The 287,312-nt window shown below is 47.9% G+C and overlaps 5 protein-coding genes and 2 long non-coding RNA genes across 24 annotated transcripts; 4 read left to right on the top strand and 3 right to left on the bottom strand.

The window, feature by feature from the left end:
• Positions 1 to 11,844: 11,844 nt before the first annotated feature.
• LOC131760921 (beta-defensin 43-like) lies at positions 11,845 to 17,697 on the top strand. Its single transcript, XM_059071054.1, has 2 exons — positions 11,845 to 11,902; positions 17,543 to 17,697. Exons 1-2 carry the CDS (start codon positions 11,845 to 11,847, stop codon positions 17,695 to 17,697), a joined length of 213 nt encoding a protein of 70 aa, XP_058927037.1.
• A 7,315-nt stretch (positions 17,698 to 25,012) lies between these two features.
• Positions 25,013 to 27,963, bottom strand: LOC136794680 (uncharacterized). 2 transcript variants are annotated; one of them, XR_010841758.1, is made up of 3 exons: positions 27,898 to 27,963; positions 26,937 to 27,140; positions 25,013 to 25,097 (listed from the first exon to the last, which is right to left on the bottom strand). It is a non-coding gene; the product is annotated as an uncharacterized lncRNA (long non-coding RNA). The 2 variants fall into 2 exon arrangements; XR_010841757.1 differs by having other exon boundaries at positions 25,052 to 25,101.
• An 11,635-nt stretch (positions 27,964 to 39,598) lies between these two features.
• Positions 39,599 to 40,653, top strand: DEFB136 (defensin beta 136). The gene is made up of 2 exons (XM_059070958.2): positions 39,599 to 39,923; positions 40,356 to 40,653. The coding sequence occupies exons 1-2, from the start codon at positions 39,869 to 39,871 to the stop codon at positions 40,526 to 40,528; spliced, it is 228 nt and encodes a 75-aa protein (XP_058926941.1). The 5' UTR covers positions 39,599 to 39,868; the 3' UTR covers positions 40,529 to 40,653.
• Positions 40,654 to 42,677: 2,024 nt separating this feature from the next.
• On the top strand, positions 42,678 to 43,459 carry LOC136794679 (uncharacterized). Its single transcript, XR_010841756.1, has 3 exons — positions 42,678 to 42,843; positions 43,206 to 43,286; positions 43,428 to 43,459. It is a non-coding gene; the product is annotated as an uncharacterized lncRNA (long non-coding RNA).
• A 13,143-nt stretch (positions 43,460 to 56,602) lies between these two features.
• Positions 56,603 to 123,707, top strand: CTSB (cathepsin B). 8 transcript variants are annotated; one of them, XM_067040022.1, is made up of 13 exons: positions 56,603 to 56,740; positions 68,597 to 68,700; positions 69,113 to 69,216; positions 77,216 to 77,908; positions 115,597 to 115,747; positions 116,740 to 116,825; positions 117,726 to 117,840; positions 119,198 to 119,316; positions 120,050 to 120,135; positions 120,341 to 120,484; positions 120,863 to 120,979; positions 122,108 to 122,236; positions 122,594 to 123,707. In XM_067040022.1, the coding sequence occupies exons 5-13, from the start codon at positions 115,622 to 115,624 to the stop codon at positions 122,677 to 122,679; spliced, it is 1,008 nt and encodes a 335-aa protein (XP_066896123.1). In that variant the 5' UTR covers positions 56,603 to 56,740; positions 68,597 to 68,700; positions 69,113 to 69,216; positions 77,216 to 77,908; positions 115,597 to 115,621; the 3' UTR covers positions 122,680 to 123,707. The 8 variants fall into 8 exon arrangements, with proteins under 8 accessions (XP_066896123.1, XP_066896124.1, XP_066896125.1 ...); XM_067040023.1 differs by lacking the exon at positions 69,113 to 69,216 and adding an exon at positions 68,308 to 68,384 and having other exon boundaries at positions 56,636 to 56,740; XM_067040024.1 differs by lacking the exon at positions 69,113 to 69,216 and having other exon boundaries at positions 56,644 to 56,740.
• Positions 123,708 to 126,984: 3,277 nt separating this feature from the next.
• FDFT1 (farnesyl-diphosphate farnesyltransferase 1) lies at positions 126,985 to 190,437 on the bottom strand. 7 transcript variants are annotated; one of them, XM_059071041.2, is made up of 10 exons: positions 190,250 to 190,386; positions 188,238 to 188,377; positions 183,131 to 183,370; positions 159,237 to 159,334; positions 158,246 to 158,429; positions 146,350 to 146,478; positions 142,431 to 142,622; positions 135,939 to 136,115; positions 134,658 to 134,810; positions 126,985 to 127,858 (listed from the first exon to the last, which is right to left on the bottom strand). In XM_059071041.2, exons 2-10 carry the CDS (start codon positions 188,373 to 188,375, stop codon positions 127,637 to 127,639), a joined length of 1,533 nt encoding a protein of 510 aa, XP_058927024.1. In that variant the 5' UTR covers positions 188,376 to 188,377; positions 190,250 to 190,386; the 3' UTR covers positions 126,985 to 127,636. The 7 variants fall into 7 exon arrangements, 6 of the variants coding, with proteins under 6 accessions (XP_058927024.1, XP_066896117.1, XP_066896118.1 ...); XM_067040016.1 differs by lacking the exons at positions 183,131 to 183,370; positions 188,238 to 188,377; positions 190,250 to 190,386 and adding an exon at positions 175,511 to 175,877; XM_067040017.1 differs by lacking the exons at positions 183,131 to 183,370; positions 188,238 to 188,377; positions 190,250 to 190,386 and adding an exon at positions 174,424 to 174,560.
• Positions 190,438 to 198,867: 8,430 nt separating this feature from the next.
• On the bottom strand, positions 198,868 to 280,001 carry GATA4 (GATA binding protein 4). Of its 4 annotated transcripts, none has more exons than XM_067040013.1 (7): positions 279,912 to 280,001; positions 248,169 to 249,273; positions 211,874 to 212,043; positions 210,717 to 210,842; positions 203,426 to 203,513; positions 201,707 to 201,834; positions 198,868 to 200,640 (listed from the first exon to the last, which is right to left on the bottom strand). In XM_067040013.1, the coding sequence occupies exons 2-7, from the start codon at positions 248,782 to 248,784 to the stop codon at positions 200,458 to 200,460; spliced, it is 1,311 nt and encodes a 436-aa protein (XP_066896114.1). In that variant the 5' UTR covers positions 248,785 to 249,273; positions 279,912 to 280,001; the 3' UTR covers positions 198,868 to 200,457. The 4 variants fall into 4 exon arrangements, with proteins under 4 accessions (XP_066896114.1, XP_066896115.1, XP_058928013.1 ...); XM_067040014.1 differs by lacking the exon at positions 279,912 to 280,001 and adding an exon at positions 264,549 to 264,592; XM_059072030.2 differs by lacking the exon at positions 279,912 to 280,001 and adding an exon at positions 252,806 to 252,924.
• Positions 280,002 to 287,312: the final 7,311 nt, after the last annotated feature.

Raw genomic sequence — 287,312 nt, 5'->3', positions numbered from 1 at the left:
TAAGTTCCTTGGAAACCACTGACATCAACTGTTTGTAAGCCCTCTAGCATCATTCTGTGTAGAATATACCACTGCACTGTCAGTGTGCATACATAATTTCGAGTTACATTTTTCATTTGTTACTTGGCGTAGGCCGTTGTATATCTGTATACGGTGCTTGACTTTTTTCTTTTTTTTTTAATCTTGGGAGACGAAAAAGAAAATGTAGGACCTCCCTGGTGTCCAGTGGTTAAGACTCTGTACTTCCAATGCTGGGGGCACAGGTTCGATCCCTGGTTGGGGAGCTAAGATCCCAAAAGCTGTGTGGCGTGGCCAAAAATAAATTTAAAAAAAAAAATTTTTTAATACAAAGAAAACAATAAAGCAACATTATAAAAAAAAAGAAAGAAAGAAAAAGAAACTGTAATGGTGGCTTTCTGTGAGGCAATATCAACCACAAGTGGATGAAGCTGTTAAGGCAGGTGTAGTCTGCCAGGTGTAATCTTTGACTCAGGTAAAATATTTCTGCTTTCAGGATACAAAAATAATAGGGACTGGTTTACACTGAATTACTGGATAAATGTTTAAAATTTTGCCTTGATCCTAGAGATATGGAATTGATGGTCACACGTATACTCCATTTGTTTCAGGATTCCGTCACTGTGGAAATGTCATGTTGGCCTCCTTAACATTCATTTTGAAGATCAGATACATTCTAACTTAAAAAAATTATCGGGCTTCCCTGGTAGCGCAGTGGTTGGGAGTCCGCCTGCCAATGCAGGAGACGCGGGTTCGTGCCCCAGTCTGGGAAGATCCCACGTGCCGCGGAGCGCCTGGGCCCGTGAGCCGTGGCCGCTGAGCCTGCGCGTCCGGAGCCTGTGCTCCGCAGCGGGAGAGGCCACAGCCGTGAGAGGCCCGCGTACCGCCAAAAAAAAAGAAAAAAAAAAAAAATCTATGCCAATATCTGAAAACACCTGTGTTTTCAAACACTAAGCTCTATAAATTTATTCCATACTATACAAAGTACTACCATGCTCCAAGAGCTCTAGTATAATGACATCACCATATATTGGGGATTATTATTTAAAACAGCCTTTGAAACCCTGTAAGATTACTGTCCCAAAGGTTTTGGGAAACACTTTTACACAATTACTTCTTTAGGTTGAATGGCAAGAGAAATTCCTGCAGAATCATACCTCATATTTCATCTTGTGAAATTGCTTGCATTTATTTTCTTATACTGTGATTTGGTTACTAGCCAGAATTCCTTAGTCTCATCATTGCTAGTCACCTTAGAGCCAAACTTGTACCCCTCTCATAGTAGGTACAGAGGTTATAACAGTGGGGGGTGGCGGGGGCCTCATTCTTAAATACTCTGCTGTACTCACCCTTATTCTACTGTCTCCCTTTGGCTCACCTCAAATAATGAATTGAGGCATTAATGGGTAACACCAGTTATAGTAATACAGAGTAATAAACATGCTGCAAAATCTCACCAATCTCACTCTGACATGAACAGTGTAGGAAAGGTGTTTCTGGCAGTCTGAGTCTACCTCCCTGTGGTCATTCCATAAGCCGGCTGACAGAGACTTTGCCGTCTTCAGCACGTGGCTTCCAGTGTAACAGAGGTCATCCTTATCCCACTATATAGAAGGAACAAAGAACATGGAGGAGTATACACAGAAGCTTCTTACGGGCCAGCCCTGGAAGGGATACCCATCACTTCTATTCTCATTTCCCATCTGGAACTCAGTGGCATGGCCTTGCCGACCTGCATGGAAGGGGTGGGATTATAGTCTAATTAGGAGCCCCAAGCAAAATTCAATGGCAGTTTTTTTAATAGCGAGCAAGGAGTATCTGCTATAGACAAATACTGTCAAGTCCCAAACCCTTACTGGACAGGCAGAGAAGATTAACTAGAAGTACCCATATGTTAGAATGGTTTTAAAATTTTTATGATGCAAGCATAATGTGTTAGGTAAACATGTGAGTTAAATACTGTAGGATATAAACGTAGTTAAAATTTCAACATTCCTAAACTTCAAACTTTTGTTACATTTGCAGAAAATTGAACATTTAAGAAAACGAGTAACAAGTGTTGTTTATATTAAGTAAATGGAAACTTTTTTATTTAGATTAAGTAAACTCGGGAAGAGAAAACATGACTAAAACTGAATTTAAGTTATTGTATAGTGCTTATATTTGTAGAACATATTTTTTTTCAGATTTAAGGTTGACTTTGTTGATTCATGGTATACAGAAAATTTTACAAGAGATGAGCATAATATTTTGTCAGCAAAGCCATCTTGTTACACTGAATTATATAACATTTTAAAGAACAAGTCAAATGAAGAACAAAATCTTTTTTACGTAGTATCAACAGGGAGATAGATGTATTTTATATACCTGTATTATAATATATTTTATATACCTATACTATATGAGTTACTTAGAATAGTCAAAATCATAAAGACAGAAAGTATAATGGTGATTGACAGGACTGGAGGTAGGGGAGAATAAGGAGTTATTCTTTAATAGGTATAGAGTTTCACCTCCATTTCAAATCTACATGATGAAAAGAGTTATGGAGATGTCTTCATAACAATGTGGTAACTTAATACCACTGAACTGTATACTTAAAAATGGTTAAGATGGTAAATTTTATGTTATGTGTATTTTAACCCAATTTTTAAAATTTTAAAAAGGAAAAGCACACAAAGGATATCCAAAAGGAAAGCACACAAAGAAGAAAGAAATGATTAATTTGGCAATTAAAGTAAGGGCAAAACTCCTAAATAAACATTAGCAAAGTGAGCCATAAACTCTCTGTATTGAAAGCCCAGTGTGCTGAAACCAAGAGTTTGTCCTAGAAACACAAGACCGCAGTTTATTAAGACAACTATTAAGGAATGAATGTCAACAGATTAAAGGAGAGAAATCTCTGATCATCTCAATATACACTGAAATGGCAACTGATAGAACTCAGCATACGTCCCTTTAACAAAATCCTTAATCAGATAGAGATAGAAGGAAACGTCTTTAAGTTGCTGAAAGCATATCTGACTAAGCTCACGGGCCGGGGGCGGGGGGAGGGGGCGGGCAGCCTTATACTTCCTGGCATTATCACTGTCGACACATTTCTCACCTCCAGACCTGTCTAGTGCTTGGGCTCAATCCCTGTGAGCTACTCTTTTTTGTTTGTTTGTTTGTTTTTGCAGTATGCGGGCCTCTCACTGCTGTGGCCTCTCCCACTGCGGAGCACAGGCTCCAGAGCAGGCTCAGTGGCCATGGCTCACGGGCCCAGTCGCTCCGCGGCACGTGGGATCTTCCCGGACCGGGGCACAAACCCGTGTCCCCTGCATCGGCAGGCGGACTCCCAACCACTGCGCCACCAGGGAAGCCCTCTGTGAGCTACTCTTAATCCTCACCGTTCGTAGAGTTTAGCCACTGGGATCAGTTTCTTAAAAAGAGGAAGCATTGGTTGATGCTTCAATTATGTAGTTCCTAGAATTAAACACAAAGCCACGTTCAATCTCTGATGGGAATCATATCATTTCAAGGTCACTGCTTTGTCTGCTTGTGACATTCCTTAGGCATTGCATTTATTACTACTAATTTTGAACTATCTAATTGGGAAAACCCTGTGCCTTAATTTTACCTTTCCCTTCATCTAATAACTCTTCATCTGCCAATTCCTTTGTTTAGAACAACGTATGCATTTTTCTCTTCAGTGTACACTTTTACTCCCACACATTTGAAAATGCAAAATTCATGGACGGGGGTGTGCTGAGAAAATAGACCACGAGGTACACCACCACCTTCTGTAAAACCAAAGAGAGGTTTCCAGCAGCTAGCCTGGTGAGTTGTATAAACCAGAGAAGACATAAAAACCTGAGAATTCTGCCAAAAGAGAAAAGCAAGAAGAGTGGGGGAAAAATGTGCCGATACAAAGACAGAGAAAACCTCAGTTAATAACAACAGAAACAGAACACCCCATCTGAAAGTAACTGGCAAAGACCTGAGGAGGTGTTTGCAGCTTCATGTCTGTGGGGAGGAAGGAGGGAGGGAAGGAAGCCTCAAAGAGTTTCAAAGGACGTTAAAGGGACACAGTCCCTGCTGGCTGCTTCAGGACTTGAGCAGGAAGTCTGCTGCACGCAAGCTTCTGGGAGTTCCCCACCCAAGGGTCTCCCCACCAGGATCGTGGGCACCCCAACACCCTGGGTGCTAAACCCACAACTCCCTCAACTCTGCAGCCAGACCCTTGAACTTGCTCCCGAGTGCTGCAGGGAGAGCAGGTCCAGTGATTAAAGTGCTCGCAGAAATGCAGATCAGCACAAACCGGAGCTTTAGCGCCACTTTCTGGAAAACAAAAACAAGTTTCCAGCAGCCAGCCTGATGAGTTGTGAGAAAAGAGAAAACATAAAGGCTTCAGAATTCGGACACAAGAGGGAGCAAGAAGCGTGAACAGTCGGCTCATAAAAATCCTAGAGAAGCCCAGACACAGCTGCACCAATGAGCAGTGCCCAACTCAAGACAACCAGTGAATTTTTAAAATCATCAAGGAAATACGCCATCACCAAAACAGAAAATAGTAATTCTCCAACAACCTAGCTCAAATCCATGAAATATTGTGATCTAGATGATAAAAAAATCAAAATAGCTGTTCTGAGAAAACACTAACGCGAAAAGACATCTACACCCCCATGTTCACAGTTTAACCAAGCAGGACGCTATGGGGTCTTCCTAGGACAGACTCTCCTATGTCCTATACCCGCCTCGTCTGTAGAACAGCTTTAGTCTCCCAGGCCTCCCCTGTGTCACAAGAGGCTGGTTCAAGAGTTAATGATTGAGAGAATGTGAACACGTAGTAAAAAAGATGGCAGTTGGGCCAGGAGAACTGGTAACAATTTAAATGATAGATCAGCCACACTGCAGTCACAGAATATTTAGCTCCTCCCTGAAGGACACAGATAACAGTATCTAACACATGTTCCTGAGTTGTTCTGCAGATACTAAAACCTCCACCAGATGGAAGACACCATGTTGCTGCATAATGACCATGGGCAGGTAGCCACCAGACCAACTTACCAAGAACGCTCTAACTGGCAAAATCATGCTTCAGTCATGAAGGAGGAATAAAGACTAAAGAGAGAGACAAAAGCTAAGGGAGTTAATCACCACTAGCACTGCCTTGCAAGCAATGGTGAAATGAGCTCCTCAAGCTGAAGTGAAAAGATGCTAATTAGTAACATGAAAACATAAGAAAGTGTACAACACAGGGCAAGCAACAGATCAACAGAAGTGCTGTTCATGGGTGAGGGACATCAAGAATAATGAAGAAAGATAATGAACATCAACCAGGGCCTCAAGACCAACTGCAAGTAGCAAGGCCTGTAACTTTCCTAATCCTAGTGTTTCAGTATTTTTGAGTTATAACTAGCCATAAGCTTAAAAAACCAGGGACAAGACAAAATAGGTTTAACATGGGGCAAGAGAGAATCTGAGTGGTGCAAGGGGTGGACATTAACACACACTGTTGCTGTCCTGTTCTTATCCCTTGGCTTCCTTCTCTACACAGACGGGGGTGCTTACTGTGACTACCCAAAGCCTTTTTCCTTAGGGCTTTTGGAGAACCACAGCGTACCAGCAGCAGTTAGTCTCCTTGGAAGCAGTTAATCAATGATGTATAAGGAGTTGTGTAGATAAATACCCCTGCTTCCTCTTCCTTCACTGGCACAACTCTGTAGGATCATCTACACTTCATTCCAGAGTTCACCACGGGAAAGATACACAGTAGCCCAAAATGGTAACTGTCTTCAAAGTCATCCTTTTTCAGTTCCTTCTCTTCCTTGTCTCATTTCCCCACTCTTCTACATGTGTTTATTGGGATCACCTTCCCAAAAAACTACTGGCATTAAAATCCTTGTCTCAGAGCTTGCATCTAAGAAAAAAACTAAGAACACCATCAACCATGTTTATCCTTAATTTGTGAAAACTCTCCTATTTTATTGTTATCACACAAGGTATCTTTTCTTAAGTAATCACGTGTGTGTGTGAAGTGTTCCCCATTACTACAAATATATTCTATGAAGGCAAGAATTCTTTTATTGGAAAAAAGTTTTTCTATTGAAGTATACTTGATGTACAATATCATAAGTTACAGGTATATAATACACCATTTATAGTTACCATAAAATATTGGCTATATTCCCCCTGTTGTGCAATATACCCTTGTAGATTATTTTATACATAATAGGTTGTACCTCTTAATCACCTACCCCTACATTGCCCCTGCCCGCTTCCCCCTCCCAACTGGTAGCCACTAGTTTGTCCTCTGTATCAGTGAGTTTGCTTCTTTTTTATTATATTCATTAGTTTATTTTTTTTATTCCACACGTAAGTGATATCACATATCTGTTCCTCTCTGACTTGTTTCACTTAGCATAATACCCTTCAAGTCCATCCATGTTGCTGCAAATGGCAAAATTTCTTTCTTTTTATGGCTGGATAGTGCTCAATTGCATGCATGTACACCACCACATCTTCTTTATCCATTCACCTGCTGATGGACACTTAGGTTGTTTCCATACCTTGGCAATTGTAAATCATGCTACTATGAACACTGGGGTACATGTATCTTTTCTAATTAGTGTTTTTCTGTTTTTCTGATATATACCCAGAAGTGGAATTGCTGGGTCATATGGTAGTTCTATTTTTAATTATCTGAGGAAACTCCATATTGTTTTCCACAGTGGCTGCACCAATTCCCGCCAACAGTGCACAAAGGTTCCCTTTTCTCCACATCCTCTGAAGGCAAGAATTTTCTCTGCCTGGTTCACTACCGTATTCCCAAGACTTATGACAGTGCCTGGCATGTATTAAGTGCTCAAAACATGGACTAATTTAGTGTATTAAATAAACTGATTCTCTAATGTTGGCTCATCCTTTCCTTCCCAGATGAGTACTCCTTGGTCATGACGTGTTATTCTTTTACTTTCAGATTAAATTCAATTTGATAACAGTTTCTATAGCATTTGTATCTATGTTCATAGCTTAGACTGGCTATTTTTATCTTTTGCTGTCTGTGGTAAGTAACTTCTAAGATAATCCTCAACTATTCCCGCCCCTAGGTCCACACCAGTGTGCAAACCTGTCCCCCTAAGTGAGGCCTGGACTTACCAACTTAGATATGATGAACAGAGTATATGATATGAGATGGGATGCCATTTTCAAAATTAGATTATTACAAGGCTGACTTTCATTTGGGGTTTGCTCTCTCACTCCTTCTCAGATCTCTTGCTCCTGGGCCAGCCAGCTGACATGCCACGCCACGAGTAGTTCTATGGGGAGGCCCATGTGGTAAGGGACAGGTCTGCCAACAACCACGTGAGTGAATTTAGAAAGAGCCTTCTCCCAGCCTTCAAAGGAGCATGCAACCCCAATGATAGCTTTGTCTGCAACCTTAGGGAAGACCTTGAGCCGACAGCACCCAGCGAAGCCACACCCAGATTCCTGACCCACAGAAACTGTGAGGTAGTAAATGTTTGTTGTTTTAAGCCACTACATCTTGGGGTATTTTGTCATGCAATAATATATAACTAATATGTTGCCTTGTGACATATCTATGTTGTGGCTATTCTGTTTCATAAAATGTGTTGCGCTTCCCTGGTGGCGCAGGGGTTGAGAGTTGAGAATCCGCCTGCCAATGCAGGGGACACAGGTTCAAACCCTGGTCCGGGAAGATCCCACATGCTGCGGAGCAACTGAGCCCATGCGCCACGACTACTGAGTCTGTGCTATAGAGCCCACAAGCCACAACTACTGAAACCCACGTGCCTAGAGCCCGTGCTCCGCAACAAGAGAAGCCACCGCAATGAGAAGTCCACGCACCGCAAGGAAGAGTGGCCCCCGCTCGCCGCAACTAGAGAAAGCCCGTGCACGGCAATGAAGACCCGACACAGTGAAAAATAAATACATAAATAAATTTATTTTTTTAAAATGGGTTAAGTAGCCATCCAGCTTATTTTATCATCTGTATTATTATCACAAAATAGAAATTATCTATTCCTTGAAGGTTGTGCATAAAATCTTGCTCATTCTAGCACCCTTTGAAAATGAAAGGATAGAACTTCAACTACTTGCAATTTTATTTTATTGGCCAACTTTATTGACATATAATTCCCCAAAAGTGTTCACTTCATTCAGATACTTGGTATAGGGATTCATAATATTATAATATTTCAACTCTTCTCTGTTATTTTAATGGAAAAGAAATAAACCAAAAGAGCAATGATCTTTTAAGTGATAGAATAATGCATTTATTTATTATCATCTTAGTAATTTTATGGGTTTTACAATTTTAAAATTAAAATGTATTATTTAGGAATGAGAATTCAAAAATAAAATACACATATAGTATATAGGTATCTATGTACATATTTATGTATTATATCTATATGTTTTTATAGAGGGAAAGTTATTAGCGATTTAACAAAAGTGTACTCAGCAGAAAGATGTCAGAAACCTGTAGGGTAAGAAGTGAAAGGAGAGACTTCCCTGGTGGTCTAGTGGGTAAGACTCCACGCTCCCAATGCAGGGGGCCCAGGTTCACTCCCTGGTTGGGGAACCTCATGCCACAACTAAGAGTCCGCATGCCGCAATGAAGATCCCACATGCCGCAACTAAGACCCAGCACGGCCAAAATAAATAAATAAATAAATATTGGGGGGGAAAAAAGGGTGAATGGAAAGAACTGGAAACAGAGAACATACTACTATTTTCCTGAGACAAAAGGGGGAAAGTTAGGGTCTTATGTAAAAAGTAAACTAAAGAGAGGAATGTTATTTTATCTTTTGCTTTCAAAGCACAGGAACTTGAGGATGTTTACAGACTGAAGGTAAGGAAACAATAAATTTAGAAAGATTGCAGCAACGAGAATTAAAAGAAACAATTGATGCTGCAATGACTCCAAAGCTTTCAATACTACTGCGTACAGGGAAGGAAGGTAAACAATGAACACTCGATTATAAATTATCTGAGTATCTATTGACTTTCTGGAGAGCTAAGTTCAATAGTAAAACCCAATAATTCCTAAGTCTAATTTATTATCTCATGGAAAATTAACTCCTTTCTCTTTCTGTTGTAACAATTTGTACTTTGATAGCTTGATAGCTATCTGATTTTCTCCTCTGTGTTCTTTTAAGGAAAGGCCTTTGTCAAAGTGCTTTATCTTTCTCTACTGAGGCCCTGAGCAATCTGGTGATAAGCTACCTTTCAACACTCACCTGGTGCCCACCAACCCACCCCCTGAATGCAGTGAACCTTCCTCTGACCTTTCCTTTGATGTCCCTGACTACCAGCCCGTGAGTCACCCAGTGTTCTTGGGCTCCCGGGGCAGCCTTCCAAGCCCATCTCCTGGCTCCAAATCTGCCTGGACGACAAACAATTTTACAGAAAATGTCAAAGCATCGATGAAAATTCAGCCCGTACTGTTCCATAAGGGAACTCAACGATGTGTGCTCATAAATGTGATTCCTTTGCAACGTAACCTACGCTTCCAAAGTTTTTCACGATCCGAGGTGCGAAAGATCCCCCGGCAGCCAGTTTTAAGCGCACAGAGTAGTCATCGGGAGCCAGCACGTTCCCCAATGACCCGAAGACCCCTCTGTGAGTTTTTAGGGTACTGGGAGAGGCTTGCTCCCAGATGCCACTGCCCCAGCAACCTCAGAGGAGAAAAACACCTGAACCCAGGCTTAGGGAAAGTCAACCCCAGAGCTTTCAGCCCCCTCACCGGCCCTCCTTAGGCTAAGGCTTGTGAAGTTTGCCTCTTCCAGGACCTCAATCCCCCATCCCTCCACCAATCCTCCATCCCTGATTTAGCTCAAGACGTCATTTGCAAAGCCTCAACAGCCAGGGAGGACCTGCTCAAATAATGTAACTACATGTTCCATTAGGAGTGGAAGGGGTACCCAGAGGAAGCCACGGCAGAAAGAAGCTTCCTTCTTGGTACTGACAAAAGTTACTCAACCCAGAGTAAGAGCGTCTAAGAAATTATGAAGACCAAATAAGATCATGAATGTGAATGCGCTGTGCAGTCTCTAAAATTGTCATTCTTACTGTCTTTTTTATTAAAACAAGCAAAAACTATTCACTGAGCAAGTAATCAACAAGTGCATATAAATGTACTAACACAAACACAACACGAAAGGAATGTGTAAGTCATCGCCAAATGAAACAAAGTGTTTTAGACTCAGAAGTTACTCGGTATTTGTTGAATTTTTTTTTTTTAATACTTTTTATTTTATTTTGTGCGGTACACGGGCCTCTCACTGTTGTGGCCTCTCCCGTTGCGGAGCACAGGCTCCGGACGCGCAGGCGCAGCGGCCACGGCTCACGGGCCCAGCCGCTCCGCGGCACGTGGGATCCTCCCGGACCGGGGCACGAACCCGCGTCCCCTGCATCAGCAGGCAGACTCTCAACCACTGCGCCACCAGGGAAGCCCTGTTGAATTTAGTTACATGGGTATCTTCCTGAATCGCTTTGATCCTGGTTTGGAAAGTGTGACCTATTTCTTTACAAATAGGATAGGGGAGCCGCTCTTGGGGTGGTGAGTATGAGTCCAGAATAGCTGTTTTTCAGTGAGTCTGACTGAAAAATACTTAATGAATCTTAGGTCAAATGTGACACTAGTCAAAAGAAGGAAATCTTCTCTGAATTCTAGGATAGCTTCAAGGCTAAAAGACTTCTGAAATACAGAAAATGCTACTTTTACCAAAGAAGTCACCATGCCTATAGCAAAACCAGGGGCTATATGCACACCAGCCAAACAGTGCTTGCTTCATGCTGTAGGGACCCACTGTGCTTACTGAAATGGACATTCCAAGCTCCATTTCACACATCCCGCATCATGTTGCAGCAATGAAATTTTGGGAATTGACTGTTCTACCACCCAGTGTTGTGACTTGATTAGTCTGTTCCTCTTGCCTGCATCTGGCTCGGATGTATACTGATTTAAACCAGTTTCAACCCATAAAATGTACAGAAAATTTTGCCAATGGAGCCAGCTCATGTCTTCCTTAATCATTCCCTAGGCTGCCCAGACTTCTCCGGTGTTCCTCTGTGTTCATTTCCTTAGTGTCTACTACAAGGTACTTGTGCCACTTTGTCAGACACATGCTCAAGTTGCACTGCCACTGTCTTTCCTGTATTACTTGCTTTCCCAAGTGCACCTAAGATCCACTCTTCCTTCCTGGGCTCCCTCACACTGCATATGACTGTTGTGTGTAAACAGTGTGTGTTCACTAAGACTTTAGATATAAAAATTAGTTGATCTCATTAGTTGGCTGGACAAAGAGGCAATCAAACAAAAGCTTTTCTACATCTCACTAGCTTGTGTATGGCTTCAAATACAGTTTCATTGCTGAAGTCTGCTAATGTACATTCCCCCAAATTAATAATATCAATAAACAGGGACGCTATTATAACTAGTGCTTCCCTTCCTGTTATTGGGGAAATAAATTGAATGTTTTTAACTCTATAAATGTTGCCTTAACCTCCAGGAACCATAAGACAATGATATGTCAACAGAATATGTCTCCTTCCTTCACCGTGGCTGCTCTTTCTCTCTAAGTGCTGTGCATCCTACTGTCTTTGCCTACACCCTGCCAACACTGACAAATGTACTCTGGATGACTGATGGTCATGCCCACGGCATGATACCTCCTGATAATGAAGGCTCGTTGGAACACAGAAATGTTCTTACCACTGTAAGGTTCAATAATCATACAGCAACTCACTTCTTGAGTACTCAACACAGAAAGACGTTCTCTTCATCCCAGTTACGGATTCTCTCCGACTTATCCAACCATGAGGGTGTTGCTTTCCATCCTTGGGGTCCTTGCCTTGTTGTCCATAGTTCCTCAAGGTAAGAAGGAAACCTTTCATTTCGAGGTTATGAAAATATAAATGAAAAAAGAATACAAGGTCTTCCAAGAGTTTGAAAATAAATTAGACAAGGGCAGGTTGTACCGTAAGACAAAGAATGTGAGAGGAGTGGAGAACTGATGGCTAGGGCAACATCCATAAGGTGGTGCCCCCCAGGGATTTAACCTACTATAAACTCTTACTTGGAGACTGTGTTTGATCTAAAGAAGGTAGAAGGAGGTTTACAGAACACAGAAAATTTGGGGGACTGATAAAATGGAAAGTGAGTGGTGATTAGAAGAAGGGCCAGGGCGAAAAGGAGGCTACTCCATCATCTTCTGTGGTTTACGGAGCACTCTGACCACTGACCTATGTGCGGGCTTATGTGGAAATCTCTTCACTGTGGTGGGAGCTAAGATTCCATGCTCACAATTAACCGAGTAACCAATTATACAGGCATATTGATTGAACAATCAGTCTAACCCTCCCAAATTAATTTTAAAATCCACCAATATTATGTAATAAATATATATCAATTGTTGGGCTTATCACTGGGACTTGTATTTTTGTCTATTGACATCTTTTCTGATGCATGTACTACCTTAGATCCCCTTGTATTGTAATACCTGGATTCAAGATTTCCCTCATTGTTCTTGGTTTTTTAATTGAGATAAAATGCACTCTTTTAAAGTGTACCATTTCAGTGGTTTTCTGTATATTCCTAAAGCTGTGCAACCATCACCACTATCTAATTCCGAAACATTCCATCACCCCAAAAGGAAACCCCGTATTCTTTAACAGTCATCCCCCATTCTCCCCTCCCCTCAGACCCTGGCAACTATTAATCTACTTCCTGTCTCTATCGATTTACCTATTCTAGACATTTAATATCAACAAACAACACGTGACGCTTTGTGTTTTCTTTCACTTAGCACAAGGTTTTTCAAAGTTTATCCATGTTGTAGCATGCATCAATATGTATTCCCTTTCAATTGATGAACAGTATTCTATTAAATGGATACACTACCTTTCAATCATCCAGTCATCAGCTGATGGACATCTGGATAGTTTCTAGTTTGGAGCTATTATCAATGATGTTGCTCTGGACACTGACATCCAAGTTTTTGTGTGGATATATTTTCAATTCTCTTGGATATATACCTGGGTATATTGCTGTGTTTTATGGTTACACTATGTTTAAATTTCTGAGGAATTTCCAAACTACATTCCACAGCTTCATCCTTTATTTTACAATCCCACCAGAAGTGCTTGAGGGTTCCAATTTCTCCACATACTCACATACTCCACTATGGTCCGTATATTTTATTATAGTCATCCTAGTTGGTGTAAAGTGATATCTCGTTGTAGTTTTAATTTGTATTTTAATCTGCATCTAATTTGCAACATTAATGATGTTGAACATCTTTTCAGTGTTTTATTGGCCATTTGTATATTTTCTTTGTAGAAATGTCTACTCAAATCCTTTACTTATTTTTTAATTTAGCTGTTTTTCATTAGTGGTTTGTCAGTTCTTTGTACATTTTGGACACTAAACCTTTAAGAGATATAGGTTTGCAAATATTCTCTCCCATTCTTTGAGTTGTTTCTTTCTTTTTTTTTTTTTTTTTGAGTTGTTTCTTTTTTAAAAAATATTTGACTGGACATTGCTGTACCAGTGAACATGTTTCCAGGTTTGAGTGAGAAACAACTCAGACTCAGTTATCTCCGTGGGCAGAGGACATGATTTTATATGTGGAAACCCTAAGATGCCAGCAAAAAACTTAGAACTAGTAAAAAAAAAAAAATTCAGTACATTACAGAATACAAAATCAATAAGCAAAAACCAATTGCATTTCTATATACTAACAACAAACTATTCAAAAGAGAAATTATGAAACCAATCCCATTTATAATAGCATCACAAGAACAAAGTACTGAAGAATACAACTTAACAAAGGAGGTGAAAGATTTGTACACCGAAAACTACAAAATATTGATGAAAGAAATTAAAGGAGATGCATATAAATAGAAGGCAATCCCCGTTCATCGATTGAAAGAATACTTCCAAAATGTTCATAATTCCCAAAGCAAATTATAGATTCAGTAAATTCCCTGTGGAAATCCCAATGTTAATTTTTACAGAAATAGAAAAAACAATCCTAGAACAGTTTTTAAAAATTTTTAAACAGATAAAAAATTTTTTAAAGAAAGGAAAGGGGAAGGAAGAGAGAGTCCTAAAATTCTTATGGAGCCATGAAAGTCCCTGAATAGCAAAGCAATTTTGAGCAAGAAAAATAAAGCTGGTGGCATCACAATTCATGACTTCAAAATATATTACAAAGCTATAATAATTTTAAAAGTACGGTACTGGCATAAAAACAGACATGTAGAACAGTGGAAGAGAATAGAGAGCCCAGAGATAAGCCCACAGAGAGAGAACTGATATTCAACAAGGGTACTAAGACTACACAATGGAGAAAGGATAGTCTCTTTAACAAACAGTATTAGGAAAACTGGACAGTCACATGCAAAAGAGTACATTTATAGATAAAATCAATTCAAAATAGATTAAAGGTTTAAACATGAGACCTGAAACTGTAAAATTTCTAGAAGAAAACATGGAGGAAGAGCTCATGACACTAGTCTTTGTAATGATTTCTTGGATATGCACAAGCACAAGCAACAAAGGCAAAATTAGACAAGCAGGACTACATCAAACTAAAAAGCTTCTGCACAGCAAAGGAACAGTCAACAGAGTGAAAAGACAACCTACAAAAGAGGAGAAAATATTTGCAAACCCTATACTCAATAAGGGTTTGTAAGTTCCTCGCAAAACACATGAGGCGCTCACACAGCTCAACAGCCCAAAATAATAACAAAGCAATTAAAAATGGGCAAAGGACCTGAATATTTTTCTGAAGAAGATATACAAATAGCCAAAAGGAATACAAAAAAGGTGTTCAATGTCACTTATCATCAGGGAAATGCAAATCAAGCCCACAATGAGATATCACCTCATACCTGTTACAATGGCTATTACCAAAATAATAATAATAACAAATATTGGTAGATATATGGAGTAAAGGGAACCCTTGTACACTTTTAGTAGAAATGTAAATTGAAAGAGCAATTATGAAAAAGATTATCAATGTTCCTTTAAAAATTAGAGCTAGAACCACCATAAGATCCAGCAATTCCACATCTGAGTATATATCCTAAGGAAATGATGTTTAATCAGGATGTTGAAGAGATAGATATCTGTACTCCTATGTTCATTGCAACATTATTCATACTAGCCAAGATATGGAAGCAACCAAAATGTCTGTCAATGGATAAATGGGTAAAGAAATTGTGATATATATATATACATACATATATGTGTATATATATATATATATATATATATATATGTATGTGTATGTATATTCACACAACAGAATATTATTCAGCCTTAAAAAGAAGGAAACTATACCATTTGCAATGACATGGACAAATGTCCTGAAGGACATTATGCTAAGTCAAGTAAGTGAGACACAGAAAGACCAATACTGTATGATCTCATTTATATGTGTAACGTAAAAATGTAAAACTCAAAGAAGTAGATAGTATAATGGTGGTTGCCAAGGTATGGGGGGTGGGGGAATGGAGAGATGTTAGTCAAAGGGAACAAACTTCCAGTTATAAAATGAACAAGTTCTAGAGACTTAATGTACAGCATGGTGACTATAGTTAATAAAAATAGTTAATAATACTGTATTATATACTTGAAATCTGCTAGGAGAGTAGATCTCAAGTGATCTTACCACACAGTAAAAGAGGATAACCATGTGAAGTGTTGGATATGTTAATTATCTCATGGTGGTAATCAACTCAATGTATATTATATCAAAACATCGCATTGTATACCTTAAATGTATAGTTTTTATCAGTCAGTCACTCCTCAATAAAGGTGAAAAACACACAGGAAGAAAATGTGATATATATCAATACACAAAATAAATTCAGCCTTAAAAAAGAAGGAAATCTTGCTGTTTGTGACCCATGGATGGACCTGGAGGACATACGCTAAGTGAAATAAATCAGACAGTGAAAGACAAATACCATGTGATCTCACTTATATGTGGAATCCAAAATGTCAGACTCATAGTAACAGGGCCTGATGGGTGGAGGAAGCAGGCAGAGGTTGGTCAAAGGGTACAAAGTTTCATTTATGCAAGATAGATAAGTTCTGAAGTCCTGCTACACATAGTACCTATAGTTAACAATATAGAGTTATCTATTTAAAATTTTCTGAGGCTAGATCCTATGCTAAGTATTCTTATCACAAGTAATAATAACAACAACAACAGCAATAATAAAGGAGGTGAGAGGAAACTTCCATATGTGATGAATATGTCTATGGTCTTGATGGTGGTGATGGTTTCACAGGTATAAACTAGTCACCAAACTTACTAAGTTGTATACATTACAATTAAACAATGAAAAAGACATATAATTACAGTATCACCAACATACAACCCCCCTCGTATTAATGAATCTAGTCATTGGGCATCAGTAGCTGCTATTATCTCTGAAAGATAGACAACCAGACATTATGGGCCTCCTGATACAACACACACACACACACACACACACACACACACACACACACACCACCAACTACAGCTAAAGGACTCAAACATGAGTCAGGTCAAGCCTCTGAATCCAGCTGCCAATTTGCTGAAAATACGGAGGACACATGCTAATTTCTCCAAAAGTAGGGAAACACTCCAGGTTAAACACCCCAAGTTCTTCAACATAAAAACTGTAATAAAAGTTTTTGGGAAGGACCTGTAGATTTGAAGGGAATATCAAAAACTATAATGAGAAAAAACTAAACTATAGTGTCTAGGGATGAAGTTCAGTTAATAAAACTATTTTTTTAAGTAAGGAAGTGGAAATGATTACTATTAAACTTAGGATAGGTTTCCTTGGGGAAAAGGTATAGAAGGAAACACCTATTAGAGAGAACTGGAAACCAAGGTTAACAATTATGGTGTATGGGATCCTGCGCAGATCTCAGAAACTTCCTCAGTAAAGGAGATATGGCTTTGAGCCTAAAATACACTGGAAAGTTAGAGTCAAGACCCAACTTGCCGATCCCATTCTCAATTGATGATTTTTTTTTTTCACCAAGACAGGAAAAGCAACAAGTGATAACATCCCCATTTTCCCGCTACCATAAACCTTTACCTAATTTTATCTTAGTCTGCCTTCTCTTCATACTCTGATTTAAGGCTAACCCCTCCACTTGTATTATATACTAGATTTCATCGCCACTCACCTTTTAGGGACTTCACTTCTGAAATTAAATATTCTTTCCTGAATCATGAATCCCCACCCCTAAGTGGATCATTGATTTTAGTCAGAAATATGCTGTGATAGTTCTTATCAGAAACGCGGTGCCTTTTCAACCACTGCCTCACCTATTATGCTACAGAAGAAACCCTTATTTTTCTTTATTCAGTACCTCCACTTTTCTCTGCTGCATTCTTTTTTGTCATTTTTCCTGGGAAGGTTCTCTATCGTTGTTGTCTTATTATTAAACACTTCAGATATTACCATATACAAACAAGTAATATAATGTTTTCTCTTTTCAAAGCCAGAAGCTTCTTTTTTCCTGAAGGATGTCCTCCAGGATACTCTAATTGCAGAATGAAGTGCAATACTAATGAACATGCAGTTAGATACTGTGCTGACTGGAGCATCTGCTGCAGAGGGAAGAAAAATGTGTTTAAGGAAAAAAAGAAGTGGTGAAAAGTCTAACTCCATCTTCTTCAGGCTCCCAGAAAAGAAACTTAAAATGTTTAAAACTCCCTTGTCCAACGGGAGAGGCCACAGCAGTGAGAGGCCCGCGTACCACACACACACACACAAAAAAAAAACCTCCCTTGTCTACATAAGAATAACTAATATGATGGCTAAAGAAAACTCATGATAATTATATGTGTAGGTGGTCAGGTTAAAGTACATATTTTATAGAAGCTTACACTCTGTTTTCATGTGTCTACTTTGCCCAACTTATATCCCCACATTGTTATTTCATCTGTAGTACTATATCCCAGCCCCACCATTTACTAACTGTTTGCCCTTTGGCAAGTTCTTTAGTCTCTGTCTACCCTCAAATTTCTTTAGCTATATAATGGGATGACCACGTACCTACAACATGATGTGTGTTGTGAGGATTATACGAGTTAGTCGTATGTAAAGTTCTTAAGCAGCACCTGACCCCAGCGTAAGCTCTGAACATATTTATCAGAGAATGTGATCTTCTCTATAGCTTTTGTGAATGTACTGAATCATTCTTTGCGGTCTCAGATAAAATTGGTATTTGTTCAAATGTCATGTGGTTTTGAAAATAAGGTATACTTTCTGTTTATGAGAGGTATCATCTTATATAAAAACAGTACATTTATGCAACATTCTCATACTCCAGTCATCTAGAACTGGAACACTGGTGTGAGGACTAGGAGAAAGAAGAGACTCGAGATGGATTGCACAAGTAGGGCTGACAGAACGCAGTGGCCCTATGATACAATGAGAAAAAGGAATGAAAGACGACACTGGTGTTTCAAAGCTGCAAAAGAGATGGTTAGCGATGCGGGTCACTAAAATAGGCCAAGAAGAGAAAGTAGGTTGGGAGTTCAGGGAGTCGACCAAGAAATGTTTGGTGTAAAGGAGTTTGAGTCATGGACAGGATGTGCTTATTAGTCCACTAGGCACATTTGCAGAAGTGTAACTTTATTTTTTATAAATGAACTTAATTCCTATTGCAAACCTCATTCTACCTGGCCACAGAAATGTAAACTCAGTCGATTCAGAGTTGCTTCTTTCTTCTCCAAGTTACTTGCAAGTTTCAGAGGAGTTAGGAGTGGTGAGGCATCTGGGAAGAGCACTGATTATGTCAACATTACCAGGACATTCTCTTTCTTACTTTGTCTCTAGTCACTAGTCAAGGCACAACTGCTGAGTTTCCTCTTATTCCTAAATAAAATTCTTAAAACTCTTTGGGGGAGGCCTGTTCTTTAGTGTATGGGATAATTCTGCTACTCATTTGTCATCCAGGCTGCCAGAAAGTCAGGTGGGAATACCTGCGTCTTCACTGCTTCCACGCTGTTCTCAGCCGCACAGGGATCCTACTACTGCTGCCCTCCCACCCTGGGGCAACCTGTGCGAGCGAGCGAAGCGGACAGAACAGATTCTCCCCCACTATCTCAGAAGGAAACTGCCCTGCCAAAACGCTGATCTCAGATCTCCAGCCTCCAGGGCTCTGGCACAATACACTTCTCTTGTTTAAGCCACCCCGTTGGTGATACTTTATTACGGCAGCTTTAAGAAACTAATACACCATGCTTCTTGAAATTAAGAAATATATACCTAAATAATTCTTCAGTCAAAGAAGAAATACTTGAAAACTGGACACATTTTGCATTGACTAAAAAACAGAGATATGCATTTCAAAAACTGTGGGGTACAACTAACATACTATTCAAATAACAATTATAGCCTTAAATTAGAAGAAGACTGAAATCAGAAAACAGGTTTGCTCCCTTCACCTCTCAAATAAACAGAAATCTGAGAGAAATGATGAAAAAATATTAATAAAATGGAAATTTTAAATTTTTAGATTAAAATGACAAATCTATAGAAAAAACAACTTAACCAAACTAGCACAAAACAGAAAAACTAAATAGCCCTAAAACGCTTTTTAAAATTGAATCCTTGAATTAAAAACATTCCCACAAGTAAATTCCAAGCCTAGATTAACTTCTAGGCGAGATATATAAAGAAAAATACTAACTGTATACATTTCTGCAAGATACAGAGAAAAGAGGGAAAGTGTACCTTCTTGTTCCTAAAGCTAGAATAAACTTGAGGTCAAACCTGAAGGACACTATGAGAAAGGAAATTTCAGGCCATTACACTCATAAATACACAAGCACAAATTTCAAACAAAACAGCAAATTAATCCAGTAATAAATTAAAGGATCCAGATGGGCTTATTCCAGGATTATAAGATTCGGTTTTTGGTGACCAAAAAGGGTAACGTGGAGGAGCCAGCCTCTGTCCCCCAACAATGATGAATAATTAGATAGCTATCCATGAACAAAAGCAGCTCTGGGAGAGTACTGGAGTCTGTGTAAGAAATTTTAGCAACATGGTGAAACAAAAAAACCTGAGAATAACCACACAAGAAAAGATACGTTGAAGCTTAATCCCTGGTGTGATAGTATCGAGGTGAGGCCTTAGGGAAGTGATTAGGACATGAAGGTGTGGCTTTAATGAATGGGATTAGTATCTTTACAAAAGAGACCCCAGGGCGCTCCTTTATCCCCCTCCGCCATGTGAGGACACAAGGGAGAAGCTGTAAATGAACCAGGCAGCAGGCTCCCACCAGACACTGAATCTGCTCATGCCTTGATCTTGGACTTCCCAGTCATCAGGACAGTAAGAGATAAATGTCTTGTTTATAAGCCGCCCATCCTATGGTGTTTTTGTTATAGCAGCCTGAACAGAATAAAGCAGAAATTGGCACCGAGAAGTCGATGTGCTGCTCTGACAAACCCTTAAGAATGTAGAAGCAGTACTGAATTTAAGTAATGGATAGAGAGAGGATGGAGGAGCTTTGTAGTGCATGCGAGAAACACCCTACATCGCTAAGAACCAAACTTTAAAGGAGATTGTACTGACAGCTCAGAAAGGAAACAGGAGAGTAACAGAGAAAGCCTCAATCTTCACAGAGAATACCTAAGTAATGAATAGAATGCCGGTATAAATATGGATGGAAAAGGCCATTCAGATGATATCTCAGCCAGAAATAAGGGATGTGTTATTGGAAACGAGGAAAAGTGGTCTTTGTGGTAAGTAGCATAGAATGGGGCGGAACTGTGTTCACGTCCTGGTGTATTGTGCAAAGCAGAACTTGAAAGTGATGACATTGGAATTTCAGCTGAAGCAAAACGCTGAAGATAAGCTTGGTTCCTCTTGACTGCTTATAGTAAAATGCTAGAAGAGAGAAATGACGTAACGACAGAATTGATAGCAGAAAGGAAAGAGAACTTAAAGATTTTGAAAATTATCAGCCTATCCATATTATAAAAAATGAGAAAGTAGTCAGAAGAGAATACTAAGGGTGTGGCCTACTTAGCCAGAAAACTATAAAGGAAAGCAAGGAAATAATTATCATGGTACTGCTTTCCTGACGGCAAGGGAATATGAAATTGTGACTGGGAAGGTGTTACTACAATAATTTTTTTAATAATAAAAAAATAGGTGGAAATCTGTATTTCATACAATAGAGGGGACAGGATGGTGTTTCTATTTAATTTTAAATGGTGCTGTAGAAAAAAACTTAAGGACAAGGAAATATGTTCAAAAGGACAAGGAAATATGTTCAAAATATACCACTAAGTGAATGTAACAGAATGTGGGGCTTCCCTGGTGGCACAGTGGTTAAGAATCCGCCTGCCAATTCAGGGGACATGGGTGCGAGCCCTGGCCCAGGAAGATCCCACATGCTGCGGAGCAACGAAGCCCACACGCCACAACTACTGAGCCTGCGCTCTAGAGCCCGTGAGCCACAACTACTGAGCCCACGAGCCACAACTACTGAAGCCTACGCGCCTAGAACCTGCACTCCGCAACAGGAGAAGCCACAGCAATGAGAAGCCCGAGAACTGCAACGAAGAGCAGCCCCTGCTCAAACCAACTAGAGAAAGCCGGCACACGGCCACGGAGACCCAATGCAGCCAAAAATAAAATAAATAAAATAAATTTTTAAAAATGTGTCCTTTGGGCTTCCCTGGTGGTGCAGTGGTTGAGAATCCACCTGCCGATGCAGGGGACACGGGTTCGTGCCCCGGTCCGGGAAGATCCCACGTGCCGTGGAGCGGCTGGGCCCGTGAGCCATGGCCGCTGAGCCTGCGCGTCCGGAGCCTGTGCTCCGCAACGGGAGAGGCCACAACAGTGAGAGGCCCGCGTACCACAAAAAAAAAAAAAAAAAAAAAAAAAGATAAGAAATAACAAGTGCTGGCAAGGCTGGGGAGAAAAGGGAGCCTTCTGCAGTGTTGGTGGGAATGTAACTTGACACAACAACTATGGAGAACAGTACACAGGTCCTCAAAAAATTAAAAATAGAACTACCATGTGATCTAGCAATTCCACTTTTGAGCACTTACCAGAAGAAAACAAAAACACTCATGCAAAAATATATATGAACCTCCAGGTTTCCTGAAGCATTATTTACAAAGGCCAAGCCGTGCAAACAACCTAAGTATCCACTGATGGATGAATGGATAAAGAAAATGTATTATGTACATATGGTGAAATATTAGTCAGGTATAAAAAAGAACAAAACGTCATTTGTGACAAAATGGATGGACCTCAAGGGCATTATGCTAAGTGAAATAACTCAAAGACAGACAAATTATCGTATAATCTCTCTTATATGTGCAATCTTTAAAAAAAGCAAAAACAAGCTCATGGATACAGAGAACAGACTGGTGGCTGCAACACGTTGGGGGTGGGGGGGGGGGAAATGAGTGAGAGCTGGGGATTTTTTAGTAAAAATAAATCTAATTTTTTTAAGTAATGCTATAAACAGGGCTCTCTCTGAGACCTGAGACCATGAGCAGCACTGATTTGATACTCAGGTGATAAAAAAAAAAAAAAAAAAAACAGAACAGGAATATTTACCCTATCTCAATATGGATCACAGCACGAGGCGGGCTCAGTGAAGCCTACAGGGAATGTGGCAGCCCTTTCTTTTGATGTCTCCCAAAACACGGAGAGACATCAGTATGAACAGGACAGCAACAATCCCAGTGGCAGCTACAAAGGGAAGACGCCACCTTCCGGTCAAATTTCCGGTAGCAGACACCCCAACAAGAAACGCAGGAAAGAATTTCCGGGGAGGTCACATAAGACACATCCAAGGTTTCTCAGCAGTCCGGAGGGACGTGACGTGGGCAAAATGAGGAAGCACAACCCAGCACGATCTTAGCCCCGTCACTATTCAGAGGCCTGAGGAAACTCGTATATCCCCGATGCTACTCCGTCAGGAGAATGAAGGCTAGCCTATTCCACAAACACATATGGATGACAGGAGCAAACAACAGTAAACACTGAGAGAAGAGAGAGAAGGGCAAGCGGAAGCGGGGAGGAGGAGGAAGAGACAGAGAAGAAGAAGAAAGGGCCTTGTTTATTGGTTGCAGCAGATAAGGAAGGAACCAGCCGTACTACTTTTTCTCCCCATCTGAGCAGGACACTCTCAAGAGGAATGTAGCCGACAGTAGGCATGAGGTTAATGACACTGAAAGATGATTTGGCTGTGCATATAATCACCTTGGTCCTTCTCTCAGAAGAGCCAGAAGAGTCTAGTCCTAGCCCAGTCTTACGATGCAATCTGCTCAGGATGGGTACCTCACCCATCACGGCAGGGTCTGCTTACACCTCCAAACTTTGAGAGTGTTCCCTGCCAGGAGTCTGTCAATCAGGAGCAAATCTATTCTTTCTCTCCCCGTCATACTGGAAGCACTGCCTCTCTCTCATCGACTTAATTCCTCCTAAAGCCTAATCAAAAAAGAAGGGGGTTGAAGGGTCACTAACTCAAGTGATTTATCTTGCTTAGGTTAATGAAATTTAAAAATACTTAAGAACTAAAACATTTTGATGGCCTGGTCTTACTAAACAGTACAGAATTTCTGTAACTGTGCCTTGTAAACTATAACATACTCCATTTTTTTTTTTTTTTTTTTTCGGTATGCGGGCCTCTCACTGTTGTGGCCTCTCCCGTTGCGGAGCACAGGCTCCGGACGCACAGGCTCAGCGGCCATGGCTCACGGGCTTAGTTGCTCCGCGGCACGTGGGATCCTCCCGGACCGGGGCACGAACCCGTGTCTCCTGCATCGGCAGGCGGATTCTCAACCACTGCGCCACCAGGGAAGCCCAACATACTCCATATTTAAACATCAATATTTTCAATACAAATTTCACTTCATTATTGCCAATGTCAAATAATGAGTGTTCCTTAGGAGGTTCCCAAGCAGAAGAAGTTAGACAATCCAGTAGAAAAACAGATGAAAGTCTTGAACAGTACATCACCAAAAAAGGATTATCTAAATGGCCAATAGCAAGTGAAAAGGGGTTCAGCTTCATTAACCATCAGCAAAATGCATATGCCGTTACTATATACCTCCTACATGGAAAAAAGGGGAAGATAGTAATAGTTGTGGAAAAGGATGTAAAGCAACAAGAACTCTCAGACACTGTGGATGGGAGCTGTAAACTGGTACAACCAATTTGGAAAACAATTTGGCCTTATCTACTAAAACTGAATACATGTACAGCCTATGACAGGAGATTCCATTCCTGGGTATATACCCACAGAAATGCTTGCATATAAGCCTTAAAAAACATCCACAAGAATGTTCATCACAGCGCTATTTAAAAGAGCCAAAACCTGAAAACTACACAAATGACCACCGATATTACAATTTTCAAATACATTGTGGCCTATTCTCCAATGCAGTATTATACAACATGGAGAATGAATAAATTACAGTTACATCAAACAACAAATGTCATTGAAATAATGTGGACCAGAAAGAGCCAGATACAAAGGAGTACCTACTGTGTGAGTCCATTTACATAAAGTTCAAAAACAGGTGGCAGAACTCATGCTATTAGAAGTCAGGCCATGGACTGTCTTTTGTGGAGTAGCGACACATAGTGACTGGAATATTATTACACTCTTTTTTTCATCTGGGTTCAGGTTACATGGACATGCTAAATTTGTGAAATTCATTATGAGGTTCACTTATGATTTTTACACTATTCTGATTACATGATTATTTCCATGGGAGAGACAATGAACGCCTCTAAATAAAGAGAAACACAGCCAACACAAAAACATCAGCTAAAGCCATCACTTTAATGGGATGGTACATCTGAGACGATCCCCAGAGGAAGTCAGCAGGGGCCTCATATACAACTATTTCCCAACCATTACAGGCAAATACTTTTTGTCAATGCAGCACAGAATTGCCACTTCACAGAAAATATGAAATACTTCACCCCTTCCACATGATCTCTTGCAAACACCTTTTGTTCGCCAGCATGTATGAAACAATCTTCTTACGTGTGTACTCGGTCCACTTCTAACTGCCAACAAAAACAAAAATAAATGCACAGTGCTTGCAGGGTCATAAAGCTATGGATAAATTAGATTGAAGGCTACACTTTAAAATTTTTTAATCGTAAACTGGACCGGATCCAAAGACCCCAGTCAGGTTATGGCTGAGGGCCCCTTTTTCAGTTGCTCTTCAGTTATTTTCCACAGACCCTATTATGAATCCTTAGTTCCCGTGGTCCCAACCCACATGAGTCACTAAACAACTATGTACAGGTAAACAGGGCCCGGCAGATTCGCTTGGGAGTATTTGCTATGGAAGAAACATTTACACCTCGAAGTAGACCAAGGAGTCTGTCGGGGCCCCATACAAGGAGACACGCAGGGTCTAGGACAGCAGCAAGGCAGTCTGAGATTTGCCAAGCGTTGGCTTGAAGAAGGAAAGCTCACTAACACAGGGTCACAGAAGCCCACGGTTCGGGGCCTGTCCCCCCCAGTAACGCGCTATTGGACTTTTTGCCCCGTGCTTGACAACCTGGCCAGGCTCACTCACAGGGTAGCTGAAAGCACCCCGTGGGGTGGCGAGTGCGAAATGTTTTCAAATACCTGAAACACGTATCTAAATCGATGGCTAGTATTTTTCCTACCCTTAAGACCCGGGCGCCTCTGGAAGCTGAGGGGTCGGGGAGGAGTGGTAAGGCAAGCAGTTCAAGAGCGTGAAGGTGGCTCTGAGCCACCCTGCTGCGTGACCCACTCTTCTGTGCTAAGCCTTATCAGTCTCTCCACCCAGCCGGCCCATGGGTGTGAGAGTAATCAATGTGGTACGACCAAAGGCCACCGGCAAGCAAATTTGCCTGTCACATGCCCATCAGCCCTGGGGCACCTCTCGGAGGACAAAGGAGTCCAGTGGAGACACCACGTGTCCAGAGGTCCTGCCACACAGGAGAGGGGCAGATATCTCAACACAAAACCTGTCCTTCGCATACTTCACCTTTGGCCCTCAAGTGATACCTTGAGAATATGAAGCTTCAGGGCAAAGGGTAAGGGCTTTCTGCAGACTTTCGCAAACCACAAGCAAAGTCAGAGAACCTCCACTTCAGTGACTGAAGTGGACCCTCTTCAGTAGTGTCAAGTTGCTGGTTTCTGTCCAGAGGGCATGAATTCTGGCCCCTCAACTGAGGTTCCATAGTATCCCATCATGCTTCAAGGTAACAAACTGGAACAACTTGCTCTCTCTGCTGATTTTGCTCAGCGTCAAAAAGCAATCCAGGTAACTGATTTGGGAGCGCAAGTTCTAAGAGTCCTAAAGGAACAGCCCCCTTCCCACTCCCAAAGCCTACCTGTCCTCTAAAGGTCTCACACTTTTGCGCCGCCAATACCATCAGTCCAACTTTCCCTGCAAACTTCACAGATTCCCCAGACCAAAATCCAGAACCAATTTCTTCTTGGAAACCACTCTGTGTCCTTAGTATTTATCTCCATCCCCTGGAACAGCCTGGAGCATCCACATCTGCTCACATCCCTCCCTGGTCCAACTTCCTTCATCCCGGTCCAGCTTCCTCCTCACTCTTACAGGGCCTCATACCCACTTTCCCTTAACCGTTCATAATTCCACAGGGAGGGGATTCCGTTTTACCTGGTGGAACACAGGAGAGCAAGACTAGGACCACCAGGCCCAAGAGTAAGCTCCTCATCGCTGAACCAATCAGCAAAGAGATGGCTGAGAGCAGGGGAGAGTCACTCTATATGTAGCTCTCGAGACACAGGGAGCTGCATGGCTAGTGAACCTTTTAAGAACAAGAGCATCGGCTTGCTCCACTGAGCAGTTCAATAAACTAGAAGTCTGACTTTGAACATGATGTCTCACCATTAAAATACACTTCCTGAACGCCACTTGCAAACTGCAGTCTCGCCGTGGGAACGGCCCTGGTGGCCTGGGAGGATGCTGTGTCGGCTTCCTTGTGTCTTCACTGTACACGCATTTAACAAACGCCTATCGTGTGCAGAGAACTGCGAGGCTACTTTATTTAGCTGGCAAAGTGTTTTCAAGAGGTGTTTTCAAACTCTCACCCTGGAAAAAAAAGAAACCCCAGGCAGGAATTACTCTCCCATTTTAAAAGCAAAGGACATGAAGCTCAGGTGGAAAAAATGACTTGCTCAAGTTTATACAGATCATAAATGACAGCAACACAACTGAACGTGACTCCTGCATACAGAAGAATTAAAGTATGCTCCAGCCCCGTTCTAGTGTGGCTACCATCTATTTAGGGAAATCAGAGCTTCCCAAAGAGCAGGGCAAAGCCCTGTAATACCATCACCATGAGGCGGTCCATGCTGGGCAATGTGGGATCTACAGAGAATTCGTGTTAGAACTCTTGCTTTGAGGGACTGAAGGTCAGAGTACTTGACAGTTTACTTGACAGTTTTCAATGTGTTTTAAGCTTAACAAAACCTCTATCTGACCTTTATAAAGAACGTGGAACCCAGAATCAGGCAATCCGAGTTCAGATCTGGACTCAGCTTGATGGGCTTTCAATATGGCACTGCTTTGCCTCTCCAGATATCACTCCTCTTGCCCATAAGACAGGCCATGCACCACCCGTGCTTCTACCACAAAGGCCCGTGGTGGGACCAAACAAGGCAGTGCCTGCGAAGCGCCCTCTATAACGTGCACTTACGGGGCTGTCAGACCCACAGAACACAAGAAGACGTGTGAAGCTGGCGACGGTAGAGACGCAGCTCCTCCAGCTAGAGAGCAGCGGAGCCGGGGCAGCAGCCCACCCCTCCATCAGTCTGCCCCACGCGCTTTGCGCCTCGTGAAAACTCACCTGCACGTGTATTGCTTCGGCGGCCTCGTGCTTTCCAGCTTCAGGAAGCCAGTGATGTGACTGCCCTTATAGAGCTGTGCAAGGCCCTAAAAGAACCGCAGATCAAAACAATCATTCAGTACGGAAAAGGTGAAAGACATGAGTTTGGGGAAATGATCAAGAAAGCATGGGTGCAGACAAAGACGTCACAAAGAAAGAAAACTACAGCCCAGTATCACTGATGAACATAGGTGCAAAAATCCTCAACAAAATACTAGCAAACAGAATCCAACAGCACATTAAAAGGATCATACACCATGATCAAGTGGGGTTTATTCCAGGAATGCAAGGATTCTTCAATATACGCAAATCAATCCACGTGATACACCATATCAACAAACTGAAGGAGAAAAACCATATGATCATCTCAATAGATGCAGAGAAACCTTTTGACAAAATTCAGCACCCACTTATGATAAAAACCCTGCAGCAAGTAGGCATAGAGGGAACTTTCCTCAACATAATAAAGGCCATATATGACAAACCCACAGCCAGCATTGTTCTCAATGGTGAAACACTGAAACCATTTCCACTAAGATCAGGAACAAGACAAGGTTGCCCACGCTCACCACTCTTTTTTTTTTTTGCGGTATGCGGGCCTCTCACTGTTGTGGCCTCTCCCATTGCGGAGCACAGGCTGCGGACGCGCAGGCTCAGCGGCCATGGCTCACGGGCCCCGCCGCTCCGCGGCATGTGGGATCTTCCCGGACCAGGGCACGAACCCGTGTCTCCTGCATCGGCAGGCGGATTCTCAACCACTGCGCCACCAGGGAAGCCCTCACCACTCTTATTCAACCTAGTTTTGGAAGTTCTAGCCACAGCAATCAGAGAAAAAAAAAGAAATAAAAGGAATCCAAATAGGAAAAGAAGAAGTAAAGCTGTCACTGTTTGCAGATGACATGATACTATACATAGAGAATACTAAGGATGCTACCAGAAAATTACTAGAACTAATCAATGAATTTGGTAAAGTAGCAGGATACAAAATTAATGCACAGAAATCTCTGGCATTCTTATACACTAATGATGAAAAATCTGAGAGGGAAATTAAGAAAACACTCCCATTTACCATCACAACAAAAAGAATAAAATATCTAGGAATAAACCTACCTAAGGAGACAAAAGACTTGTATGCAGAAAACTATAAGACACTGATGAAAGAAATTAAAGATGATACAAATAGGTGGAGAAATATACCATGTTCTTGGATTGGAAGAATTAACATTGTGAAAATGACTCTATTACCCAAAGCAATCTACCGATTCAATGCAATCCCTATCAAATTACCACTGGCATTTTTTACAGAACTAGGACAAAAAATTTCACAATGTGTATGGAAACACAAAAGACCCCGAATAGCCAAAGCAATCTTGAGAACGAAAAATGGAGCTGGAGGAATCAGGCTCCCTGACTTCAGACTATACTACAAGGCCACACTAATCAAGACAGTATGGTACTGGCACAAAAACAGAAATATAGATCAATGGAACAGGATAGAAAGCCCAGAGATAAACCCACACACATATGGTCACCTTATCTTTGATAAAGGAGGGAAGGATATACAGTGGAGAAAAGACAGCCTCTTTAATAAGTGGTGCTGGGAAAACTGGACAGCTACCTGTAAAAGTATGAAATTAGAACACTCCCTAACACCACACACAAAAATAAACTCAAAATGGGTTAAATGGGCTTCCCTGGTGGCGCAGTGGTTGGGAGACCGCCTGCCGATGCAGGGGACACGGGTTCGTGCCCCGGTCCGGGAAGATCCCACATGCTGCGGAGCGGCTGGGCCCGTGAGCCATGGCCGCTGAGCCTGTGCGTCCGGAGCCTGTGCTCCGCAACGGGAGAGGCCACGACGGTGAGAGGCCCGCGTACCGAAAAAAAAAAAAAAAATGGGTTAAAGACCTAAATATAAGGCCAGACACTATCAAACTCTTAGAGGAAAACATAGGCAGAACACTCTATGACATAAATCACAGCAAGATCCTTTTTGACCCATCTCCTAGAGAAATGGAAATAAAAACACAAATAAACAAATGGGATCTAATGAAACTTAAAAGCTTTTGCACAGCAAAGGATACCATAAACAAGACCAAAAGACAACCCTCAGAATGGGAGAAAATATTTTCAAATGAAGCAACTGACAAAGGATTAATATCCAAAATTTATAAGCAACTCAGGCAGCTCAATAACAAAAAAACAAACAACCCAATCCAAAAATGGGCAGAAGAACTAAATAGACATTTCTCCAAAGAAGATATACAGATTGCCAACAAACACATGAAAGAATGCTCAACATCATTAATCATTAGAGAAATGCAAATCAAAATCAAAATGAGATATCATCTCACACCAGTCAGATTGGCCATCATCAAAAACTCTAGAAACAATAAATGCTGGAGAGGGTGTGGAGAAAAGGGAACACTCTTGCACCGTTGGTGGAAATGTAAATTGATACAGCGACTATGGAGACCAGTATGGAAGTTCCTTAAAAAACTAAAAATAGAACTACCATACAACACAGCAATCCCACTACTGAGCATATACTATGAGAAAACCATAATTCAAAAAATAGTCATGTACCACAATGCTCACCGCAGCTCTATTTACAATAGCCCAAAATGAAAGCAACCTAAGTGTCCGTTGACAGATTAATGGATAAAGAAGATGTGGTACATATATACAATGGAATATTACTCAGCCATAAAAAGAAATGAAATTGAGTTATTTGTAGTGAGGTGGATGGACCTAGAGACTGTCACACAGAGTGAAGTAAGTCAGAAAGAGAAAAACAAATACCGTATGCTAACACATATATATGGAATCTAAAAAAAAGAAATGGTTCTGAAGAACCTAGCGCAGGACAGGAGTAAAGACACGGATGTAAAGAATGGACTTGAGGACACAGGGAGGGGGAAGGGGAAGTTGGGACAAAGTGAGAGAGTGGCATGGACATATATTCACTAGCAAATGTAAAACAGATAACTAGTGAGAAGCAGCCGCATAGCACAGGGAGATCAGCTCTGTGCTTTGTGACCACCTAGAGGGGTGGGATAGGGAGGGTGGGATAGGGAGGGTGGGAGGGAGATGCAAGAGGGAGGGGATATGGGGATATATGCATACATATAGCTGATTCACTTTGTTATACAGCAAAAACTAACATACCATTGTAAAGCAATTATACTCCAATAAAGATGTTTAAAAAAAAAAGAATACACATATAGATACATTTATGTATTACTTAAATACTTCTCTGTATACCTGAAACATTGTAAATCGACTATACTTCAGTAAGTTTTAAAAAAAGAATCTGAAAAAGAATACATATTTGTATAACTGAATCACTGTTATATACGTGAAACACTGTAAATCAACTGTACTTCAATAAAAAATAAAATTAAATAAATATTCACTCATGGTCCTTTGTAACCTGGCTCTACCTCCTTCTCCAGCCTTATCTGTAACCACCCCCCATGTTCTAGTGATACATAAATGTGCGTTCATACCGACACACACCAAACTTTTCTATACCTCTCTCCCCCGATCCTCTGGATCTACTGATTGTTCCTAGAGCCCTCTTTCTTGTACTTCCTGGATAATCCCTACTTACCCTTAAAGATTCTACTCCAGACTATCATCTCCTCCAAGAGTCCTTCCCTGCTTCCCTTAAAGCTCAGTTTCATGCCCCAAGTTTCCATAGCACCCTGTACATAAATCCTGTATCACAGCTTTTACCTCTTGATATTAAAATTATAACCTATGGCCCATGCAACTGTGAGCGCAGTCTTCTCTCTTCTTTACGTCCCTGGAACCCACCACAGTGCCTGGCATAAAGTGCCACTAATGCTGGCCACACTGAATGGAACTGAACTCAGTCTCCCCCTTTTCCTGCTCTCTAGAATGCTCTACTTCCACGCCCCATGCTACATTTCTCCTCCACACCCATAGTGATCCTGGCCCTTCCGTATTTTCTCACACTGGGTCTGTGCCTCACTTCTTACCGATATGAGTCTGAGTAGGGGAAGGGTGGGCTGGTGATCTGCCCATACTTATGAGTAAGGCTGAACATGTGTCACACGCCTGGCGCATGACCAGTGTTGCAGAACTGTCTTTCTCCACAGCCCCTCATAGAAATCCTTGGAGATAAGGGCAGCCCAGTTAGCTACAAGTGCGCTAAGAAATTTGAGGATGGGGAAGAGACTTCAATGCCCGAAGGAAAAAATCACGTTCTCTAGGCAATGTGGCAGAAGCTAAGGAAGAAGGCAAACTAGCCCTGTGGACTTCTGGGCATCAGTCCCAGTGGCATAAGGCCATGTGATCTTGAAAGAAGGTACTGAGAACATTCTTCCCTGCATGTGGCCAGGGACCAGTTCCCAGCCAATATCTCCTCACAGAATGTCCTAAGACTCCAAACATAATCAAATCTTGCTAAAGGCAATAAATTGGTTCACCTGATCACACAGCCCCTTCCAGGCAGATGTGTCTCTTTGATCACCTGGGACAACCAGACCCCATTTTCCTCTCTGAACTTCTCCAGGTCCAGAGAGTGATTTCTTCATTATCCTCATGTTGAAGGAGCTGTTATATGTAACCCGCTGGATTTTCCTACTTGGGTTTGGACTTGGGTTTTGGTCTGAAGTTGTCTCTCAGAGCTTGCAGGGTGTTAGAGACACTGAAACCATGATCTTAATCTTCACTCTGAGTCCTGCCTCAGCAAACAGTTAGAGGAACATGGTAAAAGAGTGGAAGTTTCTGGACCATGCCCTAGGAGAGCCAAGATTTAGGTCAAGTTTTGCCAGTAATCAGAGGAGCTGCTGTGCTCAGACCCTTTGTTCCTGTTCCTCTGCCCCCAGTCGCCGCAAGCTCCGCTGCTTTGGGGCCTACCAGCCTGAAGAAAAAGTCTGAAGTCCCCCAGTTGCTAAGGAGAGGGCAGCAATGCACTCCTACCCTCTGACTTCCATGGAGTCTCCTATCAGCTCTATATGGCAGAATTGGTCATACTGAAGCCCCAACCGTCCAGCCCAGCTTGAAACAAGGGTCTCCCCATCTTCCACTGGGAAGTTCTAGGGTCTGAACCATGTCCCTTCATCAGATATGGGAGGCCACCTCCTTGCATTGACCCGGACCTTCCTCTCGACACATGTGCTTCCAGATAAGGGGATGTGTGGAAGTTAAGCTGGGCCACGGGAGTAGGTCTCAGGCCTTCTCCGGGACTGACATCTCCACGGATTCCCTAGGGATGAGCAGGATTTGGGGCAAAGATCCTGCAAGAGGAGGCTGGTCTAGGGAAATGCATCTTTAAACCTTGCGATCCAGTGCTCTGTTGTGAAACCTTGGGCTCCTGGTCCTAACCTCAGGCACCATCCCTCCCTACTCCCGCGTTCCTAAGCCCCAGAGATTAACCACAGAATTTAAAAGGAAAGGAGCTCTGTGTGCCCACTGGTATCTTACGCGATTAGTGAGATGGGGGGACTTTCTTTTAATCCCACAGATTTTCACTATAGGAAACAGAATCTCTTCCAACTTGATTCTAGGTAAAGTATTCATTATAACATGAATATACTGAGCATTATGCAGTCCACGAAGGCAGGTGTACAGCACATTGTACATCACAAAAGAGAACCATCAAACAAGCAAGGTTGTAGCAACATAAGGGTTCTGTTGTCGAAATAGGGACAGAATCCCTTGGGGAGCCCTGGCAAAGCAGTACCCTCAGAAGCACACCTGGGAAAGATATTTTCTGAGGGTCATCCATCCCTGACCCTCACCTAAACCTTTTCCAATGAAAAAGCTGTGTGCCTGCTAGAACAACCAGATCTTCAGCTATTCCATCAGGGCCAGGCAAGTGGAGGCCAAAGAGGCATTGCAGAAAGGATGAAACTGACAGAGAAACCCAGTTCTACAAGACTTACTGAAGAGCCACAGTGCAGTAGGGAAGGGCCAGCCTGCCAAAGTCGCTCCTGTTCTTTTCCCAACCCTCTTCTCTTGCAATTCTTTTGACTTATAATATTATACATATAAAGCCAAGTCCCTTTCCACTCATTTTTTCCCTTTTCCTGATAAAAAGAGGAAAAAAAGAACAATCAACAAGAACCCACAGTCCCTCTATTTTATATTTGCCATCTCCATTTACCTCTACAATAATCTTATGAAGAGGCACATTTATTTTCATTTTACGGATGAAGAACCCGAAATTCAGACATATTAGGTAACTTAGCCAATATCACATAACTCATAAGTAGCAGAACCCAGAGGCCAACCTATTCTAGCAGAAACCAAGGTCTGTGTTCTTTCCACTATACATGGCCTGCCTTTACATCGGTACAAAAGTTTGGGTAGGAATCGTAAAAGAAACCATTCTCTCTCATTTATTCCCATTGGGAGCGCACAATTTAAGTATGGGACCCCACATACAGAGTGAGTTTTCTTTGAGCTTCCCCATCCAAAGAGACTCGATTTCCACGTCTTTCACGGGCCTCAAGCTCTGCCGTGCCACAAACCTCATGCAACTTTTATGGCTTCTTTACTTCATGTGCCTTTTTTTTTTAACCGCTTATCTGACTTGAAAAACCTTCTCTTGTTCCTGGATAGGGTGACTACCCTATGATACTTATTTCTAACAGAAGATCACCCTCCGTAGCAGACAATAATAGCAAATAACTGATAATGTATACTTTGCTCTCTTCGCCCCCGGTCGCGGCAGCCTCCGCTGCTTTCACGCCTAGCACCCTGAAGAAAAAAAAAAAAGAAGAAAAGGTTTTTTTAAAACCCTAAAACGCTTTAAAACCTAAAAAAGATGCGGGCGGGAGAGCGAATCCTCGCCGGAGAACCCGCGAGGAAGTCACTTTCGCACGCTTCCAGCACCTGGGCAACCGTTGGTCGCGGACCGGAAGGCTAGCAGTGAGCCGCCCGCGTGCCCGCGCTCACGCGCCTCCGCCCACCGCCCTCGCCCGCGCACACCGCGTGTCCGCGAACCAGGCGTCCGCCCACCACGTTTCCGCGCACTACGTGTCCGCTCACCACGCCTCTGCGCACCAGATGTCCTCCCACCACGTGTCCGCGCAACCGGCATCCGCCCACCACGTTTCCGCGCACTACGTGTCCACCCACCACGCATCTGCACACCAGGTGTCCGCCCACCACGTGTCCGCGCACCAGGCGTCCGCCCACCATGTTTCTGCGCACTACGTGTCCGCTCACCACGCGTCTGCGCACCAGACGTCCGCCCACCGCGTTTCCGCGCACTACGTTTCCGCGCACTACGTGTCCGGGCACCAGGCGTCTGCGCACCAGATCTCCGTCCACCGCATGTCCGCGCACCAAGTGTCCGGGCACCAGGCGTCTGCGCACCAGGCGTCCGCCCACCACGTGTTCGCCCACCACCTGTCCGCGCACCAAGCCTCCACGCTGCGTTGCTTCTACCTGGCCGGGGAGGCGGATGCACCAAGGGCTTGCCCTTGCCGAGTTGGAACCTACGTATGTTTGATTTCCCTCTTCCCCGGGCTGCTGTAATTTTAAATCTCGGGAGCCCGAGGCCTGTATTTATACAGAAATGCGTTTCTCCAGGCCACCGTGCGTACCCTTGGGTTGCCTCTTGAAGTATTTGTGTCATTTGCAGGGGAGTCCCCATTTTAATTTGTGTGTGTGATTCAATGCATAATGACATTTATTAAATTCTTAAATACTGGGAAACAATGCTACATCTTTTTAAAAGCCACCCTAAGGGCTTCCCTGGTGGCGCAGTGGTTGAGAGTCCGCCTGCTGATGCAGGGCACATGGGTTCGTGTCCCGGTCTGGGAGGATCCCACATGCCGCGGAGCGGCTGGGCCCGTGAGCCATGGCCGCTGAGCCTGCGCGTCCGGAGCCTGTGCTCCGCAGCGGGAGAGACCACAACAGTGAGAGGCCCGCGTACTGAAAAAAAAAAATCAGTCCCAGCCTGCCTCTGGGGGTGGGGGGAGGCTACTTTGTGCCAGCAGTTCCACAGGCTCAGGAAAGCCCTCGTGTTACACACCTAACCATCTAGCACAGATGAGACCTAATCCACACTGGCATCAAGGCTCCCAAGGAACGCCAAATGCCATATGCCTGTCTGGGCCTCATCCAGCTCTTCACCATCTGGCTCCGTCTGGGTCTGAGTACCCCGACAGCTTGGCTGTGGACTTTGGCGGCCAGCGCTGCCTAGCAAGGTCGGACTGACAGCCGCCTGTCTGGAGGCATTCTCCCGCCTTTGCAGAACGTACCGTCTCGGGCTGCTGCACCTTACAAGTCCTCCTCAAGGGTATCCCTCACCCTGCCGTACAACCTCTGCAGACACCCCAGCCTGCAGTCCACGCTGACTGCCGCAGCACCTGCGCCCCTCCTCCCCGCCAGGAACGGAAGCAGGTGCTGCGCGGGTGGACGTTTGCCCCAGCTCATCCGGACCGTGTCCTCAGAAACCCCCTTATGAGGGAGGGAGTGGTCTGTGGTCACTCAGTGGTGCACTAGGGCCGCCGGTGGTGCTGGAGAACATCTGTTTCCTTGATCTGAGCGGTGGTTCCGCAGTGTTTGCTGTATTTCGGTCACTAAGCTACGGCTATGATTTGTTTATTTTTCTTTATGTGTATTAAATTTAATCTTTTATCAATAATTTATGTTAAAAGTTTAAAAATAAGAACCTTGGTAGAGCACAGAGGATTTTTAGGATAGGGTAACGATTCTGTATGATGCTGCAATGGTGGACAGATGTTATACATTTGTCAAAACTCACAGAATATACAACACCACAGGTGAAACTTAGCGTAAACTATAGATTTTGAGGGATACTCTGTGTCAATGTAGGTTCGTCATCTGTAACAAACGTACCAGTCTGGTGCAGGGTGTCGATAATGGCGGTGGTTGTACACGTGTGGGAACAGGAGGGAGCTGTCTGCACTTTCTACTCAGTTTTCCTGTGAACCTAAAACTGCTCTTAAAAATGGACTTTATAGATTCACAGGCATAGAGAACAGACTTGTGATTGCCAAGGGTGGAGTGAGAGAGAGAGATGGACTGGGAGTTTGGGGTTAGCAGATGCAAGCTATCACATATAGAATGGATAAACAACAAGGTCCTACTGTAGAGCACAGGGAACTATATTCAATATCCTGTCATAAACCATAATGGGAAAGAAAAACAATTTTAAAATGGAGTTTAAGTCATTGCACTCACGAAGGGTCTGACTAGTGAATGAGGAACTGAAAAGGAAGCATGCTCCTTAAACAGGGTAATTCATTTAGGGTTACATAGGATGTGAAGTGGATGTTTTTTTCTCGAAGGTAAAGATGATAATAAGGAGGGCATGAGAATTCCAGCAAATTAAGGTAAAGGAAGAAAGCACCAACAGAGCAACACTAAATCCATTTGTGTTTCCCTGGCAGCTTAGCCCAACAAGACCTTGGGCGGAAGGTTGGAACACTTGGCTCACTTAGGAGAAACTCTGGCCCGAAGGTCGGGACGGTAATTTAATCAGGACATCTGTGGGTGGAAAGGAAAGAGTCTGATCCCCAGACACATATTAGATCTGCTTTTCCAGAACTGTGTGTAGGAGGGACTCAGAAGTATTTAGAAAATGTTAGGTTCCTAGTTCCCATATTCCCTAATGCACAATTGAACAATCTAAAATACAAGGAGGACAGAGTTCCAAACCGAGTATTAAGACAGCTGAACATTTGATGCCAGCACAGCCCACAGCTTGCTTCCTTCCTTTGTGCAAGCCCATTCACCAATCTGAGCCTTGTTTCCTCCATCTCTAAAAGAATAAGGTGTCACTAGTAGCCTATGCTATGTCTATGGCAGCAGATGGTAAGGATATGGCCTGGGCTCCGTGGGCGGGAATCATATGCCCAGTGCAGGGTCTCCTGGGAGCCTTTCCGGGGGACTGCAAGGGAATGCTCAGCCCTGATCTAGCACCGACCTCCATATTTCTAGTCCCCTAGCCCACCATCTCTCCCACTCCCATTCCAGAGCACAGCCGTGCTCTCAACCATACGCGTTGTTGGAACCCAGAATAAAGCTTTCCCAGCAACATTTTGCATTCACTAAGAAGTCTCTTGGAGAGGGTCTGCAGAAGAGAAAGAAACACAGCTATAGTGGTGGTGGGATTTAATACAGAATAAGCACGAAGAGTAGCAGAAAGAGGAGGAGGGGAGGAGAAGAAGGAAATCTATACTAGAACGAGCGAGATGCATTTTGCAAGCTCTATCTCGTTTCATCATCCAAAAAAACCCCTTACAGCGCACTTTTAGAGAAAGGGAAGCTTATCTGAAAAAACAAAACAAAAACACTAATTTGAAAAGAAACATGCACCCAAGAGTTCATATTCATAGTAGCACTATTTACAGTAGCCAAGAAGCAACCTAAGTGTCCGTCAACAGATGAATGGATAAAGGTGCGGTGTATATATACATACAATGGAATACTATTCAGCCATTAAAAAGAAAGAAATTTTGCCATTTGCAGCAACATGGACACAGAGGGTATTATGATAAGTGAAATAAGACAGAGAAGGCAAATACTGTATGATATCATTTATATGTGGAATCTAAAAAAAATACAACAAACTAGTGAATATAACCAAAAAAAAGCAAATTCACAGATTTTCAGAACAAACTAGTGGTTACCAGCAGGGAGAAGGAAGAGGGGACGGGCAGTATAGGGGTAGGGGATTAAGAGATACAAACTATTAGGTATAAAATAAGCTACAAGGATATTGTACAACACAGGGAATCTAGCTGATATTTTATAATAACTATAAATGGAGTATAACCTTTAAAATGTGTGAATCACTATATTGTACACCTGTAACTTCCATAATATTGTACAGCAACCGTACTTCAATTTTAAAAATAGTGAAAAAAAAAAAAGGAAAGAAAGAAAGAGGAAGCTGAAGCTCAGAGATGCTAAATAATTTATCCAAGGGCCTGTTACTGCAAAACGGAGTGTAATCAATAAATCTGTGCTCTGTTTCCACTTTACAGACTCAGAATCCTACAGTCGTGGGTGACTCGGGTACAAGCCTGCCTCAGGGGCAAGAATAAACCCTAAGTTCGTGTCTTCTCAACTCTCGGTCCCCCACCATCCCTCCAAGGACGCAGACCTAATGACCCTTCCCCAGATCCACGTCCCTGCAGCTCCGGGGAAGTGGTGTTCTACTCCACTCCTGACAGAGGGCAGCCAAGCCTGAACGTAACACTGAACTGGCTCTTCCTGTCAGGGGCCAGGAGAGGGTTCTAACCCACGCACTCCAAAAAGAGAATCTTTCTCAGAACCCTCAAGGTTGCCAAATTCCAGCCAACATTTTATATCAGCCATTTGGAAAATGAAGCCCCTCAGCGAACTTTTCTGGGGGAAAGATTCCCTGCAGCATGGGCCTCCAACAGGAGAATAAATCTGCATCTGGAGAGAAGGCTTTCCCTTCTCCACTAGGTCTGAACACCTACCTAGCTCTTGGTCAGGCCAAGACCCCTTGAGATCCTTTGCTTCTTGGAACACTAAATTCTTGCTGACTTCCTTTCTGGCCTGAAATTAAGCCTGTATTTTGTCACATCACCTCTCTGGGCTCCTGTGTTCTCAGTTGGACCGGAAGAACAAGCAGACATTTTCCTGCCATTTTTCCATCAGTGTACGTTTGAAGTTACAGGGGAAGTGCCCAGGCCTGAACATGAGGATGCCTGGTCTCTGCTCCTGTGCTGCCTTGACTGAGTCCCTTCTTCTCTCATGATTTGTAGAAGAGGAGGTAGCACAGAATGGCCTAGGGACTCTTTTTCCTCTAACCCTGAAGAAGCCTGTCTCCCCTGGGTGTCCTTCCAGATAGAATGAGGCCAGCGTCCAGCCCCACCCAACCTTGCCCAGCGCTATAAAGGAGCCTCCCAGACAGCCGCCCCCAGGAAGTTGCAGCTCTGTGCCCTCCTCAGCGATGAGGCTCTGTCTCTCTGGGTTACTCTTCCTCTTGGTGATCTCATTGCCTTCAGGTAAGATGATGGGTGCAGGTCTGATCATGAAAGTGAGAATCTTCCAAGGACTGAGGCACTTGAAAAGCCCTATTGGTGTAAGCCCAGCAGGGAGACACCAATGTCGGATAAATCAGCAGACTAGGGGCAAGAGGTGGGTTAGTGGTGTTCAGCCCCTGCCCTGCTCATCTGTCACTACATCCTGAAAATCTGCCAAAGCTTAAGGGAGGGGAGCCCATTTCACCACATGCAGAGATCTCTTCCCAGCTATCCAGATTCCTGTTTCCCTCAACTTCCTCTGGTTAGCGTTGGACTCAGCGGCCCTCGCCGAAATGTAACAGCAGGTGAGAGGGTAGAGTCCTTCACCAGGAAAGAGAGGACAGCCCTAAGATCTCCCCCAGCCTCTTGAGGACTGATTTTTCTTCCTTGTGTGTGTGATTTCTTTCCCTTCAGGGAACGGCTTGTTTGGAAATGATGGAGTGGAAGTTCGTACTTGCACTGCGCTCGGGGGCAGATGTTTCTTCGGCTGTAGACTAGGATGGAAATGGGCTGCTTACTGTCACAATATATTGTCTTGTTGCATAAAACTGAAGAGACATTCTCCCCTTCAGACCTATGAAACATGAGCCTCACCTCATGGGTCCACATTAAAAGGATACGCAAATGGCTAAAAGGACAAGACCTCCAATCTGTGCATAAGGATGGTGAACAAGCTATGGGCAGCACATGGGCGCCACGTTCTAACCAATTTACTGGCGAAATTCCAGATGTGTTTTTCTAAAGGGGCATTGTGGCAAAAGGCATTCCTATTCCATGTTCTGCCCTGCAATCTCCAATCAATTCCTATATCCCATTCAGAATCAATTGATCAATACGTGGCCACAGGCCCACGGAGCCCAATAACAATAGCTTACCACCTGCCAGTCCCACTTTTAAGTGGTTAACACGCATTCAATCACTTAATCCTCACCCAAAACTCTATTATTTCTCCCATTTTGCAGACGAAGAAACTTTTCCAAGGTCACACAGCTAGTAAGAGTTAGCTAGCACTGGATTTGAACCCAGACAGTCTTGATCCAGTGTCTACATTATTAAGGTGTACCACCTTTCAATTGCTAAGCAGAGGAATCTAACTGGATGTATTTTTTTTACTGAAGTATAGTTGATTTAGAATGTTGTGTTCGTTTCAGGTGTACGGCAATGTGATTCAGTTATGTGTGTGTGTGTGTGTGTATATGTACACACACACACATATATACAAAATTTTCAGGTTCTTTTCCATTATAGATTACAAAATATTGAATATAGTTCCCTGTGCTATACAGTAAGTCCTTGCTGTTTACCTGTTTTATATATAGTAGTGTGTCTCTGTTAATCCCAGACTCCTATTTTATCCACCCGAGGCTTCCCATCTTCTCTTTCACTACCCAGTTCCCAATTTTGTACCTCAGGGGCTCCAAAAACCACACTGGGAGAAATTGTCCTCGGTGGGGTGGGCAAGTGGGGTGCGAGACCGGAAAGGTGGGGAGCAGTTTTGCATCAAGGGGCGCCTCTGTGGCATCCTTCTCGTGTTCTCTCTCTGGCCAGCAGTCGGGTCCGGGAGTCAGAACTCCACACAACAGAACCGGGTCATAGCGTCCCCCTGAGGTGTTTATTACATCCACCACCGCTGGGATTGTGCCAGACTCTGAAAAAGGAAGCATTCTATGAGCAAGACGATGTGTTCCCTACCCTTGGGTGCTCAGAGGTCCAGCCGAAGAGCAGAAGCCCCAGACCAACCTTTGGCAGGAATCACGTGTCTTCTGTCTGCACAAGAACGGCCAGTCATGCTGGGCGCACGCCCAGAGACCCTAGCAGACAGGACTGCGTGCGGTAAGACGGGGTGTCACGGGGCCGGGCCATTCCGGGGCTGTGTTCCCCACCCTCTTCCCCCTCCCGAGTGACCACAGAGCAGCAGTGAGCTCCACCTGCCAGGTGCAGGTGGGCTGTCCTGCCCACAAGGTCCAGAGACAGCCTCTGCTTCTTAGCTCTTCTCCACAAGCCACCAGCAGAGGGGGTCTGACTCCATAACACGTGAAGTACCTCGGAATCAACCTGTTGGGACAGTAGTGCCTCCGGCATATGCTGGTGGTTTGGTTTGGATATGAAACTGTGCAACTCAGACTGGGACTTGAACCCACGCGCCAGAACTCAAACCCAGACAAAATCCAAATTGGGACATGAATCCACGGTCTTTTAATTGAGATCACACACCTGGCCTCAGGACTTGGTGAAGCGCAGGTTCTTGATGTCTCGTTGCAGAAAGACTCAGTGAGAGACAAAGTGATAGGTAAGAAGTGGATTTATTGAGAGAGAAACACACTTCACAGACAGAGTGTGGGCCCTCTCAGAAGGCGAGAGGCCCCAAAACATGGCATAGTTAGTTTTTATGGGCTGAGTGATTTCATAGGCTAATGAATGGGAGGAGTGTTCCAACTATTTTGAGGGAAAAGGCAGGGATTTCCAGGAATTGGGTCATCGCCCACTTTGGGGCCTTTTATGGCTAGTCTCGGAACTGTCATGACACCGGTAGCTGTGTCATTTAGCATACGCTGATGTAGTACAGTGAGCGTAGAATGAGGTTCAAGGTCCACTGGGAGTCCACTCTTCCGCCATCTTGGATCTAGTTAGTTCTAACCAGTTTTTGTCAGGTCCTGTGGCTGTGTCATTCTTTTAAAGGTTGTGCCCTGCCCTCTTCCCTCCTGTTTCAGGCATGTGAGCAGTTCTGTTCTCAGACTGCAGCTCACCTTAACAGAGCCGGGGCGTGGTTCCGAGGATGCAGCAGCGATGCACCACCCCAGAGCTGGAGAAGGTCCTGGAACTCCTCACACCCTCCACCTGTAGTCACGAGGCCTGTCACCCGCGGCTGGTCTCCCGACACCAAGCAGGTCTCCGAGGAGGGGTACGACCTCCACACACACCACAAATACGTCAACTGGCTTTCTGACGTTCCCAGCAGTTGTCTTGGGGGGTTGGTTACAGCAACCTAATTGCTTCCGCAGAAGCTGGGCCAAGTCGACTTCCTGAACTTCTATTGGCTCGGTTAATTTCACCCCAAATTCTGACGACCATGAAGAGATGAGCCTAACGGGGTCTGCATAGCCTCGTGGCTTCCCGCACCACTCTTCCTTCTGGACTGGCCCAGGGGGTCTCAGGTTCCTCTCAGCTCTGTAATGCCCTGCTGCATGGCCAGCACGTTCAGTTATTCTGGAAAGCAGCAAAGGCTTAGTTTCAGCCCAAAGTTAGTTTTTTTTCTGCTTTCAGTGTCCTTCACAGGAAGACGGAAAATAACTGAATGCGTCAAACTTGCACCGAGGGAGAAGGTGACGTTTCCCCTTCACACCTGTAAGTGAAGGTCTGCTTGGGTGGGGGCCTGACCCAAAAGCTTCTTGATCCAGGCATGAAGATTCTCCCCTCCGTCTCTCTGTCTCTCCTGTCTTTGTCTCTGTCTTTTTCTCCTTCTACTCTTGGCCCACTCTCTCCTAGGTAAAGCAGAATCTTGGGAGGAGACAAAGAAGGTAATTATTAATAAATCCTGGGTTCTGCTGGCCTGGGGTCACCTAAGGCCAGGGCTGGCCTGAGCTCTTCTGGAAGATCATGGTCATGCCCTGACTTTCTACTCCTGCCGTTGGTGAACTACCACACGAGGACTGCTTCTCCCCACCTTCGATCAGGGCCTACAGGACAGCTGGGGTGGGACCCGAGAAGACTCTGATGACAGAATGGATGTGAGGCAGTGAGACAAGTTCAGGCATAAGGACTCATGATGTTCCTGGGGCCTCCGGCCGCCTGGCTTGGATCAGGGGCCGTGATGCCATCAGGACTCATTAATGGGAGCAGGGTCGTGTACTCATTCAGAATGGGCCTCAGTATCAGACAACCCGGATTTCAATCTGGGCCCTTCCAGAACCACGTCTTAGCTTGGTGACCTTGACCAAGTCATTTAACTTCTGTTAGCTTCCATTTTCTCTTCCCTGGGAAAGGAGTAGTAAGGGAAAAGAATAAGGAGGAGGGGGGGGGAGGGGGGGAGGAGGGAGGGGAGGAGGAGAAGAGATTGGAATAATAAGAGAAGTTACTCCATAGGATGGTTGGGGACTTGAGTAAGCTGAAAAGTTCTTCACACGGAGCCTGGAACACAGTAACACTGGATAATTATTAACCCCTAAGTAAGCACTCAATAGGGACTAATTTTTTTTTTCGGGTAAGTTATTGTTGCTGCTGCTATTCGTGTTGGAGCTGGCCCATTGCCCCCTGATTTCTGTCAAGTTCTCTTCTCACTGCAATGGGGCAACAGATCAGGGTAGCAGCCCCCAGAAGCCCCTACAACTCACTAACAGAATGATTTATTCCTAGAGGTACCCACTGCTGGAGAGGACAGCCTTGTGGTCCAGCTGCCGGGGAGATACTCCCACAGCCAGCACGTCTCCCCCAGCCGTGGCCACGCCCCACCCTCACCACCTGCCTACTAGGAAACCACGTGATTTGTGCACAAAGTCCTGGCCTGGGATCCCGGAAGCTGGGATTTTCCCCGCTCATACACTAACCATCTCTATGACCCTGGACACATCACTTCGACTCTTCGCACTAGGAAGGGTGGGCTGGATGCGCCATGGTTCTTCCTATGGAGGACGGTGCCAGTGTAGAAAGCAGCCTGGAGACAGCAGCAGATGCTACTGTTCGTGACTAGCTGGGTGGCATCGCAGACACACGGGGTGTCCCTTGGGCAGCGTCCTGCCAAGGGCAGAGAGGCAGTGGACACATCCCCTCAGCAGGCATTAGGGGGAGGGTGCACTGTCTGAAGAGGATTTTAAAACGATCATAGGGACTTCCCTGGCGGTCCAGTGGTTAAGACTTCGCCTTCCAACGCAGGGGACGCAGGTTCGATGCCTGGTCAGGGAACTAAGATCCCCACGTGCCTTGCGGCCAAAAAACCAAAACATAACACAGAAGCAGTATTGTAACAAATCAATAAAGACTTTTAAAATGGTCCACATCAAAAAACATAAAAATAAATTAATTAAAACAATTATAAAGCCAACTAACAGCCAGTCTACTCTTTAATAATCACCCCATGCCAGCAATTCTAAACAATGCCAATGACAAAACACTTCTGGGGACAGGGAGGGGGTACCATTCCTATTGCCCTAGATCCACAGCTCCCATCTCCTAGCCTGTATACTTCCTAAAACGCTCCCTGTCAGCACCCACCCCTCTCTGTCTAGAATAATGTTCTTTTTCTCTGTGCCCCAGCTGCTGAAGTCCCCCACCACCACTGCAACCACTGAGATCACCCGGATTTGAGAGCCTCAACCTTGAAAGCCCTAAGTTGCCCTCACCTTTGCTGTGCTCCCTCCTGGCTCTGTACCTGGCACGGAATCCTGACCAGCAAAAGAGAACATAAGCTTGAATGTTAGTTGTACCAACTCTGCCACCTTGGGCAACTCAGGTAACCTCTCTGGAACCTCAATTTCCTCAGCTGTAAAATGGGGATAATATATAGCACACACACTTGTGAATATCGACCAAGATACTGCACATGCAAGCCTTTGAAAGACTTACACAAGTTTGAGTTGCTTTTGTCTTGTTTTGTTTATCCATCACCATTTTTTTTTTTTTTTTTTTTTGCGGTACGCGGGCCTCTCACTGTCGCGGCCTCTCCCGTTGCGGAGCACAGGCTCCAGACACGCAGGCTCAGCGGCCACGGCTCACGGGCCCAGCCGCTCCGCGGCACGTGGGATCCTACCGGACCGGGGCACGAACCCGCATCCCCTGCATCGGCAGGCGGACTCTCAACCACTGCGCCACCAGGGAAGCCCTGATTTTATTTTTAATCTAAGGGCACAAACTTACATTTATTCCAGTTTGCCTTTGTTTTGTTAGATTTGGCCTCTCAATGCCAGTCTGTTGAGATCTTTCTGGATCCAGACTCTGCCACCCTGGCAGAAGGCAAGAAGCTCTTGGGGGGAGCGGGGTGGGGGGGGTCAAGCCTGAAACCTCCCCCAGGAAGACAGGGCGCCACAGGCCAGGCCCAGGGAACATCTGCGCCCCAGACTCCACTCCTGGGATCCTTGCCATCTGTTATGAGTGTACGTTCAGGGCAGTAATGAACAAATTATGAGGAGGAGGATGTTGGTATTTGAAACCTTCCATCTTTCTCTTTGCTGTCACCTTCCTTCTCCTTTGCTAGACCACCTACTGCCTCACTTTCAGCAAAGCTCGTCCCAGAGTGTCCAAGGCAATTGACTCCATAAAGGGAATCTTAACTTCAAGAGTCAACACACTTTTTCTGGAAGGATCAGAGAATATACATATTAAGCTTTACGTCCGGGCTTCCCTGGTGGCTCAGTGGTTAAGAATCCGCCTGCCGATGCAGGGAACACGGGTTCGAGCCCTGGTCCGGGAAGATCCCACATGCCGCGGAGCAACTAGGCCCGTGAGCCACAACTACTGAGCCTGCGCTCTAGAGCCTGCGAGCCACAACTACCGAAGCCCACACACCTAGAGCCCATGCTCCGCAACAAGAGAAGCCACTGCAGTGAGAAGAACGTGCACCACAGCAAAGACCCAACGCAGCCAAAAATCAAAAATCAATAAACCTATAAGCTTTAGGTCCATGTGATCCCTTGTCACAACTACTCAGCTCTGCCTTTGCAGTGTGAAGGCAGCATGTTTCAATAAAACTTTATTTATTAAAACAAGCAGTGGGCGGGATTCCATCCACAGGGCTTGGTTGGCCAAGCTCTGCTCCAGGGGATGTTTCAGCCCCTCGGCCGACTGTGGAAGCCACGGGAAGTGCCGAGGGCCAGAGAGCCTGGGCCAGGGTGTCTGCCCTCAAGGGGCTTATAATCTACACGTATTCATGAAAGACGAATAAGTACACGAATGGAAACATTTCATGTTATCTCTCAGTATCACCGCTGCTTTCTCATTTGCTCCTCGAATATCTGTTGTTCCCCTGCTACGTGCCAGGCACTGCGCTAGCCTGTGGGGGACGTGGAGGTGGAGCCCCAGCACTGCCCTTGGGGCCCCTCCTCCCACTACTGGCTGAGTGAGCAAGGCTTCTGGACTTCTACCCCAGGGCTATGTCAGGGATCACATGGTCGAGAGGGTAGAGGACAACAGCAAGAAGAAGCAGGGTCCCCAAGTCGCCCCATATACCTTCCTTCTTTATCTGTCAGTGTGACTTTGGACCAGTCACTGAACTCCAAACCTCAGGTTCTCCTCCTAGTTAAGAAAAAAAAATTATTAGGGTGCAATGGAGTCAGAACTATTCAGCAAAGAAAAAGTTCAAGTGCCACAACTGGAATACGAAAGCATGGACAAATGCTTCATGTGTACTGAAAATGTCAGCTTGGAATTAAAAACATTTACATGTCAAAAAAATAATATTTATCTCAAGGGATTTTATTAAGCTTAAATGAGACATTTGCAAGGCACAGGGCCTGATATATATTAGATGTTTAATAAATGATAGTTACATTGATTCAGAAAACCTTCCTGGGCTTCCCTGGTGGGGCAGTGGGTGAGAATCTGCCTGCCAGTGCAGGGGACACGGGTTCGAGCCCTGGTCTGGGAAGATCCCACGTGCCGCAGAGCAACTAGGCCCGTGAGCCACAACTACTGAGCCTGCGCGTCTGGAGCCTGTGCTCCGCAACAAGAGAGGCCGCGACAGTGAGAGGCCCGTGCACCGCGATGAAGAGGGTCCCCCGCTCGCCGCAACTAGAGAAAGCCCACGCACAGAATCGAAGACCCAACACAGGCAAAAATAAATAAATAAATAAAATTAAAAAAAAAAAAAAAAAAACCTTCCTTATAAACACTATTCCTGACCATTCTATGCAATGCTGAGTCATGTTTACTCCTTCCAGGGCAAGAATGAAGCATCCCAAAATACAAAAACTCATTCGTGTCTTCATTCGTTTTTTGTATTCATTTATTCATCTAACAAAAATAAAATTCTTGGCTACTATGTGAATAGGCGCGCACACTCACACAAAAAGGGTTGTGATCGCCATCCTCTGAATTTATAGCATACTAGAAGTGATAAAAAGTAGATAAATAAAAAAGCAAGCAAATCAATAATCACAAAAATGATTACTTCATACCTTTCTAAATGTTTATTGGGTTATTTTAAAATGTTGCCTTCATCATTAGATTCTGTAGGAAAATCATAATAAAATTGTCTTTATAAAAATCTATTCCCCCAAACATTGTAATGGAGCTTATATGACTTAATCAATTCTCACGAAATTGAAGTGAAAATTACTATTGCCTTGTACTAATAAAATATATTTTGGTGAAATTATCTACTCAGTTACAAAAAAAAAAATCACAAAAATGGTAACTGCTTTGAAGGAAGGGTGTAGGGACACATTAATATATATGTATGTGTACATACATGTGTGTATGTACATATATACATAAGTGTGCATACGTAGTACACAACCTATATAACCACACCCAGATCAAGATATAGGATATTTCCACCACCCCCAGAAGATTCCCTTTTGCCCCTTCTCAGTCAATAACCCCTTCTTTTACCATCAATTAGTTTTGCCTATGGTTGAACTTCATGTAAATGGACTCATACTGTGTGCAGTCTTATGTGCCTGACTTTCATTCAACACAATGTTTATAAAATCCATCCACTATGCTACATGTAACAGTAGTCCATGCTTTTTTATTACTGTGCAGGTACCACAGTGTATTTATATACCAATTTCTTCGTGATTACTGACAGTTTCCAAATTTGCTGTGCCAGGTTTTTTTTTTTTTTTTTTTTTTTTTTTTGCGGTATGCGGGCCTCTCACTGTTGTGGCCTCTCCCGTTGCGGAGCACAGGCTCCGGACGCGCAGGCCCAGCGGCCATGGCTCACGGGCTTAGTTGCTCCGCGGCATGTGGGATCTTCCCGGACCAGGGCACGAACCCGTGTCTCCTGCATCGGCAGGCGGATTCTCAACCACTGCGCCACCAGGGAAGCCCTGCTGTGCCAGTTTAACTCCCATCAGCAATGTGTGAGAGTTCAGGTTGCCCTGCATCTTCACAAACACTTAGCATCATCAGTCTTTACATTCTCACCATTCTGGTGGATGTGTCTACTGTCTCTTTGTTATTTTAATTTGCATTTCTTTTAATTTTATTTTATTTTTAACATCTTTATTGGAGTATAACTGTTTTACAATGGTGTGTTAGTTTCTGCTTTACAACAAAGTGAATCAGCTATACATATACACATGTTCCCATATCTCTTCCCTCTTGCGTCTCCCCGGAGGGTGTACCTTACTTGCTTATCACCTCTCGTTATGATTAAATAAATAATCGTGACCTGTCCTACAGACCAAGGCTAAATATCGATAGACCACGGGGCTGAAGGAAATCAATCAGTACCAAGGCAAAAACAACATCATTTATGCAACAGCTCCTCCTGCTGTCTGTACCAGACGCGTGGCCAGCCAGCTCTTCCCCTTCTGCCCCGCTTGTTCGGGGGCAGCTGCACAGAGCATCCCTTATGGAGCAGTACTCTTTCCTGCCACCAGGTGGCAGACTCTGCCTGTTTTGTTCCCTCTGCAGCCTTCCGACTCAAGAGTCCACGGGACGCACCCGCTGACCACCGCCGGACGTCTTCTCCAACGTCCAGCTTAACAACCAGCTCCTTCGTGTCCTTTGAGGTCCTCATGGTCAGCGCGATACTGGGCATAGAGTCAGCATTCGATCAAAAGCACAATCGATGAACAGAAGCAGATCCCCCTCTGTGCTGTGATTTCTCCGCAATGCTGTCCACTTTGCAGAGGGCTCTGTTTACAGAACATGAAGACCCCTCTTGTCTGAAAACACGCACGCACCGATGCCTGGGTCTGGAAAGGCCCTTAGAAATCATCACCACAGATGAGAAAACGGAGGCCCAGAGAGGGGAAGGGAAGCCACTAGTGAGGCCAGAACCCAGGAAAGGCCCCAGGTCTCTGAGAGGCAGCCCCGTGCTCCCTGCTCCACACCACGTGCATTTAGGGAAGGAGCTGGTCAAAATGATGGACCACCATTTACATTTTTAAAATCTTTTTAACCGTGCCTGTTTGGGAAAATTGATACGTGCCAACTTGTGTAGGACTAGAAAGATATTGGACCAAAATTAAATGCAATCCGATGATGGTCCAAAAGGGACTCGAGTCGCTGAAAAGCCCCTAAGAGCTTTTGCTCTGCGCAGGTGAGAGTGACCCCGCCCGGGAAGACCCCGCCCACCCTACCTCAACCCCTCTCCGGGCAAGCAGGTAGAGCCTGTTCTCACCACCAGAGGGTGCTGCCTACCTGCTTTTCCCGCTCGGGCGGGCGGCGGAGGTGTCCGCGCTTCTCCCATCGCCTTGGGCGGCGGTCTTTGCAGAGCCCAGACGACCACTCTCGCCACTTTTCCACCAGTAGGAGGCAACTTTCAACAACTTTTGAAAGAGTGAGACAGAAAACTGGAAGAGTGTGAACTTGGATATAACTTCACATCACACAGTAGGAACCAGAGAAATGAAATTGTACATTGTTTGGTTTGGGGGTTTTGGGGGGGATTGGGGGGGAGGGGGATTGGAAGGGGAGAGTATTTGTTCCAGTTTTGTAACGAAAGTCAATTTTTGACTGTTTAAGACATGGAAATCATTTGCAAATATAAACTGATAAGATGTATCAATTGGAGGTGAAGTTTTTTTAATTGTACGTTGAAATGTATATGAAAGGAAAGAAACTAATTTGGGGGCAAAAGGGGAAGGCAGAGCAAATGTAATGGAGAGTCAGTGACGAGAACAGCACTGAAGTGTTATAGACTCAGATGCAGCCTCCCTGCGTTCAGGCCCAAGTGTCACATACTAGCTGAGTGATATTAGGAAAAGCATTGAACCTCAGTTACTCATATGTAAATGGAAAATAATAATCACTCAAGAGGCCATACATAAGTTCATGTGGTTGGCACCGTGTCATGGTATGAGTCAATAGATGTGGTATCTATTTATTGATAATAAGAATCAATGACACAGGTCAGGTCTGTACCCAGATTCTGTTTCACAAGAGGTGAGAAGAGGCATGTTCCAAGGTACATAAGTGTTTTCTTATATAATAGTTCTAATTTTAATATGACCTTTGAAGTTCTCTGAATACGTATTTTTCATATCCATTTTTATACTTCAGTATACTTCTTCCTTTTATTTCCCAATATAATGTTCAACTAGTTTATAACAATGAGAATGGATTTTTGAATCCATAGGAAACATTCCAAAAGAATGATGCTGTGACTTTTGAAGGTGTGTTTCAAAATAATGATGGAGCTCTAATTTGAGAACAGTCACTGTCAACTGGCTGGGTATCACTTAAAGAGCATGTCAGCTGCAACTAGTCAAGAGCGGCTGATAAAGGTAAAGACAGCTTCAGGGCCACACCTTAGAGTGCTGCCCCAAGCCTCGTCTAAAGCCTTGCCCTTCCGCTGCTTACCAGCCTCACCTTAGCAGAATGCCTGGCACTTGGGCACTGGTGGCACCACCTCCTCCAGCGGCCCCAGGGGCACCTGGTCTGCAACTGTCAGGTGGCCTCTGCACTGGGCTCAGGTGGGTATCAGGGATGGGTTCCCTCTCCTGCTGTGCTCTACATACTAACACAGAGCAGCCAGCTCTGGACCTGGGCGGTCCACAGGGAGCACAGAACCAGCTCCTGGGGCCCCACCCTGCCCGGTGTCCTGATGAGGCTGTGCTGTCCCAGGCCCAGCCCAGGGCTAAGGGCGTCAGCTTGACATCTTAGCCTGCTCTAACAAGATGCCGCAGACTGGGTGGCTTACAAACAGCAGAAATTCACTGTTCACAGTTCTAGGGGCTGGAAGTTCAAGATCAAGGTGCCAGCAGATTGGGTGTCTGGTGAGAGCCCGCTTCCTAACTCACAGCCTTCTTGCTGTGTCCTCACATGGTAGAGGGGTTAAGGAGCTCTCTGCGATCCCTTGTAAGGGCACTAACCCACCTCCTGGGGGCTCCACCCTCATGACTAAGCACTTCCCAAAGGCCACTCCTTCTAACACCATCACCTTTGGGGGTTGGGATTTCAACGTGTGAATCTGGGGGGGACACAGGATTCAGACCACATCAGAGGGTGTGAGGCCCTGGGTTCCGGGCTTTCGGCTTCCCTCTGTTCCTGACCCCTTCCCTGAGTACACGCGCATCATATCCCGCGCCTGAGGAAGAGCACAACATTTTTCTCTGTCTGGAGAAGCATCCCAAGATGGGCCTTCAGTCCAGTCCAAGAGACCCACCCAGTGCTGGACTCAGTTTCCCTCCTGCTCCACTAATCAAGAATAATGGCTGACATGGTGAGTGTTCCTCTGAGACTCTTTGCTTCCACTTCCAAGGCTCTGTCTGCTCTTGTCCACCTCCCGTCCAGGGCTTGTCTCCGGCCTCTCTGTCCCCTAAGAGACACATCCTTCACTGTGCCTGGACCCTGGGGCACAGATGGTCCTTCTCCTGGTCTTGATTTCTTGATGCTTGGTTGGTTGGGTCTCACGCCCATGGGTGCCCTTGCCCTGAGTGGGCTCACGCTTCTGTCATCCTTGTTACTTTGCCCTGCAACATTCTCTGTTGCTTCATTTGGGCGCGAGGAGGTAACTTCCAGCACCGTCTCTCCAGGACGCCCCTCCCCCTCTCAGAGAGCTGATGGGTCCACCCCTTCCCCGCGACCTCGGCGCTTTGGAATGTCCTTTAGGTTCTTTCCTTCTTCTGTAGAGTGGTACACGGTCAAAGGAGTGCTTACATCAGATCACGATTGACTCATTCCCGGTATCAGCTAGACAAACTTTGCAGAGACCTACAAATGCCCCGATCCCTGACATTTCCACCAAACTCTCATTTTCTCTTCCAGATTTGCTGACAATACACAGGCCTTCCCACCCGGCCCCCTGCCCTCCTAGGGCCCCCATTCCCACCCACCATTGCCTCCCGGCAGCGGGCACTGCCTAGATAAGACTCAGGCTTTCCAACCGGTGGCGCCAGCCTGGGGAAGGCAGACAGAGAGGGGGCCCTGTGGCCCCTCGGCCTGCTCCCCCAGCCCTGCCCTTCCCTGGCACCAAAACAAATGACTTCATGGCAGAACCCAGCTCCTATCAGCTCGGCCTCCCTGGGACCGGAGAGGGGAGGGAGCCTGGAGGCAAAGGACAGCCCGAGCTCTGGTTACTTTGGCACAGGCTGGGCCCTCTGCGGACTGTCAGCCGCAGCCTTCAAATCCGCGTGGCCCCGGCCTTTTTCTGGGGGTTCCTGCTGCCCCGGCCGTCAGGGCACGTGGCCACCTCTCCTAGCTCAGCTTCCATCCCGCTCCAAGCTGCACATGGGAACAAGGCCAGCTGCAAACAGAGCCACCACTTAGCCAAGCACAGAAGGACAGAGGGACTCTCCCCTTGTCCCCTGAAATACAAGTCCGCGCCTGCTCCCAGGCCCCCACGGCCCAGGCCATTTGTTTCCATCCCTGTTGGCCGTCTCAGTCAAGTCCAGCGCGGCATTCATCCAGCTCAGCAATTAAAGTCTCCGGCACGGTGCAGGCTCGGCATCCTCTGTCTTCCTCCGGTGTCGTGTGAGGCTGTGGAGGGAGCTGGGGGTGCCCAGGGAGGCGGCCGTGTCACTGCTCGGCTGGCTTCACGGCTGGGGTCCGTCTCCAGTCTGGTCCAGCACTGCAAGGGCTGGTTTCTGCCCCGGCCAGGTGGGGCTCGCCTTGTCACCCCCGGAGGATGGCCCTGGAGCTGGGCTTCCCACGGCCATGTGCTCTGAAGTAGAGGCAGTTCCCTGCAACCCCAGTTGCCACATCTGTAAAATGGGAGTGTAACTGTTACTCCTCAGAGCATGTTGCAAGGACCAAATAGACGAGTACATTAGTACTTCATGCCCGGCGGGCAGCAAACACTCAGGAAACATGTTCTTTTCGTCCCCTGTCTCTGTGAGATGGCGGTCCGCCCCCGCCGGGGTCCCTCATCCTCCAGCAGTCGGCCTGCACCACCTTCAGGTGTACAAATGAGGGTTCTAGGACTCGCCCCAGGGGCCCCTGGGCTCCCCTCTTGCTGGATCACAGGCCTCCCACCTCTCCCCCCAGACCAGGACACACAGTGATTCCTGGTGCCTGGGAACTTCAAGCCACCTCCTGACTTCAGCAATCGCTAGATGGAGAAGGGGACATTTGTCACACATGAGGGGAGGACTGCACCGTGCCTTCCCCCACCCCACACGGGGGAGGTGCGAGTGATGGAGAATGTGCCATCCGTGCACATCCCAGGGCCTCTGCCTCCTCTCTGCTCACTTCCTATGCCCTTCCGGAAGCACCAGGCCAGTTGACTCTCACGAACGTTTGTGCAGACTCTGAGTGTCCCTTCTTGGCCAGGAGTCACCTCCCAGATAAACCCTGCACCTCCCTCCTAGAGGTTCGATGCAGGGCAGATGGTCAGGGAGCAGAAGAGGCCTAGAACAGTATTTCTCACCCCACGTGCCACCCAGATCTCACATGGTTGCCCATTTCCCTCTTAATACCTCCGATAGCTTCCTGCATTTTTGTGAGACTTTTTTTTGTTTTTTTTTTTTTTGCAGTACGTGGGCCTCTCACTGTTGTGGCCTCTCCCATTGCGGAGCACAGGCTCCGGACGCGCAGGCTCAGCGGCCACAGCTCACGGGCCCAGCCGCTCCGCAGCACGTGGGATCCTCCTGGACCGGGGCACGAACCCGCGTCCCCTGCATCGGCAGGCGGACTCTCAACCACTGCGCCACCAGGAAGGCCCTAGACTTTTATCTTTCCCTACCTGAATTGAATGTACCTGTCTCCCCGACAACAGGTCCATGTATTGGAAACGTAGTTTTTCTGTCTCTATCTTGTGCTCAAGAACATTGAGAAAGGAGAGAGCCAGTGACTTGCCCAAGGTCACACAACGGTTCCAGAATAGGATCTGGACCTTCTGGTTCTGGTTCTAGAGAGCAGGCCTGTATCTGTCCGGCTGCACCCAGGGAAGAGGCTTGCTCCCTCCTTTAGGGATGGCGGGGCCAGGACACCTAAGGCTTGGCCTCCAGATTCCCCTCTCAGGCCTGCAAACCCTTCCCCCGATCCGGGTGATAACCGTGAATTGCTAATGCTTACTGAGGGTCTTCTGCATGCTGGGCACTTAAATTCCCCCAAACAGTACGACCCTCCAGGACCACAGCCTCATGAGATCCCATTTTTTAGTTGTAATATCAAGTACAGTGAGTCCCCTACATACGAACCTTCAAGTTGCGAGCTTTCAAAGATGCGAATGGGCACCCGCACGTCATCACGTAAGTTAGCTCACGTGTCTGGTGTACATTGTCACGTGGCATGCACCCTCTACAAGTGGTTGTGCTTTTGTGTACTTTACTGTACAGGACTGTATAGAGGACAGTAGTACAGTATCTTTATTTCAAACCCTGGATGTCTGGAAGCAAATGTAAAGGCAGCGGTGATGTAGCTGGTACTACTGTACTTTTCAAGGTACTTGTATTGTAAGAGAAACGATTAAAACATTTTTAAACATTAAAAATGTTTATTTTTTGTTTTTTTAATGTATTTTTGTGTGAAAAGTATTATAAACCCAGTACACAGTATAGCCGATTGTGTTAGTTGGGTACCTAGGCTACCTCTGTGGGACTTACAAACAAATTGGACTCACAAACGCACTCTTGGAAGGGAACTCGTTCGTATGTAGGGGACTGACCATATGGCAAGAGTGCTGGTCAACAGGAACTGTCACCCCTTGCTGGGAGCAGTGAAAATTGGACAACCTTTCTCTGGGGGGAGATCAGGCTCCATGGTTCAAAACATGTTCAAACCATGACCCCCCAAATACTCCAGTTCTTCTCCCTGACACTCCCTTCTGCTTCGAAACCTCTTCTTGACCCAGCTCTGAATCCCAGCTCCATATTAAATCTTCGCTCCTGCTTCTGGCCCATTTTGGCATTTGGTTTTCCCACTGTTCGATATTTAACCCTAGATTCTTTTATAGAATTCCACCTTGGACCCCAGTGTATGACTCTTCCCAGTCCAGACAGGCTGTGCTTGGACTTGGGCAAGTTGTGGCCCTCACATCCAAGCTCAGGGCCCCGTCACACGGCTGTCACTGTGGTCAGGATACCGATGTTCGGTAAATCAGCAAGTAAAAAAGTCTGAGGGTTTGGGGTTGCAATCTGACTGGAGAACAAAAGGCTCAGACTATTTCTAAGGGAAAAGCCAGCAGCTTCATCAACTAGTGCTGGCAATATTAGGCTTATACACACACACACCCAGCCCATAAACGCCTCAAGCCCACCCTTAATGTTTAATTTCCCCTTCTTAACCTTATTACACCTGGAGGCTCACGTTGGGGGTGAGCAGGGCATAAATGTGACTTGCTCTGTCCCCCGTCTCCCTAAGGGTGCACACAGGGGCCTGGGCCCCAGGAGAACACAAGGGATGCCCCCGCCTCCTCCACCGAGAGGGCGCTTGCCAAGCTCCCGTGGCTGGGACCCGTGGCTGGGCCCACGTTCCTCAAGTCCAGAGACCTGGGTTCTTCCCTTCCCAGCTGTGCCGCCTGGGGCGAGTCATTTAACCTTCGCAGGCTTCAGTTTCTCGTCTGTAGCAGATGCGAGGAGCCCTGCCCCTCCCTCCCAAGTGGGAGGAGCATAGACGTCATCAGGACGCGCCACGTTCACGCTCTGCACAGCCTGACAACATCTGCGGGCTTCCAGGCGGGTTCTCTCGGGCTCCAGCCTCTCCTTCCGAGCCTTGGATGTGGGGACGTGGAGCAGTGTAATTTCCTCTGGCTTCAGGTTCGTCGCTGCTGGTCTCCCACGTGCGCGTCTCCAGGCTTTTACTTCACAAATAGCAGTAAGGACTCAAAACGGGCATCGTGAGCCGCTAGATCAGTGGCATCGAGACCATGAACGTTGCACACAGCAGCAAGGAACACGGGGCAGGGAGACATGGTCTAGGATTATAAAATAATTATAATGCCAGGGGGATCCGAGACACGTCTCCAGACCACGAGGTACTTGAGGGCAGAAGTGAGCACTTAACTGTGTTTCGTTTCCTTTAGGATAAGCAGAGTCCCTGGCACTCACTAACCTATTGCAGAAGCCGCAGCGTGAAGGCTGACAGGGCTGGGAATGGAGGGAACGTTGGCAGGAGGGGAGTCTTGTTACCAGGGCCGCCCCACCCAGAGGGCCTGGTAGGCAGAGCGGAGGAAGGTTTGCACACCTGTCGGACGCACCCCTCAAGCGTGGCCACTTTGCATCCTCCCTTCCAGGCCACAGTGATAATGTGGGCCCCTGGGGTGACTTTCATTGCTCTGATTGGCTGCCACCATTCCCAGGTGATGCTGGGCCGCAATCGTGGCTGTGACCCCTGTCCTAGGTCCTCATCGCTGTCCACCCGTCCGATCTGCTCAGAGCTGCTGGCCCAACCCCGCCACAGGCACAGCCGTGACGACGGTGACGTCTCAGGACGGGCGGGCTGAGGGCTGCAGAGAAGCTGTCAACTGGGGTATTATTGTCCAGATGTGGGAGGCCACTTATCTGGGACGCCCACACGGGGAAATGAGATAGTTTGCGGCACTTTTCCCACCAATAGTCTTATCTTGACTGGAAAGAAGATTGCGTTTGTGTGTGAAGACGTGTGTGTGTGATTCTACAAATTCCCGTGGATGCCTGTTTGAGTGATTTTCACTCCATGACTTCTGAGCATATGGATTATGTTTGTGTGATTTTATGACTTGAATACAAAGTATGAGTCTCTGAAGCGTGTCTGTGTTTGGTGTGTCGGAAGAGAAGTCGATGGCACAAAGGGATGGAGAAGTGGGAGAGTAGTGAAAAACAGCGTCAGGGAAAACATTTAAAAGATGAAAACAACCAGTTTTGGTGAAAGGATGAAGAAATAGGTATTGTTATCATTTTTTAAATGGATATATAGTTGATGTGCAGTATTATGTTGTCTTTTGGTGTACTACATAATGATTTGACATTTGCATATATTATGAAATGATCACCGCAATGAGTCTGGTAATCCTCTGTCCTCATACAAAGTTATTACTATGTAATAACTTTGTTATTACTAAGTTATTACTATGTTATTACTATATATATATAATTATTATTTATTTTTATTTTTTGCTGCGTTGGGTCCTCGTTGCTGAGCATGGGCTTTCTCTAGTTGTGGTGAGCAGGGGCTACACTTCGTTTCAGTGTACGGGCTTCTTATTGCAGTGGCTTCTCGTTGTGGTGCATGGTCTCTAGGCACACGGGCTCAGTAGTTGTGGCTCACGGGCTCAGTTGCTTCGCAGCATGTGGGATCTTCCCGGACCAGGGCTCAAACCCGTGTCTCCTGCATTGGCAAGTGGATTCTTAACCACTGCGCCACCAGAGAAGTCCTGGTATTTCAATATTAATGGCCATGTTCCTTATGCTGTATATTAACATCCCTATGACTTATTTATTATGTAACTCGAGGTTTGTACCTCTTATTCCCCTACACCTATTTCACACACACCCCCACTACCCTCCCTTCTGACAACCACCTTTTTATTTTCTGTATCTATGAGTCTTTTTTTGTTTCTTTGTTTTGTTTTTTAGATTCCACATGTAAGTGAGATAATGTGGTATTTGCCCTTCTCTCTCTGACTTATTTCACTCAGCGTAATATCCTCTGGATCCATTCATGTTGTTGCAAATGGAAAGGTTTCATTTTTTATGGCTGAGTAATACTCCACCGCGCATATATATATGTGTGTGTGTGTGTGTGTACCACATCTTCTTTATCCATTCATCTATCAATAGACACTGAGGTTGCTTCCATATCTTGGTTATTGTAAATAATGCTGCAATAAACATTGGAGTACATATATCTTTTCAAATTAATGTTTTTGTTTTTGGTGCATAAATACCTAGAAGTGGGATTACTAGATCATACAGTAGTTATATTTTTAACTTTTTGAGGAAACTCCATACTGTTTTCCAGAGTGACTATACCAATTTACAATCCCACCAACAGTGCACAAATGTTCCCTTTTTCTCCACATTCTTGTCAACACTTGTTATTTGTTGTCTTTTTGATGATAGCCATTCTGACAGGTGTTCAGTGGTATCTCGTTGTTTTGATCTGCATTTCCCTGATGATAAGTGATGTTGAGCATCTTTCCATGGGCCTGTTGGCCATCTGTATGTCTTCTTTGGAAAAGTGTCTATTCAGGTCCTCTGCTCATTTTTTAGTTGGGTTGTTTGGGGTTTTTTTCTATAGAGTTGTATGACTTCTTTGTATATTTTGAATATCAACCCCTTATGAAATATATGAATTGCAAATATCTTCTCCCATTCAGTAGGCTACCTTTTCAACTGTTAATAGTTTCCTTCTCCATGCAAAAGGTTTTTTTCTTTTTTTTTGGCTGCATTGGGTCTTCGCTGCTGCGCGTGGGCTTTCTCTAGTTGTGGTGAGTGGGGGCTACACTTCATTGCGGTGCATGGGCTTCTCACTACGGTGGCTTCTCTTGTTGCGGAGCATGGGCTCTAGGCATGTGGGCTTCAGTAGTTGTGGCTCACGGGCTCTAGAGCGCAGGCTCAGTAGTTGTGGTGCACAGGCTTAGTTGCTCTGTGGCATGTGGGATCTTCCCAGACCAGGGCTCAAACCCATGTCCCCTGCACTGGGAGGCGGATTCTTAACCACTGTGCCCACAGGGAAGCCCTAAATTTATTTTTTAATCCTGTTTAGGACTGTGTTTATTGAATCTAAGGCTACTTGTCTTTCATTAATTCTGGAAAATTCTTAGATACTACCCCTTCCAATATTGCCTCTTCAAATAATGCATTTTTTGCATTCCCTCCTTGTGCTTTAGTTTAGCCTGAGAGAAGGATTTAGGTGCAAGTAGTTTATTCTGGAAGTGATCTCAGTGACCAGAAATAGTGAGGTATGGAGAGTGAAGCAGGAAATTCAAAAAGTCTGCATTACTGAAGTAGTTACCACTGTGACCAACTGGGACTCAATCCTGCAGCAGATTCTTTAGAGAACTTCATAGCATATACCCCCAATTGTTTCAACAAAGACAATTTTTTTTTTTTTTTGCGGTATGCGGGCCTCTCACTGCTGTGGCCTCTCCCGTTGCGGAGCACAGGCTCCGGACACGCAGGCCCAGTGGCCATGGCTCACGGGCTTAGTTGCTCCGCGGCATGTGGGATCCTCCCGGACCAGGGCACGAACCCGTGTCCCCTGCATCGGCAGGTGGACTCTCAACCACTGCGCCACCAGGGAAGCCCTCAACAAAGACAATTTAATTGAGACATTTATTTACTTACTCCCATCCTCCATTAACTGCTGTTGGAAGTGTTAACACCTTCCAACTTCCAGGGTCAGAACAGAGACAGTGGCACATGGTTGAGAAAGGATGTTGGCACTGGGCTTGGAATTATCCACCACCACTGCTCTAAATCAGGTGGGTCCAGGGACTAGCACAGGGCACCACCAACATCATCTTCAGATTTATAGTTAAACTTCTCATTCCATCTTTCATGCCTCTTAAACTCACTTTTATATTTTCCATCTCTTTTTTGTTCTGGGCCTCATTTGTCGAAGTTTCCTCAGATCTGTTTTCTCATTTGCTGATTTTCTCTTTAGCCATATCTAAACTGCTATTCTTTTGTATATAGTATGTTTTAATGGTTTCTAGTTCTTCTTTCATCTCTAAGATATTTATTTTCTTTTAGATTGTCCCATTATCTCACTCTCTTGGGTGGTAATCCTGCTGTTTCTCTATCAAGGTAGGTGATTTTCCTGTGTTTTGTAATTTATTACTATGAAACTGTTTTCAGTGAGGATTCACCCTACCCCATCCCCTGTCTCTACACTCTACTGTGGGAACCAATACACTCTGAGAAGAGGATTATTCCTCCAAGTAGAATTTTATTTGATTCTGTCAAATGCTCCAGGGATACCATAAACTTGGGACCAATTTTTTTTAATCATGGTAAAATATACATAATATAAAATATACCATTTTAATCATTTTTAAATGTACAGTTTAATGGCATTAAGTACATTCACATTGTTGTGAAGACATCATCACCATCCATCTCCCAGAACTTTTTCATCATCCCAAACTGAAGCTCTGTCCCCATTTAAACACTAACTCCCTACTCTCCCCTCCCCTCTGCTGCTGGTAAACACCATTCTATTAGTTTGACTCTATGTCTCTATGAATTTGACTACTCTAGGTACCTCACAGAAGTGGGATCGCACAATATCTGTCTTTTTTGTGACTGGCTTATTTCACTCAGTGTAATGTCTTCAAGGTTCATCCACATTGTATCACATGTCAGAATTTCATTCCTTGTACAGCTAAAACTAATACAATGTTATACATAGATTATATCTCAATTTTAAAAGTAAATAAAGAAACAGAATTTTGTTCCTTTTTAAGGCTGAATAATATTCCACTGTATGTATATGCCACATTTTGTTTATCCATTCATCCATGGATGGATAGTTTGAGTTGTTGGGGACTGATTTTTAAGTGAATTTCTCAGCTGGAGTTTGGGTTATCCTGGGAGATGTTTTCCCACCTAGAGCCCCAGGCACACAAAGTCTCCCTCACCAGTGGGTAGGCGATTTCTAGTCCCCCCTTTCACTGAGCAGGGGTCTCAAGTCCATCTCTCCTTTTTCGCAAGCCTGGGGCCTCATCACCTGTCCCTGTGAGAATGTTGAAACCCAAGCCTTTAGCCAATCAGATCCATTTCCTGGTCAGAATCCACCCACCCAGACTCCAGGGCCCACAGCAACAGCTTTCACACCAACACTCTGGCTTTCAATTCCCTCTTCACCCCCAGACACTTGGGATTTCCCTTTCTTGCTTTGAAGAAGTGGTTTTCAGCCTTGGCTTATAAGAGAATCAACTGGGGACATTTAAAAAATCCCAGGACACAACCAGACCAATCACATTCAAATCTCTGGTAGTGAAAAGTGAGTTTATTTAAATAAAAATATACTGTATAAACAAACTACAAGAGGTACCCAAACATGTACAAAATTATGCAGGTGAACCTGAATTGTCAAAATATGGTGATACCTGCTGTAGCCCTGCTGACTTTGTTAGGCGACTTCTGGGTTACAGTCCCAACTGTGGGAAGCTGTGATCTGTGATCACCCCTAGGCTGCAACGTTAATCTGGAGATAGTACTGACTGTCAGTACTGACTGTCAATTGTAACTACCTCCTTCAGCCTCCTACGTGAGATCTTACGTGCAAATCCCAGATTCGGTGCCAGTAACATTCTGACGTTTCACACCACATCTCCTTATGGAGACTGGACCATTCTTCAGCAACAACGAAGAAATGAGTCTATCCAGTATCAAACCAGCAAATGGGGCTTCCCTGGTGGCGCAGTGGTTGAGAGTCCGCCTGCCAATTCAGAGGACACGGGTTCGTGCCCCAGTCTGGGAAGATCCCACATGCCGCGGAGCGGTTAGGCCCGTGAGCCATGGCCGCTGAGACTGCACGTCCGGAGCTTGTGCTCCGCAATGGGAGAGGCCACAGCAGTGAGAGGCCCGCGTACTGTAAAAAAAAAAAAAAACAAAAAAAAAAACCCAGCAAATGCATGTATCATCTTCATCTCGTCACCTCTACTGAAGAGCGCCATTCATCTTTAGCCCATACATGAGTCTGGTTGCTATTCAATTATTTGCATCAATTGCGGTAAACCTGTTAATTATAATAACAGCAGCCAGCAAGTATTAACAACCTTTGCTATTTAAGCTGCTCCGCTGCCATCAGGGCTAAAAACCTGGACCCCACATTTTACATTCTTATTTTTTATTGTCCTTACATACATGTAATTATACAATACACCGTGAATATATAACTTTACTATATAATATAGTGCAATAAACATATACTATATAATAATCATTACTATTATTATAACCTACCTTTTTTTTTTTTGCGGTACGCGGGCGTCTCACTGCTGTGGCCTCTCCCGTTGCGGAGCACAGGCTCCGGACGCGCAGGCTCAGTGGCCATGGCTCACGGGCCCAGCCGCTCCGCGGCACGTGGGATCTTCCCGGACCGGGGCACGAACCCGTGTCCCCTGAATCGGCAGGCAGACTCTCAACCACCGTGCCACCAGGGAAGCCCTATTATAACCTCTCTTAAACGAAGAGATAAGTGCAGAAAAACACTCCATTATTACCTCCTCCAAGATTTAATAGATGTTGGCACTTTGTCATATCAGCTTCAGATTTCTTTAAAGGAAAAAAATAATTATTACATATAGAACTAAAACCCTTACCACACTCTCCATCTCTACCCTCCCCAGAGGTAACTTCTATCTTGAAGTTATGCTTGTCATTTAAAGGCGTATTTTATACTTTTTCTGCATGTGCTTATATTCATGAATAACATATGAATTGCATGCTTTTAAACTTTTTTACACACTATAAACTGTGTTGGAATCAAGGGATGACTCGTTGCCCCGCGCACATGCACTGCCTACACATTCCGGTAGATGTCGCTCGTGCTCCAGCCATGGGGATCCGGTTTCTCCGCTCTCAGTGCCGGTCTTGGGATTTCCTTCGGCGCAAGTTTTAACTCTCTTTGCAGTTGGAAGCTGTGTACAGGCAACATACCGGAGCAGCAGCACCGTAAGCAGTGACACCTCCGATGATTTCTTTCAGTTCTTTCCCTAGAGGGAAGGCCTGTGAGCTCTGGGGTGCGCAGAATGCTTTCAGCAGCGCCAACCTGGGCAGGCACGTTGGGTCCTTGGGCCTCGGTGCCAACCCCCCCTCATCACCCCCTCACCCCACGCCGAGAATCAGGGGTAGCAAATCGCTGCATCTCCCTGAGGCACTCCAGTCCTTTGATAGAGGCTCCCTGGGGGCTGCTCGGGGCAGAGGAAGGAAAGAGTCCCTAATGCACGAGGACAGAGGGGAACTGGCCGCCTGCAGCCCGGTGTTCGCCATCCCAGAGGTGATGACCTCTGGGGGGTCCTCCCGTTTCTAATCCACCTCCCACCCTCCCCAGGTGCTGTGTAGCAGCCCCCAGCGACTCGCAGGCCTGGGCCGTGACCATCTCCCATCGTGGTTACACGGGTTTCTATTTATCATTTTCTTTTTGAAGTGGCTGTGGCTTGAGTCCGGAGGCTTAGCTGAGATGAAACCTCCTCGGTGGCGGATTCAGGGTCAGAGCACAGAGGTTGAGAAAATGTTTGGAGCATGATCAGGCCTTGGCTTTTCCTGAAACCACCGCCCAGATTAACCCCGGGTACCCTCCCACCCCATCCACAGCAGGGCCCTGAACACGGAAGAGCCAAATCGGACTACATGCTGGATCTGGTTCTTTTACTTTAACCTTTGCTTTCCGCCGCTTTTGTTCACTGAAAAGATACTGTGTATACATAATGGCCTGCCTCCGGGAACCCCGCCCCTCTGCCTGAATGTGGAGCCAAAGTGCCTTTGTTCAGGGAAGCGTGGGGCCCTGTTCCACCTGTGGCGGGCTGCAAGAAAGAAGAAATTAACACCTCCCCTCCCCGAGGATGGCAATTCCTGAGGATATTTGCAAAACTTACGGCCTTTTTACATTAACTTCCTCATCTCCTCCCCTTCTCTGTGCTACAAAAGAAACTGACATCCTAACCCCAGTAAGATGGTTATTTGGAGACTTTAGTCTGCCGTCTTCTCGGTCTGGCTTTCCCAAATAAAGTCATCTTCCTTGCCTCGACACCTCATCTCCGATTTATTGGCCTGTCGAGCGGCGAGCAGGGAGAGCCTGGACTCGGTAAGAAATGCCCGAGTCTACTTCCCCACATACTAAAATCTGCCAACAGATACAGCAAATTGCGATGAAACAAGAAAAAGTCCAGGGAAGGAAGTGCTCCCAGTCTGACATCTTCCCAGGTGTTAACTGTGGCCAGGGGTCTTCCCAGCACACATCCGAGCATCCGAACAACGGTTTGGCCTAGAGGCAGGGGCTCGGACTGCCCCCAGCCCAGGCGGCCTGGGCCCCTGTGGGATCTCCTGAGGGCCCCCTCCCGCTGGCCCCTCCCTGACCTGCCCCCTCTCTGGCCTCCGGGCCCTGGGGGAAGCCTGCCCAGGCCGTGGGAGCTTGGCTACCATTATCCGGCCCTTATCTGGGCCCACTTAGTTCAATGACCAGGAGCCGACCTGAGGGTCACGCCTGTCTCCAGGGAGCCAGTGCTATCTCGGTGACCTGCAGAAACCCTGGCGTGAGCTCATGTTTTCTGACGACAGAGAGGACCCCACCGTATCGCTGCCCTGCATATCCCCACCCCCAGCGTCTGGCGGGAGCCCGGCGGAGGCTCCACGGCTCCTCACTGAAATAGCAACGTTGATAACTGCGGCAGACAGAAACACATTGATGAATTTCCATTGAGAAAAGTGCCCCCTCCCAGCCTCCCCCCTGTGTTCACGAGGTCCCACTCCAGGGGACATTCGGGGCTCACAGGCGGGACCTTTTTCACAAGTGTCCTCCCTCAAAATTGTACCCACCCCTGCCACCACCACCATGAAGTTGTGCTATGACGCCAAACCCCTAGAAAAAGGATGTATCCAAGAATTCGTGCTGAAACGTACTTGTTCCTCCTTTAGGATAAGTAAGAGTAGAAACTTTGTTTTCACCCATCTCTATGTTCCAAACTCTGACACCACCCAGCGCACAGTGGGCTGCTCAGTATTGAGAGACTGGGTTTGATTGGATTGAGTAGGGCTGGAAGAACACAGGACCAGGAAGCAGGGTGCTGCCCCCCTGCCCCCGGACTCCCTGGGGACTTGGGTAAGTTAGTTTCCTCTCTCTGGTCCACACAGAGTTACTTTACACGGCCTTAAAACCTTTGTTAACAGGAGCATTTAGTGCATTTACATCTAATGGGATTACTAACATATTTGAGTTTACATCTACCACTTTTGTGATTTTCTTTTGTCTTGACTGCTCTAGGTTTGTTTTTCTCTCGCTTCTGGGCATCAGTTGACTCGATTAATTTTATCATTCTTTTTTTTTTCCCCCCCTCTACCACCTTGGAAATTATAAGCCTTATTTTAATCATGATTACCCTGGAAATCACAGCATGAAGAGTTAACTACTTATCAAAGTGTAAAGTTGAACAATATGTTTATATCACTCCCAGACAGTATAACATCCTATAACACTTTAATTCCACTTATCCCTCCAGCTGGCGTGCTATTGCTATATATGTCCGTTTTCCCAGTTTTTCTTTCAAATTAGTATTGTTTGATACAGTGTATGTTCATTTACATTTACCCATATTTTCACTCACTTGCTTGGATCTCTATTATTGCAGCTCAGTCCTTCCACCTGGGATTGTTTTACTGTCAGCCTGTAGAATTCCCTTACATGGGTATAATATTGAAAACTTCCTCTGGCCTTATTTATCTGAAAATGTCTTAATTTTGCTCTTATTCCTAAAAAAATTTGTACTGTATAGAATTCTAGATTGGCAGTTATTTTATTTCAGCACCTTGAAAATATTGGATTACCTCCTAGATTCCATTATTACTGGTGTGATCATCTCTGTTTTTTCTCCCTCTGGTGACTTTTAAGATTTTTTTTCTTTGTCTCTGGTTTTCTGCAGTTTTAGTAAGATGTGTCTAGTGTGGATATATGTTTTCTTTATCCACCTAGGGATTTATTCTGTTACACTTGAAACTGTAGATTGGGATCTCTCATCAGTTCTGTGAATTCCTTAACTATTATTTCTTCAAAGATTGTCTCTCTTCTATTCTCTCGTCTCCTTATGAGACTCCAACTATACATATGTTAGACCCTCTTACTCTATCTTCTATATCGCTCACCCTTTCTTCTCCATTTTCCGTTGTTTGGTCTCCCTGTGTTGCATTCCAGATGATTTCTTCTGGCTAATTTCCTATTCTTCTACTTAGTTGTGTCTAATGGACTGTTATTTCCAGCCACTGAACTTTTAATTTTTGGTTATTGTATGTTTCATTCATAAACGTTCTGTTTGGTTCCTTTTAAGATATGTTACGTCACTTTGGAAAATTTCCTGCAGATATTTTCAAGCTTCTCTTTTATTTCTTTAAGCGTATTTAGTATACTTTTTGTGGGGATGTACTTGGAATATTCAGACAGAGAGGAGAGCAACATATTTGTATATCTGTTTCTATTATCTGTTCTTTATGCTGGTTCTCCTCATGGTACCTTGTTTCCTTTTGGTTCCAGTTTATCTTCTATTGTGAGCTGCTCATTATACTTGAAAAAGTATTTATAGCAATAATTTAAGATCTGGGGTCAAACTACCATTCTCCAAAGAGGATTTTGCTTGCTTCTGTCATGTATGTAGGGGGTATGCACCTCCAGAGCTGCCTTAAACTAAGTTTAAAGCTTGAGGTTCCTTGGACCACCCAGACAATGGGAATGCAATTTCTAACAGTAGGATGGCTGTACATCAAGTTCACCCTTACTCTAGGGATGTAGTCCTTTACGATGCCAGCATATTGTGGGAGAAATTTTCTATTAGACTTTCCAACTTACATGGGCTTGGACTTTTATTTCTGTCCTCTATTATCCAACCCATGAGGCTGTCAAAGGAAAGTCCAGATTTGCCAGGATCAGCAAAAGCCCTCAAGGCAAAAGTGGTTTCCAGATTCTGGTTACATCTCTAGGTACTTGTTTATACTTCAGTTTTGACCTGATAATTTGTTGCTGTTGTATCCATACTTAAATGCTTTTAAGACTTTTTTTTCATTCCAGAATTTGTTGTTTTCCCAGGGTGGGGCGGGTGGGAGGGTGTATTTGGCCCAAATAACTTATCAATAACTTGCCATGGCCTGATGTGTTGAACTTATTTAACATTCGTTTAATGAACAGTGGTTTCCTTCAACCAAAGAACATTCTGTCTGTCTCAGAGGACTATTTAAAGACAGTTAACTATGTACATCTTTTTTTTTTTTTTTTTTTTTTTTGCCGTATGCGGGCCTCTCACTGTTGTGGCCTCTCCCGTTGCGGAGCACAGGCTCCAGACGCGCAGGCTCAGCGGCCATGGCTCACGGGCCCAGCCGCTCCGTGGCATGTGGGATCCTCCCGGACCGGGGCACGAACCTGTGTCCCCTGCATCGGCAGGCGGATTCTCAACCACTGCGCCACCAGGGAAGCCCATATGTACATCTTTGAAAGGACAGTTTTTGTGACTTCATTCAAGATGTTTAAAACTAAAAGTAGTGTATATTAATCTTTAACTTAACTGGATAATATGATTCCCAAAGTTTTTCATGTTATTTGATGTACATCAGTGTTTGCTACCTATTGCCACGTAACAAATAATCACAATCTTAGGGACTTTAAAAAAAAACGGTATGTATTTATTATCTCACAGTGTCTGTACATTGAAGTCCAGGAACGGCTGACCTGAGTCCTCTGCTTCAGCTTCTCTCAGAAGGCTGCAATCAAGAGGTCAGTCGGGGTGTGAGGGCTGACGCTGCCTTTAGATACAAGGGTACCTTGAGCAAGTCAGGTCACCTCTCTGAGCCTCCATTTCTCCATCTGTGTTGTGATCCTTGTCCCACCCACCTCCCAGGGGAGGACCTCCTGCTAGATGGTACATTTGAGCTCCTTGTAGCTAAAGCATTTTATAACACGGGTTATGTTCCCCTTCTGTTCCCCAGCTCCTCCCTGCCAACCCAGGCGGTCGGCACGACCCTCCAGGGACCTCCAGAGGCTGCATGGAGGATGCTGGCCGAATCCGAGTCCCATCCCCATTTTCAACGCAGTAAGTGTCCCCTCTCATGGCACCCGCTCCACCCTTAGACGTACTGAACTGCCCCGGGAGCCTGTTTCGGGGTTCACGTCCTACCCGTTCATTCGCTGAACTGACACTCTGGATGTCCACTGGGTGTCTGGCCCCGTGTCAGGCGTCTGCCACCAAGGGAAGACACAGCTCACAGGGCCGGGCACAGTGGTCAGGGCAACCAGGCGAAGAAGCGCAGGGTCTCTAGAGCACGGGGGAGGGTGTCCCACCACCTCGCCAGCCAGAAGAGGAGGACAGGCAGCACTGCCCGGGCCCAGGAGGGTGGCAAGGGCCTGTGAGGGGACTGGTCTGTGCCACAGGAGATGGGGGAGGGCCCAGGAATGGAGCTGGCCCAGTCTCTGAAAGGGGGCCACCCCCCGTCCCCCCCCACCAGGGACCACGGCCCTCTCCAACGACAAGGATGGAGGACGCTCAGACCAGGGGCAGCAACGCTGAGACGCCACCAGCTGAAAATCTGAGACCCAGGCTCCCTGTCAGGTGAAACGCTCAGGATTGGTCCCCCCAGATAGGCTTTTTTTTTCTCCTTTTCCTCTTATCTGCGTCAGTACCCACACACGTTCCCCCGTTCCCCTTGGCTGAGACCAGGTCCAGCGACCTCTGAGTCTTTCCTTCCTCGGCACGGCCTCCCCTCTGCACCCCCCATCTCACCCCTGTGTCTGCAGCCACATCCGACACCCGGGTGTCCCTGAGGACAGGCAGACATGTGGGGAGATCAAGGGTGTGGGTGGGAGAGGAAAACAGGAAGGTGGGGGTGATAAGGAGAGAGTCTCAAGGGAACTGGAAAAACAAACTTGAAAACAGCAGGTTTGGGGAAATCCTGGCCTGAAGAGTAGCAGTCCCTGGTCATCAGAATGACAGCAGAGCTGGCCCAGGAACACTCTTTGGTGTAGGACAGGGAAGGAAGACCCTGACCCCTTCATCTACTCGATATAACATTTATGGGGACTTCCCTGGTGGTCCAGTGGTTAAGACGCCACATTTCCACTGCAGGGAGCATGGGTTTGACCCCTGGTTGGGAAGCTAGGACCCCACATGCTGTGCAGCACAGCCTATATATATATATATATATATATATATGTCATATATATATGACATTTATGGGCAGCCTCTTATGTTTTGCACAAACACAAATGTGGCAGGTCCCCGTGGGCTGAGATGTCTTTTCCTGAACATGCCAGGTACACGCCCGCCACAGGGCCTTTGCACTTGCTTTTTCCTCTGCCTGGAATGCTCTTCCACAGATATTCACATCACTCCTTCCCTCATCTTCCTCAGGTCTTTAGTAAAATATCACCTTCTCTGTGATGCCTTCCTGACATCTGATCTAAAATTGCAGTGATGCTCCCCCCACAAAAAAAAAGTCCCTATCCTTATCTTCCTGGGCCTGACCCTAATATCTGTGGAGCCTGCAGCAAGAGTAAAATGGTGGTCCCAAAAATATAGCCCCTCCTTTCTCTTCCCACCCCCATTTCCACCTGGCCCCTCAAGATCTTCACCCACACATGTGAGCATCCCAGCTGTGTCCCCAGCAAGCAGCCACCTCCTGATCACAACGCAGGCTTAGGGGTACACACACCTGTGTTCCATTCTACCCACTAAGATCAGACCTCAGGGAGATCCATACAAGCCCTGGATGTGGACTCTGTGCCATTTGAGCAGGAACTTTTGAGATTCTGGGTAACCAGGGTGTGGTCTGAAAAGGGGGTTCAGGCTCCCAGGGGTGCATCTCCTTGGCTTGGCAAGCTCCTCCCCCTGGAGGAGGCTGGGCAGGCCTCTAAAGTGTGGAGCTTAGGGCAGGGGTCCTTCTAGCCCAGTCTAGGGATGAGACTGTCCCTTCCTTGCTTTGTTTTTCTCCATTTGATATAGTATATATTTTACTTGTTTATTTGGCTTATTGTCTGTTACCCTCCAGTAAAATGTAAGCCCCAAAGAAGGCAAGGATCCGTTTTGTTTATTAATTTTTTTATTTTTATTTTTTGGCTGAGTTGGGTCTTTGTTGCTGCGTGCGGGCTTTCTCTAGTTGTGGCGAGCAGGGGCTACTCTTCCTTGCGGTGCACGGGCTTCTCGTTGCAGTGGCTTCTCTTGTTGCTGAGCATGGGCTCCAGGCACACGGGCTTCAGTAGTTGTGGCACGTGAGCTCAGTAGTTGTGGCTCACGGGCTTAGTTGCTCCACAGCATGTGGGATCTTCCCAGACCAGGGATCGAACCCATGTGCCCTGCATTGGCAGGCAGATTTTTTTTTTTTTGGCCATATGCGGGCCTCTCACTGTTGTGGCCTCTCCCGTTGCGGAGCACAGGCTCCGGACGCGCAGGCGCAGCGGCCATGGCTCACGGGCCCAGACGCTCCATAGCATGTGGGATCCTCCCGGACCGGGGCACGAACCCGTGTCCCCTGCATTGGCAGGCGGACTCTCAACCACTGTGCCACCAGGGAAGCCATGGCAGGCGGATTTTTAACCACTGTGCCACCAGGAAAGTCTGGCAGGGATCTGTTTTAATCACTGTTATATTCTCTGTACTTACAATAGTATTTGTCACATAATGAGCGTTCAATAAATGTTTCTTGAATAAATAATGGAGTTGGGGGGGGTATGAGATACCAGGATAGAAGCCAGGCTGGGGGTCCCCTGTCTTCATAAAGCTCCTGGGTCCTACAGAGGGCTTCTGGCATCAAGGGTGATGTGATGCCTGTTGCCAAACTCCTTCTTTTCAAGTTTACAAACTCCGGAGAGGAAATTATAAGTTTTGCTCTTAGAGGGTAGTTTAAAAATTCAGTGGCTTATTTTTAATTATGTGCATGATATTTACTTCAGTACATACATACTCTGTGGATGTGTTTTGTGACCAAGACTCTGTCCTTGACCGAACATGACAGTCATGCTCCTCTGAGCCCTCTTCTCAACTGTGTCTCGACCTTGGCCCCATCCTGTCCCCAGGCCGCTTGACTCAGTTTAGCAAGAATTCCCCCCACCCTTGATGACTGATCACCCTGCGTATCTGATCAAGTTCCCCATGCCCCACCCTTGCTATCTAAGTCCTTGTCCTGTCTTTAGCAAGAATCCTGTTAGATCAGTTTAGCAAGACTCTCCCCTACCCTTGACATTTCCTCTTAGTAATTTTCCAGCCATTTCCCCCACTCTGCTCCTTGACTAGAAATCCCTGCTTGCCTTTTTTTTTTTTTTTTTTTTGTCCATGCTGCATGGCTTGCAGGATCTTAGTTCCCGACCAGGGATAGAACCTGTGCCCCCTGCAGTGGAAGTGTGGATTCCCCCCAACTTGTCCTTGTTGTAGTAGGAGTTGAACTCCATCTCTCACTCCTACTGCCAGAGTCATAACCCCCTTTGCAATAGTATTGAATAAAGTCTCTTTTACCATTTCTTTTTTTTTTGCGGTACGCGGGCCTCTCACTGTTGTGGCCTCTCCCGTTGCAGAGCACAGGCTCCGGACGCGCAGGCTCAGCGGCCATGGCTCACGGGCTTAGTTGCTCCGCGGCATGTGGGATCTTCCCGGACCAGGGCACGAACCCGTGTCTCCTGCATCGGCAGGCGGATTCTCAACCACTGCGCCACCAGGGAAGCCCTACCATTTCTTTTCATTTTCATTTTTTTAAATTGAAGTATAGTTGATTTACAATGTTGTATTAGTTTTTCTTACCATTTTCACAAGTATCAGAATAATCTCTCTTTATAGGTAGGAATACAGAAATCTATCAGACAGGGTCACAGCCTCAAAGAGTTCCAGTCAAGTGGGGAAATCAGTTGCCTAAACCAATAGCCAAATGCAAGATAATAAGTATGGAAATAAAAGTATGGTCAAGCTGTCCTCAACAGCCAGATGAGAAAGCAGTTAACGTTGCCTGTGCGAATCAGAGTCCTTCAGACAGGAGTGACATGGGCTGGGCTTTGAAGGGTGAGGTGGAGTTCGTGCTTTCTGGAAGCTCAATAACTAGCTTCAGAAGCATAATTTTTTTTTCAGAAGCATAACTTTTGCACATCAAATGATGGTTAAGGGACTTCCCTGGTGGCGCAGTGGATAAGAGTCCATGCTCCCAATGCAGGGGGCCCAGGTTTGATCGCTGGTCAGGGAACTAGATCCCACATGCATGCCACAACTAAGTGTTTGCACGCCGCAACGAAGGAGCTGGCGAGCTGCAATTAAGGAGCCCACCTGCTGCAACTAAGACCTGATGCAACCAAATAAATTTAAAAAAAAAAAAGATGGTTCATAGGTATGATCTTATGTTTGTAAAATACATGTACTTTCACAGAAAAAAATTATAAGTCTAGAGGAATGTACTAATTAAAATTAATAGTAGTTATATCAGGGTAGTAGTTTAATGGGTGATTCTTACTTTCTCTTTAAATGTTTTATACAGAACAGCACACATATCACCCTTCTAATTAGAAAAACATTAAGATAATTAACAAACCATGTCCACATGTCCAATATGAGCTTTTGGTCCTGGAGCTCGGGTGGCAGAGACTCTTGTCAGATGTCTGTGAAGGCTCAGGGAGCAAGCAGAGCCTGTGTGGTTGTGCAGATTTCAGGCCAAGGGAGCTGAGCTGCCTTCCAGGGGGAGACACTAATGGGAAATTATGGGAATGTTCTGGGGGAACAGCAAGGCCACCTGCCTGGGAGGTGAGGCTGGAGGAGTAGTCCGAGCCAGAAGATGGGGTCTGGGATTGCGGGGGCGCAGGGGCTTTTGTCCCCCGACCTACAGGCTCAGGGGGCTCCACAGCAGAGCTTGGAGGGTGCGAGCCAATCAAGGAAGCTCTGTTTTCGACCGTGAGCCTCTCCTGCCCCATGTGCCCTAGGACAAGATGCTCACATGGGGCACAGCTGTGTCTGGATCCCAAGTCCCTTGACTGCACGCCTTGCGTCGTTCAGTGGCAGACACCTGCGTGTCCAGAAAACGGAGGCGTTTAATGAAAAAGAGGAAGGAAGGAGAGGAACAGGAGGGTACAGGAATTCCCAGGAGGCCTGCGGGGAAGGCGAAGACAGAAACCCGCGCGCCGCGTGCATCTGTGAAGATGCAGCAGGTGCGGACGGGAGGCCCCCCCGACAGACTCAGCACAGGGCCCCCCCCAGGTCGCAGCCCTGGGCACACACAGAGCCCACTCCGGGGACGGGAAAAGGGGAAAACCTTAAGTCACGACAGCAGAAGCAACGGAGGTGGCCCTAGCTGGCTTGTGTGTCGCCGTCCGTCCTCCACGGGGAGAAGCCCCCCCCCCCCCCCGGCCTGGGGTGGTTTCCATCTGACCCAGCGGATCGGGACCAAAGCGGGGCTCTTCTCACCGCTCCGCGCCCAGAGGCCCCCTCCCTGTCTCCGGGCGGTGGCGGCTGTTCCCAGGTGAGCCGCTGGGTGGCGCTGTCGGCAGTAACGGAGGATGCCGCGGGCACGCAGCGGCCGGAAAGGTGGCCTGCGGCTGGGCGTGGATCCTGGAGCGTCGCCGGCAAGACCGAGGCTCGCGGGGTTCCACTGACCCACCCGCAGGCTGAATTCGAAACTAATACAAACCCAGGACGCCAGCTCTTGGCTGGCTTCAGCGTGAGGCTCCAGAAGAGGGTGTGTCCAATCTACATGCGACGAGAGGGCACGAACGGCGGCGGCCCGTTTGCGAGTCTCGGGCAAAGTGGTCTCTTGAGATTATGGGATTTACTCGGGTTTCTCTGGCTCCGGAGTCCAGTAAGTACACTTGTTTCTCATTTCGTTCTTTGTTCGGTGAACAGTGTATGTTTGTTCAATAAATAAAAATGGGAAGGCGGGATCCACAGGGAAAAGAGAGAAGATAAGGTACACCTGAAGCAGGTAAACTGTGTGGGAGGTCGCAGCCATGTGATGCAGAGGCTGCCCTGGGAATGACTCCACCAGGTCTCTCTGGGCTGGAGGAGGAGTCCTTCCTCCATCACTCCCAGCCTGTCAGACCCTCAGTCAGTTTCCCTGTAAAATGGGCACACTGACCAATGCCCTGCCCATCTCAAAGGGAGAAAGGACACTAGGCAAGGACAGACTTTTTAAATTGTTGTGTGCTCAGTAAGTGTAAAAAATTATTCATATCCTCACCCCAGTCATCATTACTGGCAAATCATTGCCCTGTGATCCACAAAACCTCCCTGAGGCAGCAGTGCAGAGACCACCAAAACCCACATCCTGGCTGCTTCGGCTTTACACAGACATCCGTTTGGAGATAAGATTAAGCTCTGTTGTTTGCACTTTGCAGCCACATTTCCTGCTAAATCTGTATGTCCGTAGTTTGAGGGGATTTCAACCTGGAGCCATATAGGGGCTGGGATCAAAAAAGTGGGAAGGGGTGCCCAGACGCAGTGACCTTTCCAGATACATGGACCCTCTTTCAGAGCTTATGATGGCATAAGATGCCCGCCAACCTCACCCCACCCCCGTCCTCTGCATGTGACCCTGCTGGCTGCATTTGCCCAGGCCCTTATAGTTACCCTCTACCACCACCACCACGTGATGTGGGCAGCAAGCTATAAAAGTCAGAAGGAAAACTAGGCAGGGCGCCCTATTCCTGTGCAAGTAATTTACAGGTTTGTAGCACTCTCTGGACTTTGCATTTCACTCACTCAGAAGAAGGCAGATGGCCCAATTTCAAAAATGGGCAAAAGGCTTGAATAAACATTTCACAAAAGAAGGTATATGAATGGTCAATAAGAACATGAAAAAGTGTTTAACATCACTCGTCATCAGCAAATTAAAACCATGATAAGATACAACTGCCTACTCACTGGACTGTTACACTAAAGGATGATCACAGCAGGTGCTGGTGAGGGTGTGGAGGAGCTGGAACTCATACATTGCTGGTGGGAGTGTAAAAAGGTATAACCACTTAGAAAAACAGTTTGACAGTTGCTTGAAAAATTCAGCATACACCTACAGATGATCTAGCCATTCCGCTTTTAGGTATTTACTCAGCAGGAATTAAAATACTTATTCACACAAAGACTTGCACTCAAGTGTTCATTGCAGCTTTCTTTATAATAGCCAAGAAATCGAAACAACCCAAACTTCCATCCATGGTGAGTGAATAAAACAAACTGTGGTCTATTCAATGGAATACTATTCAGTAATAAAAAAAGAAGTGAGCATGTACCTACAGACACGAATCTACATACAAGAAGCCAGACAAGGGACTTCCCTGGTGGTGCAGTGGTTAAGAATCCGCCGGCCAATGCAGGGGACACGGGTTCGAGCCCTGGTCTGGGAAGATCCCACATGCCCCGGAGCAACTAAGTCTGTGAGCCACACTACTGAGCCCGTGCTCCGCAACAAGAGAAGCCACCACAATGAGAAGCTTGCACACCGCAACTAGAGAAAGCCTGCGTGCAGCAACGAAGACCCAGCGCAGCCAAAAATAAATAAATTTATTTTCTTAAAAAAAGAAGCCAGACAAAAAGAAGCCCATACTATATGATTCCACGTATATAAAATTCTAGAAAATGTAGTTGAATCCATAGTTAGAGCCAAATCAGTGGTTGCCTGGGGCCGGGGCCGGTGGACAGAGAAAAGCAGCAGGGCGGGATTACTCAGGGGCACAAGAAAACTTTGAGGAGTGATGGATGTTTTCAGTATTTTGGTTAATATGATGGTTTCATTGTGCATATTCATGGGTCAAAATTTATCAAAGTATACGTTAAATACATGCAGTTTATTGTATGCCAATTGTACCTCAATAAAGCTGTTAATATTTAATTTTTAAAAAGGAACAAACTCACAGGGAACTCCACTGTACAGTAGAAACTAACACAACATTGTAAAACAACTATACCTCAATAAAAAAAATTTTTTTTTTTTCGGTACGCGGGCCTCTCACTGCTGTAGCCCCTCCCGTTGCGGAGCACAGGCTCCGGACGCGCAGGCTCAGCGGCCATGGCTCACGGGCCCAGCCGCTCCGCGGCACGTGGGATCTTCCCGGACCGGGGCACGAACCCGTGTCCCCTGCGACTCTCAATCACTGCGCCACCAGGGAAGGCCTAAAAAAAATTTTTTTTTAGAAAGGAACAAACTGTCGATACACATAATAACATGGCTGATTTTCAAAATCATTATGTTGAACGCAAAGAGCCAGACATAAAAGAGAATATGCACTGTGTGGCTCCAGTAATGTAAAATTCTCAAAAATGAAAACACGCACTAACAAACAGCTTTTCGGTGGTGGCCTGGGGACAGGGGTGAAAGTAGGGGTGAATTACAAAGGGGCACAAGGAGACTTTGGGGGGATGGAAGTATGTTCCCCAACCAGGGATGGAACCTCTGCCCCCTGCGTTGGAAGTGTGGAGCCTTAAGCACTGGACCGCCAGGGAAGTCCCAATGTAGGCATGTGCTGAAACTCATCACCCTTATTGGTGATACGGAGAGCGTTTAGTGCTCTGGATAGAAGATCAAACCAGCCACAACATTCCCTTAACCCAAAGCCTAATCCAGAGCGAGGCCCTGACTCTCTTCATTTCTTTGAAGGCTGAGAGATGAGGAAGCTGCCGAAGAAAAGTGAAGCTAGCCGAGTCGGGTTCACGAGGTTGAAGGAAAGGAGCCGTCTCCCCCATGTAAAAGTGCGGAGTGAAACAGCAAGTGCTGACGGAGAAGCTGTAGAGCCCAAGAGACCCAGCTCAGATAATTCACGAAGGTGGCTACGTCATAAGGAAGACCCTTTGTATTCTATTACAAGTTAATCACTGAAAGGATGTTTCCAAGAAGCTTAAATGATACATAATGGCCCATCTCTGGGAACCCTGCCCCCCACGGAGTGAGCATTCAGCTAAAATACCTGTGTTTTAGCTCCCAGGAAACATCCTGACCAGGCCCACCTGTGAATGGCTGCAGGGAGGAAGAAATTAACCTATCCCCTCTGGAGGCTGACGGAACCAGGACTTTACTCCCACCCCTTTCAGTATAAAAGAAGTCTGAATTCTAACTAGGGGAAGATGGCCCCTTGGGACACAAGTCTACCATCTTCTGAAGCCAGCCAGGAGCCTTGCTGCTTGTGGCCCGCAGGCCCCAGATTGGGGAATTTTCTGGTAAGGCCCGGGCAGCTGCTGGGACCACTTGCCCTGAGACTCGTTCCTTCAAAATTCCCTGAAGCAGCACTGGCTGCCCCTTGGCAAATGGAGCAGGGAATCGACATCTGGGAGCTGACAGGCTCAGTACAGTAGGGTAAGTCCCTCTGGTGTACAGCCAGAAATTTTATTTCCTCTGTCCTGGGCTTTTTTTCTCCAGAATAAGCCAATTTGCTTTGTATTTGAGTGAGGTACCCTGCTGGAGAGAGGAATTAGTTGCTAGACTCGTACCTGATCTGTGAATCAGCTCGTTTGTTTCTTTGGATGCTAGCATTTGTGTGTGCCATTTGTGTTTTGTTTGTCTGGTATTTCTGTCTTTAAAAATTGGGGAATGTTTCAACTATCCCTAAAGAAAGTCCTCTGGGGTGCATTTTGGATAAGTGGTCTGATTACCGCTATGAACCCGTGACTGACAGGAAGATGATATTTTATTGTAACAATGTGTGACTACAGTACCTGTTAGGATCTCCAGCAGTGGCTTAGGCAGGGTTATCTTGGGACCCTGGGCACCATGTACTGTCACCCTTGCTGTGTTAATTACATCGTTTATGGTCTCCTGTATCATTGGCCTGGCCAAGGGGTCACATCGCATGGGGGTTGGGTGGATGGTTCTTGTGATGTGTAAAACCCCGAGACAAAACTTGAGGGTTTATTTAGGGCTTTCTGTTTCTTCTTTGGGTTTCTCATTTCATTTTGTTTTGGTACCATTTCTCCATTTACGGACTGATGTCAAATTGAGGAAAAGAACCAAAAAACCTGTCTGCTCTTGTCCAAAAGTGGGACATTCCCAGGGAAAAGAGAAAGTTTCCACTTGGTTCCTAAAATCACCAAAAGCCCCATCCCAGAATTCAGCCCAGTTGGTTGATGCCGAGGCAAAAAGGCGTTCTTTTAATGAATCGTTAGAGAGGATCAATTGCTGTTTACGGTTTCACGGTGGCCTTTGAGTGGCTCTGTAGCTATTCTGTGAAGACACGGGGACGAATGATGAAATCCTCTATGTGAAAGCATTTGTGCTCTTATACCAGGGTGGGAAAAAGTCAGACAGTTGTCACCTTATGGTAAGAGAAACCCAAGGGAAAATCTGTCATACAGGAGGAAAAGATGGGGAACAAGGTTTAGGATATGGTGCTCCAACCTCTGGCCAAGCTGGCTGTCCCAGCTGCTGTGCCAACTCCCAGTACCTCACGTTCCCATCCAGCCCCAATTCCCGACACGGGGGCCCAGGAAGCTGTGGCACTGGCTCCCCCTCCTTGTAGGGATCAATTAGAAAATCCTGTGTTCGTTCCTGGGACACAGGGACCTGGTCAGGTATCGTGATCTAAGACCCAGTAGGGCACCCAGTTTGGGCCAGGAGCCACTCCCAGGGCAGGGCAGTTTCCCTTCCGTCATTGTCCATTAGGGGCCTAAATGCATTGCAAGCTTGGAATCCATAACAGCTACACTAAAGAACAGATTTTCAGTGTAGACGAAGTGCCTTGTATTGGAAGAAGATGCCACCTAGGAATTTCATAGCTAGAGAGGAGAAGTCAATGCCTGGCGTCAAAGATTCTAAGGACAGGCAGACTCTCTTGTTAGGCTAATGCAGCTGGTGACTTTAAGTTGAAACCAGTGCTCACTTACCATTCCCAAATTCCTAGGACCCTTAAGAATTATGCTAGATCTACTCTGCCTGTGCTCTATAAATGGAACGACAAGGCCTGGATGACATGACATCTGTTTACAGCATAGTTTACTGACTATTTTAAGCTCATGTTGAGACCTACTGTTCAGAATAAAAGAGTCCTTTCAAACTATTACTGCTCATTGACAGTGTACCTGGTCACCCATCATCTGATGGAGACGTACAGTAACATTAATGTTGCTTTTATGCCTGTTAACATAATGCCTGCAGACTATGGATTAAGGAGTCCTTTTGACTTTCAAGTCTTACTATTTAAGAAATACATTTCGTAAGGCTATAGCCGCCATAGATGGAGATTCCTCTGATGGACCTGGGCAAAGTCTGTTGAAAACCTTCTGGAAAGGATTCACCATTCTAGATACCATTAAGAACACCCATGATTCATGGGAAGAGGTCCAAATATCAACATGAACAGGATTGTGGAAGAAGCTGAGTCCAGCCTTCATGGGTGACTTGGAGGGGTTCAAGACTTCAGTGGAGGAAGTCACTGCAGATGTGGTGGAAACCATAGGAGAACTAGAATTAGAAGTGCAGCCTAAGGATGTGACTAAATTGCTACAATCTCATGATAATGAAATTGCTACAATCTCATGAAATCATCACCCTCATGGGTGAGGATTTGCTTTTTTTAAAAAAATTATTTATTTTTGGCTGAGTTGGGTCTTTGTTGCTGTGCACATGGGCTTTCTCCAGTTGCAGCGAGCAGGGGCTACTCTTCATTGCAGTGCGCGGGCTTCTCATTGTGGTGGCTTCTCTTGTTAGAGAGCACAGGCTCTAGGCGCACGGGCTTCAGTAGTTGTGGCACACAGGCTCAGTAGTTGTGGCGCATGGGCTTAGCTGCTCTACGGCATGTGGGATCTTCCCGGACCAGGGATCGAACCCGTGTCCCCTGCATTGGCAGGCAGATTCTCAACCACTGCGCCACCAGGGAAGCCCCGAGGATTTGCTTCTTATGGATGAGCAAAGAAAGTGGTTTCTTGAGATGGAATCTGTGAAGATTGTTGAAATGACAACAGAGGATTTAGGCTATTACATAAACTTAGTTGATAAAGCAGTGGCAGGGTTTGAGAGGATTGACTCCCATTTTGAACGAGGTCCTACTTTGGGTAAAATGCTATCAAACAGCATTGCCTGCTCCAGAGAAATCGTTCATGAAAGGAAGAGGCAATGGATGAGACACACTTCACTGTGGTCTTATTTTAAGCAATTGTCACGGCCACCCAGCCTTCAGCAGCCACCACCCTGATCAGTCAGCAGCCTTCAACATCGAGGCGAGACCCTCCACCAGCAAAAAGACTGTGATTTACTGAAGGCTCAGATGAGGGTTAGCATTTTTGAGCAAGAAAGTATTTTCCAGTTAGGGTATGTACATTGTTTTATTTTATCATTATTATTTTCTCTTCTGGCTGAGCCGCATGGCTCGTGGGATCTTGGTTCCCCAACCAGGGATTGAACTCAGGGCCCCGGCAGCGAGAGCGCAGAGAGTCCTCACCACTGGACTGCCAGGGAACTCCCTGTACATTGTTTTAGACTTAATGCTGTTGCACACATAACAGACTGCAGTATAGCATAAACATAACTTTTATATGCACCGGGAAACAAATTCACGTGACTCGCTTTCTTGCAGTATTCGCTCTACTGTGGTGTCCTGGAACCAAACCCACAGTGCCCTGAAGTATGCCTGTACTAGTTTTGGTGGGGTCCGTTGCTCGTAATGTAGTTAGCGATGAGCCAAGGCACAAAACCTGAGACCCAGGGCTGCGTTTCAGTTCCCGCTCTTCCCCTGGTTTCTGTGTCACTCTACACTTCGAGACTGGTTATTGTCCTAGTCAATTCAGAATCAATAACAAGGATACCATAGATTGGGTAGCTTACCCACCATTTACTTCTCACATTTCTGGAGGCTGGAAACCCAAGACCAAGGTGCCAGCAGATCCAGTGTCTGGGTGAGAGCTGCCTTGTCCCTGTGTCCTCACGTGCTGGAGAGAGAGCTCTGATCTTTCTGCTGTGAGGACACGCATCCCATCATGGAGCCCTCAATCTCATAATTTTATATAAACTTAATTATCTCCCAAAGACCCCACCACCTAATACCATCCACTGGGGGTAAGGACTTCCACATATGAATTTAGGGGGTGGAAGGAGGAACGTAACCGTTGTCTTTTTTAAAAAATAGCATGAAAATACTACTTGCCTCACAAGTTTGTTTAAAGGGTCAAGCGTGTACAGAGCAGCCAGTGCAGGGCAAGGCCCAGGGAAGAGTCTTAATAAACAAATGCCAGCGTCTTCTCTGACCACACCTTTCCCAGCCTGTTGTCCCCCTTGGCAGTGGACCATCCCCTCCGTCAAATGGACTTGGAGTGCCGGCCCGCAGGGTTGCTGCAGGAATCATATGGGAGTGTGTCTGGAGAGGCTTTGTAAACCAAAGCAGCACGTGCGGGCTGTCATTAGCGGGTCAGGGGCTGTCTCAGGACAGTGTGCGCTGTGGGTTCCTCCAGGGAGGCTCAAATCGGGGCGCCCCGGGAGTCGCTGCGCTCACATGGATGGATAGAGAGTGGTGGAGAGACTTGTCCCCACTGCTGACGTCAGGCCCACACGTTACCTATTGCCAAAGGGTTGGGGCTTTATAAAGCTCAGACTCCAAGGTAGAGAAAGGCATGTGACTCCACAGTCAGGAGACGCTGAGGTCACTGCATGGGCCAAAGATGCAGAGAGGAAGCAAAAATGCCAAAAATAAAAGACCCTTCCTAACCACTTCCTAAGAAAGCAGCAGTTTCGCTGCGCTCTGAGGTCCGGCGCCCTGCCCCGAGCCGTCCAGGGACTCTGCCCTCGGGTCTTCCTGAAATGGGAGCCGGGCTGGGCAGGCTCAGGTCCGGTAAGCACGCAACCCTCTGAAATCATGTCCTGGCAGCAGGCGAGGAAATACGCAAACCGGGAGGGAAAGAAGGAAGAAAACAATCATGACTTGGTCAAATCGTGCCACAGGTCCCTGTGTGCGGAGTTTGGCTCTCTGAAAATTTTGTCTCAAAATCTGATTTTCCTTTTTCCCCACCTCTATTCCTTTATTCCCAAATACCTGGACAAAGCCATAAATGAATACATTTGAAAAGCAGGCTATACAGCAACGAAACTGAGTGAAGAACAGCTATACACATCAATATGGATCAATGTTAGACATATAACATTGAACCAAAAAAGCATGTCACAAAACTAGGATGTACACCATTCTAATAAACCTCAAAATAAATAGGACTGAACAGTTACCATTTACAGATTCACAATTCATAGCAATACTTTTTTTTTTTTTTTTTTCGGTACGCGGGCCTCTCACTGTTGTGGCCTCTCCCGTTGCGGAGCGCAGGCTCCGGACGCGCAGGCGCAGCGGCCACGGCTCACGGGCCCAGCCGCTCCGCGGCACGTGGGATCTTCCCGGACCGGGGCACGAACCCGTGTCCCCTGCATCGGCAGGCGGACTCTCAACCACTGCGCCACCAGGGAAGCCCGCGATGCTATTTTTAAAAAGGTAAAATAGTGCTATAAGTTCAACTTTGAATATTTATTACCTCTGGGAGGGAGGGGACAGATAGGGGAAAAGTACACAGGTGATACACTTTCATGGCTAACACCGTTCTTCCTGAGTGGGTAGTGGGGTCACAGACTCACGTCATTATCATGTTCCATCACCTACGTGTGTCACATACTCTCTTAAAATCTGGATTCCTTTTATGCAGTTTTCCTATAATATTTTCCACAGAAGTGAATATAAACATATTAAAGAATTTTGAAAAATTAAAAGGGAGAAAATCTTCCACAGTCCTACTATTTCAGCTTTCCCTCTGCAGTGGGTCTCCTTTTTACCCGGTCATAATCACACTGTATGTAATTCTGCTTTCTGTTCTTAATTTGGAAAACCGTTTATAATAATAGTACCTAAAAATCTTCAAAATCATCCTCCTTCATGGCCACATAGTAGAATATCTATACTTCATGAAAATTCCAAGAACATCAATGACTTCTGTGTAGTATACATAAATTTAAAAGAAAATATATATGCTGTTTGTTGTATGAGTCTCCTAGGGCTGCCATATCAAATTACCACACACTGGACTGAAAACAGTAGAAATGTATTCATTCACAGTTCTGGAGATCACAAGTCCAAAATCAAGGTGTCAGCGGGACCATGCTCCCATCAAAGGATCTAGGAAAGAATCCTTCCTTGTTTCTCTCGTAGCTTCTGGTGATTCCTGGCAGCCTTGGATTCCTCAGCTTGTAGCTGATGACTCTCATCTCTGCCTCTGTCATCATATCTGCATACCCCCTTCTTCTCAGTGTGTCTCTGTGTGTCCTCTTCTTCTTCTTCTTTTTTTTTTTTTCCTGGCTGTGTGGTGTGGCTTCTGGGATCTTAGGTCTCCGACCAGGGATCGAACCCAGCCCCACAGCAGTGAAAGCTCCGAGTCCTAACTACTGGACCACCAGGGAATTCCCTTCTTCTTCTTATAAGGACACCAGTCATTGGATTTGGGGATGCCAACCCTAATCCAGTAGGATCTCAACCTAATTACATCTGCAAAGACCCTCCTTCCAAATAAGGTCACACTCTGAGGTTCTGGAAGGACATGAATTTGAGGAGGTACTATTTGACCCACTCTGGCTGCCTTCTGCAAAACTCTGAAATGCCAGACACTGGCTTTTAAACAAGGTGTCAATGGGCTGCCACAAGCCAACCAACCCAAGTGTGCTGGCTGTGGCCTCTTAATCATATCGTAGAAAGTTGGCACCAGAAGAGACCTTGGAAATCTGTCCAAACGTCTCATTTCATCAATGAGGAATTTGAGAGTCAGTGGAGAGGTGAATTCATCCCAGGAGACTCCAGTTTCCAGGTACAGTCGAGGAGTCTACCTCAGGCCAATGTTAACTGGGCCCAGAATAAACTCCAGCCTCCATCTCAAAGAGCTATTTCAGGATCGTGTCATTTACCTACTGTCAAGTAACATTAGCACACCATTCCTTAAAACACGTCTACTATCACACAGCTGCTGTGGGTCTGGAATCTGGACACAGCTTTTCTGTCCTGTGCTCAGCGTCTCTCACAAGACTGTAGTTGGCCAAGGTTGAGGTCTTGTCTGAAGGCTCAGCTCAGGGAGGATCCACTTCTAAACTCAGTTCTGTGGTTGTCAGCAGGATTCAGTTCCTTTGGGGCTGTTCGACTGATGAGGGCCTTAGTTCCTAGCTGGCTTTTGGCTGGAAGCCACCCTCAGTTTCTTGACTTAAACAATAGAAATTAATTTTTTTCACAGTTCTGGAGCCTGGAACTCTGAGATCAAGGTGTCAGAAATGTTGGTTTCTTCTGAGGCCTCTCTCCTTGGCTTATGGATGGTCACTAAATTAGGTTCCTGAACCCAGTTCTAATTGGGGGGGGCGGTGGTCCCCCATACCAACAAACAATCCTCAGACACCACCAGGGTATCCTACAATTCAACTCAATTCTAACATGTCTACCCAGAGAGAGCATCAGATCCCACAGGTTAAGGATTCAGTCCTACAAGACTGGCCCTCTCCCCCACTTCAGACACAGTTAATTTGCTAGAGCAGCTCACAGAACTCAGAGAAACATTTTACTTACTGGATGAGTGGCTTATTACAAAAGCATGTAACTCAAGAGCAGCCGGGTGGAAGAGGTGCACAGGGCAAGGTGTGTGGGAAGAGATGGGGGAACTTCCATGCCCTCTCCAGGCACACGGCTCTCCCTGAATTTCCTCGTGTTCACCAAGCCAGAAGCTTTCCAAATTCCATCCCTTTGGGTTGTTTGGATACTTCATTACATAGGCATGGTTGATTAAATCATTGGTGATGGCAACGGACCGACCTCCAGCGCAACACACCTCCCCAGGGGTTGGGGGCAAGACTGAAAGTTCCAACCCTCTAGTCACTTGGTTGGTCTCCCTGGCAACCAGCCCCCATCCTTAGGTGGGATCCAAAAGTCACCTCATTCACATTTATCACTCTCAACCCTTAGGAAGTTCCGAGGGTTTGGGGAGCTGTGAGTCAGGAACTGCGGACAGAGACCACATATATATGAGGAATATATTTTGGTCATCTGGGTGACCAAATATATATTTTTTATATATCACAGTATCACAGTCTTCTTCTCACTGTGTGCTCATGTAGTCTTTTCCCCTCTGTGTCCTCTGCCCTGGTCTCTACGCTTTTTTCTTCTTATAAGGACAGCAGTGAGACTGGATGAGGGCCCCCACCCTAAAGGCCTCATGCTAACTCAGCCACCCCTTTGAAGACCTTATCTCCAAATACGGTCACACTCTGCGATACGGGGGCTTCAACCGATGAAACTGGGAAGGGGCACAGTTCAGCCCATAGCGGGGACCTGGCCTCATTTCGCAGCCCTTACCACCCCTGGCTCTCACCAGAACCCCGGCCCCAGCGCCTGCCTGACAGGATGGCTGCACCAGCAGCCCCGGAGCTCAGGGGAGACACTTCCCCTGGGGGAGAGTCCAGCGTACTCTGGAGATCAGCCCCAGCGTCCGGGGCCCGCAGGGGACACCTCTGGACAGCTGTTTATCCTCACCCACAAATTCCCACTCACTCCTGGGGACCGCTCCCCTCACACCCCGGCCCTCCCTGAACTGCTCCTGAACGCTACTCTCTGGCCCACCAGGGACCCCCACCCGGCAGGTCTGTGCAGCGAGCGATTGTGCAGAGCTCCTTGGAGTGCATTCTTCATGGGATTCCCCGAGGACACACCCTCCTGGTCCTCCCTCGTCCTCTTTACCACCAAGAACTAGCTCACTGCTTGAGGACTCGACTCGTGAGGGAGCCACTGCATCCACACTGACTCATTCCTTTTTTTTCTTCATTCTTTTTTTTTTTTGACTGCACTGCATGGCATGTGGGATCTTAGCTCCCCCGCCAGGGATCCAACCCACACCCCCTGTGTTGGAAGCACAGAGCCTTAACCACTGGACCACCAGGGAAGTCCCCAGACAGACTCATCCCTGAAATCAAATGTCCCAGCCTTGCTGTGAGGACAAAAACGTGTTCATCAAGAAATTATGATATATATATGTGTAACGGAATCACTTTGCTGTACACCTGAAACTACCACATTGCAAGTATACTTCAACTTTTAAAAATGGTTAAGATTTTTTAAAAATTAAAAAATAAAACGAAATTATGAACAACAAGGTCCTACTGTAGAGCACAGGGAACTATATTCAATAACCTGGGATAAACCATAATGGAAAAGAATCTGAAAAAGAATATATATACATGTACAACTGAATCACTTTGCTGTACAGCAGAAATTAACACAACATTGTAAATCAACTCTACTTCAGTAAAATAAATTGAAGAAGAAAGAAAAAGGACGTTATGGAACCAAAGCAGGGAGGATGGTGCCATCATAAGAGGAAAATCTCGCGGGTCCCATAGGTGCTGCCTGGCCAGACAGCCTTCAGAACTGCAGTCTGCTGCCCGAAAGAACGCCTCCATCACTCTGATGACTTTCTCTGTGTGGGCGATGAGACCTACTCACTTCTATGGCCAGAATCTCCCAGAACTGAGTTGAAGTTATCCCTTTCTTTACGGCTTACATGCTCTATTTTCTCCCAGCTCCTCACCACCCTCTTAGTTTCTCCCCAACACTGAGGCCAAGTATTAGTTACCACTTTGTCATAATCCCTGAATTGTTTTTTCTTCTAATAGAGAAATAGTTCTCTGAGCCAGACTCTTCTCAAAAACAGGAAAAGGACCCCAGAGCCGCCAGCTCAGAGAAGCCTCTGATGGACTCTGACGTGACAAAGACAGTGTATGAGGGCTTCCCTGGTGGTGCGGTGGTTGAGAGTCCGCCTGCCGATGCAGGGGACGCGGGTTCGTGCCCCGGTCCGGGAAGATCCCACATGCCGCGGAGCGACTGGGCCCGTGAGCCATGGCCGCTGAGCCTGTGCGTCCGGAGCCTGTGCTCCGCAGCGGGAGAGGCCACAGCAGTAAGAGGCCCGCGTACCACACACACACACACACACACGCACACACACATACGCACACACACATACACGCACACACACACAAAAAGACAGTGTATGAAATGCAGAAGGGGGCCCACGACGTGGCTATGTACCTTTGTGCATTCACCTCCTCGTGCCTGTGAATGTGCAGTGAACAATGTGCACAGCTGCTCAGTGTATCCGGGAGAAAGATAAGATACAGCCAGAAGGATACAGATGTGGCCAGCGGACGGTGGCCCCCACGTGCCGCTGGGAAGTGCACTAAGGCTGACAAAGGAGCCCTTTCAGCTTTGCTAGGATAGAGAAGAGGAATGAAGGCTTGGGATGGCGAAGCGCAGAGGGAAATGCAGGCCTTTAACCCTTCCTCCTTTCGTCTTCACCAAAGCGCGTGAAGCTCAGAGGGGAGAGAGGCAAAGCAGGCGTGAGGGGGCCTCTGATGTGCGAGGTTAGGCACGTGCACCTTGCCCTTGCTGTGCAGCGCCTGGGGCCGTGGGGGACTCTGGACTCGGCAGTGAGCCCGGCACAACTGGCCTCCCTGGGTGAGGCCTCACCTCCACACCTCCCGTCACAGTGAGAAGCAAGTTTCTGGGCAGCAAGAGACGGAGACCAAATGGCTTTGTGTTCCCTTTATTTCCTGGCCTCCGGACTCTCCCTGGGCCACAGGGTGAACCTTGATGGGTGCCCGGGACCTGCCGCCAGACTCTGGGGCAGCACACCAGAGAGTGGCTTGGAGCCCCTCCGTCCTTCCCCTGGGGCAGGAAGGGGGCCCACAGAGGCGCGCTGCCGAAATTCTGCTGCATCTGTGTAATGAAGGGCAGGTGTCCTGGGTTCGAACTGTCCAACAGAAACAATAAAATGCCAGCGAACTTTGTAGGCCCAGAGGGGCTCCTGCAAGAGATCCTGCCGGCAGGAGGGCGTCCTCCCTCTGTGCCTGGCACGTTTGCTGGGAAAGAGGAACGCAAACCGTGTGAGGGTCCAGACTGGACAGGGGTCCGGCTCAGCTCCGTGTGCCCCCGGAGGAGACGGGCTCATTGGCTCCCGGGGCAAGTCCACGGACTCATTCAGAGGAGGGGCCGGGATAAGCACCACGTGCGGGGCCAGAAACGGGCTCCTGGAAAGGGACAGAGGTGAGCAGGGCACCCTCCCTCCCTCCCAGGGCGCCCAGTGTACTTAACCCCGAATGACCACAAGGCCTTCGCTCCAGTAGCTCAGGAGGGCGAGGTCCTTCCCGCCACGGGATCAATAAACGCTTCAGGGAAGAAGTGCGTTTATTCTTAGCCTGGAACTCAGGTGGAAAGAAAGAGAGGGAGACCATTGGAAGCAGAGGGCAGTGCGCAGACGAATTCCAAGTTCCAAAGGCAGGACAGGGAGAGAGCGCGCGTAGCAATTCTTCGAAACTGAGGCCGTGCTGGGTCTACCATCACCGCAGTCCTGCCCCTGCTTAGTCCTCTCCCCCAGGCCCCTGGCCACACCCCGCCCTCCTCAGGATGTGCCTGCCTTGCCCCTCGGCCCGAAGCTGTGTTCCTGCTGTGCCCTGTCTGGAGGGATCTGGGGTCTCTGCTCCCCTAGTCCCTTCCTCCTGTCCGGACTCTACTGTCTTTCAAAGTCCAACTCAGAAGTCACTCTGGTAAAGCTGTCCCAGATTCCCTCAGTCGGAACCCCAGTCCTGCTCTCTCTCTCCCCCTCCTTTGCCGGACACGGACACGTGTGTGTGTGTGTATGTGGTGTGACGTGTGTGTTTGCGGTGTGTGTGTACACGTGTGTATTTGCGTGTGTTGAAGTACGGTTCATCTGGCTCCCCAGTAAAATGCCACCAGCCGGTTGGGCCATGCTCGGGGGCCCCCCTGCTCTCTGCCCGCCACCTTCGCCCGCCACCTGGCTCTCGGAGGGCCCTTGGAGCTGGTGACTGCTCCTGACTGATTTGCTGAGTCGCGGCCACATGAGCAGATTCCACGTCCCGGCTTTAGAGCTGACTGGCTCTGGGTCCTTGGACAGGTTACCTCACTGTTCTGCCTCAGTTTCCTAATCTGTTAAAAGATCTTACAGGGTCGATGTGAAGGCTGAATGACATTGTGCACTGAAAGTGCATGTAGACGATTATTATCTCTTTTTTTTGGCCATGCCTCGCTGCTTGCAGGATCTTAGTTCTCTGATCAGGGATTGAACCCAGGCCGTGGGCAGTGAAAGTACGGAGTCGTAACTACTGGATTGCCGGGGAATTCCCTACTATTATCACTTATATTTACTTGTTATGTATGTATAACATATATTTTAAAATCTGTCTTTGCGAATTCCAAAGTCCCTTTCCCCTGGAACCCAGAGATAAGAATTTGCTTCAGTGACTGCAGTTGAGCAAAAGAGGCTGGCCTGTCCTTGGGCTCTCAGCGACCTGGGACTGTTCTGGAAAGACAGAGGCATACCTGTCATCCTCTTTGCAGCTCAAACCACAGGTCAGGCTTTTAGAAATCCATAAAATATTTAAGGCAAGGCCTTTGTTACAGCATAGCTGGTCAACATTACTATAAATAAATGAACATTATTATTCATAACAATAAAGGGGATGAGAGACAGGTGACTTGATTAGGTAGCCCTAACCCAACCCTAATTCAGAGAAGGGAGAAGTCAAGTGATTTAATGAAGAGTCTGAACATTAGGAATTTGAGAAAAAAGACTCTTGCCTTTCGAGAAACCATCCGTGACCGCACTGCTTGCGGAGAAAATGGCCCTTGGGTCTTGGTGGGGAGGGCTGTCCCCCATCCCACCCCAGGCGCTGCACTGCTCTGGGTTGGGTCCCTTCTGCAGGCCATGCTTTCAGGGCGATAGTGGTAAATGGTAAGAAATCCGACCAGCATGAGGTCAGGTCTGGGAACCGAATCCCAAGATCATGAGCTGTTGGAATCGAGGCCATTTGGCCCAAATCAGAGGATGTGGCAGCCTCACCTGGGCAGAAGGTGATAGTTGAACCTGTGGGGGGGCAAGGAGGACAGAGATCTAACTCCGTATTCAGACGTCAGGGAGGCCTGGCGAGGTAGCAAGCATCCCAGCACCCTCACTGTTGAGGCACAAGGCCGGTGACCACCAGCCAGGGTTCAAGTTACCTATGGAAAGGACTACTGCCTTGTAACATTTGGCAGTGGATGTATGGGCTATTGTAAACAGTTGACCTCTGGGAGAGCAGAGAGCCTGTCAAGACCCTCTCTGGATTCCCAACATCCAGGACAGTACCTGGCACGTACAAGGCCCTCAATCACGTGGAGGTGCTTTTCAATTTTAAGATTACTTAGACTTTTTCAAGGACAATAAAAATAAATAATAATGCTACTGGACTTCCCTGGTGGTCCAATGGTTAGGACTCCACGCTTCCACTGCAGGGGGCATGGGTTCGATCCCTGGTTGGGGATCCCGCCAAAAAAAAAAAAAAAAAAAAAAAATGCTACTAAGAGAGACCTCACCCAAAAGGCTCCACTAATGTGGATGTAGAAATATCCTCTAAATACCCTTTCTTCATTTACGCAGCAGACAGCCCATCACAAAAGGTACAAGAGGTCGGTTGTAACCACAGCATGTTTTTGACCTGGGAGTAACACATTTCCACATATTCAGAACCAGCAGACAATTTCTCTACTAGTAAAACTAGCCCAAGGGAAGTCCCTGAGGATAGACTGTAAAGCAATGCTGAGCAGGCTTTTCACATTTCCTCTCTTCTTGACGTTAATTAGCTTTTACTGTTAAGCTCTGTGAAAAATACTACTATCACCCCCTGCATAATTATCAAAAGCACAAAAACATTCCAGAATGAAGAGCAGGGAGAAAGAGGCTGGGGAAAGAAATGGCAGGGTCTCCTAATGATGAGGATCTGTGGAGGCCTCTACTTGGCTAGAAGCTTTCCCTGGTGTTATGGGCTGAATCGTGTGTTCCCCCCGCCGCCCAATATTCATATGTTGAAGCCCTAATCCCCAGTACTTCTGTTTTTCTTGCGGTACGCAGGCCTCTGACTGTCGTGACCTCTCCCGTTGCGGAGCACAGGCTCCAGACGCGCAGGCTCAGCGGCCATGGCTCACGGGTCCAGCCGCTCCGCGGCACATGGGATCCTCCCGGACCGGGGCACGAACCCGCGTCCCCCGCATCGGCAGGCGGACCCCCAACCACTGCGCCACCAGGGAAGCCCCCCAGTACTTCTGAATGTGACTGTTTGGAGATAGAGCCCTTAAAGATGTGATTAACTTAAAATGAAGCCAGGCCTTGAGGGTGGGCCCTAACCCAACCGGACCTGTATACTTATAAGAAGGTGAAATTGGAACACAGAGAAGGGACCAGCACAGGGCTGAGAGAGACAGCGGCCATCTGCACGTCCAGGAGAGAGGCCTCAGAAGAAACCAACCCTGCGGACGCCTTGATCTCAGACCTCCAGCCTCCAGAACTGTGAGAACACGACTTTCTGTTGTCGTTCTCTGTTGCAGTAGGCTGAGCAGACGAATGTACCTGGGGTGCTCCCTTCCACCCTGATAACCACTCTGATTGTTTTGCAGAAGAAATCGAGGCTCACAGACATCAGTTAACCTGTCCCAGTTCGCACAGGGAGTGAGTGGCAGAGCCTGGAAGTGGCATCAGGTTTGTGGGTTGCAAAACTCACACGCTGGGCTTCCCTGGTGGCGCAGTGGTTGGGAGTCCGCCTGCCGATGCAGGGGACACGGGTTCGAGCCCTCCTGGTCCGGGAAGATCCCACGTGCCGCGGAGCAACTGGGCCCGCGAGCCACAACTCCTGAGCCTGCGCGTCTGGAGCCTGTGCTCCTCAACAAGAGAGGCCGCGACAGTGAGAGGCCCGCGCACCGCGATGAAGAGCGGCCCCCGCTCGCCGCAACTGGAGAAAACCCCCTCGCACAGAAACGAAGACCCAACACAGCCAAAAGTAAATAAATAAAATTTAAAAACAAACCAAAATAAATCCCTCCCATTCTTTCCAGAACATCAAGTTGCCTAGAAAATGAATGTTTTATGGAAAATACTCTAGGGACTTCCCTGGCGGTCCGTGGTTAAGACTCCACGCTTCCCCTGCAGGGGGGCCTGGGTTGGATCCCTGGTTGGGGAACTAAGATCCTGCGGCTGCGCAGCACGGCCAGTCAATCAGTTTTAAAAAAGAAAAAAGGGCTTCCCTGGTGGCGCAGTGGTTGAGAGTCCTCCTCCCGATGCGGGGGACGCGGGTTCGTGCCCCGGTCCGGGAGGATCCCACGTGTCGCGGAGCGGCTGGGCCCGTGAGCCATGGCCGCTGAGCCTGCGCGTCCGGAGCCTGTGCTCCGCAACGGGAGAGGCCACAGCAGTGAGAGGCCCGTGTACCGCAAAAAAATAAAATAAAAAAGAAAAAAGGAAAACTCTAGAATGTATCCCGCACTGGACCAATCAACGCAGGATGTTCCCACGGGAGGGGTTTCTCGCTCGTACCGCAGGGAGGCTGGGCTCCCCTCAGCTTCATCGCCTGTACGCGCTTCTCCCCCACCCACAGCAGCGATGAGCTGACGGCAGACCCGACAGGGAGAGCGCCGTCGAGTCCTTGCGCCGCGCGAGGGACGGGAGCCGCACGGCGTCCAACGGGACCGACAGGGAGTGTTCTGTGCGCTCTCTGAAGGAGACCCTATTGCACACGCCCCGACCTCAGCTGCGATCCTCGGGGACGTCGGAGTGGGGCCCCTGACGTCATGACTGTGATAATGACCATCACCGACAACTTCCATCTACCGTGTACTGTGTCGGCATTTGACATATGTTATTTCCCATCTTGACATCCGCTTTGTGAGGCGGAGACTGTCCCCGTTTCTCAGATGAAACTGAGGCTTAGAGAAGCCCAGTCACTTGACACACCGCCTAGCAAGGCCACAGCCCGGATTCTGCCTCCCAAAGCCTGTCTCCCCTCCACGTTGCCTTGCCTCACACCGAGAGCTCAGAGGACACACAAGAGGCACACCTGTGCAGCTCACCAGTGCTGCTCCTGAGACCCCTGGGAAGACCCCCCCCCCCAAGAGGCCACTGAAGCCTCTTCAGTGCAGGGACCACTGCAGGAGCCAGGAGACCCCAGGGATGGCGGCCTCATCATCCACCTAATTAAAATGGGAACCCAGCTGGGAATGGATCAAAGGCGGCCTGCAGATAGCTCGTTGCCGCTGAACCGTCTCCCTGGCTCGTAGCCCCCTGTGTCCTTTAGCCCCGCACCTTGTCCCACGCTCCAGCTGGAAGCCAGGGGTTTGGGGGAGCAGCCGGCATCACATTATGACCTTAGCATTTGATATCCCCAGTCCTGGAAACACCGGCGTGATCCTGATGCCTGTCAGGTGACACCTCCATCGCCTTTGCTGGCACCTGTACCAAGTGGCGATGTCAGCCACGTGGGTCCTGGAAGGACAGGCATCGTGGGCCATGGGTTCGGATACACGGTGCTTCATCCGGGAACTCGGGCTCCAGTCGGCTGTCATCCAGGTGAGCTCATGTCCACGTTATTTCTCCTCATCCTCCTCTACTCCCTCCCCATCATATCTGAAGATCGTGAAAGCAGGGGTGATTTTGGATTCCATTTGCTGGATTTCATCGGTAGCCCAGAGTGGCTGCACAGGCTCCTGTGCCTATCAGGGTTCTCCTGAGAAACAACCAATAGGTGTATAAATGGAGAGAGAGAGAGAGAGAGAGAGAGATTTATTCCAGGAATTGGTTCCGCAGTTACAGAAGCCAGGAAGTCTCACAGTCTACGGTCCGCGAGCTAGAGAGCCAGGAAATCCTGTGGCGTAATTCAGTCTGAGTCCGAAGGCCTGAGAACCAGGAGCTCTGATGTCTGAGGGCTGAAGGTGGTTTCCCAGCCCAAGAAGAGAGAAAATTCACTCTTCCTTTGCCTTCTGTTCCATTCTGCCCCCGGGGGACTGGGTAATGCTCACGCACACTGATCACAGAGGGTGATCTTCACTTAGTTACTGAGTCAAACGCTAATCTCTTCCAGAAGCACCACCATAGACACACCCAGGAATAATGTGTTACCAGCTGTCTGGGCACCTCTTACAACAGTCAGATTCACACATAAAATGAACCATCACACTCCTAGATGAGAATCACAGTCAGACTTTATAATTCACACATTGATCCCTTTACTCAGTCATTCAGCCAATGTATACTAAGTGAGCCACATGTTGGAACAGCTTCAGAACGTCCTTGGAAAAGAGTAAGATAGCACTTGACCCCCTGGTTTACCAGCCCCCGGAAGGTATGCAGCCCCCAGATAATACCACAGGCGATGGTGTTTTGCACTGGCTGGGCTGACTGATGAGCATCTGTCTGTCCACCTAGATCCTAAATTCCCCATCAGTCCTGCTTGTCACTCAACTCCCAAAGCCTAGTAGAGTGTGACAGGTACATACAGGCGAGGTAAATAGACAAACACTGCAAACCTGAAGAGTACATTATTTTTGTATCAATATGAACATAAATGTATTATGAATGAAAGTCAAACTTCACGTGCATTTTTAAGATGAAAACTTCAGGGCAAAAGTAAGCAAGGGATGGAGCACAGAGGAGTTTAGGGCAGTGAAACTACTCTATGATACTGTATGGTGGATACACGTCATTGTAAATTTGTCCAAACCCACAGAATGTACAACACCAAGAGTGAACCCTGGGACTTCCCTGGTGGCGCAGTGGTTAAGAATCCGCCTGCCAATGCAGGGGACACGGGTTCGAGCCCTGGTCCGGGAAGATCCCACGTGCCGCAGAGCAACTAAGCCCATGCGCCACAACTACTGAGCCTGCGCTCTGGAGCCCGTGAGCCACAGCTACTGAGCCCACGTGCCACAACTACTGAGCCCGCAAGCCACATCTACTGAAGCCCGCGCGCCTAGAGCCTGTGCTCCGCAACAAGAGAAGCCACCACAATGAGAAGCCCGCGCACCACAACGAAGAGTAGCCCCTGCTCCCCGCAACTAGAGAAAGCCCACGCGCAGCAACAAAGACCCAATTCAGCCACAAAAAAAAAGAGAGAAAAGTGAACCCTAATGTAAACCATGGACTCTGGGTGATAATGATGTTCAAATGTAGGTTCATCACTTGTAGCAAATGTACCATCTGGTGGGGGATGGCGGTAGCCGGGGAAGCTGTATGCTTGCCGGGGGCAGGGAATATATGGGAAATCTCTGTACCTTCCCATCAATTTTGTTGTGAACCTCAACAGGCTCTAAAAAATTGTCTATTAGAAAAAAAACTGAGGAGTTCCCTGGTGGTCCAGCGGTTAGGACTTGGCGCTCTCACTGCCGTGGCCCCAGGTTCAATCCCTGGTTGGGCAGCTAAGATCCCGCAAACCCTGTGGCACAGCCAAAAATAAAAAATAAATTTAAAAACCTGAAGAAATCTTCAGGGCAACCTTGGTAGGTGTGTCTGGAACATGTTCCCTTGCCTGGGAGGGCTTCTGCAGCATGAGTGCCTCACTCGTGCCAACTACGAAGGAGCTGCACCTCCACCCCCCTCCCAACGCTGGGCTCCCCTGGGGCACCTGGAACCCGGGAGGCCAGGACAACGTGGAGTCTCCGTGCGCGCACAACCCCACAGCAGTCCTGCCCTGACCCGCTTCGTTCAGCTGAGCAAAGTTGGGATTTCCCAAAGGAACTTTCCTGGAGAAATGAAATTAAAGAGAGAGAGCACAGCTGAACCCAGAACTCCAACCGATACAGGGAGGATCTTGAGCTAGGCCAGGTTGGGACAGATGAGACCTTGTGGGGTGGATGGATGTCAGCAGGGACCCCGACATCAGAGAAGGGGGGAGGCAGCTGTACGTGAGGCAGGGAAGGAGAGAGGAGAGGTCGGAGCGACATGAAATCCAGCACGGCGGGGTCCGCCAAGAACATCTTCTGGAGGGAGATGCCTCGTGTTCTGGATGCCTTTCTGCAAGGTACAGCCCTCCTCTACCTCATGGCCGCCAGCTGCACATCCTGTTTAGGAATGCGGTCTATTCCTACATCTCCAGGAGGGTTTACTAAACTCACCAGGTTCAGCGTGAGCTTCAGAAATGGAACAGGGGTGGTGGATCTTCCCTGGCGGTCCAGTGGTTAAGACCTTGTGCTTCCACTGCAGGGGGTGAAGGTTTGATCCCCGGTCAGGGCACTAAGATCCCCCATGCCTCACGGTGTGGCCAAAATAAATACATAAATACCTAAATAAAATAATAAGGACGTTGAACAAGGGTGGAATTTTACGTCTTCAGAAAGCAAGCACGCCCTCCTCCCCCAGTATCCTCCTTCACCTGGAGATTTGCAACATCTAGGGACACCTTTAACATCCAAAGACCATCAAAATGGAAGTTTTCCGTCCATTTTACCTGAATCTAAAGGGAGGGGAGATCCCAGGTGAAAACCTAAAGTGCAAGAAAATAGCAAAGTGTAAAAGGGAGGAAGGATATTTTTGCTAACAGAGCACAGATATTTTTGCCTTGATTAACTCAGGCTTGTTTCAGACACACAGACCCTGGTTCCCCTCCTGCCCCTGGGCTTGAGCTTATGTGCTCGTTCATGGCAACGGCTGGCTGCAGGCTTGAGCTCAGCCTGTCCTCCTGCCCTCGGCTTCCTGATGGACCTCTGGCCCAGCGCTACCAGTAGATCGCTGACAGCTAGAAGCCGGCCTCCTACAGGTCACATTCCCTCTGCTGGCAGGAGGCACCGTTCTTTTTTTTTTTTAACTTTATTTTTGGCTGCTTTGGGTCTTTGTTGCTGTGCACAGGCTTTCTCTAGTTGCGGCGAGCGGGGGCTACTCTTTGTTGTGGTGCGCGGCGTTCTCATTGCGGTGGCTTCTCTTATGGTAGAGCACGGGCTCTAGGCGCGTGGGCTTCAGTAGTTGTGGCACGTGGGCTCAGTAGCTGTGGCTAGCGGGCTCTAGAGCGCAGGCTCAGTAGTTGTGGCTCACAGGCTTAGTTGCTCCGCGGCATGTGGGATCTTCCCGGACCGGGGCTCAAACCCTTGTCTGCTGCACTGGCAGGTGGATTCTTAACCACTGCACCACCAGGGAAGCCCAGGAGGCACCATCCTTTTATGGGTTCACGAGCCTGTTACCCCAGCCATGAGCATGTGTGAAGCTGCTGCTCCAGGACTGAAGGCCGTTCCTGGCTGAACGGAAGGCAGAAAACTGAGCTGGATTCAGGCTGTACCCTGCCCCCAATGAATGCTCAAGCCCTTCTCAGCTCTTGTTGCAAATTCACCAACTTCCCCCACCTACTCCCTGATGACTAATCCACTACTTCCCTTCACACACATGCAAATTAGATGATTAACAATCAGAAGACACTTTCTTCATCCAGTCACAGACCAATGCCAATTAGAGGAGGTTTTCTCACCTCCACAGAACCCAACATAAACAGATGAGGATGAGGAGCTCACGCAGGTCAACATTTGGAGGAAACAAAGCATTTCATATCTCACCATGGATTTCTTTTCTTTTCTTTCCTTTCTTTTTTTTTGAATTTTTTTGGCTGTGCTGTGCAACAGGGGGGATCTTAGCTCCCTGACCAGGGATCGAACCCAGGCCCCCTGCAGTGGAAGCGTGGAGTCTTAACCACTGGACCACCAGGGAAGTCTCCTCACCATGGATTTCTAAAATCTAAAGACATCCTCAAGCAACAAAAGAATTCATGAGAAATAAAAGACCTTCTCTGAAGATTAGTTGATTTTTGAAAAGTACTTACAGGCCATCTACAGCAAACAAGCCTTCTGAAATCGATAGAGAAATTAGACCATCCATCCGTGGTGACCTCACTGGTCTCTGAAATGAGCCAGAGCCATGACTATGCATTTAAATGGGAACAGTTTACTCTTTTCCTTCCCTTAGCAGAAAGAATCTCATACTCAGAAATGATTCCTGCTGGTGTACGGTAATAAGACTTTTCTCCCATTTGAGCCCCAAATGATGGAGAACGCTGAATTGGGGTACTTCCCTGTTGTCACTCTTCCTGATGACTTTGCTGATTGTATGTTCTGTATTCACTGCTGACGGCCTGGAGCTGCTTTTTCACAGAGAGCTAAGTCAACAGATCTGTCTCTAGGGGAAACTTAGTACCTAGGACAGAAACAGTCTGACACATTCCAGGAGACCCACAAGTATGGGACACAAAGCAGACTCATCAATTCTCTGTAACTCAGACCCCTTTGTGAGCTCCTAGGCAGCCTTGGAGTGGGTCCAAGGGGACACATTTTGCTAAGGATGGTGCCCGTGACCTGAGAAGAAGAGACAGGAAATGCATGGGCTGAGTCAGGAGACTTAGCTGCTTAAGTGCACGTGACTTTGGCAAATGGCCCAGCCTCTCCTGGGTTTTCTCATCTGGAAGAAGCCTACCTCAGAGGGCGGCTAAGGGGCTCCAAGTGGGAAAGATGATGAGGGTGAGACTGCTTTGCAATTTGTAAGGAGCTATATACTCATATATATACAAACATACTCACGTGTTGTCAGCACTCTTGATCTGGAGTGTGTTTCCTGTGCTGGGCGCTCGGTGCCTTACACGTATTAACTCCCTGCCGCAGACTGAATCATCGTGTCCCCCCAGATTTCACGTGTTGAAGCCCTAACCCCCAGTGAGATGGTATTTGGAGATGGAGTCTTTGGGAATTAGCTAGGTTTAGAGGAGGCCCTGAGAGTGCCCTTATCAGAAGAGATGCCAGAGAGCTTGCTTCCTTTCTCGCTCTACTTTTAATTAAAAAAAGAAAAGAACCCCCATTGCTTCAAATCCTTGCCAACATTTGGTATTGTCCATATTTTAAGACCAGAACTTTCTATATATCCTGCTCTGGCCACTAGAAAGTGGGAGGAGCTTTGTAAACTCGAAGAATGTATCTGTGGGTGTTACCAAACCAAACTTGGTTCCGCTCACCCAGATGTGCAGCAAAGCCAATATATTCACACCGGGTTGTGGTGAAGGAAAGTACAGCATTTATTGCAGGGCCAAGCAAGGGGAACGGACAGCTCACGCTCAAAAGAGCTGGAATCCCCAGTTGGTTTTACGGAAGGGTTTTTAAAGACAAAGTGAGAGGGAGGGTCTGGGGTGCGTGGTCAACTCATGGACATCCTTCTAATTAGTTGGTAATGAGGTGATGTCAGTTATCAGTTTTCTGGCTCCAGCCGGTCTGGGGTCCGGGTGTAGTCAACTTCTTCCACCTGATGGGGGGTTTTTGTCTCTGCAAAACAACTCAAGGATATGGTTCAGGATATTATCTATAGTCCTTGAGGAGGAACTAAAGGTCCTTGACTTTGTTTTATGGCTAAACTATTATTATTTTGTCTTGTTTTTCACTGTTTTCCTTTGTTTCTGCATTTTTAAATTTCTCTGATTAAACCTGCTCTTTGGAACTTGGGGAAGACCTAGGAAGTTAAAGGTTTTTTACAAACAAAAGGTGGGGAACATGGGGGGAGTCTGTCCCCAGGAAGGCCCCATAGTGTCCTGCTCAGTTTCATGGGCACTGTGGTTGGTGCACTACACAGAATCTAACGTGAATTATCCCCTAATAACAACCTGTTTAGAGGCTGGGAAAAGTGAAGAAACTCTGGAACTAGAAATCAAACCCAGGTTTTTCTGGCTCCGTTTTTTTTTTTTTTTTTTTTTCCACCCTGGCTAGGACCAGTGGGAAAAAAGAAGAGTGTTGAGAAGGGAGTTTGTAAGCAGATAGGGTTAGGGGGTCCTGGAGAAAGGGAACCAGGAATGGCTTTCTTTTTTTTTTTTTTTTTTTTTTTTTTTTTTTTTTTTTTTTTTTTTTGCGGTATGCGGGCCTCTCCCTGTTGTGGAGCACAGGCTCCGGACGCGCAGGCCCAGCGGCCATGGCTCACGGGCCCAGCCGCTCTGCGGCACGTGGGATCTTCCCCGACCGGGGCACGAACCCGTGTCCCCTGCATCGGCAGGCGGACTCTCAACCACTGCGCCACCAGGGAAGCCCTCACAGGTAACTTTTTTTTTTTTTTTTTTGCGGCACGCGGGCCTCTCACTGCTGTGGCTTCTCCCGTCGCGGAGCACAGGCTCCGGACGCGCAGGCGCAGTGGCCACGGCTCACGGGCCCAGCCGCTCCGCGGCACGTGGGATCTTCCCGGACCGGGGCACGAACCCGTGTCCCCTGCATCGGCAGGCGGACTCTCAACCACTGTGCCACCAGGGAAGCCCCCTGGAATGGCTTTCTTGATACAAGAGAACCCATTTTGGCCTAAGCCCTTCTGTGATCTAAGCCTGGCCACAATGCTTGCTCTTGAGTAGGTCTCAGTAATTAATGATTTTAAGGGAACAGAGGAGTGCAGGAACAGAGAAAAGGCAGTCAAACAATAGTGCAGTGATAAAGCAGAGTCCTAGTTTCTCCTCAAGGGGTATACATAATAATTTATCCTTTTGAAAAATTTATTTCTTTGGTCTGAATGGTATGTGGGATCTTAGTTCCCCGACCAGGGAAGTCCCCCCAATATATCTTTGAGTTCTGCGGGAACAAGGTCCCCACCCAGGTGGAGGACAGAATGATGACGTTGACCCTTCCAACTTCCGTCAGCTAAGACTTGGACTCTGTCGACCTTAGCCCCGGTTCTGTGCTAATAATAGTCCTTTGCTCAAGCCCCTTCATTAATATGTAGGTACCCTTAGCTTAAACCTTCCCCAGTTTTGCTGTTTGGGGAGACACTGCTTTGGGAAAGGTCCCCGCTGTTCTCCTTCCTTGCTGCAACTAATAGTACATCCTTCTCCTGATCTTTGACTTGGTTGTGTCTGTTGGCTCAACATCCACCAAGAGGTGAACCCAGCTCTCAGGGAACAAGATCTCTGTGCAGGAGACTACTGTCAACTCTTCCCATTGGTCAGAGCCCTCCAGGAAGCTCAGAAGATTCTGGTTCATGGTAGAATCCAGTGCTTCTGGCCCTGTAGGCTTGAGTGAACTGGGGGCAGGGCATAATGGGGGAAAGAAATCCTCCTTCATATACTTCCTTCCTTCCACCTGCTAGAGGTCTCAGGAGATCACACTCTCAGGCTCATAAAAGGCCTAAAGTAAGAATGAGGGGCCCAAGGAGACCTTCAAAAGGTCTTCTCTGTGGGACTTCCCTGGTTGTCCAGTGGCTAAGACTCTGTGCTCCCAGTGCAAGGGGCCTGGGTTCCATCTCTGGTCAGGGAACTAGATCCCACATGCATGCTGCAACTAAGGAGCTGGCAAGCCACAACTAAGGAGCCCGCCTGCTGCAACTAAGATCCCACACAACCAAATAAATAAATTAATTAAAAAAAAAAAAAAGAAGGTAGAGGAGGATTCGCTCTTATCAGGTGTCACTCTGTTGGATCAACACCTGGGAGAAAGAACTAGCTGATGCCCAAACCATCAGACTCCACTGTCAGCTACTAAAGAGCCCAGTAAATATCGACAGACCATCATTAAAAATCTCTCCACCACCAGCCTAACTCCCCTGGATCTAGAAACTGGCAGAAAGAGGTCAGAGGAAAGTGAATTTACAAGTGTTTACAAAAGAGGGAAAAACAGATCAGGCATTTCTTCAGAAAAGGGACTTTTGAAAGGACAGCCAGAAAAAGGCAGGGGGTGGGGGAGGATTGTTTCTACTTTAGCCTTTTCCAGTACTTCCTTAATCAACCCTGTTAAAAAATTTTTTTGTAATAGTTTTATTGAGATATAACTGACATACCAAAATATTTACTCATTTAAAAGTGTACAATTCAGGGCTTCCCTGGTGGTGCAGTGGTTGAGAGTCTGCCTGCCAATGCACGGGACATGGGTTCGAGCTCTGGTCTGGGAAGATCCCACATGCTGCGGAGCAACTAGGCCCGTGAGCCACAACTACTGAGCCTGCGCGTCTGGAGCCTGTGCTCTGCAACAAGAGAGGCCGCGACAGTGAGAGGCTCGCGCACCGCGATGAAGAGTGGCCCCGGCTCGCCGCAACTAGAGAAAGCCCACGCACAGAAACAAAGACCCAACACAGCCATAAATAAATAAATTAATTTTTTAAGAAGTGTACAATTCAATTTTTTTTTTACTATGCTCATAGGGTACATATATATCCATCACCACAATCAATTTTAGAGCACTTTTATTACTCAAGAAATCCCATACCTTTTAGCTATCACCTCCCAAATCTCCCATCTCCCTGTCTGCCTCCCCAGCCTGAGACAATCACTAATCTACTTTTGATCTCTATAGGTTTGCCTTTTCTGGACATTTCATATAAATGGGATCATATAATATGTGGTCTTTGTGACTGGCTTCTTTCACTTAGCATAAATGTTTTCAAGGCTTATCCATGCCATAGTATGTACTGATATTTCATTCCTTTTTATAAATGAGTACCATTCCATTATATGGGCATATGGTGTATTGTATGTCATTTCATCAGTGGATGGGCACTGGGCTGTTCTACCCTTTGTTTATTGTGAACAGTGCTGCAATGAACATCTGAATCCAAGTTTTTGTGAGGATATGTTTTTATCCCTTTTGGTTGTATACCTAGGCCTCTTTTCCAGAAGCTCAGCAGGCAAACATCTTCTGCACATACAGGCCAAGGCCCTTCTGTACATTCTGAGAGCTATTCCCTGATCCCAAACCTGGCAAGTTAAGCCAAAATTCTACTAAACCTTCAAAGTCCATTTCATTCATTTATGAATTCACTCAATGAACAAGTGTTCGTTCTCTACTAGGTGCCAAGCACACTACTATGTGCTGGGGATGCAGAGGGAACAACACAGGCTAAATCCTGGTCCTCTTGGAGCTTAAGAACCAGTGAGAGCAAAGAGGGAAGTAACATAGATCCTGTGGCATGTTGCTTCCTCCGTGAAGCACTCCTGGATCTCCCAGGAATGGTTCAATTCTACTCTAGTAGTACCTGTTTATTTTTCTTTTGCTCTATTTCAAAAGGGATTTCTATCTCTGTAATAGCACCCATCCAAAATTCTGTAAAATTGAGAGAATGCATGGAAAGCACTTGGCTCTCCTCTTGTCATGGTGTAAAGAAGAGAGAGGAAGCGAGATTTATCATGATCATGGGTGTGTCCTCCTACTTGTGCCTCTTATGAGCACTATTATGGGATTCAAGAGTGACTGATGTCATATGAAGGTGACTTGGCAAAACACTGACTTGCAGTCTGGAGTCCAAGGCTGGAGTCTCTCGATTCCCATTGCTGTTGTAAGTTCCTTGGATATTCCACACACTTGAGGATGCAGCAACCATGTGTGGACTGAGTCTTTTTTCCTTCCACTCTTACCCCTAACTGGGACCAAACAGGTGCGAGCACATGCATCCGGAGAGCTCTCTGAAGGGCCCTGGCATGCACAGGGACTGTGTCATAGCTCATGGCCAGGCATCTGCAGGACACAGCAGACAGCCAGGGCCTCCTGGAGTTGGTCAGACCTACAGTTTTCTTACTACAGGAGCACCAGGATAAAATACCAGACTTTTCTGAGCCCGTTGAATAAAACTGGGATCATACCAACCTCGCAAGATTGTCATGCGTATTAGAAACATCCAGGAGACTTCCCTGGTGGCGCAGTGGTTAAGAATCAGCCTGCCAATGTAGCGGACACAGGTTCTAGCCGGGTCCAGTTAGATCCCACATGCCAAGGAGCAACTAAGCCCGTGAACCACAACTACTGAGCCTGTGCTCTAGAGCTCGTGAGCCACAAATAATGAAGCCCACGCGCCTAGAACCCGTGCTCCACAACATGAGAAGCCCCCGCAATGAGAAGCCCTCACACTGCAGTGAAGAGTAGCCTCCGCTCGCAGCAACCAGAGAAAGCCCGCGCGCAGCAACGAAGACCCAACAAAGCCCAAAAATAAATAAATAAGTAAATAAATTTATTTTTTAAAAAAAATCCAGGGAATCACGGAGCCAAGTGGGACTTGAGCCCCTCCATCAGCCTCCATAAGGACCCCCACCCCCAAGTAAACTGCAAGTACAACAGCGTGCTTGCTGTGTACGTCCGGGAGCCCGGCGGGCGTAAGGTTGGGGAGGGGCGGGGCTCCCTGCGGTCACGTGGTGAGTCGTGCGGGGGGCGCCGGCGGGCACGTGATGCGTCAGTCGAGCGCGGGGCGGGGCCGGGCGTGTACTTAGTGCGGCGGCGACCCTGTGGAGCTACAGCGGCTGCTCAGCCACCGGCACCAGCTGTAGTGCCGGCTAGGACGGTCTCACGCTGCAGGCCCAGGCCCTGGCCCACTGCGGCGGCGGCGCGCAGTGAGTGAGTGAGTGCGTGCGAGCGGGTCGGGGGGATGGGGAGACTGGCGTCGCGGGCCGGCGGAAAGGGGGACCCTCGGGCAGTCGCAGCCGGGCGAGCCGGGGCGGCACGGCGCCCTCCCGGACGTCGTTGTGATGAGAAAAGCAAAAATCAACCCCCGCGCGGGTAGCCGGGACTCCTCCCCCATTCCCACTCCGGCTGGGAGGCTCGTGTTGTCCACCCCCCCCCCCAACCCCCCGTCCCCGGGCCGTGTTCTGACCCCAGGCCAGGTCTTCCAGACCCCACGGTCCGCTGTCTTCAGGGCCGGGGAGGGCCGGGCGGTGGGATCCGAGGGAGGAGCCTGCGAGGAAGAGCTTGGCCTGGGTCCCGCTGATTTCGGCGGCAGCCCGGCTCCCCAGCCCCTTTTGAGCTTCTGGGCCTCAGTTTCCGCGGCAAATTGCTGGGATAATAGTATTTACCTGCATCAGTTTTAGGTGTTTTTTTTTTTTTTAAAGGGTTTGCCTGGTCAGTTTCTTGCACACAATCACACCCAAGTCCGGGGACCCCCAGAAGACAGAAATTGGAAAACAGGAACCTGGAACTGGGTGGAGGGGGCGGTGGGACACACAGGAAGAGTTAAACCCACAGATGGGAGGAGAAACTAAGCAGAGGGGGGGACAGGAGGTTGTAGGATCCAGGGTGCCAACCCCCCCGTCCCGGGAGTGTCGGGGGAGGGAGATGCCGGGCCCACCCCTGGATTGCTGAGGAAGGGAGCCGGCCTGGGCCCGGGGTGCTTCGGGAGAGGCGAAGGCAGGGCAGAGCCCCGGGGGCATCGCCTGTCCCTCAGCTGATGACCCTGGAGGCCTCGGAGAGGGAGCGTTGTGGGGTGACCGAGTTTGGGGGTCCGCCGGCTGTCCAGGTAGATGTGAATTGGATTTGTCTTCTTCGTGGGCCTCGGTTAACCCCTTCCCCAGGCACTGAGGAAGCCAGTAGGCTGGCACGGGGAGAAGGACAGTAGCTCAGGCTCTACATTCCCTCTCCCTGACCCAGGAGAGACTCGTACCCATTGCGGGGAGGAGGGGTTCGAAGGGAGGCCTAAAACCTTTGGTTACCTTTGGAAAAACTGACTCTCAGGTGCCTCACTAGAGGCGAATGCAGCTGAGGTGCGTTCATCTAGTTGAATCTATCGATGCAGGGTGATAACGAGGAAGAGCCTTAGCAGGGCGTCTGCTTTGGTAAAGGCTGCTTTCCTTAATTTTCATAACATCCTTAACTTCTTGGAGGATTGTTTCCTGTTGGCACTGGTTATGGTGACTTAGCGCCTTTGAGCTTCATAGAGAAAGGGGCTGGGCCGCCCCCAGCCTGTGTGGCTTTCCCAACGAGTTGAAGGCACCCTGGAGAATGGATTCGCTCAAACCTTTGGGGGCTTTTTTGTCCCAGAGCTGGGGTGCAGCCAGGTGGAAGGGTGCAGATCCCTTATCTGGGGGCTTCCCAGGCCCAGGGGAAGGCAACTTGGGCCAGACACAGCCCTGGCTCCACTTGAGCTCCCTGCTGCTGGGTCAGGACAGCCTGTTTCTGAACTGGCCAGGCAGTGAGTGTGGAAGCCCTTTAGCTCCGGGAAGCGCCTGCTTGTGTGCTGCCGATTCAGCAGCTTGAGCTGCGGCCCTCCTTGTAGATGGGCTCGCTCTTTCCCCAGCTGCCGGCCCTAGCAGTTGGAGGAGGAAGTGGCATACATTTTAGGGCTGAGATACCTTGTGTTACCATTGGCAGCTGGATTGGGAAGTGAAGGAAGAGTGCTTTCAGGTGAGTCTTGGGATGTCTGTTGGGTGGTTTTCTTAAATGTGGTGATGAGTTGGGGTTGTATTGAATATCCCCGTGCTCGGGAGAGAAGAACTGAAACGTTTCAGGGTGAGGACCCACAGCGTCTGCTGCCTGTTTGGGGCAGTTTAGCATAAGGAAAGCGTTGGAAATACGTGAGGCTGAACTCTATGAAATGGTAGTTTTTGTAGGTCAAGGAGGATTGCAGTCAGGCACTTGGATATGGTTAGCCTCACGTGTAGAGGTGGTCAGGATTGACGGTAAGTTGATGAATCTAGTTGAAGCACACGCAGGTGTGTGTTGGACTCACTGGGTTTGGGGAGGCTGTCAGCATTCCAGCCCTCGTCCCGTATCTTCATCTTTCTTGGTTCACGCTCAGCGCACACTCCAGAGCTGCCTAAGCAAGGGTGCCTGGGAGATGACTCCCGAGCCCCTCCATGCCTGGTGTGTTCACATCCCAATCCAGTTTGGGTAGGAGGGGGATCTAGCACCCACAGCTTCTTATCTCAGGTGTGGTAACTCCTATCTGCTCTTCTCTTCATGATTCTCCTGCCTGGTTGGGGTTTTTTTTCTCTTTGTTCTTATAATACTTTGTATCGATTTGTGAATAATGTTATTGAAATTAACATACTTTAATTATACTGCATGAGTCCTTTTTTCACTTGTGTGTGAGATTGATTTACGTTAATACATAGCAGATCCAGTTCACTCATCTTAAATGCACGGGTGTATTTATTTCCTGAGGGACAGTTAGTTTTGCTTTTTCACTGTTCTCACAGCGCTGCAGTATCCTTGTGTCTCTCAGACACTTGCAAGAGTTTCTCTAGGGCAGAAGCAGGAGAAGTCAGTCAGTTGCTGGGTCCTAAGGTGTGTGCACCTTCCTTTTTTCTAGATACTGATGTGCTGTCCAATGAGGTTTTACCAACGTACGTTCCCAGGTGGCCTCGAGGGTTCTTGTCTCTCATATTTACCAACACCACGTATTATCGGACTTCAATTTCTGCTGGTCTGGTGCATGTGAAGTGCTGTTCTTGTTTTAATTTGCAAGACTGGGAAGTCAAATTTAATTCTTTGCTCCAGGAAATCATTGATGAGGTTTTTCGCTTTTTGTTCTTGATCAGTAATAGTTTGTGGGTTTTAATGTGTTTGTCCACAGCTAGAGCTTCAGAAGGTTTCTTTTGATCCTAACCTAGGTATCTGCACTTGTCTGCAATTAGGTAATATTTTCTGGTTTTTTAACGGTGAGGGTGCGTGTGGGTTTTGGGTACTGGAAGTCTGACTCTTCCACTTCACAGGTGAGGAAACTGAGGCACCTGCAAGTTTGTGACATGACAGATGTCACCCAGATAATTGTGGAGGAATCTCTACAATTTGATCTCTTGGCAGTTCTGTCCCTACCCAGGTACGCCACCCAGAGCTTGCCTTGGGTCTTTTCTTAAGCTTCAGTTCCCCTCACCTGGGAAACAAAAGCCTTAATCAAGACCAGAGGCCCTTTTCCATTACTACGGTCGTATGAATGCTGCGTGCTGGGAAGGATGGCGCCTGCGGTCTTGACTGTATTACCTGTCTCTACCAGGCAAATCACTCACTTAGTCTGGTCATCAAGATAACCTAGAGTTACCAGCACAGATGCGGCAAGGAGGATGGGACAGATACCATCTAGAGAGTGAACTGACCCAGTATAGAGCTGTGTGAAACGAGCTACTCTGCCGAGAGACCCAGCAGGGCTGAGCTTCTCCGTGACCCCCTGACCTGCTGACCTGGACGGGGGCAGGATGTGCTCACTGGAACAAACCAGCCACACGACCTCTGGGCTTTGCCACCCCAGGGCTTCAGCCGCTCCAGGGTATAGGCCTTGTCACACATCAGCTGGGAGCCGTCGGCCCCCCCTTCTCCATCCACTTAACCCCGCGGGTATTCCGGGGCTGCTTTGTTCAGGTGGTCCGGAGAGCAGGGTAAACCGTCGTCTGAGTAGGGGATCTTGATTTTTCTTCCACGCTGGGATACAGCCGAGAAGAGGAAGAACTACCCTAGGGTGGCAGGAGTTAACCGGCCCGTGCACAGGGAGCTGTGTGTTCGCGCTGCTGGCGCTGGTGCTGGTGCTGGCGCGTGAGGGATTGTTTTCTGGCGGCAGTAGGGCTGTCTGCTCCGAGCCAGGCTGCGGGAAGACGTCTCCTTCCATCTCCCAGCAGCCTGGCCAGGGGAGTGTATCTTCCCAGGGCCCCGGGGGAGGAAACCTGGACCAAGCCGGAGAGGCAAGGCCTTTCTGTTGCTTGCTCTCGTGTCCGCCAATCCCCCTGACCAGTGCCCAGCCAGCAGGGAGAGGTACTCTAGCCTGGGATTGAATTAGGGACCTGCTGTGTTCCCGCAGGCTGGAGAGGCATGGAACACTAATCTCATTTGAATCTCCAAGGATTTCTGAAAGCTTTTATGCAGTAGCCCCAAGGTCCTTCAGAATCCAGGCAGCATGCCCATTTTAGAAGCTGAGACACGGGGATGAAGTACCCCTTCAGCATCTCACTAAGTCAGGGTCAGAGTCGGGGAGCAATCCAGCAAGCAAAAGCCTCCAGAACTTTCCAGAACTTTGCCCAAATGGTCATGTTTCTCAAAAATAAAAAATGTTTTGACTGCTGAGGGCCTTTTTGCGGGGGTGGGGGGGGCATTGTTTTAGGCCTAGGGGAGTAATTTTCTTCTGTGTGCAGGGTATGAGCTGCTGTGACTGATCTTAAGCAGTGTTCCATTTGTGGGCAGCGTAGCCACGCGGTTTCCAGGCACCGAGGGAGAGCAGCTGGAGGAGGCCTCCCTGCTGAGCCTGGTGGGAATTAGTCGCTTATTTCAGACAGACGGCTGGTAGATGGGGAGCAGGGGAGTCCCTGTGAGGGTCCTAAAGGGTTCATTCAGGTGGCGGAGGCAGGTGGGGCCTTCTCACAGCTCCTGGGGCCTGCGGTGACGCGCTGGATGCCTTTGCTGGGGCGCATTCAGCTGCGGGGGGCCGGGCTCTAGGGGCTGGACAGCCAACTGGTGCCTGGCCATCTGTCTCCTTAAAGCTGTGAGGATGAAGACTGGCAGCCGTTTTTGTTTTGATTTAAAGATTATAAGCCATGGGCTTCCCCGGTGGCACAGTGGTTGAGAGTCTGCCTGCCGATGCAGGGGTCCGGGAGGATCCCACATGCTGCGGAGCGGCTGGGCCCGTGAGCCATGGCCGCTGAGCCTGCGCGTCTGGAGCCTGTGATCCGCAAAGGGAGAGGCCGCAACAGTGAGAGGCCCGCGTACCGCAAAAAAATAAGCCAGAAAGCAGCTTCCCATGTCTCCATTAGGAACCAAGACGTAAAACAGAAAGAGCCCATCAAGGCTGTGCTTCAGACTCAAGGAGAGGCCCCGGCTGTCCTTCGGGTCGATCAGAGCACATTTGAGGTCAAGGCGCTTGTGCTGCTGCAACACGGAGGTGTCGGCGGGCGGCTGACATGGAGGGGAGGCACAGGCCTGCCTGCTTCTGTGTGGGCGCGCTGAAACGGCCCACGCTTCGGGAGCGAGCGCCGCGGTGCCGGCGAGGGGCAAGAGTAGTCTCTGTGGAAGAGACAGAAACACGACCTGTAGCAAGGCCCGCTGAGCCGTCACAGCCCTCCAGCCCTTCCACCCTCCCCCCGCCTAGAGCCCCTCCGCTGACATGTAAGAAACAACCTCAATTTGTGGCTATTGGCAAAATATAGGCACTCAGTTCTTTTGAGCCAGCAGTGAAAGGGGTCAGCAGTATTTAAGCAGCGGCAGGGCCATAAGAGCAAAGGGCTGATGGAAGACCGTGTCTGGACATGCGTCCATCTTCTGGATTAGCCAGGAGATTGCAGCTGGCTGATTTGGAATTGTCAGGTACATACATCCTGTCTCCTTAGATCAGATTTAGAATCCAGCCTACAGAGGGCTCTTAACCACATAAGAAAGCTGTTTTAAAAATCAAGCTTGGCTGTGTGGCCCAGGGATGTCAGGACGCCTGTGTTCGTTCCCCTCCTTCCAGAGCCCCGGGGCCCGTGGTGGCCGCAGGACTGGCTTCAGGGTGGTGTGGGGAGCAGCTCTGCTCTTAGGGGGGAGGCTCACAGAGTCACCGGGACGCAGGCCCCACTTTGCCCAGGACAGCATTCTGCAGAGCTCGAGGGGAATGTGCTTTCATACAAACAGCCGAGTGCTCTAGGGGTTTGGAGCGGAAAGAAACGAGAGCCCATTTTTTAAAGCCGGAGAGTAGCTTGGAAAAGCGCCGCAGGGTGTAGTGGAGCCCAGGGCCTTCCCAGGAAGTCCGCTGACTGAGCGCTGCACATCATGTCTGCCCACAGCTGCCCTTCCTCCCCTGCACACCCTGATGGGGATCTGGTGACTTGCAGGTGTCCTAATCCTGTTTGGGGCCCTCTTCCCTCACAAGGAGGACTTTCTGTCCTTTCTCTCTGTTTTTTAAGGGGGAAAAAACCCCCACAGAATGGAGAAAAGGGAAATGTTTGTTCAAAAGAGGGGAAGTGAAAGCTGGTAGTGTTTCATGCTGAGGCCACGAGTGGGACCGTGACTGGCTTGGTAACAGCACAGCTCATGCTTTAAACCGTTTGTGCTTAGTTTGTCCTGTTTCGGGATGCATGTGGATGTGGACAGAAAGGAAGAGGTGGTGTCCACTGGAATGCAGGGGCATCTGTCTGTCCCCATGGGAGGAGAAATTTGATTCCGTAGTCTCTGGGATCTCAGCAGCCCCCGGACCCTCAGAAGGAGAGGTCCATTGGGAGATTGATTGGAGTTAAAATCTCAGTTTTAACTGGGGCTGTTTGGATGTGGAGGTATTTTGGGCGGGTTTGAGTGAAGTGGACTTGTCTGGCACAGACTGCAAGTGGGGAAAGGAGAGGAGAGAGGGAGGAGGAGAAGGGTGGGGCCTTTGCTGCCTTCTGACCGGCAGCACCCGGGGACTCGAGTGGTCACTAGCCCCATTTTACAGGTGGTGAGACTGAGGCTCAGTGAAGGCGGGTACACAGTTGGGGAGTCAGTGGAATCCAGGTCTCCTGACTCCAAGCCCCACTCATCCTCTCCCGCGGCTCCCGCAGCCGTTGACCACTTGAACTCCAGCCCGGATGCTCTCCTGTGATGCCGCGTCCCCGGCGGGTGGGCTGCGGCTGCAGGAAAGGCCCTGTGACCAGACTGGCGTGGTGGTTCATACTGCACCCTGACCCCAGGCTCACGGGCCCAGTTCTCACTGAGGCCAGGGATGAGCAGGGAGAACAGTTGACAGGAGCCATGGAGCAGGAAAGGAGGGCCGGACGTGGGGCAGTTGTCAGCACGGCAACTGAGAACCAGCTGGGAGCTGCCCACGTTCCCCGCCCCTGCGAAACCAGAGAATCCTTTCCTCTTTTTCTTGGCTGTGCCATGCAGCTTGCGGGATACCAGTTCCTGGGGCAGGGGTGGCCAGGGATCGAACCCAGGCCCTCGGCAGTGAAAGCGCCGAGGGCTAACCAGCGGGCCGCCGGGGAACTCCCGAAGCCCGAGCGGTCTGTGCAGTCCGGTTGCGTGGAAGTGCCCCGCGCTCCACGAGTGGCCGGCTGAGCCCGCAGGGGGCCTTGGGCACGCTCCCGTTTGACACACAGGGAGTGTTCTGCGTGGATGGCCTCTGGTTTCCTGAGGACCCTGCCGTGTTCCTGACACCTGGACAGGTAGTGGTGAGAGCCTAGGGTGGCGACCCTTCCAGGTGCGATTCTGACGGGCCCATCAGCCAGGCCTCCACCTGCCTGGTGGGTCCGGACGCCCACGTGCGGGGAGCCCACCTTCCATCTTGGGGCGGTGTTAAGATGCCAGGGGTGAGTCAGGGTGTCGGTATAAAGGAACCCTCTGCTTTGCGTCTCTGCCCAGAAGACTTTTAAAAGAGGCCCCAGAGAGCTGTCGCCCCTCCTGCCACACGCGGACACGGCAAGACGTTTCCCAACAGTTGGGAGGCTCCCTGACACGGGGTCATGTGAGCATCAGCTTTCCCATGAGTCACTGAAAATGGGGAGGTTAAGCCTTCTGAGCAGAAAGTCAGTGGGGAGAAGGCATCTGATTGGAAACAGAGCACGTGGGGCTCATCAGAACGTGTTCCTTCAGTTGGGAGGCTCTGGGTCTTTGGTAACACCAGCTATTTATTATTCTTCCTTAAAAAACCCCACAAATATAACTTGCTCATTTAAAATATATATATGTATATATGTGACATGCTCATTTTTTTAAAAAGGTGGCTATATAGTGAAAATCAGCAGTTTCTTGGGACTTGTGTATGTTTTTCTCAGCGTTTTGCACGAGTGACGGGGATAAACATGTACGTGGCTTGATGGGCTCACACGTGCCGTGGCTCACCTGCTGCTTTGCTCTCCTTCACTTACTGTCTGTTTCGGTCTTTTTCATCAGTGCAGCGTGATTCACTTCAACTAGTTCATTTCTTAATGGCCGCTTTTGTATTCTATTATTTAAGCATTTACCACAGCTGTTAGTTAATGGTATTAGATGCTTTCTTTCCGGGCTTTTGTGAACACCAAGAATGTTTAGTGAACACGCATATACCGGTATCTTTCGTCTGGAGGCTTGTGGGATACATTTCTAAGTGTCAGACTGCTGAGGCAAAGGGCATGCAATTAGGAGCATCGATAGAGGTTGGGCCAGACCTACCTCTGGGTGTTCATCAGCGTCAGCACCTGTTTGCCTGCACATCTAACCGCAGCTGGAAACTCTCCAACCCTGCCACCTTTGCCAGTCTGGAAGATACATACCTCTTTGCCGAGCGTCTTTAAGTATCTGTTGGCCTTCTGTAGTTTTTTCTGTACATTTACTGTGTATGTCCTCTGGCCATTTTTCTATTATGCTTTTTCTATTCTGACTTTTTGAATCCTTTGCGTATTAGGGAAGCAGAGCCCTAAGTATTTGTAAGGACTGTTTTTGGTCCATTTGTCACTTTGTATTTTGTTTTTTCTAGAAGAGAGGCTTTATTTTCATGTAATCATTTTCCCCTTTAAGATTCTGTTTTATGTCAGTCTTAGGCGTTCCTCACGCCAGTGTTACACTTCTAAAAGTGCCCTTATTTTCTTCATACAACTTCTGTTTTTATTCAAGATCTTTGTTCCATGTAGCACTTTTTGTGCAGTAAGGACTTGAGGGTAAAGATTGAGTCTTTGGGGGTTTTTTCCAAAATGCACAGCCAGTTGGGGAGGCACCATCCATCCACCAAGATGTACTGTTTCCTCCCTTGTAGGATGTGCTTCGAATGGCCTGTTTAGTTGATGCGGCTCTTCCTGGGCTGGCATCACCCGGGGTTTATCGTACGTTTCCCACCCCAGACCTTCAGGCCTCCATCACTGTTCTTTTCCAGAACCGGCTGGCTATCTTCACACATGGATTCTTGCAAGTGAATTGTTGCTTAAGCAACAATTAAGTTAGGTTTTCCCTTGAATATAATTCACTGTGTGGAAGGCAGCATGTTCAGTGCTGTCACCTACGTCATCTTCATGTACCCCTCACAAAAACCTGTGACCTGAGGAGGTGACCCAGTGACCCTGCTGTGCCGGCCCCTGAGGTCAGGGACAAGAGGTCCCAGCACGCACGCACGCACGTTCACACTCTCGCTCGCCGAGTGAGCATCTCGCGAGGCCCTGCGGTGCTGTGGCGCCCAGGTCACGTTTCTTGCTCTCATCGGAGCTTCTTGCCTGAGAGTGTGCCTCAGAGGCTGAGCTGGAAGTTGGCAGCCTCCTGGCCTGCAGGCCGGTCCAAGAGCTAAGGCCTTGGTGGCGATGGGATGGCTTCCCTTCTCGGGAGCCCTGTCTCTGAAACTGGAAGCGGAGCCCTTGGCTGACTGGAAAAGCCGCGGACGGTCCCAGGAGACCTGTGCCACCGGCCAAACCAGCTCTGCTTCCCAGCTCTGGAGACAGCACATGCGGGGCTGGAGGTTGGCTTGTGTTTGCTGGTTTGGTGTCCAGAATGTGGCTCATGAGATTTCTCTTCTCTTGCGTTTTTCTTATCCCACTGGTCTTCCATTGAGACGTGCTCACAGGGAAAGGCTGTTTATTCCTTGGCAGCACAAACTTGGGAGAAGTCACAAACCTTGTTCCAGGAACCCGTGGAGAGGCAGGTTGGCCATAGTGGGGAGGGCACTGGATTCAACTTTGCCTGAAGGTCTGGGTTTGTCCATTTGTTTGGGATGGACTTGTTGGAACTGCTTGTCACCTGGGCCCTGGGGTGGGTTCCGAGAGATAGCAGAGCGGCCTCGGCCCCGACCTCACAGCTCACGAGATAGTTGATCCGCAAACCATGCAGTGACCAGCATCCTTTCAGACTGTGAGCCCTGCCCTGGCCCTGCAGCAGCTCTAGAGACTGGGTGACATGGTGTCCTGCCGGCATCCGAGGGAGCCTTGCACACACAGCACAGCCCCTTCTTGGCTTTCTCTCTCATGCATGCTCCCAGCCACCTGGAGGAGGAGCACACAGTCTTTCTTAACCACTCAGGCCGTTACAACAGAATGCTATGGACGGTGGCTTCCAAACAAATTTACTGCTCACAGTTCTGGACACTGGGAGCCCCAGATCAGGGGCCAGCATCGGCCAGTGAGGACCCCCTGCCTGGTCAGACTTCCCCTGTGTCCTCACATGGAGGAAGGGGCCAGGTAGCTCTGTAGGATCTCTATCATAATAAGGGCACTAATCCCATTCATGAGGGCTCCACCCTCATGACCTCATTATTCCCCAAAGGCCCCACATCCTAACACCATCACCTTGGGGGGTAGGATTTCAACTTGAATTTGGGGGCGTGGGACACAAACATGAGTCCATTTCACAGTCCCGCATGCTATGGGCATGGGCTGGGACTTTGAGACAAGGCCTGAGAGCACATGGGCACCGAGGCTTGAAGGCTGTCTGCTGACACCTCAGCTCCAGAAGAGGAAACTGAGGAGCACAGGGGGCAGATGGTAGAGCCAGGACAGAACGGGATCCCTTTGACCACTGGGTTGTTTGTGGCCCCAGAACAGTGCTACCTGAGGTGACACCTTGTGTGTGTCAAGCACCTGAACTGAGGGAAGAAGCATCCTGATGTCTTGTGTCCTTTCCTTTCCAGGTTACTCTAGGATCCAGGTTCCAAAATGTGGCGGCTCTTGGCCACACTCAGCTGCCTGGTGGTGCTGACCAGTGCCTGGAGCAATGTGCGTTTCCCGGCTCTGTCGGATGAGCTGGTCAACTTCGTTAACAAGCAAAACACTACGTGGAAGGTGGGCTGGGGCCCTTCTGTGTACTCTTGACTCCCGAGGGAGGGGCTGCAGCTGTGGCCAGGGGACAGTGTGTCCTGGACAGTTGATCTGATTCATAGGCCTGGCCGCTGAGGCCCACGCGCACTGCCCTGTCCCCTTCCCTGGTGTGTGTTGTCTGTTTGTGAGAGTGTGTGGAGGAGCATGGGGGTAAACCAGCTCTGGAAGAGTTCACCACCAGGTGGGTAGACACTGTAACCCCACCGTGGTAGGTGTCACAGCCGTCAGTACCACCGAGTCTGTGATCCTGCCCAGCCCTGAGGTCCGAGGCTACAGGAACAGAGGGTTGAGGAATAAGCCACGTTCAGGGCAGTAGAGGGTCTCTCGTGACGTCAGCAAATGGTACAGCTTGGGGGAGACACCCACTGGTCTGAGAGCTGCCCGCTGCCCGTGCGGTCACTCTGGGCTGCTCCCCACCTGCTCTGCTGATACCTGTCTTAATCCATTCAGACTACTGTAACAAAAGCACATAAATCAGTGCTTGTAAACGGGAATGTGTTGCTTACAGTTCTGGAGGCTGGAGGTCCAAGATCTGGGTGTTGTCATGGTCGGGTTCTGGTGGGGGCCCTCTTCCGGGCTGCAGGTGGCTGACTTCTTGTTGTGCCCTCACTTATCCTGAGGGGTAAGCTAGCTCTCTGGAGTCTCCTTATAAAAGGGCACTGATCCCATTCATGGGGGCTCCACCCTCATGACCTAAGCACCTCCAAAGGCCCCACTTCTTAACACCATCACACTGGGGTTAGGTTGCAACATGAATTTTGGGGGGGACAGACATCTGTTCTGTAGCAGTACCCCAACCCCCTTGCTCTGCAGAGGTGGCGGGGACCCCCCGGCCTTGTCGGGGCTTGTGTGGGTGGTGTGCATGCTCCACACATGCACATGTTTCTCTGGAAACGTCCCCACCCCCCGCCGCCCCGTGTTGGTGGGTGACTGCTATGGGTGCGGCTGTCTTCCAGGCTGGACACAACTTCTACAACGTGGACCTGAGCTACGTGAAGAAGCTGTGTGGCACCTTCCTGGGCGGGCCCAAGCTGCCCCAGAGGTGAGTGCCCACTACTGGGGGGACGCACAGCTACACCGGCACCGCTGCCACAGGAGCAGAGACGCTTGGCACAGAGGGAAGGGGGAGGCAGGAAGGCTTCCCTGGCGTCCGTAGGCCTCACTGCCCCCTGAGGTACAGGGCCTGGCCACCGACGCCAGAGTTCCCTGCGGTGCTTCTCCAGGCGTCCCAGCCGCAGTGGGAAAGGCCCCGGGCCTGGGTCTCCGAGATCTGAATGCACCCAATCTTGAATAATTTAAGGAAAATCTAAGAAAAGCCATATGATCTGCCATTAATATTTCTTTTTTTCTGGAAAAGTCTGCAGTTCCTATTTTCATGTAGATATTACTCTTGAAGGAAGTGTTAGGAAAATCTAACAGTGAGGATAGTTACGTTACGGGGACCATTACACAGTTGCGAAGGTATTGAAAAAATGATGAACCTGGGCAGATGTTTGATTCGGGGTCGGGTTGGGGAAGCAAGAGATACAATTATCTGGACCCTGTGGCAAAAACTCTTCAAAAACATCCATAAAGGTGTAGAAAGAAACGTACAGAATGGTAAGTTACGTGGAGCAGTAGAACCTATTTTGTTTTATAAAATTCCAAGGGGGGGGACTTCCCTGGCGGTCCAGTGGTTAGGACTCCGCGCTCTCACTGCTGAGGGCCCGGGTCTGATCCCTGGTCAGGGAACTAAGGTCCTGCAAGCCACACAGCACAGCCAAAAAAAAAAAAAAAGTTTAAATAAATAAATAAAATTCCAAGGGGACACCCTTGCATACACCCTCCTTTGCATGTCCTTGTGCCTCTCCCCTTCTAGGTGACAGCAGTCAGCTGGCCTTTGCGGGGATAGGAGAGTGGGTTCTAAGGTGACAGCTTGTGATGGAGACCTTCCTTTTTCCAGAGCTGCATTTGCTGAGGGCATGATTCTGCCTGAAAGCTTCGATGCCCGGGAACAGTGGCCAAACTGCCCGACCATCAGAGAGATCAGAGACCAGGGTTCCTGTGGCTCCTGCTGGGTGAGGCCCCTGCTCGCCGGGAGGGCTGTGGCCAGGGGACAGGTTGCGGTGGGAGAGACCAGGGGGAGTTGAGGTTAGACCGGCTGTGACTAGGCAAGTCACAGAAGGTTCCCGAGTCTCAGTCTCCACCAGTATAAAAACAAGAAGGGTCCCTAAGGTCCTGAATCATTGCAGGACCAGGCAGAAGAATCAGTACGTGCAGAATGCCCTGTACAGGGCGTGTCCCACGTATGGGTTGTGAAGCAGGTTTTATTTCTGTTTGACACACTGTCCCATGCCATCAGCAAATACCATTAACTTTGAAGAAGCATCCCATCTGTATCAGTGAGCGGCCTTCATTGTGTTTGTTTGGGTAAAATACACATGACATAAATTTAACCATCTTAATCATTAAATGTACCACCCAGTGGCGTTGGGTCCACTCAGGTTGCTGTGTAGGAATCACCACCTCCGTCCACAGAGCCCTTCATCCTGCAAAACTGAGACTCTGTCCCCACGAAACACTGTAACTCCCATTCCCCTCTCCCCAGCCCTCAACGTCCACTCTATGCTTTCCGCCTCTTGTGGTTTTTCTTTTTTAAATCAGTGAATCCCAGTGTATCCCAGGGTCACGCGCAGGGTGGGCTCGGGATGAGGGGTGTGAGCTGGGACGGCAGTCCGGAAGCGCGCGCACTCGCATTCTGCGCTGCGAGGAGCTCCCGGGAGAGTTTCATAGCTCACCCAGGGTATGGGGGGTAGGTAGGTGCTTGGAAAGGGGAAGTACCTTCTTGAGATTCATGAATGGCCTACTGGTCTGTTTCATGAGTACCAGGAATATGTCAGTGAAGGTTTTCATCATTGTTTGGGGACTAACAGAACACAGGCTACGAGGTCCTAGTGATTCTTAAAATCTCGTAAATACTAAAGCCTTCGATGGCACAGAAGTGACTGCCTGCACCCTGCGGTCCTGGGTAGGGCCAGAAGGACGGGAGGAACCGCAAGGGCCCAAGGTGGAGTCGGTCACGCTAACAGCTGCGTGCTCCAGCCCTGACTTTTTTTTTTTTTGGTCTCTCACCATTTTAACTAGTTCTGGGTACCTCATATGTAAGTAGAATCATACAGTATTCGTCCTTCGTACAAGCTATATTTTGATGTCAGAAACCAAAGACCGCATGTTTCAGCAGCGAATTGAATGCCCAGGTAGAGCTTTGGGGTGGACTGGTCTCTTGCTTTAATGCCCAGCTTGAGCACCAGGCCCCTCTGCTGCCCTGGAGAGGGACCAGCCACCAGGTAGGCGCGGGGTGCCCGACGTCGCCCCCCGGGTGGAGGCTGGAGGGCCTGCAGTGCAGGATGGGGCTCAGTGCGCCGGTTCTTGCAGGCGTTCGGGGCTGTGGAAGCCATCTCTGACCGGCTCTGCATCCGCAGCAATGGGCGTGTGAACGTGGAGGTGTCCGCCGAGGACATGCTGACCTGCTGTGGAGAGGAGTGTGGGGAGGGGTGAGTCGGAGCTGCCCAGCAGACCCGCGGGTGGGCGCTGGCCGGGGGCTCCCTGTGGGCGGGAGCGCTGCTCCCTCAGGCAGGACGCCGCCTCTGCTGAGACATGACGGGGACCCGGGGCGTTGAAAGCCAGGCCGGCCACGCAGAGCTGGGCGTGGGCCGTGGGTCCAGGCCAGACACGTGTTCTTGGCCCAGGTGGCTTAGCTTCTGGCTTTCGCCGTGCTGGTTCTCCTTTCCTGCGTGAGGAAGTGTGTAGTGGTCTGGGGCCTGTCTCCTTCTCTGTAAATAAGGGTGGTGGGCTCCCAGATAAGCCACGTTAGCAACCAGATCCCTGGCTTCTGCAGCAGGGGCTCTCGGATGCGGCTGCGGATTAGCGATACCTGGGAGTTCAAAAAAAAAAAAAAGTGCCCAGGTCTCACCCCACAGCAGTGAAATGGGAATCCCTGGCATTGGTGTTTTGTAAGAGCCCCAGGGGATTCTAACGTATGCTGTCTAGACAGAAGACAGAGCCTGGTATGGACGGGATTATGAAAGTACTTATGTCTTCTGGGGGATCTTGGTGGGCAGGCCTGGGCGAGTCCCTGCAAGAAGTATCGGGAGGATGAATGGGGCGTTTGGGGATCTGGGAGAACCGCTGGGCCAGTGGCTGAAGGCGGTGGCGGTGCACCGGGCTGTGGTCTGGGAGCAGCGAGAACCATGTCACCATGAGTTTCACCGGTGGTTCTCTTCTCAGCTGTAACGGCGGCTTCCCCTCTGGAGCCTGGAACTTCTGGACGAAAAAAGGCCTGGTGTCCGGGGGCCTCTATAACTCACATGTGGGTGAGTGTTTGCCCTCAGCCCCCATGTGGCCCTATAAAGTAGAGGTTAAGGGCAGGAATGCCGGGCTGAAAATCCGGGTAGAAAGACAAGGCAGCCTTGCGCATGGCCGTTAGCAGCAGCAGGAGGACAGCGTCAGTGCTGCAGACTTGAGGGCAGCTTCTGCTCCCGCGAGCCGTCACCCCGATTCTTCTCTTTGGCCCTCCAGGTTGCAGGCCCTACTCCATCCCCCCCTGCGAGCACCACGTGAACGGCTCCCGGCCCCCGTGCACAGGGGAGGGCGACACCCCCAAGTGCAGCAAGGTCTGTGAGCCTGGCTACACCCCGTCTTACAAAGAAGACAAGCACTTTGGTAAGCGGGGTGGGCGACCCCAGCGCACCGGCCGGGGGCAGCCAAGGAGGGAGGACCAGGGCTTTGGGGTCTTAGGTCAGGAACACAGAATGGGGCCTATCTTACGGGAGGGAGCAGCACACTGCATTCTCTGCCCGTTTCCACCCTGAAGTCTTCGGGAATGGTGTCTTAGACCTTCAGCCTTGGAAGGAAGAGACCAAAGCCGTCATTTCATGGGGGAGTAGGCTGGCCTAGAATCCTTCTGGGTGCCGCCTGCCCTGCTTCCAGGGCCTCAGGCTCATTGCACACGCGCACCGGGGCTTGCCCCATGCATCGGTGAGTGACTGATCCGACCCTCTGTGGGAGGCGCCCTGCCCCACTTGGCCGGTTCCTTTGCAGGATGCAGTTCCTACAGCGTCTCCGGTAGCGAGAAGGAGATCATGGCGGAGATCTACAAAAACGGCCCAGTCGAGGGAGCCTTCTCCGTGTATTCGGACTTCCTGCTGTACAAGTCTGGTGTGTCTCGACCGCTGGTGGCAGCTGGCAGGGGAGGGAGGTCTGGGTTCCTGGCTGGTGGCACCTCCTGGGCAGGAGGCGGGCCTCCAGGGGGAGGCGGTGCCGCAGGCCCCTGGCGGCCGCTTGGCTGGTGGTGGAGCTCTCGGCAGCTTCCTGCCCGCCCTGTCCTCTGGCTCCCCCTGGCATCTCCAGAGGTTTCCCGTATGGCCAATTCCTACTCCTCGCGGAAGGGCCAGCCTTTCCATCCCCGCCAGCATCGGCCTCCATTGCATCCTCATCGCACTCACGTTGTAGCGGCAGGTTTCCTACCACTGAGTGGCCTCCTTCATCTCTGTCTTGGCAGAGCCCTAAGCGCCATGCCCAGCAACCAGTGGATGAGGAAAGAGGGGGCATCTTGCTGTAGGGACTCAGACGGTCAGGGACAGGGCGGCCCCCGCCTGAGAGCTGTCTTAGACATCCCCCGCTCCAGACGCACAGCCTGTGCTGAGGGAGGGCTTCTGTCTCATCTTATATGCTGCTAGATCGAAAACTCCAGAGCTCTCCAGCCTCATAGGAAAACAACCCAGGTGCCTGGCAAGAACAAAATGAGAAAGTTGGCAGTTCTTAACACAGTCTCCACCAGTATCATATGAGAGGACGCATTTCCGGGTTGAGGAAGTGATTCACCAGTGAGGCGGTAGCCTGGGGGTCCTCAGAGCACCTTAGCCAGCATCTTCCTGGCTCGTCAGCACTGGCAGCTGCCAGCCCAGCCCCCCTCTCACAGCACCTGAGCAGGGTGTGCCCCAGAGCAGCAGTTTAAAACTAAGCCACGGAACCCTTTCGACACATCGTTCCATGGAGTCCCCGTATGTAACACAGTTAACTGTTGGTATTTTTATTAGAATTTACAGCTTTAGTTTTAAAGGCAACCAACAAGCACATTTGATTGGCCTCCATCTTAATATTTACCCCCTATATTCGAGTGTGTTAGGCTTTCAAAAATAAGCAATTCCCAAATGCTGTGGGAACACCAGGGCCCGTCCTTCCCTCCGGCCCCATCCGTCCTGCTCGGGGTGGCCAGCGAGCTGGAGGGGTGCTGTGGCAGAGGAGGCGGCCCCATCTCGGTCTGACCGCTTTCTCCTTTCCCAGGGGTGTACCAGCACGTCACGGGAGAGATGATGGGAGGCCACGCCATCCGCATCCTGGGCTGGGGAGTGGAGAACGGCACCCCCTACTGGCTGGTCGGCAACTCCTGGAACACCGACTGGGGTGACAATGGTGAGTGCAGCCCCTTCCTGCTAAGGGTAGGGCCCCGTGAGCCAGGGCACAGCGGGCGTCTTGTCGTCCTGCTCCACCGGCTGCGCAGGTGCGGGGAGCCGGGGCTTCCACCAGGGCCGCCTCTGATCCCGAGAGGGTGTGTGCTCGGCCCGGGTCCCCACGGCACCAGCTGCAGGGGCCGGATGCGGAGCGGGGCCGCGGGGTGACCGGAAGCTGGCAGAGCACCGTGTGGGCCGGCTGGTGACAGCTCCGGGGCTGGTTTGTGACTTCCACTTCCCCATCTTCCAGGGGTGGGTCTGGGTATGTCGCCCAAGGTCAAAAGCCAAGCACACTCTAAAGGCGTCTTCTGCTCTCTAGGCTTCTTTAAAATCCTCAGAGGAGAGGATCACTGTGGAATCGAATCGGAAATTGTGGCTGGAATCCCATGCACTCGCCAGTACTAGATGATGTAACCTCCCGTGGGCCTGTCCACCGGCCCTGGGGCAAGTTTTTCCCTAAATACCGCCATTCGACCCGGGGATGAGATTGGGGGTGGGGGGGCGGTAGGAATGTCTTTTATTCTTTGAGTTAGGATGAGATACAAGGGTTTTTAGCCAGGGCCTGAAGGACTGGGTCAGGCCAAGCCTCACGTCTGCCATCCCCACCGTCTTCCAAGGAGACGCAGCCAAGGCCAGCCCATTGGACAGACTGCTGTCATGACACAAGCGCTGAGGCACGTAAGCCTCCGCCGAAGCAGAGCGAGCCTCTCCCGCAGACCAGCTGTGTGTAGTGCCTGCTGCCCCCGCCTCTGCGTCACCAGGGAGCAAGACAGACCTGAAGGGTTTGTAGTTTCCCAAAGGGGTGGAAAGCAGAGCTCTCCTAGCTAGATGGATTCCCACCCAAGCAGGCGGCTTTCTAGATCCGGAATAGGTTGAGAAGAGAGAGAGAGTGGGGCAGCCCTTTGGAGCAAGCCACGGTCTCCCAGGGCCCCTGCGTCTGTCGAGGTTTGCAGCGCTGCTAACCCTCTCTGGTCTTGTCCTTGGCATGATTCTTAGGTTTTCTCTTTTGCGCTCCTCGGCTGATCATGTGAGTGAGAGTCTACTAGTTGGAAGAGCTGTACTAGTTGTACAGATTGTCTCCTTCAGACTCGGTCAGTGGTTGAGATTTCTCTGACCTGCCGCCCTCTGATCCCACAGTGAAACTAGTCTGGGGAGAAGCCAGCTTTTACCGGTTTAAAATCACTGCTTCACCCTGTTAATATAACAAAGAAAGGAATGACTGCCAATAAAATGCCTCTCCTTCAATGTGAAGTCTGCGTTCTGGTGGCATCTCGAAGATTGTTTGTCACTGTCTGTAGACTTTTAGCTGCTGTCTCTCCTTCTCCCCCAGAAGGAATCGTGTTCCCATGGATCTGGGTGCCCTTGAACCTCCAACCAGGGATATCTTGCCTGGCTTGAGTGGAACAAAATAAATAACTAATTTTTTAACTTCACTGCTGCAGCCATACTTTCAAACCACAGCACCTCCTCTCTTCTTACTTTCCTGTCATTCTCATCAACCCTTTTCTATAAATCTACCACCCCACACTGCCCGAAACCTCGATGAGCTCTGTGCCTGCTTAATTAGAGAGGTAAGTTCTTATCTCTTTTTATTTTACCAACCGCACACCAGCAGCGACCTGAGCGTTCCTGCAGGTGTGGTGTACTGGTGGTGTAACCAGTCCCACTGGAAGACCAGCTTCCCGGGTCGGGGCAGAGCCCGTGTGCAGTGTTATGAGCTCCTGTCTCTTGGGACGCTTGTTAAGAATTGCTGGCTTTGCATCATCCTAATTACCCGTACACAACGGGAGGACCCTAGTTCTCGAGGGAACGGGAGACTTAAAATCTCCACCTCTGCCTGCACCCCCGCCTGTCAATACCTCAAGTCATTTTCCTTCCACAACTGGGAGTGGGACCAGCTCTTCCCAGAAGCACAGGAGGTTTAGCTTCTGATGTGCCCCAGAAATGAGGATATACACTCTGAAACACGTGGCGAACATCACTGCCGGGAAAACTGGTGAAACTCATAGCACTTAACAGAATGCTTACCAAGGCTTAAAGCTACAAATTCATCATTGCGCTCTCTGTACAATTTCAACTAGGATGCATTCATAAGCTCAGTGAAGTTCTAACATTTTCTACCCACTCCCAAACTGAGTTTGTTTACTACTTTCTCCCATTCCCACCACCTACCCACCTGCACCTCCATCCTCACCTGGACGCCAGCAGAGATGCACTAAGTGAACCGAACTGGACCTCGGGGCATCTTCGTGCTTGGCCTAAGGAGTCTTTGTTAGAAAACAGAAAGCAATGTTTACTATTGGGACTGATGTCACTACTTCAGTAAACACACTACCCCACTACCGTCACCTCATTGCCTCAGCTCAGCTCAGTAGATGGTTAAGTTTTTCTTGGGTGCCTCCAAACAAGATGACAGTGCCTTTTCGTTCTTTACATGGAGAAGGGCGTACGTATTTTTGTTCAGATGTAGAAGGGTGAGCAAAGGTAGTCCAACCTTTCCTGTTCCTTTAATAGGCATCAGAAACTGAACTTTGGAGCCTCAGGAGTGGTCCACGGACCAGCAGCATTGCCGTCTCCGAGGTTCTTGCCAGAAGTGCACGATTTGGGGCCAGACCTGAATCTGCATCTGTAGTTAACCAGACTCCAGGTGACTCATGTTCACTATGGTTTGAGGAACGCCTTAGAGCAGTGGTCCCCAAGCTGGTCTCCTGACCGGCAGCATTTGTGTCACCAGGGAACTTGTTAAAAATGCAGGTGTAGGGGCACCTCCCCAGATCCACTGAGAAAGCATGGTCCTAGCAATCTGGAACCTTCAAGCAGTTCACTGAAGTTTAAGAACCAGCCTTAGAGCTCTGTTTCCAAAGCTAAGAATAACCTAGGGCTTCCCTGGTGGTTAAGAATGCGCCTGCCAATGCAGGGGGCACGGGTTCGAGCCCTGGTCCGGGAAAATCCCACATCCGGTGGAGCAACTAAGCCCGTACGCCACAGCTACTGAGCTTGCGCTCTCTCTAGAGCCCATGCCCCACGAGAAGCCACCGCAATGAGAAGCCCACACGCAGCAACGAAGACCCAATGCAGCCAAAAATAAATTTTTAAGAAAAGAATAACCTAGAATGCCTGTTAAATAACAAATGTGTAGCCACCCCCCCTCCTGCCCCTACCCCCCCCGGCCGCAGAGAAGGGGCTCAGTAGGTAGAAGAGTGGGGCTTCCAGGTAGTTGTTTCCCAGGGCAGGGGGTGGGGGTGGGGGTGTGCAGCCCTCAGCTAGGGCTCCAGAAAGTTCCCCAAATGGGGTTAGGCTCTGCTCAGTTTCTTGATTTAAAGCCCTGGATTCAGATGGGTCAGATATTCCTCTGAGGAAAACTTAAGATCTCCCACTGTAAGTAGGAGTCACGTAGACTACGCCAGGGATGCTGTACATTTAATTACTTGCCTTGAAAGTGTGGAGTAGATGGTGGGGTTGCCAGATTCGGCAAATAAAAATACAGGATGCCAAATCAGATTTGAATTTAAGAAGTCATTTTTTAGTATAAATATGTCCTGTGCAGTATTGGGGACATAATTACACTAAAAAACTAGTTTATCTGAAATTCAGGTTTAACTGGGTATCCTGTATTATCTGGCAACTGCAGTAGAGAAAACATTTAGAAGAAAATGTTCTTCCAAAGGAGTGGGCATGCGAGCTAAGACCTTTATAAGCTTTACAGCTGGGAGGGACCTAAAAGATCATACAAACCACCAGAGAAGCTCAGATAGTCCCACAGCCCACGGCTGAGCCAGGAGAGAAGCTTCCAACACATCCACCTCAAACCAAGACTCACTCTGCCGGGTTGTCCCGTGTCCTACGTGAACTGCAGCAGAACTAATAGATTTTCAACACACAAATCTTAACACTTACCTTGGAATCGCAAACCAAGTTTTGATGCTTAAATTACTCACTGCTGAGTCTGGCTTAGAGCTGTGCTCTAAGTGGTAAGTGACTTTGGCTTCAATGTGGTGACTGGTTCATCCAGGACTGAGTCTCAAATGAACCAACAGAGTCCATGGTCAGACGGCAGCAGCAGCCCACACGAGGAGAACCGGTGTGGGTACGTGTGTCACAGTGCAAACCCAACGTTATTGCTGGAACAGCTCCTTCAGTGCCTAAGCCACAACGCAGAGAGCTGCAACAAAAGAGGACTGACCATACACTACACGCCAAGAGCACGGCTTCGGGACGGTACTGTACGCCCTGCGACAGGGATGCTCGGCCCGAGGGGCTTTTTCCAAACACCCCCTCTGAGCTGAGACTCTCAGGGAGTCACACTGGGTGGGCACAGCGCACACCTCGGTGAGGCTGGGGGAGGAGGGAGGTGGGCCACCGTGCTGGGGGGGACTGGGCTAAGTGCCACTTGGCTTTCAAGCCAATCACCTGGAAACCTCTTCTGCCTTCCTTGAGAAACAAACAGAAAAAAACCCCGAAGCTGAAAATACCCTCCGAATGCAATAAAACTTCTGAATGCAGCTAAGAGCATTAGCTAAAAGTAGAGCAGGCTGGCGGAGGTGCCGCCCTTGCTCCCTTCCCAGCAGGCAGAGCGCAGGGTGGGGAGGCTGGGCCCCTGCTTCCCGGTGGCAGCAGTGGCCACCGTCCCTCAACCAGTGACTCCAACCTGGAGTTCCGTACCTGCCACGCGCATCCAGGCTGCCAGTGAACTGCCCTTGACAAATGCCGAGTAGTTCAGTTCTTTATTATAAAAATCTCAAAAACGTCAGCCTTAGCTGGAAACCAACCTGCTGCGATAGGACCAAAGGCAACCCTGAACCTAAACCCCCTGTAAACGAGGAGGTGACGCTAACCGCACCCAGGAGTCACTTCCTGGCCTTCACGCGCAGAGGACGGTGTGCGTCCCTCAGGAGACGCAGGAGTACTCCTAGAGCTCTAAACGCTCGCATCTACCGCGCCCAAGTCCACTGAAGAAAACAAAAGGAGAGAACAGGGCAGAAAGAAAATGCACTTCACTCTGCTAGGGTAGGTATTCAAAGGCTGCTTCAAATTAAATGCATTTAGTCATAACTCTAGCCCGTCTTCACATTAAGTATGATCTCTCTGCAGGCCCGAAGCAGCCCTGACTGACCCACAGCAGAGGACGCTCAGCCCTCAGGCACCCCGCCCAGGTGGGCACAGGTGAACACAGGCGGCCGAGGCTGAAGCGTCCTTTCCCTTTCATCCTACCTTCACCACATGTCACGGTTTCTAAAGGTCCAGGTCCACAGAGTTCTTTGAGGGATTAAAGCAGGAGGGAAAAAGGGGGGAAGCCCACATCCATCCCTGCAGAGAAGGTCAGCCCGCTCCCCAGGGTGTTTGGTCTCCCGGCCCAGCCCAGTCAGGGCTCTCCGGTCTGCGCGTACTCCTCTGTGACCTGGGACAGGGCGCTCAGGTACTGCCAACTCAGCGCCGCCAGGAGCATGAACAATGACAGGTAAATGGGTGAGCAGTGGCTCCGGGAGAGGAGCTGACAGTTGGGAAGGCTCTGCGTCCTGACCGTGGAGATGATCTGCCTCGTTTTAGTAGAACATGGGTCGGAGTTGGGGATTCTGTGATAAATCTGTGGAAGGAAGAGAAGAGAAGAGTAAGCCCCAGGAACTTTATAAACATCTGCGTTCACTTCTTACTACAACCCGAAACAGCCAGGCATTTTATGCCCATTTTACCAATGAGAAAAACTGAGGCTCAGAGAACACAAGTAATAACCCAAAGTCACTCCACTAACAAGGCAGGATGTCAGCGGGGCCCGTGTGACCCCGCGGGCCATCCCGGAGCAGCGGGGTGGCCCCCCAGAGCCCCACCCTCGGAACCTCGCAGAGCCAGTGACGTCCACGTTGCTTGCTGAGGCCACAGCAGAGCCACACGGAGGAGGGAAACACACTGCACAGACCGGGCACGGGCACTCAGGAGAAGGCGATGGACTCAGGTGTGCACAGCAGGCAAGAACGAAGCAGGACCCCCGAGAGTCACCCTGGAGGCCTCCCCGTCCCTGCACAGCCTCCCCTCCCAAGGCTCCAGAATCCCTGCTGAACCCAGGCCTCCTCCCCACGCCTGCAAATGCTGTTTCTGCTTAGGTTAGGCTCTCCCATCGGAGCTTTAGCAGCCTCCAAATCGAGCTCCTGCCTCTGTGCTCGAACCCTAAAATCCACTCATCTGCCCCACCACGCCGTCACCAAAGAGACCTACAACCCCTTCTGCGTGACAGCCTCGGGGGCTTCGTGTCCGCGGCCGGGAAAGGCCTGAGCTCCCGAGGGGGCCCCTGGCCCTGCCCAGGCCCCCCGCGCAGGCCACTAAAGCTGCCTGTGACCGTCTACCGCGTGCGGTGCTGCTGCTCCGGTCCCTCCGCCTCCACGCCATTCCCCCTGCGCCGGGGACGCCCCTCCCAGGTGCCGTCGCCGGGCCGAGTCCCGCCTCCACCCAAGTCTCAGCCTGCGTAGCGGTCTTCTATGGCACCCGCCACGAATGCCCAGGTCGGGCCGAGGGCCCCCTCGGGCATATACTCTCCCCGTCGCCCACGCCAGGCCAGCATCCGCGCGTCTCCCTAAATGGACCGAAGGCCTGAAGACACCGCAGCTTCCTTGCCTGTCCGTCTCCAGCTCAGCCCTGTGCCCGGCACACAGCAGGCCCTCGATCAACCAACCGACCCAGAGGTCACTGAGGTGGGACGCAATGGGGACCCGAGCGCAGACGGAGGCAAAGCGGATGAAGAGGACGGAGCAGGCATCTACAAAATTACCTGCAATTTTTCCACTACACAACGGGTATGTTTTTCCCACAAACGTTCTCTTATAGTCTTGCCCCCCCTCACCCCAAAAAGCACAGCTACAATTTAATATAGCGAGAAATAAAAGGCCACGCTGACAGGAATACGCCAATGACATCTAACGCGATGCTACGGAGCACAGCTACAGAGAGAAGACCACACGGGGATAAAACTATAATTTCTTCTCAGAAATTTTAGATGATGGAATTATGCTTATAAAAATAGGCAAAATAAAAATAAATCAAAATTCCCTTACATTATTCCCCCTCGCTTTGTCCTTAGAAGCCTATACATATAAACGTACAAACCGTCACATATTAATACATACATTAATGTAATAATGACATACTGGTGTAGTTCCTTTTATACCTCTTGCTACGCCCATATAAGCCTCTACACAAACACAAAACGTCACAGGGATGTAGTATATATTATACGTACTATATATGATTATACAGGATGTACAAATATATATGATTCTATATCATCCATATCAAATTATACATACACACAATTTTATTTAAAAATTAGATTACAAACATACTGTTCTATAATTTGACTTGCTTCACTCACACGATTTTTTATGGTCATTTTAAAATGCTAGAACCCACAAAATACTGTCATTCTTTTTTTAAACACAAGCTGCATAGTATGAATGTACTACAACTTAATTCATTCCCAACACGGCATGAGGACAAAATGCTCCAATAAGCACTGCTGCACACTTTCTGGTTATTTTATGTAGGTAAAGTTCTAGAAGTGCTCGGTCAGAGGGTAACGCACACACAACTGTGACAAGTGTGAAAGCATAACCAGAACAGCCAGGCCGTGGAGATTCCTGAGGTGGGTCAGGGAGAACAGAGGATGACATGCAACAGCCTCCAGGCTACCTGGATTCCACGATTAGGTGAAAGGTGATGTCATCAGACAACAAAAGAAGTTAACGACCAAGGCCAGAGCTGGAGCCATCAGGTCAGGCGTGAGGAACCGTGGGGGGGGAGAGGAAGCCGCCCAGGAAATGCCAGCACCAGGAGCCAGAGGACAAAGGAGCAGGCAGAGGAGTAAGAGGCTGAACTGGGGTCAAGTATCACAGAAGCCAAAAAAGGAAAGGGCTTCAAGGGGAGAGACCCACAGTGTCAAATGATACAGTGGGATCAGCGAAGAGTAAAGAAAGCGCTCGTGAGATTTGTGCGCTGGTTGGGGGTGGGGGTGGGGTCATCAAATCACTTCGGTAAGAAAAGTTCTAATGACAAAGGTAGGAAACAAAAGTTACAATGAAGTAGGCTGAGAAAAAAAGGCAATCAATAACATTACGGACACCTGCCCTGGGACTTCCCTGGTGGTGCAGTGGTTAATACTCTTCGCTCCCAATGCAGGGGGCCCGGGTTCAATACCTGGTCCAGGAACTAGATCCCACATGCACACCACAACTAAGGGGCCCTTGAGCCGCAACTAAGGAGCCCACCTGCTGCAACTAAGACCCAACGCAACCAATTAAATAAATAAATATATATATATTTTTTTAAAAAAGGAAGCCCACTACCTGCCCTTTCAAGAAGCTCAGCCGTGAAGGAGAGGAGAGAGAGCGGGGAGGCAGAGAGCTGAAGCCCAGGAGGAGTTAGGATGTGCCCGCTGCCTGCAGGGACTGACCTGAGTGCAGATATACACCGAGAGGCAGGGGCGGGGGAGAAAGGTGGAGGAGCTCAGGCAAGAGGGCAGGAGGGAAAGAGTGCTTAGATGGGGGTCAGGACACAGACAGAAGTGCAGCGAGTTCAGACATCCAATCCCGAGTTCACAGCATCTAATCCCGAGTTCACAGCATCCAATCCTGAGTTCACAGCATTCAATTCCGTACTTGCTCACAGGGTTAAATGCCCAGTTGGCTGAGAACGAGGTGGGGAGCTAGAGCCGCGCTCTTCAAACGGTGTTCACAGGCGCCACCTGGGCATCCTGCTATGGGCACATTCTGACTCTAGGACTGAAACGCTCACACGCCGGCAGGGGACGCAGAAGCTGGGAGGAGGGCCACACTCTGAGTCACAAGGACCCACAGGGACTGAGAGTACGGCGCCCCTCTAGACCGACCACAGCCAAACGGGAAGCTCCACCTGCTTGAAAAAGTTGGCCCTTGCCCAGGAATCATCTTTGGCAGAGAAGGAAGTAAAAGTTTCTGGCTGTTTGCCTGAACATTTGTTTCTGCCCCAGAATAGCTGGTTGAGCTTCTCACCAGCTGCCAGATAGCCAGACTGGTCTCCAGCTGAGGCTGCTACAGAGGATGAGGGCCAGAGGAGCAGCTCCCCTGCTCAGAGGACCCGGGCCCCGCTCCACCTCGTCCTTCACACCTTAGAGCTGCGAGAGGAGAACTCTGAAGTCCCCTGCAGGTGCGTTACTGCAACAACCAGGGACCTGAGGGGGAAAATGTCTTCCCGTCTTCCTGAAAAGGACAGACGTGCTCAGTGAGGAGGTCCACAGGAGTAGAGTTAACGTCTGGCCACCAGCAAAATGCCTGACAACTTGTGGACTTCATACAAAAAGTCTTCATTTGAAATTGTACTGACAAAATGTCCTTGGGCTCCCTTGGTGGTGCAGTGGTTGAGAATCGGCCTGCCAATGCAGGGGACACGGGTTCGAGCCCTGGTCCGGGAAGATCCCACATGCCACGGAGCAACTGGGCCCGTGCACCACAAGTACTGAGCCTGCGCTCTAGAGCCCGCGAGCCACAACTACTGAAGCCCGTGCTCCGCAACAAGAGAAGCCACCACAATGAGAAGCCCGCGCACCGCAATGAAGAGTAGCCCCTGCTCTCCATGACTAGAGAAAGCCCACGCGCAACAACGAAGACCCAATGCAGCCAAAAAAAAAAAAAAAAAAAATGTCCTTAAGGCTGATATTAAAACCATTATCACATTCTATTACTTGAGACTTAGAAATTTTCAGTTTTTTGAGTCAAATCATAGTATTTCCTCCAAAATACCCTGAGTTTCACTAGAGTAGTTTTATAGACTTTTAAAAAAATATTCATTTATTTATTTGGCTGCGCCGGGTCTTAGCTGTGGCACACGGGATCTTCATTGCCACGTGTGGGATCTTCGCTGCGGCATGCAGGATCTTTAGTTGCAGCATGCGTGTGGGATCTAGTTCCCTGACCAGGGATCGAACCCAGGCCCCCTGCATTGGGACCGTGGAGTCTTAACCACTGGACCACCAGGGAAGTTCCTAGAGTAATTTTAAACAAAATAATTCATGCCCTAAATCAGAGGTCAGCAAACTTTTCCTTAAAGGTCCAAGAAAGTATTTTCAGCTTTGTGGGGCCCCTCTGTTACAGCCCCTCAGCTCTGCTGCTGTAGAGCCCTGAGAAGCCACGGACAATACAGAAGCAAATGGGCATGGCTATGTCCTAATAAAAAGGCAAGGCATTTACAAAATCAGGGGGTCAGCCAGCCCTGCTCTAAATCCAACTGTGAATCACAACTGTAGTCTGCCCAGCCCTGCCCTAAATCAAACTGTGAATCACAACTAGATTTAATTCCAGTAGTTAAAGAAAATACCTAATAAAATCTGACGTTTAATATAGTAATGGAACTGCCTACCAGTTTTTAAAACATTTTCTAAAATCAGTGATCAGAATAAAACTGCAAAACTAAAATATTCTCTGAACTACAAACCATATAGAATGTTTCTAATTTACATAAAATGGAGAAACAGTGCCTAAAAAAGGCACTATTCAGTTTAGAAAGGGTAATTCAAGCCCTTTGAATCGTGGTGAACAGTGTAGGCTCTGAAGTCAGCCAGACCTGGGTCCAAATTCTGGCCCCAGCCATGGGGTTAGGGCCTCAAATTTCCTTGACAGTAATAGTATCCACTTATTTGGCTGCTATGCCAGGCACAGAGTACGCCCCAAATAAGTGCTGGCTAAATAGTGAACTCCAATTTCCCAAGTCTCGTCAGTAGCAGTTTTTTGGTCAATGGCTGAACATACTCATCTAGTCAGTAAAAGAACGTTAGGATTTTTAAAAAATCTGATTTTTCTCTTATACCTTCTATAGGTGCCTCGGGCAGAAATGCTGAGGTGCAAAACTTGGCAGGTGCAAGACAGGGAGGAAATACAAGGAGTAGGTGCAATACGCAGTGGAAATCAGAGGCAAGAGCTGTTTGGTAGAATTCTGTTTCGATGAAACTGCTGTTACAAATCTCACCCCTGTCAAAGCATAATCCGGGGACTGGAAGGATCAGAAAACTAGAGGCAGCAGTGATCTGCGGGGAGGGAGATCTTACGCTTTCATCTCCGTCCGCAGTATGTCAATCTTCAGTAAGAACCAACCTAAGGGTCTCAGGTGTCTACGCACCAGATGGCAGTAGCCACTCACACCCCAGCGAGACAATCAAAACTGCCTCCACACGTTGCCGAGTCTCCCCTAGGGAGGGGGAAGCCAAATCACCTCCATTTGAGAAGCCCTGCTCCAGGGCGTGCGTGGCGAGCAGAGTTCTAGCCTCTAAGAAAAAGTTCTTTTGAACCAAGTCATGAATTACACCCTCCAGAGTTGGAGATTTGACTAGAACAAGCACGTTCTGTTTTAAAGGATGGTTTGGGCATCTGAAATGAGATCTGCATGAGAAAATTTAGAAATAGTTGCAGCTTGATGGTTTTCCTTTGCTAAATTCCCCACGATGGTTTGTCAGATGACTTCCCTGCCATACTGGAAGGTACTGGACCGGGTATCGGGAGTGTGGACAGGGGTCCCGGATCCACTCAGTCAGATGCTGCGTCAGCAGCCACAGCCTCGGCTTCACACGCCTCAGCCGTGAGACAAGAAGCCTGGCTGGCCTCTAACTTCATCTTCCAGCTCAAAAAATATGATTCTCCTGGGAGCTCCATCCTAAGGCCTGGCTTCCCTTATCCCCTCCGACCAGGGAACTGGGCAGCTCGCAACACTCGGCACTCTGTGCCTATTCTTCCAAATAAAGGACACCAACCCGTCCAACACCAATGCTGTAACACGGCGAGTTAAGATCACGTTATACACGAATATGAAAGGTATACACAGTGTGGTATTATTAAATGAAGGCTCACCTCCTCCATGTCCTGGTGTATTATGTCCGAATGTGAAAGGTTTACACAGTGTGACGTTATTAAATGAAGGCCCACCTCCGCCATGTCCCGGTGTATTATGTCCGAATATGAAGGGTTTACACAGTGTGACGTTATTAAAGGAAGGCGCACCTCCGCCATGTCCCGGTGTATTATGTCCGAATATGAAGGGTTTACACAGTGTGACGTTATTAAAGGAAGGCCCACCTCCGGCATGTCCTGGTGTATTACGTCCGAATGTGCAAGGTTTACACAGAGTGACGTTACTGAAGGAAGGCCCACCTCCTCCATGTCCTGGTGTATTATGTCCGAATGTGAAAGGTTTACACAGAGTGACGTTACTGAAGGAAGGCCCACCTCCTCCATGTCCTGGTGTATTACGTCCGAATGTGCAAGGTTTACACAGAGTGACGTTACTGAAGGAAGGCCCACCTCCTCCATGTCCTGGTGTATTATGTCCGAATGTGAAAGGTTTACACAGTGTGGTGTTATTAAAGGAAGGCCCACCTCGTCCATGTACTGGTGTATTATGGCTTTTACAGCTGGCATGTTGGTGGCATCCATCATCAGGGTGACTGCTTGCCCTTTCCTTATCTTCACCACCCGTTTGAATACCTGGTGATTATTATAACAGGCAGCCAAAGTGGCAATGGCCATGACCTGCAGATAATGAGAAAGAGAGAGAGGACACTAATTCATCTCATTTCATGAAAAGAAGTGAGAAAGTGCACTGCAAGCCATCATCATGAGGAGGGAAGAGAACCTTCAGGAAAAAGTGCCAAAGGGCTAAGACGCAACTAACCGAGAGAAGATACCCGTAAAGAATGCATGTCAAGACTTCTCCCTGTCCCATGTTTCCCTTTCTTAGCTAAACACAGAATCAAGTGCCCTTTGCAGTCTTGTGTAATTCTATAATTTAGTCACAATAGTTCCTTTTTATTTGGAAAAAACAGACATAAGCCAATGTAACATTTTCCATGCTGGGGCAATGGATTATGAGATCTGAAAAATAGATCTTCCAGAATAGTATCTGGCAAGTTTTTTCTATTTTGTTTTTTCTCCCTATTTTTCCTACAATGAACATAATCATTATACATTAAAAAAAAAAAAGTAGCATGGGGGTGGCAGGGGACAGAAGAAAGGGGGCCGTGTAGTTCCCCATGCTCCAAGGTAAATTATTTCTAGGACAGACGGAAACGTAAGTCTGGCATAAAGAGTTTATTTAGTTCCATCAACTGGTCAGATTGGTCATTAGAACAAGACGAAACCAAGTTTCCAAATCAGTTAAATCTTATAATTTTCTTCATTTTATTTGAGTTAAAAACGTAAATAACTGGTAAAGGCATTTAAAAAGTATAAGCTCCTAAGTCCACAGGACCCGGTTCTGTTATCCCAAGATCTAGGAAAAGGACAGCCAAAATTAGGTGCTTAAATAAGACTTTTTAGTAACAGCTTCACCTGTGTTTCACCCAGCACTCCTCATAAATCTGCCTCAAAGCCCTAGATTTAATTGTGAGGATAAGCATCAAACTAACTCGTTTAGAAAAAAAAGGGTTCTAGAAGGTTCTGGAAAGAAGCAGGCTTAACCTCAAGGCTGACCTGAGTGGGATGGCCATGGGGCAGAGGGGAGGGAGGTGTTGTGAACGTGCCTGCCCCTGGCAGAAGAAAATACACGAGTCATTTTTTTGAGGAGCCACATTCCTGAATACAGAGACCAAAACAGCACACGCATTCTAGGCATGTCATCCCCAGCACCCCACCCCACCCCTCGGCCTCCCCGATACACACCTGTGGAATAGCACAGAAGTTGAATATGCTCTGGTTTCTCAGTCGTGAAAGGTAAGTGATGACGTCAGGGATGTGGTGCAGTGTGCTGGCTATGAGCTCATTCAGGCACTGCACGGCCAAGTCCACGTTCTCTGGCTTGGCAAAGTCACCCAGCTTGTTCACATACTTGCTCCAAGCCTAGGCGGATAGGAAGATCGAAAGACAAGTCAGCACATACACAGGGAAACAGCGTACAAGTCACATGAAAGGGTCTTTGTGTATAAGAACTATGATATACAAAGCCTTTCTTAGCTGCTGCCTGGTCTTTCACCAAGACCAAGTCCGTTTTAACCTCTATGCAATGTCTATTATGACTACAATCAAGATCTAATCATAATCAAGAGTAAGTTAAGTATTTGGGAAAGTGTCCCTTTGGGACAATTAGTGCAGCATGTACTAAGCAATACTTTGATGACCTCAGGCCAAAGAGGCCTCCTGTTATTTGCAAGGCATTGGTCTGTTCCTGAAAAAACAACCAGCTACAACAAAATCAGCTACAACAGCACTGCAAGCTAAACATTAAACATTCTCAAGATGGCCAAGGTCTCAAAATCATTAACGATTAACATTACATTCCCAGTTCTGATAAAAACACTGTTGAACAAGCATTATCTGGGAAAATGAACCGAGTCTCTACTGTAAGAACATTACCTCCTTGACCTGAAAATGAAATAACAGCCTCAACCCCAACAACAGAATTGGTCTGATGATCTTTAATAGTATTTAGAGGATTCTCTGAAGCTAGCAAATAATTTACTTTTATCCTTGGGTATTCTTAAGCTTCCTAAAGAATAACGCTTACTGTAACTTTATACAACTCCCCAAAATAAACGACTAGGCCTAAAAGGACTAAGAGATTCTATGGTAAGTCACATTTGCTATCCATTCTTAATTTGCACCTAAACCCACTCAGACTGCTGGTACTAGATTGTCCTGCAGAACCTGGAGAAAAACGTTAATGAGCGCCTACGTATCCACCCACCAGCTTCAACAGTTACTGACACTTGGCCAATCTTGTTCCAGCTATATGGCCCCGGCCCCAAAATTATTTCAAATTAAAGCCCTAATATACCATTTTACCCACAAATACTTCATTATGAATATCTAAAAGACTAGGAACCTTTCCTGTACATATATCTTATCACAACTAAAAGTTAATGATAAATATTTACTAGAAATTATCCAATTAGCAGTCATACTATCCCACTAATTTTTTTCCACTTGGTTTCTTCCAGTAAGTACATAAACAAGATTCATATGTTGCATCTGGTTGATGTCACATAGGTCTTGCTGCTCAGTTTTTATTTCACCCCTCAATGTGGGCCCAATCCTGGAAGAGAATCCTGACCGGTCTGTGTCCACGCCCAGTTCAAGGGGGCCAATGCACTCCAGCTCCTCCAGGCTTTCCCATGGCCCCCGTGGACTCGCCCACAGCCAGAGAAGGAACACCCATTGCTGTTTCGCCTGCTCTACTCAAATGGGTCCATTCCACTGTCCACTCCGGCTCTCGGGTCTGAGACACCCTGCAGCCGCAGCTTTGTCCTGCACAGGTTTTGCAGGTTTTGTTTTCAGAGCTGGTGTTTTGTCTGCACCCATCTGTGTTTTGGAGCTCCTGGGGATGTTTTGTCACTTGTGTTTCTGGACATGCTATCCATTGTTTTGGATACATCTGTTTCAGTTTTTTGGTTGAGGTGGGTTTTTTTGGTGAGAATTTGGGAAAATCCAAACTCTATGATGCCACCACCATCAGTTTTGCAAAATCCAAAATTCCAGCTAATAAATGCAGAAAGGATGACAGAATTAAGATAGCACCATTTAGCATCTCCACTGATAATGGATCTAGGCAGTGACCACCAAGGAGGAGAAAAAGAACCCATAACGTATATGGAAAAGAAAAGTAAGTTATCATTAGATTTTCAACAGCCAGTCTGAAAGCAGGACAACATGGAGTAACACATTTAAGAAACTCGAAAATGTGAGCTAAAAACTTTATATCCAGAAAAAGTGACCTTGAAGTATAAAGGACAAACTATTACCAACATGTATAAACACAGGGAAGTAATGTTCTTTTTTTTTCTTCAAAATTCATAAATATTAATGGACTTCCCTGGTGGCGCAGTGGTTAAGAATCCACCTGCCAATGCAGGGAACACGGGTTCAAGCCCCGGTCCAAGAAGATCCCACATGCCACGGAGCAACTAAGCCCGTGCGCCACAACTACTGAGCCTGCGCTCTAAACCCCACAAGCCACAACTTTCTCTAGTTGCAGTGAGTGGAAGCTACTCTTTGTTGCAGTGTGTGGGAGTCTCATTGTGGTGGCTTCTCTTGTTGTGGAGCATGGGCTCTAGGCACGCAGTCTTCAGTAGTTGGGGCTCATGGAATTCAGCAGTTGTGGCTCGCAGGCTTCATTAGCTGTGGCTCACGGGCTCTAGAGCACAGGCTCAGTAGTTGTGGCGCTCGGGCTTAGTTGCTCCATAGCATGTGGGATCTTCCCAGACCAGGGCTCGAACCTGTGTCCCCTGCACTGGCGGGCGGATTCTTAACCACTGCACCACCAGGGGAGTCCAGTCTTAATGGCTATCTGACCTGACAATTTAGATATGAATACAATATAAAAATAGGAAATTAGCTATCATATGGGAAAACATATTTTCAACTGTGTTCAGTAGTCACGCGTGGTAGCAGTAGCACTAGTCACTATTCAGAGACTGAGGTGATGTGTAATTACATCTGTAATGCGAGAAAAAAGCAAATGAGTCATTATGGGATATACTACTTCTATCATCTCCTATTTTCTTTGAGAAATAATGACTGTGGATGAGGAAGAGGTAGAGATATAATACAGAAGAGACTATGTAACAGTCCTGAGTTTAAATTGGAAATACCAATATAAACTACAAGGTAAATATTTTAGATTTAAAACTAAATATATACGACGACTGTTCCGAGAGCAATGACCACCCCGAGTGCCCAAGTGTGGTCTGGAAGCACCATTTCCCATGAACAGAAAGCTTAGGCTTCTTGAAGAGCTGGATGAGTCCAAATCCCAGTCAAAAAATGTACAAGATGAGCTTGGAACATCTTGACATACCAAACGGCAAGGCAGCTATCACAGACTATTAGGGTCCCATCAAGGGGACTCAGGAGCCACTTGAACCTCTTTCTACAATACAACTCTTAGTAGATGGAGCTTGAATTTTCTAAGAGAAACGATATCATGAGTTCATACTGATATTTCCAATCCAGTTTAGGATCACTGGAGTTTTCCCTTAACTTCAGTGTTTTCTATCTTTGCAACTTTTATTTTAGACTGAAAATCTTGCTTCCTAATGATATGAACAAAATTACTATTTATGCTGTAAAGTTTCTATAATAGTTTCAATATTAATATTATTATTATTTTGTGTGGGGGGGGGCGGTACGCGGGCCTCTCACTGTTGTGGCCTCTCCCATTGCGGAGCACGGGCTCCGGACGCGCAGGCGCAGCGGCCATGGCTCACGGGCCCAGCCGCTCCGCGGCACGTGGGATCCTCCCGGACCGGGGCACGAACCCCGCGTCCCCTGCATCGGCAGGCGGACTCTTGACCACTGCGCCACCAGGGAAGCCTCAATATTAATATTATTATTCACAATATAATTACTGAAAAGTTTATTCCTTTCTGGTTTATCCTTCCATTTGAACTACACATACTGTTAATTAAGCACCTTGCTTTTTTCACTTAGTAATATAACCTGGAGCTCACTCCACAGTAGGATCGATCTTTTGGTGCTCCACTGCATGGATAGACCGTAGTTCATTCACTCCATCCCGTATGGACAGACATCTGAGTCGTTTATAAACTGTAACTATTACAAACAATGGCTGCGGTCAGTAACCTCCCACAGCCGTCAATGGCCAAGCTTACGCTTACCACCCACTTCCCCAGCATGGCTTACGGCTTATCAAACTTCCGACATTTTGCCAATCCAACGCAGGAAATGGTATCTCAGGACTGTTTTTCGTTGTTAAGCTGCCTGAACTGACATTTACTAAGCACTCTGTGCTAGAAGTTTTTCTCATTTTATTCACACCACTGCCTGGTGGTATTAACTATTCTATTTCACAGAAGAGTGAGGAGTGATGCACGTGCAGGGGTGCAGAGCCTCGTCTGAAAGGCGGTGTGGTTTCCTGGACAGGCACCGGGCTGAGACCCAGGAGACAGACGCTCCCCTTCTGGGAGTCCTGAGACAAGCCGCTTCCCTTCTCTGAGCCTTGGTGTCGCTTTCTAGACCTCACTGCACACCAGTCACCTGGGAGGCTTGAAAACCTATGATGTCTGAGGTCAGGGGAGGTTTAATGTGAATTTCACCCATCAGGAGTAAGGTTGATCACCTTCCCAGATGTTTAAGGATCATTTGCATCTTTCTGTGAACTACCTGTTCTTATCCCTTTACCCATTTTTTCTGTGCAGTTGGTCTTTTACTTAACTTTCGGCAGTTCTTTTAATATTAGGAATATTAACTCTTTATCTGTAGTATAAATTCCAAACATCTTTTCCACCTTCTCACCTGCCTTTTTTTTTTTTTTTACCTTAAAAGCACTTGGTTCTAGGAAACTTTTTTTTTTTAAGACGTTGGGGGTAGGAGTTAATTAATTTATTTTTGCTGTGTTGGGTCTTCATTTCTGTGCGAAGGCTTTCTCTAGTTGTGGCAAGTGGGGGCCACTCTTCATCGCGGTGAACTGGCCTCTCACTATCGTGGCCTCTCTTGTTGCGGAGCACAGGCTCCAGACGCACAGGCTCAGTAGTTGTGGCTCACAGGCCTAGATGCTCTGTGGCATGTGGGATCCTCCCAGACCAGGGCTCGAACCCGTGTCCCCTGCATTGGCAGGCAGATTCTCAACCACCGTGCCACCAGGGAAGCCCCATTTTTTTTAAATCTTTTTTTTAAAATAAATAAATGTATTTATTTATTTTTGGCTGCACTGGGTCTTCACTGCTATGCATGGGCTTTCTCTAGTTGCAGCAAGCAGGGGCTACTCTTCATTGCGTGCATGGGCTTCTCATTGTGGAGCATGGGCTGTAGGCACGTGGGCTTCAGTAGTTGTGGCACGCAGGCTCAGTAGTTGCGGCTCGTGGGCTCTAGAGCGCAGCCTCAGTAGTTGTGGCGCATGGGCTTAGTTGCTCTGCTGCATGTGGGATTTTCCTGGACCAGGGCTCGAACCCATGTCCCCTGCACGGGCAGGCGGATTCGTAACCACTGCGCCACCAGCGAAGTCCCTAGGATACCATTTGATGGATTAAAACAAAAGGTAAATGCTGGAGTAAAATCAGGAAATAGTCCTAAGATTTCCTGGCTTTCCTTCTGAATAAAATCAATGTCAAAGCCCTTCCTTTCCCTGTCCATTTTATTTATTTATTTTTTTGTGGTACGCGGGCCTCTCACTGTTGTGGCCTCTCCCGTTGCGGAGCACAGGCTCCGGACGCACAGGCTCAGCGGCCATGGCTCACGGGCCCAGCCACTCCGCGGCATGTGGGATCTTCCCGGACCGGGGCAAGAACCCGTGTCCCCTGCATCGGCAGGCGGATTCTCAACCACTGCGCCACCAGGGAAGTCCCCCTGTCCATTTTAAATTAAGTCAAAGATCCACTCTTGTCTCTGATAATGAACATCTGTAGTGGGTGCCCATCTGGTGCCCCTTCTTGCCACCGAGTCCTTCCTTCTTTTCTTTTTTTAAAAAATTTTATTTATTTATTTATTTTGGCTGCATTGGGTCTTTGCTGCTGCTCACAGGTTTTTCTCTAGTTGTGGTGAGCGGGGGCTACTCTTTGTTGAGGTGCACGGGCTTCTCATCACGGTGGCTTCTCTTGTTGTGGAGCAGGGGCTCTAGGCACGCGGGCTTCAGTAGTTGCAGCACGCAGGCTCAGTAGTTGCAGCTCGTGGGCTCTAAAGCACAGGCTCAGTAGTTGTGGCGCACGGGCTTAGGTGCACCACAACATGTGGGATCTTCCTGGACCAGGGCACGAACCCGTGTCCCCTGCATTGGCAGGCAGATTCTTAACCACTGCGCCACCAGGGAAGTCCGAGTCCTTCCTTCTTGGAGGAAATCCATTCTACATGTGTGGGCAGACATACTCCAGGTGTAGACCAAGTGCTCAACGCTCTGGCTACTAAATGATTAAGGGACAGGCACAGGAACCAACGCTATGAGTGAGTCATGGGACGTTATACCCACCAGTGGACAAAGCCTGTCCAACAGGTAGAAAGGGGACAAAGCCTTATTACATAGTCTGAATCCCTGGATGCAGCCCGTCCCCCTGAAGCAAACTAAATCCTAATCTAGTCTACACCATCTCCTATGCTGTCTAAGGGCGCTTGATTTGTGTTTCTGTCACTTGCAACCAAAAGGGTTTAATGTTTTGTTGTCAGAGAGCATTCAAAATTATTTCTCCCCAAATCCCCTGAACCTATTACCTCTTGAGGCCAAAACTCTCTTCCTTCTCGCTGGTCTTCCAGATAATCACGGATGATGTTTGTTTTCTGCAGAAACAGGCCCATAGAGTTGGCAAGCTCTGTGTCTTCGCCAATTAAGGGATCTTCTAACTCTGAGGCCGAGAAGAGTCGAGAAAGGCCAATTCCCACCAGCCCAGCAACATAGTGACAGTACTGTAAAAGATGATTTTTAAAGTACTTTAATAATGAAACTTTTACTAAAACAGAAATGCCAGAGATCGTTAGCTACAAAAAACCAGGTTCCAAAAAGAATGTAAAAGATCTCATTTCGTTTAAAAAAACCACATTATACACCATGTACGTGTAAGGAGTAAAAAACATTCCAAGAAGGATGTGCACAAAAGATTTAACAGAAGTGATCTCTGGCTCATGTGATGTTTCCATTTTTTTGATTTAATTTTTTTTTTAACTATATTTTCTATATCTGTACCATGCACATGCACTGCTTCTAGAATAAAAGGTTACTGAAAAAATAAACTAGTAAACTTTTTGATATCCCAATTTGGGAGTGAAGGCCATGAGGGAATAAGGAATATTCTAACAGAAACTAGAATACTAAGGATTTAATCTTGAAGACATTTTAAGATCTTGCAGTGTCTCAAATTCCTCATTAAGTAAAAGAACATAGTGGTAGTACTTTGTTTTTTTACATTAACAAGGATTTGTTTTATTTATTTTTTAAACATACTTTCCTAAGTTATTCGCTCCTTTTTTTTTTTTACATTTTTAATTATTTATTTAGGCTGTGCTGGGTCTTAGGTGCGACACTTGGGATCTTAAGTTGTGGCATGCAGGATCTTTGGTTGAGGCATGCAGACTTCTTAGTTGCAGCACGCATGTGGGATCTAGCTCCTTACCAGAGTTCGAACCCAGGTCTCCTGCAGTGGGAGCATGGAGTCTTACCCACTGGACTGCCAGGGAAGTCCTTAAGGATGTGTTTTAAGCTGCGTATTCGGTCCTCACAGACATCTTCTGGGGCACAGTCAATAATTATCACCATCGTGCAGATGCAGAAACTGAGGCACAGAGACGTCACTAAACGTGCACAAGATCACTCATCTGGCGAGTCAGAGGCCAGGGATTCTCAGCCAAGCCATATGGCTTCAGAGGCAGGGTTTAACAACTTTGCTAAAACTCTGCCTTTCTCTCAAATGAAATCTGAGTAAATGTAAATCTTAATTGTCAAATAAGTTTTTTTCTATGCAAGTGGTTTGTCAAAGCTGTCCTCCCCAGAGAAGAGTATTCTAAGACAACTCAATGGAATACTCTGTTTTTAAATTGAAATACAGTTGGATTTACAATATTGTATTACTTAAAGCAATACGTTTATAAAATGAATGTCCATGAGACAACTTAAGAAGTGAAGAGGAGTTAAAGAAGGTTATCCTCTACAGCAGAATTAGGCAAAGAACAGTGTAGTGTGTCTCTGGTTGAAAGTAATACAGGGCTTCCCTGGTGGCGCAGTGGTTAAGAATCCACCTTCCAATGCAGGGGACAAGGGTTCGAGCCCTGGTCTGGGAAGATCCCCCATGCTGCGGAGCAACTAAGCCCGTGAGCCACAACTACTGAAGCCCGCACGCCTAGAGCCCGTGCTCTGCAACGAGAGAAGCCACCGCAATGAGAAGCCCACGCACCGCAACGAAGAGTAGCCCCCGCTCGCCTCAACTAGAGAAAGCCCACGCGCAGCAACGAAGACCCAACGTAGCCAAAAATAAATAAATTACTTAATCTTCTAAAAAAGGAAGTAATACAAAGTCACAGACTAATCAAGGGGTATGATGAAATGGTAGAAAGGGCACTTGAAATATGTTCTAGGAGAGGAAGGATCTGGAAAGAGTAAAGATATGCTGAAATCAGAGAGAAAGCAGCTGTGGACAACTACAAGAAAGTTTTAAAAGACTTACTAGAAATTAATAAAAACATTACATATTACATTACAACATCCATATTGCTGTCCAAGGAAAAGTATATTTTATGTTAAGATAACAGTTTTTGGGTAGAAATACTCCTAGAATGGAGGTATTCATTTTCCTCTAAAGTTGAAGGAAAAGAAAAATCTTTACAAGTATTCAGTTTTATCTGATCAGAACTTCTATTCAACAGCCTATAATTAAGTTTCCTGAATAGGTCTGCACGGCAGAAAAGGAAGTTACTGTGCTGATAACCAGCGCTGGTGCATGGCCAGGAGTTTCAGCTTTAACTTTAAATTCATAAACCGATATTCTAGCAGCAGCCACACTCACGCTGACTTGTGGAGCATAAACCACCAGTTCCAAAGATGTTGTCATCAAGTTTTGAGTCGTGAAAAATGAGGAGGCCAGACCTTGGACCTACACTCACTCGATGAATAGGCAGTAGCATCTCTTTTGGGATCCTAACCTAAACACTATTAGAGACACAAAATATGTACACAAGTTAGACGTTTAAAATGTCTCTGCTTCCACTGAGGTGACGAGTGAGTCTCATAGAGGCCATTCCTATGGAAAATGGGCAAGACCGCCCCCCTCCTATCTTGTATTTTGAGTCAAGTTTAGTCCCCGTAGTCAATTACGTCACTCTGTCCACAGAAGCACGCTCTCCCCAGCCCCTGGCCAACGTCCTTCACAGCCGCTGGTCAGGGATAACCTCTGGCCAAATGGAAGCCAGGATAATTGCATCTGCCACGTCATCTGCTCTCAGAGCCCTTTCCAGCTGCTCTGTCCCTAGAGGAAGACAGCCTGGGCCCCCAGGGGCTCCCGCAGTGCACCTCCGCGTACGTGCAGCTACGAGCGCCGTACAAAGAGGCAGGCGGTCGGCAAGAAACCCGGAACCTCTCACATCGTCTTATTTCTATGAAAAGACGATGGGGAAGGAGGAGTGGGTATTAGAACGGCACTCACTCCTCAGCGTAATGCAACTATGATCCAAGTTAGCGCCTTGGGATCCTTGTGAACCCTTTTGTTTCTGAGGAAACAGACACAGAATATAATTTAACTGTCTGATACCTACTCCTAAGTAAATGGGGCCAAGGTGGCACTGAATTTAAAAGTAAGCTCGTGGGGACTCCCTGGTGGTCCACTGGCTAAGACTCTGTGCTCCCAAAGCAGGGGGCTTGAGCTCGATCCCTGGTTGGGAACTAGATCCCACATGCCACAACTAAAGACCCAGCACGCCGCAATAAGACCCAGCACAGCCTACATAAAGAAATGTTAAAAAACGAAAAGAAACCCAAATTTCATTAAAAAAAAATAGTAAGCTTGTGTTATGAAGGAACTGGAAATGACTCAGAAACACATATGCGTGCTCAGTAAAGGAAAAAAAAAATAGAAGACATGTTTTAAGATGTGAAAACTACTGATGTCTCTATATTACATGCAATAATTTGGTCATTAACCTCAAATTTCACAGCAAGTCAGAGACACTTTCATCAGCTTAATGTCTGCACCCCTGGGACGAGTTATATCTGCTTTGGCCTAACTCAGTGGTCCCCAGCCTTTTTGGCACCAGGGACCGGTTTCGTGGAAGACAGTTTTTCCACGGACAGAGTGGCGGTGTGGGGGATGGCTCAGGCGGTAATGCGAGTGACGGGGAGCGGCAGGTGAAGCTTCGCTCACTCGCCCACCGTGCACCTCCTGCTCTGCGGCCTGGTTCCTAACAGGCTGTGGACCTGTACCCGTCCATGGCCCTGGGGCTGGGGACCCCTGGCCTAACTTGACGATACACTCCCCGGAGCAAGGATCATTCCAGGCATGACTACACGTAAGCCCCTATTAAGTGTTTATGTGGAGACATTACAGCCGGGCTGTGAAACCACCCCTTGTCCCTGGGCCCGAATGTCACGGTGAGCACTGCCAGTTCATCAGCGCCACTCACACCAACAACGCTCCACAGGGGCACTAACCTTGTCCCACTCCCGTTCAGACATCACACGCTTATCCAAAAACTCTGCCATCCCAAATCCCATCTTCCGGCAGATGTCAACAATCACTGTTTGGTATTTCTCAGCCAGATTTCGAAACTCCAGGGAGATCTGAAATACAGGTCATAAAAAACAGAAAATATGAATTACGTATTAAAACTGGGAACCAACAGGGTACCTACAGATCATAAAGCAAAGCAACAACAGAATTCATTAGGGAAGACTCCCAAACGACCCAGCTATAAGTCTAACATCTAGGTTATGCTAGCTTTCTACATATTGAATAAGTTCGGCAAATTTCATAAATATTAAAATAGAAGGGTATAGAAATGCTAAAGTTTCTAGACTCAAAAGAAGATTCAGGGAATTCCCTGGTGGGCCAGGGGTTAGGACTCCACACTCTCACTGCTGAGGGCCCGGGTTCGACCCCTGGTCAGGGAACGAAGATCCCGCAACCCTTGGGGCAAGGCTCAAAAAAAAGAAGAAGAAGAAGATTCATAGTCTTATTATATTTCATAGTCTTCTTATATGCTCATCTTCCCATCTAATGAGAAATGAGATACTTCAACATAAAACTGGACATCAGTGTAAGAATTTTAGGAAGAATGCCTCATTTTCAGACAAGCCTCAAGATAATGAAGATTCATCTGTGCAAACATGCCTTGGGCACTTCCTATGCAACAAGCACTGTTGTGGGCCCTGGGTGCACAGCCGGGAGATGACCAGAAACTCCGCCCCCAGAGCTTATGTTCTAGCAAGGAGACCAGCCAACCACTGTCTATCTATCCTCAGTTCCCGAATTCATACCATGAAGCTACAGTGTCTCCCTACTATAAGGCTACACTTTCTAACACTTTAAACAACTCAGTTTAGTTCAATCTGCAGCAGGCTTATCCAACATTTTTTTTCATAGCCCAAGCCCTAATGTTGAAAAGCACTATTGATGTTTTTAAAAGTCACTGCTACTGTACAAGTATTTGGCTTAAGCTCAAAGAAGCGTCTGTAGGTTATCAAAACAGAATACACTGGGTTGGCCAAAAACATCGTTCGGGTTTTCACCCCATCTCACAGAAAAAACAGAATGAACTTTTTGGCCAACCCAAAGGAACACCATGAAACTTCTCAAATAATATGCTATCAACACACAACACTGAAAACAGTGAATAGACTCTGCTAAGCTTCCGAAGTGTGAGAAATACTTGGTCTATGTTTACAGAAAGGTTAGAAAAACTCCCTCAGGAAACACCTAAATTTAAGGACCTGAGGGAAACCCAGAGGGCTGCTGGGCACTGAAGGGGTTCAGAAGCCTAAGATCCTTTAGGATTATTCTGATGAACATCAACTGTTAAACCCCCAAATTCCATAAAACCAAACTGATCTCTCCAGAACTGTTCTCTACAGAACAGCTGTTCCAAGACAAAGCCAAAAGGTAATTCCCACGTGGACTGAAGCAAACAAACACCTCTGCCAAAGGTCATTTGAATCCCTGGTCTTTCAACAGATCCGAGGCTGGGTCAGTTCTATTTATAAGGGGGGAAAGGCCAGCGAGCTGGGGGAGGAGCAGTTTAGGCTTGAAAACAAAGGCTCCAAAATAAATACTTCACTGCTGGATGTGAACCAACTTCAACTCTTTGGTACTTACTACATCATTATATAATTCAAAACATGAAAACAAAAATATCTAGGGAGGAGTGACCATGAAGAGCTCTACACTTTCCCAGAAACCTGAGGGAGGGTGGGGAGGGAGGGGTCCGACTCCCCCAGGCAGCTCTGCCCCTGAGGTCAGCCAGGAGGGGCTTTTCCTTGTCCCTCCAGGGACTTCTGTTTCCCAGCTACAGTACACTTCTAGGTCCCAGGGTCCCTCTCTAGTGTTGCTAAGTAGGAGAAGGAAGGACACCACGGGGAGTCCACTGGTACAATGGAGAAGGCCAGCCCCGAAGCAGGAGCAAGGGGGGCATGTACACAGAGATCTCCCTGATTATAATAAACCTTGGGATGTTATGATCAAAACACTGGGTGGGGCTTCCCTGGTGGCACAGTGGATAAGAATCCGCCTGCCAGTGCAGGGGACACGGGTTAGAGCCCTGGTCCGGGAAGATCCCACATGCCACGGAGCAACTAAGCCCGTGTGCCACAACTACTGAGCCTGTGCTCTAGAGCCCGCGAGCCACAACCACTGAGCTCACATGCCACAACTACTGAAGCCCGCGCGCCTAGAGCCCGTGCTCCTCAACAAGAGAAGCCACTGCAATGAGAAGCCCACGCACCACAACGAAGAGTAGCCCCCGCTCACCGCAACTAGAGAAAGCTTGTGTGCAGCCATGAAGACCCAACGCAGCCAAAAATAAATAAATGAATAAATTTATTTATTTTAAAAAAAGATTTAAAAAAATGTTTTCCTAGAACCAAGTGCTTTTAAGGTGAAAAAAAGGCAGGTGAAAAGGTGGAAAAAAATATTTGTAATTTATACTGCAGATAAAGATTAATATTCCTAATATTAAAAGAACTGCCGGTTTTGGAGAAGATGGTGGAAGAGTAAGACGCGGGGATCACCTTCCTCCCCACAGAGACATCAGAAATACATCTACATGTGGAACTTCTCCTATAGAACACACACCGAACGCTGGCAGAAGACCTCAGACCTCCCAAAAGGCTCTTGGCACTCCAGCCAGGTGTCAAGGCTGTGTCTCTGAGGTGGGAGAACTAACCTCAGGACACTGGTCCACAAGAGACCTCTCAGCTCCATGTAATATCAAACGGTGAAAATCTCCCAGAGACCTCCATCTCAACACCAAGACCCAGATTCACTCAAGGACCAGCAACGAACAGTGCTGGACACCCTATACCCAACAAAGAGAGAGACAGGTCTACAGCCCCATCCATTAGCAGAGAGGCTGCCTAGAATCACAGTAAGGCTACCGACATCCCCATACACACCCCCAGACGTGGACCTACCCACCAGGGAGACGGGATCCAGCCTCATCCACCAGAACAGGGGCACTAGACCCCCCAACCAGGAAACCTGCTCAACCCACTGAACCAACCTCAGCCACTGGGGACAGCCACCAAAAATAGATAGAAATACGAACCTGCAGCCTGCAAAAGGGAGACCCCAAACACAGTAAGATAAGCAAAATGAGAAGACAGAAAAACACACAGCAGATGAAGGAACAAGATAAAAACACACCAGACCTAACAGATGAAGAGGTAATAGCCAATCTACCTGAAAGAGAATTTAGAATAATGATGGTGAAGATGATGCAAAATCTTGGAAATAGAATAGACAAATTGCAAGAAACAGTTAACAAGGACCTAGAAGAAATAAAGAGGAAGCAAGTAATGATGAGCAACACAATAAATGAAATGAAAAATACTCTAGACAGGATCAGTAGCAGAATAACTGAGGCAGAAGGACGGATAAGTGACCTGGAAGATAAAATAGTGGAAATAACTACTGCAGAGCAGAAGAAAGAAAAAAGAATGAAAAGAACTGAGGACAGTCTCAGAGATCTCTGGGACAACATTAAACGCACCAACATTCGAATCATAGGGGTCCCAGAAGAAGAAGAGAAAAAGAAAGGGACTGAGAAAATATTTGAAGAGATTATAGTTGAAAACTTCCCTAATATAGGAAAGGAAATAGTCAACCAAGTCCAGGAAGCACAGAGAGTCCCATACAGGATAAACCCAAGGATAAACACGCCGAGACACATAATAATCAAACTGTCAAAAATTAAATACAAAGAAAACATATTAAAAGCAGCAAGGGAAAAACAACAAATAACACACAAGGGAATCCCCATAAGGTTAACATCTGATCTTTCAGCAGAAACTCTACAAGCCAGAAGGGAGTGGCAGGACATACTTAAAGTGATGAAGGAAAAAAACCTACAACCAAGACTACTCTACCCAGCAAGGATCTCATTCAGATTTGATGGAGAAATTAAAACCTTTACAGACAAGCAAAAGCTGAGAGAGTACAGCACCACCAAACCAGCTTTACAACAAATGCTAAAGGAACTTCTCTAAGCAAGAAACATAAGGAAAAGACCTACAAGAACAACCTGAAACAATTAAGTAAATGGTAATAGGAACGCACATATCAATAATTACCTTAAATGTAAATGGATTAAATGCTCCCACCAAAAGACACAGACTGGCTGAATGGATACAAAAACAGGACCCATATATATGCTGTCTACAAGAGACCCACTTCAGACCTAGGGACACTTACAGGCTGAAAGTGAGGGGATGGAAAAAGATATTCCATGCAAATGGAAATCAGAAGAAAGCTGGAGTAGCAATTCTCATATCAGACAAAATAGACTTTAAAATAAAAACTATTACAACAGACAAAGAAGGACACTATATAATGATCAAGGGATCGATCCATGAAGAAGATATAACAATTGTAAATATTTATGCACCCAACATAGGCGCACCTCAATACATAAGGCAAATACTAACAGCCATAAAAGGGGAAATCGACAGTAACACAATCATAGTAGGGGACTTTAACACCCCACTGTCACCAATGGACAGATCATCCAAAATGAAAATAAATAAACACAAGCTTTAAATGATACATTGCAAAAGATGGATTTACTTGATATTTATAGGACATTCCACCCAAAAACAACAGAATACACATTTTTCTCAAGTGCCCATGGAACATTCTCCAGGATAGATCATATCTTGGGTCACAAATCTAGCCTTGACAAATTTAAGAAAATTGAAATCGTATCAAGTATCTTTTCTGACCACAATGCTATGAGACTAGATATCAATTACAGGAAAAGATCTGTAAAAAATACAAACACATGGAGGCTAAACAATACACTACTTAATAACGAAGTGATCACTGAAGAAATCAAAGAGGAAATCAAAAAGTACTTAGAAACAAATGACAATGGAGACACGACGACCCAAAACCTATGGGATACAGCAAAAGCAGTTCTAAGAGGGAAGTTTATAGCAATACAATCATACCTTAAGAAACAGGAAGCATCTCGAATAAACAACTTAACTTTGCACCTAAAGCAATTAGAGAAGGAAGAACAAAAAAACCCCAAATTTAGCAGAAGGAAAGAAATCATAAAGATCAGATCAGAAATTAATGAAAAAGAAATGAAGGAAACAATAGCAAAGATCAATAAAAGTAAAAGCTGGTTCTTTGAGAAGATAAATAAAATTGATAAACCATTAGCCAGACTCATCAAGAAAAAAAGGGAGAAGACTCAAATCAATAGAATTAGAAATGAAAAAGGAGATATAACAACTAACTCTGCAGAAATACAAAAGATTATTAGAGATTACTACAAGCAACTCTATGGCAACAAAATGGACAACCTGGAAGAAATGGACAAATTCTTAGAAATGCACAACCTGCCAAGACTGAACCAGGAAGAAATAGAAAACATGAACAGACCAATCACAAGCACTGAAATTGAAACTGTGATTAAAACTCTTCCAACAAACAAAAGCCCAGGACCAGATGGCTTCACAGGCGAATTCTATCAAACATTTAGAGAAGAGCTAACTCCTATCCTTCTCAAACTCTTCCAACAGATAGCAGAGGTAGGAACACTCCCAAACTCATTCTACGAGGCCACCATCACCCTGATACCAAAACCAGACAAAGACGTCACAAAGAAAGAAAACTATAGGCCAATATCACTGATGAACATAGATGCAAAAATCCTCAACAAAATACTAGCAAACAGAATCCAACAGCACATTAAAAGGATCATACACCATGATCAAGTGGGGTTTATTCCAGGAATGCAAGGATTCTTCAATATACGCAAATCAATCAACGTGATACACCATATCAACAAACTGAGGGAGAAAAACCATATGATCATCTCAATAGATGCAGAGAAAGCTTTTGACAAAATTCAACACCCATTTATGATAAAAACCCTGCAGAAAGTAGGCATAGAGGGAACTTTCCTCAATATAATAAAGGCAATATATGACAAACCCACAGCCAGCATTGTTCTCAATGGTGAAAAACTGAAACCATTTCCACTAAGATCAGGAACAAGACAAGGTTGCCCACTCTCACCACTCTTATTCAACCTAGTTTTGGAAGTTCTAGCCACAGCAATTAGAGAAAATAAAGAAATAAAAGGAATCCAAATAGGAAAAGAAGAAGTAAAGCTGTCACTGTTTGCAGATGACATGATACTATACATAGTGAATACTAAGGATGCTACCAGAAAACTACTAGAACTAATCAATGAATTTGGTAAAGTAGCAGGATACAAAGTTAATGCCCAGAAATCTCTGGCATTCTTATACACTAATGATGAAAAATCTGAGAATGAAATTAAGAAAACACTCCCATTTACCATTGCAACAAAAAGAATAAAATATCTAGGAATAAACCTACCTAAGGAGACAAAAGACTTGTATGCAGAAAACTATAAGACACTGATGAAAGAAATTAAAGATGATACAAATAGGTGGAGAAATATACCATGTTCTTGGATTGGAAGAATCAACATAGTGAAAATGACTCTATTACCCAAAGCAATCTACAGATTCAATGCAATCCCTATCAAATTACCAATGGCATTTTTTACAGAACTAGAAAAAAGAATTTCACAATTTGTATGGAAACACAAAAGACCCCGAATAGCCAAAGCAATCTTGAGAACGAAAAATGGAGCTGGAGGAATCAGGCTCCCTGACTTCAGACTATACTACAAGGCCACACTAATCAAGACAGTTTGGTACTGGCACAAAAACAGAAATATAGATCAATGGAACAGGATAGAAAGCCCAGAGATAAACCCACACACATATGGTCACCTTATATTTGATAAAGGAGGCAAGAATATACATTGGAGAAAAGACAGCCTCTTCAATAAGTGGTGCTGGGAAAACTGGACAGCTACCTGTAGAAGTATGAAATTAGAACACTCCCTAACACCATACACAAAAATAAACTCAAAATGGGTTAAAGACCTAAATGTAAGGCCAGACACTATCAAACTCTTAGAGGAAAACATAGGCAGAACACTCTATGACATCAATCACAGCAAGATCCTTTTTGACCCATCTCCTAGAGAAATGGAAATAAAAACAAAAATAAACAAATGGGATCTAATGAAACTTAAAAGCTTTTGCACAGCAAAGGATACCATAAACAAGACCAAAAGACAACCCTCAGAATGGGAGAAAATATTTGCAAATGAAGCAACTGACAAAGGATTAATATCCAAAATTTATAAGCAACTCATGCAGCTCAATAACAAAAAAACAAACAGCCCAATCCAAAAATGGGCAGAAGAACTAAATAGACATTTCTCCAAAGAAGATATACAGATAGCCAACAAACACATGAAAGAATGCTCAACATCATTAATCATTAGAGAAATGCAAATCAAAACTACAATGAGATATCATCTCACACCGGCCAGATTGGCCATCATCAAAAACTCTAGAAACAATAAATGCTGGAGAGGGTGTGGAGAAAAGGGAACACTCTTGCACTGCTGGTGGGAATGTAAAATGATACAGCCACTATGGAGAACAGTATGGAGGTTCCTTAAAAAACTTCAAATAGAACTACCATATGACCCAGCAATCCCACTACTGGGCATATACCCTGAGAAAACCATAATTCAAAAAGAGTCATGTACCAAAATGTTTATTGCAGCTCTATTTACGATAGCCAGGACATGGAAGCAACCTAAGTGTCCATCAACAGATGAATGGATAAGGAAGATGTGGCACATATATACAATGGAATATTACTCAGCCATAAAAAGAAATGAAACTGAGTTATTTGTAATGAGGTGGATAGACCTGGAATCTGTCATACAGAGTGAAGTAAGTCAGAAGGATAAAAACAAATACCGTATGCTAACACATATATATGGAATCTAAAAAAAAAAAATGTCATGAAGAGATTAGTGGTAGGATGGGAATAAAATTCAGACCTACTAGAGCATGGACTTGAGGATATGGGGAGGGGGATGGGTAAGCTGTAACGATGTGAGAGAGTGGCAGGGACATATACACACTACCAAATGTAAATTAGATAGCTAGTGGGAAGCTGCAGCATAGCACAGGGAGTTCACCTCTGTACTTAGTGACCACCTAGAGGGGTGGGATAGGGAGGGTGGGAGGGAGGGTGACAAAAGAGGGAAGAGTATATGTATAACTGATTCACTTTGTTGTAAAAGAGAAACTAACACACTATTGTAAAACAGTTATACTCAAATAAAGATGTTAAAAAAAAAAAAAAAAAAAGAACTGCCACTAAGCCCATGTGCCACAACTACTGAAGCCCGTGGGTCTAGAGCCCGTGCTCCTCAACAAGAGAAGCCACTGTAGTCAGAAGCCCGCTCACTGCAACAAAGAGTAGCCCCTGATCAAAACTAGAGAAAACCCGTGCACAGCAATGAAGAGCCAACACAGCCAAAGGGAAAAAAAAAACAAAACAAAAAAACCCCCACCAAAACACTGGGTGATGCTACTTTCACCTATATGGAAAGTTTTATTTGTAACCATTTTTTAAAGGGGCAGTAGAGTGTGCCAGGGATTAAGCACAAGGGCTGTGGATGCAGGCCTTTTGTGTTTGAACCCCCGTTCTGCTACTCCACAGGTGATTTCAGGCAAGGGGCTTAAACCTCTACGTCTCAGTTTCCTTAACTATACACACGTGGTTAACAGTGTATCACATCCATTACGTGTTAAAACTATATTAATATTAAATAAAGCAAATGATAAACCAATAATGAAGTACATTTCATAACTCACAGCTCAATAAATGTACGTTTTATTGCCATTATCATTTAAAAGTAACCCTTTCTTATTTCTCTGTGTTTGGAGGTAGATCTCTAAGACTACCAGTCTCCACTAGTACCAGGTGAAAAAGATGTACTCTAATGTAACCCATAATACACAACGAGTGTTCACGCCTATACAATGAGTACTATCAACTAATGAGCACTGAAGCCTTACTACAGACAGCCCCAGGTCCCGTGTCAATGCTGACCAAGGGCAGGCTTCAGCCGCTTCGCTCGCTCCATTAAAAGGCCCCGTGGAGGCTCAGCCCCACCTCCCACCGGGCCTGGGGCAACAGCACGGCGTGCGGCGGCCAACGTATGGCTCGAAATCTTAAACCATCCAGCGAGCTGGTAACTTAGCAAGTGCGGTATGTTCTCTTCTCCCGCCCTGACAAACACACCTTCACAACCACCTGGAGGACTCGGGTGTGACTTTAAAATTCACACCCTCAGGCTTCTGTTCCAAAATTTAAAAGTGCAGAGGCTGCCAGGAGAAGGAATCTCACACTCATGGGTAGGGACACCCCAGACAGCAGGGTCAGGCTTCACCCACGACCCTCCTGAAGAGCCGCCCTCGGGCCAAGAGGCACGGTCACTGGTGCACAGTCCAACCTGGAGGAGATGGGCCCCAGGAAACGGACTGCAAGCCGGTGTGTGGGGGGTGTCTCAGGGAATTAGGGGCACGTAATGCCAGACCCCCATAAGATGGTCTACAAGGGGAGCTGCACAAGCTCGGGGCAGGCACGCTCCCACGGCCCCCCTTGAGGGTGAGGTGGCCCAGAGGGGGGCCCTCTAACGTGAGGGGCAGGAAGGCACTTCCCTAGCCATCCAGTGGTTACAACTCTGGGCTGCCAATGCAGGGGGCACAGGTTCGAACCCTGGTTGGGGTACTAAGATCCCGCATGCCACACCGCGCAGCCAAAAAAAAAAAAAAAGAGGATGGACTTAAAAAAATAAATAAGTTAGGGGAGGGGGAAGGGCCCTTCTTGCCCCCATCGGACAGCAGTGCTGTGTGAGAGAGGCCCTCACCCCAAACGCACTGTACACCTGACCCTCGGCAACCGGTGCACCCTTCACCCTGGAGCTGCTGGGACAGGCCAGCACACACACAAACCGCTCCTGAAGGTGAGGCGGGAGGCATCTCCACACACTCCTCTCTCAAGCTGAACCACAGACGGACAGGACCGCCAATGCAAGTGTCTTAAAATTACACACGCTCACAAAACACACAGCTTCTCGTATTTCATATTCACAAGGATGTAAAAGGTTAACAGCAGGAAAGTAGCGACGCCTGCACTTTCTGTCCCCTTCACTCCACAGGAGCAAGTCTCTGCTTTTGAGAGCGTAGCGCCTGTGCGCTGACCCTACGACCCAGTACAGCAAAAGATGGATTTAGTCTTCACCTTGAACCTTCCAGAACAAGTGTCGTTTTTATAAAGAAATAGACTCAGGTTTCATAAAGCACGTTAGAATACTGTCTGAAAATTTACTAGCTGTACCTCCGAAATTATTTTGCCATTTATTTTCATATTCTTTCATTTTTGTTGAGTGGACAAGGCCGCCTTGATTTTTAAAATACGTGTGACACTTATCCCATGACCAGAAATTGTTTGTTATGAAGATTCAAGGAGTTTGGGAAATTGCTTTTGTTTTCGGAGGCTCCAGCTAGAGAGAACTCACTTCAATTACAAGTGGGATGTTAACCCTGTTTGCAGCACTTTCTCTGCATTGGCAGAGTTTCAAAAGCTCACCGGTAAATGGACACGGACTTCCAGGCAGACGCCACCTGCTCTGGTCTTGTGAGAGATGTCCCGTGAGAACCAGTCACCAGCACCTTCCCTATGTGAGAGCTCTACTTCCTTGCCTAACTCTTCTCCAGATTTTTCTCTTTTCTTCTTTTGTATTGTACTATATGAACTCCACCTAATTTTTCTTCACAGCCCTTTTCTCTTGGTTTGTATGGTACTGTATTTTGTTTTTGGCTTTTACACTGAAGGTGTGATCTCAGTAATTTGAAAACAGCCCTTGCTCCTAAGGAGTCCTTCTCAAACATTCTTCCGTAATGGTTGGATTCCTGCCCTCCCCACTGAAGAATATAGATTTGTTTCAATAGTAAGGGAGCCACCACTTAAGGACTGTTCTTCCCCTCAAATTCTGGCAACTGTGTACAAAAAGAAGGGCTTCTTTGGGCCCTTAGGGAACATGAGACTTTGCTAAATCAAACCTTTATATAAGGTACGAAAGAATCACTTAATTATGTGATAAGACATGCAAATCCCAGAAGAGTAGGACCTAATCACATGCACAAGAGAAATTTGTGGGATCTTCTAAAGCTCAAGATTTTAATTGGAACCCACTTTACTCCAACTGAGTGGACTAACTACCTAATATTTATAGAACACTATTCTAGGTACTTTACATGTATGAACTCATTCAGGCCTCGCAGCTCTAACTTTACAAATGAGGAAACCGAGGCACAAGGAAGTAAAGGGGTGTGTCCAGGCTCACACAGCTGCGGGTGGCAGAGATCATCCTGTTTCAGTCCTCAGCTCAGCTGTGAAGAGTCCCGCGGCCTACCCCACAGCTGCCACCCATCATGAGCTGCACAGCACGCCACCAGGTTCAGGGTGCCCCAGAGGCCAGCAGCGCGACACACCTAGGCTGCGTTCTAGGGTGCACTGGCTGGAGAACCCATCTTTCACGACACTGGCACTGGAGTGCTCTTTCCACAGGAAGGAAGGCCGGACTTCCCAACAACATCCTGGGAATGACCGTAGCAGCTAACACCTAAGAGCTCCACCTACGTTAACTCTTTCCATCCTCATGAGGCAGGGACCATTATTCTCTCTGTCTTACCGATGAAGAAACAGGCACAGGCAGGCTATGTAACGTAGCACCAGTTAATGAGGGGGAGCAAGGGGCCGCCAACCCAGGCAGTCTGGCTGGAGACGCACCACTGCCACATTACGCTACACTGCCCCGAGACTGCTGGTTTTGCACTTCCCTCCAGGCACACGGGCCAGCTGACAGCCACCCCACCAATCATGCGCACAACTGCGTCCCGTTAGTCCCGCTACCGTTGGAAAGTCCTCCAGGACTTGTCGGTCCTTCTCCTTGCTCTCCATGAACCGCCAGTCGGGCTCATAAAGGTACGAGTGGAAGTTGTGTAACAGGGGGACCTTTCTTTCTATACTGATGGTCATGTCATCTTCCAGAGTGTCCAGGGCTCGGAGAACCAGATAAAATATGCATACTGCATGGCTGTAAGAAAGGAATAACTTTCAATACATTGGAACAAACGTTCAAAGACATTTGTTTTAAAATCACATCTCATTTTTGCTGGGCCATTTTCTAAACCCTCCTACACCCTTAACTCTACAGAACTATGAAAGGATATCCAAAACTTTTCGTACTTAATGCAACTTCTTGGCTTCTCTTTCTTAGATGGGAACAATGGACATCTGTAGTTTATTTGTAAAAATAAATAAGTAAATAAAAACCTGCCAGCTGGACGTCACTACTACTCCCACAATGAGTTACATTTAACTAACGCAGCACAACTGTAGAAAGACCAGCAGACCATTTAGACCGAACTATTATTTTGCAGATAAAATAAAGTCAAAAGACACAAAAACTTCTCACTATCAATACTATCATACCTAATGGCTAAGTCACATACATAATCTGCACAGAGGCAACTTCAGAAGAATTAACCCAATATACTAAAAATGCAAAGTAGCATAAGTGAAGCCAAGGAAAATGCATGAGCCACTTAGAGACAGGTCCAGCTGCCAGCACTAAAAAAAGTTAATAAACACCCCCTCCCCCTCCCTGAAAGAGCTGGGCCTGCAGGGACGCTAGGAGATGGCCAGGTGCCTGGAAGGGCATTCTAAAGTAAACACAGGCGTGTTTCAAACGCGAACATTTCCTTCACCCACCGGGGCCTGTTCAGGCTACGCCACAAGCACGGAGACAGCAACGCGAGGGGCCGTGTCAAAAAGTGGCTTCGAATGACCCGTGGCAAAGTTTTCTTCCCCCAAGTCGCAAAGAGCTGCCTGCGCCACTCACCGCATTTCCCCATCCAGCGCCTGGATAACAGCTGCGAAACTGCGACTCGTCTGATTCAAGTACTGGTAACAAGTTTTCAAGCTGCTGCTGAGCGAGTCCTGCGGGCAGAGGAGACACACGGCGGTGGGAGACGCGGAGGGGCTGGAATGGGGCTGGGGCGGGCGGCCGGCTGCGGCGGGGCTCCGCAGCCGGCCGCACACGCCCTCTCCCCGCGGCCGGTCCTTGGAGGGCCAAGCAGCGGGGGACAAGGGGCAGCCGCGCGGGGGAGTGCCCGCGCCCCTGGGCGCCGCGCCGGGGTTCAGCACCAAGGTCCGCTTGAAAAGGGACATGGCCTTGGTGCCGCAGGCGACTGCGGCCATGGGAATCGCGGGGCCAGCGCAGTTTTTCCTCCATAGACCCGAGAGGAGCGGTGGGGCGCCCACCGAGGGGCGGGACCGGCTCTTGCTCCACCGCAATAGGCTTGGAGCGGCGGAGCAGGGAACTGGCGTCCGCCGCCCCGCCCCGCCGCAAGCCCCGCCCACCCCGCCCACGTGCGAGCCCCGCCCACCCTGCCCACGTGCGAGCCCCGCCCAGCGGCCTCCGGTGCACCACCCGCGCCTTCCTCACCTTGTTCTCCTTCTCCCCAGAACCCGCAGGCTGTTAACAGAACCCGAATCTCTCCTCGGCCAAACTTTAGTCAGGCTCCTAAATCCTCCACCTTTGTACTTCTATGCTTATCTTTTGCGTGGCTCAGCTTTAGCAAGAACCCTGCTAAATTGGTTTAGCCAGAATCCCTCATCCGCCATGTATGCTCACCCGCACCATCTGTCCCGTTCCTCTTCCCCCACCATCCCAGCGCCCTGACCTGCTTCCAGCAAGAATCCCGGTAGGTCGTTTCAGCAGAATGCCCCTTACCCCAGATGTTTCCTCTTCGTACTTTTCCATCCACCCACACCTACACTCTGCTCCTTGTATTCGGAACAGAGCCCAGTTCTATACTGAGGTCTCTTTCCTCTATTGCAATTGCTTTTCTGAATGAAATCTGTTTTTACCCCTTTAACTACTGCCCAGTCCTGGTTTTACTTTAACACCTGTTAAACCTCTATTATCCTCTGGAAAGCTAGCTAGCTATTCCTTTTAAGATTTCTAATCTTCTTTCCCTTTCAAATCAGTGAGCTGTAACGATCTTTACGAACCTTATTTACTGTTCCCTAAGGAAGACAAAAACTGCTTTTCCAGAAAAAAAAAAAAAGCCATGTTCTGATATGCAAGCATATCAGAAAGAATTGCTGGCTATTTTGTATATTTTTTTAATGGAGACTTTGTATTTTAGAGCAGTTTTAGGTTCAGGGAAAATTGAGTGGAAAATAGAGTCCCCATATACCACCCCCGCCAGTCTCCCCCACTCTCTTTTTAAGAGAGAAACAGGAAACATTTGCAATATCTAACAACAGGGGGGATGGTTTAAAATAAATAAATATATGCACACACATATACATATATATATGTGTGTATATGGAAATCCCAGTCACTCTGGAATGTTAACAGTGAACCTTGGGACCCTGCGGCAGTCCAGGTGAACTATCTTCTTTTCATATGTGTTTATTTCCTACCATGAATACATGTTCTTCTGTTAAGAGAATAAAGCTTTTCTTTTTAAATCATAACCATGAGAAATTATTGCCAAGTTCAATAAAAAAAATTAGTAAAAATTAACATTTACTAAGCACCATATATTATTAGTAAAATCATTTCGTACATACAGTCTGGCATTTAAAAATACTCAGTGAAGGTCTGATGAGTAAATGAATAAGTTCAAAGAGTATTTTAAAACAATTCAACTCCTTCCCTATCAAAATGTGGAGAGGCAAGACTTCACAATAAAATAGAAGGAACAGAATAAGAGCTCTTTTCTGAGCTCTAAGCCAGCTCGTCACATACAACTGTTGTTATCAGGCCACAATGATTCCTTTCACTGCACTGCCAAATGTTTTAATCCCCGGCTACAACTAAGGGTTAGGGGGCTGATGTCAAAGGTGCATCACACATTGGGACTTCCCTGGTGGTGCAATGGTTAACCATCCACCTGCTAATGCAGGGGACACAGGTTCGAGCTCTGGTCCGGGAAGATCCCACATGCCACGGAGCAACTAAGCCTGTGTGCCACAACTACTGAGCCTGCACTCTAGAGCCTGCAAGCCACAACTACTGAGTCCACACACCACAACTACTGAAGCCCCCACGCCTAGAGCCCGTGCTCCGCAACAAGAGAAGCCACCGCAATGAGAAGCCCGCGCACCGCAACGAAGAGTAGCCCCTGCTTGCTGCAACTGGAGAAAGCTCGCGTGAAGCAACGAAGACCCAACACAGACAAAAATAAATAAATAAATTTATATATTTTTTAAAAAGGTTCATCGCACTCGTTCTGAAGAGCAACAATCTTGAAGGACACGCCCCCTCCTTTCCAGCACACCTTCTCCACTTTTTTTTTAAAGCAGTCATCTTTGGGCTTCCCTGGTGGCGCAGTGGTTGAGAGTCCGCCTGCCGATGCAGGGGACGCGGGTTCGTACCCCGGTCTGGGAGGATCCCGCGTGCCGCGGAGCGGCTGGGCCCATGAGCCATGGCTGCTGAGCCTGTGCGTCCGGAGCCTGTGCTCCGCAACGGGAGAGGCCGCAGCAGTGAGAGGCCCGCATACCGCAAGAAAAAAAAAAAAAAAAGCAGTCATCCTTATCCTTTTTTTTTTAATATAAATTTATTTATTTTATTTTTGGCCACGTTGGCTCTTCGTTGCTGCTCGCAGGCTTTCTCTAGTTGTGGTGAGTGGGGGCTACTCTTCATTGCAGTGCGCGGGCTTCTTATTGCGGGGGCTTCTCTTGTTGCGGAGCACGGGATCTAGGCACGCAGACTTCAGTAGTTGTGGCTCACAGGGTCCAGAGCACAGCCTCAGTAGTTGTGGTGCACGGGCTTAGTTGCTCCGTGGCATGTGGGATCTTCCCGGACCATGGCTCGAACCCGTGTCCCCTGCATTGGCAGGCGGGTTCTTAACCACTGGAGCAAGGTCACGAAATCTCTTCGCATCTCCTTACCCCATCATTCTTTTTTCCTGGCACCTATTTGTGTCAATACCTCATTCTGTAACAATAATTTCCTCAAATTGCCAAGAAGATACAGGGAGATATAACTATGAAACACACTATGGAAAACACCACTGTTAAAAACATTTCCACTGCTTGCTTCCCACGAGCTAATGGAAAAAAAATTAAAAAATAAAAAGCTAAAGCTACTGTGGCCTGTCCCTAGAGCCTCCTGATGTTTTTCTTTGCTGTCTGAGATGAGCGTGCTCACAAGAACTCTCCAGTGAGAGAAAACAGGGATGAAGGGCATTGAGAGGAAGAGTGTGCAGTGGTGAGAAGTACAGGACTGTCCTCCCACGACTGGGGCTCCACCTGAAAGATGGTTCCACAAGTGGACGGCAACCAACCCTCCCCACGGCCTTCCATTCAGATTAAGTAACACAGGCTCCCTCAGAAGGGAGGGAAAACCCGACAAACTTGAGAAATGAAGTTACATAATAGCAAGAGTAATAACTGCCACTTACTGAGCAGCTACCACATGCCAAGCACAATACAAACATTACGGAACCTTTTAAAGATGACAATACAGACCCGCAATCCACCAAAGGTCTTCATGGCCAGATGTGCGGCAGAATTCAGAATCTATAGTGTTGTAGAAGCCAGGCAATGAAATGCACATACAGACTGTCTCTGTGGAATGGCTCCCTGTAACTGATTATCGACACTTCTTCAGCAAAACATTTGTTGAATAGTTATACGAAGTGGGATCACTTTATTATATATCAGAGCATTGTAATGCCAAGTGACCTTGAGCCAGACTTATTAAAAACCTCTTTGTTTTCAGACCATTTTGGAGTTGGGAAATTGTGATTGACAGATTGTGATCCACTGTCTCTATTTTACGGAGGAAGAACCTGTTGCTGGAGGTTAAGTCACCGAAAGGAAGAGAGTCAGGATTAAACTTCATAGACATTAGTCTAAGTAATAGGATTTAGACTTGACAGAAGCCAGAACTGCATGATTACAAAACACCGAGTTTTTACATTATGTGCTCTTAGTGATGTCACACAACTTGCAGGTGGTAGTATGATGCCAGATTTACTGATATGCTCCTAAAATTTCAGGATAAGTCAATTTAGGGAACCCTGAACTCCTACATCCAAATCCTTCTGTAACTGAAATAATCTCAGCCCTCCATGTCTGCTAAGTGTAATTTTTTTCCCCCAGCTTCTCTGTTACCTAAGAGAGAAACTAAGATAATGTTAAGTGAAGGAAAATGGTTTTTCCTATGTTTCCTGTAACTAGAGGTATACTCAGCTATTTTTAAAAAATGGTTCATGGGGGTTAAAAATGGCTCAGGAAAACTACAACTAACAAAATAATACTGTACTGCATTGCTCATCAAATCTTAGAGCTAGGAGAGGGAATAGCCCAGGTCTCACTTTTTAAAAAATTAAAAAGATTATACTGTGAAAAGTCCTACCCCTACCCCTTACTGTGACTACCCATTCACCTCTCTAGAGGTATCCAATGCTACCATTTTTTCCAAGTCTCATTTCATAGAGAAGAAAATGTGACACAGAGAAGTCTCTGGACCCAAATCACAACCCTATAAATTGTGTCCCCTGACTTCAGACACTCAGCTCCCTTGCCCTGCTGTCATTTTTCTTTGTAGTACTTCTCTCCACCTGAAATATTGTATACTTGCTTTTTTTTCCTTCTCTCTCTCTTCTATTAGAATGTATGATTCGCAAAAGCAAGGTCTTCACCTATTTGGTTCACTGTTTTATCCCAGCACCTAGAACAATATCAAGCACGCAACCAGTGGCCAGATGTTTGTGAAATGAATATAGGAAGGGTAGGAAGGAGGGAGGGAGGGAAGGAGGGCGGGAGGGAGGAAATGCACAACATAATTGGGAAAGGCAAATAGAAGCCAGAAATTGCTGTGTGCCCATGATGTGTCTGGTGCACACGTGACAGCACTGGAATGTGATCAGCTCTCTGGGGCCAGTGAAAGCCTGTGCTCTTTATTCTGGGTGGCCTCCAGAGTGGAAGCATGAAGGACTTCAGATAGGCCAGGGACGGCATCATGGAACCACCACTCGAGAACTTCCAAGTTCAACTCCTTTATGCCACAGTTTCCTAATCTGTAAAACGGCAGTAATAATAGCACTTATCTCTTTAGCGTTGTTGTCAAGATCGACTAAGTATGGTTAGTTACAAAACGGCCACAAAGTTTGTGGCTCTTCCCATCAGGAGGTGGAGTCCATCTCCACCTCTTCGCATCTGGGCTCCCCTTGTGACACTTTTTGGCCAAGAAGACAGTAGCAACTGCGAGTCAAGCAGAAAGCGGAAGAGTGCGTGTACACTGGGGTTTGCATGATTCCAGTCAAGAGCAGAGAGTCCCCAGGCTAGCCTGCTGGATGAGACACACAGGGCCCAACCTCCCCTCAATGCTCCAGCCTATAGCCTGCTAATCAGATGGTCCAGCCACATGCCAACCAGCCAGCTGAGCAAACCCAGTAGAAATCACTCAAGTTGGCCCAGACCAGAACTCCCCAGGTCTCCAAAAGAACTGTGAACTAAATAACAGTTGTTATTTTAAGTCACTGAGTTTGGTTTTTTAATTGTGGTAAAATACACATAACATGAAGTTGACCATCTGTGAGCGAGCGCTTCACGAGTGTTAAGTCACACTGCTGTGCGTCCAGTCTCCAGAATTAAGCTACTCCATTTTGGGGTGGTTACCCAATGAAAGCTAACTGATAACATAGAGATAACAGACTTCAAGAGCTTCGCCAGTGCCTGGATCACAGAACTCAATAAATGCTGTCTATTAATATTACTATTACTGTTATTAATTTGACTATTCTCACAGTTTAATCCCCTAATTCCATTCACCTGCCAAACTACTGTTCCAAAAATACTGCTTTCATAGTGCCCCAGGTGCACTTGACCATTGCCTGCTTCACGGAGTACAGCTCAGCTCCTGGACTGCCACACGCACCCACGGCACTTTGCACTCAATTCCAGCCACACACACTGTGCTTAGTCCTACCTACATGACTTGGCTCATACTGGCTTTCCCCACAGAGGATCCTCCCCCACTCATCTAAATCTAATACCTCTTTTCAAGGCCCTACACTTTGCAAAGCACTTCTGTGTTTTCTAAAAACTTTTCACTGTAAAACAGTTCTACTTCACTAAAATTTCCTGAAATCTCAATGTACTTAAGATGACTTGGCACTTCCTAGGTATCTTTTGTACACCTGCTCTCCATCAGGCTGGGAACCGACTGAGGATACACAGTTTCCAGTCTGTGTCCATCACTCAAAGCGTGTTCAGCTTTTAGCTGAATCTGGACGACCCTCTGCTTAATGTGACTCTCTGGCCCATCACCTTAATGACCAACAGCATGATGGGGTCAAGAGAGTGAGCTCTGGACTCAGACTGCCAGGGTCAAAGGCAGTCTCCACCAGTGAACAGCTGTGGGACCTCAGGCAATAACTAACCTCTCTGTGCCTGTTTTTTCCATCTATAAAAACAGGAAAAATAATAGTAGCTTCCTCACAGGGTTACTGGAAGTTTTAAATAATACACGTTAGGAGGCGCTGGGCACACAGTAAGAGCACAATAAATGTTAGCCATTATTATGACACCCTGTACCTAAAAAGTAAAGATCTAGGTTTAAAAAGTAAAGATTTAGGTTTAAAAAGTCTTTCAGGAGGGCATCAAGAAGGAAGAACAGACCTTGAAGGGATCTGGGCTGACCATGGTTCTAAGTCCACAGCATGGTGAGACTGCCTGAAAAAGTCAATGAACCAAACAGACTTAGTTGATATTTATATAATTAAAGTGGCAGGATACACTTTCCTCTCAAGTACTCACAGAACATTCTCCAGGAGAGATCACATCTTGGGTCACAAACCAAGCCTCAGTAAATTTAAGAAAATTGAAATCGTATCAAGTATCTTTTCAAACCACAACGCCATGAGATTAGAAATCAATTATAGGAAAAAAAATTGTAAAAAATACAAACACATGGAGGCTAAACAATAACCAAGAGATCGCTACTAAATAAATAACCAAGAGATCGCTACTATTTAACGCTACTAAATAACCAAGAGATCACTGAAGAAATTAAAGAGGAAATAAAAAATACCTAGAAACAAACGACGATGAAAACACCACAACCCAAAACCTATGGGATGCAGAAAAAGCAGTTCTAAGAGGGAAGTTTATAGCAATACAATCCTACCTCAAGAAACAAGAAAAATCTCAAATATTAACAACCTAACCTTACACCTAAAGCAGCTAGAGAAAGAACAAGCAAAACCCAAAGTTAGTAGAAGGAAAGAAATCATAAAGATCAGAGCAGAAATAAATGAAATAGAAACAAAGAAAACAATAGCAAAGATCAATAAAACTAAAAGCTGGTTCCTTGAGAAGATAAACAAAATTGATAAACCTTTAGCCAGACTTATCAAGAAAAAAGGGAGAGGACTCAAATCAGTAAAATTAGAAATGAAAAAGGAGAAGTTACAACTGACATCACAAAAATACAAAGGCTCATAAGAGATTACTACAAGCAATTATATGCCAATAAACTGGACAACCTGGATGAAATGGACAAATTCTTAGAATAGTACAACCTTTCAAGACTGAACCAAGAAGAAATAGAAAATATGAACAGACCAATCACAAGTAATGAAATTGAAACTGTGATTAAAAATCTTCCAGCAAACAAAAGTCCAGGACCAGATGGCTTCACAGGTGAATTCTATCAAACATTTAGAGAAGAGCTAATGCCTATCCTTCTCAAACTCTTCCAAAAAATTGCAGAGGGTAGAACTCTCCCAAACTCATTCTATGAGGCTACCATCACACTGATACCAAAACCAGACAAAGATATCACAAAAAAAGAAAATTACAGGTCAATATCACTGATGAAAATAGATGCAAAAATCCTCAACAAAATACTAGCAAACAGAATCCAATAACAGATTAAAAGGATCATACACCATGATCAAGTGGGATTTATTCCAGGGATGCAAGGATTCTTCCATATATGCAAATCAATCAATGTGATACACCATATTAATAAATTAAAGAATAAAAACCATATGATCATCTCAATAGATGTAGAAAAAGCTTTCAACAAAATTCAATACCCATTTAAGTTAAAAACTCTCCAGAAAGTGGGCATGGAGGGAACCTACCTCAACATAATAAAGGCCACATATGACAAACCCACAGCAAACATCACATAATGGTGAAAAACTGAAAGCAATTCCTCTAACATCAGAAACAAGCCAAGGGTGTCCACTCTCGCCACTATTATTCAACATAGTTTTGGAAGTCCTAGCCATGGCAATCAGAGAAGAAAAAGAAATAAAAGGAATACAAATTGGAAAAGAAGTAAAACTGTCACTTTGCAGATGACATGATACTATCCAGAGAAAATCCTAAAGATGCAACCAGAAAACTACTAGAGCTAATCAAAGAATCTGGCAAAGTTGCAGAATACAAAATTAATACACAGAAATCTCTTCCATTCCTATACACTAACAACGAAAGGGCAGAAAGAGAAATTAAGGAAACAATCCCATTTACCACTGCAACAAAAAGAATAAAATACCTAGGAACAAACTACCTAAGGAGGCAAGAGACCTGTCCTCAGAAAACTGTAGAACACTGATGAAAGAAATCAAAGACGACATAAACAGATGAAGAGATATACCATGTTCTTGGATCGGAAGACTCAATACTGTGAAAATGACTATACTACACAAAGCAATCGACAGATTCAATGCAATCCCTATCAAATACCAACGGCATTTTTCACAGAACTAGAACAAAATATTTTACAATTTGTATGGAAACACAAAAGACCCTGAATAGCCAAAGCAATCTTGAGAAAGAAAAATGGAGCTGGAGGAATCAGGCTCCCTCTCCCTCCCTGTAAGATAACACCTCCTAAAAACCAGAACTGTCTGGAGATGGGCAGTTTCCAGAGGTAGTGAATTACCTGTCACAGGAGGTGTTCAGGAAACTGTATATCCTAGATTGTAAAGCAGTGACTATTTTTCTGTTTGGGGTCACAGATCCCTGGAAGCATCTGATAATAGTGAACAGAATTCTTTTCCTCCCAAAACACACAAATATACAGTAACATAAATATCTTCAAATAATTTCAGGAAAGGGCCAAGTAAGAACTCTTAGCCAGAATCTCCTAATTAAGCAAATATCTATTGATCAAGGCACAGGAGAAATTTAAGGCTGTATTTCCTTTAGGCACCCCTCAAAAGATTAATCCCCTATCCCAGTCAGAGGTGATTTTTCCCTTCTGTGAATTTCCTTATGGCATTTACTATATTCTGCCACAGTTACTTAAGTTTCTCTTATTTAAAAACCTCGAGGTATCTTGAGAGCATTGCATCCACCTTTTGTTCATTAATTCACTAAAGGTATATCAAACAAGACTCCTGTTTTCAAATAGCTTAAAGTCCAGAATCAAACATAGAATCTTAAATCTGAAAGGTACTTTGGGAACATAAAACCCATAGACAAATAACCACAATACAAGACTATGGGACTGATATAAGGTAAAACAGTGCTAGAGAAAATGGTCGAGGGAGGGTCACAGGTAACATTAAAATCATCTCATTATCGTGACTTCCTAAGCTTTCTATGAACAATTTTATAGCATTTCATCGACCTGACAAGACAATGAGCTCTTTGGGTGTCTTATTTGTCTATACATGTTATCCTGCCCTTCTGCACCCAGTATAAAGCCTAAAGCGGAACAGATGTTTAATAAATATCTGCTGAATGGTCAACATAGGTGGCATTCACAGAAGCCAGACCTTGAAGGATGAGAAGGATTCTGAGTTATAAAACAAAGGGAAAGCTTTTCTTTCTGATGGGAAACTGAAGTGTTTTAATAAAGGACAACAAGTAAGAGTATATTTAAACACAGGACGGTATTTGTGTTATTTCCACTGGGGAAAAGAATTTAGAACTTTTGATATAACCCCACTAATTCAGTTGAATGTGTCTATCCATTTAATAATCACTTAATGATTTTCTTGTTGGAATAAATACCTTTGTAAGCATTCATTTAATAAAGGGTACAGGAGTGAGGAAGATGAAACATAAATAAAACCAAGTCTGGCCTTCAAGCAAACAACAGGGTAGCTAATCGACAGATATACAGAAAATTAGTAAGAACTTGCAAGAGTAGATAAGTGTTCTAAAAACCTCAGGGAGCACTCAGGAAGAAGGGATTGATCAGACTGCAGAAAAGGGGGAGAAGCTAACGGAGGTGGTGTAACTGAAAACTGGAAGGATGAGTAAGGTTTCATTCCAGAAAAGGTATTCATGACAACATTTGCATAGTTCATTACGTTCACAAAATTCTTTCACACGTCCTCTCCCACTTAAACTATCCATGCAGTCTCAGTTTTGTAACCCACATATTAGAACCCAGAAAAACATCAATCTCAGGGACAGAACGCAAAATGAAGCAAGACTACTTGAAAACCAATGTCGTGAACGAACAGAAACATTTTAGGCAGCAAGACAACTTGGGGATGGGGGCAGATGCCTAGGAGACCAAGGGCAGCCGGGCCCGACATCTGATTAAGGAGAGGGGAACCAGGCTGGGAAAGTGGGGCCGCCTGACAAGGGTCAGGGGTCTGCTCCCCCGAGGTAAGGAGGGAGCCGAGGCGTTTAGCACCCACTGGCCGCAACTCTGGCCCTCCATTTTGGGCCCTGCCGGCCAGGCCCAGAAGCCGGAGGTCGCGCGCAGCCTCCCGGCTCTGCCGGGATGCAGGGATGCTCGGCCCACCTGGTCCATCTTGGGTATCACCTTCTGCCGGCCCCCCATCTGGAAGCGCAGCAGATTGTAGAACTCCTCGGGGTGCCCCAAGCACTTCACGAACTCCATGCTGGCGGCGGCGAACTACCGGACCTCGGAGCTCACCTCGCGGATACCTCAGGCTGGCCCCTACCCGCAACCAAAGGATTAGGCGGGGGGCGGGGCGGGGCGGGGCGGAGGCGGGCCCAGCGCGGCGGAGGCAAGCCCAGCGCGGTGGCGCCACGCCCACTTCCCCACCAACTTCAACCGAACTCAGTCTCTCGCGCCGCGGCCCGCGGGCTCGCGGGGTGCACTGGCGGACACTGATTGGACAGGGCCGCTCGCACCAGCAAGATGCCGGCCAATCGGCGGCAGGATGTGTCTGGCGTGAGGACCACATCCTAGAAGCTAATTGGAGGGAGAGAAAGAGGCAGGCGAGCGGGATTGGTGCTCATAATGGAGACGGGCTGTTGCTTTCCTCTGCTTTCCCAGTGCGGGGCTGGAGGAGCGAACCCAGACTTTGAGAAGCCCCCCGAGGCGGAGCTCAGTGCGTGGGAGGCTCGCTCCGGCCCGGCTTTCGCTGAGCCCTCCACGTGTTTGTCCTGCCAGGCAGGTTAGCTCTTCCGGGACGCGCTTGGCTCACAGCCCCGCCTCGAATGGGTGCAATCAGCCTGAGGCTTCCGAGCATGTAAATTTAGTCCCAAAAAAAGGACCTGAAGCATTGCTACGGCCTATCAAAGGGTGATGTGGAAATTTTTATCTCGATCCTAGAGCTCTCACAAGCCCTGGAAAAATACGTGCTACCCCAACCCCCGAATCTATTATAACACCGCAATCAGTGATCCTTTTAAAAATTAAGGCAGCTCAGATCACTGCCTAAAACCCCTGCAATATCTGTCCATTTCACTCGGTAAAAGCCAAAGTTCCCACGAGGGTCTAAAAGCTCTGCACGAGTAGCCCTCCATCCCCATTAACTCTCTCACCTGCATTTTCAATCCCTCCCTCCTTGGCCCCAGGACTTGTCTACACTTCCTTCTTCCTGCAATATTTTTCCCCCGGATATGCAATTGGCTAACTCGTTCACATCCTTCAAGTCTTTGCTGAAACCTCACCTCATATAGGCCCACCCCATCACACTATTTTGTAATACAGCTTGCCCAGCCCTCACCACTGCTGACGCCCCAGCCTGCTCTAGTTTTTCCCATCCTATTGTTACTAATAAGGTCTTTGGACTCTTCAGTCAATAGAAATGGATGAAGCCAGATCAGGAATTCAGGCAAGGCTGTTACTGGGACTCCAGGGAGTGAAGACAAGTAACAGGTTCCCTTGCTCACTCTCTGAAGGGGGGAAGAGCTTGTCCCTTAAATGGGGGGAAGGTAGAGGCAGATGAGTGGGTGGTGGGTGGGGCCAGAGGGGTGGCTTAGGTGGTCTGCCCACCCCTTTGGTGGTACTGTGTGCAGGGATCATGTAGTACCTGTTTTTGTTCCTGGCACCTCAGAAGTGCCAGTTGGGTTTTGGTCTTTTTGTATCTTATTGTTGATAATTTGCCCCAACTGCCCACGCAGGCAGTTATTTTTAGTCCCTTATAGTTTCCTTGTATTCTGTTGCTCATTTGTCCAGGTGCAAGCACTACAGTAAAGGGTCTCAGGTCCCAGCCTATCTCAGTACTGATCATGTTCTGATATAAAATACATAGTTTACTTACTATGTTTAGTGTCTGTTTCTCCTTGCTAGAATATAAGTTCAATGACGACAGACCTTTGTTTTGTTTGCTCACATACCCCCAAGCCTCCAGAACAGTGCAACTCTTTGATGTCCCCTCAGCACTGCAAACTTAACATTGCCCTAACTGGAATCTCTCTCCCATTGAGACTGCTTCTCCTGTGAACGGCACTAACAGCCTCCCAGTTGCCTAATTATAAAATCCAAATGTCATCCCCAACTCCTCCTCGCTCTCCCTACACCTGCCCTTTGTAAGTCATTCAACAATTCTCTAGAATCCAAGAAACAAACATCTCTCCTCTTAATCTCTCCTCTCTGCTCCATGGAGGTTCAAGCCCCACCTTCTCTGGCAAACAGTTACAGGTCAGTTTCCCATCTCTCTCTCTCCATCCATTCCCATGTAACAGCTTGAGTAATCTCAAGTAATCTCAATCTTTCAATTTTATTTTATAAGGTATTATGATTTTAGTTAGCTTAAGGTGAGGCCCTGTGGGCTTCTAGACTTTGGTTCCATGAGTCCAGTCTGGCAACACAGAAAAACAGACTGAAGGGAGCTTCACTGAGAACTGACTCATTTACCTACAATTTCTTTTCGTTTTATCTGATGTTTGGTCCTTTTTAAAACTCTGTCAAGTTATAACTTCATATCTCTACTTGCATACTGCTTTTGGCCAGAAGACATAAAGCTAAGAGTTTTAGTACTCCCCTGACTGTTAAAAGGACCCTGTAAAAAAACATTCCCTTCTTTCAATTTTAAATTGCACAGAGGAAATGCCTTTCAAGATAAAATCTGAGAATTCTGGCATAGAATAAAGATCCTCCCATCATTTGTCACCTCCATTCCCTTTGGATTTCAGCCTCCTAATCAGTCACTCGACAACTCTCAAACCCTGATCCAGCCCTGGCAGCACTTCCCACACAGCCCACAGTAGTTCATACCCCAGGACTCAAGTAATTCACCTGCCCTGAATGCCTTTCCTCCATCCTCACCAAGCTACCTGCCATGCCTTCATTACCGCTCAGGTGGACTCCCCTGCTTCAGGAACCCTTTCTGAAGCTCCCTGGCCTCTCCTTTATCTGTTCTTCAGATTTAACAAACACCCACTGAGCACCGACAACGTGGCAGACACTGGAAATAACAAGACACAAAGTAGATGAGGTTCCATCCCAAAGAGGGAGACACAGAAGGGTCTGGCGCGGTGCTGCTGTTTACTAGGCATAGCGTACTCCAGCTCCGGAGTCAGGTCCAGGTGCCCAGCCAGAGACTGGGGGAATGGACAAACGGACAGTGACCAGACCATATACAGTATCACAGTTCTGTCCCACAGCCTCTGCACCAACTGGCCTGGAATGGTCAGGACTTGATCAATTACTTCTGTATTCTTTGCCTCCACTTCCAACTCAGGACCGACAACAGAAAGCCAAATATGCTCCCCAAACCAATCACATAAGACAGCCTACTTCGAGTTAGTCTGCTTCCAGCATCCCCTTGACAACCTCCTCCCATCAGAGAACAAGGATGAGTTTTTTTTCTTTTTCTTTTTTTTTTTTTTTTTGCGGTACGCGGGCCTCTCACTGCTGTGGCCTCTCCCGTTGCAGAGCACAGGCTCCGGACGCACAGGCTCAGCGGCCATGGCTCACGGGCCCAGCCACTCCGCGGCACATGGGACCCTCCCGGACCAGGGCACAAACCCGTGTCCCCTGCATTGGCAGGCGGACTCTCAACCACTGCACCACCAGGGAAGCCCCCCTTTTTTTTTTTTGACGATAAAGTTTTCCCATTCCCCGCCTGCCTCTGAGTTTCTGCCACATGCAAGTGATGGGGCCTGATGCCCTTGCTATAGCAAGCTCTGAATAAAGGGCCTCGCTTACTTACTCTTATTTTGGTGGTCTTTATTTCCACAAACCTCGGTACTTCAATGATGTTCAGTGGTCACTCTCATCCTGAACTTTCTGTATGCTAATTATCCCTTGTCTGACTCTTCACCTCACCTTGAACCTCTCAAGGTCATGGACCGTGTCTAAGCAGGGCAGCTGGCACAGTACTTGCCACTTAAGAAGTCTCCATTACTTCTTATTAAATATCAGGGCTTGAAATAGGGACTGTACTGGAACTTCTAGAACACAGACGGGCAGTCACTTATCCAACCCCCGCCCCCCGCAAAAAAAGCACTTTACAATAACCTACTAAAATGCTTCTAACACTGTTGTAACAAGCCAGCCTCCTCCTACTAGTACATAAGTTTTCTTGTCTTGTTTATCTTTGTATTCCCAGAACTAGCATTTAGGAGGCATTTAAAAAATACTTATTAGATGGCTAAGGCCACTGAAACCTCACACAAAATTGCAAGTTTTTTACAACGTCAGTTACCATGAAACTCCAGCTCATAAGTAACTCTTTACCCTGGAATCTGCTGAGTCCAAATGCCTCAATGCCTCACCTCTCTCTCTCGTAAGTGAAACCGGGACTCGCTGACTCTGTACCCCATCCCTCAACTGCAGCCTTTCCTTACGTCCAACAGGCACACAGGCCACAGGAATCATTCCCACTTACGTCCACCTCGCCAGCCCTGTAGGTTCCGTACCACCATCCTCTGCTGTTAACCCTCATTCAGTCCACCTCTGCTATCCCTGCCTTTGCCCTTTGCAGAACTAACGTGAGACTTTCTGCCGAGAGCCTCCTGCCAGGATGAATGACAACCTCGCAGAGCGCTGCAGTAGCTGTGCCTTCTGCTGGCAGGCCACGTTTCCGCCTCCCCGCTGCTTCCACGCAGAACCCAGTCTATGCAGTTCCGATGCAGAACTCATGGTGCGGCCATCAGCCTTTACAACTCAACTGCTAGGTGCTGCTATTTTCCCCAATACAGACTGAAGTCAGAGAAATGATTAAGTCGGCTCCCAAGAGGACAGAGTAGACTGAGGATTGTTCTTCCATGTCTTGCTCTATAATCTTTTGTATGGCTTGAATCTTTTGATGTAGTTTTTAAAATAATTTTTTTTTTTTTTTCGGTATGCAGGCCTCTCACTGTTGTGGCCTCTCCCATTGCGGAGCACAGGCTCCGGATGCACAGGCTCAGGGGCCACAGCTCACGGGCACAGCCGCTCCGCGGCATGTGGGATCCTCCCGGACCGAGGCACGAACCCGCGTCCCCTGCATCGGCAGGCGGACTCTCAACCACTGCGCCACCAGGGAAGCCCCAAGGACAACCTTTTTTAAAAAAAATATTTATTTGGCTGCACTAGGTCTTAGTTGCGACACATTGAATCTTTTTTCTTTTTATGTTGCAGCATGTGGGCTCTTAGCTGCAGCATGCGTGTGGGATCTAGTTCCCTGACCAGGGATTGAACCTGGGCCCCCTGCATTGGGAGCTCGTAGTTTTAACCACTGGACCACCAGCAAAGTCCCTCAAGGACAACCTTCTTGAAGAGCAGAGCACAGTCACTGCCCCCCGGGCTCCCACCCAGTCCTCAGCCCCTGCAGACTGGCTGCCACTCTGCACAAATGGCTCTTGAAGGTCATGACCTCAAATTCGACCAAATTGAGGTCATGACCTCAAATTCGACCAACCGTCAAGCTCGAAGGCCTCTTCTCCGACATGTGCACCACTAGCTGTCCCCGAAGTTCCTTCCTCCTGTTTTACCTGAACTTCCATTGGCTTGTCTTCTCTTGCCCCTTGAACAAAAGACCTTCTAAAGGTTCCTGTGACCTCCATCCTTCTCATGCCACATGATCGCCTTGTTAACCTTCTCGAACCGACCCTCAGCTCTGAGGAAAGCTCCCAAATCCATAACTGCAAGCTTGCACTTGCGGGGAGCCTGGCCCACTTCCTGGCTGTGTTGTGACCCCACTTAGGTACAGGTGCTTCAAGCTCAGCACACAGGGTCTGACTGTCTCCTCACGGAACCTGCTCAGCTCCCGTGACTCTCTGTCTCAATGGCGAGGTGGGGGCAGCTTCCTCCAGCTCTCAGCCCACTCCCTCCCTCGTTTACACATCCAGCCAGCTGACATGTACAAGCCCATCACCATGGTGACCCTCCCATCTCTTCTTTCCACACCCACGGCTGTTTCTAGTCCTGTCGCTGCTTTTCTCAGCAACTGCAACAGCATTTACCCTTTTCTACCAATCGCAGTGGGTGTCCACCTGCATGCAGGCTGTGATGCCTGTCCAGCCCACCCCCGTCTTGTACTCCAGACCCTGACAGATGCTGACTTATGGGAAATGGCCTGTCTGGGTACCGTCTTGGCCCTGAGCTAATGCTTGCCATAAGGTGGCTTTCCCTGCCGTGGACAACAACCAGGGACTCAAGACAGACAAGTATAAGGGTGCATGTTCACCCTTCTCCTCGCCCTGCTCTTTTTAAATGGATCCATCCGACCAACCCAACAAGTCCTAAATGGCACCTTCACAAAGAGCTCAGTTATGTACAGTGAAAGAACCTTTACTGCCAAATAAAGATGACAACACAAAGTAACCAAGAGCTTTATTTTCATGTCCTGGTTTCTTCTAGGTTTTGCTAACAACCTGGATTCAGACACTGTTGAGCACATCAACTGTCACAAACACATCACCTTGGGGAGGAAACAAGTCGCTCTTTTCTAAAGCCCATGGACACACCGGGAAGGCGGCCAGCTCCCTGGTCCCCCCGTTTCCCCTCCTTCTCCTGGCATCTCCGTCCCATGGGAAGGGCTCAGGCAGGAGGCTGAATCCGAGCAACACTCTCCTGTTACTCCCTCCTAATCCCTGGATCCCTCTCGGGGAACCAAGAAAGATCATTCCCTTTTCCTGGTTCTCAAATGGAGGGTCTTAACACCAGCCAATGTTTCAAAACCAAAACCAAACCAAACCAAACCAAACCCCTGCAAAGCAATGCTGGCACAGCTCTCTGCCACTGGCTCTCGTTTCCGTTGCCCCACTGTCATTCCGGGAGGTTTCCCCTTAACTGCCACCACGATTTGCCTCATCTGTCAACAGTGGTGGAATCAGATAGGAAGAATTAACCAAAACTAGAAAAGAACAAAATCGGACCCTGTGGAAACTGCCTCAGCCTGAACTCCAGTGAAATGGAAACCAACGGTACTGGCATGCCGACCCCAGCCCCCAACTCCTGTCCCCAGCCCCAAAGTCTGCCCGCAACCCCTTCGGAGACACTCAGGCATCACGGCCCCTCAAGGGCAAGGCTCTGTGTAGAGAGGCCCGGGCACCCTACGAGGGCTGCACCTGCTCCGGCTCGTCCGGCGACAGCCTGGGCTGGCACCGGGGGCACCACCACGTGAGCCTCCGGAAGCCCCCCGGAGGCCCCAGTGCCTCCTTCACAACCCGGTGCCCGGCGGGGCACCACTCCTTCTGGTAGATCTGTGTGTGCTGCTGTCTGCCCTGGAACTTGCCCTGCAGCCAGCCTGCACTGAAGGCCACCACATGGTCCACCAGGGCCTCGAGGCGTGGAAGACCCAGGAGCGAGCCGGGAGAAAGCGGGTGGATCCCAGCTCTGAACAGGGCCTCGTTCTTAATGATGTTCCCTGGAAGAAGGCAGGGAGGGGACAAGGGAAGGAAAAAGGACACATCCATAAGGAAAGCTGGCCACAAAATTAACAAAACAGAGCACAGCTGATACGACGGCAGCGGGGAGCATCTCAGGAAGATCCGGCACGGCCGAGAAGCTCTCGGGCAAGTCACGCACTGAATCATACGACCCGTCTGCCAAGTATTTGCTAACACTTACCCTTTAGGTTGTCGTGAAGACGAAATGACGTAAAACTCACACGTGGCCCATGTTACAGCAAAGAGATTAACAAAAGGGGCTCCGGACCTGAGTGCCTGGCTGTGAATCCCAGCCCAACCAGATCCCGGCTACCTGACCCTGGTGAATTCCCTGCCTTCCTGAGGCTTCCGTTTCCTGGTCTGTAAAGCGGGGGTAGGTTCCCTGGTTTTTGTGGGCAGTAAATGAGAATTCTCACACACACATACAAATGCTGAGCACTGTGCTGGTATGTAGAGAGGAATCAATAAATACTAGCTGTTATTATTGTTTAAAATGTCAAGCATGACGACTGAAATATAGAAAGTGTTTAGGAGGTATTATTATATTATTTTCCTACTCCTGCCTCATTTGCTGTGAAGTCAACCTCGACCTCTCCTTCCAGAATCAGTAAGTTTCTTCAGAATGTCCCAACAGTGCACTTTCTTTAACCTCTACTAGGCATTTATCACAGTCTATCTTTAGCTCCAGGGGGCTGAGTCCCTGCTTACTGGGTCACTAAACAACACTCTCCTCAGGAGAGAAGGCAGGCTCGGTGGAGGCCAGGCGTTCGGCACGTGTGGAGCAGACGGACGGGTGAAAAGGCTCTTTCCAAGAGCTTCACAGTCGCACAAAATTGCTCTCTAAAATTCACCAGCAGACTACCTGCTTCGTATCTCAGCTGTGCCCTTCGAGCAATGTGTCTTTTGCTTTAGTTTCTTCATCTGAATGAAGGGAAGACTAGTAAGCGGCCATCTGAGGAAGAGCAGTAAGGATGAGCCCGCATACCTGGCACAGTGGAGTCACCTGAAAAATGTCGGCTGCTCTGATTATCGTTTGTAACAACAGCCGGTTACACAGCATTTCTCTTGCTAATTTACCCCAAAGGCCGCTCCTGGAAGCCCGTGCTCCTCTGGGTGCAGGGTCTGCGTTTGTCCTACTATACTTCAATTAAAAAATAAATTTAAAAAAAAAAAAAAAAGGATGGAGGGGACGTGATCCCTGCCCTCTAGAAGGTCATGCTCCAACGTGGCTATCAGGCCGACTATGACTGATAAAATAATTAGGGTAGGAGAGAAGTCAGAAATGGCCTGATCTACTCCCTCATTTTAAAAACGAGGGAAGTGGAGCTAAGGAGCCCAGGTGATGGTCCAGCATCACTGACACCAGTGACGGGTGCCAGTTTTCTGCCTCCTGGATGAGGGACTTGTTCATTAAGTCGGTCAGCAGGACCACCCTCTGCCATCAGCCATACCTAAGCCTGAGAAGTATCTCTGGTCCAACAGCGTATAGCAGACGGGCTGCTCCCGGCCCAGAGCTTCCAGGGCCTGTCCTCGATGGAACTTTTCCGACAAGATGTCAGAGGTGGGTCTGACCACTGGGGAAGAGGAGCTCCACACCATCTGACAGTTATAGAAGGCCAAGAAGCCGCCCCCGCCGAAGTGCAGGACCAGCCTGGGAAGAGAGGAGAGGTCACAGTGCACAGGGCTATGACAGCAGCATCAGGTCACACGTGCACACACAGCTCCCACTCTGCTCAGGATAATCTGGGGAAGCTAAGGTCCCAGAGGAGAAAAGGGATGGCTCTACCAGAATTGTTAAACTCTCACGGCCAAATGGAGTAATTAAAAGAAAATGTATACTCTCTCCTTTTTTCTGATAATAACAATATGTGTTGGCAGAAGACAACTTGGGACGTACAAAAAAGTCTCAAGTTCAGGAGGTGTGGCTATGGCACAAAGCAGGGCTTGTTAAGAAAGGAGGACACAGAAACTGATGCTAAGGAGGCACCTCTCCCATTCCCAGGCAAGATCTACCAAGAAAGACACACACACACACCACCCCCACACCAGGGACACAGGAGAAACCTCATGAACCCTGATAAGCAATAACAGGTTACTCTGTGAGGGGAGAGACTCGGGCTGCAGCTGGACTCCAAGACTCACGTATCTGACCCGGGTGGTGTCTTATGTAAAAGTAAAGGGACAACTTGAGAGGAACAGGATTCAGAAAAACACCTATGCATAGTACCTGAGGTAATTACTCAAGGAAAAGTACATCCCAACGGAAATTAAATCAGCAAGGATCTCAAGATGAGGGGAGATGAAAAGGATGGATGGAAAGATTAGCACTGGACTCTGTCACATTTATTGTGAGATCCGAGTGGCCTGCAATCGTAACAGTGCACCTGTAATCCAAGTGTGAGGAAAGGATTCTCTGAACAAAAAGACACCTATATTAGTGCATTTTTAATATTAATTAATTTAATTATACATAACTAACAGTGTAGTTAATTAACAATATGGAACTAAAATTCTAAACTATCTCAGCAGACACAAGAGATGGGGCAGAAATGACAGGAAAGTATAGAAGTAGAAATATTTTAAAGGTCTCATCTCAGAGGGAGGGGAGAAGGAGAGTGAGCAAAATACCAGTGTTACTAATAAGGGAAAAGATTATTAATTTAATGCTATTAAAAATTTGATAGTTATTAACTCAGGGAAAAAACAGATATCATTTAAAGATAATATTATTACCAAAAGAATAAAGATGAATAGCAGTACTTCCAAATTAACAGAGGTTTAAAAAAAAAAGGAAGAAAAGAGACTTCCCCGGTGGCACAGTGGTTAAGAATCCACCTGCCAACGCAAGGGACACGGGTTCGAGTCCTGGTCCGCGAAGATCCCACATGCCACGGAACAACTGAGCCCATGCACCACAACTACTGAGCCAGCGCTCTAGAGCCTGCGAGTCACAACAAGAGAAGCCACCACAATGAGAAGCCCCGTGCATCGCAACAAAGAGTAGTAGCCCCCGCTCGCCACAACTAGAGAAAGCCCGCACACAGTAACAAAGACCCAGTGCAGCCAAAAATAAAATTAAAAAAAAAAAAGGAAGAAAAGAAATGTGATAAATCCAACAGAAAAAAAGAAAACAAGGGACAATAAAACTACAAATGAAAGAAAATCCAAATAGCACAGTTACCCCATTTCAAAACAAGGAGTTTGCGTCTGAGTTTAAAGAGATACAAAAGACTGCTATTTACTGTTTTAAACAAGCATACCTAAAATAAGTAAAAAAACAGATCTACAACTAAGTGGAAAAAAGACCAGGGGGTGAGCCAACCAAACATGGAGTGGCACTGTTAACATCAAGAGAAGCAGAATTAGGGCTAAAGGCAGAGAGAGGGTCCAGGATTGTTTAATAACGAAGCTGCAAAGAACCTTTGAGAGTCAGGGACCCTGATGCTTGGGACCAAGGGCAGCAAAACACAGAAACAAAAACGAAAGACATGGAGAAACTCTATAAAACCACAACTAGCCTGGGGGACTTCAATGCTCCTCTTCCCAAGTTTTGCATATTAAACAAAAGAAAATAAGCAAAAACAGAGAAAAGCTGAGCTATCAAAACAATAACCTGTTCTTAACATTTACAGAATGTTTTTCTTTTTTTGTTTGTTTGGTTTTTGTCAGAATGTTTTACTTTTAATGAACATTCTACCTTCATTTATGTACACAAAATGTAAGCAAAGATCAATCATGTGTTTGGCTGCAAATCTTGATGCCAAAAGTAGAAAATTTACAGGCTGCCACCCTGATCATAATCCACTAAAAAAAATAAAAACAAAAAAACCCCCAAAAAGATGACCCCAAACACTCAAAGATTTGAAAAATTAGGAAATACTCTTCCATATGGATAGTATACAAAACTATTATTATTTATTTGAAAGACCAACAAAGTAGATAAAACTCAGGCAAGCCTAATAAAGAAAAAAAGGGGGCGGGGCAGGCAAAGCAAAATATGCAACATGGAAGGAGTTATGACTTGGCAGGAAGAGTTTCAAAAATAAGTGAATGACATGAGTGCACTGTGTGGCAATAAATCTGAAGGCCTGCGGGACCAGCCCTGTTAGTGGAAGCACATTCCAATCACCCCGGCTGGTGACTGAGTCTGGAATCAGCCCACAGGCCCAGCTTCAGGCCATGAGAGGTTTCCTGGGGGTTTCAGGGAAAGCTCTCCTTGCTCATCTGACCCTCTCTCTCTTCTCTTCCTCTTTTCTTGTGTGGATATAAGGCCTGGAACTGCAGGAGTCTCCTGCTGCTGGTCTAAGGACAAATCCAACATATGGCAAAGTGCAAAGTCAGAACAATCACAAGAATGTGAAGCCAAAGGCTCGGACCTGCGTCAATGCCAAAGCCCGCACTCCCTCTGAACTCCTAATATGGTTGACCCCTGAACAACTTGGGGGTTGGGACACTGACCCTCTGAATCGTTGAAAATCTGCGCACGTACCTTACAGCCAGCCTCTGTATCCACGGTTCCGTATCCATGGAGTCAACCAGCCTCAGAGTGAGTCGTATAGCAATGTTAATATTACTATTGAAAAAGTCCCCGTGTAAGTGGCCCTGTGCAGTTCAAATCTGTGTTGTTCAAGGGTCAACTGTCTGTGAGTCAAAAAAATCTCCTCACCATTCAAGCCAGTCTGAATTGATTTTTTTTTTTTCTCTCTCTTTTTTTTTTTTGGCCTCACCATGCAGCTTGCGGGATCTTAGTTCCCCGACCTGGGATCAAACCCAGGCCCTCAGCAGTGGAAGCACCGAGTCCTAACCATTGGACTGCCAGGGAACTTCCTATCTGAGTTATTTTTATAGTCCCAAGCATCTTACTGGCCTTACATCATACCATAAACAAAGACTGTAGTTCTGGACATGAAAAAATATATAATTATGAAACTAGAAAAGTATTTTGATTTGGAGGTAGAAGAAGCCTTCTTTAGCAAGAGGATAAAACTTAAGAGCTATCAAGGAAAATACTGACCACTCACTACATACAAACTAAAAATCCTGAATGCCTGAAGGCACAAACACCATCAAAGGACACAGACAGGCTGGAAACACTAGCACCACACATCACAGAGGTTAACACACAAGATTCGAAAGCCCCTACAAATTGATAAAAAGTACACAAAAAACTCAGTGCTACCATAAAAACGTTCATTCTCTCTGACCAGCAATGATTCCTCTGGGAATCTACACTAAGGAAAGAATCCTGAACATGGATAGAGTTTTCTGAACTGATATTCTCCTCAACATTAACAGACTGAAAACTGGGGCAATTCTGTCCCTAAATCCAGAGAGCACTAGTCAAGCCACAAAATGTTGTTCAGAGGCCTCCCAGCCTCAAGGGCTGTTTGTTGGGAAAGTGCTGCCCGCTCTCTAAGCTGCCAGGTGGTCCCCATCCCTCTCTGGGTGCAGACCACAGTCGACCTGCCATCTCAGTGGGCAGCGAAGCGGGCTCTCTCTCCTAGGCGGCGGGCTGCTGGAGACCACCCAGCGTGCCCACAGAGCCCGGCCCAGGCCTGCACAGCGGAGCCCTGGCAAACCCCACAGACCCCGCACAGCTGTCGAGAGTCACAGTCCACGGCCTTACCTTGGAACAGGGTCCCTCCAGTCACCCCTCTTGTTTGCTTTCTTCGCTCTGGAGAACTCGTTCACCCATATGCTGCCAAACAAACCAAAGCTGACCTGCAGCCACCTCTCGGCACCTCCTGCAGGGGTGTCTCCCCACAAACACTGCAGACCATCATCTCCACTGGGGACAGCATCGTCTCCTCCTGGGGACCGGGAGGACTGGTCAGAGACTTCCTGGTGGTGCCCGGCCTCTTCCTTCCACTCTTTTTGTAGAGGCTCTGACAGTGGGTTGTTGCCAGGGGACACAATCTCTTCATCTGGATCAAATCTAAGGAATAATTTCTTTCCATGGACCTAGAAAAAGATGAACATGATCTAAGGCTCTGCTATAGACTTGTGTCCTCCCAAAATTCATGTGTTGAAATCAACTCCCAGTGTGATGGTGTCTGGAGGTGGGGCCTCCAGGAGGTGATAAGGTCATGAGGGTAGAGCCCTCATGAATGGGATTAGTGCCCTTATAAAAGAGACTTCAGAGGGCTCCCTCAACCCTTCTTCCACATGAGGACACAGCAAAAAGATGGCTGTCTACAAACCAGGAAGTGGGTCCTCACCAGACACTGAATCTGCTGGCACCTTGACATTGGACTTGCCATGCTCCAGACTGAGAGAAATAAATTTCTGTTGTTTATAAGTCAGCTGGTGTGAGGTATTCTGTTACTGCAGTCAAAACAGACTGAGTCTTACCCAGAAAGGGGAAGACTGGAAGAGGTGTATACAGACATTTATCCTAATGCAAATGTCTCCCCTCTTGCCTCTTCCATGGAACTTTCCCAACTTGAGTATTTGGGACTTGCCTTTTGCTTTTTGCTCCAGTCGTGTGGGCACTTAGTACGTGGTCTTCAAAGTGATTAGAAGCAAGTGGAAGAATCAGATCAGCAATGAGATAGATGCACACTAGATGCAGGGCCACCCTAGAATACCTGAGGGGAAATACTCCCAATTTTTTCATGAATTAGCTAATAAGTAAATACTAATTGTCATTCTTGTATTCAATTCATAATACTTTTTCTTTGTTAGAAATAATCAGCATACATACACATACACACCACATACAAATTGACAGCAGCTAAAGAAAACCCACTGTAAAATTCTGTAGCCCTCACCACCCCCCTGAAATTGGATTTGATAGAAGGAATGGCCACAAGAGACCTCACAATAAAAAATGACGATCAATATGATTTCAGTAGAAGAAAATGAAAACAGAAAATGTGTGTAAAGGAATGTTCCAGCTGCTGACTATTCTATTTTCATACTGCTGGTCCTGGCAGGTAATGTGTATATGGCCCGATTCCAGGATAAGTCTGTTCTGCAAGACCCGAAATTCAGGCAGTCTTTCCAAGAATTAAAACCAAAACATCTGGCATTAATAATAGAAATGCCTGTGATATTTTGACCACCAAAGGTACATACTTAAAGATCACAGTTCTGATGAGATCTCCAATTTGTCAATTAGTATAAAAATTAACAACTGGAGCAGTCTTTTGAAGCCCTCTCCCCAAAAGAGGGCATTATCTTTCTAAATAATTCCAGAATAACTGCAAATCTGAGCGCAGTTGTTTGCTGCCACACATCAGAAATGGTTTAACTGAGCTTACATAAAAACCTGAGCAACGAATTAAGTAGGCATAAGAGAATTTGCTCCAGACAACACTTTCTCGATGCAACATCACCCGTGTTGGAATAAGGCTGATGAAAATATCTGTCAGATGACCTTCAAGGTCAAAACATTTACCAGGTCAAAAGGCCTAGGTCAGGAGACCCTTGCACCCTTCCCAACAATGGCAATTTCCGCCATTTTTTCCGCCATTTTTTCCATCTTTTAAATTCCTCTGACACTATGGATAGTTCAGTTCTAATTGCTAACTGGGTTTATACAACGTGCCAGACAGTGTGCTAGGTGCTGAGGATCACACAGATGAGTGAGCCTCTGCTCCTTCCCTCAGGGAATTCAGGATTTAAAAGGAATGAAGTTCTGACACAGGTTATAACAGGGATGAACCTACGAAACATTATGCTCAGTTAAAGAAGCCAGTCCCACATGGCATGATTCCAAGTATGTGAAATGCCCCCCCAAAAGGCATCTGTAGGACAGAAAATAGAGTAAAATGGTCGCTTAGGGCTGGGGTGGAGAGCTGGGGGAAAAGGGAAAGGACTAATGGGCACAAGGCTTCTTTGGGGGGTGATGAAATGTACTGAAGTTGATTATGGTGATGGTTGCACAACTCTGTGTCAAGAAACTGAATTGTACACTTGAAATGGGTGAACTGGATGTGATGTGAATTACACCTCAATAAAGCTGTAAATATTTTTTAATTGGAGGACTGATATAAAGTCTAAGTATGCAGTGGGATTTGATCTCCCGATGTCCCACCCACCCAGACTAGGATGGGACAGAAACATTAACAGGCGCAAAGGACTCAATATTTACCTCCCACCCCTAATGCTTTCTTAGGCAGCTCTGGAGTGTGTGCTCTGCAAAATGAGAGGCTAAAACAAAAGAGAAGACGATATGGGACCAAGTGTGGAGAGACTGCTGGCTGCCTCCCAATATCCCTCTGTCCCCTCTTCCCTACCAACAAATCTACTGATTTATAGGAACGTCAACATACTCAGCTAAAAACCTACATCTCCCAGCCTCCCTTACAGATGGGGAAGCCAGTGAGATTGTGCAGGAATGGTCAAATGTGGTTTCCAGCTCTCTCCTGCCTTTTCTTCCTGCCTGGAATGTGGATGTAATGGCTGGAATCCCAGCTGCCATGTTATCATCATCATGAGATGAGGGCTACACCCCAGGGAGAGAAGAGCAGGAGCTTGGGCCCCAGTGATCTCATGTCACTCCTACACCACCCTGGACCGCCTCCTCTGGACTTCCCATTATGGCAAGGGGGGAAAAAAACCTCCTGACTTGTATAAGCCACTCTTCTGAGTCTGTTATGAGCAATTATACATAATTCCTGACACAGAAACTGGAGAGCTTATAAGGAAGGACAGTGAAGGGCCATGCCAGATAAACAGCTGGCACAGAGTGGAGCCAATTTTCCTCTGCCTCACGAGCCCACCCTGCTCATTCCACCTCCAGTTTTGAATCTGTAACTGATTCTCAAACCTGAAATGCCCTTTCTTCTCCTTTTGACCCACTTAAGTCCTCCATCCTTCAAGGTCCAACTCAAGTCCCATCTCCATCATGAAGGCTTTTTCTCCAGGCCACAGGACCTCTTCTATGTCGAGGCCCTCAGCTGGGCCTTAATCACACGCTCCCTTCCTCCATTCATTGTTACCTAACAGCTTCCCATTTAGGGACACAGGTCTAAACTTCCAAATTCAACTCTCAGATCCTGAGAATAGGACCCACGGACAGAGGCACAGAAAGGGAGCCCACTGATGGGGACCCACATCCAGGTAGCTCCCCAAGGCCACCTTCCTTAGGCTTCTGGGCTCCCAACACTGACCCCTGCCTTGGTTAACTGGGAAACCAGTGCCCAGATCCATCTCAAGGCTCCCTTGCCTCACATTCTTCTGTCCACTCAGCTACTGAGTTCTGCAAGCCAGCTCTGTGAAGGCAGGTGCTAAGATCCCAGCCACTGGGACCCAGAGACAAAGGGACATTAATCCTGTCCTGCAAACTCTCAGGACAGTCTGGACAAAGGGTCCAGGTGCTCTCACGGGAACAGCACAAACCTGGAAGTCTGGGGCCCTGTGCTCCAGTCTCTGTCCCTTGCTAGCTACATTGGCTTGGGCTAACCACTCCCCCTCCCTGAGCCCCACCTCCAAATGCAGAAAACACACATGAAGGTGTAGCAGACCTCTTACAGACCTCTTCCAGTTCTAACCAAGAATGGTTTTATAGTGTGTGTGTATGTATGAGAGAGAGAGAAGGGCAAGGTGGAAGACAGAGAACTAGTATTTACTGAGCACCTATTATGTGCCAGGCATAAAGTTTGCTTAATTCAACAATTTTAACTGGTAGGTGTTTATCCCCATTTTACAACTCTAGCAGACACTAGAGCTAAGAGATTATGTAACTTGCTTAGGAACACACAGCTAAGAAGCAGCAGAAATCCTTGGTTTTTCTACCGCCAATTACCAAATGCCTCCTAAGTGCCGGGCACTCAGTTAGGTGCCAGGAATACAATATTACTGAGGTCACAGCCCCTGCGCTGTTTACTTGTCTCCTCCACTCAACAGGCAGGATAAATTGAGCAGTGAGCATCCTACAGGAGGTATAGGGTGCCCGGGAAGCACAGCAGAGTCTCTTCTCCAACTCAGAGCAGTCAGGGCAGGCTTCTCAGAGGATGTGATGGCAAGGCTGAATCCAGAAGGAGACCAGGAATTACCACGGTAACATGAAGGGACAGGAATGGGGGTTTAGCTGGGAGGAAAAGGAAGACCTGCCTGAGCAGGGAAGCAGCACGTTGACCATGAAGCACTGTGAGAGGAGCTCTAGATAGTTCAAAATGATTGGCGAGAGAGCTGGGGCAGGGTGAACTGCAGGCCAGAGAGGGAGCCATGAGTCAGACCACAAAGAGCTCTGCGAGCCCTTCGGCCAGGGGTCCCCAACCCCCGGTACCGGGCCGGGCTGCGGCGCGGCCTGTTAGGAACCAGGCCACACAGCAAGGAGGTGAGCGGCGGGCGGAAGAGCAAGCGAAGCTTCATCTGTCGCTCCCTGTCCCTCACATTACCACCTGAAGCATCCCAACCACCGCCCCCGCCGTCCGTGGAAAAATTGTCTTCCATGAAACTGGGTCCTGGTGCCAAAAAGGTTGGGGGCCGCTGCCTTAGGGAATTCTGACTCATGCTCAGAGCAGTAGGCTATGCTCTTTCCTCACCTCCTTGCTGGCCCCATAGAATTAAACCCGGTTTCCAAACAAAGGTGCACATCAGAGTCTGCTGGAGCCATCACAACCACTCCAGACACTGAATGTGAATACCCAGCTTGTGCACATGTATTTTTTATAGTTCCGCAGGCCACTGTGCTGCTCACCCGAGGCTGATAAATGTCAGAGGGGAGCTGCGTGGAGTCCCAGAGTGGTCGCCTCAGGCTCCAGGAAGTGACAGCACGGAAAGTCTTGAGATAAATTTAGGGGCGGTCCAGGGTGTGCTGATGGAGTCGGCCCACTGGGCTGAGCTGTGGAACGAGCTGGTCAGAAGATGATGAACTCACCTGGGTGTCCTGCAGCCACAAGGACTGGAAGCCAGCAGGGTTCAGCTTCTTACTGCTGCCCCCTGTCTTGACCACCTGCTGCCCCACGAAGGGGGAGACCAGATGGTGAAACTTCCTCACAGACGGCCCCTCCGGCATCCCTGCAGGCAGAAATGTGGAAAAGAGGCCACTGACTTGGCTGGTTTCTCTAGCATTTCTGATGGGTGCCAAGCTCCACGCAGCCGTTTTTGGGGGCTTTTTTTGGCCATCAACTTTAAGAGCATATACGGCCAAAAGGGGAATGTTGCTGGGAAGGGGGGTCGGATCAAAGAGAAAGCCCCAGTGCGGCAGGCTGTGAGCCAGCCTCCCGAGGACGGCTGCCCCATCCCAGACCCTCTCGCCTTTCTTCAAGCAGCACCAACAGTGTGCCAGGCATCACACCACAAGCGCCCTCCGCTTTGATCCTGTGGCAGCCTGGACGGGAGCCCACCCTTGTTACTTGTTTCCTGGACTGTGGTCCTAACTCATCTCCAGGCTTTCTCTGTCCTCTTCTGCCTCCCCAAACCAGTCATTCCCAGATAAGCAGCAGCAAACCCACTGTTGCTGCTTATCTGCCCTCTTTCAGTGGAGAGATGGTCGAGGTAGAGAAGGCTGTAAGGGACACAGACGCAGATCCAGCCCTGCCAGGACCATCCTGCTAGTAGCAGCACTGCATATGTGACAACAATGCAGAGCTCAGAATCATGACAGGTGCAGACACAGAGTCATGTCAGGTCAGATCAGGGAGCGGCCACATCCCGCTTGCATAGAGAAGATTATCCCTGGTAACTGAGAAACAGCTGGGGTTCCATTTTAACCGTGATGTAGGGTGACCTGTGACCCCCATCTCTTCCTGCCCAAATCATCCAAGTTCACTGCGAGCTTGTGCAGAAGCCATTCATATGTTTGGGCCTGAGCGCTCAGCACCCCAGCTTCTAAGACACAGAAGGAAGGCATTCCCCCCACCCTTACCCTACTTATCCACCTGTTTCCTCACCTGCACAAGACTGCAAGTTACGATGAAAACCCAAAGAACTAAGCAGTTTCCTGGCACAGTGGTAGCTACTGCATTTCAGTAATTTTAAGTAATACTTTAAAATCTCTGAAATGGCGGTGCCTCTTACAGTCCATGCTTTCTCAGAGTTTAATTAGCAGCACGTTCCATAATATGTATTTTTAATTTGATGGTGCTTTAGACTCACTAAAATGTAGTACAATTGCCCCTAAACAGACCTTCAAGTCACTCGAGAGGCTCTCCTGACAAAACTGCGGGGCTGCAGGAAGACCGGCCACAGTGCAGCCGACCTGAACCTCAACCAGCTCTGCGCCCTGGTCTCTCCAACCGTGGAAGCTTCTGGAAAAGCTCCCCTCTGAAATGCCTCTGATGCTTAAAATCTTTCGACACAAGGGCATGTTTCTTTCTCGGGTTTATTTATGGAGATGGAAAGCTGGGCAGCGAGCTGCCTCTACTACAGCCTTAAAACATGAGAAACCGAAGGGACACAGGTCCCGAGGGGACACCCCGCGCACCCTCGTTAACCGCGCGAGGCTGGTAAGGGGCTGGCTAGCGGACCACACTGACTGAGGAGGGGGCGTCACCGCCGCCCCCGCCCCCGGGAGAGTCTAAAAATGGCTGCTTTTCCCAGCGCCTTCTCGGGGTGATGGGGGGGGAGAAGCGGGCGCAGAGACGGAACTGACGGTCACTGCAGGAGCCTCGGTCGGGAGGGGAAGCGGGGGGAATGTTAAAAAGTGGTAAACAGCCAAAAAAGAAAGAAAAATTCAACCCGGGCTGCGGGTTTCCATGAGGGACGCTGCTAAAACGTTCGGTAACTGAGTTTTCACGCCGGTAACAAGGTGACGAGGGTAAAGCTGGGGAAAGCCCTGCATTTCCGACGTGAGGGGGGAACCCGCTACCGCCGAGGACGCGCCGCTCCGCCCCCTCCCCACCCGTGCACTTCCCGCGACGCCGCAGCGGGACTCGCGGCGGGACTTACCGGCTTCCCGCCCGCAGACCCCGGGACCCCAGCGCCTGCGAGGCCCGCAGACCGCTTCCGCGCGGGCCGTGGAACACCCGGGGCCCGGTGTGCGCGCGGGTTCCTCTCGGGGTGCGCGCGGGACTCTGTCGTAGGCGGGCGTGGGACGCGTGAGGAGAGCGAGCCTCTGACTGGAAGTTGGCAGTTGGTAGAGCGAGGCTCCTCCCCCAGGAGGGTGGGGTAGCTCGGGGCTCCGCCCCACGGTGAGCGTAGGAGGCGGGGCTCGCCCTGCGCGGGTGGGGTTTGGGATTCCGTTGTCCAGACTGGTGCGGAGCTCTGTCCTGGGAGGCGGGAGTGGGGTTTTGCCCTTGGGAGAGCGGGGGAGAGTGCGGAGCTCCTCCCCTAAGGAGGTCGCTGGAGGCTGGGCCAATAACGAGTGTCGCGGCTAAAGGGTGGAGAGAGAGTGAGTGTGAGCAGACGGTGAGGAAGAAGCAAACCGCGTTTGCAACGTTTATTGTCTTACGAAGATAGAGAAAATTAAGTTGCTGAATAGGAGAACTTTAGGTGGTCAGGCAAGGGCAAGCCTTTGGTTTTGCTGGGCCTCCGAGCCCAGCGAGGTAATTGTGAAAAGGAAACAGGGTGTCAAGAAATCTCGTGAAGTTTTTAAAGGGTGGGATTTTTTTATATGATTTGAATATTATTGTTTGAATTTTTACCATAAGCAAATTTTGCTTTAAAGGTAATATTAAATTTTTCCAGACAATAAAAAAGATAAAATAGTAGACGATTTTAAAATAAGAATGTTCCATTGTTGTTAATTCTCCAAAGAGGATGATGGGGAGCCAGCACTTTCCAAGAAGTCAGCAGGAAAGTTTGGGGGAACTGTTCCGGATGGCACGCACCAGGGACCATAGCTGAGAGGGCCCTGGGGAGGTCTTGGCCAGCACAGGGAGACAGGCCCAGTCCCTCCCCAGGTTGTGTCCTGCTGATCCAGCTGGAGCAGTACCCGTGGCCCTTCTACTGAACCGGCTAGGGCAGGAAGTGAGGAGAGGAAGGCTGGAAAGTCTGGGCTACTGAGGGTGCTCAGCACAGAGGAGCCCTGGAGGGGGGATGAGGTTTGAGGGGATGGTGTTTCCATCCCCCCGGGGCCTTCTGGTCTCCCTCTTTCTGTACCTGGCCTCTTCTGGGAACAACATACCCACCACAGGATGCCACCTGCTGTAGGATCAAGCACACCCTAACAGTAGCTTCTGGAGCCCCTAACTCCCCATTCTGTAGACTCTGGCTGAGCTGGGAAGGAAGCCAGAGCCACAATCCTTGCCTCACCTCTTGGACTGAATGCCTGGTGCCTAAGAGGGCTCTTCTGAGGCCGAAGGGTTGTAGAGTTGAGCAACCACGTGGTTCACAGCTTACCTCTGTCATTTACAGTATAGCTGTTTTTTGCTGAGCACATGCACTGTTCTAAGCTCCTTACATATATTGCCCCAATAGTAGTTATGGGGAGACAAGCAAGTCACAGTACCTCTGAATCCATCCAGCGTGAAGTGGGATAGCTATTTCATGGTGTTATTATGGAAATATCACAAAGCAAGGTTTGTATCAGGGCCCAAGATTTTGCCTTTCCCACAAGCTCCCGGATGCTGCTGCTGTTGGTGGTCCAGGGACACAAGGTGGAGCAGCAAGGACTCAGGAGCACAGTGGTTAGCAGTTGGTGGGCACTTAGCAAATATTCTTTGAATGAATGGCTAAGTTAGATCTTAGATGCGAAACTCATAAACTGTAAAGTGCAGTGCAAATGTATGCAATCACCATTCTAAGACAATAAAGCTGGGGAATCTGCCTGGAGAAGGGCAAGCTTCCAGAAGCGCAACTCTACAGAACAGCAGCGAAGAACACTGTTGCTGCATCAGACTACCTGGGTCCAAATCCCACCGCTCAGTGGGTAGAGCTGGGCAAGTAATTTAACCTTTCCATACCTTAGTTTCTCCGTCTGTAAAATGCGGTGAAATGCCTACCTCACTGGGTTATGGTGGGATTTACTGAGATGATTCACCTAAATCTCTTAGCACTGAGCCTGACCTATAGCGATAGATCAATATGTTTTTAGTTATTATTAGTTGCATCCTGGACAGGGAGGAGGGGCAACCTCAAAGCCCACAGGAGCCTGGGCCTCAGCACTACCCGGGTCAGCACCCAGTTTTCTAAGGGCCATGGAGCCAATGTCTCCCTCTCCCTTTGTGCCGGTGACATCTTAAACAGGGTTAAAGTTACAATGCCCATGAAAATCGATTAAAGCAAGAAAGGATGGGATGGAGAAAAGCAAGGATGTGGTGAGGAATCAGACTTCCAGTGAATGAGCTTGGGGTCCTGAACCACATGAAGGAGGTTTCATGTGTCTCTAGGAACCCCTGGGGAGCCTGGAGGGCTGAGAGTGAGGCTCTGGGCCTATTCCAGTTGCCCCTCTTTTTTGGACGTGTGACTGTGGACGGTGAGCCCTATTTTCCAATGGTTCTACGACCTTCTTTCATCATGTCTAAATTGGAGAATTTGGAACCAAGGATTCTCCCCAACTTCTAGAAAGACGTTGAAAGACTTCATCTTGGAGTGGGACCCCAGGTTGTGCGGGCTTTTCAGCTTTTAGGTGTCCACTCTTTGGGAGAGGCAGGGGGGCGCTGTAAAAAGCTCAGATTCTGCAGTCAGGTTTGAATCCTGGTTCTGCATGTACTAGTTCTGTGGCCTAAGGGAGCTACTTAAAAATCCATGGGCTGTATCTTCTTCGTGTGCAAAACGTGGTTGTGAGGCTATAGGAAAGTTTTAATGGATGTATAAAGGTACTTACTAGCGCAGCTAGCGCAGCTGATTTGCAGGAGTGCTCAGAAAGTGGCAGGTACTTTTTTTAGCACAATTTCTGGGGTGGTCTCAGATTGAATGTTTGAAAATCAGGCTGTGGCATTCTGGAGGCCACAAGGAAGAGAACGCCGGCGCCCCCAAATGGTGAGCGCATTAACTGCAAGGGAGGTATCTATGCCAGTCTCGGCCTCCTTAGTGAGGGTAGGTGCTCAGTAAGTGCCCCTCTAACTCATGCCAGCTCTGTGGCCTTGGGAAAGTTCCCTCGACGATGGTGGGACAAGAGGGTTTGGACCCGATGATCTCTGAGACCCCTCATGATCTGTAAATGAGTCAAGCATGGCCTCCCAATCCAGGCATCCTTTTTCCTAGTGGGGTTATTTCCCTTCAATTCCACTTGCCCTGGTCAGCTGAGGAAGGAAACCTCAGCAATACTACCCCCAGTCCTTAGCAGCTCGTGTCGTGTAACCTCCCCTGTACTCCCACAGACCCCGGGCCCTAACCCTCCTGTAAGGAAGGGGCTACCAGGAATTCCTCAGCCCTGTCCCTGTGCAAACTGCTAGATTTTAGGCTGCAGGACCTCCAGGGGGGCCTAGAGCAGCTCCAGGGGCCTTGACAACTGCCCTAGGAGTGTCCCACTGCTTTACTTCATAGCTAAATGGCAAGGTTTGCTCTGGGTCCCAAGTACCAGGACACCCTGGTCAGATGGAGCTGACCTGGTCAGTTTGACCAACACAGCCTTGCAGCCCTGGACTAAACTGGAGCCTGAGTGTAGGCATTCTTAACCTGGGGATATGGAGAAGTTTCCAGAGTTCATAGGACCCCTGAAATTGTGAGTGGTGTATGTGTACCACTCATATATGTGTACCTTTCTAGGAAACTGGTCATGGATCTTGTTACATTTTCAGAGAGGTCTGGGACTCCAAAAATTAAAAAACAAAACAAAACACTGTCCCAAATTGCAGAAATGACTTCCTTCAAGCGTTCTCCAAGCAGGACCCTGTTCCGGTCCCATAATCTGCAGCGCCTCTCAAACCTCATCAACGCGGCTGGGTGCTGAGGGAAGACACCAAGGTCATTTGATGGACGTAAGAAAACACACCACAACTACAGCATGGCATGCTGTCCCCATCAGTGTGACAGCAGTAAAAGACCTGAAAATGTTTCCCATCGATCTGCTTCCTCCACTGAAATCAGCTTTCAGAGCCTACAGTCCTTTCTTCAATAGCTCTTCATGATGGCAAATTTCTATTCTTTGAAGGGGCGTTTAGAATCAGGACAGGTGGGGCTTCCCTGGTGGCGCAGTGGTTGAGAGTCCGCCTGCCGATGCAGGGGACGCGGGTTCGTGCCCCAGTCCGGGAAGATCCCACGTGCCGCGGAGCAGCTGGGCCCGTGAGCCATGGCCGCCGAGCCTGTGCGTCTGGAGCCTGTGCTCCGCAATGGGAGATGCCACAACAGTGAGAGGCCCGCGTACCGCAAAAAAAAAAAAAAAAAAAAAAAAGAATCAGGACAGGTGACAAAAGTTGGTCAAGTGATGTAATTCTATTTGGGACCCCCACATTCTGTTTGTGGCTGAGAAGCAATAAGCTTGGTTCTCTTTGGCTGATCTGAGCAGGTCTGGAGAGCCTCTAAAGGGAGTTCCAACCTATGTTTTCACCGTGGCTAAAACAGTGGAATAAGTAGTTTCCAAGGCAGCTACTTTGAGAGGCAATGCTCATCTGGATGAATAGCTTCTGAAACATTTTTAATCCTCATTACTTGGGTCACAATAAAGGTACTATTTTCCCCTTGGAGGACATCCATCCGGAGTCTCCAGAGGGAGTATTTTCAAATCTTGGGGCCCTGAGATTTCTTCTGTACCAACAAGAGTATATAAGAGTCAGAGAGATGAGCCACTTTGCTCAACTTGTGGTTTCAGAGCTGCTGGTCCAAAGTCCTGGATGCTGTATCGAATTCCGTGTGACCCCAGGGATGAATTTCTTCGTCTTTTCCTGACCATCCTCACAGCATGACAGCACCAACTGTGCTCCCTGTGTGATACCAGATATGGCAAGGATAATTTCGGATTATTTCTGCTCTCACAACTGCTTAGAGCTTAAAGAGAACTTAAAGATTCCCTCCTCCAAAATATTTGCAGATGAAGCTGCTGAGGTGAAGAGCAGTTTGATGAAATGCCCAGAGTCACACAGCTAGACACTGGCCAAACCTGGACTAGAATTCTGAAACCTCAGAATCCCATGTCTGGCTCTTTCTGGTGGGCTCCTCCCTTACTTTTCTTTTTTTTTTTTTTTTGGCCGTGCCACACAGCTTGTGGGATCTTAGCTCCCCGACCAGGGATTGAACCCGCGTCCTTGGCAGTGAAAGCGTGGAGTCCTAACCACTGGACCGCCAGGGAAGTCCCTCCCTTACTTTCAAGGAAGCAGAAGCACGGGTGGAAATGGGTACAGACTCTGTTCCAGGAAGTGATTGTATGGTAGTGGTCCCCTCCGAGAGCCCCCGGGACCCAGAGATTCACCCAATAGGACCCCATGAGCCATTTTCAAATAGTCAAAAAAGCCCCAAGGTAACCATCTCTCCGATAGCCGTACCAAGAGGGCAGAGCAACCTAAATCGAGCATCTCTGCCTAAGACGGTAACTGAAGTGTAATTTATATGCAGTTTGGGTTTTAATCTATAAAAAGTGAGGAAAGCCCAAATAATTATGTAGACAAAATAATTTCAAAACAGGGACACTATGGTAGGGGTGGGGTAAAGGGGGAACTTTGGCTGTAGTAAGGCTGGAAGCCACATTAAGGAAATCTGCAAGGATGTTAAGGGGGTGGGGGGACAGGAAGACTTCCTGAAAGTGTTTCCAGCCCATACCGCTGCAGAGAAGTCTGGGGGATTCTCTGAATAAGTACAAAGTAATGGCTTTACATTGTAAAGCACATTAGCTGGCATCACTCATTGCTTTGTTCAGCAGAGTCCTGGTCAAAGGTCTGTTTAGGATTCTGTTATTTCAGCCTTACCTCTTCTGTTTCCCAGCCCAGCCCCAAAGTCTTAAGATAATCAAGAACCCTAGAAATAACGGATATTTTCAATTTTTTATTTTCATGAGTTCTAAAGGAAAAGGACAGAGGAGGAATGATAGAGCTAAACGTTTCACATGTCTAATTACAACCCAATTCATCTGAGTAAATCTATCTTAAAGAAGCAGCAGCACAAGAGACTCTACAATATCTTCGCTGTAACAGGGGTCTACCGGTAGGGTTCACTAGTATCGTTTACCAGTACGGAACTTCATCTGAATTAAGTCCTGCAATCAGAGATTCACTGATTTGGAACTTCCAAACTGCCCAGCGATTTGAGCTTCAAGTACATCTGGTTAAAAACCTTTCCAGTCACATGTTTATTTCTCGGGTGAAGCGAGGCCACCACAGCTGTAGGACAGGAGGCAGTCACCGCTGAGCAGGGAGGGGATGGAGTGTGTGCGTGACAGGCTGTGGGGATCTCATTTATCACCCTTCACTCAAGAGAAGCTCCCTCTTTGGGTCTGTCGGAAAACCCCCTCGCACAGGGCCTGCCACCGCTGCTAAGCTGGGGCCCAAGAGTACCACCCGGTACCTTGCAGGCTTTTCCTGGTTCCACTGTTCCTGTTAGCCCAGAGCACAGCTGTGTATGATCGCCTCTTTCTGTAAAACTAAACCCACAATCTCCCAGGCTTCAACCAGTGATCTAGTCACGCACAGACCCAAAGAAAACTGGACTTTGAGAAACTAGGTCTGTTTTAATGCCATTCTTGCTTGGAGTATTTAGTTCTCCTTGTTATTGAAGTCTTTTTGCAAACGTTACAGCTGCAGCTACTGGAGGGGAGATAAAAATCGCCAGGAGCCAGGGTGAAATAGAGCAGCAGTGCTCCCAGGAGGCTAAGGAACTGAACGGAAAGCAACAGTGTCCAGGGCAGGGAGCCCTCAGGAGCATGGATTCCACTTCCCAGGCTAAACCTGGAAGCTTTGAAGCTGGTCCTTGGTTCTGGGAAGATACATATCTGTGTTGTTAAGGATGGTGGCGTGTTTGTGTTCCAGCTTCAAGCAAGGCAAGGAAGGATGCAATCTGAAGAGTAGTTTCCAATGTCAGAAAATGATTTAAAAAACTGAAAACCAGTCACCTCCACTCCAAAAGCAGCTTTCCAAATGGCTGCTTCTCATGTGCTAGTATCCAAGTCAGTAAGTTCTGGGGGCTCGGAAAGGGGGGCACATCAAATAAACTCCAGCCCAGCTCCATCTGATGCATGTTCAGTGAATATAAACTTATTTTCACTACTGTCAACCCAAGCCGAACATAATCATGGCTAAATCTGCTACTACTCACCCCCGAAAGGCATCCAAAAGTCAAATATTAAGGATTAATGCTCTTGACTGTTAAAATGATTTGACCTGTGCTTCAGAGTTTTTGCCATAGTGAGAGGTGAGCCCGAAAGGGAATGTGAGGGATGTCTGAGCCCGAACACATGCCGCTGGCTGCTGCACTCACTGTACTAGGCCAGACATTCCTCGTTGCTGGCCCCTTACCCCCACTCCAGCCACTTCCCAACCATGTGGAAATTGCACCCTTTTGAGGATCCTGATTGGTAGCAACTTGACTTACTCTGAGGATGCATTGATTTGGGAAAGCAACCAAGTCTGGTGAGTAAGAAGGCTGAATCTTACCATCTGGGGTGAAGCATAAGTTATGACTATATAAGGAATGAGGTCAATCTTCTGGTAGTGTGTGTGTGTGTGTGTGTGTGTGTGTGTGTGTGTGTGTATCCTTCTGAAAACCATTCCTAAAGGGAAGTGGCAAAAATGTTCTCAGCAAAGACTTCATCATCAGAAAACACGTCCTCCCCAAGGCCGACATAAATCCTGGTAGGTTTTATTTTTGGTTTTGAATCTCTTTCGTTATTCTTTGCTAGAGTTATCGGTTACTCATCCCTTTGGACGGTAGCTGTGTTTAACAGCTTTTGCTATTTCTTAGCCAATTAAAAGGCTTTTCCGATTTTACATAGAAGAATGGTTGTTATCTTTTTTTTTTTTTTTTCCCTTACCCGCTCAAAAATAACAAGGGTGTAGTGAAAGGTCAAAGGCCACCAGTTGCCCACTGGGTTTGGCATAAGCCAGCTGAGAGGCAGGAAGCTACTGCCAACAATTCTCACTGGGGGTGGATTTGCCTGTCTGGGTTCTGTTCCACAGGCCTTAGGGCCACTCTCCTCAACCCCACCTCACTTTTGAGATGAAACAATTAAGCAATTCTGTAGACTAAGAAAGTGAAGACAAAATGGACAAAGGAGAAATTTTCACCTTCTGTGCCACTGGTGTGGAGCACCACTGACCCCCCTCCAGGGGCTTGTTTGGATCAAACCAGAAAGGAGAAGATGGCAGAGCACATCTAGTGCACGTCTCAAACCAGGAGGGCTGGAGAGACCACTGCCCTGCAGCTCCAGCCACTGGTGTACCCGAGGGGAGGTCTAAAAATGCCCCCTTCGTTGGGAGGCAACTTCTGGGCCACAGGAAATTTAGTTAAGGGCTGGTCCAACCCTCTCCTAGGAAACCAAGCCTAGAGGTTACCTGTCAAGGTCACAAGCTAGTCCTTGTCACTAGCCCCCGTCACACACAGAGGAAGCCTCGGCCAACTGCCGAAAGGAATGAAGGGAGAAACGATTCAGACGCAGTCTGTGAGCGGATCAGCAAAGGGGCCTCAGTGGCTCAGGGCTGCCTTGCAAAGGGCAGCATTGAACCTCCCAGGAAAGACCTCAGAGGGAGGAGGAGAAGGGAAAGAGGAATACAGATAAATTTATTAGTTAAATACTGATTTTACAGCCATTTCACCTTAAGACAACGTTAGCAGGTTTGTGGATTAAGGAAGGTATACGAAGGCGGCTTTCTTAGAAGAAAGCGATGTAAATGATTAAAACAGAACCTGGGTTTAAAAATACTCTCTGCTACCGCCAGGAGGATTTGGGCTGGGGGCTGGGTGTTTGGAGTAGTACAGAGGAAGGCCAGTCAGCTACATTCTGTTGGCAGCCAGGACACGGAAGGAAGCGTCTTCGAGATCCCAGGGCCACGGGCAGAGACAGCAACGTGGAGAGGAGGCCGATTCCCAGCCCGCGAGAGTGGGAGTGGGAGCGGGGGCGGGAGGGGGCGGGAGGCGAGGGCCCCCTCCACCGGCCGCCCGCCCGATGTCTTCTCTCATCACTCGTCGTCTTTCTTCCATGAGTTGTGTAGTGTTGGTTTGAAATTATGTTGAGAAATCCCTAGCATTTGGCCTCCTGGACAAAAGACTGCTGCTGGAGAAAGGATGTGGGTGCAGGAGCTGCGCCCCTCGGATGCCCTCGGCCGGCAGGACCCGGCAACAGACTCGTCTTCGCGGAACCATGGCGCATGCGCAAACTCCAGGCTGACAACCCCGCCCCGCGCAGCGCGGCCCCAGGCCCGGCGATGGTGTCCCCTAGACATCCTCTCCAGAAGGATCTCAAGTCTTGGATGAATGCTAGTCAGACTTGCTTCAGCACCAGAACCGTTTTTGTTCTTACTCAGGAACCCCCTGAGCGCGATGGGGTGGAAGAAGGATTTGGGGACGTGTTCAAGCTGCGGGCAGGGCGGAATCACCGAGAGCAGTGGAGGGGCGCTTATTTTCTGAGGCCTCGGGGATGAAGAGAAGGAGCGATTTTAGCCGCGGAAGGAACTTGCGGGGAGGCGAAGTTGCCAGATTGCGAGTTTGCCGAAGCCACTCTGCGGTGGGAGAAGCGGCCTCTCCCTCCATCTCCCCACGGAGCATCCGGTAACACTGGCCCTACCCCGTGTTTCTGGAGTCAAGATTCAGTATGAGGGATGCAGGTGTGCCGAGCCGGAAGGGGAGTGTTGGGCGAGGGCAGGACCCGCCAAGGGGCCAAGGCGTCCAAACACATGTCCATCAGATACCCTGATTTAGGCTGGAGCAGGGGCCCCGGCACCCTGCCCTCGGATCCCCCGTGCCAGGAACACCGTGGAAAAACCACCATTTCGGGCCACAGCGGTGGAAAGACAAGGGAGAAGGACATCTCGTCTCTTGTCAGGGGTGGTGAGGCAGAAAATGAGAAAGAGTCCGCCACTCCGTGGAAGGGGCTTAAAGTGTGCTCCTAGTGAAGGGGGGGCTCCTCCAGATCAGAGTCTGTGCTCTCTCCAGTCCCCCACCTTGAAAAGCTATCCGAAAAAATCCAGCGCCCGCTCCCCTAACCAAATCATTGACTTCAAGTTTCTTCCCAGTTGTTGTCTGGAGTCCTTCCCAGACAGAGCAGGCCGGCCCCTGGGAGCCCAGAGCCTCATCTCTGCCATCCTCCGAGTCCCAAAGTCCATGCAGGAATCCAAGGAGGGAAGGAGGTGACATTATGCAGTGATTATGTCCCCGTGACTGTCAGCCAAGGCCAGGCTGTTCCAAGGGTCCTGCTTGGAGCTGGCCTGCGGTGACTGGCTGACAGAAGACGCATAACCTTGCGGAGAGAGCTTCAGGGCCGAGAGGACTGGGTGGATGGAGGACCCGTGGCCAGACATCGCGCTGACCGAGAACGTCTGAAAGCGAAAAGTATAAGGTGCAGTCAATGGAACCCCTCCTGGGGCTCAGGAGGGGGTCCGGGCTGGAGAGGGGAGCCCCATTCCCCAGCTGTGCCCAGGCTGGCACCCACCCCAGGAAGGGGACGAGAGGACAGCGCGAAAGGACAAGGGCAGGAGAGGCATCAGGCTGCACTCTCTTCCCCTGACCCGTGTGCTATGGGACGCAGGGGGTCTGCGCGACTATCAGCTGCTTCTGAGCACTGACTCGGTAGCTTTGTGACTATTCTGGTTTCTCAGAACCCTCTGACGGTTACAGGAGGCATTTTCTAGTCTTTTCACCATCAATCTCCATTTTCAGAAGGAAGCCATCCCCCACCCTGTCCAGAAGGGGCTCCTGGCTCTCCTGGCCCCGAGACATCAGCTTCTCTTCACCCTGATGGCAGAAGGCTCGTTAGGACTCGCCCGCCTCAAGTACAGGCGGAGAAGAGATCAGAGTTAACGGGAGACCGTGACCAAGCTTGAGGGCGTCCTGATCCCGGATGGGGGAACCACACAGGGAAGGGGCTGGAGGAGCAGGACTGCCATCATATCTGACGGAGGGAAATGAGGGTCCTGCTGGCCTGTCTTCTGGACGCACATGTGAAGCTGGACCCGCAGCCAACCCTCATGACAACGGCATCCTGCCTGTGACCTCCTCACCAACCCCAGCTCGCCCGCCCTGTCCTCTGAAGCTTCCACACCTTTGCCCATGCCAGGAGGGGCCTCCTCCTCCCCTTCCTCCTGTTAAAATCTACCCACCCTCAAGGCCAAGGTCAAGCCACCCTTACTCAGGAGACAGACTGGCCTAGAAAGCCCCGCTCCTCCTCCCACACAGCGGCCGCACTCTGATTCCGGTTGTAGCAACGCTGTGTGCCAGCACATGGGTCCTGGCACAGAGGAACTGCTAAACGCATGCATCACGGTCGTGTGTCCAAATCGCTGTAGCTTGATCAGATGTGCTGAAACATATCCTCGTGCAGACAGCCCCTCGCCTCGGGCGGGGGCCTGGCCGCCTGGAGTCTACCTACCCCCCAACGAGCAGTACCTGCGACAGGGAGCTGCCGTGCCCATAGTGGGATGACAGCCCAGGCTCTGTCTTGATGGGACGCATCTCTTCCGCGCTGCTGCTGGAAGCGCTGGTGGTGGGAGGGAGGCTCTCACTGCCCGAGGGACCTGGAACAAGGCAGAGTCAGGACACCCAGCCCAGGGGCAGGGACAAACGGATGGCGGCCCTTGGAGACAGCCAGGGCAGATCCGCGCTAACGGCTTGTCTACATTTGCTGGGGAGAGAAGCAGGGTCCTTCCATCAGTGCAGGGCAACGGTTCTCACAATGAAGCAGAAGTAGCAGAATTTCAAGGGAACTTTTTCAGATGACAGGCTCACCACCCTTTATCCCAGACGCTTGGGGCTACGTGTGTCTCAGGATTCAAACTTTTGGATTTTAAAAAGGACAAAGACTGAATATTACAGAATACCTGCGGCAGGGTCTGGAACAACACCCTATTAACAACAACACTATTAACGTAATTAAATACGTTAATAGTTCTACAGCAAAACATGGGAATATTCGCACATGGGATAAATGAAGACTGTAAGTAACCTGTGTCAGTTCAGATTACATTTTACTGCCAAATCTAGCTCCCTGGATTTGGAATTTCGGACAGGGTCCCTGCTCCCGCCGGGACCCCACCATGCAAAGAGATGAAGTTCCCCAGGGGAAGGTGCTATTCGTATAAACAATGTGGAAGCAGGGAGAAAGGCCGAGGACCTGGTGTGAGCCACTGAACCTTCTGCTAAGATGTGACTGCCAGGAGTGAGCCACTGTCGGATCTGGAAAAGGAGAACTTTTCCAGAAGTTCCAGAACTTTTCCGTGAATGGTCATGTTCTCAGCAGTGGAAGAGGGAAATTTATCTGACTTTGTCAGGCCTTAGATTAGAAGATAAACTTTCCATCGTTATCAGCCGACTTAATTTCTCCACAACTGCCACATTTTCCAGTGAAATCTTTAATTTGACAGCGGTACGGAGGAGGGAGTGCTCTTGGGAGGGGACCCGAGTCCTTATTCTGAAATCTAGAAATTGAGAAGGCAGAGTATATATTGAACAGAATATGGACCCTGAAGTGAAAACACTTGGGTTTAAATTCCAGCTTTACCCATTCACAGCTGTGTGACCCTTGTGATGTTATCACCCTCTCTGAGCCTCAGCTTGCTCATTAGTAAAATGGAGATCATAAATGGGGTCTCATGGGGGTCTGTAAACAACAGTGAGATAATATTTGTGAAGGAGCTTTGCAAAGTACAGAGTACTACATGATGTTAATTATACGCTGGCTTACAAATTAATGTTACAAATCAACCTGAACATGACCCACAGGACCCTGTCTTCCGAAACCCCACTTATCCCAAAGCGAATTGAAAGAACTTGAGTTTCTGAGTGGCTGGAGCACCAAAGATGGAGGGACCGACTCAGGTTCCTTTTTCCTCCAGGCCCTCAACCGGTCCAGCTGGACCTCTGCAGTCTTTGCAACTGGCAAAAACCAGGCCACAACACGAGTTGAGCCTGCTTTAAAAGCTCCCAATACGTTCCATGGCGATGTTACTTTTGCACTGGGTTATTCATTCTGTGCTGAACGACCAGGGATGGACGATGCTATCATTACACCCTGGTAGCCTGGGCCGGCCCACCTGAGCATACACGATGCTCACACACTCTGAGAGCTACTGAGTTATTCATATAATTACACATCGATCTTTTTCTCACCTGCTGGTGTCTTCGATTTGTTAAGGTTCTTGGGCTTCCGTTTTCTGGTTTGAATCCCCTCTTTCCGCATCGCAAGAGGCCTGGGGACCTAGGGGGTCACAAGTCAATATACGTGGTTTTCCATTTGTACCTGATCCGTGACATTATTTACACACACACACACATACACACACACACACAAATACACAATAAGAAGGCCAGATCTATGCAATTCCTCTACAAACCTTGGGGCTGAGACTGAGTGAATCAGGCCTGGAACTCCTGCTGAGCAAGAAATCAATTCTACCAAAAAAGAACTGGGTTGAGCATGTCTATTCCATGCTGGGTATTATACTAAACTCTGGAGAAACAAAGACCTAAAGACACAGTCCCTTCTCTCCAGAGGTTCGCAGTTGGGAAAGACAGACAAATAGAAGATAACCAGATTCACAGGTGATGAGGGAAAATAGAAAAGAAACACTGAACGGTGTCCCGGGCTGGGGGAGGGAAAGTGGCACCGGGGCACATCAAGGCAGGCCTCCCTGAGGAGGTGACGCCTGGGTTGTAGGAGACCGTCAAGCAGATGAGGGGCAGCCATTTCAAGCAGCAAGAACAGTGTGTACCAAAGCCGCTAACCAATCAGCCACACTGGGACACCGTGCGAGCGAAAAGGGGGTGCTATTAATAGTTATGCCGAGATCACGGACACAACCTGGGGCGGCCCGGAGAGCGGAGACGTAAAGTCACTCTACACGGAGCAGCTCTGCACCGTGCTGAGCCCGGCTGGGGCAAGTGGTGGTTTCCATGGGTGGCGGGAGCAGCAGGGACAGTGGTGGGGAGGCTGCCCTGTGGCCAGTGCCCGAGTCCTTCATGACAGCACTTTAGGGCGTCTGAATTCTCCTAAACAAGCAGTGACTGTCGGGCATCGCGCTCCTGAGCCATTCAAGATGCCTAAAGAAGTGCCGGGGGCAGGTCCGCAGGGTCATCTTTCTGCTATTTTAAAATAGTGTGCCTGCCCCACGTCTGGCTTCTTTCAGGCCTGGCCAGCCACATGGTTTAGCCCCAGGTCTGTGCTAGTCTCCCATGTGGGACTAACAGAGGCCACCCCTGCAAATACAGAAGAAGGACAAGTGATGACCGCTTCGAAGTTGTGAACATGGAATTGTTAAGAAAGAAGATTCAGAGAATTCCCTGGCGGTCCAGTGGTTGGAACTCCGCACTCTCACTGCTGAGGGCCCCGGTTCAATCCCTGGTCAGGGAACTAAGAGCCCACAGGCCGCGCATGGTGCGGCCAAAAAAAAAAAAAAAAAAGAGAAGTGCAGTAGCGTATGTGAACTTGAACTGCCTTCTAGTCGACTGAGAGTCACATGAGACAGCACTCCCACTCGTGGAGCAAAGTATCCTCCCCTCCCCGCCCTGCCGCCCCCTCCCCGCCCCCCCACCCTGCGTCCACCTCTTGAAGACCATCCTGACTTCAGGAAGGATCCTGTCCTCATGTTTATGCCCACCCACCTCAGTACTCTAAAGAAAAAAAAATGGTCATAAAATGCACATCACATGAAATTTACCATCTTAAGCATTATCAAGGGTGCAGTTCAGTAGTGCCAAGTATACTCGCATTAATGGATAAAGTCACCTGTGACAGTATAGTGTAAAGAAAGGGAATGCTTTCTAACAAGACTTTGCAGATTTTCATTTTGAATTTTAAGTGGCAATTTTGAATTTCAGCTGCCAGTGCCAACCTCAAACCTGTAATTCTTAATATAGATGTTAAGACTGTACTCGTAATTATGATCAGATAAATGTTAATTGATTTTCCTAACTTGGTGTTAGTTTCTAAGGATGAGTCTCCTCTTAGATGCCACAATTAAATGTGTTTAGAGCTGATGAGAAATTTCTTAATTATTCTGGGAGCGTTGTCCCAGAGACATTATATTCTTATGAAAATTCCAAATACCAAAAATGCCACAGGGTATTTTGACATAGCATAGTGATGGTGGGGAGAAGAAATGCATGTGACTGAGAGGAGTCACTACTAATTTAGTGTTTCTTAAAACTTTTTTTCATCAACCCCACCCCCAAAGCCTTTTAAACTCTTTTTTTTAATAGCGCCCCAATGAATTTTTTTTGGCCGTGCCACACAGCTTGTGGGATCTTAGTTCCCCAACCACGGACTGAACCCGAGCCCTCGGCAATGAAAGCATGGAGTCCTAACCACTGGACCGCCAGGGAATTCCCCCAATGAATTTTAGTATCATAGATATGCTGTATATGTATTATATCTACTTTATACATGAAAAGATGAGGGGTTTTTTTGGTCCTACTTGGGGATGACACCACCCCCCATCTGAGGATGAATATTCTAATATATCTTTTTTAAAAGGAGAGGGGACCTAGTGATAGACATTTGCATATTGGCAGATGTATCTTTTATGTGTGTCCAAATCCTGAAGCAGTATTTTTTTCTGCCAGGGTCACTAGAAAATAGAAGAACTTTGTTTTCCGTCAGTCACCATCTTTTAACAGCTGTGCTTTATATACCCTTCCCACCATAAGCATCAGACAGATCATTTCCCACTGGCTTTGGAGGTCTTGCCAGATGCTTACTTGATTTATAAATGTATCATAAATAGAATCATTCAGGTTCCTTCTCATCTATAAAAATCAATTAAAATCCTAGGTGAATACATTTATTTTAATTAAAGTTGTTCATCATAACACACAGATAAATGGCATTGAAATTTTACTGATGAGTCGACTGTCATATTCAAGCAGGCTGCTGGCAGGAACTGATAGAACTATTGGTTGATTTAAAATGTAACACAGATGCCAAAGTTTTAGTGTACATTATTATCTAGACTACTGAATTATCTTTGTAAAAATTTCCTCAGATGCTGTTTACAGGTGCCATGTAAAATAGGCTAAGTGCATTTCTATGAGAATTCTGGTAAACTGCCTTGCTATGATTTTTCATGTAAAGTGTGTCCTCTAGTATTGATATCGAGTATGTCTATTCACCTGCCTACTGAAACCCAGTGGTTTAAAACACGATTATTAAGAAATAGGTTTTTAAGAAGACTTTATTTAAGTGGGATCTAGAAGATGTGATAAGTACTTTTGACTTCAAAATAATGAATTTATAATTGGCCTCTGTCTAAAAACTTGAACTGCAGTGGATTTGTACCTAAACACAATCTTATGCATAATTGTATGAAATTTGACATGGATCAGAAAGGCTTTCCTTCTATTTAACTGTGGGCTATTAGCAGCCATATCAAATCCAATCATTTTAATTTTCCAATGCACCTATAATCCTTTTATCCTTATTTTAAGATTATCATTTCACCTCTTAATGAATTGAAAAGATGGTGAGGATACTTTACAAATTCACTCAATCACTGTCAATTCAGTAACTCTTTTTCTTTTTTTTTTTTTGTGGTACGCGGGCCTCTCACTGTTGTGGCCTCTCCCGTTGCGGAGCACAGGCTCCAGATGCGCAGGCTCCAGATGCGCAGGCTCAGCGGCCATGGCTCACGGGCCCAGCCGGTCCGTGGCATGTGGGATCCTCCCGGACCGGGGCACGAACCCGCTTCCCCCCCATCGGCAGGCGGATTCTCAACCACTGCGCCACCAGGGAAGCCCGATTTAGTAACTCTTAATAACCTTACTTAAAGTAAAAGCTCAACTGCTTGTGCCTACTATAGAGCCGTTGAGGAGACGTGGCAACAGATCTGCTCAGTCCTTTGCTTTGTAGACTTTATCTAGAGGGACCAATCAATATCTTATTAAACTATGATACGATTAGAATGGTTATGGTTGTATTACTGCAGGTCGGGAACTGTGCATTAAACGTGTCTAATGAATTTGGGGTGCTACAAAGTTATCAAATATAACTGAGCTGTTTCATTTCAGGGAATTTCCAGTCAGTGCAACCATTTTAAGATATTTTAGGATGAAAATAGTTTAAAACATTTTTTAAAGCTTGAAATCCTGAAGGCTGTGCTTCAAGTTGACTTAGAGGTAAACCTATTGGGGAAATAAGTGACCCACTTACAGACTGAAGCCTCTATTACTTCAGAAAGATGTTCTACATTTTCTGGCATCCTAAGAATAAAATATTATCTCTGTAAGTACACCTCATTTCCATTCTAGTTAGGACTAATGGACCCTCGTGTGGCAAAGAGCTGAAGAATGGAGAAAACTGGATAGCCGATAATCCAGATAGTTCTTAGCCCTCTGAACAACCTCAAGTACAGCCATCCAAGCCAGTAATTACACTGCTGCATTATTTCTTTGTGAAATTTGCTTCTTGTCTGTACCCTTGAAATTGCATAAAATTTCATGAGACTGCTTAAAAAAAAAAAAGTATACTCGCATTGCTATGAACCATCACCACCATCCGTCTCCAGAACACTTTTCATTTTGCAGAACTGAACTCTGCTCATTAAATGGTCACTCCTCATTTCCCCCTCCCCTCAGCCCTTGGCAACCGCTATTCTACTTTCTGTCTTTAGGAATTTGACTCCTCTGGGACGTCATATAAGTGGAATCACACTGTGTTTGTCCTTTTGTGACTGGCTTCTTTCATTTAGCACCATGTCCTCAAGGTCTATATGCATGTTGTAGCCTGTGTCAGAACTTCCTTCCTTTTGAAGGCTGAATAATATCCCATCGTATGTGTAGACCACATTTTGCTTATCCATCCATACATCAATGGACACATGGGTTGCTTCCACCTTTTGGCTATTGCGAATAATGCTGCTGTGAACATGAGCATACAAATATTTGTTCGAGATTCTGCTTTCAATTCTTTTTGGATCTATACCAGAAATAGATTGCTGTATCATATAGTAATTCTATTTCTAATTTTTTACAGACACAATCCTTTTAATACCTACATAATATTCCTCTATCAGTTCCTTTTATCGATCCCCTATTGAAGAACAATAGTTTCTTTAACCATTTTCCTCCCAAAGGTTTTTCTTCTCCATTTTCATTATTACAATGATTCAACAAGTATCCTTGTATACACTTCTTGCAAAAGTTGACCCTTGAACAACATGGGTTTGAACTGCATGGGTCCACTTAAATGTGGATTTTTTTTCAATAGTAAATACTACAGCACTACATGATCCGTGGTTGGTTGACTCTGCACATGTGAAACCACAGGTAAGGAGAAATCACATACATGTAGGGCAGACTATAGGTTAGACATGGATTTTCGACTGCAGAAGGTCGGCACCCCTAACCCCTGCATTGTTCAAGGGTCAATATGTTTTCTTATGAGTATTCTTAACTATATTTTTAGACTTTTTTTTTTTGGCTGTGTTGGCTCTTTGTTGCTGTGTGTGGGCTTTCTCTATTTTTAGACATTTTTAAACTTATTATAACAAGAAAACATGAAAAGATGCCATGAGATTAAGTTAATAACAACCCCTCCCATCTTACTACTATCAATCCTCTGCCCATGAGGCAATTGGAATAACAGTCTGTTTCTTACATTTTAGAAAGTTCTCAAACATGTGTGCACATGTACATATCTATATACATATGTATGTGTATTCATTCATCCAAAAGTGTTCACTGTATATATAAGCAACTACATATAAATTATGTTCTCCCTCTTTTTTTTTTTTTTTTTTGCAGTACGCGGGCCTCTCACTGTTGTGGCCTCTCCCATTGCAGAGCACAGGCTCCGGACGCGCAGGCTCAGCGGCCATGGCTCACGGGCCCAGCCGCTCCGCGGCACATGGGATCTTCCCGGACCGGGGCACGAACCCGCGTCCCCTGCATTGGCAGGCGGACTCTCAACCGCTGTGCCACCAGGGAAGCCCCTCCCTCTTTCTTTATAAAACTGTAACCATGCTATGTACAGTGTTCTGCATGGACTTCGTTTTTAAGCACTATGTAATGGAGATTGTTCCAAATTAGAACATAAAGAGCTTTGGTAATTCCCTGGCGGTCCAGTTGTTAAGACTCTTCACTTTCACTGCCAAGGGCCCGAGTTCGATCCCTGGTTGGGGAACTAAGATCCCACAAGCCGTGTGGCTAGGAAAAAAAAAAGGCTTGTAGAAGCTCTCTGTATTCTGGAAATATTAATCCTTTTTCTCTTGTATGTGTATATTGGTTTTACTTTCTTGGGGTATCTTTTTCCATACACTAATATGAAGTGTTATACAATCAAATATATCTAATTTTTCTTTTATGGCTTAAGAGTTTTGAAAACTTTCTGAAGAAAACGTCTCCTCCCATCCCCAAGGTTATATAAATACTCCTCCTCTACATTTTCTTCTAGTGTTTTTTTTTTTTTTTTTTTTTTTTTTTTTTTTTTTTTTTTTTTTTTTTGTGGTACGCGGACCTCTCACTGTTGTGGTCTCTCCCGTTGCGGAGCACAGGCTCCAGATGCGCAGGCGCAGCGGCCATGGCTTATGGGCCCAGCCGCTCCGCGGCACGTGGGATCTTCCCGGACCGGGGCACGAACCCGCGTTCCCTGAATCGGCACGCGGACTCTCAACCACTGCACCATCAGGGAAGCCCCTAGTATTTTTATTGTCTCTATTTAAAGATGTCTTACGTTTCATATGTTTAATACATCCAAGATTATTTTTGCTTTTGGTAGGAGGTAGAGGTCAAGTTCTCTTTTTGTTTTCCAGATTATGTCAATACAGTCATTCTTAAAAAGCTATCCCTTATCCATTGAATTGTTACTTTTGTTATATATCATACTACCACACATATAGACTATTTTTTAGTCTCTTCAACCGTGAAATGGGAATTAGACTTATGTAACGTTAAAGATGGAAATGATGTTCCATAGCAATATCTCTGTTATGGTCTGAATGTTTGTGTCCCTCTCAAATCCATATGTGCACAAACCTAACATGCGAGGTGATGGTATTAGGAAGTGGGGCCTTTGGGAGGTGATGAGGTCAAGAGGGTGGAGCCTTCATGAATGGGATTAGTGCCCTTAAAATAGAGAGCCCACAGTGCTCCTTTGCCCCTTCCACCAAGTGAGGACACAGTGAGAGAAGTCTGCCACTGGACAGGGGGTCCTCCCTTGACCCTGCTGGCCCCTGATCTCGGAGCTCCAGCCTCTAGAACCTTGGAGGTTAATTGCTATTGTTTAAGTCACCCAGTCTATGGTATTGCTACAGCAACCCTAACGCACACTACGCCAGTCTCTAAGGTCCCTTCCAGATCTACCTTTCTTTGTTAAGAAGGAGAAAATGAAGTATGTATGACCTGCAGGGAGGAAGAGGGGTGAGACCCGAGCGGTGGAGGAAAGGGCGGGACACGGTCGGGGGACCCTTACGCCGTGGAGCTTCATGTAGAGGCCGCAGGCATTGCACACGGGCTCGCCCTCAGCGTTGCGGCGCCACAGAGTGGTGGTGGTAGTCTGGCAGTTGGCACAGGAGAGGCCCACTCGGCGGGAGGCGGACTGCAACACAGGAGACAGGCCCTTCAGGTCCAAGGACAAGGACACAGCAGGCGCCGCAGCATCTCACTTCACTGGCAGCGGGCGTGGGGCATGGCTGCGTGAGAGCCTCAGACCAGCCATCGCCTACCGGATGCTCGGATGCCACGTCCCTAAGCCTCTCCTGGGGGCGCGGGAGCAAGAGGGCTGTGCTGCAGGGGGTGGCAAATCCTGGTCATAACTGCAGCGTCAGCAACATTATCAGTCACTCGCGTCAGGGAAAAGGCCCGGCAAGCCCTGCACGCTGCAGGCAGAAAAGCTTCTCCCCAACGTGGAACGAATCCGGGCCTCAGGTGCTGGGAGTGAGTGGGGGTGAGGAATTACTGTGTCCCAGTGTCTTCAAAGACTGACCTCAAGAAAGGCAAGCACCAGGGTTTATCCCCTCTGTTCTTCTTTCCCTAATATCTGTGGAAAGCTAGTTCGAATTGGTCAAAATCAAATTTTAGTAGAAAAGACCAGGAAACTAGGAGACAAAAACTTAGTTCCAACTCTCCCCCAGCCACAGGGCCCAGCACGTCCCACATAATCTCCCTGGTCTTTGGGTTTATCAATGGGTCCACTGAAAACAGGGTAAGTCACAACACAGAAAGGATGAATTAGCCTTCCTCGTGGAGTGGGTGTGAACACAGGAGATACACCAGACGACGCTGGGTCAGGGAGCAGGAAGTCTGGACTCTGGTCCCCGAGGGGAGACTCAGTATCTAAGTGACCGTGGGCAAGGCCATTAGCTTTTCTGAGCCCCACTCTTCACTTCTGCATAATTAAGGGGTTGAACTAAGGGGTCTGGACCACCCTCGTCGCTCAAGGCAGCTCTGAAGGTGGAAGGAATGACTATTTGCTGCTCATCCAGCCCTTCAACCTGCACCTTCTCTGAAACATGACTTGAAGCCCCAAACTCAAAACCAGGAATTTCCCACCGAGGAAAGGGAGCTCCTGAAGCCAGGAGCTGACAGAAGGAGAGAAGCCTGGCTGCCGGGCGCCCGGCACTGGCTTACCAGGCGGCGCTGGGGCTTGATGAGGGGCCGGTTGATACCATTCATCTTGTGGTAGAGGCCGCAGGCGTTGCACAGGTAGTGTCCCGTCCCATCCCGCCGCCACAGCGGGGTGGACATGGCCCCGCAGTTGACACACTCTCTGCCTTCCGAGAAGTCATCAAACATGTCTACTGGGTGGGAGACAACACAGAGGATTAGTTCTCTGTTTATGCCAGAAATCTCACGGCGGAGAATCTAGAGACCAAGGAAATAATGCCCTCTCCTTGCAGGGAGGGGAAGACAGGCCACTCTGGGCTGCCTCGCTTTTCCTCGGTCGGCCCTGACCCTTGGGAACCGGCTCAGAGGGCTGTCCCGGCAGGCGGACCTTACCCACCCCCCCCAGCCCCCCCACCCCGGCATCCCAGACACAGAAGGCTCTCCCTGGTCATGAGAAAGGGAAGGGAGCGTGGCAGAGACCACCAGCACCTGGATTTCTCTCTCTTCAGAGCCTGGGGGGGCGGGGGGGGTCACCTAACACTGAGTTCCACTCAAGACCTTCTTTCTCTCTTTTTTCCCTTTCAAAATTGAGATTCCATTTCCTTTTCAATAAAAATATAATAAATATTTACTTCAGGACAATTAAATGCTGGAATGTATTAAAAAATATAGAAATCATACATAATCCTGTAATTCAAAGATCACTCTGTTATTAACATTTTGTTCTGTTAGCTCCTTTGCAGTGTTTTATATACTGACATATTTTTGTCTACTTGAGGTCAGTCTGTATCATTTTGAACCTGTTTTTTCACTTCATACCAAAGCATTTTCCCACATTAGAAATTCTTTATAAACGTATTTTAGTGTATATCATCCCATGCTAGTACTGCACCATCCTGTAACTATTCTCATTGAACTTCTACTTAGCCAGTTTCTGACTTTTGTTTTGGAGACACCGCTCATTTTGAAAACTAATCTTAGCATTTCTGGTTATTCCTTAGGGTTCTCCCCTAGATGTAGAATTACTGGGCCAAAGGGACTATCTTTTTCTGAAAGTTCTTGAAATGTTCAAACTTTCCTGCAGAACAAGGCTGTAATTCATTTTTCTCATTTCAGTGTATCTGTATGATACGCTGTGTCATAGTTTGACATTCTTCTTGCGCACTGGAACATAAAATAAAGGTGCATATAACGAGCAGTGGTGCTTTAGAGTGGAACCCGTCCACAGGAACGTGGCCACCCCTGCCATTTCCCTGCACTCACTCACAGGCCCCTCCCCCCCCAATCACCTTTGTCTTCCATGTCTACAGAATTTAACAATTGACTCATCTCACTGTGGCCATCTCAGTCATCCTGCTGAGACAGGCTGGGCCAGTTTCCTTATTCCTTGTGATCTACATAAAGCCTGGCTCAGAACTTCCAGAAGTCTCTCTGACTCCATGTATACTCCATGTATACAAAATGCTTCCTATTTTGAAAATTTTTATATCCTTCCTAAATTTTCTGTCCCTAAATACAGCCACCCTGGTGTTCAAATTGTTCTTGTCCTACTACCAGAGGCAAAAGTGGATTTTTCTCTAGTTCGGGGTGGGGGGGGGGCTTGGGGAGGAGGGTAAGAGCTCTCCCTCCATCAGCCTAGCCCCTTACCCTGGGGTCTAAGCCCGCACATTCTGCTAGTTCTGTGGCCTCGCTACCTGCTCTGAGGGAACTCGGGCTGGAGACCAGGACGGTGGAGGCCCCCTCCTCAACTCTGGGTACACAAACAGTCATTTGCACCTGCAAACAAGTAACTATGAGTAAACAGTGTGCAGGTGTGAGGGGCTGTTTGCTCAGGCCGGGGAGCTGAGCACACACCGGTCACAAGAGAGGCTATTTTTGCACCTGAGTCACACTGAGAACCCTCCAGCAAGGTCACCTGCCTTGAGAGCCGCACATGACACGATGACTTCTGTTCTCGGCTTGCTTCCCCAAACCCAGGGGGAGGCGTAGAGTGAACGACCTGCCCGTCACCCTCCACCTGCCCTTGCCCGGTGGCCCTGCTCCCTCGGCCCAGCCTTCCCATGAGGGGACTGGAAAGGCCAGGGGCGCTCACAAAAGGCCCTCAGACCAAGGAGGGGCGCTGGCAATGTCCTCATCTTGTAGCGTGTTTGCAAGCAACACTAGATGGCGCTACAGCCTCTAAATTGATCCTCCGCATTCCTGTCTAAATCGCGATGGAGGGCTTTTTACATAACCTTTCCACTCCAAACCCAGCACAACCCAATTAGTCTATTTTTCTTTTAACAATGAAAAAATTTAAACATATTAAAAAGTGGCCCAAATAGGAAAATGAGCTCTTATTTAATCACCATCCAGCTTCCAACAATTTGTGGCCAATCTTGTCTCATGTACACCTCCACCCACTTTCCCCCATCCTGATTTCTTTTGAAGAAAATCCCAGACATTCTGTCGTTTCACGCATAAATATTTCAGAACATGCCTCTCACCGATGAAGGTTCACACTCTTTTCCTTTTAAAGATAAGCAAACCAACCTCTTTCCTATGTTCCAGTTCATCTAAAGAAGGCTGCACAGGGAGAGGGTCTTTCTCCATCCATTCCTCTTTTCTGGAGGGGGGATTCCCTTCTCTCTTCATATTTCTTGTTTTACATCCAGGACAGGATCTCAGCCCAGGAGGCTCCCTAGCAGTCCTGGTCTCTCTGCTGGTTACTGGCCTGACCCCCTTGAGAAGCCAGCACTGAGGCTTGCCTTAGAAATGCCTTCTTGCCACACGGAACGGGTTACACGGTCAAGCAACCATTTTACAGGCTGGCGAAAGGCACTGGAGGTTGGCAAGTGTGTATTTGTCACCGACAAATACTTACCGAGCATCTGCTGTTTCAGCACTCCAATAGGTATCACAGGAGGTCAGAATGCTAATGACCTCGTTGCCCAAATTGGGCCAGAGTATCAATACTGAGTAAATATTACTGAATTCATTTGGGCCACATATCTTAAACAAGTTGGGCATTACGGGGGCAGAGACTTCTTGCCTACGGTAGGAAGTGCAGAAGTCCCAGATTGAAGAGTCAGGTGTTACAACAGCAGCCAAAGGAAGGATGGTCAGGTGAAGGCCGTGCTTCCTAAAAGCATCCCTCAGACGCACCACATCTCCTTACAACCCCCCGCACCTCCAAACGGGCAAAGTTTCCATATCTTCTACCAGAAAATCTTGCCATCCGACCCACTCAATGGAACGTTACATAACTGTAAATGATGATGACAAGACGACCTAACAATACACAAAAATGCCTGCCTCCCATGTTAAAGGAAAAACGCATCACGCAAAACACCAAATACACTGTGATGGCAGCTGAGACTACCAGGAAGGGGTTTCTATTAGGCTAATCAAACTGTATAGACTTTTCATTTTTATTTTTTTATTTTTTAAATTTACTTAATTATTTTTGGCTGCATTGGGTCTTCGTTGCAGTGCACGGGCTTCTCACTGCGGTGGCTTCTCTTGTTGCGGAGCACAGGCTCTGGGCCCGTGGCCTTCAGTAGTTGTGGCACATGGGCTCCGTAGTTGTGGCTCACAGGCTTAGTTGCTCCGCGGCATGTGGGATCTTCCCGGACCGGGGCTCGAACCCGTGTCCCCTGCTTTGGCAGGTGGATTCTTAACCACTGTGTCACCAGGGAAGTCCCCGGACTTTTCATTTTTAAAAACACCATTCTGTAAGGTTATAATTGCTTACTTTTTAAAATGTGAAAAAAAAAAATAAGAACGAAACAAACAAATGTTTTTTGATCACCTCAAGCAGCTCCCAGTACACTCTGGGGGAAGGGACTGTTTTACTCTCTTACATCTGACACATACATATATCTCCCCCCTTGAACTGAAGAAGGGGGAGAAAGAGGTTCAAACCCTGCTGTTTTAGCACCCACTCTGGGGGAGGTGGGAGGTGACAGGCTGGGAGCCCCAAACCAGCGCCATCATCTGACGGTGTGAACCTTGCTAATAACCACTTCATCAGACATGCACTGGGTAGAACTTCCCGAGGGCGAGTGGGCAGCAGCCTGATTTCTAATAAGGAAGGGCGCAGCCATGGCCTTGACTTACGAAAGCCCCACCCACCCAGTGTTGGGCATCTCGGGAACTGGACCAACCACTTAGAAGGCAGTGGGAACCCAGCTCTCGGAAGTAGGTCAGCTTCACCCCACATTCAGAGGAAAGACTTGTAAGAATAGTTGTAAAGTACTTTGTCAATAAGAGGAAAAACTCACAACAAAGGTTGTAAAGTGCTTTGCAAACACCAAATGAGATAACAATGATGGGTTATTGTCAGGGTTGGAGGGTTTGGGGACAAGCAGGGAGAACCTTGGTGCCTGGATATTGGGGGAGGGACAGATAAAAAAGAGCCAGTTGTAAATTGTATATCGCGCTCAGACTTGGCCCGGTTTGAGACTTGTGGGCAGGGAATGAACTTGCAGGCAGGTTGACTGGTCTCGGGGCTCCGCTCATGCGAAATATTAATTCATGATCATTTTAGCAACCAAAGGCAGAAAATGACTGTGCCCTCACCCCAAGGATGGGGGTCTAGCTCCTCACTTCTATCCATGCCCCACTCAAAAAAATTCTTTTCAAAGAGGGGAACAAACCCAGCCTGACTTCTTCGGCATCTAATTTAGTACCGACAGTCCTAGAAGTTAAGGCAGACTACTCCCACCCAAGTGCCTGAAAGAAAAACGGGGGCCAGGAGGTTGAAGGATCCCACCCTGACTTCCCCACGGAGGGCGGACGCAGTCACGGGTAGGGAGCTGACCTCTCGGGCCCGGCTCCGTCCATCTCGGGGAATCCACCCACAGGCCAGCGGGCAAGTCAGGGCTGGGAGGCGGAACAGCAGGAGAGGAAGAGGGGGGAGGTGGAGGGGAGGAGGGAGAGGACTCCGAGGCCAGGATCCCGGCTGGCAAGGCCCACTGGGCGCTGCCCCAAGGCTGGTTTGTCTCCTGACTGCTGGAGAGAGAGCTCAGGCTGAGGGACGGGGCCATGTGCCTGCCAGCCGCCGGGTCAGAGCCACAGAGCCTGGCTCTGCGCTGAGCTCCACCACAGGGGTGTCCGTCACGCCTTCCCTCTTCGGAGGGGCTTCCAGTCGCTCGGGGAGCTGGGTCTTGAGCCCGAGCTCGGGTGGGAGAGACCCTCCTCTCCCTCACCCCTCAGGTGCTGAGTCCCTCTGGTTTCTGGTGGGGAGCCCGAACATTTGCCGTGTGTGTCTGCTCTACTTGCCTTTGTAGCAAGTGCTGGACACAGAGATATACTAGGTAAAGTTGGGGCAAAAATCTCTGCCCAAAGTTGTTTCCATCTAGCTGGGCATGCACAACTCAAAGCAATTAATTACCTTAAATGTGACAAACTGCAATGACGCCTGGACTGCATCACTACCCACCCCCCACCCCCCTCCCAGCAGCACATCTTCAGCCATCCTCGGTCTCCCTGCGATCTATCTGGGGAGGGAAGACACACAAACACAGCGGAAATTACCCATGCCCAGGGGAGCGACTCAGTGCTGCAAAAACAAGGCCAGAGGGGATTCCAGGGCAGCAAAGAGAGGGGAGGGGCTGCCTGGAGACCTCCCAGAGCCAAAGGGGCTTCAGGAACAAAGTCCCCAGCCCCACCCAGACGTCCCATGCTGAACCCCGGCCCCGAGTCCCATCCAAAGTTCAGCAGAGATTGTGCCTGGATTTCCTGACAGGCCCGGCTCTGTCCCAGGGGCTGGCGCCTGGTGAGGAGCAAACAAACTCCGAGGTTTTGGGGCAGCTCCTGAGGCTTCGGTCTTCTGGGCTTTGTCAGGCCCAGCCTGTGACAGGCTGCTGCCGCGGGGAGGGCGGACACAGCTCAGGCAACGTCCGGCTGGCGGGATTAGAGCACCTATTTTGGAAGCTCCTGCTGAATAGAAGCGGTTCCCGCTGGGCTGGGCTGGAGCTGCCCTTTGGAGCCGGAGCCGGGGGCCCTGCCCCGAGCGCCCAGAACAAAACGCGGGGGTTCACAGAAAGCATCCACTACATCCCGACCTGACCCACGAGGGGCAGACAGCTTTAGAAATTCACAAGCAAGGAAGCTGAGTATAATCTATATGAAACATTGAGTGCACTACATTTCTGGATAGCCATGGAATACTGTGAGAGACCTTTAAACTTTTCTCCGGGTGAAAATTGTTAATTGTACTGGAAATAGATTTCCACCACAACCCCCAACACACACACACACACACACACCTTCAGCATTTACCTAGGACCCTGGTTTCAGGCTTGAGGTGAGAGTTAAAGAATAAGTCAGGTTAAGCAAGGACATTCTGAAAGGAAGGAACAAAAGCACCAAAAACAGGGAGGGATGGAGAGAGAAAGAAAGAGAGAGAGACAAAGAGATAGAGAGGGAGGGAGGGAGAGAGAGAGAGAGGAAGGAGGAAAGAAAGAAAGAAAGGGAGAGAGGAAGGGAGGGAGGAAGGAAGGGAGAAAGAAAGAAAGAGAAAGAAAAAAAGGGGAGGGAGGGAAAGAAAGAAGGTTGAAGGACAACTCTTGCTATGACAGACTGGAGGAAAATATTTACAGCATATTCCCAGGAGTTAATACCCCCTAATAAGCTAAGAGAAATTACACATCACACAGGGAAACATGAGGCAAAGACTTCGCTGGGCAGACAACGCCTGTCACTGAAGGAGCTGTGGGAAGAGCCAAGCCTCTATCTTTCCATTCTGTGGACCACCTGCTCCTCTCCTGAAGATCTACAGGCTCCCAAGAATCTACCTCCACTCCTACCTGGTCTGTGCGCACAGCAGGGGCAGAGTGGGAGGTAGGCCCGGGAAGAGGGATGTCACTGGGGTTCAGAGAAGTTAGGTCTTGCCCAGGAAACAGAGGAGCTGCGATTTCAACCCAGGCTGACTGGGCAGCCTCTTAACCGTGGGCCGAGTCCCACCAGCTCCCGCCGGCAGACAGACGCCTTGAGCATCCTGTCGGGGACTCAATTCTCTTCCCAGCAGCCGACAGCATTAACACGAACAGTTCGAAAATCAGTACGTGAAAGACAGTAGAGGGTCGCAACATGACATGTTAGTGGCGAGGGCCACTAGAAGTCCAGGACTCAGGTATGCCCCGTTTACCCAGCTCATCAGATCACAGAAGTGTCTCAGGTCACATGTGTTTCAGTGCTCTCCAGCACACCAGCTTGGGAAATGCCTCCTAAGCCTTCATCTTTGTGGCCTTTCAAGAATTCCCTACATGTAGGGATATAATTACAGTGTAAAAATGTCCCCATGACAGATGGGGGTCAGTCACTGGCCCCGGAGAAATTTCTCGGTGCTTTAGAATTCACAGTTGACCCTCAGTGACCAGGACGTCCTGAGCCTCCTGCATTGTGCAAAGTTAAGTCCATGATGGATACAGACTGCCACGTGGCTATTTAGAGTTTTATGGTGTTAGGTTCTGAGAAGGTGACTTCGTTTGCCGGATCTGGAAGTTAAACCCACGTAGACTCCCAGGAGAGGGTCACTGTGGCCCTTCCCACCTGTGATCCGCGGGCTGGGAGGCCGTCTTCAAAGTAGGCAAATGGACTAAGCAGGAAACACTCAAAGATTGTGCTGTGTTATAATTTCTATTGTAAAACTCTTGCTAATGTCAACAGTTTGTCCTTCTAACAATACGTGTTTTTACGAACAGTTTTGCCCAGTGGTCTCCCCTCCGGTACACTTCTACCCAGTGGATGAGCTGCCTGGAGTCTTCCCCGAGGGGCCTGGGGAAGAACCCTGTGGATGCTGAGTGAGGACCAGCCAGGGTCTCTATAGGCTGCTGCGCTCAGCAGCCACCCTGTCCTGTAGCCTCCACCCTCTTAAACCCGGAACCACGGGCTCTCCTCTTTTCTAACGCCCCTCGGGCTGGCTTGGATGCCACATACCTCATCATCCAGAATGGCATGCTTCTGAGGGAAAGGGGCTTGTTACCGATTATTCTGGGACAACAGACTTAAAATCAGACGTATGGCCGCTCGTGGCCGAACTCCAGGTATTATGAGACCTACAACCCTGACACACTTATTACTCCCCTGTGGTCCCCTGCACCCTCGTTTCTCCCCAGTGCCACCACCTCTCAGGCAAGGTACATGCAGAATGCAAGGAAAGAGGTGCCTAAAACTGCTCTAAATGCTGGGTCCTCTAGTTGGCCCCTGACATCTCCCAGCTCCCTGGGTTCATGCTGGGTTCGGCCTTCGGCTCGGCTACGGCCACGGGACCCCCGGGTGGCCATCAGCCATTGAAAATGTTTGCTACTTCCTGGACTCCGGGTACTGAGCCCAAACCCTACCCTCCCTTTTCTGGGCCTGGTAAGTTCTGAACAGCTCCTCATCCTGGTCGCCCTGTGCTGGCTCTGAGGCTTCTGGAGGGCAACCACACAGTCTCGAAAACTAGAAGAGGTGTTTGGGTGACACTCCGTGGAGGTGCAGTGGAAGAAACCGAGGTCCAGAGATGGTGAGCCACTCACTTAAGCCTCTAGAACATTTTGTGACCTGATCTTCGCCCTGCAAGCACCACGCTGCTCTCAGGCTGGGTCACTCCATCTGCGGTGCTGAGCACACAACAGAAACTCAGTGCCTTCTGACCGGTCAGATTTCAACAAACAGCATCCTAAAGCGTCTAATGAGGCAGCAGTAGGGTGGTGTAAACCTGAAGGCTCTGCCCCTGGCCTGCCTGCCTGGCCACCAAGATGCACGTTCCTGGACAAACATCACAATTAGGCTGACAGAATATGTGTAATTATATATACAGATGGATGGACGTGGAAAAGTGCTCCGTGATGCATTAAAAACCAGCCCACTCTTGCTAGTGATAAAACTGCTCTAATAATTCATTAGCATACATCAAAAGGACCCCATCACCACCACAGAGAGAGACAGAGGAAGAGAGAAATATTTATTTTTAAGATGTTCATGGCAGGGCTTCCCTGGTGGTGCAGTGGTTAAGAATCCGCCTGCCAATGCAGGGGACACGGGTTCGAGCCCTGGTCCGGGAAGATCCCACATGCCGCGGAGCAACTGAGCCCGTGCGCCACAACTACGGAGCCTGCGCTCTAGAGCCCGCGAGCCACAACTACTGAGCCCGCGAGCCATAACTACTGAAGCCCGCATGCGTAGAGCCCGTGCTCCCCAACAAGAGAAGCCACCGCAATGAGAGGCCCGCGCACCGCAATGAAGAGTAGCCCCTGCTCGCCAGCACGCAGCCACGAAGACCCAACACGGCCAAAAAATAAAATGTAAATAAAATTATTTTTTTTAAAAAAAGATGTTCATGGCAAAACACTGGAAACAACCCAGACCTCCACTGATAGGGGAATGAGTAAGAAAACTAAGCTGCAGTTTAAAAAAATATTAAAATTTGAGTTGATTTTTAAAATGACAATTACATGGACTACGTTAAGATTTTCTCTTCCTATAACACAGCTCAAATTCCTTAAATCAGCAGCTAATTAAATAAGCATCTCTGTATTTGGGGAACAGAACTAGAGGCGAGGGAACAGCAATGCAAAAGCCCTGAGGTCGGGGGAAATGGATGGTTAAAAATAGTATCATGTACGGTGAAAGAAGTTGGGCACAAAAGACCACTGAATGTGTGGTTCCATTCATACGAAACGCCCAGAATGGGCAAATACACAGGGAGAGAGTCGGTTAGCGGTTGCCAGGGGCTCGGGGAGAGGGAATGGGAGTGACTGTTAATAGGTTCAGGGTTCTTCTCGGAGCGATGAAAATGTTCTCAAGTTGATCGTGAGACGGATGCACAACTCTGTGAATATACCAAAATCCAATGACTTGCACACTTTAAATGAGTGAACTTTACAGAATGTAGATTACATATTACTTGCGTAATGCATATTAATAAGGCTGTTACAAAATAACTAATACCATTTTTTCCCACATATACTAGTGTGGATCTGTGAATCCCAAACACTAATACAATTTTAAATTTCCTTGTCAAAAGCATCTCTGCTTAGGAGTCGAGGGATTAGAGAGATGTCTACTTCATTTCTTCAGTTTCCCATGATCCCATGGGAAACTGAAGAAATGATCCTCATGATCCTCTCATTCCAGTGACAAAGTGTCTTCTCCACTGTGGGCCCAGGTGCCTCCCCTCCCACAAAGGTGGCCCTCTCTGGGCTCAGGTATCCACTACGGCACAGACTGTTCTTCCCACCCCACAGAGGGAAAGACGAAGGTCCTTTCCACAGGGGGCAGGCCCAGAAAGTGTGGGGATGTATGACAAGCTAATCAAAAGCTGCCTGCGAATCTTGCTGTGGACAAAGTCTGGTGCTGGATCTGGCTCCTTGGAGTCCAGGCCTCCTGCCAGCCTGCCTCAGTTACCTAATTGTGCCCTGGGAGGGGGGTGTGGGGAAACAAGCAGGCAGATGTTGAGGGAGAGCAGGACATGGTGCTGCCTGGGGCTAGGGAGATGGGCAACGTGACAATATCTCAGGAAGAGTATAAACACTTGCACGCTTGATCTAGAAACTCCACTTCCAGGAATTTATCCTGCAGATGCACTGGCGCTTGCGTAAAATGCCCGACATACGGGGATACTCAACGTGGCATTTTTTTCTGCAATGGCAGAGGACGGGGAAAACAACTTATATGTTCATCAGTATGGAACTACTGTTAATTCAACTAGGGTGCACTGTGTAGCCATAAATAATGAAAATCTTGGGATTCCCTGGTGGCGCAGTGATTGAGAATCCGCCTGCCGATGCGGGGGACGCGGGTTCCTGCCCCGGTCCGGGAGGATCCCACGTGCTGCGGAGCGGCTGGGCCCGTGAGCCATGGCCGCTGAGCCTGCGCGTCCGGAGCCTGTGCTCCGCAACGGGCGAGGCCACAACAGTGAGAGGCCCGCGTACCGCAAAAAAAAGGAATGAAAATACACTGATATGAAATTCTTCCCAAAATATGCTGTGAAATATTAGAAGGTACAGAACATGGCATATGACACTCTCTTAAACAAGAAGAGGTAGGCATCTATACACAGATTTGTTTGTATGCACAGTAAAAATACCTCTAGGAGGATAGACAAGAAACTGATAATAATGACTTGCTTCCAGGGAGACTGTAACCTGGTAGCTCAGGGATACTGTTCACTGTATGTTCTTGTGAACATTTTGAATACTGAACTATGCTAATTTATTTCCTAATTACAATAAATAATTCTTTTATAGGTTAAAGTAATAAAGTAAGTGAATATGCCCTGACTACATCGTCACTGTTTCATGTAGTAATATGTTTCGTTTAGAGAAGGGAAGTTTCCCTTTTTTGATTTCCCACAAGAGCACCTTACCTCCCACCATTTTCCAAGCGGGTTCTCAGTCTCACCGACCCGCTGTCATCTCTCAGAGCACCCTGGTTCCTGTCCCAAGGGCCCCCCAGCCTCGCCTTCTCGGCAGGCTTAGGCCCCAGACCCCGGCGGATCTGGCTTGGCTTCTAATGCTCAGTTACATCCATGCACACCCTCTTGTTTAGACCTTGTTCCTTTTTATTAATTAGGAGGACTGAGAGGGAGGGGCCACAGGCGAAGACTTATATACCAAGGCAGTCTGGGCCCGTTTGACTCTGCAACCCCTCTTTAAGCTTGTGACAAGCTGGCAGGAGGGAAAGGAAATACTGAACAAATTGCCAGACCAGCTCCCTCAGGGATCAAGACAATGGGTCTGGAGGGAAAAGGCTTTTCCTCCCAGCCCAGTGGCCGTCAAAAGGAAACAACTTTCCTTTCACCTCCCGGAATGGCAGCAGCCAGCCAGCCAGCTGGGGAGATTTATGGAGATATAATGTGACCTCTTTATTGCTCTGAATGCTAGGGAGGCATTTCAGGGGAGATTTACGCCTTTTAGAAGGGGAGCAGCGCTACGGTGTAGAACTGTGTACACGGGACTATTTCCCCCTCTGCGGCTTTCTTGGGGATTATTTAATCAAACTAAGGTTAAACTCAATCACCAGCACTTTATATCTTCTTCTCCTGCTAATCCACCTAGTTACCCTGCAAGCTTTTTGCATGAAATGTGATTCTAAGGAGAGTCAGGAGGGCTCTGTTTAGCTCTGAGTTCACTTGACGTAAAACAAAACAAAAAAATAAGGATGCAGATCACTTACAGCAGGGCCAGGAGATGCTGTTCCTCCCTAGCAATGGACCCAGGCAGCACTCATTGTACCCGCCTACGACCAGGATCTTCTTTGTCAAATGGAGGTGTCAGACCACATATCGAGGCCCTTCCTAGTTCTAAAATTATCCAGATTGGTATCAGATCAAATGTATAAATGACTCTGCAACAGTGATTTTGATGTCACTTGTTTCTTTTAAGCTGCAGATCCATTTCTTCAAAGAGAATCTTATTTAGGAAGCTTGACATAAAAAGACAGAGAAGTGCAGCTGATTGGGTGAAAGTATGAACCAGACTCTTCCCAAATCCCACTGGACATATCTATATCTACACACAGTGGCCTTGAGGAAAGTCCTCCAACCACTAGAGGGCACAGAAGTATAACTGCAGGAGTGTTTCTCAGGACTCTCTGCCTGTGATGTGAATGGGGTCCAGCCTTTGCTTCAATATCACAAACTACATTTACCAGATTTAAAGGCTGGGGGTAATGAGAACCAATTCCAGAAGCAACTGGAGGCCAAAATGTTCAGCAACAGTCACGTTACCTCTCTTGCTCTGGGTCTCCTCAACTCAAAAATGAAATATTTGGAAAAGATGATTTCTAGCTCCCTACTTTTTGAATCATCTAACTTGGCACTACAATGTAACTCTTCCCATATATATATTTATTTATTTCTCCCTAATTTATGTTTAAATTGTATACATCATGACTGCTATAAGAATTCAAGCAATACTCCAATAAAGATGTTTAAAAAAAGGAATTCAAACAGTACAGAAAGATGTCACATGAAAAATAAAAGTCTCCACAATTACCATTATCTCACTCCTCAGAGGCAATGGTGGCTAACAAAATTTCTATTTCCAGACATTTTCTGTTATTAATTATAATTTTCATTTTTAGAAATTTAGAATTACAGAAAAGTACCGGGCTTCCCTGGTGGCGCAGTGGTTGAGAATCCGCCTGCCGATGCAGGGGACGCGGGTTCGTGCCCCGGTCCGGGAAGATCCCACATGCCGCGGAGCGGCTGGGCCCGTGAGCCATGGCCGCTGAGCCTGCGCGTCCGGAGCCTGTGCTCCGCAACGGGAGAGGCCACAACAGTGAGAGGCCCACCTAGCATACACACAAAAAAAATAAAAATAAAAATAAAATAAAATAAAATAAAAAAATAAAAAGAAAAGTACCAAAAATAATATAAGAATCCCTTTTATTCCCTATCACCATCTCTTAACCAACCACTATTTTGAATTTAGTGTATATTCTTCCAATTCATTTTTATACTCTTACACACATATATACGTACCTCTGAACATTATAAGTATGACTTTGTATACATTTAAATTTTAATTTACACGAATGCCCTCACACTGTACATCATGTTTACAAATTTACGTTTTAAAAAACATGGACTCTTTCAGTAATTGAGAAGAAAAGAATATTAAAACACTCCTGAAGCCAGCACCTAGCTTTGTTAAATCTTAACATTTTACCATATTTTCTTCTGATTTTTAAAAGAAATAAAGCACTGCAGATAGTTGATTCCTGTGTATCCATCCCATGATCCCCGTCTCCTCCTTCCCTCAGTAGAACAAAACCTCTATCTTGAAGAGGTTTATCATTCACGTGAATGTTTTTACTCTGGTAATATATGTGCATACTTTTTTAAAAACAATGTATAATTTTTTTGCATGCTTTAAACTTCATAGAAATAACATGATTTGTATCCTTAAGTTTTATTTTTGCTTATTAATATGCTTCTGTGTTTTAATTATGTTGATACGTGTGGAGCTGCTTTATTTGAGTTGCTTTATAGTTTTCCATTATATTCACATATCTCATTTAGTTTGTCAATTTCATTATTGATGTATATTCAGGTAGTTTTCAATTTTTGCCGTAATAAATGCTGCAACAGGCATCCTTGTACATAGCTCTACGATATATTAGGCATGTTATAGACATGTTCAAAACCTTCCATCCCCTGTAGTTATTGACTGCATGTGCCAGGCTTCTAGAAATTAGTATGTTAAGCTGAACCAACTCGATGGGAGTAACTATCCACCGGACTTGTTTTCCAAAGGAAAGTATTGTTTAGAGTAGCAAAATTATAAGCTTACCTAGACATGCTGTAAAGTCCTTGAAAAGTAACTCAGAGCCAAGTTTTGTGAATTGCAATGCAGTGCTCAAGTCACATTCTGCTTTAAAACTTGTAACAGATATAGATGAATTAAAGAGAAAAAATATATATATTTAGAAAACACTCATGTTTGGTTTTGGTGCTGTTTAACGATGTATCAGACAGCTTTTGCTAGGTTATGCTGTAACAAACAATCCCAGAATCTCAGTGGCTTACTATATTAAAGATTTATTTTCTGCTGTTCACATTACATGTCAGTTGCAAGTTGGCTGCATTTCTGTTATACGTGTGTGCTTCGCTCCAAGACCCAGGCTGAAGGTGCAACTTCTGTCTGGGTCATACAAGCCTCATGGTGGGGGCAAAAAGTGATGTCAGAACTACATAATGACTCTTAAAGCTGTGCTTGGAATCTGCACAAGTGACTTCTAGTCACATGTCATTGATCAAAGCAAGTCTCATAGGCAAGCTTATGTTATCAGGGGGGCGGGAATATAATTCTGCCCCGGGAAGGGACACCTGGAAGAACAGTGCCATCTGCCCTGAACGCAAATGGGATCATACCACACAGACTCTTCTGCAGTTTAGTTTCTTCATGGAAATGCATGTATTTGGATATTTTCCCATATCAGTACAGATCTATCTTACTCATTTAAGAGGATTTATTAGTTTTACACTGTAAAGGTATAAAACATTCATGTTCTAATCCATAATTCCCACAGTTGTTTAGCTGTACTTTGATATCTGAAAGGATACATCATTTAATGCCAGTCTTTTTGTACCAGAGCTTCCCCTTTCCTAATGCCTCGGCTGTATTTCAGCAAGTAACTTTTCACTACTACATACAGCAGGGCTGTAATGAACATCATTGCCTTAATTTCTGTGCCAGTACCTGTTTATTTTCACCTGTTTTGATTTCTGATAGGACAAGTTCTCCCTTCTTACGTTTTCTTTATAAGAACTATCTTGGGGCTTCCCTGGTGGCGCAGTGGTTGAGAGTCCCCCTGCGACGCGGGTTCGTGCCCCGGTCCGCGACGGGAGAGGCCACGGCAGTGAGAGGCTCACATACCGAAAAAAAAAACTATCTTGGCTATTCTTGCACAATAACTCCTCCACATAAATCTTATAATCAGCTTGACAAGTTGTATTTAAGAAAGCCTGTTGGGATGTTTGCTGGGACTGCATTAAATTTATAGATTTTGTTTCGGGGGGGAGAGTTTGGAAGAAAGAATCCTGCTAAGTTTTCCAATCTGAGAACATAGTATCTTTTCCCATTTATCCATGTCTTTTAAAAATATGTCTTTTAAGTTTTATAGCTTTCTCCATAGTGATCTTAAATATTTGTTTACCAGAGTTGACTATTTCATCTGCAAATAATGAAAACATCGGCTCTTCCTTTCCCATCTCATCTATTTTCTTACCAGGTAAGTTTACATGGGCTGGAAATCTGAGGGGTATGCATCAGCTCTCCAAGTCTTTCCCTCGACGTGGTTTGAATTTCCATTATATTTGAGAGTATTTCTGTAGTTGAGGGAATTTTCCTAGTTTCACTGGAGATGAAATTTTTACTGTATTCTGAGGGTTCTTTTCATCTGATTTATCAGTATTCAGGGAGGAAGGGGAGAAGACATATTTTACTCTGCTATGTTCTCCAGAAAGTCTCTACCCGCTTCTTCACTGTACAAGCATCCTTCTCACATCCTATCACCTGCTCTTCCTCTTCCTGTCACTAGCCTTCCTAGACTAACCCGATGCTTCCATGGGTTTATTTGGCAATTAATCACACTGATCTTCAATTGCCTGTTTGTATCCTTGTCTTGGAGTGTCATTTACATCTCTTGGTATTACTTCATTCTTTTCTTCCAAACCATATTTTTTTCCTAAACCAAGTTATAAACACATGGAGATCAGGGTATATTTTATACCTTATTTATTGGGTTAGTTTTATTTTCTTTCTCCTTTTTCACTCTAGTCTCAGAACTCTGAGGCCAAGCAGACATTTACAAATTACATATAAAGTAGTGGAGTTTCTCCACAATGTGGGCCATACAGCGCCCAGCTCTCAGCCCTTCTTTCTCCCACCTGAAGCACAGCAGCTGAATCCCAGCACTCTTGGACCGTTTTTTGTGGGTTTTTTTGCTTGTTTGTTTGTTTGTTTGTTTTTGCGGTACGCGGGCCTCTCACTGCTGTGGCCTCTCCCGTTGCGGAGCACAGGCTCCGGACGCGCAGGCTCAGCGGCCATGGCTCACGGGCCCAGCCGCTCTGCGGCACGTGGGATCTTCCCGGACCAGGGAACGAACCCGCGTCCCCTGCATCGGCAGGTGGACTCTCAACCACTGCGCCACCAGGGAGGCCCTCCTGGACCGTTTTTGATGACAAAGGTCTAGTAGTTCAACCCGTCCTTTTACAACTTTCACAAACTTGGCAGACATCTCAGGAAAAGTGTGAAGCTGCTACAGAAAAGCAATCTTATAGAACAAGTTCAGAAGAGATAGTACTACCAACTCTTAGATTAATACGGCTTATACCTTTGTGGAGGCAAATAGTATGCAGTGTTGGGGACTTGCTAAGCTTTTACACTGTCTCTCTTTCTGTTTTTTATTTTTAATAGAGGTAAAATACACAAAACATAAAATTACCATTTAACTGTTTTAGGTGTACAATTCAGTAATGTTAAGTATTTTCATATTGTTGTACAACCCATATCCAGAACTCTTTTCATCTTGCTACACTGAAACTCTGTACCCATTAAATAACTACTCCTCTCTCCCCTCAGCCCCTGGCAACCACCATTCTGTCTCTATGAATCTGACTACTCTAGGTCCCTCATGTAAGTGGAATCACGCACTGTTTTTTGGCTTATTTCACTCAGCATAATGTTCTCAAGATTCATCTGTGCTGAAGCCTGTGTCAGAGTCTCCACATTGTACACATACACACCATGTCCTGTGTATCCACTCATCCGTCTATGGACACTTGGGTTGCTTCCACCTTTTGGCCACTGTATCTCTCTCTTTTAAATCAATTATTTATTCCTTACAAAAAACCAAACAAACAAAAGCTAAAAATCAGGAACAAATGCAGAGCTGTGCACTGAACAGCCAAATAAAGCAGTGAGATCTTGACCACCATGGCTCCAGTTTGCTGCCGCAGCTGGGGAGATCCCAATGGCAGGGTCTTCCTACGGCTCTGTCTTCCAGAAAGAAACTCAGAGGTAGCAGCAACTTCAGAAAAGCCAAGAGAGAAGGGAAATCCTGTGGCGGCAAGATCCAGAGGGAAGGAAGACTGCTCAAGTAGCGCAGCCTCAACAGAGCTGTTCAGGCACATGTGCGGTGGCCTCAGCACACACAACTCCCTGAATTCCCATGACGCTAACCAAGTGGTGCTGGACTTGGACCCCAGGGAAGACCCCACCGAAGCAGCTCAAGGCGGAAGGGGTTCTCATTTACTGTCAGACTCCCAGCGACGGACCCCAGCCGGGCCTCCTCAGGACACGTGCCCCCCACCCCAGCCACACCACACAACCCTTCTTCCTTTCTAAGTGGAACCCAAGTGGTTTCTTCGTTTTTTCCCTTTTGTTCAGCTCTCGCTGGAGGCAGACAACTGGCTCCACCTTCCTCGGAAGGATTTAAAAAACATTCCAGGGCTTCCCTGGTGGCGCAGTGGTTGAGAGTCCGCCTGCCGATGCAAGGGACGCGGGTTCGTGCCCCGGTCAGGGAAGATCCCATGTGCCGCGGAGCGGCTGGGCCCGTGAGCCATGACCGCTGAGCCTGCGCGTCCGGAGCCTGCGCTCCGCAATGGGAGAGGCCACAGCAGTGAGAGGCCCGTGTACCGCAAAAAAACAAAAAAAAAACAAAAAAAAAACAATCCAAAACTATGACAAAAGTCACTCTTCAGGAGTCTACAAGCCCCATTAGCCCCTGCTTACGGACATGTGCCCCCGTATGTAGAAGGAACTACAGACATTAAGTTGGATATGGAGTCTATGTCCCTAAATGTAGACTAATACTGAGAAAGAAGGCAACTTCGAACAAATACAAAACCCTCATTTAATTCCACCTGGCGACCTAACCTTTCATTAGTGGAACCAAAAAATCCTATTTGAAATAATATCTGTTTAATGATAACAGTGAACATTTACCAACAGGTGACTAGTGACTAACACTTAAGGATGATTACCGCGTGTCAGGTCCTGTGCATTACGAACATTATTCCTATTACCCACCATGACCCTATGAAGTGGCTTCTATTCAATTTTACGGACGTGAAAAGTGGGGAACATTGCAATGGGTAGTAAAGCTGGAATTTTAAAATCGGGTGTCTGACTCCAGACTTGCTCCCTCCACCACAAGCCTCTTCCGTCTCCCCGTTATCAAGCTGCCAAACAGTAAAAAGCTGGACGTCCCAACAAGAAATATAAGCAAGAGTTGTGACTATGACAAAACACAGCCCGGCTAACGGGCTCTGCCTTCACCGAGAACAGCTGGTCAGATGGTGCGCTTGGCCAGCTCTCCCTGGCCCGGCAGATCCGTCCTCCTGGTCCTTCTCCCCCCACCCCCCACCCCCGCCCCTTCTGCTTTGTCTTGGAAAAAGGGTCCCCTTTATTAATGCCATTCCTGGAGATGTGTTTACACAGGGCAGGAAACTTAATATCAACATTCCCTGAAGGAGAGTGTCTTGTCACTTCTGTGAAGCACTTCAGGCAGGCAGAGACCAGCCTCCCAAATCAACAGGCACTTATGCCCTTTAAACAGAGCCTGACGGGAGAGTTTGTTTCTACAGAGAATCTTTGAGTTCCTGAGCCCATTTGTTATGAGTTTGAGAGGCGGTTACCTGTATACACAAAACTCTCCCTGGTGTCTTAAGAGGCTCTCTAAGAAGGATCTCAAGGAATCTATTCCCAGTGAGGAGGAGGGAAAAGAGTGGATTCAGGCACTCAAGGGGTTGGAAAGGACAAACTTGATAAGCGAAATTCTGCAAAGTCTCCATACACTGGCAGGGAGAGATGGGCTCCAGGGCCAGAATTCTGATAGGATGTGAAGGCTTTGGGGGGGCCCTTAGGAAGCCTAAGGGGGCACCACCAGGGCTCAGCAGAGCATCGCAGGATCAAAGAACGAGCTCAGGTGGGTTCTGCGAGGAGAAAATGGAGGGCACGTAACTGTCGATTTTTTCAGCTTCCTTTCTTAGCTCTTGCCAGGCATCTCTTGCCTGCTACCCCTCCCACCTCTGCTAGAGGCCAGCACTGCCCCCCCCAGCCCCCCCGTCACTCTCCCCACGACCCTGGGGGCTCTCTCCTGTTCTCATGGCTTCAAACAGAGTGATGAGCCCAGACTCCAGCCCGGGCTGCCTGCCTCCTGGACATCCTACCTGCCTGTCCCTCCTCCATGCCTCTGGCTCACCGTGTCCAATACGTTGTCCCACCCCTAGATGCCCTGTTTCCTTGCTGTTACCTTTGAGAACACATCACTAGAGTTTTCTCTGCTCTCCTCTCCCCGCACCTCCTAGGTCTGGGCTGCCCGAGCATGGTTCTTACAGCTCTTCAATATCCTCCCCTCCCCACCACCCCCCAGTCCCACCAGACCCCTCTCCCTGTAAAACTGATCATGATGGGGCCGTGCTCGTCCCTGGGCCCCTCCCCCTCAGGTTTCTCTTACAAGGATGGTTCCCTCCTCCTAGCCAGTCTCAGTGGGCCCGGACTGCAGGTATCAATATGTGAGCCCGAGGAGCCATATACTTTGTGATGAATTCCTGATTTTATCTTTCCAGATAATGAACGTTTACTTAGTATTTACCATGCAATCGTATCATGGACCCCAAACTGAGTGAGGTATAATTCTTGCCCTGGAAACACTTTCAGCCTAGAAGAACTATAATCCAAATAAAAGGATAGCACCATGGAAACGGTGAGAACGCTGACTGTGTACGATTCTTGGGGATTCTGCCTGTAGGTGAGTCAAAGGCCGCCTGGAGAGACGAGCCCACCCCAACTCTCTTGCATTCATGACAAGAGCCATCTCTGCTCCCTCTTGGCTACCAAGAGTTAGTGTGAACCTGATTTCTTTGATTCTTCCTTGTTTGCTTCTGGTTCTTCCACAGGCAGGTGAGTGAGAAGAAGAGATCAAAGTTGTGTGCATGAAAAAGCCACTGTGGAATTACTAGGGTATAAGGAAAAATGAGGCCATCAGATACCAGGTGGCTTGCCAAGGCGCTTCTCCCCCACGGCAGACAGCAGGCAGTCTGGCCTCTGGAGTTCAGAGCTGAGCTCAGAAGCTCCCACCATCCTGGCCTTGCCATCAACGGCCAAGACTCTCCAAGCCTAAGCAGTAAAACCCAGGGATTCTCTGGAATACAGTAGAGTTTGCCCTTCTCTCCACAGGAAAGCAGTCAAATAAGACCCTCCCAGCGCTCCTTGGTGCCCTCTCTTAGAAGGACCATGTATCTCCCAGGCTGTCCCAGCAGTCGGAGGCTACCAGGCAAAGGGCGCAGTGACGCCTCCAATTCCCCAGGCCTTAAATGGGAATTTGCAGGTGAGAAATTCTACGTAACACTTTACTCAACTCCCTACTCACAAGTGCCTGCAGACTTTTCCAATGCGGCAAATCAAGGGACTGGGGGTAAGGGGTGTGTGCTCCTGATGGGGAAGTGGAATCCCAGACAAGGGAAGAAGTGACATTGGCCTGGTCCCCACGACAGGTCAGGGACGTGAGGCCTCATCCAGGATTCCTACCTCGATCCAGTGTCCCCTTTGCTACCGTGTGTCCCCTCTTTCTCACCCCCACTCCCACCGGGAGATTATCAGCTTAGTGGAAGGGCGGCATGGTGGAAGAGCAGGTCAGATTCCCAGAGGAGGGAAGCAAACTCAAGATGCCACCTCTGGGCCAGCGACTGGGGGATGGCCGCCCCCAGCCCATGTAAATCGGGGAACGAGGGGAGCATGGAAGCTGACACATACCACCGTCTTCACCCATGGCTTTCCTGGAACAGTCTGGCCTGGTGACGTCTCAGGCCTGTCCTTCCATGTCCTCTGCCATCACTCACTCATTATCCAGGCTAGAGAAAGCCTCTGATAGCCTCTAACTGAACCAGAGGCCTTCTGTCTCCATGCCAGCCTCCTCTCTCTCTCTCTCTCTCTCTCTCTCTCTCTCTCTCTCTCTCTCTCTCTCTCTCTCTCTCTCTCTCTCTCTCTCTCTCACACACACACACACACACACACACACACACACACACACACACACCTCTGTGTGTATGTATTCCCAATTTACTGCTTCAATTATGTTTGCCTCTATTCATAAAGTCCTAAACTCCTCTACCTGACTTTCAAGGTCCTCCACAACTGGCCCCACTGTGTCAACCCGGCCAGTCCCTAAAGGACGACCAGGCCGCTGGAGCACTGGGAAAAGGTCTAAGATGGTCCTCTGGGGTGGAGCTCTGCACCAAGAAGCAGGAGGTAGGGCGAACTGCCGTAAGCAACCAGCTTGTGTAGCTGCAGAGGAGCCCAAAGCCAAGAGCTGGAAACACTGCAAGGAAATCCGAAGCCAAAAGGCAAGGAATGACCAAAACAGACAGTACAGGTTTCAGTAACCGAGTGTCAAGGTTAGCGTTGGTACTGGTTTCCTCAGACTCTACGGATGTTATGGCATAAAGCAAATGAGGAATTAGGTTGGGGTTTTCGAGGATGAGATTCTTGGTGTGGATGAAAAGATTTAAAGATGGAAAGATGTAAAATGGTGCAGTTGCCATGGAAAACGGCATGGTGGTACCTCAAAACCACACACAATTACCACATGATGCAGCAATTCAACTTCTGGGTATATTCCCAAAAGAAATGAAAGCAGGGACTCGAATAGATATTGGTACACAGATGTACAAACAGCACGACTCACAATAGCCAAAAGGTAGAAGCCACCCAAGTGTCCGTGAACAGACGACTGGACAAACCAAATAAATGTGTTCTATCCGTACAATGGAATAGTATTCAGTCTTTAAAAGGAAGGAAATTCTGACACAGGCCAGTACATGGATGAACCCTGCGGACAGATGCTAAAGTGAAATAATCCAGACACAAAAGGACAAGCACTGTATGATTCCACTTACATGAGGTAACTAGAAGAGTCAAATTCCTAGAGACAGAAAAGAGAATGGTGGCTTCCAGAGGCTGAGAGGAGGAAATGGATACAGGGTTTCCCTGGGGCGGTCGGGGGGGGGGGGGGATGAAAAAGTTCTGGAGACAGATGGTGGTGACGGATGCACAGAAATGTACATGCACTTAATGCAAACTGAAATGATACTGAAAATTGTTAAAATGGTCAATTTTATGTTGTGTATATTTTACGACCGTTAAAAAAAAGGATGCATAAAGGGAAGTGAAAGCCTTTCAGTCCTAAATTTGCATTGGAAGTATCAGCATCCACACATGATGTATTTTATCTTATCTTCAGGTGGACGGGGGAAGTATTTCCTAACTCTCTATACTGAATGACTAACCCAACAGCAAAAAGCACGACTAGCAGAGCCAACTCTAAGAGTGGTGTCCAAATACCATTTCTCACTAAAAAGAGTCAGGGTTTCTTGGAGAGATAGCCAAACCCAGGTCTGGGAAGAGAAAATGCATAAGAGCTTGGAACATTTTGTAGTATGGAAAGCAGGAAAGGATCAAACCAAGATTTTGTCAAAAGAACTCAGGAGCCAATTTGGACAAGTTTCCACTGGCAAAAGATGGGACAATGCGAACATCAACCAGGATAACAAGGACATGGAATAAAACACATCATATCTGTTTAAATCCATGAGTTCTTAATGATACTAAAAAGTTTTTATTTCGCTGGTAATCTTGGATGCTAGGGAACTAATTCATTATTTTTGAACATTGAAAAGTGAAGTGAAAGAAGCAAGCATTTATCCTGCCTTTCCTATACAAACTGTATCTCAGGGTAACCAAATATTTGATAAACTAAAAAAAAAAATTTTTTTACTGTTATAGACGTGTATCAGCTAATAAATGAAGAAGGAATGAGAGCATGAGAATGCGACCATTTGCAACCCCTGATGAAATAACAGATCTAGACAATGACCGTCAATGGCTGCTGAACATTACCTAGCCTATTTTTCCAATCACAGATTTACGCAAAAAACAGGGGACAGAGAGGAACATGTTAAATGAGGAGAACGCAATCAACAAAATCCAGGCTGTGGGGGCTTCCCTGGTGGCGCAGTGGTTGAGAGTCCGCCTGCCGATGCAGGGGACACGGGTTCGCGCCCAGATCCAGGAAGATCCCACATGCCGCGGAGCGGCTGGGCCCGTGAGCCATGGCCGCTGAGCCTGCGTGTCCGGAGCCTGTGCTCCGCGATGTGAGAGGCCACAACAGTGAGAGGCCCGCGTACCACAAAAAAAAAAAAAAAAAAAAAAAAAAAAATCCAGGCTGTGGGAAACCTACAGGAAAAGCCTAGTTTCTTTAGCAAACATTTCTTTAGCAAATATTCCAGGAAAAAGAAGAGAGAGTAAAAGGGGAACTATAGGTTAAAAGAAACTTAAGAGACATCAACGGAGGCAATGTATGGACCTTATTTAGATCCCAATTTGAACAAATTGTTAAAGAAAATTAGACAAATGGGAAATTTGAACACCGATTGGATATTTAATGATATTAAGGAGCGGTGGTTAACTGTATCACAGTGATACCGGTCCTGGGGCTATATTTTTTTAAAAAGTGTCCTTATATCTTTTAGAGATACAGACAGAAGTATTTAGAGATAAAAATGATAAGTTGTCTGAAACTTCCTTCAAAATAACCGAGTGTAGGGGAATGTGGGGGGCGGGGGGGGCGGGGGGATACAGATGAAATACAGCTGGCCGAGAGCTGACATTTGTTGAAGCTGGGGGATGAGCAGACACTCTCTACTTTTGCATACGTTTGAAATTTAACATATTCTTAAAAACCTGTTTAAAAGGCAGGAATTGAACTTAAAGTCTTCATCTTCACCTCTAACCCTCCTGGGAGGTAGGTGCTGTGGCATCTGGCTCTGCACACCTGCATAAACAGTATTTTCCCCTGTAATTATCTGTATTCCTATTCAGGCCACTCCTGGCCCTTTACAGCTCACCTTTACGGGCAGAATCACTGAGAAGAAGAGGGTGGGACCCTACCTCTGAGGTCAGATCAGCCACGTCCCCATCCTTCCCAGTGCAGGGAGCTGGTTTGGGAACTAGAATCAGCCTGGATTTCTGTCCTTTCTTCCACCTCAGCCTGGACACAAGCCGCCCAGCCTCACTGTGCCCTACTGCTAAAGCCCGCACAGACACACAGCTCCTCTGCAGCATCTTCACAGCGTGTGTCTCTTCCTTTCCATCAGACATCTTTCTCTAAGTGGGAACGGGTGCACAAATGCAGAGGGAAGGCGGTCATCACCTTGCAAGAGCGAGGCAAAAGCAAAACAAACAAGAGCCACTATTTTCAGCCTTTCTACACTAGAACCAAAATGCTACTTGAATCCTGCCCCTCTGCTGTCTAAGTCTTCTCTTCTCGAGGCCAAGTCCAAACTCTCTCCAAGTGCCTTGCTTGTTGCATGGCCCCCTCACCCCGCCCCCCGACACTGCAGAATAGCCAACTCAGGAGATGTCCTCAGCTTACCATGTCCTTCCTCCCATGCGGCAAACTCCCAATCATCGTTTCAGACTCCCTGTAGGAGTCCACTCCTCCAAGAAAGCCTGGTCTCTGTCGGTTTGGCATCCTAGACTCAGGTGGAACCCAGATTTACCCCGCTATAGCCCTCCATACACTCAGACTCTCACTTTTTTTTTTTTTTTTAACCTCCCCTGCCAGACTGTAAGCTCCTGGGATGCAGAGACCACCTTGTTAGTTTTCGATCTCCAAAGCCTAACGAGTGCTCAGCTCATAGGAAGCAGGAAAAAAAATATTTGTTGGCTGGTTGGCTGATGAGGCAAATGATGTGTCTGGTACTGGTGTTTGTAACAGAGCTCTACCCTCTGTGGATCTCCATGGCCTGCGGGGACCTTAGACACTGAATGGGTTTAGTTAATAACAGAAAAACAAAACCAAAGGAACCACAAACCAAGACCAACTCTGAGGTCACTTAACCCATGGTTCCCCACCATTGTTTTTACATTTTAGTAGTTAAGTATTTTATAAGAAAAAATAAAATTAGCCCATCAAACTTGAAATTTCACATATACTATTGCTTAAAATGAGGCAGGTAGCCACGGAAACCTGCTCTGCACAGACTGCATGAAGTCAAGTGGATGCCAGGCAAGCTCAGGAAGGTGACATGTTACTATGGTAGCTTTGCTGTAACAGCCAGCATGAACTATTGTCATGGGCACTGCCATCAGACCCTGGATTTTGTTTCTTTCTTTATTTATCTATTTCCACTGTGGGCCCTGAGGGATCTCAGTTCCCTGACCAGGGATTGAAACCGGGCCCACAGCAATGAAAGCGCGGAGTCCTCAACACTGGACCGCCAGGGAATTCCCAGACCCTGGGTTTTAAATACCCCTTCTCACTATTTCTGTGCCTGGCCTGATTTCTTAACCTTACCAGTGCAAATACTCAAGCTCAGAGGGGCTTCATAAGTTGTCCAAAGTCACACAGCAGGAAGATTAGAGCAGGGGACAGGATCTCAGTGCTGGACTGATACGCTTTCACCTCACTGACCTCGCCTTCTAAAAAGTGGGTTGAAAGCTACTTGCTCACATTTCTCAACAAATCAGAGCCTCACAAATCAACACATCCTGCAGCTGGTCACCTCCCTTCAAGGGGGCAACCACTTAAAACTTACAAATATGCTCTAGCCTTAAAATGGCTAAACATAACATACTATAAGATTGAAAAACTATGCTTTTACACACAACGCTCCCGTTTGATTGGCTATTTATTATTGGCAGTTCTTTCGGTCAATTTCCCAGTTTTGCTCTATTTAAGAGACCAGTCTTTAGGAGCCAGTCTGGGTCACCAATCTTATAAGAACTTTCTTCAGTGCTGAAGTAACTAAACAGTAACTTTTATGACTGTTTAAATATACAGATATACACATGTCTGTATATGCATGGTAACTAAGAAGCCAAGGATTAATGCCTAACAGTGGTTACCTTTGGATGGTAAGATTACAAATTCTGTGCATTGGTTTATATGAGTTTTTCATTTCTCCATAGTAAATATACACTGAGTTTAATAAAAGAAAAATAATTAAGTTTTACTGATACTGTTTGAAAAAAAAAAAAAACTGTTTGTTTTTCTGAAGCCATCTTTGACCTGGAAACCATTCTCTTTTTTCAAATAAGCAGTATTTTCCTATTAAGTGTACACTGTGAGAACCACATTCTTTATTTCGGGTCAAGTTAAGTTCTCTCTATATGCTAGCGAAAGGTTTTATTTGTTGTTTGTTTTCCCCCGCCTACTCAATTTTGATGGGTAACCTGTATTATTGCCTCTCTTTGCCTGGTTTGATTTATGATCTTGGAAGTCAGGTCATTCTCTGCTAGGTCGAAGAAAGAAAGAAAGAAAAAAAAAAAAAGGTTTCCCCACCTAATACCTGATAAAATATCTGAAAAGGTCATTGCAGACCTTGACAGAAACACATACAATTTCAACCCAATCTGATAAAACAGCAACTAGAAAACTTTTATCAGAAGAAAATGTAACTTGCCATTTCCCAGCTCAGTTGACTGAACTTTTTTTTTTTATCTGAAATGACAGACATCATAAGATAGGAAAAGCTGCAGATAAGAAGCCAAATTGAGTTGTCTTGAATCAGATCCGATTGTCTGCCTGGGTTCAAACTCCCACACCTGCTCTGAATGTGTCAATGAGAGTCTCTTGGCATGGTCCCGGAGGGGTTTGGAAACATTGCAAAAGTGGTGAACTTTGAGACTTCAGCGTTTATTCTGCGATTATAATTAACCTGCTCACCAGTTGCTATCGATCAATACTGAATGGAGCTGATAAAGTCTGCCTGGATTTCTAGAAGTAGAAATGGAGATTTAAACTAGGAAGGAAAAAAAGGAAATTTTAAAAAATACTTTAAGGATTTAATTCAATTTTAAGAAGCAAAACTGAATCTGTGACTGACGAATCCCAAAGCCTGGGGCGAATAATCCTCAAAACTTCCCACCATATTCTGGTGGGAACTCCTTGATTTCTCATCCTCCAAAATAAAGTCCATCTATGAGGATTCAACACAGAGCGAAACACATCCTCACGTTCATTCCACCTGCAGAGGGTGAACCACATGGCATGGCTTACCTGTCTGGATTATATTCCTCCTTTGGCAAAAAAAAAAAAAAAAAAAAAAAAAAAGATATTTAAAGACATGAAGGCAATTTGGGGGCTCCTGCAAAGTACTGAAGGCCAGAAAACCAAATTCCCTTCATTCAGATAAGAGGCTTGAATATCCTGGCTCAGTTCTGATTACAGAGTAGCAATAGATAAAACCCTAGGCCCCCTGCCAGAAACGAGAAAGCTTCCACTCATGGCTTCTGTGATCAGCTCAGACCAATTCCATGGGCTCTTCCAGCCTGGGGTTTTATCCACTGTCTTGATCCATGCCCCTATTCTCATCTCCATTAAAAAATATAATCACTGTGATTCCTCTCCTCCTTTCTCAGCTCCGACCTTCGACCTTCGGAGAAGAGGGAATACAGAGAAGATGGTTCTAGTTTCCTTAAGAAAAGGGACTTTTGAGAGAGCCAGACGGCTTTGCTCTTCTTATGCAGCCAACAGTCCCCCCAGAGTAAGAAGAATCTTCTAGTTTGGAGGGTCTGAATTCTGGGCAATCTCTCCTTGATTCTCCACACACCCAAATCAGGATGCTGAAAGGAAGCTTGTGTGAGGCAGGGATTCCTGGCATTGCAAGTTCTGCAGTATCAGAACGAGATGGAGAGACATTGGTGGGAAACAGGAAAACACAGAAGAGAAACCACACCGGGGAGAGGGAGCAGGTAGTGAGCCAAGTAAGAGCAACTCCTGAAGTTTACTTGAGTCCTTCAAACACCACGTACCTTCTGGATATGAAGAGTGGAGGGCCCTTCAGCTTGGCAAATGCCAAGTGTGGCAAACAGGGAAAAAGCATGGTCCTAGAAGTGGGACTTACCTGGGTTCTAAGCCAGAGCTGTTGTTTTTACTACCAGCAGGAATTGCGGCAGATTAATCATTCTGAGCTTCAGTTTCCTCTTCTGCAAAATGGAGATCACAATATCTAATTCTCAAGAAGGACTTAAAAGTTCCTGTTGCCTGACAACTTCCTCACTGACCCTTGAGAAAGGATCCAACTTACTTGCATATATGCACAGTACACAATACATATATATATGTATATATATGTGTGTATATATATATATATATATATATATATGCATATATGGTACAAGATATAGGTTTCTATCCCTAAAAAGTTGAAAGTTGTTAGCCGGTTGCCAAACATTAATGTACCCAAACTTGTGAACTTATTTAGTATAAATTAAAACAGGTCAGAGGTTATTCCTAGTATAACCCCACTCATATTATCTTCCCTTACCTTCTTCAGAAGGAGACACAAGAGTAGCTCTATAGTAGCCAATAAAACGTTTAAATAACCCTCCCTGGAGTGTGTTACATGAGACCATGTCGTGGGCCATCGAAGGTCAATATAACAGAGTGATACTCATTCCCAAGCCATGAGAGGGCCTTATCAACTGCACCTTATGCAGGTCAAAGAAGTCACCAGCAGACAAATACTTTCAGATGTCAAAAAGGCCCCTTCAAGATCTTAAAACAGCAGCATCCCTGGACCTGCAAGAATTGCCCACTTCTAGAGCAAGGCAATGGAAAAACCAGTGGTCCTTCCTCTTTCTTTTTTTTTTTTTTTTTTTTTTTTTTTTTTTTTTTTTTGGTATGCGGGCCTCACTGTTGTGGCCTCTCCCGTCGCGGAGCACAGGCTCCAGACGCGCAGGCTCAGCGGCCATGGCTCACGGGCCCAGCCGCTCCGCGGCATGTGGGATCTTCCCGGACCGGGACACGAACCCGTGTCCCCTGAATCGGCAGGCGGATTCTCAACCACTGCGCCACCAAGGAAGCCCCTTCCTCTTTCTTATGCAAACAGAAAGTTTGCAACCTGCTTCAGCTCTAAATTCAGTACAACTCAAAGGTCTTAAAAGGACAGGTTGAAAAGAATTGGTTAAAAGACTTACCTTGCCCCGGGAGAAGGTAATTTGGTTTTCTAACACAATCCCATCACTGTCCTAGGTTAGCGGTTTTCCATTCTGGCCCCAATATAACCTGAGGGAGAAGTGCCCACACCAGGGAAGGTCACCAGTGTATGTGCCCACGAGGGGATCTTAGGAAGTCATGTCAGTGGGGTTGAGTTCGGGGAGGGGGGTGGAATCTGACAACTGCGGATGGAGATCTGCTCCCAGAAGGCATTACTGAGAGTAGGATAAGGGTTTGTTGACCCCTCGGTAAAGGAATCTCCTGTTGGATAAGCAAAAATGAAAAGCCGAATTCAGTAAATAACAATTTATGTTTTAAAGTACTTTTCCTGTACATCCATAAACTCTAAATATAGAACTCTATTTTTTTTAAAGGCGGGAGACTTTCAGGAAGTTAATTCATGAATACTATGTCTTTTAAAAAATTTAATTGGTTTAATTTTTTTAAATTGGTAATATAGTCACATGGCTCAAAATTAAAAAGGTTCCATTTGTACACCCATGTCCACAGCAGCACTATTCACAAGTCAAGAGGAGGAAACAACTCCAGTGTCCATGACGGATGAATAAACAAAATGTAGTACACACATACAATGGAACGTTATTCAGCATTAAAAAGGAAGAAGTCATATCACAGGCTACAACACCGATGAACCTGGAGGACATTATGCTAAGTGAAATTAGGCAGTCACAAAAGAGATGAGTATGGTATGATTTCCACTTATATGAGGGATCTAAGGTAGTCACATTCATAGAGACAGATCTGAAGCAGTCAGACTGGGCTTCCCTGGTGCAGTGGCTAAGAATCCACCTGCCAGTGCAGGGGACACGGAATCGAGCCCTGTTCCGCAAAGATCCCACATGCCGCGGAGCAACTAAGCCCGTACGCCACAACTACTGAGCCTGTGCTCTAGAGCCCGCGAGCCACAACTACTGAGCCTGCACTCTAGAGCCCACGAGACACAGCTCCTGAAGCCCGTGCGCCTAGAGCCTGTGCTCCACAACAAGAGAAGCCACCGTAATGAGAAGCCCGCGCACCGCAACGAAGAGTAGCCCCTGCTGGCCGCAACTAGAGAAAAGCCCACGTGCAGCAACGAAGACCCAACGCAGCCAAAAATAAATGAATAAATAAATTTATTTTTAAAAAGTAGTAAAATAGTCAGATTCATAGAGACAGAACGGCGGTTACCAAGGGCTGGGAGAGGGTGAAGTTCGGAGTGTTGTTTAATGGGTATAGACTTTCAGTTTTGCAAGACAAAAAAATTCTGAAAATCTGTTTCACAAGAATGTAAACAACAACTTAACACTACTGAACTGTACACTTAAAAATGGTTAAGGCAGTAAAAACAAAACAAAGTAAATCTTAACTTTAACCTCCCTGTATTTTAAATGTATTTTCTTGTTATTTAATGGATTAATAAACAAGCACAGAAAGGACAATGAAAAATGGTTAAGGTGGTTAAAAATTCAAAAAGTTCCAAGGCACAGATGGTGAAAGTCCTTTTCTCACCCTTTCCCCTCACCTCTCCAGTTATTCCCGACGGGCAATCAATGCTACAGATTCCTTGTGAATATTTCCAGAAAGAAATTAAATATTTCCAAATGCATATAATCTTTTCTTCTCTTTTTTTACACAAATTCAGTGCTACACACACATCCTGCACTTATAAATGTCTTGAAGAGGATACCATACCATTACATAATGAACTTCCTAATTTTTTATGCTGGCAAAATATATCATATTGTTTGTATGCACCATGTGAATACAAACAGTCCCCTAATAATGTGCATATAGATTATTTACAATTTTGGTTGGAATAATTATTTCCAACGACCCATCAGTGCTGCAACTAACATGTACCCATAGAATATATTCTATATTTGTAGAATAAATTCCTAGAAGTTAAATTTCTAGGTCAAGGGTATCAACTCTGTAATTTGTCAGATATCACAAAGGGCTCTCCATAAAGGTTGTACCAATTTACACTCCCATCCACAGGTATCAGAGTTCCTGTTTCCCCACACCTCCAAGTATGTTTGTTTTCTTAGCTCGGTTAAGTAAAAAAAAAAAAAAAAAAAAAAAAAATAGGGAGGGATACTGAAGAAAGTGTTATCTAAAGCTGTCTCCTGTGCATCATTTCACCTGAGCACTTAGAAAGTACCTAACAAATGTGGCTTGACCTTTCAATGGGACACCCCTGGGCAGGTGACAGATCTCACTAGAAGCAGTGACATATCCCTGGCTACGCCCCCCCCTCCCCAGCCACACACACACTTTCCCCATTTAAATGGTTCTCAGGGCAACACCACAGACCAGAACCAGCTCTGACGGACCTTCTCAGGGTGGTAGCGTAAAGTTAAACAACTTTGGTTTCTCAAAGACTGACAGACGAATCGTTCTCTAGCCAAACAAGCTACCTACGACGAGTTGATCTCACAAAGTTCCCTACATAAATGCGCTGGCTCTGAAAGCAAGTGGCTTAATTGATAAGCAGTCCCCAAAAGATCCAGAGAACACTTCAGAGTTTTCCACCAACCTATACCATAAACAAACTCTTAGAATACCGTGAACGAGACAAGGCTTTCAAAGAAACCATTTGGCTAACACTGAGTGATATACATGCATTTCGTTGTGTTGTTATTTTTTTTTAATCAACTCTTAAAATGATTCAAAATTGTTGCACTCCTTTGAAAATATAACTGCTTGTTCTTCTATTACACAAAAGAATTGTTATTCTATCATAAACTATATTTTCATAGCTTTTCCAGTAACATCTACCACAATGTTATTTTCTTTAAGGCATATCCTCATATAATTTCCAGTTTCCTTTTCAGCCTTAAGTATTTACAAGCATTAATTGGTACAAAAATCAACTTTATTGTGGTGTAATGTACACACAATAAAACACTCCTATTTTAACAGTATACGTCCATGAATTCTGACAAATGGATATGCCTACGTTAACAACCTGATCAGGATCTCTAAAAGGAGACAGCTATATCATCCCGCCACAGCTAACTCACAGGCACACCAACGCAGATCCGAGCCCTTGAGATGCAAGAGTCCCCAGCACAGCTCCACTGGCAGATGGCCACGCGGTGTCTCCTTAAGCACTTTCAGGGCCCAGGGGTTCATGAACAAGACAAGCAATAGCCCACATTCCATTTCAACAACTACAATCCCGTGTGCAAAAGTGTTCTTCTCAAACCTAGTATCTGCTCACCTAGAGCAACACAAAGTTAAAAGGACATAGACTTTTGCCTTTTAGATATTTATACACAGACACTCTCTCCCTCTCTTACCCACCCTGAGACTTCTCCAACGGAAACTGCTCCAGTGGTTTCCCAAGCCTTCAGGAACCCTCTCCCATCCAGCTCACTCCTCCCCAGAGCCCTCGGTGGGTCCCTTCAGCAGCCGTGGTGTGTGGTTTGACCTGGGCGGAGGACTGCAGCAACTCCCTCCTGGATCTCCACTGAAATATCTGCTCAGTGCCCAACATGTGCCAGGCACTTACACATGAGTGACACTCTGTACCTGGTCTCAGTAAGGTCACATAATTCCATCAGTGCAGCCTAATTCCTGAATTCAATGGTTGTGTCAGGGCTCATATTGAACTTGGAATGAATCAAAGTTTATATACATGGCAGTCAAGGCAGAGTCATTCCGTCCACCCTAAGTCCAGAGCTCTACAGAGGCCCCTGTTTGCTTTTATTACTTTGCTTTTTGCCTTATTCCAATAACCAACAAAAGAACTCTGGCAAGATATGAACTATTGTTAATACTAACATTTAATACTTCATAGAGAAATGAAGGTGGTCTCTTCTTTCCCCTCTTTGAAATTAAAAACAGTTTCTGAGTGAAGAATGAATTAATCTATGTGGTTTCACCTATGGTGAGAAATACATCGTTTAAACAAAGCCAAGCTGGGTTCTATTATTTCATGGTACCAGAGAGTGTGACAGTAAATGAGGACATGCATTTTCTTTCTTTCTTTCTTTTCTTTTTTTCTTTCCAAATTGCAGGTACTTTTCCTGACAAACTTCTATCTACCCTTCAACACCAAGGGCAGATGGCACCACTTAGGTGAAGACTTCCAGATTCCTAGACAGAGGGAGGTACACCTCTGTCTTCTCTACTCTGCTCTCAGCTCATGGCCATAGCCCATTTCTGGGTCACTCACCTGCCTTCATGTCTGTTTAGGGTGACCAACTATCCCCATTTGTTGGGGGCCTGTCCTAAGTTTAGCACTAAAAATCCCCAATCCTAAAGAGCCCTCAGTCTTGAGAAAAATCAGAAAAATTGGTCACTCTGCATGATAGTGACTATTTACTCAATCAGCCATCATTTATGTGCCAAAGCCAAGAACTTCACAAACGTTACCTTATTTTCCTAATTTAAAACAACACTAAAAGTAGTTACAACCAACCCATTTTACAGGAGAAGAGACTGAGAGAGGTAAGGACTTTGCCCGAGATCACAGGGGCACCCGAAATTGAATCTAGGTTTGCCTTTGGCATACCTCACCCTGTACTGCCATCTTAGGACCCGGTGGCAACCCCACACAGCAAGCTCTCAATAAACACCACGGACTCAGTAATCACTTATCATCATCCTTGTATCATTCAGCGTCAGGTCACATGTCAGTGATGGTCCTCGATAAAGCTACCAGGCCTTAACAGGAGGGTCCATGTGATAGGCGGAACATATAAAAAGCACATGTACATATGCTGCTTTTAACTGGCTTTTATGCAAGTGTCACCTGCAGAACATGCTGGAGGTGTGAATGCCAACAAATTCAACATGCCTCCTGTCCCCCCACATAGGTAACGTGGAACCCTTCATCACCTGACCACTTAAACACTTGGCTGTGTACAGAAGAGAAAATCCAACTGCTTGGCCAGACCCCAGGGCTGTCTTCAGGTGGGACTTCCTGAAGTAGTGGGACAGAGCTCGGCGCACCCGGAAGTCAGGCCACACTTGTCAGCAAGGGGGCCCTCCTTAAAGGTCCTCTTGCCATCTGTTGACACTGGAGTGTGGGAAACATTACTACTTCAGCACCCTCCTGGTATGGGTTACATTTGAGAATCTAAATACTCACTGTGTGCACTCCTCAGACAGTACCTTTTTTTCTTTTTTACATTGTTGTGCCTGTAACTCTCAGGACCACAAAGAATCCCCCCCACCTTTGGGTGTCAGACGTCTCTTTTTGCCCTAACCAGGCACCAAATTCTCAGTCCAGGATCACAAGGGTTAGGAAGCAACCTCCCCACCCCACCCTCAAGTTCGAAGAAGTGAAACTGTGCGACCATTCCTCCCCATTTTAAAATAGGAGTTCTAGAGGTAGTTCTAAGAACGCGGGGCCTGAGGGGCCCACGCCCAGCACGCCCACCTCGAGCTGCCATTGTATGGAGATGCTGCCCAGCTATCTCTCCAGGTCCTCCGAGAGTCTCCGGAGCCTGGAGAGGGGCGGGCCCTCCTCTCTGGGGGTGCCGTCTGGCTCCCCCGTGACGGGGAGGGGGAAACTGGGAGCCGCAGCTCCAAGCCCCGGCGCCACATCCACGGGTAATCAGTTTACCTGAGATGTGTATTTGGGCGGACACCCCTGGGGATATTCCCCAGGCCACCCAGGGTCTGAGGATAAATGAAAAGCTCTTCAAAGCCTGGACCCTTCTCGGAGCCAGCCCAAGACTGGAAACCTGGGAGGAACAGGCTTTACTCTTCAAAGTGAGAACAAATGCGAGAGGATTTAGCACTTAGTAGGTAGTCAATAAATGTTAACTTTGTTGCTCAAGTCTGGGCTTCCCCTCCCCTACAAGAGTCGTCTCCATCCAAGCCGGATCCCGTCCCTTCCTGAAATTCCACAGGACCAGAGGTCATTTGCATTTTGAACTAGAGTTGCCACTTCCTTTCTCTCTCAGCCTGAAGCGCCCCGAAGCCCTTCCTCGGACTTCATTTTGTTCATCTGTAAATGCGAGCAAGGGGCACACGTTTGACGTCCTTCCCAAGTCTGACATTCAAATAAGCTACAAACCTGTGCCCATTACGATTGTAATTTCTAACCCCAGCCCTCGGGACCGGACGAGGCTGAACACTTGGACCTGCGGCAAAGTCTCCACTTCAGTCGGGCGTTGTAAGGCTGCGCCTCTGGGCTTCCCGCGTTCCCAAACACCGACCTGGGGTGCGCTTCCCAACGCAGCCCTGGGCACCTATGCCCCGCCGACCAGCGCACGGTCACAACACGCTGTGGCCCCGAGGCACCCACCTGGCACTGATCCCAGTTCAGCCTATCTCCATTGCTAGGGTCCCTCATGTGCTCCCGGTGTGAACTCCCCGACAGGAAAATCTTCTGCCACCCCGAGGGATCCTCCAACTGGCCCGCCAAATGGCCCAGAAGATCTTGGGCCCAAGCCATGTAATCGGAAACCTGCGGAGGACGCTGTGCATCGGCCGAGAGGGAGTGGGCGCAGAGACCCGGGGCGCCCGGCGGCCTCCGCAGCCACCTACAGACGGGCGCTGCCCGGGCGCACGTAGACCCGGACACACCCGACGCCCGGGGCCACCCTGCAGTCGTCTCTCCCTTTCAGAAAAGGATCTGGAGGGCAGGCCCGCCCTCACTAAACAGAATCTGGGTTCCGTGGGGCTGTGACCTTCACCGCCACTACCGGCCGCCCCGGCCCGCCAGGTTCTGTCTCCCAGTTTGCTTTCCTTGGAAACTCACGTATACCCTCTACCCCCCGCCCCCGCCCCCTTATACCTGTGAGAAATTAAATGTCCCAAACATGGCTCAGGACTACCTCCGTCCCGGCCCCGGACCGCCCGGGGACGCGCGCTCAGCACTCACCGAGATTGGGGTGTCGGGCCGCAGGGTTGGCCCGGCCGGGCAGGCTGTGCAGAACCGGGCTGTCGAACGGGCCGGCGGAGGCGGCGGCGGCCGCGGCCCAGGACGCGCCCACGTCGGCCATGTAGGCGGGGTAGGGGCTGGAGTAGGAGCCCGCGAAGCCAGCTCGCCCGTACTGCTCGCGGCCTGCCAGGCCGGCGCCCGCCGCCCCGCCGCCACTGCTGTAGGCCGCGGCTTCCCGGGCTGCAGCGGCGGCGGCGGCGGCGGCCAGGGACCCGGTGGTGCCCGGGAAGGAGAAGCGCGGCGACACGGGCGGCGGGGTGTAGGCGGCCCCCTCGGCCCCCGCCTGGCTCCAGCCCGGGCTGCCCTGCTGGGTCCCGGGACCTGCGCCCGACGGCGCGGCCCCTGAGCTGCCGCCTGAGGCGGCCCCGGACACGGTGCCCCCGCCTCCGCCCTGGAGGTAGGACAGGCCGAGCACGGACGAGGGCACCCGCGGCGTGGGCACGTAGACCGGCGAGGACGCGGCGCCCGCGCCGTGCATGAAGGCGCCCGGGCCGCCCGCCTCGTAGGGCCCCGGAGGGGGACCGTGGTTGGCGGCCATGGCCAGGCTCTGGTACATCGCCCCGCGCGCTCGTAGCGTCCGAGTCCTCGGGACAAGGAGCAGTGCGGGGAGAGAAAATAATAATACAAAAATAAAAAAGACGAATAATGTACAAGTGAGGGGCTGTCACAAAAATGAAGATCAAAAGTCAAACGTTAAAAAAAAAAAAAAACCACACGAATCCTTCAAAAATATATACGTATTAAATCCATCATTGAGCCAAAGACTCTAGGCTCTGGTTTACTCAGGAAAATCCCAAACTGAATTTGCGGTTGTTCCCGGAGGTGGTGGAGGAGGGGCCGAATCCACTGCAGGGACTGGAGGTCGCGAAGACGCGGGGTAGCGCCCCGGGCGCGGGCACGGGGCTCCAGCCGGGGTCACGCGGCCTGGCCTGTCGCGGCGCGCACCGCCGTCTTCAGGACACCACCGCCTGCGGTGCAGGGTGCGGGAGGCTGGTTCCAAGGCCGAGGGCCGGGCTGGCTCCTTTCCTCCGAGATGCAGCCGCGTCTAAAGAGGGAATGACAAGGAGGGAAATAAGTTATCCAGAGCTTTCAGAGCCCATTTCCCCTAAGCTTGGTTGCTTCTACGGCCCTGCAAACAAAATCGCCACTCTCGGGGGGCCCAGCTTCGGAGGCCACCCGGCTCCGCGGGAAGCTATTCTGCAGAGGCCGCGGGGTCCGGCAGCGGAGGGAAGCCTCGAGGAGGGGCGATTTAGAGACCCGGGGCTTCCCAGTTATTGGACATGAAATTACTGGTTAGGATCACGCTCATTTTTTTTTTTTTTGTATTGCTTGTCAGACAGGACTTAAATTTTACCTTATTTCTAGCATATTCTCGTCACAATAGTTTAAAAGTCCAAGGGTTTCCAGTTTCCGCGCAGAACCTAGACCTAAGAAATCTCGCCCCATCTCCTCTGTCTCCCCATCTATCCCCAACTGATCCTGGCCATGAAGAACTTTAGATTGCCCATGGAAGACAAGGACAAACTTTATGAAAACCAGCAGCCTAAGAAATTTTTGTTTGCAATCTTCTTTTGTTTTTTTAACTAGAGGCAGAGTCTAAATATTTATAAGTGAGCACAGTGTCTGCTAAATCTCGGTGAAAAAGTTTGTGGAATCTCATCCATATGCTATATCACGTGGACATCAAATCAGACAAGATACACGTTTCTTGCAAATAATTTTATTTTGGAGATTTTGCAGACTGGATATTAAGAAAAGTAAGAGGAATGTACAAAGTCACTTTACAGAACTACAGTACTCACTGAACCATTCCAATTCATCGAATGGGTTTTTCATATGGAATCACTGATCCACCCACATATGGAATCAGAACACCAATGAGACTGCTTGGGGGAAAGAAGAGTTTGTAGGACTTGATTATATCCTTGTATCCTGTGTTTTGATTTCACCAGGCAATTTTTCTGATAAAACTAAGTGCTCCACGGTTCTGAAGCACCTGCTTAGTTCCAGGTCATTTTCTCCACAATTCCACTAAGTAAAAGTGTCTCTCCTAATTTTACAAAAAGAAGGGACTGAAGCATCGAAAAGTTTTGAAACTCCTTTGAGATCAAAGTACAATTAAAGGGGGTAGGGGACAGGATCTGTAGAACTCCAGGGGTTTAAGGCTGTCCAGTCCATGCCCACTTTTCTCCTTAGGAGAGGCAGCTACCCTTAACATTTTTTTTTAATTGCAGTAGTAGACTTACAGATATATTAACTGAACTATGTACTAAATCCAGGCTCTGCCACTTACTGAATGAATGACTGCAGACACATTTACTTAAGCTTTCTGTGTCTCAGTTTCCTCATTTTCAAAAATTCAAATATTAAAGGTAACTATCTTGTATGGTCATCGTGAGGATTATAAATTAATATATGGAAAGCACTTATAACAGAGCCTTATAAAACTTTTATAACAGGCACAAAGAAAATTCTATACAATTGACTATTATTTTTACTACAATGTATCATGAGAAAATGCTTCAGACGTATTATGTACTATAATAAATGGTCATCTTTATCCTTGTAAAAAAATTCTGGAAAAGGAATGTCTAACACATACTATATAATGCTTTTAACCATTTTTGCAACATCACTAATAATAATGTTACAGCACAGTATTATACAGTCATATGTTAACTCCTAAGTGGTTTATTATTTGCTTTCAAAACTATACAATACGTTATTGGTTTGGGGAACATTTCCTTCCAATAAGAAGTTTAGTTGGAGGATGTATATTTAAAAATTTGACCTGAAATCACCAACTTTCCCCTTTGAAAATGAAGGCAAAAAATTAATAGCTATAGGAATCTCTGGGCTTCGGTAAGTAAACACATAGGTTAACCTTAATAAAATATTTGGTATTTGATTTTAAAATCAAATAGTTGACCTATTTCATTGTATTTTCTGGAATACTCCTGCAGTTCTAAAACAAATGTCTTAAGTTTCTTTTCTCAGATAGCTGCAGGAAAGGAAGATTTATAATTTTGTAATCCAACTTCCAATATACATACAGATGCTAACTTAAGCTTTAAAATGGAAACGCTGAAAATGCCATAAATCTAACATCTGTCTTTATTACATTCTCTGCCTTTTTAAATGGCTGATACATTACCTCAGAGTTGGATTACTGAACAATAGGAGGGGGAGAAAATACCGCTCTATACCTTTCTGTTAAGACAAGAAATGAACTACTCCCTTTAAAAGACTCTTGCTTGTTTCTGTAACTGAGCCTTCTCGCAGGCCATCCCGGGAGGGAGCTGAACGAGCTCCTGGGAGAGGTCTGGCCTTGCTGTGGGGATCCGGGCTTGTGCCCCAGTTTTCCCTCTCCTGCGGACCACCCATCCCAGTTCACCCAAAATTCACAGGCCCGACAGGAAAGCTTTCTTCCTTGCTGAGTGAGCTCAGAGCCCTCTTCTGATCTATTTCTGAGAGCCGAGAGGATCGAGAGCGTCCTAACGTTCCCGTGCATTTACAGGTCGCTCCGGCTCCTTCGGTTCAGCTGGCGCCTTCGCCCTCGGCCTGCTACGCAGAAAACTGTCACACCCCAACGCACACCCGAGCCGGCAATAACGGACCTGGTCGCTGCGGGGGACGTGGAGATCCAGAAGCGGAGGGGGAGTATCACCCCCCCGTCACCCCAATAAAACCTTTCTCCCTTTAAAAGCCTGAAACCTGCTCTTGGCTGCAGTTCCTTTTCTGAGAAACACAGGAAATCCTTCCCCGAGGCGCTTTCCCAACCTTCCCGGCAGCGCTGGCCCCGACTCCCACCGGCCCTGGGGCCCTCACCACCCTGTTCCCCCAACCGCAAGGCCCCTCATTCTTTCAACCTAGTGGCAGTTTACCACCTGGGCATCCTCCTCTCCCCTGGGTGACCCCCCCAGCCCAAAGGCAAGAGACATAATTTCGTGGACCGGGGTAGCTAGCTGTGGCCAGCCGAACCCTGCTCTCCACCGGGTTCCCGCCCTCAGCTAATGCCACCCAGAAGCAGTGTGGGTTTAGTCCCCTGGACCCCAGAGAGCAAGACTGGGAGGCATAAAAAGTGCGGGCGCTCAGCAGCCATTCCCGACTTCGGAGCGCCTCCCCGGGGCCCGAGGCCCAGCTGCGCCCCCGCCCACCGCCTCTCTGTCACCCACGGGCGACACTCCTCCGTCCGACTCCCTCCGTGTTCGAGCCGCCGTGCGGCCTGTCCAGGGTAGTCGGTCAGGGGGATTTCTCGCGGGCACCATCGCCACCCAGGCCCAGGCCTGCGAGATGCAAACAAGGGCTGGGAAATCTGGGCGCGGGGGTGGGGATTAAACACGTTCAAGTTCACACAAAAAGAACCCTGAAGCACTTCGAGTATCCCTGTCCGCTTTCCCCCCAAATCTTCTGCTTTAAAGAAGCTGCTAAGCCAAAGCAGAGCCGGCTTTGGGCAGGGTTACGGAGCGGGGTATGACCAACGTCTCCCTTCCATCCGCTGGTTACCTCTCTACTCCCAAGCAAACAAGAGCGGAGGAGACGGGAAAGAGCAAGGAGAGGCGCGGGAGAAGCCGTACCTGCCGCGGCTCGAGCTTCCTGGAGGCCGGCGCGCGCACCCCTGGGCGCCGCGGGAGTTTCGGCGGTGGCGGAGCTCTCGCAGCCTCCCTGCCGGCCGCCTCGGAGTCCCCCAGCTCGCGGCGCGGATCCCCTCGTCCCTGCGCTCCCACTCGCCGGCGCTGACTGGCCCGCGGGAGTCACGTGCAAGGACAGGGGGCGGGGGTGCGCCGCGGCGGGCTGCACCTCCGCTGGGCGCCGGGCTGCGGGGCTGTTCAAAAAACTCCCCTAAGCAAGGCAAAGTCCAGGCGCAGGGATCTCCTCGGAAGACGCCAAAGTGCGACCGCCGGGGCGCGCGGGCTTCACCCCCTGCCCTGCCTGAGGTCGATTCGGTTTGCGGTTTTGCCCAGGGTCAGCTTTATTAATGAGTCGTCTCTCTCCCACCTCCTCCCCTGCCTTCCACCTCCTCCCTCCTCCCCACGCTTCCTGGTGGTCCGGTTCCAGCCGCGGCCCCGGACGCGGGGGGCGAGGGGCGGGGCTGATAGAGGGGAAGGTGACCTCTTGGGCGCGACCCCGGCTCGGGTGTGGGGCCCTGGGTCACCGGGGGTGCCCGGCTGGTTGCAGGGCTCCGGGTGATACTGGGTGGTGGGATTCTCCTAGCCCCAGATTCCGGGGAGGAGGAAGAGACACCAAACTTGAGATTGCCCCCCTCAATCAGAGCGCGGACACCCAAGCCTCCCCTTCACCTTCGCGGTAGCCCGGGGAGTCGGCCAGGCTCCTGCGCTCAGTTTTCTGTGCATGCAGATAAAAGTGCACGCTTTCAGGGAGAAGCTTCCCAGCCCCTGCGGCCTCCTCCCTTCAGATCTTTGCGTTTTCTCTGCTGCCTGCGGCGGCGCCGCAGCTCCAATCCAAAGGACTTAGCAGGGACTTGGTGAGCTCGGCAGTCCAGCGGGGTTTCTCGGCCGAGAGGACTCTTCCAGCGGCCTCAGACCCCCTCCCTAGAGCGGGGGCGGGGAGGGTGGCAGGCCTGAGTTTGGAGTCGGCGTCAGTGCCTAGAGGCCCCAGCTCAGCGGGGCTGCGAGCCGGAGAGTCCCTCAGACAGGTCTAAAGGTTAATAGAGCAATCACAGGGCCCTATTACCGCGTAAAAATAACCCATCGATTACCGCAGCCTTCAGCTCCAGATAACAGCCGGCCGGTGGCTCTCAAGCTTTCGGTTAAACTTCCCCCCCACCCCCCATAAGGGCGCGTTTCTCTCCCTTGCGCACGTTTCTCATACCAGATTGAAGGGGTCGGGAGGGGGCCGGGATACCACCCTGAAAGAAACCTGTGCGCCTCCGAAGTAAGGGTACGGGCGAGACCCGCTTCCGCAGTCTGTAATCGGTCGTGGATTCCCGGCCTGCGCGAGGGCAATCCGGGCGCTGAGGCCGAGGCTAGGACGCGGGGCTGATTGGAAGGAAACCCCCCAAAGGGATCGTGGCCAACTCGTGGGGATTCTCAGGAAAATCCCGGAGGAAGGACTGAGCGCGGCTGCGCGGGGAATTCTCTTCCCTGCGCTGAAGGTGCGGAGGTTCAGAGGGGCTCAGGCCGAAGAGAGAAAACTGAGGCGCCCGGCAGAGCGGCGGAAGGGCTGAGCGCCCGCTGGACTCACCGACGCCGCTCCCAGGGCCGCTGCCCGCCTGGGCCCCTTCGCGCCCGGGAAGCTGAGGGTGGCGTGCTTAGGGGTCCCTTCTCCAGCTTCCTCCAGCTCCTCGCCAGCGCCTTGCAGAATTTGGGGCTGCAGATCCCAGGCCTGGGAACTTAAGAGGGAGGGGGTCCTGGGGATCCCCGAGGCTGGACCTGGGGAAAGGCGGTTTCGCGGGGACACTCCGACCGGCGCACTTTCAGATGCAGCCGAGAAGGGCGCGCGACCCCTGTGCTCTTTGAAACGGGTCCTCCCTCCCCCTGGGGTGAGCGAGAGAGCCACGAAGGCAAAGGCCTGCGCCAGGGGCCTACGAGGGCTTTCTGAGGAGTTGCAAGGCTGAGCTCGGTGGAGCAGGAAGCTGCCCCGGCATCTCTGTTCTCCCTGGGAATTTGTGGCTCCAGCGATGCCCCACGTCTCAGAGCTGCCTCCCGCGCGCGACCCCCAGAGGGCGAAAAGGGCTGAACCTGGACACTGGGCCTTGGGACTTAGCATCTGGCGAAGCGGCCATCTGAGCGCCCTCCTCAAAGCCAAGGGCGAGGGCCGCTCCCACGCGGGCTGCTACCTTTGTAGTGCCGGGTCGGCCGCGGCGCCAGAGCGCGTGTGCTGAGGGTCGCAGTAGCTGGGTGACCAGCGGCCAGCCTCGCCCCACTCCCCCCCCACCAGCCTCCCGTACAGTGGTGAGGGCAAATAGCAGGCCCTGCTCTGTGTGGCTGTTGTGAGACCCCTGATGGAAGAGACTGCTCTTTCTAAGCGCTTCCTTTCGAGGAACCCCGGATTCACCAGGGGGGCGCTCTCGGCCAGGCCTGCGACAGAGCTCCTTTACCACTACCACCGACACACCCCAGCCCCCCAGCCCCTTCCGCGCTCTCCTGGTGGGCTGAAGCCTGGGAGCCCGTCAGAGATTCCTTGCTTCTAGGAAGACGCCTGGAACCGAGAATTTTGTGTCTATGTTTTCCCCTCCCTTTGGGCCCAGCGCCCCAACTTTCTCCCCAGAGGGCTCAGCTCAAGGACGGTCCCGAGGGTGGCTGGCGAGCGGCCCGTTCTTTTAGGGTGTTTCGTTTTCCTTCGCTCCCTGCCTCCTTCCTTCGCTCACCCCCTCCCTCCCTTGGGCGAGGCGGGAGCCGCCGCGGCCGCCGCGCCGTTGCCAGGAGCAGAGAGCATTTCAAGGCCTCGCTGGCCCGCCGGCTGGAGGAGGTTTATCGGCTGCCTCTAAATTCCCAGGCTTCTCCCAAGCTCGGGAGGCCGCTGGGAATGGAGCTGGGGGTGTGTGTGCGTGTGGTGTGCTCTGAGGTTCGGACTCCTGGCTATTTTTAAGGAGATGTCTCTGGGCTGGGCTGGGATATGGCCCAACCCCATTCATGCCCTCTTTCCACTTTTCTTTCCCATAATCTACAAGGAAAATGTAATACTGTGAAAGTCTTTGACCTCTTTTTTTACTAAGGGCCTGGGTCTAATGAAGAGTCAAGTCGTGAAATTTAGACAAATAAGAATTACTAAGATGTGCTATTCGATTAAAAAAAATCTCTCCAGGACACAAGAATAAGTTGCCGGGGTTTTTTTGCTCCATTAAGGCCTCTGGGACTTGAGCCGGTCCATACCTTAGAGACGTATTTGTAGGCAGGACATGGAGTACAGAGGAATTGGAACTCTAGTTCCCTGAAAAAAAGTTAATAAACAGTGGACGATGGGATTCACAGCGACAACAGCGACGGTCTCCCCGGGCGGGGTTCTCCGTTGTTCCTGGCGGGACCCGAGCGGGCTTGCTTTAAGCCGAGCTCAACCCCGGGGCCACAGTCTCAGTGTGGCTGGTGCGGCCGCCGGGCACCCTGCGGAAATCAGCCTCGGCGGCCGCCAGCCCTAAAAACCAACGACGCCTAAAAGAACAGCAGGCCCCCAAAGCCTTCTAATCGGGAGCAAGAAACACACAGAGAGACAGGACCGGGGAGGGCCCTGGAAAAGTCACCCCTCGTCCTGTGTAACGAATTCCTCCGAGATGTAGACGCGTCTCTGCGAGCTTGTACCTAAGGGCTCCGGGACAGACAGGCAAAGGGACCCGCGCTGAACGTTTGCCGGCGCCTGTCCCCACGCGGCCCTCCAATTCCCCCGCCGGGCCTGGCGCCGCCGGCACGATTCCTTCTCCCTCTGCGACAGTCGGTCCTCACTCGCGGGGCCTGCACTGCCCCCAGCGTCACCCCACACCCCCACCCCGCGGGTGGAGCACGGAGGATCCGGGTGCGGAGCAGGGCCGTCGCCCGCGGACGGAAAAATGGAGAACGAATTAAGCTGCGAGGCTCGTAGACCTTCTTTCCCTCCCGAGCCCCTGTGCCTTGGCAGCGGGAATTCTTGGGGAGGGGGGCTAGAGACCCCCACCACCTTCCCCCCGCCCCGGGCCCCCCAGGAAGCGCTCATCAGCCTCCTGCCGGTGGACGTGAGGAGGGAAGTCAGCCACGCTTCTTAATTCTGTCTTGCTTGTAAAAATACTACTCGGTGCTGCAAGGCGAAGCCATGCTCTGTCTCGGAGACCGCAAACGCTTCCTGCTGCTTCCGGCCCCCGAGGACTAGAGTTTCTGGCACACCCTACCATATTTCCAGATTACAGAACACTTTCAAATTCCTTTTTTTTTTTTTTCGAGGAAACAACAACATCGCCGCGCTAGAGGGAGGGAGAGATGTTCCCATCCTCATACAAACGGGAACTAGGAGACCCAGAGAGGTTAAGACACTTGTTGGAGGTGGCAAAGCCGGGGCGTTCTGCAATACGTCTCGAATCTAGACTTCTAAGTCTTAGTTCTTTCATCCATTCTACTTCTATCGAATTTCTATAACGAAACGCTTTTTAAAGCCCTCGTTTTGCTTTACAAATATTTTTAAATTTCATTTAATGAGGACGTGTGGCATTTAAACATTAAAATCAAGTTTAAATAAAACAGGTCGTGTCTCATAATCTGAGAGCCCGTGGGAAGGGAAAGAAAAGGAGTCTCCACGTTTTCACCAAGTTCGGGAAGGATGCCAAAAGCTTTTTGAATGGGGAGGGCACTCCTTAGGCCCCGGGCCGGCAGAGGCGAGAACTGAAACCCAGTCCAGGCGCCCGCAAGTCCGGGCTCTGCCGCCAGCGGGTCGCCGAGCACCGGGCGCCCTGCGGCCAGGCTGGCGCCCTATCGTTCGCCCCTCTACCCTCACCCAGCCTGACTCCCTCTCCCCCACCAAATCCGAGGACTTCGGATGGGGGTGGGGGAACAGCAGCAAGCGGGAGCTTCCGGCACCCACTGCCTGGGCTGCACCGAGACCCTCTCTAGGCCTGCAGAATCTCTGAGCTGTCCGGAGGGGCCCTACTCTTGGGGACCGAAGCTGTCACCTCCAGGATCTCTCTTGGTGACGTGGGCCCCATTCTTTCTCTTGTGGGTTCTCCCTCCCTCCTACCCTGTTAGGGACTTTTGAAGCTGCAGCACTGGCTGCACCCAGTACAGCGCAAGAGCACGGTAAATGTTCTTGGAATACATAAAATGTGACTTTGCTTAATTCCTAGGCCTTCTGTTCCCCGGAGTTACAAATTCATTTATCTATGGTTGCTTATACACACCCCTTCCTCCCCCCCCACACCCCAGAATGTAGGCTCTATGAGGGCAGCAGCGGGGGCTGGCACATAGTAGATGTAATTGAATGATTACAATTACAAAAGGAGTTCTAATAGCATCTCTCAGGGTTGCTGGGAGTTGGAGAAACAACACTCCCTTCAAAGGGGAATGCATCCCCTGGCACACAGTAGGTGCTTCGAGTCACCACCATTTCTCAGAGTAGGACCCTGAGGCCCAGGCCAGACACGGAGAGAGAGGCCCAGTCTGAGTCGCTGCAGAGTGTTTATCTGCACCGCCGGCTACAAATCTCTCACCCAAATCTAGGCTGCCTCTAAGGAAACCGGGAGTCCCAGGACTCTGGGGTCTGCAGGAAGAAGGGATTTCCAGGCGCACAGTCAGGATTTTGGAGGTCGAGTTCAGCTAGGGACCTGGTTAGGCGCTTAGGCTGCGACAATTGGACAGGGAGGCTGCCGGTTCCCTAGGACAGAGGCCGACAAGAGACGCCAGGTGTACCATCTCCCGGTGCGGACGGCCCAAACCCGTACCTTTTGGAAAGCTGGAGGGACGCTGTCCGACAGCAGGACCGAGAAAAAAAAGTGAGGGAGGGATGGAGAGAGGCAGAAACAAGAGAAAGCAGAAAAAAAGGGGGAGAGACAGAAGTAGGCAGGCAGAAAGGACAAGAGAAAAGACTGGCTTGAGAACCCAGAGGGACAGGGTTTGTTCATTCATCAATTAACTCATTCATCCAGTCATTCATCCTATTTTTCCTGAGCACCTACTCAGTGCCAGAGACTGTCCAAGGCACTGGGATTCAGCATAGAAAAAAACAGAGATAAATTCTGCCTGGGGAGCTTACATTCTGTAGGACGAAGACGGAGAATGAATAAGTCAGTATAGACTTTAGGTGGTGTGAAGTGCTATGGAAAAAAACAGAGCAGGGAAAGGACAGGCGGAGAGCAGAGAGGAACAGAGACCAGGGAAAGGGTGGGGTGGGGGGCGTCGGAGAGGGAAACACAGACCCAGAGAAAGAAGAAGAGATAGGAGTCAAGAGACCGGGCGACAGAAATAGAGATCGAGACCCCCAGGGAGAGGGGAGGCCAGCGAGAGAACTGGGAAGGAAAGGCCTGGGCCGGATGGAGGCGAGGGGACCAGACGGGGCGAGGTCAATCCTGAAGCGCGCCCCGCTCCCGGGAGGGCTGCGGTGTTGACGGGGACCCAGCGGCTGGAGCGCTGCCAGTCCAAGACCCCGGCGCTCACGTCGGGACTTGTGGAGCCACCGGAGACGCGGTGTTCCTAGCGCCAGCTTGGGCCGGTTTCCGCACAGGCCGCCCCCGGCACCCTTCCCCGGGCCACCGAGCCCCAAATGACCCGGAGCTGGGGAAGACGCCCAGGCAGGCGCCGCGACCTGGCGGCGGAGCGGGAGACAGGAAAGTGTCAAGGAAGCGCGAAGCCCAAGTGCGAAAACAGCATCTCCTCCCTCGCCTCCACCCGCCAGCCCTGGAAGCAGAGCCCGCCCGGGGCATCTCCCAAAGCCTCGGCTGCGGGGCTGAGGGCTCTAGGCCCTGCGGTCCTGCACGTGGGGGAGGACCCTCTCCCCACAGGCCCGGGCTTCCCTGTAATGGACAGTAAGGTCGCTTACAGGCCACCACCGCTCAGTGGTAGCAGGTGCCCGAAGAGAGTGGGCTTCCTTCTCTCACACACCCCTGGGCGCACGGAGGTACTTATTACTTATTTGGAAACGATTGGTTTCTTGCAACAGCAGAAGAAGATGGGAGGCAAGGAGCTTCCAACAGCTTCACCTACCTATTTCTGTCAAACGGCCATTTGCTGTATTTTGACCTGAGTGAAGAAAAAGACTGCAGTATCCCTGACATTCCATTTCTCTTCGCTAGTTTCAACTTTCCCGTACATGCTCCTGTATCTGCGTGTTTGACTGAAAGACGAGGGTGTTCTGCCTTTAAAGTCCGCTTTCTTCCACAGCCCCAGGCCCTCTTTAGCAGAGGTGCTAATCCACCGCAAATTGCCAAAGGGCGAGGGACTAAAGGGAGAAAAACCGAGAGGCAAGAGTCTGAGTAAAATGGAATAATCAGCACCTAGATGGGGAAGAGCTGGCAGGGTTCCACTCTCGGAGGGGTAGAGCTGACCCCAGGAGTCTCAGCTCCCTACGCCCCGCCGCCCGTTCTCCCTCTCCCATCTCATACCACCTCTCACTGGGGCTGGAACCTTTCCCCTGTGAGGGGAAGAATCCTTGCGCCCCCAACCCAGGAAGTCTCTGGAGATGTCCCATTCCCAGATCCCACACCCTGCTTGGGGATGGGGTATGGGTGGGGTGGAGGGCTCGGAGCAGATAGAATAAGACACAGCCTTATCTGTCAAGAGTGCTCAATTTCATAATCACTAGGTGAGAAATTGGTCTCTATTCCACTGCAAAAGCCCTGGCTTCTCATTTTCTCTCCCCGCCTCTTCCTCCCCGCCCCCTCCCCACCTCTACATATGATTGTCAGAGACCGTGACATCCCCATCCCTAACTCTCTGAACATAGCTGCTCAGCATATGAATTATTTGCTATTTGCCTCAGGATAAGAAAAGCTAAATGTAAGTTGGGTTTTGATCTATAAAAGAGGATTGCTGGTATCTTCACACTTACAGTTTTTACTCCTAATAGCCCCAAACTGGAAGCCACACAAATGATCCTCAACTGGGAAATGGATAAACAAATGGAGGGAAGGCCATGCAAGGGAATACTACTCAGGAACAAAAAAGAATGAACTACAAATACACTCAGCGACATGAGTGAATGTCAAGTGCACTAGGGCTGCATGAAAGAGGTTGGACTCAAAAAGACTAAATGAACCCATTTATATGACATTTTCCCAAAGGCGAAACCATAGGGATAGAAAACAGAGGTTGCCAGGGGCAGGGATTTGGGGGAGAGGTGACTGCAGAGGGGGAGGAGGAAATTTGGGGGGGGGTTGGAGCTAGCCTGTATCTTTTCTTTTTTTTTTTGGCAAATGTTCATAGCAGCTGTATTTGTAAAATCCCAAACTGAAAACCCAAATACCCTCCAGCAAATGAATAGACAAACTGTGGCATCCATGCCATGGAATACCATTCAGAGATACATACAACATCTTGGATGAATCTCCAGGGCATTATGCTTAGTGAAAAAAGCCAGTTCCCAAAGGTTATAAGTTGTATTATTATTCCACATATATAACATTTTTGAAATGCAATACATTGTAATTACTTGTCTTTTTCAGTTTGATTCTCCTTCTCAGGCTCTTTGACAAAACCATCTTTATAAATCAATAGTTCAAATGATTTTGGCAGTTTCCATCATAAGGACCGTGTCACATTTGGTTATCAAATCCATCTTGCTGTGATCTACACCCAATACAATTATATCATAGATTTTCAAGGGGCAGAGAGAATTCTAAACACCAGCCATAACTATATCCAACATACAGATGAAAAAACTGAGGTTCAGAGAGGGTAGATGTTTTGCCCAAGATTACACAGCGAGCTCCTAGTATCAGGACCACAGAAATATCCTCACTCTCAGCAAAAACTCTCCTCTGCTTCACTCCAACACTTCTACTTGGATGCAGTGCCACTGTTTTCACGGTTTTCCTCCTATTGCCAAAGGCACTTCCTTACCTTGTGAAGAAGCCTCTGCTGCTGTCAATCAGGAGCCTTGCTGGAGATGCCAAGTGAAAAAATATGGAACTAGTCTATATCTTTATGGTGGTGGTGGTTATACCATTTGTGTGTTTGGCAAACTGCATAGAACTGTACACTAAAAAGGGTGAATTTACTGTATGTAAATTTCACCTCAATAAATCAGACTTTTAAAAAAGCAAGGGGTTAAGAGTATTTCTGGGACAGGAGAAGATTCTTCAGCCCCTATTCTCTCTCTCTCTCTCCACACACACACACTCCTATCTCCAGTCTTTAGTGCAACTTCACATCCCCGGTACATGATTCACTCCCCCCTAAAATACTTCAGAAAAGTGATTTCTATATAAAAGAAAGCCTTGCATCTCTTCTAAAAGGATCCAGTGTCCAAGGTTGGTCCTCCCTATCGCAGGGAGGGTGACTTCCCAGGGAGGGTGACTGTGGTCTCATCCTGAGAATCCTGGAACCAGGTAGCAGAAGCTCAGAAATTGCTAAGTCACTCTCAGCCACACTGTTGCTCCCCCAGGCAACCAGCTGGCAGCAGATGGAGAGCCGGGTGACCCAGCCGTCCAGAAGCCAGTCAGTCAGAGGAGACTGGGTTTTGTCCAGCTGGTCCCATGAGGCAAGAATAAGCCAAGGCCTGGCCTTGGGAGAATGAGCTTGCCCCTGAGAGTAGAACTATACTTCCTTTATACTTCCATTTGGTGAAACATGGCCTTTCCTGCACATGATCATATTCAGCCGCGCAACAGTTCTGCAGGATAAGTTGTTTGGACTGATTCTTACATCAATTTTCATTACACTCAGCTGCAGTTCGTGACCTGCACGCGGAAGGGCTACCATGCAGATAGATCGTAACCGGAAAAAAAAGTGTGTTTTATGCCAGATAAAACTACACTTTGTACCTGTATTTACAGAAGTCATGGTCTAGTACACATCGCAAGCGAGCCCAAAGCCACTGACTACCAGGGCCATAGGATGACTCTGCTACCTTTCCTGCTCAATAAAAGTGCTGTGTGTGTGTGTGTGTGTGTGTCTGTGTGTTCATTTCTACCCCTTCCAAGAGTTGTCGATAATATCATTGTTTTTAACTCTCGTCAAACCATTGTGGTCATGGAGGAAAAATGAATGTTACTGTTAACAGACACCCATTGGTCTTTGGCTTTAATCTCATCCTGTTCACTTGAATGAAAAAACCAACTGCACTAACAAACACAAAACACCACCATCAACGAAAACAGAACAAAACCCCACAAAATACTGTTTCCTGTTAGAAATAAAGCAAACAGATTGGCTTTGTCTATTTCCCTATTACTCTCCCCCCCATCCTTCCAAAGCTTGCTAATGAAGCACTGGAAAAACCAAAAGGTGGGAAGGGAAGGGAAGAAGTAAAAAGCATGCAGGAAGCCACAACTAGGAGAGCTTGTGGCAGGTGGTGTTCTGGGAAAAAAAGAGGGAACTCTGGGGGCCAGAGGTAAATCAAGGGCCAGTCTCTCACGAAATGAGACTAAACACCATGATCTGAGAGTTCTTTCAGCCTCGATGTCCTCTGAACCTTAATCATTTGGATTCCCTTACAAGTATTGCAATTCACCGTAGCAAACACGTATTGAATTCTTGCTGTGGGCCAGGCACCATGCAAACTTTGGAGATCTGGGGATGCACATAAGTCACTACCTCCAAACTGGTTCAGACCAGTGAGAAAAAGAGCCTTGCAAAGGCAACGGGAGAAAGTGCCGCAACAGATAAGTTAGAAGAGAAACCATGGGCTGGGGGGAGGGAAGAGTACATGGGAAGAGGAAGTAAATGAACTCAAGGAACTATATTGTTTTTATATGTAGCTGTTCCACCCCCCCATACTTTTGCCTCATTTACTCTTCCCTTTCTAGACCTCAGCGTGCGCGCGCACACGCGTGTACACACACGCAGGCGGCGACCTGGCTTGACTGTTAGGCACACCGAGAACCTACAACACGCACGACTTCGTCCATTTCGCACATCTGATGCCAAACACGCATATGCGTCGTTGGTTCTACCCAGTGCCCATGTGGCCGGCGCGTGGACTGGGAATCGGGGGGGGGGGGTGTCAGGAGACCTGGCCTCTCGTTTGCATCGCCACCAGGTTGCGTGCGTGACCTCAGGCATGCCCAGTCCCCACTCTGTCTCAGTTTCCTCATCTGTGAAATGTGCGGATTGTGCTAGATCATTTCTAAGCTCCCTTGCGGCTCTTTAACAACAAATGAACACGTTCTTAAAAGACACCGGGATTAAGAGGTGGAATAAAGTCAGATATTTGTCGATGGATAGAAAACGCTGCCTCCGAGTCGCGCGGGTCTGTTTTCGGGCGTACGTGGGGTCCGCCCGGCTCCCTGGTGACCGCGGGCCTCCCCCGGGTCCCGCTCACACGAGGGGCCGTCGGCTCCCGTGGCGCGCGCCCGTCCCCCGCGAGGGGTGCCCTGCGCCTCTGGCCGCGCGGGCCGGGTGATGGATGGCAGCGGAGCCGGCGGCCTGTCAGGCCTTATTGATGAGGTGCGCGCCGACGGCCGCCGCGTAACCCGAGGCGGCGGGCGGCGAGCGCCGGGCGGCGGGCGGACGCAGACTCGGCGGCGCTCGGGGTCAGCCCTCGGCCGGCCGCCCCCGCCCGCCGGCGCGCCCCGACCCGGCTCCGCGGAGGGGGAGGCGGGCGCGGAAGGGCCTCCCCGCCGCCGGCCCGGCTTCCCGCCCCCGCTCGCCCGCGCCGGTTCCCCGGGGGCCGCGGCCGCAGCCTCCCGGGTGGAGCCCCCGCGCGGAGCCCCCGCGCTCGCTCGGCCCGCGCGCGGACCTCCGCTCTTACCGGCGGCCGCGGTCCGTGGCGGCGCCCGAGCTCCTCGCCCGCCCTCCGGCCGCGCGCCCGGGAGAGGAGCGCCTGCTCAGGCCGAGGGGCGGCGCCCCGCGAGGCGGGACTCCGCCGCCGCCGGGAGTGTCTCGTGCAACACAGCTTAGCAGGCGAATAGCCAGTTTCCCGGGCATCACTCACGCCCGCGTGAGGGGAGCAAAATCAGGACCCCGGCGAACATTCCATCTGGGTTCGTTCGAAGTTTTAGATCGTGATAGAAAACAAGACAGGTAGATGAATAAAAGTCAATGCACCCACATGTAAAGACGGTAAGGTTCTAGCGTGGAATTTCCCCCCCCATCCATTTTTGTACACTTCTGAGGTTTCAACTTCGCTTTTATACTAGCGAAAACACTTCACTTGCTCGGCTTGAAAGGGTAGGATCCAGCTTAGTTCATGCCCAACCTCCCGCTCACTTTCTCCCGGTTCCACGCTCCTCCATCTTGCCTTTGCCCCGTTTTAGAAGAGCAGCTACCTGAGCGCCAGACAGACTGCAGAACTAGGGCAGGTGGCCCTACCCCTCTGCCTTTTAATGAAAGCCCCCCCGGGGCCACCTTCTCTATGGGTGACACTCGTGGGGATCGTGAACGTAGTACCTGCAAAGCACTTTCGCTTAGTGAGAATTAAAGAAGTCAGTCAGCCCTGGAGACAACTTAACACGAAGTGCTAAAGGGCTCCGATTTTTCCTTTCTCCATTCTCCCCACCCCCGCCCACCAGTCTGAGTCAAGGGCTAGCGCTGACGGGTAAAGGGCCCTCATTCTTAGATGTGACCTAAGAACTGGGAAACAGGTAGTCTTTGCTCTGGGGCACAGGACGGAGAGCCGAGGGAGGGATCCCAGGTAGGTGTGGCCCAAGAGACTCCCTGCAGAAAGCAGCTCAGGCCAGGGGGTCGGGATCTAGGGAGCAGGTTAGCTGGTGGAAGCTCATTGATCTGGAGTTGGGAAGTCTTGGGTTCTAATTCTGAATCCGCCACCAGGTGAGTGGCAGGACCACAGGCAAATTGCTTAACGTCTCTCTGCGCTTTAGTTTCCTGTCTGTAAGTGGCAGAGGCTGGGTGCTTTCCTACATCTGTGACATTAAATCTCCCCAGGTGGGTATCTCCAAACCGTGCCGTTCTGTTCCTCAAAAGGTTCTATAACAAGGGGCTCACTGCTGGTCCCACACAGTGGAAGGGTGGGAACACCAGACCTCTAAGTTTGAACTCGGTCTTAGCCACAGATAATGAGCATGTTCAGTGAGAAACACAAAATGTGAGCCCCATCTGCATGTCTATGATAAAAGGCTTGGACTGCAGATAAAACTTCAGTCCATTCACTAGGCAAACGTTTACTGAGTAACAGCTACCACTGGGCACTTACTATATGCAGGCACAGTGCCAAGTACATTGCATGGATTGACTATTTCATTTATCTACACAATCACTCTATTCCCCCATTTTACAGATGAAGAAACTGAGGCACAGCGCTATTAAGTAACTTGCTTAGCTTAATATGTGGCAGAGCCAAGATTTACAGGCAAGTAGTTTGATTCCAGAACCCCAATACTGCCACTATGAGCAAAGCATTGGTACTATGAGGGATTGAAAAGGGAAAGAGTAAGGACTTTTTTCTCACATGTCCTCCTTTCAATTAAAACACATTTTTAAAAAAGACTTCAGGGCTTCCCTGGTGGCGCAGTGGTTGAGAGTCCGCCTGCCGATGCGGGGGACACGGGTTCGTGCACCGGTCCGGGAAGATCCCACGTGCCGCGGAGCGACTGGGCCCGTGAGCCATGGCCGCTGGGCCTGCGCGTCCGGAGCCTGTGCTCCGCAATGGGAGAGGCCACAACAGTGAGAGGCCCGCATACCGCAAAAAAAAAAAAAAAAGACTTCAATTCCTGGAATCAGTCCCTTCCCCTCCCCCCCATCTTTTCCACAGGCTTTAACACATTGTATTTCATTTTAATCGCTCCACGCGTCCGCCTGTCTCCATAACCCTTTCTTCCAAATTTCAGTCTTCTCAAGGGCAAAAATCTTATTTGATAGCTTTGTATTTTCCATAGTTTCTAACATGTAGTAGATGTTTCTAAAAGCTTGTTGAATTGAGTTCAGAAAATTGGACTTTCCAGCTTGTCTTTACACAGTGTAAATCTCTGTCCTTTATGGCTGAAGATGTAGAACCAGGGATGTGGTGGAAACACATGCGCCATGGTCCCTTCCACTGTGCAAACATGGAGCAGCTCATGTGCAAAAGGTGCCACGTGATGCCTCACCAGCACCTCAGCCTGAGGGCCCCTGTTGGGGCTGTGACTGTGGGCCCAGGTACCTTTGGCCTCTTTTGGACACTGACACTGATATGGAGAGCTGGCGTTGCAAGGGGGCTTGGGATTCTGGTCCAAGCCACTCATTTCATAGATGAGGTGATTAGGACCCAGAAAGGGCTACAGGCTTATCCAGAGTCACACAGCCATTTAATGGCAGAGCCAGTAACAAGTGCCTTGAGACCTGGTCATACCCCATTTTTTCATTTCAATATGCTGCCTTAGGAACTGATAGCTCCCCTCTATAAATCTGAATCCCAAGGCTAAGCTTTCCTCACCCTGGTGCAACCACCAGGGTGAGAGGATTAGCGATAAGGCACACTGAGATCTGGGGTAGCCAGAGTACGAGGTGAGTGCTGCCACCTCCATCTTTGCAGGAAGGTGGAAATGGTGATCAGAGCTCAGCCCCAATGGGGGTGGGTGGGGGAAAGAGGCTGCAGTAAAGGGTCTCAGTGAGTCATAGACATTTAAAAGTCGTCATTTCATGCCCCTCCTAGACGGAGGACAAACCACGCCAAAAGGGGCATTTGGTACATAATACATTTCTGGACAATAGCTTTCAACTATACTCATAAATATTCCAGCCTTCAAAATAAAAAAAAATAAGGCAGCAAAGTTGTGGACGGGGTTGGGGGGGAGGCATAGGGACAGGGTTCTGGACTTGGTCCTTGTCATGACCCTCATTGTTTCACGGGGTGATCCTACGTCCCAGTTTACGCCCAATGTCCTGCGAAATTATTCGTAGTACACAATTCACTCATAATTTCACATACATTTAATGGTCACCCCTCATCACTTGGACTCTCTAAGCTTTGGTTTCCCCATCTACAAATTAAACGGTTTTGAGTTAATATCTTGGAAAATGCTTCCATTTTATGAAGGTGGGGCTACAAGAGGAGCCTCACAGCATCTTTTGTCTGGGCAGCTGAGAGCAAAGTCACTTTGGATTTGTGACTGCCCTGGTATTGACATTGACCTTTGGGCCTCAGGTGCACTACTGGGGAGCAGGGATTGATTTTTTTTAAAATAATAAAATAAACCAGTCCTTCTGAATAACAACCTGAGAATTCACGAGCGCTCACCTCCCAAATACGCAAATCAACTGTTAATTTTATTCATTTTCAACATATGTTACAAATATTCTAACTGCCGTTCCCACCCTAGCAGATTCCCTCCCATCTCTTCACCAGTTTGTTTGTACTTAACATGTAGCTGAGTGGAGGAAACGAGGTTTTTGGATTGGGTTCTTAATTGGGGCAGTCAGTTCACTGTCTTTTTTTTTTTTTTTTTTTTTTCTGCCTGTGACGGTTCCCAGCCCTATTCTCATGATAAAGAAATGTTGTTGGGGGACAAGGTCGTGGCAAGGACACCCTCTCTGTGTGCTCCTTGTTGTGGCTACCCCAGCCGTCAGGCAGTCTCCCTTTCCTCCTATTCCCACCCACACATCCCTTTATACCCGCTGACTCCGAGGTTCAAGTGTGTGTGTGTGTGTGTGTGTGTGTGTGTGCGCGCGCGCGCGCGCTCACTCGTGCTTTATTTTGTCACTTCATTAAGCTTAAACGGTCCTTGATGGTTGGAGTAGTATTTAATCATTCTCCATACTTCCCACTGTGCCCTGCATACAGTAGGTGCTCAATACACACTCAAAAGAATGAATTAATGATTGAATGCCTCTGGAGGCCAAATATGGAGCTCTGTATAATAAAAGTGCCTATTTGTGAAATACACAAATTTCTTTCTTTCTTTCTTTCTTTTTCTTTTTCTTTCTTTCTTTCTTTCTTTCTTTCTTTCTTTCTTTCTTTCTTTCTTTCTTTCTTTCTTTCTTTCTTTCTTTTTTCTTCTTTCCTTCCTTCCTTCTTTCCTTCCTTCCTTTCTCCCTCTCTCTCTTCCTTCCTTCCTTCCTTCCTCTCTCTCTCTCTCTCTTTCTTTCTTTCTTTCACATTTCAGGAGACCTGGGGTCCCAGTTGCATTGTAAATGTATGGCTTTGCAAACTACTTTATTTTCACTGTTTTGATCTCACATGTGCGGAGGCTCTCAAACTGCTATTTGCTTCACTTTATAACTCGCACCTTGGAGAGGCTGGATGATAAATGAGAGATGAATAATTCCTTATTGCTACTTATCCGCTGAATCTATAAACTAGTGTCAGCATTTACTCAGTTGGGTTTAAAGCTGTGCCTGGTATACTTATTAACCTGCTTAAAATAAGCCATAAAAATGGGCTTGGTATACAATTGTTTTACCTAATTTTTAAAAATGACATTGGTCATATCCCACTAACTCATGGGGTGACCTTTGGCAAATCACTTAACCTCCCCGGGCCTCACCTGTAAAATGAAAGGGGTGTGTGTGTGTGTGTGTGTGAAATCAGCTTTAAGAGCCTTGCAGCTCTGTCATTCCTTGATGTCAAGATTTGCAGATGAGTGAATTAAGGGATGCTGATAATATCTACTAGAGCGATTACAAATCAGTTCATATAGACCATCTCGGGAATCCTCAGCATATTCCTGGAGGGTGGGGAAGGTAGCACTTACTAGGTAGAGTAGGGCATTGTGAGTTTTATTTTGTTACTTATTAGTCGTGTGACCTTTGGCAAAGCAACATCTCTGAGTCTCAGTTTCCTCATCTATAAAACGGGCATAATACTCTAATAATATCCACACTGATCACCCCAAAGAACAATCAAACGTGAGGATCAAATGTGATATGTATGTGAAAGGACTCTGATAGATGCAATTCCTTGTCCGCAACTTATGGACAAGGCCATCGATCAAGGTACTGTTTGTTTAATCAGTTCATTGTAGGGTCAAGGGAAGGATAGTTTGATCTCTCTTTCTATTTTGATGACATGTGGAAATTATTTTAATATTATAGAAAGGTTGAGCACTTAGGATACTTCCCTGGGGTCAATGTGTGTTCAAGAAAACCCCGTGCCTGATGAGGCATTTCTGAGAGTGCTAAATGGCACAGTGATAAGAAAATCAACCAATATCTACTGGCCCACAGACCGAGGAACTCCTTAGGTAGTAGAAAATAAAGCATTCTGTGAAGGCTTTGGAAATATGCACCCTTCCCAGCTCTGGTTGTCCTAACTTCTCATACCCCTTGCTTCAGGATGTATCCTGGTCAGATGCAGGGTACATATGGTTGGCTCAAGGCTTTGGGTTTGTTCCTTTCAGAGACAAGTACAGAGAAATCAGTTGTTGCTGAGGATTTTTGTTGTAGAGAATTCAGTCAGCAAAGATGTCTAGAATGTGCTCCTGTGAGATTATTCTTGAAAGCATTACCTACTGGGCTTCCCTGGTGGCCCAGTGGTTGAGAGTCCGCCTGCCAATGCAGGGGACGCGGGTTCGTGCCCCGGTCCGGGAAGATCCCACGTGCCGCGGAGTGGCTGGGCCCGTGAGCCATAGCGCCTGTGCTCCGCGACGGGAGAGGCCACAACGGTGAGAGGCCCACGTACCGAAAAACAACAACAACAACAACAACAACAAAACATTACCTACCACCATGCCTGTACAGTGCAGGGGGCTGGCAAATGTGGCGTGAAGATAAATATGGTGCCTGACTGGGCCCTGCTTGCCTCGTAGATGGAGAAGGGCAGATAGAAACTCACTCCAGTCTACAAAAAAACTAAACTTTTGTGGTTCTACCAAAATTCTATTCATATTCCTTTATTACCAACCAACCAACCAACCAACTATCCAAAGGCTGACCTCAGAGTTAAAAAAAAGTATAGAGCTTAGAGAGAGAGGATAGGAGTTGTATTTTAAGTTGATATCCCCTACTGTACTCAGACTACAATTTTTTTTATTTGCTCAATGTTTATATGATAATTAACATCAAGGAAGTTGACCTTCAACTCAATGCTACTTTTATCTTCTGTTGCCCGAATGTGTTACATTAAATTAAAAATCTCAGTACAAGATTTTTTGAAGGCTCCCTAATTTTATGGTGGGATTTTGTTTCTATTTCTTTGTGTTGCCACCCTCCCCTCAACCTCATCACACACTCCACATATGAACTGGAAGGAAGGCAGCCTTCATCTTTATAAACTGCTACTTATTCCTCTGCAAATAAAAACTATTTCAGTTTTGAAAACAGCACCTGACATTCACTAATACTTGTAACTTATATGGTCCTCAGTCGCATTCTCAGTGGTTAACTTTCTTGCTTTCACAAAGGTCTTCCCTTCTGAACACTCTCTCCAGCTTTTTGGCCAACACTAAAGGTGCTTCCCCTGACCAAGTTCCCCTCGTCTTCTGCTGGGTTCTGAATAATCAGCTTTTATTTGCAGCTGGACCAGAGCACCTGGCCTTACATTCCACCACATCCTTCTGCCAGCAAAGGGAGTTTTGAGAGGAGGAAAAATTTACAAGAACTTAGACTATTGTTTTCAATTTCAGCAACACTCAAGGTTGCAAGTGAAATTCTGAGGCAATCTGGATGACTGTGAAAACATTTTCTAAAGGGGGAGGGAGAACCCCATTGGGAAAAAATCACTCCCACCAAATGTAAATGTCTCTAGATTCCAGGACTGTTTTTGGAGTTTGAGTCCATTGAGTTCTGGGGACTTTAAAGCTGAATTCTCTAAAATGAATGTTTGTCATAAGCACCATAGTCATGAAATCTTAAGAAGCAAGACATGTCTTGGGTCTGATCAATCATCCTCACCCCTCTCAAAATTTTTTTTTTCTAATTTCAAAGAAACAGGAGCTCATTGTAGTTCATTTGGAAAATACAGGTGAGTATAACAAGGAAAACACAATCCGTCCTTAACCACATCACCCAGAAAGAATCATGGAGAACATCAGTGTTTTCTGTCTGTCTGTCTGTCTGTCTTCCTCCCCACCCCACCCAGCCAGTTTCACACAGTATTTCATAATCTACTTTTTATTTTAAAAAACATATTATGAGATATTCCCATGTCATTAAATATTTTAAGGAAAACAGTTTGATGGCTACATTATGGATTTTGCAGTTTATGTAAGTAAACTCTTATGTTCAGAGTTTATGTTATTTTCTATTTTTCCTTAAAATAAATAAATGTTTGAAGTGCCCTTGTCAAATCCACATAAATTTTGGTAAGTAAAGCATCCTGTAAACCCCTGGTTATTTCCTTGGGGTAAATTGCTATTACTGGAAAAAGTGGGTCAAAAAAATATGAACACTTGTAGGTAGTGTTTTGGATACATATTGCCAAATTGCCTTCCAGAAAGGTTGCATCCAAAATTCCCACCAGCAACACTCAATTTTGAGTGAGATAATTTTAAAACATATTTATGAATTTTGGGGTAAATTTACACCTCTTGTTAGACAAATTTAACTACTGCCGTGTTTTGAAGCTACAGGTTAAGAACAAAACAAACAAAGCCAAACAAACCCATGAGGGACATTGATGCCCCGCTAATGAATTACACTCTGGAGATTATTTTAGGGACTGGGAGAGGTCTTGTCTGCCCTCTAAGGTTTGTGAAGATTTCAAAATACAAGAAACCAAAGCAGAAAAATGTTCAGTAATTTGCCCAAGATAACATAGCCAGTAAGTAGTGGACATGGGACTCAAATCACATTATTCTAACACTACAGTCTAAACTCTCACATTCACCCAGGGACAATGTGCCCTTAGTATCTCATCAGAACTAAAGTTTCCAGAACGTTCTTTGTGATGAGGTCATTATCCAGAAGTTGCCTTTTGTAGCTTTAAAGTCTTTAAACAGCAAATGAGAATAATCTCAGATTGTAGAGGGGGAATTTTATCTTTGAATAAGGTGACATCCTCCACTATTGAGAAGCACATTCACACAACTCATTTCGAGAATATGCCAGGAATAGAAGTGGAATAACTTGGTCACCACTGGCATAACTGGGTCCAGGTCACCCAGCTTGTAGGTGGTTGTGTTGAGACAAGACTCCAGGCTCTGGAGATTCTTTGGCTACTGCCTGTACTCTGGCAGCACATAATCCCTACGGACAGGTGAGGCAGGCCAGCTTGACTAAGGCCAATGGCATCCTAACGTTTCTTTGGGGATTAGTATCCTGTACCTGGAGACTCCACTCCCGGGGGAAGTCTGAAGGGAAGGTGGCCCAGCCCGGTTAGCGGGACCCCTGGGGGGTCACAGTGGCACGAGGGGCTTAGAAACCTGAGTTTAGGTGTGGGCAAGAGGAGACCGACTTCTTCTAGGGAAAGACTTTGCAGTCCACGGAGCTTCGTTCAAGCCCACGCGGGCCTCGTGGCGGCCTTCTGGGGCGGGGACTCCTGCATTGAATTGAAGGCTGGACCAGATAACCTCTGAGGCCCTTCTAACTCCCAACGTCTCTGATTTGTATGTCTTGGGGGAAAGAAGTGAGCAGTCACGGGGCTGGAATAGTTGATTTAGGGCTCCGCCCACGTCGCCAGCGCGGTCCTCACGTTGGGCAAATAATTTAACATGTCAGTACAAGGCACAATGCCTGGCGGAGGAAAGCTTTGTAAATGTTTGCCGAATGAATGAACGAAAGAATGGGTGGACGGATTTAAGTCTCCCAAGTCCCAGGGAATACTGGTGAAAATTGGAATCTTACAGAGCCCCTTGACTGGCGTGGAGTTTGAAAAAGACATTGTAAAGTATCTACTGAAATTCTCAAAAGAAAATGTGATATTCCAAACCCAAAGGGATCCTAATTCGTCCTTACGCTGACAGTGGGTAGAATTATAGTTACCGGCGACGTAAGCATACCACGTAGGGGCGTCTTGTCAGTCTACACGAACTCAAGATTCACTAATTCCCCCGCCACTCGCCCCTCCCCCCCGCCCCCCCCGCCCCCCCCCGCCCCCCCCCGCCGCCTCCAATGGGCCAGCTCAGCGCCTCCTAGGCCCGGGTGGGGCACGCCAGCCCCCGTCCCTCCCTCCTCCCCCGCCCCGGATAAATGCCGAGGTCTAATGGATTGTTCATGCTGCTGTCCAGATTAGATAGCGAGCCCCTCTGTTATCGCGGCTGGAGCAAACCCGAGCGGCCACCAAGCTGAGAGTTTTCGAAGGCAGCCCCGCGCCAAGCCTGGGGAAAGTACAAGGCCCGGGAGAGCTGACAAATTCTAGGGCCCTCAGGCGGTTTCCTCCCAGAGCCTCCTCGCAAGACTTGCCCTGAACCCTTAATGCTGCCCCTATTCCCATAGTATTTAAGGAAGCAGGTATCCGATGTGGTCGGTAGCTACTATCTGCTGAATTCTAGGGAGTAGTTCAACGACTCGTAGATTCTGCTTGTCAACTTTCCAGAAGCTAGGAACACTTTGAACAACCCTCCCCCCACCCCGTTAATACCAGAGAGATGCTTTTGCACAAACAGGGACTATTACATGCGACCAGTACGGTACTGCTGTTCCTAATTTTTGCTGTTCTTGAATCATCGCAGAGGAAGCATAGCTAACTTTCTGACCTCCGTTCTGAATTTCCCATGGTCAAGTTTTTAATCTGTTAATGATCTTGTTTCTTTAGAGTTTCTGTTTTAAAGTTTCTTAAAGAAATAAACCTTGAGGGACTTCCCTGGCAGTCCAGTGCTTCAGACTGCCTTCGCATGCAAGAGGCATGGGTTCGATCCCTGGTCAGGGAACTAAGATCCCACATGCCGCGAGGTGTGGCCCAAAACTTAAAAAACAAACAAAAAAACAAAACACCTTGACACTTCTCCCCCCCTCCACCATGAGCTACTTTTTTTGGGTCTCCAGTTATTTTCTGAAAAAGAAAAGGATATACTATCTATCAGCACTATTATAGGAAACAAAATTTTCACGTAGGCTCTAACAGCAAATTCTACAGAAAACAAATAATAGATGCTCAAAATTATGACTTATCTACAAGGAGAGACTAATTGTTCTACCATTATTATGCTAGAACTACTCTGATATAACAAAAAGCAAACAAAATCTTAGCTGATTAACAACTGAAAGTTATCTATTTATACCATATCAATTTCCTGCTAAATCTTTGGAGTTAGTGGAAAGCCATAATAAATGGTGTGGCGGGACAAATCATCTGGCTCAGTATTAAATGTTTCCACAACATTAAACAACAACACTGCATCATGATTTTGAGAGAATCAAGCTTGTTAGACATCCACCTTGAAGCTGGAAAATAATTTTGTAGGGCGCTACTTCTTTAGAGGTGGAGATTTGAGAAATTCCTTAAGGACAAGCAAAACCGCTACCGTGCAGTTTAACATTCAGAAATTAAAATACCTCGCCAACAGGAAGGCTTCTGATTCATCCAATAAGACATCATCAGGTAACTTCTGCGTGCAAACTGGACACGCGAATTAGTAAAAACGAATTTATTATAAGGGGGTAAGGGTCTTGGGTTGGGATGAGAAAATATCAAGCCAGACACAGAGGAAAATTTAAAGGCAGAGCCTGTGTAAGTTAAGAAGACAATACTAAACGAATAAAGAAAATCCCTAAGAACGACGAGTGGGGTGGATGACGGAGAAACTACATCTCTCAATATCTTTAAAAAAGCAGCAGCCATTCCAACCCCCGCCCAGCGTTGACCCTCGCTAACGCTGCACCGGCGCCTGGACCCCGGCCCCCCGGTGCGGGCATCTGCGGGGGGCATTGCAGGCGCTGTCCCCGGGTTTAGCGGCGTGACGTATGGGAAGGATCTGCGGGGAGTTTTTCCAAGACCAGGAGGAGGCTTGCTGGGGAATTGTCGAGTTTGGGGCGCGGGCCGAGAAGGGAATAAAAAACTGCCCCTGAACCTCAGCGTGCCCAGGCCCAGGAACCCGTTGATCCCCGCATAAGCCCCAACTCCAGAAGCTGCGCAAAATCTCTACCTCCAGCCCCCGCGCGGGGCCGTGCCTGAAAGGCTCTTTGAGCCGAGGCCGAGGGAGACTCCCTGAACCCGGTGTCCGTGGCCACTACGCCAGCGAGCCCCGGGGGCCTGCCATTCATGCGCCCCCCCACCCCCCGCAAACCCGGTCCAAGAAATGACTGATCCAGTGCCTTTGGGCTTGGAGTCTGCGGAGGTTCGCTGCGACCCTCGACTCTGGGGAATGGGGGGGTTGTCTCCGCACGGGGATGTTGAGATGCAGAGCAGCCTAACTGGGGGATGGAGTGTGTGTTTGCGTGTCTGTGTGTGTGTGAAGAATAACCGTTTTGATGAAACTCCTACTGTGATCTGTGATTCTTGGCCAGTGTAGGGACTTCACGGGGCGCTGGCGACCGGAAGGACACCGGGAGACGGGGTTTCGCTACAAGGCTCGCTGCCCCGACTGTGGAGGCAGAGGTCTCGGGGCGAGCGGGTCCAGGGGCCGCTAGTGCCCTGCACACGGAGAGGGGCCCGCAGGCGGCGGGCAAAGCCAGCCCCCCTTCTCTTGCCCGGCAATCCCCCCCCGACCCCCGCCATCAGTGCGTCCTGCGTCCAGCATCCCGCCGCCTCTGAGCTCCGTAAACGGGTCTCCCGTGCCGAGGGCAACCCGGGCAGCGTTCTGATCAGCGCCAGGCCCAGGCCCGAGGTCACACCCGGGCCCGGAGCGCGTCCGGACCCCAGCGCCTGCGCTCTGGGCTTTCTCGCCCACCAAGCCTGCTCTCAGGACATTCGCTTGCGCGGGGATCCCGGGGCCTGAGACCCAACCCTGGAGACCGCGGGAGCGACACCCGTCCGGGGTGGCCTGGCCTACAGGGCGCCACAACAGTTGAAATGCGTTCAAAGCAAACCAGCGTCGGCCCCGCCAGGAACAGGACTACGAGGGAGCTCCGCGGCCTTGTGGGCCGAGCGCAGGAGAGTGGAAAGAGCTCGAGGGCGCTGGTGTACACTTGCAGAGGCCCGCCGGTTCTAGGGCGCGGTGTCAGCGGGGACCCTGCCCTGCGAGCCTCCAGGGGAGCCCCCTCCGCCACCGCCACCTCGTCCCCTACCCGCACTCGGGCTTCGCACTAGACGGCTCGGCCGGAGGGGCCCGGTCCGGGAGGTGAGCAGCCCCGAAGCGCTTTTCCGGGCTTCCATCCGCCTGTTTTTCGCAGAGCTGCGTACTTCTCACCCGGGCTCTCTCCGGGGAAGATCTTCTCGGATGAGGACGAGTCATTCAGCAGCCGGTTCGAGCCCCTTTGCGGGGGACCCTGGCGATGTGCTGTAACTTTGGGCGGAATATCTTCCTGCAGGCTCTTTTCTCGCCATGCGAACGGGGGGAGAAACAAGAACTCTATGTAAAAGGAATCTGTAAACGTTTGAGGCGCCATATACAAAAGGGATGAAAATGGATGACTAATGATTAATACAGTCATCCTTTTCCTAATTTTTCTTATTTTGGGACAATTCTCTGGCTCTTTGAGGGTTCCCAGAAGTGTTTTTGAGTGTTCTCATGATTTGGGAGTCTCCATCTCACCCCTCCTCCGTTCCTTAATTTTTTTTCCCCCCAGACTTTTCGTTCCCTTCTTCACACTCTCGGCGGAGTTAGGTCTGTTCGTCCAGGACCCGGGACACTTCCAGGGTCGCCGTCACCGCCGCGGGGACCCCACTCAGTCCGCCCGCCCTACTCCCTCCTGCGGGCTGCGCGCCCGGCACCGCGGCCCAGGCTCGGCCCCGAGCGCCCCCACGCCGGCGCCCGGACTGGGACCTCCTCGGTCCTCGGCTCCTGTTCATTCCGCCCACAGCTTCGAGATTGCTCTCTTCCCCTCCCGCCCCTGTCCTTTCCGACCCTCCGCCGGAGCCTGACGCCGCCTGGTTTATTGACCTTAGATCGGCTTCGGGACTTTATCAGACCCAGCGGGGGCGTCCCGCGGCGCAGGCCCCCCTCTCCCAGTGGCGCGGCGGGAGCCCCTGTTAAGCTTTTCTAGAAACCTCTCCTTCCTTTCCCATGCCCAACTCTAATCGGAGAACCGAGAGAAAGATCTCCCGAATTCGCGTGGTCCTGGAGAGAGCCGAGACAGAGCCCTCAGAGCCACGCACATTCCCCGTGTCGCCCCTTTATCTCGATAGTTCAGGTGAAAGTGCCTGCCCCCCCCCCCCAATTATTCGGATAATTGTCTCGAATCTCCACTTGGTGCTGTGTTTAGACAGTTGGAGATTGATCGCTTGAATTGCTTCAGTCTCTGCGTTGCCCCTGCCCTAAACCGTCTCTGGACTTACACATGCCGAACTAGAATTTTCCGTCCCACAAATCACTTGGCAAATATAACAAGGCATTAGAAAGTCATTTGAAATGGATATTTTATTGGGTTTGAGAAATAGAACAGGGGTAAAGAGCAACTTAACATTTCCTCAGTACCAAGCACACAAAGCTAAGATTTCCCCCCTCCCTGCCAAGCGAATTCACAAATGCAGTCACTTGCAGAGACAAATCCTTTAGAAGAAACAGGAAATGTCTATTTTGCTAAACATGAACTCTAATGAATTCTGTTAAAAAAAAAAAAGGTTCGTAAAATGGGACTTTTAAATATCCTTTTACGCTAGGCTGATTTAATCAAATAAGACTAACAGAAACAAACGAACAAAATCCAGCACATTACTACTATTAATAAAAAAGCCGAATCAATTTTGTGATGGGATTCTAGTAGCCTTTCACAGTAAGGGTTTTCCTCAATTCAGAGGGGTGCTTCCCTGATTTTGCCCTGCTAAAGCTCTCAAATTCCCTTAATTTTGGAGAACACACAGAAGAATGGGAATATCAGCCCTGGGGGGAAATGAGGAGAGTTAAGGGAACCAGAGTTGGGCAGGGGAAAGATAAGGAAGGCAGATCAGGGTGAGTTTTGAGACAGCTTTTGAATCACCCCGCTGGAAGCCGGCGTGAGGGAAACATAGCAGGAGGAACACGTTTCCATTCTCTGCTTTGCAGAGTTAATATTTGTAGTAACTCTTCAGACACCAAGAGACGTTGCGCTAAATCCTTCCCAATTCCAGATGAGCGCTTGTTTAGCCCTCCTAAGGCTACAGAGTTAAAATACCCCATTGTGTGTTTTCAAGCTTTGGGCAAGTGGACAAAGCTCAGATAGATAACCTGCGTGGTTTCAAACTCTCCCAGAGCCTTCGTTTTTAAGCAATGGTTGGCCATTCTCTACCCGTGTGCTTTCAAAGCTGCCCCTCTGTCTTTACCACTGTATCTCCTTTTCTTTCCGATTTAGCCCTTTTCTCAGCTACAAATACGATGCAAAGCTCATTCTCCCAAACAATGGGTTTATAGGTAGCAGAGGTAATTTCGATTTGTTTGCAAAAAGCATATGCAACCAAGCTCTTGAAAGCGCAAAGTGGGCTCGGGAAGAGAAATGCAATCATTGAGGTACACCTGTTAAGACCCACCTTCATCCCCTTCCTTCCCATCACATGTCTGGCTCCAGAATTAAGGAAAAATTAAGGCTGACACCAAGCCTGACTGACCCTTGACCTGTGACTAGGTGAAGAAAATGATCAGATCCTGAAGGCCACGAGGCCTATGTACTAACTCGCCAGTGAAACCAACAAAACAAGCCAGTGAGGTTTTCTGCCCTGAAAGCCTCCCAGGCAGGTCTGACCTGGGTCAGGAAGGGTTCTCCTAAACTTTCTATCCAGTTCTCAAGACAGAGCATCCACAGCAGGGACCCCAGGGGAAAGCCAGGCGATCTGGGAGGGTTGGAGGAAGCAAAGCCAAGAGGACCCGGGGGCACCTGGTCAGATCGTTTGATTTTTCGTGTGGCGTGTATTTATTTGTTTTTTTCTTGAGAGACCGCCCATCCCCATCAATTTCTGATCGTTCAAGTGGGAAGCCGAACCAGAAAATGGCGAAACTAAAATGACACCCAATTGTAAGAAAGAGAAACCAAGAAAATAAACCAGAGAGCGAGAGTGGGAAAGCAAGCCTTGGCTCTGTGGCTTGGCCTGCAAAGAATCTCATCCTTCCTGTCCTCAAGGCCTGAGAACCTCTGCACACCCTCAGTCCACACTGGCTGGTCCTCTCCCTGCCCTCCTTCCCCCACCGACCTTCTATCCTCCAGCCCCCCTGCTCCTGGCCCTCCCTGCTCCCTCGGTGCATCTCCCTCTCTGCCCTGATGAAGGCGTCACCACGGGGGCCAGGAGGGGACTCACCCACGGTGGGAGCGGTGTCCCTGCGGCTCCTCACGGTGTCCCTCAGTCCCGGGGACTCCAGGCTGTTCTCAGCGTGTGGGAGGGAGTCGTAGTGAGCTGTCTCCCGGCTCCCTCGGAGCTCCCAGCTTTCCCCTCGGAATTAGATAACAGGAAAAATAGATAAGGGAAGTGGTTCATTAATTCAGCAAGCCTTTTTTTCTTTTTTGGTACGTGTACAAGTAGAAGGAAACCCTGCTAGGGATTGAAGTCCTGGTTGGACATTAAAAAAAAAAGTCAATGTTCACAAGGTTCCAGAGATGCTTCTGAAAGGTCACTAGGAAGGACCAGAGATCAACAGGAAAGAAACCGAAGGAATCACTGTTCTTGGGGAGAAATGCTGATTCAGAGTGCGGCTTCTCCAGCCCAAGTCCCTCTCAGGCTCTAGTCCTTCCCTTCTGAGCAGGGAGGGCTGCTTTGTGGTCTTTGCTTGGGTCATGCAGTCATCCTCCGTGGGCAGGAATAATAATGACAGCAGTACTATTCTTCCTAGCATGGCAATAAAAAATAACAGATTTTCAAAGCCCCTGCTCGGATAGCATTTCCTGGGCTCCTCAGGACAGGAACAGTTGGGCAGATTACATAATAAGAGATAATTGAGGCAGCTGAGCTCAGAGAGGTAAGGAGCATGGCTGTGGTCCAGTCACACAGCAAGGAAGGGGATGGAGCCCACACTGGATTCAGATCAATTGATTCCTAATCCAGTAATAAAGAAATCAATGGATTCTTAGCATTGGAAGAGAACACAGAATTTCAACCTCCTGCCCAAAGCAGGAATTCCCTGAGATGTGATTATCTGCACTCGATTTGAATACTCCTGGTGACGGGGAGTTCATCCCTTTACACTGCAGGGATGTACAGTGCTACTGGCTACCACGTTTCCCTGCCCCACAAATGACCCAGGATTGCAGGGCTCTGCCAGGCGCACAGAAAGAAACGGGGAGCAGCAGCTGTGGTGCGATGTGAGGGACCAGGTGGACCAGATCTCTCTTGACAGGCCTGCTGTGTAATTCTCTTGGGTCACGTCTGGCATCATTTAGGGTAAGTCTCACCTGAGGAGTCAGTATCTCCCAAAGGCAGTTCTTAATAATGGTAAGAATAAGCACAATGGCTTTATATTTTTACATATGTCCCTCTTCCCAGTCTCCAGGATTCTTACAACAATCTCTGCAAGGAAAGGAGAGAACATAAAAGTTATTACTGATTTCCAAATGTAGACTAGGAACCTGAAACAGAAAAGGTAAATGAATTGCCAGAAGTCAAAGAACAAATGTTTGGTGGAAAAGGAACTAGAGAGATGAAGGCCTGGGAAAAATAGGGAAAGCATAAGGGAAAATGAATATTTTTCCCTTCCAAGAATTTTTAGTTATGAATATTTTTGGAAGTGATAAATAAGGTGTCTATTATTGTTATCTGTCTTTACACTCTTCTCCTGCCAAATAACTTGTAGAAACTATGCCACAGGAAGATTTTAGTGTACAACTCCCTGTGGTGTCAGATCATTAAAATTCCTCAAGTGTGGGCTGAGCAGGGCACGCCGGAGCTGCAGAAGCAGAACCATGCCTGCTTTCTTCAGGGCGGGTCTCTTATTTACCAGAGGACCGTTCCCATGTAGACTCCCTTCATGTAGTTTAAAAAATTATTATGGTAATTCAAAAAGACACATGCACCCCAGTGTTCTTTGCAGCACTATTTACAATAGCCAGGACATGGAAGCAACCTAAATGCCCATCGACAGACGAATGGATAAAGAAGATGTGGCACTTATATACAACAGAATATTACTCAGCCATAAAAAGGAACAAAATTGAGTTATTTGTAGTGAGGTGGATGGACCTAGAGTCTGTCACACAAGAGTGAAGCAAGTCAGAAAGAGAAAAACAAATACCGTATGCTAACACATATACATGGAATCCAAAAAAAAAAAAAAGTTCTGATGAACCTAGGGGCAGAACAGGAATAAAGATGCAGACATAGAGAATGGACTTGAGGACACGGGGAGGGGAAGGGGAAGCTGGGACGAAGTGAGAGAGTGGCATGGACATATAGACACCACCAAATGTAAAACCGATAGCTAGTGGGAAGCAGCCGCATAGCACAGGGAGATCAGCTCGGTGCTTTGTGACCACCTAGAGGGGTGGGATAGGGAGGGTGGGAGGGAGGGAGACGCAAGAGGGAGGAGATATGGGGATATATGTATATGTATAGCTGATTCACTTTGTTATACAACAGAAACTAACACAACATTGTAAAGCAATTATACTTGAATAAAGATGTTAAAAATTATTATGGTAATAAATATATATATATAAAACATTAAATTTACCATCTTAACCATTTTTAAGTTCAGTTCAGTGACACTAAGTGTATTCAGGTTGCTGTACAACCGTCACCACCATCCACCTCCAGAACTCTTTCACCTTCCCAACCTAAACTCGGTCCCCATTAGATAACAACTCCCCACCCCCTCCTCCCCGCAGCCCCTGGCACCCGCCATTCTACTTCCTGTCTCTATGAATTTGACTACTCTGGGTACCACACGTAAGTGGAATCAGACAGTGCTTGTCCTTTTGTGTCTGGCTTATTTCACTCAGCACAATGTCTTCATGGTTCATCCATGTTGTAGCCTGTGTCCGAATTTCCTTCCTTTTGAAGGCTGAATAATATTCCATTGTATGTATCTAACACTTTTGTTTACCTCTTATCCATGGATGGTCATTCTGGCTATTGCAAAGAATGCTGCTATGAATAGAGGTATGCAAGCATCTGTTCTAGTTGTGCTTTCAGTTCCTTTGGGGTATATCCCCAGAAGTGGAATTGCTGGATCATGTGGACCGGTGTAGGTTAAATTTTTTGAGAAGCCACCATACTGTTTTGTTCTACGCCTTGTGGAGTTCTGATCTAAAATGGGGAGGGGAGGTCTCCCTCCCCCTAAGAAGTGAAGAGCTGGGACAGCATCACCCACTTACCTCAGGTGGGGCTCTATCCGGGCAGGTCTCCCTGCCTGCTCAGAAGTTCCCAACTTCAGCTCTGCCCTCTTTTGCCTCTGTCTTCTACATGCGACCACAAGTCGGGGGCCTCACAGCATCCCTGTCCAGACAGCGATGTCAAGGAAAGAAACACAAGTCGTAGACGGCACATTTTCACGTTCAGAAATTTAAAAAGTAAAAATAATCATGGGAGCATTAATGAAACTTCACTTATTTTTGTTTCTCCTTACATTACTGAACTTTTTTGTGAGGTGGAGGGAAGCCCATTTTTGTCCCCTGTGGTTTCAAACTTTCCAGAGGTTTTGTATATTTTGGGGAACCTGAAACTCTATCGTCCTGAGGCCTAGCTTGGGGCTCTAGTGATCTAGCCCAGGCCGTGGCCAGCCTTTCCTGGGAGGGATGGGAGCCCTCGGGCCCTCACTGTGCAGGGGGTGGGGTGGTGAGGTGTGCACAGGAATCCAGGTTAGGGAAGGGGTAAGGAAGCCCCCTGCTAGCTGCTCCTTACTGTGCTGGTCTGGCTTATTGTCAAATACACTCCCCTGCTTGTCCTATTCTGTCAGAGGGTAAACCCCAGGGATGATGAAGATGATGTAACTACTGACAAAACCAGCCAGAACTCTCTAAAAACCACTCAAAACCCACCCCAGGGAGAAGTCCCGAGAGAGACTTTCTGAGGATCACCTGTTTTAGGTCTGCTGTCCCTGGTCTTCACACACACACACACACATACACACACACACACAAACACACACACACACACACACACACTTTTTATTAGTTTTTATTGTTGAACTGTTACATTTTCACTGCTAAAATTAAAAGTACTGTACAAGGTAGAAAGCGACAGTCTTTGTCACCACCGGCCCCTCCCCCTTCACCAGATCACTCTAAAATTCTGACTTTTCTTCTGAAGACTGTCCTTTTTCTGGGCTGTTTGCTATTGAACATGTAATTAAAAGACAGTCTCCAGAAATTACATTTCTTACTCTTGTGTGAGCAAACTAATGAACATCTTTAGGCCTCAATTTTCAAATCTGTTAAATGGGTATAGTAATAATTTTTATCTCAGAGGGTTCCTGTGAAGGTTAAATGAGATGGGAATCACTTAGTGTGATGCCTGGCACATAAATGAATAAACAAACAAACAAACAAACAAACAAATATTATTAGTGTTATTAGCTGTGGGCGGAAGAGGAGGCTTGCATCCAGCCCAGTGATGCTGACCTGTGTCCAGGCAGGAGATCTGTGGACAGCCGTCTGACAAGTTCCGGCTATCTGTCCGGGAACCCTCCTGCAGGCCCAGGAGCTCATGGCTATGCTGTGCTTGCTGGTGGCTCCCCACATTGTGGTGACGTTACTGCTGGTAAGAGTGTCCCCTGGGAACCAGGAGGTCGCAGGGTGACTAAATGCTGGTCAGGGTGGGCACTGTATTTGGGCCTGGGTCTCCAGAAGACCTCATTGCCTGAAGAAGTACCTGAAGTCCTTGCGACGTGAGCAGAGGTAGTGACAGTTTGAAGCCAAGTGGCCTCCGGGCCAGGCTCTGACTTGACTGTGCACGTCCGCTCTGTTCTGACCTTTCCTCTCTGCTCCAGCCTGTCAGGCTTTGGCTTTTCAAAAAATTGAGATATGTTTCACACATCATAAAATTCCTTATTTTAAAATGTAGAGTTTGGTGGTTTTTAGTATATTCACAGGGCCGTGCCACCGTCACCACCATTTAAATCCAGAGCGTTCCCATCACCCGGGCTGTAATTTGGTTGGATCTAATCAATGTTTACTGAGAGTTTCTTAGAGAAAATCCCAGGCTCTCTAGTTGGAGTGGCCCTCGGGGTTTTGTTGGTCTAACCCCATTCTGGCTTCATCTTCTGGGTCGGCCTCTTATTTCTGACCACACCCGCTCCCTCCTGCCCCCCATGTTGACTTGCGGAACCAGGACCATGGCTGTGAATGGTGGCAGTGCTCTGGCCTCTCAGCGCGCACCTCGCACCAGCCTGATCTCTTCACGCGCACGTTCTTTCATCCTTTTATTCTACCCTGTTTCACAGAAGGCCCTTGAACCCTGACATGTTTCTCACTGCGCCCGCTGACTCTGAACCCTCACTGTGCCCTCTCACAGGTTGGGGCTGTCCTCCTTCTAACGCTCTCTGCTAACTCACACCGACAACAAATTGGGTTGCAGGTGACAGTGACCAAGCGATCACATCTGTTTTCTCATTGGACCGTCCCGTTAATCTTGTGTGCTCAAGAGGCAAAACACGTTCCCTCCTTTGAAACTGCTCCTGGGTGTCTCTCGGCGTGAGAGCCATCTGGGTCCAGCCCTTCCAGGCACTTCAGAGAGCAGTTCAGCATTTCCTTATTCACACTTGACTGGCATCCTCTCAGATCAACGTCTTCATAAAGCTGAGGTTCTATGTGTGCATATTTGCCGTCTCCTACCTCTCATGTTTATATGTAAATTGGGCATTTGGGTTCCTCTTGTTTCTTCTTTGGGACACGAAGCCTGCAGGGGCGGGGACCACCTGATAATTTCCTTTTCAAGGGCAGAGAGGACTCCTTTGGAGGGCTGGTCCCAGGTCTTGGCCTCTCTCATACCTTCTTCAAGTGGCAGAATCCTCTTTTCTATGGACACTTAGGCTTAGTTGGAGCAAATGTCCGAAGTTGGCCAATTTGAAGATGTACTCAGAATTTTCCCGAGACTTTCCAGCTGGAGACAATGGTGAGAAAGCTATCTGTCTATCCCAGCTGGCTTCCAAAGTTGGAGGGATCTGCATCTGCAGGCTCCACTCATGGAAGAGAGCCTGCTGGGTCATGAGGGCCCTTATGACATATTTTAATCCCTAGATTCAACCCTGCCTTTATTAAACTAATCTGAATTGTTTTAGGCACTTGGAGATGAAAAAGTCCTAACGCAGGACTGCACACACAGAATAATCCATACTCTTGTTGACTGATGGGTCCTTATAAAGGAGGAGACTGTGGAATCGAATAAACAAAATCTCCTTTCTTCTTATGGTGTGACAAGCAATTTATATCACATTCTAAATGATCAAGCCTTCCTTTGACATTCCATGTTTTAAAAGGAAGAAGGTGCAGTCATTGTTCTCATCCCAGACCAGCACCCATGTTTAATGAAAAGAGATACATGCTACTAAAGTGTGAGGAGAAGACTCATTACCAATGTTCTTCCCTTTATGGGCTTTTCTCATAGGAAAGTCCCGTGACTGCTGATACACCACTGATTTGCATACATATATAAAATCGCAGAGTACATGTGCTCCTTTTTTTTTTTTTTTTTTTTTGCGATACGCAGGCCTCTCACTGTTGCGGCCTCTCCCGTTGCGGAGCACAGGCTCCAGACACGCAGGCTCAGCGGCCACGGCCCACGGGCCCAGCCGCTCCGCGGCACATGGGATCTTCCCAGACCTGGGCACGAACCCGCGTCCCCTGCATCGGCAAGCGGACTCTCAACCACTGCGCCACCAGGGAAGCCCTATATGTGGAGGTGAGAGTCCATTATGCTTCTTCTGACACCCTCCCAGTAGAAAGTGTGGTTGCCTCACTGCTACTAGGTGGGGCTGTGAGGCTTCCTATGCGGTCTTCATTGACAATGCAGAGATGGGAGCATCATAAAAAATTTTAAAGTCTATTGAGGGAGGAAAAAATAGGTGGCATAAATGGAGAAATATACTCTTCTCTTAGATGGGAAGACTGAATGTTGAAAGATACACTAATACTTTTTAGAACTTTACAAATTTACCCTAAAGTTTATTTGAAAAGATAAAAGGATGAGAATAGCCATGAAAGAGGAGTAATCACAGAGCACTTGACCACCAAATATTAAAAAGCATTATAAAGCTGTAATCAAAGCAATGTGGCATTGACTTAATAATACATAGATCAATGGAACAGGAATAGGTAGTTCAGAAATATACATAGGGGTTTACTACATAAGTGTGGCATTTCAGAAAAAAACAGATAATTCAATAAATGTCATGTGAACAACTGGGTAACCATTTGTAAACAAAGTCTAATGACAAATGTTATCTCATACTGTATACATAAATAAATTTCAGTTGGATCAAGTATATAATTAAAAAAATAAAACCACAAAAATTGTAAAAAAAAATACCAAACATTTATATAATCTCAGGGTAGGAAACACAATTCTATGCATGACATCAGAGATAGAAACTATAAAGGAAAGTATTTATAGGTTTAAATAGATAAAAACTTAAAACTCTGTATGGCAAGATATTACTATAAGACATAGGAAGAAGTTGTTTTCAACTTACCTGTCAGACAAGGGTCAACATTTTTAATATATAAAAAGCTCTTACAAATCAATAAGAACAAGACAAGGCTTCAACAGAAAATT

Source organism: Kogia breviceps, chromosome 8, assembly GCF_026419965.1.
Source record: "Kogia breviceps isolate mKogBre1 chromosome 8, mKogBre1 haplotype 1, whole genome shotgun sequence".
Taxonomy (NCBI): domain Eukaryota; kingdom Metazoa; phylum Chordata; class Mammalia; order Artiodactyla; family Physeteridae; genus Kogia; species Kogia breviceps.
This window is presented reverse-complemented; position numbering and strand designations above follow the sequence as displayed.

Bases quoted from the DNA above. Each gene is read 5' to 3' on its own strand.
- LOC131760921 (XM_059071054.1), top strand. From the start codon at position 11,845: ATGAGGGTGTTGCTTTCCATCCTTGGGGTCCTTGCCTTGTTGTCCATA. The intron at 11,903-17,542 runs GTAAGAAGGAAA...CTCTTTTCAAAG, and splicing joins GTTGTCCATAGTTCCTCAAG to CCAGAAGCTTCTTTTTTCCT.
- FDFT1 (XM_067040015.1), bottom strand. From the start codon at position 159,595: ATGGCCGCAGTCGCCTGCGGCACCAAGGCCATGTCCCTTTTCAAGCGG. The intron at 158,430-159,236 runs GTGAGTGGCGCA...CCTTTCTTACAG, and splicing joins GCGCTGGATGGGGAAATGCG to CCATGCAGTATGCATATTTT. The intron at 136,116-142,430 runs GTAATAGGTTCA...CTATCCGCCTAG, and splicing joins GAGAGTTTTGGCCTCAAGAG to GCTTGGAGCAAGTATGTGAA.
- CTSB (XM_067040022.1), top strand. From the start codon at position 115,622: ATGTGGCGGCTCTTGGCCACACTCAGCTGCCTGGTGGTGCTGACCAGT. The intron at 120,136-120,340 runs GTGAGTGTTTGC...TTGGCCCTCCAG, and splicing joins CCTCTATAACTCACATGTGG to GTTGCAGGCCCTACTCCATC. The intron at 120,980-122,107 runs GTGTGTCTCGAC...CTCCTTTCCCAG, and splicing joins CTTCCTGCTGTACAAGTCTG to GGGTGTACCAGCACGTCACG.
- DEFB136 (XM_059070958.2), top strand. From the start codon at position 39,869: ATGAGGCTCTGTCTCTCTGGGTTACTCTTCCTCTTGGTGATCTCATTG. The intron at 39,924-40,355 runs GTAAGATGATGG...CTTTCCCTTCAG, and splicing joins GGTGATCTCATTGCCTTCAG to GGAACGGCTTGTTTGGAAAT.
- GATA4 (XM_067040013.1), bottom strand. From the start codon at position 248,784: ATGTACCAGAGCCTGGCCATGGCCGCCAACCACGGTCCCCCTCCGGGG. The intron at 203,514-210,716 runs GTAAGGGTCCCC...GTGACCCCCTAG, and splicing joins TCTACATGAAGCTCCACGGC to GTCCCCAGGCCTCTTGCGAT. The intron at 200,641-201,706 runs GTACTGCTCGTT...TTTCGCTTTCAG, and splicing joins ACGGCAGCTCCCTGTCGCAG to ACGTTCTCGGTCAGCGCGAT.